Genomic DNA, 269,047 nt, shown 5'->3' on the forward strand with positions numbered 1-269,047 from the left:
AAATTGTCTATCAAACTACTTCTGCAAACATAGAAACTGAAGGTTATGAACATTTGTTCATAACAGTGAAACATCACTCTTCATGGTTCCGGTATGCTGGGTGGGATATGAAACCGATTTCTCACATAACTGGTTCAAATGACCACCTCAGACCTGATAACAGTCCACTACAAGGACCATATTCCCATTCATTCATACATTACTTTCACTTGTTTTGGCAAATTCAGAGTTGCAGTGGCAGGAGCTTACCGTTTATATTCGCGTATAAGTCAGGTTTGAAACCTGAAAAATCAATCATAAAATCAGACCCCGACTTATACTCCATTCAAAAATGTGACACTTAAATTTTTTTTTAATATCTTCTTGCTTCCTCCAATCTCGCACCAGTTTCTCAGACATGTTGAATTTTCTTGCAACAGCACAGTTACCAATTTCTGTCGCCACTTCAATGACTTTTAATTTAAAACCAGCTTCATATTCTCTTCTCATTGAATGCTCCATCGTAGATAAGGGATGCTCTTACGATAAAGGTATACTGTATGAGGGTGTGAGATACAAAAAACACAAAACAGTGCACACATCGCTTCGGAATAATTTGGGTATTACCGTGTGGTCACGTAGGCACAACACATAGAAAAAAAAGGCAGTGTGCTCCATGGTTACTCTGTCAGGTGGGCAATAGCATATCATAATTTCTTTCACCAATAGCGTGAGTTTTACGCATTTGACTTATACGGCCGACATTATAAAATACCAGAAATTATACGGTAAAATCAAGCACCAACTTATCTGCGCGAGAACTTAACCATGAATATATACGGTATGTCAGCAGCACTAGGGAGTAAGGCAAGAATTGACCCTGAATGGAGAGACACTTAGTCATAGTGCACACTCCCATGTATACCTTATTTAGAATGGCCAATGAACCTTTAGGATAAGGAAGGAAAATAAGTACCTCCACATACATAGTGACTAGAGACGGTACCAAAACACAGCACCACTGTCTGTTTTAACATAATTTTATTTTAAATATTACTAATATTTCAATTATTGAAAATATCTTTAAATATCTACTTGCTATTTTTCATTTTTCAGCTTCTTTCTGGCATTTATCCTTTGCAATCAGCACATCTTTCACAGACTATGAGATGGTACAGTTACAAATTCTAATAATGGAGTAACTGGCTGACAGATTGGTGAACAAACCACTCATTCTAAAAAGGTGCAGTGCTACTGGATATTAAAAAAATATTTTACTGACTCCTTTAACAGCAGACGTTGCTTTGCTCAAGTGCAAGATGCATGTTGATATACTGCATAATAGTTTCATAAAAACATTGAGCTTAAAGGTCCTTGTGATCTACCACATAGCCACAATTCTACAGTTTCTTCTCTGTGGTTATGTGGTTAAATGCGGGGTTGATGGATTCTAAGAGGCCACTAACTCTTACTATTAGAGACATTTTCTTAAATTAGTTATCTTTTTCCTGTACTCATTTTCTGTGCTCCTGTACAGCATCAGAAGTTCCTACTAATGAACCTAGTATTTACAAAAAAGCAAAATTCACAAGATAACAGGAACAGCTTCTTCCAGCCTTGGAAGCACAAAGGAGGAGGACTCGCTCTCTATGTTAATACACGGTGGTGTAACTCTGGACATGTTAACGTCAAAATCTCCACTTGCTGCAGGGATATCGAACTGTTGGCCGTAAGTTTACGTCCCTACTACTTGCCCAGAGAGTTTGGACATGTCATTGTTGTCATCGTGTACATACCTCCTCGGGCGGACGAGGAGTCAGCGAGTGACATCATCCATTCTGCTGTTGCTAAGTTACAAACGCAGCACCCTGAGGCGCTTGTGCTAATCGCTGGAGACTTTAACCATGTGACGCTGGACAAAACATTACCTGCATTCTCCCAGTATGTGGACTGTAACACCCGGGGAAATAAGACTATTGATTTACTGTATGCAAACGTTAAAGACGCATACAGTGCCACCCCGCTGCCTGCGCTTGGGAAAGCAGATCATAACCTGGTTCTGCTTCAGCCTCACTATAAACCAAAAGTGAGAGTCCTACCTGTAACCACACGATCATTCAGGAAGTGGACCCCGGAGGCTGAGAATACTCTGAGAGAATGTTTTGGAACTACAGACTGGGATATCCTGCAGGGATCTCATAGTGAGAACATTGAGGAAGTTGTTGACTGCACTACTGACTACATCAACTTCTGTATGGACATTGTAGTTCCATTAAGAACAGTACACTGCTATGCTAACAACAAGCCATGGATTACAAGTGACATCAAGGGCCTTTTGAACCAGAAGAAAAGGGCTTTTAAAGACGATGATCAGCATGAGCTCAAGCGCGTGCAGAAGGAACTCCGAGTCCAGCTCAGGGCGGCGAAGGAGCAGTACAGGAGAAAGCTGGAGCAGAAGTTGCAGAATAACAGCATGAAGGAAGTGTGGGATGGGATGAAGATCATCACTGGCTGCAGCTCGAAGCAGGGTGCCACCATCGTGAGAGATGTGAAGAGAGCAAACCAAATGAACATCTTCTTTAACAGGTTTGACCACCCTAACCCACTCTCACACTCACCTCGGAGCATTGCACCCTCCACATATCCTTCTGCTGATACCAGCATAGGAAAGACATCCCCACCCATAATTACAACAGCGCAAGTGAGCAGAGAGCTGAGGAGACTTCGTGCCAGCAAAGCAGCGGGTCCAGATGGAGTATCGCCACGACTGCTGAAGGTCTGTGCATCGGAGCTGGGAGGTCCTCTACAGCGCATCTTCAACCTGAGCCTGGAACAGGGGAGAGTCCTGAGGCTTTGGAAAACATCTTGTATCACCCCAGTCCCAAAGGTATCACGTCCTAGTGAGCTGAATGACTTTCGGCCTGTTGCTCTGACATCACATGTGATGAAGACCATGGAGAGGCTGCTGCTTCACCACCTTAGGCCACAGGTTCAACATGCCCTTGACCCTCTGCAGTTTGCATATCAGGAGAAGGTGGGAGCAGAGGATGCCATCATCTATATGCTACATCGATCCCTCTCTCACTTGGACAGAGGAAGTGGTGCTGTAAGAATTATGTTTCTAGACTTCTCTAGCGCCTTCAACACAATCCAACCTCTGCTCCTTAGGGACAAGCTGACAGAGATGGGATTAGATTCATACCTAGTGGCATGGATCGTGGACTATCTTAAAGACAGACCTCAGTATGTGCGTCTTGGGAACTGCACGTCTGACATTGTGGTCAGCAACACAGGAGCGCCACAGGGGACTGTACTTTCTCCGGTCCTGTTTAGCCTATATACATCGGACTTCCAATACAACTCGGAGTCCTGCCATGTGCAAAAGTTCGCTGATGACACTGCTATCATGGGCTGCATCAGGAATGGGCTGGAGGAGGAGTATAGGGACCTAATCAATGACTTTGTTAAATGGTGCGACTCAAACCACCTACACCTGAACACCAGCAAAACCAAAGAGCTGGTGGTGGATTTTAGGAGGCCCAGACCCCTCATAGACCCAGTGATCATCAAAGGTGACTGTGTGCAGATGGTGCAGACCTATAAATATCTGGGAGTGCAGCTGGATGATAAATTAGACTGGACTGCCAATACTGATGCGCTGTGCAAGAAAGGACAGAGCCGGTTATACTACCTTAGAAGGCTGGCGTCCTTCAACATCTGCAATAAGATGCTGCAGATGTTCTATCAAACAGTTGTGGCGAGCGCCCTCTTCTATGCAGTGGTGTGCTGGGGAGGCAGCATTAAGAGGAAAGACGCCTCACGTCTGGACAAACTGGTGAGGAAGGCAAGCTCTATTGTTGGCATGGAGCTGGACAGTTTAACATCTGTGGCAGAGCGAAGGGCGCTCAGCAGGCTCCTATCAATTATGGAGAATCCACTGCATCCACTTAATAGTATCATCTCCAGACAGAAGAGCAGCTTCAGCGACAGACTGCTGTCACTGTCCTGCTCCACTGACAGATTGAGGAGATCGTTCCTCCCCCAAACTATGCGACTCTTTAATTCCATCCGGGGGGGTAAATGTTAACATTTAACATTATACATAGTTATTGTCTGTTTTTTCACCTGCATTATTATCATTCTTTAATTTAATATTATTTATTGTATCAGTATGCTGCTGCTGAAGAATGTGAATTTCCCATTGGGATTAATAAAGTATCTATCTATCTATCTATCTATCTATCTATCTATCTATCTATCTATCTATCTATCTATCTATCTATCTATCTATCTATCTATCTATCTATCTATCTATCTATCTATCTATCTAAGTATCTGGAAGTGATTCTTCCATGACAAATTGCAAAATTTAGTGCTTTGATAGTGATGGAAAGTGTGGCCAGCTGGAATATCCCCCAAGTGTTCAACTAGTTTGACATTGGCTGCCTAGAATGGCTGTGGTATATGTGTTGACGTACTCTTCAAAGCAATCAATGACCACTTATGCCTATGGATAGAGGCCTTGTCATCCTAGTGGGTTCTACGACCATCAAGACTGATGTGCTTCACCATTGGATGAAGACCATCATGTAGAATGGCTTTGTATTTAATGGTATTTTTCTTGCTCTGTTTCTTGTGGAACAAAACGATGCCAGGAAAATAAATTTGATCCAACAGATCTTAGGGGTGCTCCATACCTGTACTTATCCACTTGTTGTAATGAAGATGGCTAACGTGGCTATGACTTCTCCACTGCTTACTCAGTTGCACTACTTAACCTATAAAAGAGCATGTTTATTTTCAATAAAAGGTTTATGTGCCACAACCTAGCCACAATATTCTTCTCAGTGAAATTCAACACACTGTTTATGAGGAAACTTCAGACTTGTCAATTTATTCATTGATCTCGAATATCTGGAAAAGCTGATATTGTCCTTTTTCTCTGACTTTCATGCCAGCCTCACTTTAGCTATTGCTGCCTGAGGTGTTTGTATCACTGATGCTCCTGACAACTGTACTCTAACCAGCAGCCCTCTGTCAAACTCTAGGTAGATATAATGAGGGAGTGGGTCTGTCTAGCATTATTTTACAGTACAGAACATAAAATATGATATTCTAAACTTGTAATTAATTTAGACCACTTTGCAGAGGTCTGTTTTCACTCTGACATTAAATCAATAATCAATGCCAAAAAAGTCAAATCAAATCCACTGTGATTCAATGTTGTATAACAATAAAATCTGAAAACTTCCAAGGGGTGAATACTTTTCATAGGTACTGTATTTCATACAATATAAGGAGTCAGACAAGAAGCAGGACAAAGCACCTGTTAAGGTTAACTTCATTTAATAATATGGTTTCACCTAAATTAAGTATCTAGTGCGAATAAATGTCCCTTTAAAGATGTGGTTCCCCACTTGCCATATTTTATTTTGTAAAGCAAAATTTTTGTTCTGGGGAGGTCTCACAAATGCACTAAAAATAAAATCTCGGACTGTCTGTAATTAAATACATCTTATTTAGAGTTACATTCAGTAGATACTCTCTACTCTCTCAACAGATCAAATACCATACAAGTCTCTGTCATTGCTGAAACATATTAAAAGAGAAAAAGAATCAAGCAAGCCGTAGATGAAAAGTGTTAAAAGGTAAATAAACCTTGCAGTCATTTTGGGGAAAGGCTATACTGTTATTGTTTAAAGGAAGTAATCTTCCCAACCGCCGTACTTTTTTATTGTTGCACAGTTCAGTAATTGGCTCCATGTTCCTCCACTCGGTTACTATGGAGATGTCAAGAAAGTGTAACCACAAGTTAAAAGTAAATTCCAAAGCTCCTTGAAATGAGTGTGAGCTTAGAGGCTTGATGGATGCAGAACTCAAGCAGTCAGATGCATATTGCTATCACAACTCCTGTACAGAACTATTTGTACTTATAATATTGCATGTTTGCATACATTTTATTACAACTTCATTTAAAATTTTTTTTACATATATTTCAATTATATTGGACACCTGGTGAAAACTTGCAAGAAACAGGGAGGATTCATTCTCTTTTTGGCTGCCTTAGGGGAAAACCTTTAAATATATAATTTTTGATAGTGTCTCTACTTACTTGCATCATGATTTAGAATTCATTTCAAATTTGTCTGTAAGCCGGAATATGAAAAAAATGCTATTTTGGCATTTTTTCTGTTTTACTGAAATTTAAAATAAAAATCTTCATGTGGTCTGACATCTCTGTTCTAAATAGTGAAAGAAAGAAAGAAAGAAAGAAAGAAAGAAAGAAAGAAAATCTTGTGGTTAACAAATGTCAGTTTTGGCACATTCACAACCTGAAAGGGGTATTTTTTAGTTTTGATTTTGTAATTGGCCAAAGACTAGTATTCTGTGCTAAAACATATGAATTACAAATCTCTAGCATTTGTTGTTGACGATGTATTATTCTTGCTTCAGCATGGTTCAAGTATTGAGTTAAAACTAAAATTCTAGCAGAAACAGAGCTCTGCATTCCATGAACCCTGTAACATTTCCTGTTACACTTTTCCATCCCCGGGAGGTTCAGTTCAAGAAAGCAGGCTGAGAATCCCTGTGCATTGGATAAATACAGCTTTGCAGAAGATAAGGAGGGATCATGGAGAGAGGCACAGCACAGCACAGTGGAAGACAATTGGGAATACTGGAATTGTGAATGTAACTTCAGAAACAGTGCAACAATAGCTATGGTTAGATGTGGGCATAACAGCAGGAAGGGGATTCTTCTGAAGGTACACTTGTAGAGCATTCATTGTTAAATAAACGTGCCCAATATCAGGCTTTACTTTCATTCTGTATGTGCCTTGGTCTTTCCATTGTGGTGTTTGTTATAACATTATTCTTGATGTTGTTACAAAATGGCAACAATTGAGTGCAGCTTAGTCCAATATACTACCTTATTATGTTTTCCTTATTGTTTCTTCTTCTCCTCCTTTACTTTAAACTAGGGGGCTCCCCCAGGTTTGGTTAACCGGATATACAATTTAAAGAGATTGTTTTCTTCATGGGAATTGTTACATATCCATTATTTTCACTTTTGCTTTAAAACTTAAGTAAAAACAATATTTGGAATTAACTTTTCTTCAAGATTACACTGAATTTTGATTTCATGTTTAGACTTACATCGTGACAACGCAACTTATAACTGCCCATGAGTGAATATTGTTTCTTTCTCTCTAATAAATAAACAGACTTTAGTTGTTGACGTGTCATCTAGAATGTATAAAATTATTTTCCTGATAAAATTTGTAAGAGCTGAGAGCGCAGGAAGTGTGTCTGCCAAAAGCATTCGCACAACTAAGAGCTAAGAGCACAGGAACTGTATCTGACAAATGCATTCACACGAATGAGATTAGATGACCGTGGTCTTGTTTGAAAATGGTTGTAAGTAGGGCGTGACTTGAAAGGATCTCATGGCAAAAGTCACCGTCTCACGGGACTTCATTCCAAAAAGTCTCTCTGAAAGTCACGTCTTGTTTCCCAAGATTTTTTTATTATAATAGAGAGATTTTATTGACATTATTTTTGTGTTGGAGCTGTAGCTTTAGTATCAGAAAATTATGAAACATCATCATGATTTCCAGTAAAACAACAAAACATCTGCCATTTTGTGATGTCATTCGTTGTCAAATGTGAACTCTTACTCCTTGTTGGGCGCATTTGTAGGACCCTTGCTGGGAGTAGGTATAGGATGCTTCATGTACATTTCTCATGTCCTTCTTTGAGGTAGGACAAATTCTTCTAATCAGACTTTTGGTGCATATCTAATTACTTTTCAAATATTTTAAAATGCATTATATCTCAATATCTCAAAGCATTAGTTTGGCTTGCCAATTAGTTTGCAGATTTTTTATTAACATTTCAAATTGTAATGAAGTAATATTTTCTCATTGCTCTTTGAAAAATCACTCTAGCTATGTCAAATTAGTAATGTAACTGTGGTGGAAAGGTCAATAAGATTAATACTAGGACTTGGACTATGTCACTCAAGGAGATGTACTTTATTCAATATACAGCACTGAAGCATAGATCTGGTTTTGTGCTTTGGATCTTTGTTCTGTTGAAACATAAAGTTCTTCCCTAACTTGAGTTTTTTCACAGAGGAGTGAAAGTTTAGATAAAGTATTTCTCTATCTCTATCTACAGCAATACCTACATTTAAGTCTCTAATGAACATTTTCTTTTTAAAAAAATAGCATGAATAACTATTTCAAAAAGTTTTAAATAATAAAAGTTTTTAGATCCTGCACCTTATCCACCTCTTAGAAAAATAACTGAAAAAAAGGTTGCAATTTTGGACAAATTTGACTCTAAACTTTGGAGATATGTTAAGTTTTGCTGATAATTAGCCCATAAGAATGTATAGACCCAGTCAGAAGCATATTGCATATGGGGAATATTTCTAGTATGTGAGAAATTAAATGACAGGGAGCTTCCATTGTGAAAACAGTACCAGCTGAAACTTAATTACTGTTATTAACATTTATACACAAAAATCTCAATGATGTGTCAAAAGTGTATGTCAGAGTTGGAGTACCTTGGGTGTCTCTGAATTATGTGATAAAGCAAAATTCATGGTAATAAATCGTAAATTGTGGCTTCTGTCCCAATGAGCATTCTTGTTAACTAATGAGTAAACACGGTAAAAAAGGAAACTTAAGTGTCAACACTTGAAATAGTTGTGCGATTGCATTATACTGAATAAATTCAAGTAGATGCTGCCAGAGAAGGTTGACAGTTAGTACAGAATCTCTTTCACTTGTTAATGATTGTGAGTATACTTGAAACAAAAAAGAGAAAAAAGAGTTTAATATTAAGAATAGAATTTATATTGTCTTTAATTTATAGATACCTTGCCCAGTTATAGATAGATAGATAGATAGATAGATAGATAGATAGATAGATAGATAGATAGATAGATAGATAGATAGATAGATAGATAGATAGATAGATAGATTTCCCCGGGTGAAATTTGTACAGTCACATGTACAGAGTATCGTGAAATTCTTACTTGCATGCCTGACCAATATGCAACAAGATGAAACCCTCTGGTGGCACAATAAGCAAGAATTTGTGTAAGTCATTTCAACGAGTAACTGAAATAAGTATATGTTGTCTTTAAACACCACATATTTAAAAATACACAAATTTCGCATTTCACATTCTTTGGGTTACACACTTGCTGTGTTGAGTTTGAATTGGATAGATGGAGTTGTTCAATTGGACAAATAATTTATTTCTGGAATGTGTCAGAAATTAGCAAAGGTTTACTAAAAGAGAAAGAAAGCCATATCCTGACTTTGTTGACTGATGATAATTCACTTTACTTCATAGGGAAAAACGGCATACTGAAGAAAGTGATAGAGTGTAACATTTTGTGGCTTACACTAAATGTAAATGGAGCCAACATTTCAACAACAAACTTGTGCTCAGAAAGAAGTGAATGCAAACTGTGCCTTGATTTCCTAAAGTGTTCATGAATCATCTAGCACAATTACATAGTTAGTTTTACAATTTAAAAAAATATATAATCTGATAGCAATAAAACAAACATTTCCGATGACAGTTTTGAGGGCACACAGCACACTTCTTTATATATCCTTTGCAGTTTTCTTTCTTCTCCACTGACACTGAACTATAGGTAAAATGGCTTTTAAAGACTCAAAGAAATGGGAATATTCTTTGTATTTTGTGACAAGTAAATATTCTGTTCTGCTTTTCTTGTAGCATAGATGAGGTCCACAGCCACATGAAAGCTGTACTTGCATGAATTCCATGGGGATGGGCCAACCTGGGCAGCTACAAATGTCACCCTTGTTATGTGCCAGGCAGTTGCAGTTGTGCCACCTACACGGCTCACATCCTGTAACATCCAACACTGTTACGATATCACTGCAGTGCTTGTGCAGGCCTTAATAAATTCTAACATGAAAAGAGCAGACAGTGTTTGTAGGTATGTAGCCATCTACCATATAGTCAAATTTTTTAAGTTGCTTTCTAGAAAATGTCTTCTTTAAATTGTTGCAGATTTCTTTGTCTTGGTTTTACTCTCTGTAGCAGTAGAGGCTTTTACCGACCTCTTGAAATCTCAGGTACCACGCCAAACACCAGGTAAAAGTCCAAGACTCTTTATTTTTATAATAATACAGTGCACAAAGCACCCTCCACTCCACACTACTAATATAATCAATAAACCAAATACTATAATCACTCCTCCTCTCCCAGACACTTCACCACCCTACCTCCCAGCTCAGCTCAGTGTCTGGGCTTTCCCAGAGTCCTTTTATACCCCCTGACCCGGAGGTGTTCCTGTCCAACAATCCACAAGTCCTTATTACTTCCGGGTCAGGGTAAAAGTCCTTTTCTTCAACCTGGAAGCACATCGTTTCTCCTGTTCATGTGACCAGGACATACTTCCAGGTTATAGGGCACATAACAGTCTGTCAGCCTCCCTACAGCGACTCCTGGTGTCCCTCATGGTATCCAGCAGGGCTGTGCATACAAACTACAAGGTCCATGAGGCCCTGCTGGAATTCAGGGAGCCTCCATCCTGTCGGGAGAGCTCCACCTGGCGGCCTGAGGGTGAGGGTACAAATACTACAAATAGATTATTGATACAGCCATGGCTGTGTGGCATAGTACTAATCTGTAAATTTAAACGTAATCTAAAATTAGCTCCTTAAGGCACAATCGCCACAAAATCTGAACAAATATGAAAGTGATTTCTAGTCGCTACCTGACATCCATATAGTGCTTTAACACTAGAATTATTAGAGCCAATGAAAAAAACTCATAAAATCCGGCCCACCTTAAATCCCTTTGCACCTCTCTGTCAGCGTCTTTTGTCTTCTAAATGTGTCGATATGCCCAAGCAGCAAGCAGCCTGCTATGCCATTCCCCCCACCGTCTCAGAATGGGCAAGAAGTTCTCCCAGTTCCTGCCTTGATTGATTATCTGGGAGTGAGCTACCCAGAATTGTAAGGGGAAATAATGTGATGTGTGTTTTGTGTCTACAACAATCTATGTAAACACATTGTTAAAAAAGAAACGTTTTTCACATTTTAGTAATAAATGACAAAATGTAGACATGAACTGTATAATATGTGAAGGCTGATGGCCAAATATCAAATAAACACTTTCACAAAAGGTGCAAATATAATACAACAGCTTCCGTGGTGCAGCGGTTAGAACTGCTGACTTATAAACCTGAGGTTGTGAGTTCGAAACCAGCTCCCCAGCAAATTTACCATTTTCAGTAGTGAGCTGCTCTTATTGTTAATATCATACAATAAAAACATACATTTGATTTGTGTCTGTAACAGCCGGTGTAAATTTATAGGACTTAAAAGTTAGCTTTTTTTTTCATTTTTATTCTCTCAGTCACGATCACGATATAACACCCACCACCCGCCCCAGATCTGACACGATTACTTTTTATCTGAAACTGGGAATAACTGTAGATGTGAGAGGTGTTTTGAGAAAATGGAACTGAAAATTCTCTGATGTGGAGGGATAAAAGCTGACACACAAACGCTGGTGCATCTGCCTGCTTCGTATCTCACCGTTACTTGAATTTTTTTTATTCAGTTTTATTGAGTGTTCCTGCTCACGCTGAATTAGTATGCACCTTATGGTCCATGATGTCAAAGCTGCACTAACAAAAAACACAGACATAGGTATATATGATAATTTGGAATTATTCATTTTATGACCTGTATAGTACATTTCAGAAAACTTTGCAGCACGGATACAACATTATTCATATTATTCATATTAATTCGTACGCCTTCTTGCGCTTGTAATCAGTGACCGCATTTTTTATCGATCTTGCCCATGCAGTCTTCACTTTTGGGTGCATGGTCCTGTTTCTTTTGTACTCCAGGACATGCAGAGGAAAGAATAGCACAGAGAGGTCAGTTCCGCGCTATGTGCAATCATCAGATTCAAATGTTAACAGTTCACACACACACCCAAGGACCATCTTTTCTATATTTAGGACATGTGTACCTGTTGCAATGTACACACTTCTCTCTGTGCTGTGTTACTATTACACTGAAGGGGCTGGGGAAGCAGCGGTCTTGGAACAGAAGCTTGTCGATGTTGCATCCTCTTTTGTTTTATCCATCGCCTTGTCTTTTAAGAAGCAACAACAAAGTTCCTCTGCAAGGTGAGCCATGAACACTATTCTTTTTTCAGTGGCCCCCGTACATGCCTTCTACAATACATGCGCGTTGATCGCTGCCAGGTCAAGCTTGTTGTAGCACAAGCAACCGGCCACCTGCATGCTCCTGCTCGCACTGAATAAGCTCACGCCTTCTGGTGCATGATATCACCGGGCAAAAAAGAAAGAGACAAATATATGTGACATTTTGAAGAAATCATTTTATGACCTGAATAGTACCAATCAGAAAACATCATCTCACTAATGCAATATTATTTGAAAACGAACCTTGTCAGATTGGGTGTGAATTTATACTGGCGCTGTTAGTTAGAGTCAGATCAGATGGGCGGGCGGGGGGGGGGTTTGGGGGGCGAGGGAGAGCGTCAATGTGACTGAGAGAATAAAACTGAAAAAAAAGCTAACTTTTACAAATACCACACATTTACAATACAGCTGATCTGAAGCTGTTTGTTTTCAATTAATATTGCATTAGTGCGATGATGTTTTCTGATTGGTACTACTTAGGTCATAAAATGATTTCTTCAAAATGTCACATACAGTATATTGTCTCTTTCTTTCAGGTGTGTAATAGAAACCACAGCATAGAGAGAAGTGTGCGCATTGCAACAGGTACACAAGTCGTAAATGTAGGAAGAACGGTCCTTGTGTGTGTGTGAACTGTTAACATTTGAATCTGATGATTGCATATAGCGCTGAACTGACCTCTTGTACTATTCTTTCCTCTGCATGTCCAGGAGTACAAAAGAAACAGCACAATAGAGCAACATGGAGACTGGCAAGATCGGGGAAAAAAAACACACGGTCACTGATTACAACCGCAAGATGTTATACGAATGAATATGAATAATGTTGCATCCATGCCACAATATTTTCCGAAATGTACTATTCAGGTCATAAATGAATAATTCCAAATACCTATGTCTGTGTTTTTTTTTGTCAGTGCGGCTTTGACATCATGGACCATAAAGTGCATACTAATTCAGGGTGAGCAGGAACACTCAATAAAACTGAATAAAAAAAATCAATTGGCAGTGTGATATGAAGAAGGTAGATTCACCAGCGTTTGTATGTCAGATTAATCCTCCTGATCAGAGAATTTCCAGTTCCATTGTCTCAAAACACCACTCACATCTACAGTTATTCCTAGTTTCAAATAAAAATTAACAGCGTCAGATCCCTTGGAGGGGCAGTAGTATGTATTGTGATCGTGACTGAGAGAATAAAAGTGAAAAAAAAGCACGCTAACTTTTACAAGTCCTATAAATGTACACTGGCTGTTACAGACACAAATCAAATATTAACAATAAGAGGAGCTCACTACTGAAAACGGTAAATACCAGAGGCAGTCAGGATCAAACCGGGGGACTCTTGATTACAAGTCAGCAATTCTTTCCGCTACGCCATGGAAGAGCCTATTACAAAATAAATACTTCAGATTGTCCTAGAACATATTCAGCTACAGTTAGCCCAACTTAAGAATAATAATTCAGTTTTCAATATACTATAGGGCGATTCTTATTTCTTTGCATGTTGAAACAATGCAAACTTCTCTTTAGATAAAGCAGAGCAGCCGCTTTAGGCAAGAAGTATGCTGTTTCAAAGACAGAGCTCACAGTATTATCAAATTAATATTGGAAAGGCAAGCCCATTTATAAAACATAAAACCCAAATGCCAAGGGTTATTTTGTAATATTCATGCACTTCATAGAAGACATTTCACTTTAAAACCTCACTTGAAAATGTTTATCTAGTAACAAGGGTGTAGACTATGTTTAAAATGCATTCTCCACATAAATAGATAAATAATGGTGGCACAATATTTGTACTGATGATAAGTTTCATAATAAGCTATCAATAAAAAAGCAGCCATCATTTTTTAACTATGAAATATTTCCAGAACAATAGCAACTGCATATATTTTTAAAATAAGAAATACTAAAGAACATTTTTAAATTAATACATAAAGAGGTTAAAGGTTGCTGCTTCAAATATACTATCCATTATAAAAATAATTTATTATTGTTTTTCTTTAGTAACATAACCAAAGACTATTATGGCACACCTCCATCCCCACCACACCACATGCCCAAAACAAGTTCAAAATTCTCACAGTAATATACAAAATTTGAAAATTACAATTTTAAAAATAAGTAAAAACTGTCCATAATGCATGTTTTCTTTTAAAAATCAAGTTGACAAATTAATAAAGTGACAAAGAAAAAATAAATATATAATTTTTAGGAAAGGGGGAGTTTTAGAAAAGTGTTTTGACTTTTTGGTTTAAGGAAGTGTTTTTTTTGCCACAAAAATAAATCAGTAAGAAACAAAGAAAATAAAGCAAGATAGAAATCTATATTATAAAAGTGTTCATTGTTAACATTGCACACACTTTGACTTGAAAGGCTAGACATCTATTTAAAGATAACCGTTAACACAATATTTAATAAAATGCACATTGTAGCACTTGTGTTTTAGCAAAAAAAAAATATTTCCCAGATGTTGATTTCTCCATTCCAGTTTTTTTCTTTATTAGCAATGTACAACCCCAATTCCAAAAAAAGTTGGAACTATGACTGTATCGCAAGTTTACAGTGAGGTAATTGTACTTATAAGTACAAACAGTTCTACTAGGAGCACTTGATGGACTGATTGATTGCATTTATAGTTCTTGGGATGAAACTGTTTCTGAACCGTGAGGTCCATACAGGAAAGGCTCTGAAGCATTTGTCGCATGAGAGCAGTTCAAATAGAATGTTAGTCGATCAAGGGAAAAAAAATTATAACATTCTCACATAAAACACAGATTCAAAAATTATTGGTTTACTGCTTTCTTTAATGTACCTTATTAATGAGATTTTGGAGGCTCCCTGTCACCTAAAATGTGGTGCCTGTTCACATGAATTCTCTCCGTGTATGGGGGGAAAATACATGCACTTTCATTTTTTTAGTACGAAAGACGAAAGACTTTAAACACTTTCAGTCAATCTTGGTTGCATATTAGCCTTTGTTTTTTGCATTTTGCTAGGGATAGACATTAAATACATTACATATTTGGGAAATGTTCTACTCATTGGTGTTTTAGGCATTGAAATTCTCATGTGTGCAGACTCCACAAACATCACAATAATAATATTTGTTGTCCTTTCTGTGATGAGCGAAAAATACATGTTCTCGCACTTTTCACATCATAAAGACAAATATCATCATCATCTGACAAAATATAGCCATATTGACTCAAAATGCTATGAAAAAGTAAAGGTCCTCATAATCGGCTTTATTGGCAGTGAAGAGCCTAAACTAAAATGGCAACACCTCAACTTTAGAATTAAATTGCTTTCAGGTGAAAAGAGCAAGCCACAATAACATGAGAAGAATACACGGACTACAAACATTGCACAACTTGAATTAACCACCATGCAGCCATGCATTTACTGGTCAGCATGAGGCCAACAACCAACTAAAAAATCATTTTTACATACATACCAATTCTTAACTGCACACAGATTTCTGAGATTCTTTAAAGGAATACACCACTCAAGTCCTTATACTGTGTAAATTGTAGTGATGGCTGAGAAAAATCTTTAATCTCATGTTTTCATGCAGAATGGAAATAAAGTTTATGATGTTAAACAAGCTAATGGTGACCGATATTACATATAAACATCTACGTGTGGAAGTGTGCGTGTCTGTCTGTCCGGCCCGGAAGTGCAAGATCGCCTGGACGTGCGAGGCTACAGCATGAAGCTCAAAGAAAGTGACACTGTTGCCAAAGTGAAACCGCCAAGAAAAGAGAGAAACTCGCTTAGCCGCTATACACAAGCGAGGTGAGCACATCGGCAAAATGAAACCTCCGAGGACAGAGAAACTCGCTTAGCCACTGATAAACAACAGAGGCGAGCATGTCGGCAAAATGAAACCACCAAGAAAAACACTTAACCACTAATGCACAACCGAAGTGACTGATTAATTGAAGTGCCAAAATCCATGGTTTCTAGGAGCCCAGGCTTTTTACAGAACAGGCATACACAGCTAGTGTTATATAATGGCCAATTAGGTAAAGAAAAATCTAGGATTTAAAAAAAAAATTACTTGTGTGGCATTATTTACATCAGTTATCCAGCTGCATGCTCAAAATGTGTGAAACACATGCATTTTCTGCTAAAATATTGTTAATACTTCAGGAAAAATTGGCTCACTTCATAAATACAAAATTAAAGCCTCAAGGGCATAATATCATTCAAGCCCCATCACTAAACTGTACAGCAAGTTTGACATGTGCACACATACTCAAAGGTATAGAAAATTTAAAAACAATTTCACATACTACAAGAAGCAATATTTTTCAAGATAAGTAATTACATTGGGCAAATGACAGAAAATTGAAAAAAAATTAATTATTAAAAAATGTATTAACTTCATCCATTATCCAACCCGCTATATCCTAACTACAGGGTCACGGGGGTCTGCTGGAGCCAATCATTAAAATTTTTAATCACTGAGGTAAAGTTTCTACTTACAACATCTGGTGGGGCTGTGCCTCATTGGCCCATAATGCATAAGTGCCATTGGTCCTGTTTAAATAATCAATCAGGAGTGGCTGCCAGTGCAGTAGCTGTTGACCAAAAGTAACGATAGTGGATGTGGCTGCTGGAGTGTGTCTCGTGCACAAATACAATTAAAGCACTAATTCCTCTTTAACATACACACTAATCTTTTATAAGGTATGTACCGTAGGTTTGAAAAATATTACATTTTAAAGCATTAGTTGGCCACTTGGCGATTCTAAATTGGCCCTAGTGTGTGCTTGGTGTGTGGGTGTGTTTGTGTGTGTCCTGCGGTGGGTTGGCACCCTGCCCGGGATTGGTTCCTGCCTTGTGCCCTGTGTTGGCTGGGATTGGCTCCAGCAGACCCCCGTGACCCTGTGTTCGGATTCAGCGGGTTGGATAATGGATGGATGGATGGATAGTTGGCCACATTCTGATTGAAGCTATTTTTGTTTTTCTAAATCTTGCAAGGATTGTGCTTGAGAAATGGCAGCTTTGGACAAACTCATTCTTTGCAAGTTTCAGTAAGGCCAATTTTTGCCAACTTGTATTTACTTTAGCAATTTAAGTTTTCTACAGCAGTATAAGGCTTACACAGATATTTGATCTCCTCAGTCAACAAAGATTTTTGGACAGATTGTTTAGGTACACACTTATTGATAAAAATAACTGTAGAGACCCACTAAATAAAATGTCTTTCAAGTTTGGGTGAAATTCAATTCAGTTGATGATTATCATTTGTGATACCTTCTTAGTGGACAGGCTCAGTGAGATGAAATGCTTCTTTTTTACCAATTAATGAAATACTTTTCACACACTGAAAGCTGCAGAATCGGTTATGTGTATTTTCTCAGGAATTATCTACCTTATCCTTAAATGTTTTTGTGTTGTGGTTCTGCTTTTTCTCCTTTTAATACAATTTATACATACCTGTATAAGGCACACTTGAACTACTGTGATTTTTAAATACAATTTATTTAAAATATAACAAAGCCAAAAATCATTACAGATCCCTACTTCTTAGTGCTCCAAATATATCCATGAAACTTCCTAAGAAGATGAATACTAGGGGTGTCTTGAGAAGGGATCCAAGAAAATCCTTTCAGTGTAAATAATAGATTTGTACATCTTCTTAGAGTTCAAAATAGTTTCAACTTCTAAATCTCTGTCCACCTCCACTAGGAAATGGGGGGAAAGTTCCCCCATTCGACAAACTACAGCGTAAATGTTTCAGTCTAGGATGTATCTTAAAAGTGTTTAGGTAATACCAGTTTATAAGATACCAGGCCAATCTTATTCAAAATATTGTATGGGTCAGAAAAGCATGATCCCAGTTTATGGGGCAGAACCCGTTGGCGGATGTCTATCACCAAGAGCTACTCATTCTACCCAACTTTATAATTGATTACTAATCTGCCAATACTGTACAATTGGCAGTTGTTTTGGCAGAGGCTTCAGCTGTCTATAGGTTTTTTCATACCAGCAACCATTGGTTAAGTATTGACAGACATTGGGCACAGAAGAAACTACTGAATATAAAAAAAATTAGGCTTGCAGCCATATAGTTGTACATAAGGGGACACCCCCATTACTGTAGTTGGAAGCACATTTCTGCATATATCTTCAAGGTAAAAGGTAAGGCCAGTCTGTAAGTGGTAGCAATCAACTCTGCATCTCAAGTATGTTTCAAGATTTTGATTAATCAGTTCTCCCTGGCCATTACTTTATGGATGATATCCTGAGGTTAATCTGAGATACGGTAATCTTGATATAAAAATATTTGTAAAATTTTGACACAAGTTCTAAACCTCAATCAAACACTGTTGTTTCTGGAATCCATAAAGTTTGAAAAGTTCTTCTGCAAAAATGTAGGAAAATTCATTTGCTGGAAGGGTGTTTTCTAAATGAAGCAAAATAAGCAATTAAAAAAACCCACAATAAACAAAATTATAGTAAAATAATGTGTACCATAGTAAACCTATAATTAAATTAAATTTAATTTAATCTCTTCCCATGCCCTTATAGGAGGCAGCAATATTGCAACAGTCCCACAGGGTGATCTGTGAAGGATTTACAGTACTCTGAGAACAAATCTTTGTGCTTCTTTACCATTTTTGATGAATCCATCATCATCATTACCAGTTTAATAACTGTTTCCTGGGGACACCCAAGTAAATCAGTTTTCCTCCACTCCCTATGGTTTTGAGCACACTTTGGGATGAACTCCATTCTTTTAATATCATCTGATACCACCAACTAGTCATAGTGCCTGTAGTTGCATTAAACGCAGTTTTTCTCTCATCCACTTCTTTATTGCAGATTAGATTTTAAGCATTTCTTAGGTATAATTTTGAGATGTTGGAACTCGTGATTTGACTAACGAATGATGTGATCAGAAGAGTGGGAACATTGTTTTTTATGGTTATCTTGTTGAGTTCAACACCCACCAAATGCAAAATTAGGAGTGTGCTTATAATTAATGAATTATAAACTGACTATATAAGCAAGGAAACAAGATAATATAAATACCATAAGTATAAAACTAATCAACAAAACAAACAAGTGATATAATGAAAATGTATAAGTACATGACAAAAAATTATTGTAAGTGTAATAAATAACATGAAAAACACATAAGAAATTCAAAGGACCACTGGATTAGTGATAAAACAGAAAAGAAAAATGGAAAGTAAAAAAAATCAGTATTGAAATAAAAAAGACAGATTTTTTTTTATTTTATGTGAAGAAAATAACACTGCATACAATCAAGTGTAACTTATACAACAAATGACTTTATAGTCAAAGTAGAAAAAAAAGAAGAAAAGCCCAAGATTTTGACACAATGTCCAAATAATTTACATATAAATATAATAAGTTGATGAAAGTGGGAAATTAAAATACATTTTTTACTTCCATAATGCTCCTAACATATAACACAGTATGTGTTGCTTTTTGCAATATTCTTTTATTTATTAGGCATGAGTATATAGTATTAGCATATACCCTACAATTAACACTCTATTATCATGGTGTTCTGATTTTTTGATAATATATGTCACACTTATATTCATACTTTTTTTTTCTTTCTCAATTTTTTTGTTTCAAACTGTACTACAGTATATTGAAGTCCTTTTCTTATGCATTAACTCATTATTGTATGGTGAGCCATCTTCTTTGGTGACTATCGGTGGTTATTATTAATTTGTTTTCTTTAAACTTCCTCAACATTTCTATATTATAACATAAATATTTAATTTTTAAAATTTTCCCTTAGATATTATAGAACAGTGATCATTTCCTTTTGACAGCTGTAGTGACAAAAATTATTTACTGTTTATTTGGATATTAGTGTTAGTACATCTATATGTTCAATCTTTATTGTCTATATGTTCTTCCCCTTGTTTTCATATACAACTCTATTCTTTATGAAACAACAAAATAATGACCATGAAGAGTTGAAACGTCTTTGCTGGAATCATCATTGACAAAGCTATAAAAAGTATAACAGGCCTTCCAGTTATAACTCTGGGCCCACACCCTTTTCAGTTTCTGACTGGGTTTTGTGTAAACACTCATGTACAGTAAGTTCCTATGGCTATTTCAATAATTCTATTGTTGTTGATTTCTTTGTAATAGCTATTTTTCTTTATAATGCTGTTTTTTGATAATATTGAAGCCATATATATATATATATAAATATATATATATATATATATATATACTGTATATATATATATATATATATATATATATATATATATATATATATATATATATATATGTATTTCTTTTGATTATGTAAACCAACTAAGCTATTATATTCCTTTCTGTATTACTAAATGTCTACATTTGTAAGTTATGTAGGGGTAGGCAAAAGTAAGTTTACAGTTGTCAGCAGGCAAGGCCGGCAATTTGAGTAATTACGGGATCGTACCTAAGTGCACTGTGCCATTGTGACATTCTTTTGAGTTGTTAAAGCTATTGTAATAATCATAACCTGCATGTCTTTTTCCATATGAATAACTGTAAATTTACTTTTGCTCATCCCTGCATAATGTTTTTAAGAAAAGTTTGGTTCAGTCAATTTAATTTCTCACTTTTGTCAATTTGTTATATTTATATGTAAATTTGGACATCTTGGTTCTGCCTCATTTTTTTATTTTATTGTTTCTTTAATGTTGATTTTTTTATTTTTTACTTTTCCATTTTTCTTTTCTTTTTTATCATTTCTCCAGTGGTCCTTTGACTTTCTTGAATGTCGTTCATACTACTTACTACATTTACAATATTCTTTGTTAATTATATATCGGCCAGTAACGGTGGACTGCACGATAACGTGCAGTGAATACACTTAACTTGAGCATTCATATTTTTCATCCTCTTTCTCTGTATGTTTAGCATTCATTTGCTCAGAGGTTGATGCACTTGCTGTTTCCTGAGCAGCTCTTCTTTTCTCCACCCTAGCGGCCCGCTTCTTCTCTTCTTTCGTCGGCATCTTTTCGCATTAAAACTGATTAAGTCAGTGTTTGTGTTGCAATTACTTAGTATGTTTTCTTTAATTTTTCACTTACACTGGCACTTAAGTCTTCAATATGCCTCAAGAATGATTTAAGATATGAAGAAGTAGGGGAAGTGATGGCAAAGGTGGTAGTGATGGGCCCTGCCAAGAGTTGATTCTACAAAAATAAAATAAAAATAAAAAGAGGAATAACCTTGGATGTCAATCATCGCGTATAGTAGACATCACATAGTATATGTGTACCAAATTTCAGGTCAATAGGTCAAACGGTTTGCGAGCTACAGGTGATTTAAAATCCTGGACAGACAAACGGACAGCCACAGTAGCATATTATATAAGAAGATTTTCATTATACTGCATAAAATCTCATCTGTGTTAAAGAAGTGGATGAGTGTGAAACTGTGTTTAATACAACTGCAGTACACTATGACTACTAGGTTTTTCTGCAGTTTTTCACTGATTTGTGAATAACTAATTTAGAAAAATCTTGGGGGTATCTGTTGGTGTATATACAGCATATATTATATAATTATCCTATGTTATGGTTAAAGGAATAAAGAGAAACAGATTTCCAGGGAACAGGGAAGGACAGAACCTGCAATAAAAGCAAATTGTTAAAAGCAGAAAAATAAACTTAAAACCACAAAGAGAATATTGTTTTAGTGTCCAGTATTTTTACATGGCTGCACTTCACTGCTTTACCGGTACACTGCTTATTAGAAAATAGGAATGTCTTAAGAACTGATACATTGATAAGAAGTCAATACCAAAATTCAAAAAAGGTAACACCACTAGTTTTTAATAGAATCAATACTCCTGAAAAATGTTAGTATCATATTCACATCTGACTGCGTGTAGAAGAATTACTTGGGAACTAACACCAATCTGTGAGAAAAAAAACCTTATGAAAATGGAGGACAGGTGTGGTGTAATTAAGGAGATTACTGTATTATAACACAAAGCATATATATCGCAAAATTTGTTGATGTTATAAATGTTATTAGAATTCATTCAAAGTTGGTTTTCAAGATTATTATAAGACAAAACCACATGAAAGAATTTCATAGAAAGCTAAACTTGAATTGAACATTACTTCTTTTGATAAAGAACATATACCAGGTGTATGGATGAGCTGACTTCAGTGATACACTTCAAAGCTAAAGAAAATGAATAATTCAGAGATTGAAAGAGTGCACCTTGCTTTTACTACTCAGAGAATCCCCAAACTCAGCTGAATGGTTTAAAAAATTACGGCTTCAAATTCTCATTCAGTGGAGCAGATCGCTGAAAACAATTTGCAAGACAAACTTCTGCCTTCAAAGCAAACAACAAATTCCAGCGCTTGTAAAAATGACACCCAGCATTGCTGAACACAAAAGAAAAATGACATTAAATCTACTGGGAGAAATTCAGAAAATAGTGTGTGGCAGCCCATCATCAATTGTGTCATTGGCAAGCACTTTCATAAAGAAAGTTATTAGTGACCATTGTTAGTATGTTCAACACTTCTGGCCATTTTTGTATTTCTGAATACTTTTACTATACTTTCTTTTTTGGTAGTGTCACACATGTGCGCATGGGTGCCAGCTAGAGGGCTTAAATAATAGTAATACCATGCCAGACCAGGGGTTGGCGAACTGCACTAACTCTCTCTCTCTCCACCCTCTGCAGACTATCCTCGGGAAATCCCACTAGGTGGCGGTGCTTTTGATGACATCACTTCCGATACCAGCGCCTTTGATGATGTCACTTCCGGTTCTGGCGCTCTGGATGACGTCACTTCCAATCCCAGCAACATCACTTCCAATTCCGGTCCAGAGGGCGTCACTTCCTGTCATGGCCTTTAAAGCCACCATTTTATCCAACCTGAGTCAGTTCTGTTTTGGACTTTAACCTGAACACAACTCATAATATTAACCTTTTGCAGCCAGGGCATAATATATGGTTGGCTGCCCCATACCTTTTTGATGTACCTGTGTCATTCATATCAAAGTAGTTAAGAGGGTTTATTTTGAGTGTAGGACTAATGTCTTGTATAATCAGTAAGCAGCTGTAAGAAGTTTCACACAAGGAGTCTAGTCCCAACATTAATGGATTGTTCCTTGCCTTACAGCTGTTTTGTTCCACTGTGGTACATTGTGGGGGATCCCACCATGGTAATGCTGATTCATTTTCTCATGTTCACAATGATATGATTGGCAGGAGTGGAGGAAAGAATGTAATATAAAATCAGAGGTCTGACTTGTTTTTCTGCTTCCTCAGTAACAAAACCACCATTCCCCTCAAGTTTTACCTGTAAACCCCACTCACCAGTGCATCTTTAGATGCTCTCCCTGTAACCATGGTGTCGTGACTTGGGAGTCCCAAAAGCACTGAAGACCCAAAAATACTTTCAAACTTTACCATCTAGGTGGAGAATTACAATCAAAACCCTGACTAGATACAAAAAGGGCCCAGACGAATCTTTATAAAGTACAAGGTTTATTTTAGCAAAGGCACTGAAATTATAGAAGAATACAGTAATCCCTCGCTATATCGTGCTTCGACTTTCGCGGCTTCACTCTATCGCGGATTTTATATGTAAGCATATTTAAATATATATCGCGGATTTTTTGCTGGTTCGCGGATTTCTGCAGACAATGGGTCTTTTAATTTCTGGTACATGCTTCCTCAGTTGGTTTGCCCAGTTGATTTCATACAAGGGACGCTATTGGCAGACGGCTCAGAAGCTACCCAACCAGAGCGCGTATTAACTATTAAATAAAACTCCTCAAATATATTGTGAGCACGGGGGTTGTTCGCACCCCTAGAAGATACGGCCGCTCCTCAAAAAACACTGAAAGATTACCTTCACATTGCTCCCTTCCTTGCTGGGCTTAAATGTGGCTGTTTTGTCAAGCGATATGCTTCCTGCATGGTGCTTCGCATACTTAAAAGATCAAACAGCACGTATTGATTTTTAATTGTTTGTTTTTCTCTGTCTCTCCCTCTCTCTCACTCTCTCTGACATTCTGTGCTCCTGACGGAGGGGGTGTGAGCAGGGGGGGCTGTTCGCACCACTAGACAATACGGATGCTCCTCTAAAAAAATGCTGAAAGGCTACCTTTACATTGCTCCCTTCCTAGCAGCTGCGTTGTCCGGCGGTGCTTCGCATACTTAAAAGCCCAAACAGCCCTATTGATTTGTTTGCTTTTCTTTCTCTCTCTGACATTATCTGCTCCTGATGCGCACTCCTTTGAAGAGGAAGATATGTTTGCATTCTTTTAATTGTGAGACGGAACTGTCATCTCTGTCTTGTCATGGAGCACAGTTTAAACTTTTGAAAAAGAGACAAATGTTTGTTTGCAGTGTTTGAATAACGTTCCTGTCTCTCTACAACCTCCTGTGTTTCTGTGCAAATCTGTGACCCAAGCATGACAATATAAAAATAACCATATAAACATATGGTTTCTACTTCGCGGATTTTCACCTTTCGCGGGGGGGTCTGGAACGCAACCCCCGCGATAGAGGAGGGATTACTGTATATTTTTAAAGTTGATGATTTACATATATTCAAAGAGAATCATAAGCATGTATATCACAATCCACATTAGTATAGTAGGGGTTAAGTCACAAAAAGGCTTGTGGCTGCATATTTTTATTTTTCTTTGCAAGCTGGAAACCACCAATATCTCATGGCTAAAGGTCAAGTGTGTAAAAAGAGGCTAACAGGCAGGCTCCACTCTTCTCCAGGTGGCGAGCGAGTACTGAGGACTAGAGATAATGGTGGAATGAACTGGACAGGACAAGGAAGGGAGAAGGTCTGCCAGGCGGCCTTGACGGATAAGATAGAGTGTCATGTTCATTAGACTGGGAAATAATGGTAGAACCAAGGCTGCAGGAAATTAGAGTTAGATAGGAGTGTTGAATGAATTAAGTGAGGTAAAACATTTGAAAAGAATTGTAATCAATGCGAGATCGCTGTATTTGCTCATTGCACATTTCATTTGAATTGAGACCGTGTGTACATCATGCAGTAAATCTTGATTCTGCCTGCACATCCTGAGGTCTCTGAGTGCCTTCTTTGAGCAGTGTGTTTCTGCCACAACAAAATTCAAGAAACTTCTAACAGCACAAAAGGAATTGCCTGAGAAAGTAAGTGAATCCACAGCAGACAAAATCCCAAAAAAATCCAGGGAATCACAAAGCAAAAAGGCATAGCAAAACACAAGTAATACTCCACTCCCTAGCACATTGGAAATGAAGTGCCAGGAGCTATGGAATGTCCTCCAATATAAAGGGTAGAGGGCAGTTTCTGGTGGTGATTACCAGGTGGGCCCGCCACTTGGGGGTCCACCCACAAAAAACATGGCACATAGCACAAAGAATAATGTACATAATAAATAAAGGAAACATCAATATAAATAAATGGCACAAAATGGGAGAAAACAAGCAAGAAACGTAACTTTGTACCCCAGCCAGGGGAGAAATGCTGATAAACTTTGAGGAGAAGACTGCCAGAGAGTGAGAGAGAGTGTAATAGTGTTTTGAAAGACTCTTTAATAAATCTATTACATTCCGACAGTGACAACAGCTTTAAACGACGCTCTTCCTGGAGCCCTGTCACTTAGTGTTGCATGACTTATGATTGCTGTTTTAAGCCACCAAAGCTAAGAAGAAGTCTAAGCAGCAAAATCTTGTTTGTTATAGCACCAGCTGCTCTGAGGTGAAAGCTATGCATCGAGCCAGCAAGTGTGGTGCAACAATATTGATACAGCTAAGGTCCACAACATGCTAGCATGTCTGAGGCACTGCATAAACCAATTTTAACATAAAATGACAGCACAGGGCACAAGATAGGTACATGTAAATGCAGGGTTTTCTGCAACATATTGAATTTGGCAAGAACCAGTAAATGCAGCACACTCAGGTATGACAAAATCAAAGTGAACCTCATTTGGACAGGAGATTAGAGTTTACTGGTACTTTTAGACTGCTCAGTATTTCTTCACTTCACTGTCACTGGCTGGAAACACCATGAGAGAAGTGAGTGAGATTCTTGAATTAGTTTGTTTCTGTTATATTTAGGTCAGCTGCAGTTCCGTCCAGAACTGTTGAAGAAATTTCAACAGAAATCTTCACATCATAAAAAAAAAATTAAATTCAGTAAAAACACAAGATCAGTTTTTCTATACCTTGAAAATATAAATATTCTTAGCAGTTATCTAATGCTAAACTGATATTAATTATTTTACAAACGCTGAACACTCAACTTGGCCATAGCATACATTAGTTATAACTGTTTCCTGAAGGCCAGTCATCACCCTCAGCAATTTACAGTAAATCAAAAGAAGCTATATTAAAAATGTAATGTTTTGGACCATAAAAGGTCAGAGATTAATGAAAGTAAAGAATAAATGCTACAATTATGGGATTGAATCATTTTTTATAAAAAGGAGTTAATGCAGGGATATGTTTTAGTTTTAACTGTAACAGTTTTTCCTGCCGTTCTTTTTCATGTGAAGGAGGTTAATGATTTTAAAATGTTACACACCATTTAAGTTACATTATTCTATCGAACCTCAAAAACAATGCAATTTAGTGAATTATGTGTTCTTTATAAAGAACATTGGTGAATTTTGCCAACTATAAAGATACACACATTTAATTTTTATCAAATATGTATGTTCATATAAAAACACAAACACAGACTGTGAAGATATAAGAAAGCTTTAAAATTTGAATTAAAGTATATTTATATACTAAGCAATAAATGAATGAGTGTTTTATTTTTTTAAGGTATTGAACTAAAGAATTATTAAGAAATCTTTTCAGTCATTCATATACCTTTCTGCACAGAGCTGTCTGTTACTGACTGGAGAAAAGTTGCAAGGAAAAGATAACTAAGTCAAAGAAAACAGGCAACTGCCATCATTGAGCCATTTGCCTGTGTTTACTATCAACCAAAAAAATCACTTACATAAAAGGTAAATAACGTGAATTATATGAGGCCTGTCATTAAATTAACTGAGACTGGTACTTTTAAATAACATGTTGTTGCAATGCTGCAGTAAAAAATAACTTAAAACAATTTAGGGTAACAGTTTGCACAGACCTAATTGTTTTTGTAAGTAACTGCTTGTGGAAGAACTAGAGTTCTTTGTTTTGTCCAAATGCTTCACATACCTTGCAATATTAGAGTCTTGTTGTAGGTTGAAGCGTGCCGTTCAGGTCTCCACATGAACCATGGCTGTGTACTTATGCTCCAGACGTTAAAGCATGTTTTTCTGGTCAAGAAATGTATTGAAGAGGGTATAAATGACCTCCATCATGGAAGATGTCCAGCATTTGTGAGAAAAACCTTTAGATATACAGCACTTCTTAATCATGTATTGCACATGTGGACATAAAAAAATAAACAGTAAAATGCTACATGAAAACCAAATGCTATACAAGTAACAGTCTGTCAATTTATTAATTTATATTATGAGATTAAAAACAGCTAAATTTCTATCACTGAGCATCTCTAGACAGAGTTCATCCTTATCTCAAATAGTAAAACTACAGCAATTTATAATTTCAGTATTAAATGGGGATTTCCTGGATGGAGCCCTGACGCTTTGCCATTTCTCCTCGTTGATTTATTATTCATGGTATATTTTACATTATTATCTTGGATTATTAATTTGTGATTTCATAATTTTGTTTCTGCTTCCTTTGGGGTTCTTTATCAGGAATATATGTCTTGACCTACTCTTTTGTATACTTTTAGCATATTGCAGGATTTCTTTTTTTATATCTACCTGGCTAAAGAATTATTCACAAATTTACTAGCGATACGTAAAAGAAAGATTTCAGTGGTCTACTTACGTTTGCAGATGCTGACAGCACGATAGAAATTGCAGAGCTGCAACCCCAAATAGAAAGTGATAAAAATATAATATGTCCATAATGGATTACTATTACCATAGATAATAAATAAGAAATAGTTTAGGGATCTTCAGGTAAAAATAAAAAAATCTGCATCACCCGTGCAGGGACCAATCTTAAATAGCTGCCACAGACTGCCAGGCAATCAGAATTCAGTGTTTTTGTTTCAGTCCAGAAGACAAAAAATGGCTTTGCCAAAATGAAATTGAAATGGCCATATAGTTTTATATCAGGTAAAACTCAGTTTTACGTCTCATCTGAAAGACGACACCATATTTACAGCACAGTGTCACCGTCACTGCACTGGGGCATTGGGATCCATGCACAGACCACAAGGTAAGCACCCCCTGCTGGCCTCACCAACACCTCTTTCAGCACTAACCCAAGCTTTTTCCTACATGGTCTCCCATCCAAGTACTGGACAGGCCTGAACCTGTTTAGCTTCAGTTGGATGGACTATTCTGAAGTGCAGGTGGTATGACTGCTGACATAGTAAATACAGATTCATATTAAGTACAGTATGTAGCATGTTTTTAATTACTTAAAATTGGTACAAGAGAACATGACAACCCAAAGCTATAGAAGCAATGCATACTTGTAATTGTTTATTGGCCATTCATAGTTTGCTTATAGACTGCCTTCTTCTGTTTTGCAGTCAGAGTTGAAGTCCAGAGACTGAAATGACGTTTTAAAATGTTAAGTTTAGTTTCAATGAGAAGTTCTTTAATAACTATGACAAAGATCCTAAAGTGAACCCATAACTCTTAAAAAGAGCCAACAATTTGAGGTATCTCAAGACATCCTAGAAAGAGGTGTTTAATCTAATAGGTTTTCTCCAAATTACAAACAATACAGAGTGGAAGAAACCAAATTTTGGGGGGAATGTGAAATGCATACATGTGCTGTACCTGGGCACCATTTTCTCTTTCTCCCAAATGAATTGTTCTAAAAGGTAGATAAAGACTTTGTTGATTTTTAAGGCAGTGGAAAAAAAAACAGGTTAGCATTAAAAAAGTGTGTCACGACAAAAGCCTAATCAAATAAATCATTCAATTTCAGTTTGCACACAGAACCAAAAGAGGACAATATGTACTTTGTTAGTTACTGCCTAAACATCAACTGAAAAGCTTTTAATTATCGGAGCTTTCAAGTATGTAACAATTAGCTTTATTCACAAAAGACATCTCTTATAATAAGACTTTCATGACTATTCTGGCAGAGACGTAGGAGGTAACAAAAAAAAACTTTAAGCATACATAGGAAGAAATGAGATTGCACCATTAATGCATTTTAATGTTAGACATCTGTAGATTTTAACATTTTATTGTTTTAAGATAAATGAATGAACAAATAAAAAAATCATGTCACAATAATGAAAGACCCTATAAACCCTATAAAGGTGTGCTGAATTATAATTTGTACATTCATCAAAAAATGTAATTGAAGAAATAAATAATTATTTACTATTTTAAATAACCTTATTGATTTCAAAAAATTGCCCAAGATACTGTATAAGCTTGTAATTCTGTACATTTAAATCATATATCCAGTTTAATTGCTTTACACATTTAGCTCTGTTGTCTTGTATCTTCCTGACCACACAAAACACCTCAATTAAAATGGATTATTCTCATTCACTCACACTCACAATAAATAATGGAAGATTTGCTGTTTTAAGCCAAGGCATGTCATAGTGATTTGTATTTTGTGCACTGCAGCAAAGTTTAAATTAATTTTTGGTATTTGCTCAGTATAATGAAAGTAAACTACAGTATTTGTTGCAGCATGAAAAAGGCAAGCAGTGAAGCAAAATTGTTGCCCAAAACTATTAAAGCACTCTCAGTTACAGAAAAAGATGTGCAGATACTATTTGCGAAAAATACTGTATGAATCATTTCATTTGCATTTTATTAAGACGGTAAGTATATTATTTTGACTTTAATTGTTTTGCACGCCAAAACTCAACAAATATAATTTATGTTTCACTGCCAGAAAACTGTAAAGTGTAAAAAAAATGTGTTATGGTAATTCCTGCATGTTCATGGTGCTGACTTCTTCTAGTTTGGCTTAGATTTACTGTGACCTGATATCTATTTGACGCTTTGAGACTTATTATTTAATAGGCGAGACTGTTTTGGAATATAGTTTACTGTTTTAGACTACTATGCTACTTTTATTTGGACAAATGGCAAAAGTTAAATATTCAAGATCATTCCACCATGGTGTGCTAAGAAGCGCCTTAGGGATTATTTTCTGCCTGCTGCTATTAGCCAATTAAATTTCTTTTTTCGAGTTAAAATTCAATTTCTTCCCGACATCCAAAACTAAATGGTGATACTCTAGGTCAAGGGTCTCCAACTCCAGCCCTGGAGAGCTACTGTGGCTGCAAGTTTTCATTCTAACTCTTTTCTTAATTAGTGACCAGTTTTTGCTGCTAATTAAATATTTCCCTTTATTTTAATTGACTTTTCTTGATACTCTGTCCGCTGAATTGATTTGTTTTTCCTTAAATGTCACCTAAACATAAATTTGATGTGAAGTGAACCAACAGATGACCAACTAAGTTGGGGCCTCAAACTCTAACCTTCATTCAGTTTCAATTTGAAGCCAATACTTGTTGCTAATTAAACCCGTTATTTAATTCCATGGCATTCATTCTGCCATGGCAGACATTTCCAAAACTGTTGATTTTCTTTTTTAAGAGCGCTGCCAAAATGTTTTGTGGACCTGAGCAGATCAACATTACTGAGGCCTTCACCTTTCTTTATTTTCAGTTATTGTGTGATGGACGCAGGTTGTTGTTTATGTTTTGGTTCATTTTGTGTCTTAATATTGTTTGGTTACTAATTAAGGAAAAAATAATAATTAAGGGGCCTGAGTCTGAAGTTGTGCATCAATTAAAATTAAGCAAAAGAGTTAATTAACAGCAAAATCTGGTCACTAATTAAGAAAAGAGTTAGAATGAAAACCTACAGCCACAGTAGCTCTCCAGGGGCCTCATGCATAACGGCATGCGTAGAATTCACACTAAAACATGGCATAAGGACAAAAGCATAAATGTGCATAAGCACAAAAAAATCCAGATGCATAAATCTGTGCGAACGCCAATCTCCACGTTCTTCTGCTCCATAAATCCCGGTCAGCGTGAAAAGTAACGCACGTGCATGCGCCTGCTGTCACTCCCCAACTCCTCCCAGAATTACGCCTCTTTGAATATGCAAATCAATATAAATAGCCCTTAAGCTCAGTGTTCTGTGAAAAGGCAATGGCAAAAGCACGGGGGAAAATAGAAGAATTTCAGCGAATACCAAGTGGAGGCAAGGAAAAACGTACTATTTGTTGGTTTAAACAGTGGTATAAACAACAAAAGGAAGTTGATCGAGTGACATAGAGTGTCGGGGAAACATGATAGCTCAAGTTCACAAAGTCGCACAGTGCCCGAAACAAAAAAGGAATTAAAGCATGTTATTAAACATGGGAACATGGTAGCGCAGTGATAGTAACGAACTGGCGCCCCATCCAGAGATTGTTCCTGCCTCATGCAAGATGCTTGCTGTACTGTGCGTGACCTTCGATGAAATAATTTATTGCAGCAGTACTGTCTCTTTCAAACGTACTAACCTCCAATTCCTGTCCTTCCTTTTCTTTCTCCAAGTACCCAATCTCCACACCATCAGCTCTATAATAGACGTTAAGCCATTTGTAAGCTGAGAATGGCAATTCTTCTAAGCTTTTAAGGAACATTGAAATATTTTTGTAGTACGTGTTTAATTATTCCATCCATCTATCCTTCTAGTGTTGCGCCAGCCCCAGCAAGAATACAGCGCAAGGCAGGAGCAATCCCTGAACAAGGTGCCAGCTCCTTGCTAGCGCTGCAACTCTGTGTCCTCACATGTTTAATTATTAAAAATACAGATTATTTAAATAATGTTAACATTTTATCTGTATACTGTAATAAACATATTTTGCTGCATTTCATCTTAAAAATGATATCATCATCATATGTAAATATGCGCTTTATAAAGTGGCGCAGGTTGTACAATATTATAACTGTATCGCAAGTTTACAGCTAGGTAATTGTACTTATAAGTACAAACAGTTCTACTAGGAGCACTTGATGGACTGATTGATTGCGTTTATAGTTTTTGGGATGAAACTGTTTCTGAACTGCGAGGTCCGTACAGGAAAGCCTCTGAAGTGTTTGCCGTATGAGAGCAGTTCAAATAGGCAGCATGGCTGAGGAAGCATGTGCTAAATGCTGTATACCGATAATTCTGTGCTGTAGAGCTGTGATTCCATACTCAGATAGAGTAATATAAATACTCCGAGTGGTGCAGTGGGAGTAATATGGAAAAAGATGATCCACTGTGGCAACCCCTAACGACAACAGCTGAAAGAAGAAGAAGGTGCAGTGAGAGTAACAACGCTAAACAGCTATGGTATTTGGAATAGTTTGGCCATTCCGTAGACCATTATATTGTTACAGGTTAATTACAGTCAGATGCCTTAAACTAATAAACAATATGTGCTTAATTTCAGTGTATATGATAAAGCCGCGTCAGGGATGTGGATCTAAAAAAGAAAGGGAAACCACACTGGAACAAAAGCACTGCTTTGATGCTGGGTGCCGCCAGTTTGCAAAACCGAGTGGAGAACTTGTGTACGCCAGGGTTTGAGCTAGTGTGAAAATGTGCGTGGCTTTACGCCAAGTTTAGGTTTTATACATTGTGATGTGAGCGTGGAAACGGGAGTACGCAACATTTTTGTGCATACGCACTGTTTATAAATGAGGCCCCAGGACTGGAGTTGGAGACCCCTGCTCTAGGTCCATTTTGCAATTTTTGTGCAATATACATTTATTATTTATTAATTGATTGTTTTATTTCTCTTGTGAATCTCTATCTTTGTTTTTGTATTGCTGCTGATGCATGTGTCTAAATTTCTTCTTGGGATTAATAAAGTTTATCTAATTGAAGTAAAGAATCTATAACAAAATTATTCTGTTGATAATCATCTCATTTACAGTGTTGCCAATGTATTAAGAATGCAGAGATCCAATGAAGATGGCATAGAGCAAGTTTGACAATTTCCCATAAAAAGGCCAACTCAGATACTGTTTGAAAGTTTGAAAGCAATCCTTTTCAATGACCATTCTGCTGCAAGTATGAACAAATATCCTAAAAAAAGATTTATGGACATTGATGCTGGCCTTTAAACACAGGATATTTAAAGTGCAAACCAAATTAGAAAGATTAAAAAAGGTCTACGTTATACCTTTGGAAATCCATCCATCCATCCATTTTCCAACCGCTGAATCCAAACACAGGGTCACGGGGGTCTGCTGGAGCCAATCCCAGCCAACACAGTGTACAAGGCAGGGAACCAATCCCGGGCAGGGTGCCAACCCACCGCAGGACACACACAAACACACCCACACACCAAGCACACACTAGGTACAATTTAGAATCGCCAATCCACCTACCCTGCATGTCTTTGGACTGTGGGAGGAAACCCACGCAGACACGGGGAGAACATGCAAACTCCACGCAGGGAGGACCTGGGAAGCGAACCCAGGTCTACTTACTGCGAGGCAACAGCGATACCACTGTGCCACCACCACTTTGGAAATCTTCACCTCCAATTGTAAGTCTGTACAGGAAAATTGGATCTGTCGTTGTTAACCGGTGAAAGGTCCCGTTAAAGCAAATAAGGGACATTCAGTTTAAAGTGATGACAAATCACTGTAAGAATTAAAAAATGTGGAGCCCTTTAACTTTGTGAAACATTTATTTTGAATAGCATTTACTTTTAAAATTCAGGTGGCAAGCTGCAGACATAGGCACTTTTTAAAAGTAAACATCACCTTACTTTTAATAATACATAACAGCATATGTAAGGATTTTAATGTTTTAGTTTCTGCCTTGTACCCAATGTTGGTGGGATAGACTGTAACCCCCATGAGTCTCTACTGGACACAGTAAGTATATAACATGCTTTGTATGCATCATACTCAGCTTTGTCACCCTAACTTAAAAGCTTGATGGACTGAATCATCTCTACTCATTTAGAAAATTATGTCCAAAAAGAGCACTTAAAAGAGAATAAATACAACAGCACATCCTGTAGTGAGGGACCTAAAAATAAAAAAAATCATTGGATCTATACAATTAAACATCCATTTAAGTGCTACAAACAATTACTCAGGAGGCCAATTAACATTTGGGGCTTTTTTATCTCCATGAATATCAAAGTGGTTTTAAAGTATTAGTTAAAAAAAATAGAAATACAACTTTTACTTCTTAGGGAGCTGCTACTTCCTGTACAACACTGCTATTGGCACTCTCTTCATTAACTACAGACGTGACCCCAAATTTGGATTAAGTTCGGGGAAGAAAACAAAAATGACGCCTATCCAGTCATCCGAGTTTTACAACATGAATTACTGAGGCGTTTAATAGATGCATTTTTGTGTGGAATATACAATACGATACAAGTACGTCTGGGCTATTTCTGCTGTACAGAGACAGAATTATGAATGTGTACCCTGAAAGACATTTGAACCATCAGTGAGGTGAGGCTGCTATTCAAACTAAATTGTGGTAGGATGTTTGGAGCAAAAATATCTCCGGTCTATTTAAGTATAAGGTTAATTTAGTATTCCACACACTTTTGCATGGATTTGTGTTTGTAAAGAACTCGCATTGAAAGGTGCAATATACAGACTTTAACACTCTTATTTCCAGTTTTCTCATATGGGATCACTGATCATTCTACTGCCACCGTACAGAGTCTGCAAATTATGGAAAAACAATTCAGCTGTACTGAAAACTGAACTCAATTATATTAGGGTCAGATTGTTTCTATGACCTACTTACAATGCTAACAGTCTAAACTAAACTGAAAACTGAATTCCACATAATAAACAACGGACATTTTTCAAAGTAAGTGAGTGATTTAGAAATGTTGAAATTTGAGTGAGCTGTCCTGACCACAGTAAATTCAAAGCACTCCATAAAAGTTATTTTGATTTTATTTTTTGCACCCAAAATAAAAACAATGAGCTTTAGGATCAACCTTTTTTCATTCTGTCAGAGTGATTTATTTTAAACATATTTAAAACAACACTCAATGAAATTTCAGTGTATAATCTCATTCTGAACAGGAACAGAAGGAAATGTGTTCAGCTGAAATTGACGTTTACAGTACGGGCACCAGTTCATTACAGCACATTACATGTGCTAAGTCTGCATTTCAATGAGAGTTTATATATTAAAAATTACATGTAATCATGCTTATGAAATTATAATATGAAATAACATTTATTTCTGTAGCACATTTTCATACAAAAAATATAACTCAAAGTACTTTATAACGTGTTAGAGAAGTAGTTACAAGCAAAGGAATAACAAAATACATTTAGATAAGAATAAAATAGTATGCAAAAGGTAAATAAATAATGCGTACTTACATAAGAAAGATATGTAATTAAGAGAAATAGAGCCCTTCTTTTTTTATTTCTTACTATATTTACCCCTGCTGTTGACTCTTCTCTGTTTCTCTCAGGTGGGGATTGAATTTGGTTTTGTTGCTTTCCTTTTTCAACTTTGTGATATTTTTTTTTTCTTTTCATCTTTGTTTTTCTATTTTCACTATGATGTCATTTGCTATATAAGTTTGACTTGATTGTATCTTCTTCTTCTTTTTAGGGCATCGCCACAGCGGATCATCTTTTTCTATATCTTTCTGTCCTCTGCATCTTGTTCTGTCACACCCATCACCTGCATGTCCTCTCTCAGCACATCCATAAACCTTCGCTTAGGCCTTCCTCTTTTCCTCTTCCCTGGCAGAAAACAAACTCCAGTTAAGCTGGTGAAGAAAACAAAATCTGCCGGGGTCCCATGGCCAAAAGAGTGCCTATAAAGTGCCTAAATGTTCTTAAGTCATTCCTCCTTGTCTCGTGGACATCTGGAGCACCCACCTTCATCCCAGCATCACAAGTGGCTGCACAGTGCCTCGGTCAGGTGGGCCTATATCAGTGGTTCCCAACCTTTTTTTGGCCATGCCCCACCTAGGCCTCTCTAAAATCATGATGTCTCCCACTGTAACATATTCTTTATTCTTATTATTATCTATTCAAAAAGTGAACTCCTACTCACGTGGAGGAAGCCCATAAAGTCAGTAATTTGGTCTAAACAAGCTTCCAAAGAACATGGAAACAAAAGAGGGAAAGGATAGTGGAAGTACTGACAAAGAAATCACTAAGAAATTGTTAAAAAAATATATATTATATGCAATAATATGAAAATACAGCAAATACAGTTTTGAAAACATATAATAAGAGACGTGATATTCATAAATATAAAATAACTTTAATGACAGCTTTTTCTGTAATATTTTGATAATTTTATATTTTTGTTATACAGGTAGTCCCCAGGTTACGGACATCTGACCTACGACATACGAATGGGGCTGCAGCTGCGAAGCATGTGCCTCAGTAACTGCCGCTCCGTCATCTTCGGCCCGGGGACGCTGCAAGCGGTGGCTGGACGGAGGCTGGAGAGGGTCGATTTCGCTGCTCGCGCAGTGTAGTGTCCGTCGGGCGGCCCCTGGCGGCAAGCGGTTTCACTGCCTGCCCACCACACATGGCTGCCCCGTTCATTCTAGGTGGGCGGCTGGTAATGCTGCAAGTGGTGACCCTGTTGTGGCTGAACGGAGGCCATTGAGGGTGAACTGGGAGGCGGGGGGTAGCATTGTAGTGTGCCTCGGATGGCTGCGTGTTGAATGGGGGTGGTGGTGCGACGGACACTGCAGGCAGCATACTGTAGTGGAGGTGACTGTGATGTGGGCTGGTGATGAACTGCCCCTCGCTGCCCCCATTCATTCTCAATAACAAGCCTACTTGTACTGTTACACACATAGCAGGAAGTTGTCTCTTGTCAGTACAGGGTTGTCCAGATCTAATTCTGCAGATCCAGATCATCTGGATGACTTTGATTTATGCGGGGGCGATTCCAGTTCAGCGTGAAGACGATTCTTTGTGTCGTCAGTTTGCACACTTCTCGATGGTCCGGAATTTTTCGGATGATTTTCTATGTAATAAACTGAATAAGTTATAGTGTAATGAAAATTGCATAATTAGATCTGGACCACCCTATACATCAGACGTGTTGACAACTGGTGCCTAATCTGCTGTGATAGCGTGTACAGTGCTGTACAGAAGAGTTCATCTTAACCTTTTGTCTTCACCCTTCAAGAATGTCTCTGAAACACAAATCTGATGCAGGTGCTGGTGCTACAGTAAAGAAGAGAAAAACCATCACCATTGAAAATAATGTAGAAATAATAAAAAGGTCAGAAAGACGTGAAACTCCATCATTCATTGGCAGAGCACTTGGTTACAGTCGGTCAACAGTAACATTTATTAAAGTAATGTACCTGTTCCGACTTACATACAAATTCAACTTAAGTACAAACCTACAGTCCCTATCTCGTGCGTAACCCGGGGACTGCTTGTATTGCAAAATTTTATAATCATTGTTACAATTCATATTATTTTAATGGTGTGACACTAGGGGTCGCTGTTGCCCCATGAAACCCACAGACAACACGTCCAAACACCAGGTAAAAGTCCCAGTAATATTTTTAATTATTACAATAATGTGCACAAAGCACCTCCACCTCCACAATACACAATAATCAATACAATAATAGCAATAATAATCCTCCTCTCCACCCAGCAGCTCTGTCATTCTTCCTCCCAACTCTGGATCCCTTCGCTGGGTCTCAACCAGTCCTTTAAATAGTCTGTGACCCAGAAGTGCTTCTGTCCTTCAGTCCATGTGATTCCATAGCACCTCCGGGTCAGATGGAAACTCTTTATTTTTCTTCAGCCCGGAAGCTATTGGAAAAATAAAAATCCCCCTGTCTCCCTGCAGCGTCAAACGGCGGCACCCATGGCACCCAGCAGGGCTGTGAAGCGAACTCCATCTCCCATGGTACCCTGTGGTAATCTGGGGCACCTCTAAGCTGCAGGGAAGTCTCCATCTAGCAGCCTGGATGTGTCGGCCAGGATGAACTGCCGGCTGTCCATCACAATATATATAAATGTATTTATATATATATTTATAAAAATGTAATAAAAACTAAAATCTGTAATTTGGTAATTCACTTGAACCTTTATTTAACAGGCAAAAGAACAAAGAAAAGATTTTCAGTGATTTCACCGACAAACTTCTGTTTGTTAAACATAAACAAATTTAGAAATTGATCCCTGCAACACAGTCCAAAAATGTTGGGAAAGAGGCAAAGTAAGACATAAAGAGATCAAGTAACATTTTGTAAGGTTCTTCAATTAACAGGCTAACTGGTAACAAGTGTGGGTATCAAGATTGGGTATAAAAGGAGCACTCACCAATGGCTCAGTCTTTGCAAGCAAAGATGGGTTGTACTAGGTATAGTACCTGTCAGGGAATAGAATAAATTTTAAAAATATTTGGTATTTCATACTTCTTGCTTTAGCGTTCCCTCACCTAATCTTTCACAAGTATCCTTGTGTTTCTTATCCTCCCTTGCCCTTCCTTCCTTTCTCATGTACTAATCTAACGTGCCCTCGCAATACCTGCTTTTCAGACTCTGTCATTTCGAGCCACTTGCTTGTCACCTGAGTGATTTTTGTAGACAGGCACCCATTACCCACCGTGAAAATATCATTTGTTTTCTCGTGAATACTTCCCATCCTTAACAGCCACTCAGCTTGCACCTTTTTAGTATTTAGAGACCCAATTTCACTCATTACTTTATTGTCAGAAATGCACCATTTTAATTAATTTTTTGTAAAAATAAAAAAAAATAGTCACAATCAGGAACTAAACTTCTCACCCCTATCATATGGTGTCATCATCACTATCATTGAGCCACCAAAGCCATACTTCAGTTCTTCCGTTTCGTTCCTCCATGCAGCGTCCCCTGGCGGCACCCACAGTATCCAGCAGGACTGTGAAGCCGAACTGTATTTTCCATGATGCCCTGCGGGGATCTGAGGCACCTTCATGTTGCAGGGAGGACTCCATCTAGCGGTCTGGGGGTGCTGGCCGGGATAAACTGCCAGCCATCTCTCACAATGGTAAAAACGATTTCTAAGTAGATAAACCCAAGCTGGTTGTAAAATCATAAATTAAAGGGTTCTTCACCATCCCTTCTATGTTTATTTAAATATATGTCTCTGTAAAAAATAAAAATGATTTGTTTATTTTTTTCTATCATTTTTAACAGTGAATTTCTGTTTTTTCATTTTATAAATTGTTTAACATACCTAAATTCTCCCTAAAAAATCGAATTGCGCCCCACATTGGAAATCACTGGCCTATATATTCTTATTGGTATACTATTAGTACATTATTTTTAATATACATAGTTGTCTGATTTATTTTTTATTATAAATGTCATTGTTTTATATGGCACAGAAATTATTACGCTACACTTTTACCTCCCTTCTTATAGACCAGAGTCACATGTGCAACTTTCCAGTCATCAGGTATTTGTGCCATCTGGAGTTGACTGTTGAAATGTCCTTAATAAACATTTATAAATAACTTTTTTCAGAACAATTTAAAATCCAATCAGGTCCTGGGTTTTATTAGTCTTTAACTTATCAACAGCTTGAAGCATACCTGGCTTTTTAATTTTAAAATCTATTTCTGCAAAAAAGCTGTAAATTCTAAGCTTTTTTAGGAAGCTAAAAGGCACTTCCAAGAAGATTTAGCATTGAAAATGTTTTGCCCATTTCATTGATTATACGTATGTTTAATCTGCATTGTTCGTTTTGCTTACTTGGCTCTTCTTTGTCTACCTGTGCTCTGACATTTTCCTGTTCCTTGACTTCACCTCTGTGTGCACGTTTTGAGAAGTCCATCTCCTGTTCTTGTTACATTTCCATCTAAACATTTTGGCTCCTGCTGTCTACAGGGCCATTACAGTGTTTTTTATTATAATTTTTGCATTACATATTATTATTACTACTTCTTTATTAGCATAAAGTATTTGACATCTACTTGCTATTCATTGAGTAAAGTGATAACACTTGTGATACAAAAGCAATTTTTTCTTTATTGTTTTGTTTTGTTTCATGAAGAAAAGCACGACTCGCATTTGTATTCAGATGTGAACATTGTGCTTAGTAGCACTCCAATGGTTCTTATAAATTTGAGTTTGCTGTGGGAAACTACAGTTTTCTAGAATTCATTACATGTTGGGCTAGACTATCATAGATAGATTAGCTTTGTAGGGTGGGTGAGAAAAATCAATTGATATTCATCAGTCAGTCAATTATCAGTTTATCCTTCGGCAATTGCAATAAAAGACATTTCATGAAGGCTCCTATACCTTACGGTTAGATCCATAAGTATTTGGACAGTGATACAATTTTCATAATTTTGGCTGTGTACACCACTACAAAGGATTTGAAACAAAGCAATCATTATGCGATTGAAATGTAGACTTTCAGCTTTAATTTAAGGGGTTTACCAAAAATATCGCATGAGCAGTTTAAGAAAGTCAGTCATTTTTCAGCATTGCCAGATTTATAGGGGCTCAAAAGTAAACAAACTAACATAATCGCAAATATAGTGATCATTTTCAATATTTGGTTGAGAAGCCTGTAAAGCCAATGACTGCTTGAAGTCTGAAAGCCATGGCCTTCTTCAAGTGCTGGGTGTCCACCCTACTGATGGTTCGCCAGGCCATTACTGCAGCTGTCTTCAGTTGTTGCATAGTTTTTTGGACTTTCTACCATTACTTTCGTCTTCAGCAAGTGAAATGCATGTACAATTGGGTTGAGGTCAGTTGATTGACTCGGCAAAGGAATAACATTCCACTTCTTTGCTTTGAAAAGCACTTGGTTTGCTGTCACAGTATGTTTTGGCTCATTGTCCATCTATACTGTGAAGTGTCATCCTATCTGTTTTGCAGCATTTGGCTGAATCTGAGCAGACAGTATAGCCGTGTACACTTCAGAATTCGTCCTGCTACTTCTGCCAGCAGTCATATCAGCAATAAACACCAGTGACTGACTTCCATTCATAGCCATACATGATCAAGCCATAAAACTGCCTCCACCATGTTTCACAGATGATGTGGTATTCATTGGATCATGAACGGTTTCTTCTCTTCTCCATACTCTTCTCTTTCCAACATTCTTGTATATATTGATCTTTGTTTCCTTTACCAAAGAAAATTCTTCCAGAACTGGACAGGCTTTTAAAAAATCTTTTCTGTCAAAGTCTAATCTGTCCCTCCTATGCTTGAGGTGTACCGGTGGTTTGAATCTTGTGGTAAACTCTCTGTCTTTACTTTCATGAAGTCTTCTCTTAGACTTTGCAATGATTGGTCTACCTCCCAGAGAGTGTTCTTGGTTTGTCTAAATGTTGTGAAGTGGTTCTTCTTCACCAAGGACAAAATTCTGCAATCATCCAGCAGAGTTGTTTCCTGCGGGTTTCCAGACCTTCTGGTGTTACTGAGCTCACCAGAATGTACTAAATGGTTGATTTGACCACTCCTGGCGTTTCTGCTGTTTCTCTGATTAGTTTGTTTTGATTTCTCAGAATAATGATGGCCTGTTTTGTACTTTCATGGACAACTCTTTGGACCTCATATTGAGACTTCACAGTGACAACTTCAAAATGCAAATAACACACTTGGAATCATGTCCAGACCTTCGACCTGCTTAATAGTTCATGAAATAATGAGGGACTTGCTCACACCTGGCTATGGAACAGCTAGTCCGTAAAATGTCCAAATACTTTTGAGCCACTGGAAATCAGGGTCTATGCAGAAAAATGACTGGCATTCCTAAATGGCTCATACAATATTTTTGCTAAATCCCTTAAATCCATATATATAAAAGTCAGTGTTGGTGTGTGTATATGTATGTATGTTCCAGCATCACTTGCGAACGGCTGGAGCAATTTTCATGAAACTTGGTACACATGTTTCTCATTGGTCGACTAAAAATACTGTAGGGTGAAATCAGCTCTAACCCACCCCCTTCTGGGTAGGGTAGGGGGTGATCTTGCGGTCTTGTATGCATGTTATCATCCAGTTGACACTCGGAATGACCACCAGAGGGCGAACTGGAGGTGACTGCCAGCATTCTTTATGTTTGACCAACACCTTGCCCCTGTTGTGTTTGAAATTAAATAGAGTTGGCCGGTTCCAAGCATCAACTGGATGATAACATACATACAAGACTGCAAGACAAGCACATTAGTGAGTCTTCATTGTTTGTTAATTTATTTTTATAGTTGTGTTTTTTTTTAATTACATTTTTCTCAAACAATTAAAAAAAACACTTTATTTTCCTCCAAGGCAACACTGGGTATTTCAACTAGTTAAAGCTAAAAGTCTACTCTTCAATCACACAATGATTGCTTCATCTCAAATCCATTGTGCTGGCTTACAGAGCCAAAATTATGAAAATTGTGTCACTGTCCAAATACTTTCTCTGTAGGTGGGGATTCTGATAGTTGGATTTATATTAAGGCCATTGACGTTTACTCATCATAAGAAACAAAATACTGTATTAACTTTTATGGATAAACAAAATGAATATATAAAAATTCCAAGGAATTGACATTAAAGGCAGGATATAACAGAGAAAAGGCCGTAGGTTCTTTGTTTCTTCATCTTATAGCTTTTTCGTTTAAGTGTTTCACTTCTGGAATGTTGCCCGTATATCACACTCGGCTTACCCTTGTTCTAATGCACAGCAGTGAGTAGGAGATGGCTAAAACCTTAGGCTGTGACACAGGACTTTTTCTACTAGAAGCTTGTAACAGCTAGACGTTTATCTTACAGTGTCATGAGTTCATGTGTTCAGTAGGGTATAGCGGGTCTGCGCCTTCCGAAAAAAAGGTCGGTTTTTAAATCGGTATAGCCGTGCCGTTCTCCGTGGGCGCATGATTGAACGACCGCGGGGAGTTAATGAGATGATCGGAGCGACTCGCACCTGCACATGTGGGCGCGGTCGTTCTTGTTTGCCTTATTGGCTTCCTGCGGCGTATAATTAAGGCGCTGCGCCCAGGGAGGCACCTGTCGGTGTATGTACAGTAATCCCTCGCTATATCGCGCTTCGCCTTTCGTGGCTTCACTCCATCGCGGATTTTATATGTAAGCATATTTAAATATATATCGAGAATTTTTCGCTGCTTCGCGGGTTTCTGCGGACAATGGGTCTTTTAATTTCTGGTACATGCTTCCTCAGTTGGTTTGCCCAGTTGATTTCATACAAGGGACTCTATTGGCAGATGGCTGTGAAGCTACCCAGCTTACTTTTCTCTTTCTCTTGCGCTGAGTTTCTCTGATCCTGACGTAGGGGGATTGAGCAGGGAGGCTGTTCGCACACCTAGACGATACGGACGCTCGTCTAAAAATGCTGAAAGATTATCTTCACGTTGCTATCTTTTGTGCAGCTGCATGTCAGCTCGAAGGGCACGTATTGATTTTTGCTTGAAAAACAAACTCTCTCTCTCTCTCTCTTTGTCTGCTCCTGACGGAGGGGGTGTGAGCTGCCGCCTTCAACAGCTTTGTGCCGCGGTGCTTCGCATACTTAAAAGGCAAACAGCCCTATTGATTTGTTTGCTTTTGTCTCTCTCTATCTCTGTGACATGATCTGCTCCTGACACGCACTCCTTTGAAGAGGAAGATATGTTTGCATTCTTTTAATTATGAGCTGTCATCTCTGTCTTGTCATGGAGCACAGTTTAAACTTTTGAAAAAGAGACAAATGTTTGTTTGCAGTGTTTGAATAACGTTCCTGTCTCTCTACAACCTCCTGTGTTTCTGCGCAAATCTGTGACCCAAGCATGACAATATAAAAATAATCATATAAACATATGGTTTCTACTTCGCGGATTTTCTTATTTCGCGGGTGGCTCTGGAACGCAACCCCCGCGATGGAGGAGGGATTACTGTATATATAGACGGATGTATACAAGAGTGGGGAGAATAAAGGTTGATGGAGAGAGAAAAAGCGGATGCGGTAAAAGGTCGGAAAATAGCAGTCAGGTGGTGACGATCCGGCTACCTGGAAGGTCGAGACACCATGAGCTGGGGTCCCGCAAAGGAGCGTTATGCTGATGCGCTCTGGGGGCTAGTTCACCCCATTGAATGTATGAGTGAATGGAGTGAGCAGGAGAGGTGCCCTCCCAAGGATCTGAGGAGCGAGTGCGGGTGCGCGAAGGATCGAGGGAGGAGAGATGGCCTTGGCGGTCTGGCAGTGACATCCTGATGTAGGCCAAGACGGAGGTTAACTGGAGGAGCTCGTGGTTGTTGGTTCTCCGCCGGCAGAAAGTGCAATGGGAGGAGGGCTGGAGAGTAAGGAGAGACTGCGTTTTAACTACTGCATATATTAACCTTGTGTTTTATGGATTTATTTATTGTTGGTTTTTATCCTCACTGGACCTTTGTTTTATGGATTTATTTATGGAACTTTGGACACTGCACTTTTGCACTTTGTTTTGATTGTTTTAATAAAAGAACTTTTTCACCTTTTAATATATTCCCTGGCTTCATGTGAGATTTGTCCCCATTTGTCAGCTCATCTCTGTGACATTACTGAAGGTGTTGGGTTCAGGGCTCCCCTAAGGACATTGGGAGCCTGAAGAGAACACACATCGTCACAGAGAGCATATTCTCCATGTATAGACCGCATTCAATATTGAGAAATGCTCTATGGAAAGATAGTTCAGCTTAAGATGCTGCTAATGAACCACAATAGCACCAAAGTAACCATAACAAAAACAATCTTGACACAATCATTTGATGCTTAGCTTGTATTAAAGAATCATTTATCATACAGTGCACATCAGGTTCTGTTAAGAGATTCTCACGGAAAATCAGCAGGGTGGTGAATGTTGTTAGAATGGTGTGGACACACAATCCGCCTCTCAGTCCCTCCTTACTCTCCCCTCTAGGCGCTCTGTTATTCCCTTCAGGTGCTTTTAAAGCATGCAGAAATGTAGAGAATTGAAGTGGGCCACAATTCAAAAACCCATTGTTGAGAACTTCAGCAGCTGTGGTGTTCCAACATGTCCAAGGTCCAGGTGTCACTGTTACCTCAAATGTCAGGGAGTGAGAACATTTTTTGTAACTTTAAGATGACATTGTTTTGGCACAACAAACAAATCAGTGATTAACTAGAAGCTTTGCCAAAATATTCAAAGTCTAATATTTCATAGGTTGGCTATTTATACAAGTTCAAAGCTTTTTAAATACACAAGCTGTAGTGACACATTGAAAACTGATTGATCTTCAATGCTGCCAACAGATTGTAACATAGTAAAGATCAATATGAGAAAGAATGCATTGAGCAGCTGTTTACTAGTTGCTTTTGTGTCCAGACAAACTACAACTCTATAAACATTTCTCAATAAGAAGTCCTTAAGGATAATATCTGAGACTCTGTGATGTTGCGTCTGATTTCTCCAGGTTTGAGTGAAGAACGTTTTTTGTGATGCAGTGCACTCTTTGTCTTTGCCATGTGGTCTTTGCTCACGAGATGGGAAAACCAAACTCAATCTGGTATAAAAATTTAGGCTGCAATGTTCCCTCCTTGAAGTATCACTGCTGCTCCATCTTTCAAGTTATTGATACCAAGTTTACATTTTGAGGAGTGACTTCCACAGCTAGTATGGGCATCTAGCTTTGTGGCTCTAGAGAGAATAGCATCTAGGCCTAAAGGACGTGGTTACTTGCTCCCAAGAGAAAGGGTCATTTTCCTGCCTAAAGTGAATGAGAGAGATGCAAGCATCTATTTTTAAGGGCCAGTGTAGCTCTTGGTGGTTGGATCATTGTACTTCCAGTGACATATGCAGTGTCCGGCACAATCTAATGGACAGAATACTGTGGCCATAAGCAAAGTTCAGCTTCCAGTTTACAAGCATTGAGTGAATGGTTCTTTTGTCTTTATAAGTCTCTGCAGGCTCATCCTTGATCAATGCCTCATATTACGATGATCAAACTCTGAAAGAAAGCTAACTAAATGTTAGTAAACCTACAAATTAGCAACTGATTGTGATTAGTGTTGAATCTAGTAAAGAGCAGCAGGCCTTCTGCATCCTCTTAACAGGACTTATGTGTTCTCAACTGTTCTCAACTCCGACTATTCGGAATATACCGAGGTAAAGGTACTACTTGTGAGCAATGTCATCATGCCTCATTGTCTCACAGGTTTTTTGAATATTCCAGCTCAGATCTTATTAGAATACAATCTTTGCTTATTTAATCAGACATCTGTGAAATCACAATAACTCAAAATCCCCTTAAGGTAGTGCTTCTGCATACATTCATAGCATGCTGTCTTATCTTACTCAGATGCAGAATCTTAACCCAGCCACCCTTACAAAACGGGATAAGGGTGTATACTTTACTTACAACTCGAAAAAAAATCTAATTCACATTACAAGGAACTCTTCAGATGTTCTTTAGAATCTGGCAGGCATTTAATAATGTGGTCCTCAATTAACTCAGAATGTTGAACTGTTGCTAACTTTTTGGACACTTTAATATCTCTGAGTGATAACATCTCTGCTCTTTGGATGTGTAGGAGTGGGTGATGAAATGTCTTTTCACAATGAAGCAGTCCTGTAATACCCTACTGACATGTAATTTACACATTGCAATGTAATTCTTAAAATCAGAAAAAAAACACATAAAAAAGAATGCTGTAAAATAGAATTGTGAAATATTGACACAGCACATTAATGAAAACTTATTTAGCAATGTAACTTTGTGTCAAGCCCCATATGCCAGTATTGGAAATGAAGGTACAGTTAATTTTTTTGTTAAATTTTCCTTCATTTAATAAAGAAATGTAAACTCTCTACTTCTAACCAAACAGAAGCTCGAAGTATTTGAACACAGCCATTAGAAATCCCACAATGACTGCCACAGCCATTGTAACGTTCTTAACTGAAGTCAGTGCTAGGGGTTAATGAAGTCATTGCTTTATGTATTCATGCTGCCATGTCAGAAATTCCACTTTTAATACATACAAATACACAATAATACATGTCTTACAGCAGGTTCACCTTTGTTCTACTTGATAATAATATAATTTCCCTTTTCTTGCATTCTGTTTTAATGTATATTGCAGCAACGTTCGATTTTATTTTGATAAGTGACACCAGACTACTTACATGAGGTATTGTTTTTTCATTTTTGACCTTTACTAATTAGATTTAGGGACAAGTCAAATAAAAATATTGCATCCATTTTTTAAGGACAACACCAAGTAAACACAAGCAAAACAAGCCGTGCTGCTTCTCTCTGTTCAGATCCTATGCTAAGCCAAGCCACCCACATTCACAACCAGCTACAATATATTTTCTTTGCAATGCCAGCAGAACTTAACAACCTCTGCGGTGGGTTGGCACCCTGCCCAGGATTGGTTCCCTGCCTTGTGCCCTGTGTTGGCTGGGATTGGCTCCGGCAGACCCCCGTGACCCTGTGTTCGGATTCAGCGGGTTGGAAAATGGATGGATGGATGGACTTAACAACCTAATATTCATCTATTGTCTTTAAAATCCATTGTACATTATCTCCTCATAACTACATCTTGTTTCCTTTTAGGGATTTTCCACTTTTAACATGTTATTGAAGGCTGGTAAAGGAGTCACTGCATTATGTGATCCTGCACATTCTTTGGAGTTCAAAATTACTTAATCCATTAAACCTGCATTTCTTAAACTAAGGGTCATGACTCAGATTGGCTCATGGACATGTTTGTGAGAAGTCGCCACATGATTGTGTGGTACAGTTAGCAGAGTTAGTCCAATTCTGCTGCATGTGACACAATGCCTTTAACTCATCACAGGGAGCTTCTGCTGTCACACGTGTGTGCTTGGGAAACAGCTTAAAGGCCCTGGTGATGGTACTTACCTGCTGAACCAGGGGTTGGCGCTGTGTTTTGATGCCTTTTCTCTTACTCCCTCTGTAGAATGGAAAACTAACATCCATTCCACCTCTGATATCACTTCAATTGTCCAGCCTCTTGCCCCTTCCTGTCTTGAAGCCATATGATCACAGTTCTGCCATCTTTGAGTTAGTTTTGAAATTAGCTCTGAAAAGGCAAACTTGCAAACCTTTAATTATATGGGGTAACAATGTTGTTGTGTCTCCTTTCACACTGCATTAAGTATAATGTGCCTTGATGAGAAAGAATTCCATGTTGTCACACTATTCTAAAATGTTTACTGATAATATGAAGGAAATGGTTGGACCATTGAGAGCTGCGCGAATACCAGAAAATATTAAAATACCAGTAACAGCGCACTGCATGATAACGCGCAGTGGATACACTTGCCTTGAGCATTTCATACTCTAGAGTTTTCATCCTCTTTCTCTGTACGTTTAACATTCATTTGCTCAGAGGTTGATGCGCTTACTGCTTCCTGAGCAGCTCTTCTTTTCTCCACCTTAGGAGACCGCTTCTTCTCTTCTTTCATCGACATCTTTTCGCATTAAAACTGATTGACTCAGTGTTTGTGTTGCAATTACTTAGTACGTTTTTCACTTAAGCTGCCACTTAAATCTTCAATCTGCCTCAAGAATGATTTAAGATATGAAGACGTAGGGGAAGTGATGGCGAAGGTGGTAGGGATGAGAATGTCGCCCATACGCATGCGCCGCACGGTCGCCCTGCTGGCCGCTGCCGAGAGTTGATTCTACAATAAAATAAAAATAAAAAGAGGAATAACCTTGGAGGTCAATCATCACTTGAAAACGGATAGTAGACGTCACGTAGTACAGTATATGTGTACCAAATTTCAGGTCAATAGTTCAAAAGGTTTGTGAGCTACAGGTGATTTAAAATCCTGGACAGACAAACAGACAGCCACGGTAACGTATTATATATAAAGATTGAAACATTCAGGACAATGTCAGTAAGCATCATTAAACATTTGAAAGGATATAGTTCACCAAATAATTCATCATTCTGCATAAGATAAAGAAACTATGTATACATATATACATATATATATACTGTATATATATGTGAGGCTACAGCTTGAAGCTCCGGCAAGGCGGCCCGAGTTAACGAGTCATAAGAAGACAGACATACGAGGCTATAGTATGAGGCTGAAAGGGAAAGTGACTCTGTTGCCAAAGTGAAACCGCCGAGGAAAGACAAACAAGAGAGAAACTCTCTTAGCTGCTGATAGACAAGGGGGTGAGCACGTCCACAAAATGAAACTGCCGACTCTGCACTTCAATTTTTTTTCTGACAATTTCAATAGTATTCCATATTCATGCAGTTTTTTTCTCTTCCTGTTTTAAATAGTAGAACACCTAGGAAAGAAATGTAAGGAAATGAAAGAGAAATAACAGGTTTTCAGAAAGCATTAGGCTACCAGCACCAGTGATGATAAAATGTCAGTCAAAAATGGCATACATTAAAACCATCAAAGGACAGTATTACAAAATGTCTCAAGATCAAATGCTCAAATGCAAATAGATTCCAAAAAAATTTCTAATTTTTGGTCAGCCTGCAAAGTAATAAATCATATCATAGGTAAGTAATTCACATGATTTACGATGCTCATGATGACTACACCAAAACAGCAAAATGTACAAGTTCCTGCTGTGCTTAGATTACATCACAAAAAATGGTTTGCTTTAAAGGGCCCTATCTATGAAGCCCATGACAGAATTGAAATGTTTAGGCCGCACAGGTGAATAAAGTTATAATGAGAATGCTGCAGGACTGAAGGCTCTGTTCGAGCAATCAGGAAACAGAATAACAGCACTGGCCACAAAGAAAAAAAAATCTCACAAACCAATTTTTTTTTTCTGAAAAAGAAATTTCATTGAGCATATTATGGAAAACTGAAAACATGATGAAAAAGTTAAGTTAAGTTTTCCATAAATTTCATAGCAATACATTCAGCTATTGAGTTGAGTGTCTTATTTATTTAATTTTCTGCACAATAGTGACATCTACTGGGATGTAGAGAGCAATGCCTCACACACCCTAAATGGACGCCACTGACAGTATGAAACAACATACACATGGAACAAGAATCAGTTCCTAAAAGAGTTGAAGTAACACTTTGGGATGTCCTGTGACTTTCCTACTTTTCCTTGTGAAGCTGGCGTGTGTGTGTGTGTTTGTGTGTGTGAGTGAGAGTGTATGTGTGAATTGTATAGTTCAGGCAAATCCACATGTGAACAACACTGACAAGGCTCAAGATATTCAACAATACTGTAAATGCAACAACAGCCACAATGTAGACTGATTGATCATCAAGTGCAAACAACTCAATTGTTTTCCAAGTAATGGATTTTGCTACCGAGATTATTCAATTAAATTTCTTACCTTTCCTCAAAAGATAAAGAGGCAACAGGCTGAGCTATAGGTAATGTAGATTTTTCACTTTCAGCTTCAAGGCAGCCTTTGTACTTAATCTGTGTGGTGTCATTTTAGTTAAGTAATTTAATCTGTTGTATTAAAAAGAAAAAGTTTACCTTGCTTCACTTACTCAAGAGGTTTGCCAAACATGATGCATATTTCTGTTTTTCTTTATGGCATTGTAAAGTAAGCTAATCAAGTTTTCCTTCTTTTGCATATACCAGTAAATGTATCATGGTGTGTGTGACACATTAGAAATAATCTTAGCTTCTATCTTATGCGGTAAGTTATTTTTATTTAATTAATGGCCAATACTGTGATGCCAGATTTGTTGTGGTTCTAACTGTATATCTTGCTTTGTATGGAAAAAATCTAAAATATAAAGACTAAAAAGGATAGGCAAATGTCCAAAAAAAAAAAAACAGTACAGAATTGCCTTGTTTTCTGTTGCCTACCATTTTATTTGCAACTCATTCTTAAACTTAACAAATGTGGGTGATGTCGACATTTCTGTGCACTATAAAATGTAGAAAAAAATCAGTCTTTTCATGAACTTCATAAAGACATTGAGATATGTCTGAGATTCCAGACTGGGAACTAAAGGAAATTATCTAACATAGACAAATTCAATTGACAGATGAGACTGAAGAAAGAGTAAAACTAGCCGGAAAGATGGCAAAGAAAGTACTTGAGTCACCTACACCTATACCTGCTTTTGTATTTTGTGCTTAAAGGAGAAATATGGTGTTTTACGAGTTGAACTTATTTGCTCGCAGTAATGGTGTTCTGTATTAACATCTCTTTATTTATTTTATTGTTTTTTAACATCTCTTTATTTATTTTATTGTTTTTGAGGTATTAGGCATTTTATTTTGACTTATTTTCTGTTTGATGTCCTTTGTGGAGGCAGTCTCAAGAGAAAGCCCACCCTGATATCATCACTTCTGAGACCTCTTTCTGGCTATACAATAAGCTGAGGAAGCCTATGAGTGGGGAAAGTATTTTGTCACTTATTGGAGTTTTGTTTGTATCACTTTTCTGTCAAGATTTATTTGTTTTTGTGTACTTCTTGCCTGTGTTCTAGGATTCTGATCATTGGAATGTGTACTGGGACTTTGCTTTGGATTGCCTTTTAAATACAGTACCTCCTTTTGTGCCTTTTGCCTTGAATTTTTATACCGTTATTAATTAAATCATTTATTTACTATATAAAGATTCTTTGTTAGCCTTTTTTACAAGCCAGAGGTTTACGGTCTTCCTTCTTCTTGTTGGCCTTATGGTATATATTACGAGATTTCTATAGTTTTTTTCCAGCTTCCCATTTTTGGTTGGTTCTTTGTGCTTTGAAAAATTTTCTAATCTGTAGAACAAACCCTGAATTCTTTAATGTATGGTAGGCTACCTAGCAGAACATTAACAGATTAAGAAAATCTGGAGTTAGCCTGAATTATTGAATGCAGCAAGTCCATCCATCCATCCATTTTCCAACCCGCTGAATCCGAACACAGGGTCACGGGGGTCTGCTGGAGCCAATCCCAGCCAACATAGGGCACAAGGCAGGAACCAATCCAGGGCAGGGTGCCAACCCACCGCAGGACACACACAAACACACTCACACACCAAGCACACACTAGGGCCAATGTAGAATCGCCAATCCACCTAACCTGCATGCCTTTGGACTGTGGGAGGAAACCGGAGCGCCCGGAGGAAACCCACGCAGACACGGGGAGAACATGCAAACTCCATGCAGGGAGGACCCGGGAAGCGAACTCAGGTCTCCTAACTGCGAGGTAGCAGCGCTACCACTGTGCCACCGTGCCGCCCATGCAGCAAGTCTTTTTTGGTATTTCACTAATTTGTTAGCATCTGTTCAAAGTTATTTACTGGATGGTGCAGGTTACAGATCTAAACAAATTAATGGTTCTTTCTGGAACCTTCATGTGGATGCATCTTTTGGTAGCCAAAAATGGTTCTTCTATGGCCTCTTTCTCAAGAACTACTCTGGCACCTTTATTTTCAAGAGTGCAGATGAAGCCAGTATGTGCCGTAGGAGCCTGGTTGAAGTCTGGTCAGCCTCTGCTGCTCAGGTATGATTCTGAACAGCTTCCTAATTAGTTTTGGAGGCCTCAACCCATTTTGCCTTAGAGGACATTTCGGATCATGGCACATGGTACCCAATAATTTGCCATGAAAAATTAAGTGAAGTATATTTTACAAATTATTAAACACTATCTTGTGTGTCCTTTCAGTTTAAAGTGGGATCTACAGATAATTCGTGCAAATAAAAAAGTAAAAGCCTTGAAACTTATGAACATATTCTCTTTAAGACAGCAAAGGTTTTGATTTCAAAAAATATGCCATTTATGTCCCTGAAGTATTTTTAAGACAACAAAAGAAAACAGATTATTTCCTATTATTTCCAAATTCATCACAGATTCTTTGCATTATTTTTTCCTGGGTGAAGAATAACTTCCTGTTCACTTGTTTGTTCACAGTAAATGGCATGGGTGGAGCTATCTTGTAAATGGGGAAGTAAAATAGCACACATCTAAGGACGTGTCTGAAGTTGTGTAACATGATCAAAGATACAGCTATTAGTAAGTGTTATGATTTCTACCACAACAAAGTGAAAAAAGGAGAAGAAAGCTACAAGCCAAACCTGCTTTGCTGGTTTGATGCAACCGAATAGGCCTCGCCTGAGGCAGCCTAACCCTAAACTCCAATGGAAGTTTTCCAGATGGCACATCCCCAAAAATGGATAAGGATTTTAATATATTAAAGTTTCAAAATGTCTAGAAAACAGGAGAATCATGAACATCTGGTCCATGACACACACAGACAAAGTTCTTTTAAAATTAAAGATTATTTATTGAGGATTCAAATAGATTGTAAGCAACAAGGCAGGGGCGATAAGAAAAGACCCCCCCCCCCCAAAAAAAAAACTGCAAGCAAATTAACCAAAAATCACAAAATCAATAAACAATACCTTTGACGGAGAGCCAGGGGTCAAAACCAAAGATCCAAGAATTGAAAGACACAAAGCAAAAGACAGAAATTAAAAGACCAAAAATGCAATGCTGAAGCTACTCATTCCATCACCACCTTTGTCTTTTATACAGTCCCTCTAAGATGCCATTTTAAACCATATGAACTGGTGCTATAATTTTTAAAATGCATAAAAAACTATGCACTTAATAACCTGGGCCAAATTAATCTCTATCATGAAAGAAAGAACATTTAAAAAGACACACACAACATCCACTTGTAAATACTAAACTTATCCTTTAACAATTGTGTTATATATTGTCCGAGGGAAAGACAGGTCGAAAAACAAGATACAGGCAAGGTAAAGAGTGGGGTGCTAACCCAGCCCTCCCAGTTTACTTCCAAACTTAAACTAAAATAGTATGTGATGGTGTTAATATGACCTCTTGCATTCTACATAACAGAATCCCTACCTATTAAGGCTTCTTCTATCCCTTCACTTGGAATTTGAAGGAGCTCTATCTCTTTAAGTTTCCAGGCAGTAAGTAATGCCTTCTTCTGGGCAGCTGTGCTTTTATGGTCCTGGGAGAAGAAGGGGCAGAGTCAATTGCCCTCACTGAGCAGTTTCTCTGCACTGTTGGAGGCAATGGTAGAAGACTCAGTTAGTGGCAGTGCTCCCTCTCAGCCTGTGATGGAATTACATACCTTGAAGGAACCCGGAGGGTGACCCTCTGATGCACATGCGTGACACAGTATTATATTACTCAGAACGTAGTGTTATTCTAAATGACATACTTGTCCATCCTATGTAGGAGTAAGTTGCATTTTCAAGGCAGGAACTACAGCTGCAACTTATACTAGAACAAGGGGGCTCTGCCCCCTGCTCGCTTCGCTCGCCTACCCCCGGCGTTTTGAACCCATGCCTGCTGGGCAGCCACGTGTGAGGATGACGCACATTTAATACGGAGCGTTCGCCTGTGTCACTCTGGGGCCCCCCACTGTTAATACAGAGCTCTGTCCATACTATTATGCGGTGCATTGTGGACTACTGCGGACCCCGTAGTGTTTCCCATTTCAGTTTGTATCTCGGTCAGTCGAGCTTTTGTTTTTGAAGCTTTTGAATTCCGGTCTTCATTATCTGTAACCTGCTCTCCATGTGTTTGGCCCCCTCGTTTAACCTGTTTATGACGTTTTACTTTGCTTTCTACTCTGTCTTTCATTTCTGATCTCGCTTTATTCTGCTTTTGTTTCAATGACACCTGATCCGTGGTGAATATATTTTCCCTTTTTCGAGTAATAATTTTCATTTGTTTGCGATACTGTGATGTTTATCGTACTGTTAATAATGCATCACTGTAATGTGATTCAGCTACGCTGTATAGTTTTGACGTGTGAGGATGACGTATGTTTAATACAGAGCGTTGACCCGTGTCACTCTGGGTCTCCCCACTGTTACTACGAAGCTGTTTCCGAACTATTATGCGGTGCATTGTGGAGCACTGCGGACTCTGTAGTGTTTCCCGTTTCACTTCGTATCTCGTTTAGTCGAGCTCTTTCTTTTTGGAGCAGTGCCTGCCTGGTCTGCGGCATTTCAGATGCATGTTGTAGGCGCCTGTGTTCATTAATTATATTCAGGCAGGCGCGTGTTTGTATCTCGGTCACTCGAGCTGTGTCGTGTTGAATCCGTGCCTGCTTTGCCTACGCAGTTTGAGACGCGCGTTGTAGGTGTCCACGTTCATTAGATCTGTCCACGCGGGCTCGGTGTCGAAGCTGTGTTAGTTGTTGAGCTGTTTGATTTTGGAGCCAAGACAGTTTTGCTTCCGCGGTTTCAGACGCGTGTCCGTACCATCTCGGGTTTGATGTATGAACCTTTGTGGACTCCGTAGTGTGTCCCGTTTCACTCTGGGGCGGGGCGTTGACTCCTCTTGTTTTACTATGTCTCCTCCTGCGCCTTCACCACGCATTAGTGCCACTCACAATATGGCGGCGACGCTTGCGCCTTCCGTATTATGTCGGTTTTTACAATGCTGTGTAGGCGCCTTTGCCTTTTGTACTTTACCGCGCCTTACGACGCACGATGTAGGCACCTGTACCTTCCGGGTCCGCCTCCGCTGTGTGGTGTGGACGTTTAACTGTTGTTGTTTCTGCCTTTATATTCTGTATCTCGGTGTGCATGTGTTTCGTGCCTAGGTTTTTTTGAAGCTGTTGCATTCCAGTTTTCATCATCTGTAACCCGCTCTCCATGTGTTCGTCTCCGTTCTTTAATCCCTTTATAAAGTTTTACTTTGTTTCCTACTCTGTGTTTTATTTCTGACTTCGCTTTATCCTGCTTGCGGCATGTCAGACGGTTCGTAGTCTCTCTCGTTTTACTCTGGGGAGGGGGGCTTTGTTCTGTAACCTGCTCTCCATGTGTTTGTCCCTGTTCTTTAACCTCTTTATGACGTTTTACTTTGTTTCCTACTTTGACGGTTCGTAGTCTCTCCCGTTTTGCTCTGGTGCGGGGGGGGGGTTCTTTGTGTGGCGCCTGCGCACGTGCGTAGTCTCTCCCGTTTCACTTTGGGGGGGGGGGCTTTGTGTGGCACTTGCGCACTATGTCTTTTGCGTCCACGGGCAGGTCCCTGCGTCCATATCCGATTTACCATTCTCGTTTAGTAATATGGATTAAAATGTACAGGTGTATAGATAGATGTGAAGCTCTTGCTGTTCAGACATTCCATAACAAGCCAGTTCTTTAAACATGCTACTGAATGACCTGACTTTCAGCATATGGAGCAATGTTTACAGCATTCTACTTACAGCATAGGTCAGATACAAACATCTCTTATAAAAACTGCATCAAAACTAGCATACATAGTACTAATAAACCTTAAAATGGTTCAGTTCATAAAAACTATGAAGTACAATATGAATTTTTTTTAAAGATATAAATTGTGAAATATAAAGAGAATTCAGGTTAAACAAGTAACATGTGTAGCTTCAACAGCCAATTTAAATTAACTTGCATAATAAAAATCAAGATCTTGTTTATTTTTTCATTAATTTCTTTAATAAAGATTTGATCTCAGAAAAGGTTTACATCATGCAATTTTATGTTTTACTAAAAGAGAACGAAAAAGGTACCAGGTCTCAAGTCTGATGGATGCACACATTTAGATCACTGCAGTATGGAAATCATTTCACAACAAAGGTTAATTGGATTACAAGACGTCTGCATATGAGTATGCAATGGCATATCAATTCTACAACTCACCAGGTGTAAAATCGATATTGCCCTTCATTAGAATCACTACGGCCAAGAAAATATCTTGGCAATTACCCTTAAGTTAAAACTCCTGCTCTTTATAGGGTTGTCCTCAGATACTGCCCATAGGCCAAAGTCCTTTTCCATTACTGCATCAATACTGCACAATCACACATCCCCAAATACACTTGAATATTGAGCTTAGTTGACTTAATATACATAATCATTTTAATTCACTGAAGTTCTTTGAAGACTTCAGATTGCCATCTATCAAATATTACTGTAATGCATCAACAAGTGAAGCTTGACAGAACACATCTATCTATATTCAAAAGACTTTAAATTCATGGTAAACATTACATGATAAACGGCTTTACCTGTTTTATGAAAGACTTAAAAAAATCTGATTTTCAAGGTTCAATATTTCTTCTTTCATCAAATCTCAAGAAAAATATTTTGCAGTGCATATCAGTTACTTAGGTGTTTGGTTCCTGTGATTGTGCTTAAGATAGAAGAAGCTAAGAAAAAGGGCATTTGGGAATGAATAGAAAGATAAAGGCATGTTACTCACAACAAGCAGTCTAGGTATGGCTTAAATAGCAAGGTATCCCACAACTACAATTCACATTCAGGCTGCTTCCTATTAGGTTGTGCATAAATTTGAGAGTAAGAAAAGTCATTGAGTTTGTCCATTTACTGCCTTTGAAGAGTATCAATAAAGCATAAATAAAACAATATTCATACTATAATCGCAGGTAAAAAAACAGAATATCCTGCATTAGGAAAATAGCAGGACATTGAATAAAAGTGGGTTTAATGTGGTTTAATGATCAAAAGAAAAAGGCTTCTTAATGTCAAAGTGAAAACAGATCTTTGCAAAGTGGTCTAAATTAATTACAAACATAAGACACAAAATAATTGATTGCATAACCTAAATTATCACTGGTTCAGTCAAAGGTTTTTAGGAGTGACAGAAGAAGTTTAATGAAGACCACTTGTCTCTATTTAAGGGGTTTTAATTTAATCTATACTAATAAAAGGCAAAGCCCTCACTGACTGACTCACTGACTGACTGACTGATTGACTGACTGACTGACCGACTCACTCATCACTAATTGTCCAACTTCCCGTGTAGGTGGAAAGCTGAAATTTGGCAGGCTCATTCCTTACAGCTTACTTACAAAAGTTAGGCAGGTTTCATTTCGAAATTCAACGCGTAATGGTCATAACTGGAACCTCTTTTTTGACAATATACTGTAATGGACGGTAGCTTGATGGCCGTGGGAGGCGGAGTTGAGTGTCACGTCACCACGCCTCCCACGTAATCACGTGAAAAGACTGTGAACGCAGTAGGGAGAAATGAAGGAAGAGCCGCAAACAGCGAAGAACAAAAAATTCATTAAACAATTGAGAAGGGAGCGAAACAATAAGAAGCGAGCGACTGAAGCATACAAGCATCTTCATGAGGGAAACAAAGCACGGTGTAAAACGTAAGTTTAAATTAAGTTTATAGAAACGCTCCCGCTGCGGATTGCAATAACATATTCGCGAGATAAAAGTTTAATGAGAAGACACGAGGTATAAACGAACCACACGCCGTTGCGCAACGTTAGGGGCTTCACCTCTGGCGCTGATGTTCAAGATTCGATTCCCAAGAGGGGATGCAATGAGTGTGTACGCATGAAGAGCACAGAATTAGATTGAAACACGTGTCGCGTACTCATTGCATAATTTGAAAGTAAACAATTTCAACCATTCTATGATCTGCTTCTCGCAACTGAAAGACGGCACATGGCGGATGTTAGCCGACTTGCTGACCGCAACGTTAGTGGCTTCAACTCTGGCGCTGATGATAGAGATTCGATTCCCGAGAGGGGATGCAGTGAGTGTGTACGCGTGATGAGCCCAGAATTAGGGAGAAACACGTGTCACATACTCTTTGCATTATTTGAAAGTAAACTATTAAAACCATTCTATGATCTGCTTCTTAGAACAGAAAGAGGGCACGTGGCGGACGTAAGGCGACTTGCTCACCAACCACAAGCGTAACCTGGCAGGTAACCACCCATACAATCAGATTGTGATTTAGAAAACGAATGCCATGAATGTAATTACCACGAACTACATACTGTCAAATAAACGAAACACACGCCGTAGTGCGACAGCTGTGAAAAGGGAGGCTCACAAAAAAACAGATCCTTAACAAATTGTTATTGGTATATTTTCGATCCGTTTAAAAAGGTTTTCTTTTCTTCTTAATAAAAAATTAAAAGCAGTACTTCGCCGCAACGAAGCGCGAGAATTTGGCTATATATATCTGCTTCTCGCAATTAAAAGAGGGCACGTGCCGGATGTTAGACAACTTGATGACCAAGCATAAGCGTTACCTGCCAGGTAACCACCCATACAATCAGATTGTGATTCAGACTAGGAATGCAATGAATGTAATTACCCCGATCTACATACAAGGCGAAACTCTTGCAACATTCAAAGATGATGGTTTGGGATAAGTACACCATGGAACATAAAAGAGCTTATGAAGCCTTGAACCGAAGAAAGCAAGATCTCGGAGATCGTAAAAAAAAAATAGGAGGTAATGTCGTTTTACTTTCTGTAGATTTTAGTCAAACATTACCAGTTATTCCACGAGGGAGACCAGCATGATGAACTCAACGCGTGTTTAAAATCCATGCTTCTCCCACGGTCGGTTATATGTCGCGTGTTCTCGGGTAGGTACACCAAAAAATGTATACATTTAAGCATGTAATGGGCAAACAAAAAATGAGGTATACCCGAAGGCACTGCAGTAGTACTCAATGTAACTTTACTTCTTAAATGTTAATGTTTTACTGTTTAATAATTTATACGCTTCTTATATGTTGTTCAAATTCTTTTATCAAAATACCAGTGACAGTGCAATCCACGATAACATGGAGTGAATACACCATACGCATCCGCCCACGGCCGCACTGGTGTGCACAGATAGGAGTTGATTCTACAATAAAATAAAATAAAGATAAAAAGAGTAATACAATCATCACCCATAAAGCGGATAGTAGACGTGACGTTCTATATGTGTACCAGATTTCAAGTCAATAGGTGAAACGGTTTGCGAGCTACAGGTGATTTAAAATCCTGGACAGACAAACGAATAGCCACGGTAGCAAATTATAGAAGAAGATCTTACTGTTTAATAATTTATATTTATATGAAATGTGCTTCTTATATATTACTTCATATTCTCATATGATAATGATGTTAATGTTGTTTATATTGATTTCTATGTTATTGTAAGTGCATGTATGTGTGTATATGTATGTGTATATATAATATATATATATATAATATATGTATATAAATGTATATATGTATATATATGTATATATATAATATATGTGTATATGTATATATATATAATATACTGTATGTGTATGTATATATATAATATATGTGTTTATGTATATATATATATATAATATATGTGTATATATATGTATATATATATATGTGTATATGTATATGTATATATATGACAGCAACACTCATAACAATGACAACACAATTACATTGACAATCATGTTACGTTATTTTAAAATGTTTCCTTTACTTTTTCATAACCTCTTTAACACACTACATATATATATATATATATATATATATATATATATATATATATATAGAGAGAGAGAGAGAGAGAGAGAGAGAGAGAGAGAGAGAGAGAGATAGATATATATATAGATAGATAGAGATATATATATAGAGATATATAGATAGATATATATATATATATATATATATATAGAGAGAGAGAGAGAGAGAGAGAGAGAGAGAGAGAGAGAGAGATAGATATATATATATATATATATATATATATATATACATATATATATAGATAGATATATAGATATATATAGATAGATATAGATATATATATATAATATACATATATAGATATATATATATATAATATAGATATATAGATATATATATATATATATATATATATATATATATATATATATATATATATAATATAGATAGATATAGATAGATATATGTGAATGTATGTAGATATGTATATATGTATATATATATGTAGATATGTAGATATCTATATGTATATATATGTGTCTGTATGTGTATATATATATATATATATGTGTGTGTATATATATATATAATGTATGTATATATATGTGTGTGTATGTATGTGGATGTGTATATGTAGATATGTATATATAAGTATATATGTTTATGTATATATATGTTTACATAACCTCTTTAACATACTACTTCTCCGCTGCGAAGCGCGGGTATTTTGCTAGTATTAAATAAATGCACCTGTATGTGGAAGGTCAAACTGGTGGTAAGTTGGTATCATGGTCTAACCTACACCAAGAAGACAAAAAGACCACCCCAAGCAACGCCATGAAAAGGGGATTGAAAAACACAAGTCAGGGGATGGAGGCAAGAAAATATCCAAGTCACTGAATAGCCCTTGGACTCCAGTTAAATCAGTCATGAAGAAATGGAAAGAGCATGGCGCAGCCATAAATCTGTCTAGAGCACAGATGTCAAACTCCAGGCCTGGAGGGCCACAGTGGCTGCGGGTTTATATTCTAACCCTTTTCCTATCAGTGACCAGTTTTCACTGCTAATTAACTTCTTTTCCTTTCAGTTTAATAGCCCTATTTTTAAGGATTCAGTCCTCTGAATTGATTCTTTTCACCATTAAATGGTAGCCAAACAGAAATGAGACATGAAATGGGCTGACAAATGACCAGCTAAATTGGGGTTTCAAACTACAACCAGGTTCTTAATGACAACACAATTCTTGCTGTTAATTCAACTCGTTATTTAATTCCACAGCTTGTTGCTGCTCTCATTCTGCCACAGCAGACATTTCCAAAACTGTGGATTTTTTTGTTTTTTCTAAAAACTTCGTCAAAATGTTTTGGTGACCTGAGAGATCAGCCTTACTGAGACCTTCACCTTTCTTTATTGCCACATATTGTGTGATGGGCACAGGTCAGCTGGTCATGTAGTGGCTCGTTTTGTGTCTCATTATTGTTTGGCTGCTAATTAAGGAAAAAGAAACAACTAAGGGGCCTGAGTCAAGTTAATTAGCAGCAAAAAACTGGTCACTAATTGAGAAGATGGTTAGAAGAAAAACCTGCGGCCACTGCGGCCCTCCGGAACTGGAGTTCAACACCACTGGTCTAGAGCAAGTGATTGTACAAGAAGACAATCAGTGAGGGAGGCAACCAAGAGATCTATGAGAACTCCTAAGGAGTCACAATCTACATTGTGTAAGATTAGAGAAGACTGTGCATACAACAAGTGTTGCCTGGATGCTTCATCAATTGCAGCTTTATGGGAGAGTTGCAAAGAGAACTGTTAACAAAAATGCACCGAGTTTCACAGAAGGCAAATAGAAGACTCTGAAGTCAGATGGAACAAGGTTCTATGATCAGATAAGACCAAAATTTATCTTTCTAGTGACTGAACAAAATGCCATGTTTTGAATTAGCCAACACTGCACATTATCAAAAACAAACCATACCAACCATGAAGCATGGCAGTGATAACAGAATCAGGCCTAGATGGCTGGTGAGGGCAGAGAGTTAAATGAATGCATCAAAGTACTGGGAAATCTTGGTGGAAAACTCAATGCAGTCTGCAAGAAGCCTGCACTTTGGGAAAAGATTTGTTTTTCAGCAAAATAACCCCAAATATAAAGCCAAAGGTAAACAAGAATGTCTTGAAAACAACAAAGGTAATGTCCTGGAGTGGCCGAGTCAGAGTCCAAATTTCAATCCAATTCAGAAGTTGTAACTGAATTTTACAAAAAGCTGTTCACTCACGATTTCCATGCAACCTGGCAGAGCCTGAGCTGTTTGTAAAGAAGAATACCAAAAAACAGCAGAATACAGATGTGCAAAGCTGACAGAGACCTGAGCATACTGACACAAAGCTGTCATGGCTGCCAAAGGAGCATCTGCTAAACACTGACTTGAAATGGGTGAATATTTATGTGATCAATTATTTTGTGTTTTATGCTTGTAATTAATTAAGATCGCTTTGCACAGATCTGGTTTTACTTTGACATTAGACTCATGTTTTCTGCCAATCAATGTCAAAAAAGCCAAATTAAATTCATTGTGTTTCAATATTATATAACAATTAAATGTGAAAACTTCCTCATAGGGTGAATACTTCACACTTTTTATAGGCACTCTACAGTATGTATGTCATGTGACTAGCATCTCATTCAAGATGATTTTCTGCCTTGTGTCTTATGCTGCCATTGAAGGGTTTGACCTCTTTTGACACTGAATTGGAGTAATTAGGCTCTGATAATGGATTGATGGGTGGATTTTAGACTAAACTTGGATTAAGTTGGTTATAAAATGAATAGAGGAAATATTATGCATATTTGCTTCTCACCAGAATCATAAAAAAACTGAGTTATTTGCCTAATTTAAGCAACACTATTGTTACCTTCTCTATTTTCTATTTTAAACGTGGTCTCTGACCAAGTTTTTTTATTCCTTGCAAAGAACATATGCCTTGATCCTAATCAGTCAGGCTTCGAAAGGTGCCATTCCACTAACAGCTGGCTAATTCTACCAGCTTATCATCCATTCTCTCTCCACCACCAGTGACAAAGTCAATCATTGCATCCTTCTTGCCACTCTCACTGACTGTGATGTCACTTGGACTGATCTCAGATGGTTTGAATGATATGATACATCTTGGGCAGATCCTATCATATGTCCTTATGATGAGAGATGTCAAGGGTGCTTCAAGCAAGCACAGGGGTGCCCAAGGATCGGTACTGGGCTTTCTCATTTTCCCACTGTACACCACTTCACTAGGCCCTATTATCAAGTCCCACAGTGTCTTATGCAGTATCAGTGCTATACTGATTATACAGTATGTACCTAGAACGTACCTATTGTTCCCTCGAGAGGACAACATAAGTATCAGCTACAATTTCTGCATGTCTAATTGGATTGGACCTCCTTTTAATTACATCCATCCCATCTATCCACACCACACTTGTGTTTAACTCAACTCATTGTAGCTAACAACCACTAAGTCAGTATGCAATACAGCCTTGGGAATTGTGATCAATGACCAGCTATCCTTCACTGACCACACTACAGCAGTCTCTCATTCATGCAGATTCACTCTGAATAACAGGCCATATCTGACAGAGTATGCAGCACAACATCTAGTCTAGGCATTGGTCTTGTCATGTCTGGACTGCTGCAAGTCTATACTGGCAGGAGTGCCAGCATGTGCTACATCGCCATTGCAGATTATTCAAAAAGCTGAGAAAGATGCATGTCACTCCTCTTTTGAGTTAGCCACACTGGCTCCCTGTAGTGGTAGACATTAATTTCAAATCCTAGATCCATGTCTACAGAGTAGTCAATGGGTCAATACCTATGTACATGGAGACATACATGAGGTGATATACTCCTTCTAACCCACTAAGATAGAGCTTGTGACATCACATCTTAATCCATACTTTTTATGTGTAGCTCCTAGCTGGTGTAACAAGTTGCCCACCTCCATACAAACTTCCTCAGTGTTTTTAAGAAGTGCTTGAAGACTCATGTTCTAATTGATAATAGCTTTGTTAGGTTGTTTTAACTAAGGAAAGATGAACTAGTTTTCTGAGGATCAATTTTGTAACCTTGTCCTATGTAGGTAAAGGTTTGAAGTGTGCCACTGTGATCTTTCTGGTTTATTATTTTACTCAAAACAGTAGCTAATACCATGAATTGACACAGCTAAAAACATCTAAACTATTCAAACCAGCTAACAGAGAGAAAACATTAATGTCATGTAAGCAACCTGACAGGGAGGTGGGAAGAAACAAGCAAAGTTGCGGCATCCTGCGGTCTGACAGTCAGTTTTTGGCCAACAGTCACAACAGTGTGATATTTTCATTTAACTTAAGCCAGCAAAAGATTGTAGCCCATTTTTGGTAAGTACATGTTCTTATTTTGGAACCAAAGACCGCAAAGTATAAAGCTCTGGCCGCCACTGCACTAAACATCGAAATCTCACCTATAGATGGATGGAAAACATTGCTCATGCCCATACCTAGGAAATATGCCTCCGGCAGTCTCGAAGTGGCCAGAGCTGGCTGCAGGAACCCCACCACTGCATGCTTTAACAAGAGTTTTCCTTGAAAATTGTATTATTGTGTGTGTCCAGACGATTTTAAAAGAAGCTAAGTGTATCTTATGTTTTGTGTATTTTTTTCCTTTCATCATATTAGAACTACCGCCATTCCACTAGGGAATGATATAATATTTTATTTTATAATATAATATGAGGGATGTTCAAAAAGTTTCCATACTTTTATATTTTTTTCAAAACGGTGAAGGCGGGAGGAGTAGTAATTGGGCATTAAAAAGTTGGACACTAGGAAAATTGCATCGCAAACGATGGTGACTATGTAGGAAAGTGAGGTCATTTGTTTTTGAAATTCTTAATTAATAGAGATAAAAAAAGTGTGGAAGCTTTTTTGAACATACAGATATAGTCATTTGTTATAGTGAAAGCTGCTATCTCTAATAGATAGATAGATAGATACTTTATTAATCCCAAGGGGAAATTCACATACTCCAGCAGCACCTTACTGATACAAAAGACAATATTAAATTAAAGATTGATAACAATGCAGGTAAAACAGACAATAACTTTGTATAATGTTAATGTTTACCCCCATGGGTGGAATGGAAGAGTCGCATAGTGTGGGGGAGGAACGATCTTCTCAGTCTGTCACTGAAGCTGCTCCTCTGTCTGGAGATGACAGTGTTTAGTGGATGCAGTGGATTTTCCATAATTGATAGGAGCCTGCTGAGCGCCCGTCGCTCTGCCACAGATGTCAAACTGTCTAACTCCATGCCAACAATAGAGCCTGTCTTCCGCACCAGTTTGTCCAGGCGTGAGGCATCTTTCTTCTTAATGCTGCCTCCCCAGCACACCACCGCGTAGAAGAGGGCACTCGCCACAACCGTCTGATAGAACATCTGCAGCATCTTATTGCAGATGTTGAAGGACGCCAGCCTTTTAAGAAAGAATAATAAGAATAATGAACATATTCCTAGGGAACATACACCTCCTGTTGGATGCATCCTGTAACAATGGTTCCAAAACAGTCCCCCAAAATTATGTTAACTCAATAATGTGGACTGCTTTTGTAAGTTGCTTTGGATAAAAACATCTGCTAAGCAAAAAAATGAAAAGTAATTTCTGCTCTTCCATATTCAAATTTGCAACCCCTGCTGCATTCTGCCACTATCAAAAACCCTAAATAGCAAGAAAACAAATATGATCTTTTAGAGGGCAAAATGTTTTGGATAATAATAATAATAATAATAATTAATAATTAATTACATTTATATAGCGCTTTTCTCAGTACTCAAATAAATAAAGAGTGTAACAAATATTGAAAAGCAGAGCCTAGAATGGTGGGTGCCATTATTAAGTATCTAACATTCAATTACAGTACAAATGTTCAGACACCTCTTCCCCAAAAAAGCTCAACTGGAGCCACATCAAGAATTTTAGAAATGTGTCAGAAAAAAATATCAAGTATAGACAGTCTGGGGAAAGGCGAGACAGCTGCTTCTTCCAGTCATGTGGCCACAGAGTGATGTAAAGAGAAATAATTAAATAAGAAAGGTAGACTGCTTATGGCAAGTGAAAGGTTTACAACTCCATCTGGGTACTCCATGCAAAATATCTGTGCTGAAGAGCACCCTACTTTGCTAACCAGGGATGGAAATTGTAACTTCATCTTCTGAAGAAAGACATTCACTTTACTCAAGAGCCCCAACTTTAAAGTGGAAAAATACCTAAGTAATCCAAACACTCTGACATAAAATGAGCACAGTCTGCGCTTTTAAGAAAGCATGTGTTTCCGCATTTCCACCTCAGAGTTAAATTATAGAATAACTCCTCTACAATTCAATTGTTTTGCCACTGGAAAACAGAATAAATTGTGTGAATCATATTAAGTTAACACAGAAGTGCAACTGGCAAGCACAGTACTGGGCTTTATTTTGCTGGAAGAGGATAACATTAAAATAAAATGTAAAAAAAAACTTTCCATGACAATTACCTTGTTTCAATTTGAACCATAAACACATTTGATAATATATTTGCAAAAAATGCTTTCTCAGCTATGGCTATTGAAATTGAAGAATCACATCAAATATTTTTTATTATTTGAAAACTGTCATCACCAAAGTAGAAAAATCCTCAAATGTCACTGTCAGCATAACTTGCCATTTCTGTACACTACTGAGGGAAAGAAAAAAAAAGTTAAAGTTTCTGAAACATAGGGCAGCTTTCAAAACCCAAATCTCCACCTTTCTTGTAGTGAAAGTTATTAGACAAGTGCCACAGCCAGTTTTACATATTAAATTGTTTTAAATTAAAAATAAAGCATATAATATCAAGTTGAAGGTATGACATACAGTAAAAAAGGAGCATAAAAAGGACTGATGGGAACTGTGGGATATGGCCAGCCATTCATCCTGGCCAATACCCCCAGGCCGCCAGATGGAGCCTGCCCTGCAACATGGAGGTGCCCCGAATTCCAGCAGGGACTCATGGACATTGGAATTTTAATGCACAGCCCTGTTGGATACCATGGGGGCCATCAGGAGTCGCTGCAGGGAGGCCCAGGGATTTATATTTTCCGTATAGCCCAGAAGTATTTCCAAGTCACGGGAATGGAATAAATGATATACTTCCGGGCTGAAGAAAAAAGAGAAGTTTTTACCTGACACAGAAGTGCTGGATAATCACACGGACTGAGGGCTCAGAAGCACTTCCGGGTCGAGGACTATAAAGGACTGTGGGAAATCTCAGACGTCGAGCTGAGTTGGGAGGCAGGGTGGCTAAGCGTCTGGGAGAGTGGAGGATTGTATTGATTATTGATTAGTGTTATTGTGGATTTATTGAGTATTGTGGAGAGGAGGGTGCTTTGTGCACTTATTTATAATAATAAATATTATTATTGGGCTTTTATCTGGTGTCTGACGTCTGGTCTGAGGGTTCAAGGGAGCGAGAGCGTCCTTATCCGTCACAGAACATTTGTCCAAATACAATTTGTCAGTTTCTGTCCATACTTATATTGAGCTTCCATTTCATAATCCATGGGGCGCTTCACTCATTTACACATCAGGATAACATGTTCCATTCATGTACAGTTTTTAGTGTGAAGATATTTAGCACTTTTATAAAGCAAACTAGTAGTGCTCGACACTGCCCAGATTGGAATAAAGTGCAGGAGAGGTCACTAAATAAACTCCCTTCTTCTTCTTCTTTTTTCAGCTGCTCCCATTAGGTGTGGCCACAGCAGATTGTTCCATATCTTCCTGTCCTTTATATCTTGCTCTGTTACGCACATCACCTGCATGTCCTCTCTCACCCCTTCCATAAACCTTCTCTTAGGCCTTCCTCTTTTCCTGTTGCCTAGCAGCTCCATCCTTAGTATCCTTTCCCAATATACTCAGCATCTCTCCTCTGCACATGTCCAAACCAACCCAATATCACCTCTCTGACTTTGTCTCCAAACTGAGCTGACCCTCTAATGTCCTCATTTCTAATCTTGTCCATCCTCGTCACACCCAATACAAATCTTAGTATCTTTAACTCTGGCACCTCTAGCTCCATCCCCTGTTTTTTGGTCACTGCCACCATCTCCAGCCCATATAACATAGCTGGTCTCACTACCGTCCTGTAGATCTTCGCTTTCGCTCTTGCTGATACCCATCTGTCACAAATTACTCCTGACACTCTTCTCAACCCATTCCACCCTACCTGCACTCTCTTTTTCACCTCACTTCCACAATTCCCATTACTTTGTACCGTTGATCCAAAATATTTAAACTCATCCACTTTCACCAACTCCCTGCATCCTCACCATTCCACTGACCTCCCTCTCATTTACACACATGTATTCTGTCTTGGTCCTACTGACCTTCATTCCTCTCCTCTCTAGAGCATATCTCTACCTCTCCAGGGTCTCCTCAACCTGCTCCCTGCTCTCGCAACAGATCACAATGTCATCAGCAAACATTATAGCCCACAGGGACTCCTGTCTAATCTTGTCTGTCAACCTGTCCATCACCATTGCAAATAAGAAACAGATCAGAGCCGATCCATGATGTAATCCCACCTCCACATTGAATGCATCTGTCACTCCTACCACAGATCTCATCACTGCTACACTTCCCTCGTACATATCCTGTACTGTTCTTACATACTTCTCTGCCACTCCCGGCTTCCTCATACAATAACACAACTCCTCTTGAGGCACCTTGTCATATGCTTCTCGTGGTCCACAAAGATGCAATGCAGCTCCTTCTGGCCTTCTCTATACTTCTCCATCAACACCCTCTGAGCAAACATTGCATCTGTGGTGCTCTTTCCTGGCATGAAACCATACTGCTGTTCACTAATCATCACCTCCCTTCTTAACCTAGCTTCCACTACTCTTTCCAATAATTTTATGCTGTGGCTCATCAATTTTACCCTCCTGTAGTTTCTACAGCTCTGCACATCCCCCTTATTCTTAAAAATCTGTACCAGTACACTTCTTCTCCACTCCTCAGGCAGCCTCTCACTTTCCAAAATTTCATTAAACAATCTGGTTAAAAACTCCACTGCCATGTCTGCTAAACATCTCCATGCTTCCACAGGTATGTCATCTGGAACAACAGCCTTTCCATTCTTCATCTTCTTCATAGCTGTCCTTACTCCATCCTTGCTAATCCATTGCACTTCCTAATTCACTATCGCTACATCATCCAACCTTCTCTCTCTCTCTCATTCTCTTCATTCATCAGCCTTTCAAAGTACTCTTTCCATCTGCTCAACACACTCTCCTCACTTGTGAGTAGGTTTCCAAGTTTATCCTTTATCACCCTAACCTACTGCACATCTTTCCCGGCCCAGTCCCTCTGTCTTGTCAATCGATACAGGTCCTTTTCTCCCTCCTTAGTGTTCAACCTCTCATACAACTCATCATACACCTTTTCTTTAGCCTTCGCCACCTCTCTCTTCACCATACGCTTTATCTCTGTGTAGTCCTGTCTACTTTCTGCATCTCTCTGACTATCCTACTTCTTCTTTGCCAAGCTTTTCCTCTGTATACTATCATGCATTTCCCCATTGCATTACCACATTTCCTTTTCTTCGTTCCTCTGTCTAGATGTCACACCAAGCACCCTTCTAGCTATCAGCTTTGCTACTTCTGCTGTAGTTGCCCAGCTGTCTGGTAACTCTTCACTGCCACCCATTGCCTGTCTTACCTCCTCTCTGAACTCAACCTTCCTGTCTTCCTTTTTCAACTACCACCATTTGATCCTTGGCTCTGCCCTCACTCTCCTCCTCTTTTTGATCTCCAATGTCATCCTACAGACCACAATCTTATGCTGCCTAACTACACTTTCCCCTGCCACCACTTTGCAGTCTTCAATCTCCTTCAGATTGACCCTCCTGCATAGAATATAATCCACCTGTGTGCATCTTCCTCCACTCTTGTACGTTACCCTATGTTCCTCCCTCTTCTTAAAATACCTATTCATCACAGCCATGTCCATCCTTTTCGCAAAAAACCCACTATCATCTGACCTACATTTCTCTCCTTGACACCATTCCCATCACCTCCTCATCTCCTTTGTTCCCTTCACCAACATGTCCATTGAAATCCACTCCAATCACCACTCGCTGTTCCTTGGGTGCACTGTCCATCACTTCATCCAACTCGCTCCAGAAATATTTTTTCTCATGAATTGTTCGCCCAACTTGCTGGGCATATGCAATAACAACATTCATTATCACATCTTCAGTTTCCAGTTTCATAATCATTACTCTGTCTGACTCTCTTTTCACTTTCAAAACACTCTTGACATACTTTTCCTTCAGTATAACCTCTACCCCATTTCACCTCCCATCCACACCATGATAGAACAATTTGAATCCACCTCCAATCCACCTGGCCTTACTCCCCTGCTATTTAGTCTCTTGCAGGCACAATATATCAGTCTTCCTTCTCTCAATCATATCAGCTAACTCTCTCCACTTACCAGTCATTCTGCCAACATTCAAAGTTCCTACCCTTAGTTCCGCTCTCTTTACCTTCCTCCTCTCCTCCTGCCTCCGGACATGTCTCCCCTCTTCTTCTCCTTCTTCGGCCAACAGTAACCCAATTTCTGCCAGCACCCTGTTGGCTAACAGTACTGGTTAATCTGGGCCTCAACCAATCTGGTATGGAAATCTGTATTGTTGTCTGCATATTGATCTGGCAAAATTTTACATCGGATGCCCGTCCTGACGTAACTCTCTCCATTTATCCTGGCTTGGGACCAGCACAAAGAAAGACACTGGTTTGTGCATTCCCTGTGGCTGGGTGAAATAAACTAAATAAACTGCCCATGCAGAAAAACTTTGGTGTAAAACCAAAATTTCACTAACTAAACCCACAATGGGGAGAAACTTTGCCATCAAGTGACAAGTCTCAAAAATGTCTCCTAGAGGCTCTTCCCAACAAAAGGATATGATCAAAGTGGAGTATATGGCATTATTTATCTGGACTTTCAGAACGTATTTGATAAGGTGCCATAAGAAAGGTTGGGCATCAAACTAAACAGAAGTGAGAGTTCAGGGTGATGTTTGTAGATAGTTGCAAAATTACCTCAGACACAGGAAGCAGAGGGTTATGGTGCAAGGAACCTTACCAAATTGGCTGATGTTAAGAGGGGTGTTCCATAGCGGCCAGTGCTAGGGCTGCTGCTATTTTAATATATATAAATGATTTGGAAAAGATTATAAGTAACAAGCTGGTTAAGTTTGCAGATGATACCAAGATTGGTGGATTGGCAGATAATCTGAAATATGTTCAATCATTACAGAGGGACTTGGACAGCATACAGGCTTCAGCAGATTTGTAGAAGATGAAGCTTAATGTCAGTAAATGTAAAGCATTACATGTAGGAAGTAAAAATGTTAGGTTTGAATACACAATGGGTGGTCTGAAAAACAAGAGTACACCTTATGAGAAAGATTTGGGAGTCGTAGTGGACTCTATGCTGTCAACTTCCAAACAGTGTTCAGAAGCCATTAAGAAGGCTACAGAATATTAGGTTATATAGCTCCCTTATGTGTAGAGAACAAATCTAAGAAGGTTATGCTCAGGCTTTATAATGGTGAGGCCTCATCTAGAGCACTGCGTACAGTTTTGGTCTTGAGGCTACAAGAAGCAGCACTATAAAAAGTCTAGAGAAGAGCGACTAGGCTGATTCCAAGGCTACAGGGCATGAATTATGTAGGAAAGATTAAAAGAGTTGAGCCTTTTCATTTTAAGCAAAAGAAGATTAAGAGAAGACATGACTGAAGTGTTTAAATTTATGAAGGGAATTAGTACAGTGGATTGAGACTGTTATTTTAAAACGTGTTCATCAAGAATACAGGGACACAGTTAGAAATTTGTAAAGGGTAATTTTCACACAAACATAGGAAGTTTTTCTTTCCACAGAGAACTACAGACACATGGAATAAGCTACCAAGTAGTGTGGTTGACAGTAAGACTTTAGGGACTTTCTAAACTTGACTTGATGTTTTTGGAAGAAATAAGTGGATAGGACTGGTGAGCTTTGTTGGGCTGAATAGCCTGTTCTTGTCTACATTGTTCTAATGTTCTAATGTAATTGTAGTTGAAAATGGGGAAACGTTTCAGATTTGAAACATAGCATATGATAAAAATGGAATCAATGTAATAGGTTCACAAAAACACACCTTGAGCTTTTTATATTAGATCGTACTAACCAGATTCTATCTCTGTTTTTGTAATTGTTGCAGAGCTTGCATCCTAATAAAAGTTGTGATCTATTTCATGTTTTTAAATATTTTAAACACTTACCATGCCTACTGTGTCACCATTTGCTTAAATTAAAACAATCAGTTCCTTCTGTTTTCCTCAGCTGACATCACTTTTCCAGATGTTAATCAGTGCTGTGGGTGCATTACACCATTTAAGTTTTACATTTCTAGATCTGTACAGAGTCAGTCATATTAGTCAGCATCATAGAGGCAATTCTGTTCATTGTCTCCTGATGGATGGTGAGGATCTCCCTTGAGAAATTATTCTATCTGTTTCTATTATATAAAGAACATCCATCCATCCATTTTCCAACCCGCTGAATCCAAACAGGGTCACGGGGGTCTGCTGGAGCCAATCCCAGCCAACACAGGGCACAAGGCAGGGAACCAATCCTGGGCAGGGTGCCAACCCACCGCAGGACACACACAAACACACCCACACACCAGGGCCAATTTAGAATCGCCAATCCACCTAACCTGCATGTCCTTGGATTGTGGGAGGAAACCGGAGCGCCCGGAGGAAACCCACACAGACACGGGGAGAACATGCAAACTCCACGCAGGGAGGACCCGGGAATCGAACCCAGGTCCCCAGGTCTCCCAACTGCGAGGCAGCAGCGCCACCCACTGTGCCACCGTGCCGCCCTATATAAAGAACAGTATCCAAATATTTATTTAAATAAATCATTTAGTTATATTAAGAAATTCCAAGATATGTAGCAGAAAATTCAGTGCCCGGCTGACTGATATCATTTGCAAATACTTGAAAAATACCCCATGTACCCTTATTGGCCATTCCATCTCTTGTTGTTTGAGATGTTGATTACCTTGATAAGCACTACACTGGTGACTTTATGTATGAAGCAAATTATAAAAACACAGGGAAAAAGTGTTTGGTTTATGGTTGTAAGATGTGAGGTCTTTTGCTGACACCATGGCTGTACAGTAATGCAATGATTTGCATCTCAAACAAATTATGCAGTCGTTTGTGCCATTTTCCCCACAATTTTTTTAATCAGGGCAGTTTTGCCTTTAATATTTATTTAAATATTATATCTTATTATATGGGCGGCACGGTGGCGCAGTGGGTAGCGCTGCTGCCTCGCAGTTGGGAGATCTGGGGACCTGGGTTCGATTCCCGGGTCCTCCCTGCGTGGAGTTTGCATGTTCTCCCCGTGTCTGCGTGGGTTTCCTCCGGGCGCTCCGGTTTCCTCCCACAGTCCAAAGACATGCAGGTTAGGTGGATTGGCGATTCTACATTGGCCCTGGTGTGTGCTTGGTGTGTGGGTGTGTTTGTGTGTGTCCTGCAGTGGGTTGGCACCCTGCCCAGGATTGTTCCCTGCCTTGTGCCCTGTGTTGGCTGGGATTGGCTCCAGCAGATCCCCGTGACCCTGTGTTCGGATTCAGTGGGTTGGAAAATGGATGGATGGATGGATCTTATTATATTATATATATATATATTATATCTATTAAATATCTTGTCACTGCTCATCATTTACCTGAAAGAAGACTTTATCTGACTTTTGTTCATTTCTCTAGTGACCTAATATTTCTAGGCTACTTAAATTACAAATGGTTTTGTATGAGCAGATTAGATTTAGCATTTCATATTCTAACTCAAGACTGTTTAACATGACCATTTACTGGTCATTCACCATTTCCATTTCACAAGCAGTGAGATAACTTTACAAGGAGTTACAGTACAACCAGAGATGTGAAAAAACAAGTTGATAAAGCCATAGCTGACTATCAGACACAATACTGACAAGCTACGAGAACAACATAACCAAATTCTACAGAGGAGTCGTCAACACTTCAAAAATGTAGGAGACTTCAGTACAGATATGATCAGCAAGACATACAAAGTCTTTGGACATTTCACAAATACAGAGGCGTTATCTGGAGCCCACCACAGCAAAGGTGCATTTCTGGGAAGCTAAGAGCATTTTATTCTGCAAGGCAACCTTCCTTGGGCCATCTGCTCCATTTTCATGTCATAAATACCCTAAATTGTCATGTTAGAAACAACCTACTAGACAGCAGGCATTTTCTTTTATTATGTATTCAGATGCTCTTCTCCATGAACAGGGAAGATAATAGACAAGAAGCATTCATTTTTAATCAAGGAATGCTTATGCAGAGGTACAAAGGAGAGAAGTGTTACAAGAAACAAGACAGACAAGATAGCAAAAATTAGACCTGTGTTTAAGAAACCAGGGATAATCATTATAACCACAGATAAAATAGGAGCCACTGTTGACAGGAACCAACATTTACGGAAGGGGAACATTTGGTGAGTTTAGAAGAGGGAAAGGGAAGACTGAAAACAAAAGGATTCTTCGTGGCATAAAAACAGTACTTACAATTATTACCCATATAGGCATAGCTGGACATTATACATACATTCTCATTTGAAAATTTAACTGAAAACTTTAAAACATTAAGACTCAATGAAGACATTTGGAGTGCACTGTTTTTGTGAGTATTGTTTTTCTTGGTTCTTGGATTTTTTTGATTACTGGATTGTAGATTTAGACTTGTTGCTGTGGGTTACCTTCATGTAATTTTTATCATTTTAGAAAGATAAGGAATGGACTTATCTTTCAATCCAGGGTTGTTCACTGTTTCTCTCCATTGTATATTTTGGGATTTAAAATTTAAAAACGTCTGAAACCGGATCCTCTTCTTTGGCCTGTGTAGGTCAAAGCCTATCTATGGAGTTTGGGGTCAGGCTGCTTTGGTCGGGATAAAGAGTCTCAATCTGTTTTTGGGTCTTTTAGAGGTCTCACACTATTTCACCATATTGTGTGCATCTCATAAGAAGAATATGATGCTGTTATAAGATATTATATGTAATATACTGTATACTTGCCTTGTCCATGGTGCAGTAGCTATGGCATCCTCAACTGCCAGGATATGGTAACACTTTTTATAACGATGTTTTAGTAAATGAAACCAATCATTGTTTAATATCTAGAAACAGAGGACTTTGTCAGCATTTCTCCCAGCAGACCCCAAGAAATACTTTTTGATAGATACAGAATGATAATAAAACACAGGAATGTATAATAAAAAGGAAGAGCAAACACTGTAGCATAATACATATAAATGAAAAAATACTGTATATTGTATATAAAATTATATCTCATAAACAGGTTATGTGCGTGCAAAGCTTATTCAATACACAAACTACAGTGACACATTGAATATTGATTGGAGTGCACTGCTGCCTACAGTAACAAAGGAAGCTTCAGCATCATAATGGTTTCTTAGCAGGTAATGATGAACCAACACTCTATTAAGAATGTCTATATCTGGAAGTTTGCTGGTTCAAATCCCATTACTGCCAGAAGGAAACCTACTCCATTGGGCCCTTGACCTGAAAATTGCTCCAGGGGTGCTGTACAATGAATAACCCTGCACTCTGACCCCCAAAGGTTATGTGAAAAGATAATTTCCCCTCAGACATTAACAAATTATGTCAAATTAGATCTTACCTTTGTCAGTTACCTCTAATTTAATGAACAATGTGTATCCATGAATCTTATTGTAATTAGATAGCATGAATAGCAAAATTATAAAAAGAGCAAACTATTCAAATTTTTGAGAAACTATGGATCACTGTAATTAGATTAAAATATATGCAGAACTTCATCCATCTGTCAATTTTCTATCTCACTGGACCATCTCAATCATAGGGAAAATAAGTGTTCACCTGGGCAAGAGTATTGCAAAGCAGAAACCAACCCTAAAATGTGAGTCAGACCATTGTAAGGCATGTCGATGTGCATTCCCCACATTTTCTGAACCCACTTATTCTATCTAATAAAGGATCAGAGATAACCAAAGTAAACCTCATCTGACTCCTGCACTGTTCCAGTACGATATTCTGTTCAGCAAGTTTTTAAAGTAATAAGATGATGGGGGCAACAGCTCATCTTGAAAACAGTGGTGGGCACATGGCTGGAAGTAGTCCTAGATATGACGCCAGTCAAGTGCAGGGTCAGGGAAATAAATTGACAAGATAAAAACAAATGTAACAAATGGAATTCATATATAAAACTGTTTGTCAGACTCCAACAATATCTAAGTACTAGCTGAAATACCCAGCATTGCCCGGGAGGAAAATAAAGAATTTTTTTAAATTGTTTGAGAAAAACATAATTAAAAAAACACAAGTTTAAAAATAAAACTAAATTAACAAATAGTAAAGACTCACTAATGTGCTTGTTTTGCTGTTTTGTATGTATGTTATCATCCAGTTGACACTCTGAACCGGCCAACTCTATTTAATTTGAAAAGCAAAAGGGGCGCTGTGGTGCTCAAACATAAAAAATGCTGGCAGTCGCCTGCTATGTAATAACTGTGTAATCCCGTGCTGTTAAAAGCATGGGATACTAGAAAGTATTGAAATCGTCAGAACTACTCTGGGTATCTCTCTCCTAGGAGGACTGGTTTTGCCGACGTGTTTGCATCATTTGTGCATTAGCAGCTAAGCGACTGTCTTTCTTAAGAGGTTTCCTTTTGCCGGTGTGCTGGCCTTGCTTGCGTATCCTCAGAGCTGGAGCCCTCACCCCGACTCTGCATCTCACTTCTGGACTGGACAGACATACACACTTGCACACGTAGAACTCTATTTAATTTCAAAAGCAACAGGGGCGTGGTGGTGCTCAAACATTAAGAATGCTGGCAGTCACCTCCATTATGCCCTCTGGTGGTCGTCAACTGGATAATAACATGCATACATGAGCTCAAGATCACCTCCCACCCTACCCAGAAGGGGTTGGGTTAGGGTTGATTTCACCCTACAGTATTTTTAGTCGACCATTGAGAAACGTGTACCAAGTTTCATGAAAATCGCTCCAGCCATTTGGAAGTGATGTTGGAACATACATACATACAGAATCAAAATATAAATAAAATATAATTAAAAAAAGGATAAGAAGAAATAAGGTAGAACACAAACATTCAACATAAGACCTTAATTGCACATGAATACTATTGCACAAGATGTCATCTAGTCCTGTGGTGGGTTGGCACCCTGCCCGGGATTGGTTCCTGCCTTGTGCCCTGTGTTGGCTGGGATTGGCTCCAGCAGACCCCCGTGACCCTGTGTTCGGATTCAGCGGGTTGGAAAATGTATGGATGGAAGATGTCATCTATTGCACTGCTGCATTGGAGGTGATTAGGTGGCATTCAGTGCCCTAATAGCAACAGGATATAGAAACTGCTATTCAGTCTATTAGTCTTTGTTTTGATTCTCTTATATCTTTTGCCTGATGGCAACAGTTGGAACATGACATGAGCGGGGTGTGAGGAGTCTTTTAAGATGTTTTCTGCTTTCTTGAGGCAGCGAAAGCTGTGCAGTTCATCCAGGGAGGGTAAAGAACAGCCAATGATCTGCTGGGCAGTCTTTACGATCCACTGAAGTGTTTTACTCTGTGCTGTTGTGCAGCTGGAAAACCACACGCAGAGGCAGTAGCACAGGATACTCTCGATAGAGCAGCGATAGAAGAACACCAGCAGTTTTTGGGGGGATGTTATTTTTCCTGAGGACTCTCAGGAAATAAAGTCTCTGCTGAGCCTTCTTCGCCGGCTCAACTGTGTTCACACCCCAGGACAGGTCTTCCATGATGTGGACTGCCAGGAAGCGGAAGTCTGACACCCTCTCCACACAGTCCCCTCCGATGTAGAGTGGTTAGATGTCCATTTTCTTTTTCCTAAAGTCCACAATGAGCTCCTTGGTCTTACTTGTGTTCAGGAGCAGGTTGTTGTCAGCGCACCATGCTGTCAGCTGCTCCACTTCGTCCCTGTAGGCGGATTCATCCTCCCCAGAGATGAGCCCCACCACAGTGGTGTCGTCTACAAATTTGACGATGGTGTTACTGTGGTGGGCGATGGCTCAATCATGTATGTACAGCGTGAAGAGCAGGGGGATCAGCACACACCCCTGAGGAGAGCCAGTGCTGATGCTGATGGCCATGGACAGGGTCGCATGGAGAGCAGCAGCAACAGCATTCTCAGTAGACCTGTTAGCCGTGTAAGCAAATTGGTGTGCATCAAAGGTGGGAGGGATGAAGGACATGATATGACTCCGGACCAGTCTCTCAAAACACTTCATCAACACCGGGGTGAGCGCTACTGGCCGATAGTCATTCAGGCAGGTTATGGGTGATTTTTTTGGTAAAGAGAGTAAGATGGAGGATTTCAGGCAGGGAGGAACTGAGGCCTGGGACAGTGACAGGTTAAACATCTTTGTGAAGACCCCAGCCAGCTGCTCTGTACAGCTCCCCAACACACGTCCAGGGACACCGTCGGGATCTGCTGCCTTCCTAGGATTGATAGCCTGGAATGAGCGTCTCACCTCGTGTTCCTCCACCCTAAGGGAGGGGGTGATGTTGTTGTGAGTTGATGCTGCATGTGTAGCAGCTGCCTCTGGTAGTTCCATCTCAAAGCGAGCAAAGAAGTGGTTCAGCTCCTCTGCCATTGAGGCGTCACCTGCAGCAGCTCCTTGGCTGGTCCTGTAGTTGGTGAAGTGCTGGACTCCGTGCCAAACCTGCCTGCTGTTATTATTGTCCAGGTGCTCCTCAATCCTTCTCCTGTAGTCCCTCTTAGCCTTTCTGATGCATCTCTTCAGGTTGGAACGTGTCATGCTGTAGAGAGCCTTGTCACCACACCTAAAGGCAGTGATCCTTTCCTTTAGCAGCCGCTGAACTTCTCGTCATCCATTGACTTTTATATATATATATAGATAAGAAATTCATTTAACAAAGACATGGAGCACCTCTACAAGATGTGTCATTCTTGTATTTAGTCATAGGTATGCTAACAATCCTTTGTTATAGTGCATGAATATATTGTACAAGAGAATATTTAGCTGATAAAATGTTAATCTAATATAAATAGGTCCATATAGGGGAAATTCAGTGATCCAGTATTAGGGTACATAGAGAGAAATCTGATACTTCATGTGAAGGTCAGGGGCTGCTTGACGGAACTGCATCCTTAAATGAACTCACCCTATTTAGAGCAATTAGGCAAAAGGCAATATAACTGAAAAACTTCAAAGACGAAAAATGTTACGTAAAGGTTTTCCGCCACAATAACATTCAGCATTTTAACAACTTTTCAGGGATACCAAATACTTCTATATTCTTTATATATGCTTGAATACACTGGAAAAATTATTGAGAAATGAACTGAAAAATAACGAGTACAGAATTTCAACCTCACTGATCAATCAGTTGAAGCAATTATTAAAACAGAGATATGAATAAAATAGGAAAGAAGTAAAAATAACTTCATTTAAGAGTGAAGAAATGAAGAGAAACAATTTAAGTCCCCTGTCTACTCAAATAAACAAACTCCCTTTTAATCATAAAAACATACACAGTTACAATGGCAGTACAGAATTCCCCCTGGGATCCTTATTAAATCTAACAGCAAGCTGTAAAAAGTTAGTTTAACTGGATCTTACTGAGGAGTTTAAACAAGGTCCCAAAAGGATTCATTTCAGATAGCCCTCCCAAGATTATAATTTATCAAAATGAATAAAATACCAGTCAGACGCAGAGGTGCTTTAATGTAGAAGCTTACTTTAATTAATAATCATTGGCAATGACCTTACTTTCCTATAGGTTGTTGTATAGGGCCATGAACAAATCATTAAATTAAAAAGACTTACTGCTAGTCATTCAGAACTCATACAAGTTTCATTTAACAAGCTAATTAACTGACACATTCTACTGCCGTGGCCTTTGCCACATGAGACACCTGCTCCAAGAGGAAAGAAGCAGAATTTTATATTTCAACATTACCCCTCAAACCTGCTAAACTTCTGTAAAAAAGGGAAAAAAATATTTTAGTAGACACTCTCCATTTCTTTCTACACCAATCATTTATTCAAAAAAATGTTAAGATACAAATTTAGCAGACTGACTACTAAAACCACATCCTATTTCTCTGAAAATAATTTGTGCAGAAGTGTCATCTAACTGAAATTCATTTACAATAATAAAGTGTAACTGTACTTTAAAACAGATGTAGGCCTCGCACCACAAAGGGCTACATTCAAGGGAAACCATACCCCAAAAAAAAAAATAAGAAGCAGGCTTAGGCCTGCACAGGCCTGCCAAACAGGGGTAAAAGTTTTATACTCAAAAATGCAGATAAACATGAGGGGAATCTTAAACTCTGCATAAACAAGGAACGATTTGCAACCATGGGCAGTGGGGCAGAGAGGCCCAGCAGTATAAAGGAGATTGTGGTCAGTGAGCAGGTGAATGGGCGACTTCATTGCACCTGTCACACTGCACTCAATTACATCTCACCATAATTATTATTTCTTTAGTAATAAAATATGTGTGGTGGTTGTCATTTTGATGATTTGACAGGTGCATTGCCTTTTAATATAGTATTTAATATAGTATTTAAATTATTTTATCTCAAACATGATGCGCAATGTGTTGGAACAATAAAACTCTTGTGTTCTTAATTAAAAATATGGAATACAATATGGATGGATGAAATAAAATAAAAAAGCAAACTTGTGGGTCATTTGTAAACTTACCCTTATTCTTTAAAGTACCAGTCAGGTCAGGTCAGTTCAGGTTGGGGAGCATGCACTGGTACAGTGCATTATTGTACCCACCACACAACGAAACAGTTCAGGATCCTGGTTGGCAACCCCCCAGGCAGACATGCGGTCCAGTTCTATCCTCTATGTGCCACAGCCAGGTGTTACGTTGGTGTCCCCTTGGCCTAGTCCAGCCAATCAGGTCCTCAACAATGAGGATCCTGCGAACCGGATCACCCTCGGGGAATCACCCCACATAGCCGTAGTGCCATAACTGACGCTCCCTCACAATGCACTGTAATTATGTTGTTAGATGTAAGCGCAGCATTTGACACCATTGACCATTTTATTTTATTGCACAGGCTAGAAAATGATGTTGGGCTTAGGGGCACTGTGCTCGCTTGGTTTAGTTCTTATTTATCAAATCGATTCCAATATGTACAGAAATGTGCTGACAGGACTCCATCATTATTTACAGGAGTGAGATATGGTGTCCTGCAGGGCTCAGTACTGGGACCTTTACTGTTTTCAATTTACATGCTTCCACTGGGATCTATCATTAGGAAACATCATGTTAATTTTCACTCGTATGCAGATGACACCCAGTCATACCTTTCATTTAGATCAAATGAAGTTTCTCTGATGTTGTCTTAAATTAGATGTGTTAGTGAATTAAAGGATTGGATGGATGAAAACTACTTGTCTTTAAGCACTGATAAAACAGATGTTAATTGTTGGAGGGAATGACGCTGATCACAACAATATTTTGTCATCATTTAACTCAGTTGGAATCACCATACTGACTCAGCCTGCAATCTAGGAGTTATCTTTGACTAAAGTACATATTACAAAGTTGTCCAAATCATATTTCTTCCATCTTAAAAATGTTGGGAAATTAAGGCGCTTTCTAAATAAACAGGATTCTGAGAAATTAATTCATGCATTTATTTCTAGTGGGATTGACTACTGCAATGCGGTGTTCACTGGATGTTCAAACTGTTCTTTATACCGCCTCCAGTTAATCCAAAATGCTGCTGCAAGAATTATTACAAGAAAAAGAGAGTACGAACACATAACTCTAGCTCTTAAATCCTTACACTGGCTCCCAGTTAAGTTTAGGGCAGATTTCAAAATCCTTCTTTTAACATATAAAGCATTAAATGGCAAGGTCCGGCTTACTTGTCCGAACTTATCGTGCTTACAAACCAGAGCGCACATTAAGATCTCAAGATGCCGGTCTGCTTACGATTCCAAGGATTAATAAAATAACAATGGGAGGTCGAGTCTTTTAGTTACAGGGCCTCTAACCTGTGTAATGGTCTGCCTGTAGCTATAAGAGATGCCCCTTCGGTCTCAGCTTTTAAATCCCGGCTGAAGACTCACTACTTCAGTTTAGCATATCCTGACTAGAGCTGCTGATTAACTGTACAGACTGCATCTCTGTTGTTAGTCATTAGCACTAAAACATAAGTAACACGAATATTATAATTTGTTGCTAACCCTCACCTATTCTGTTTCTCTTCTCGGTACTCAAATGTGCCACGGCCCGCCTGCCAAGTTGTTTTGCCTGCCTAAGGTAAAGTCATCCCTGATGGAGGATTGCAGGAATCGTGGGGTAGAGGGGTACTTTCATTGGATTGGCTGGCCCAGCACTGTTTCAGCTGTGGAATGGCCAAATGGGGGAGGCAGCTTGATGGCTGATTTCTCCAGGACTCTAAACAAATCCAAATCATATTATGTGATATCATCTACTGTTAAATTCTGCTCCGTACTTGTAAAATTTTTATTTTTATACTGTATTGAGGATTTATTCTGTTCTCTGTATTGTATTGTATTGACCCCCTTCTTTTTGACACCTACTGCACGCCCAACCTACCTGGAAAGGGGTCTCTTTTTGAACTGCCTTTCCCAAGGTTTCTTCCATTTTTTCCCTACAAGGGTTATTTTGGGAGTTTTTCCTTGTCTTCTTAGAGAGTCAAGGCTGGGGGGTGTCAAGAGGCAGGGCCTGTTAAAGCCCATAGTGGTACTTCTTGTGTGATTTTGGGCTATACAAGAATAAATTGTATTGTATTGTATTATAATGCAGGTAATGTGCCTATTTCGGGACTCTGTGAGCAACCACTCATTCGACACAAAGTCAGATCAGCAGTAGCCAAGGATTCTCCGAAGAGACACAGTACCAAAGAAGTCCAGTCTTCATCTCTGGTCACTGGTTAGCATCCATGTCTCTCAACCATATAGCAAGTGATGTGAAGACCAATAAAACTAAAAATCTATAGTTCCCGTTAAAAGCAGGAAATTGTTTTAAATTCCATCTATTACAATGCAAAAAAATGGGACAGACTGGTCACCCTACTCAATCGGTATTCCAAAACCTTCACTTTTTTCAATTTTCAATGTTTTCTGCTGAAGCCAGTGAAGAATCACTGTAATACTGGAAAGTCCAAGTGAACCCCATTAGCAGCCTCCAGGCTAATGAATGCAGATCTTTTTTAAATTAGTGACATGAACCTCACTCCCAGTAACCAATCAGCAAGGTTGAAGTGCATGCCCGTGCTGTCACACAGCTCACCTTCCATGTGTAGAACATATACAATGGATCTCCATTAGTGATGGTTCAGTGAAAGGATTTCTATCAACAGTGACATCATAATCACAAATTGCTTTCTCCATATTGAAGTTCTGCTTGGGAAAACCTTTGGCAATGAGTTGAAAATGTACTTGAAACCACTTAACATTAGATAGATAGATAGATAGATAGATAGATAGATAGATAGATAGATAGATAGATAGATAGATAGATAGATAGATAGATAGATAGATAGATAGATAGATAGATAGATAGATAGATAGATAGATAGATAGATAGATAGATAGATAGATAGATAGATAGATAGATAGATACTTTATTAATCCCAAGGGGAAATTCACAGACTCCAGCTACAGCATATTGATAAAAAACAATATTAAATTAAAGAGTGATAAAAATGCAGGTATAACAGACAATAACTTTGTATAATGTTAACGTTTACCCCTCTCCCCCCCCCCCCAGTGGAATTGAAGAGTCGCATAGTGTGGGGGAGGAACGATCTCTTCAGTCTTTCAGTGGAGCAGGAAAGTGACAGCAGTCTGTCGCTGAAGCTGCTCCTCTGTCTGGAGATGATACTATTTAGTGGATGTAGTGGATTCTCCATGATTGACAGGAGCCTCCTCAGCGCCCATCACTCTGCCACAGATGTCAAACTGTCCAGCTCCATGCCTACAATAGTCCCTGCCTTCCTCACCAGTTTGTCCAGGCATGAGGCGTCCCTCTTCTTTATGCTGCCTCCCCAGCACACCACCGCGTAGAAGAGGATGCTCGCCACAAACGTCTGATAGAACATCTGAAGCATCTTATTGCAGATGTTGAAAGACGCCAGCCTTCTAAGGAAGTATAGTCGGCTCTGTCCTTTCTTGCACAGAGAATCAGTATTGGCAGTCCAGTGTAATTTATCATCCAGCTGCACTCCCAGGTATTTATAGGTCTGCACCCTCTGCACACAGTCACCTATGATGATCATGGGGTCCATGAGGGACCTGGTCCTCCTAAAATTCACCACCAGCTCCTTTGTTTTGCTGGTGTTCAGTTGTAGGTGGTTTGAGTTGCACCATTTAACAAAGTCCTTGATTAGGTTCCTACACTCCTCCTCCTGTCCACTCCTGAAGCAGCCCATGATAGCAGTGTTGTCAGTGAACTTTTGCACATGGCAGGACTCCAAGTTGTATTGGAAGTCCGATGTATATAGGCTGAACAGGACCGGAGAAAGTACAGTCCCCTGCGGTGCTCTTGTGTTGCTGACCACAATGTCAGACCTGCAGTTCCCGAGACGCACATACTGAGGTCTGTCTGTAAGATAATCCATGATCCATGCCACCAGGTATGCATCTACTCCCATCTCTGTCAGCCTGTCCCTAAGGAGCAGAGGTTGGATGGTGCTGAAGCTTTCCGCTTCCAGCAGGTATTTGCGTCTCTGTCCGCTAATATTGGTTAAGTATATAAAGTAAATCTCTTATATAACATTCATTTGCCCTGAAGGAGGTAAAGCATGTTAATTTTCTTGTTTGTTTTCAATAGGAAGCAAGATGGGTATCTAAAAAGGTAGAGTGTTATCACAAGTGTTTGAATTGAAGTATGAGATATACTTCATTACCATAAATGATCAGTTGCATGAATTTTGAAATGGTGAAGCTCATACAAATAACACATCAAAACACACATAAGCACAACAGTAACAGAAATCAACATTTACCCAACAAACGAAAACTATCTCTATATCCTGACCATAGATAGTAAAAGACGAGTCTTCTGCCTTGCTTAAAGTCCACCGCCATTTCTTTCGTTTTCTTTTTATGTAATTTCTGATTCTTACGGGAACAAATTTCACCAGATCAGTCATCGCATGCATTGTGCTGACTCACAAATTATGGTGGAACCTACAGGAGAGGTGTCCTCAGCAAGTTTTCGTATTCTTTCAGTATCCATGTGTGAAATGCAGTTGTTTAATTCAAGTGAATAAAAGAGTGGTGAAGAAGCTGTGTTGATCACCCATAACCAAGATGAGTGCCTTATAGATGTTGTTCTTTACCTTCACCACTTGCTTTGAGTCATAAAGAAAATAGCCAAAACCAAAGGCACTGATTGATACTCATTTCGATCCATTTAACAAAATGTTGGATGAGGCAGCGCTGCACTCATTAAAAAAGGATCCAGACATATGTGCAGGGTAATTCTAGATGATGAAGGATGAGGGACCTGAGGTTCCTAAATCTTGCAATGATCTTTATGTCATGTAGGCAGACTGGTAAAATATCAAAAAATGCACATGATACAGAAAGTTGGCTATTAGTTATTCAATTACTGTACTTATCACAAATGTTAAGGCTACAGGCCTGTAGTCACAGAGACATCACATCAATTATTTATTGTAATTGCCATCTTAAGAAAGCTTTGATTTTTAGTGTGCGTAATTGGAAAAATAAACATCTGTGAAAACAGCAATAAACTGACTGGTACAGGAATAAAGTATCTTTGTGGAAAAAAAGGAACCTGGTACCTTTATATTGTCGATTCTGTTCAGCATGCAGCTGTTTCATCTTGTTTTCCACATCAATTTCATACATACATACAGTACATACATACATTCTCAAAACCCGTGAATCCAATTCAAACATGGTTTTTGTATCTAGAGCACTGAGAATATGGTGATTGGAAAAACCCTGGTCATGGTGCTAATCCATTGCAGGGCAATTTAGAGTTACCAATATCCAGCATGTCTTTATGGAATAGGAAAAGCTGAAAACCTGAGGAAAAAACACACAAACACGAGCAGAACGAGTTAACTCCACAAAGATAGCCAATAAGCATAAGACACTAGATTTGTGAGGTAGCATCATTAACTGTGCCTTCTAGCTGCACCATCAAAGTTACAGGAAAATTATTTTGGACTGTCTGAGGGTGAGGGATAATCACCAGATACAGCATGTTTCACTTTTTACCCCCAAACACTGTTATTTTATTTTATTTTATAGCTTGTTCTTGTACACAGCCTTGATCCTCTCTACTGGTTTTACTGAAAACTGAAGTCATTTGTCCACCCCTCCTTCTTTAAAAGTTCTGTTTCCTTCCCACAATGATTTTATTTCTCTGTTGCACAGGGGCTTATTGTTAATATACACAGGTACTGATGTCTGCGCATACTGATGTGATCCCAGTGTTCTCTGTTTGAAGCTACAAGTCTTATGTGTTGTTTACACCTTGAGTAAACCTTCCTCAGGTTAGCACAGTTAAAGTTCCATAACACAAGCATGCGAGAGTCTGGATGTGCATATTCTGTCTTTGTAATTTTCTCCACTAGTTGTTGTCTCATTTATATGCAGTGGACTGTAAACTGCCTCAAGGACAATGAAGGCAAATTCTTTAACTGATAAAATAATAAGGAGTGCAGAGATGTTCTGAGTTGTGTAAAAATAAAAGGGAAGTAGAAGTTAGTTAGTGATTGTAATTGGTGAAGCATAAAGAAACAGCAAGAAAGACTGAGACAAAGATTTATGGAGTTTTGTAGTAACTCTAGAATAATTTGGTATGGAAATATAGAACTTAAACCATCCTTATTTAAAAAAAAACAGATGGCACAGAAGAGAGTTCTTAAAAAGCTGAAAAAATAATAATGCATATTTGACAGTCTCAGGGAAAATGTTTTTATTTTGTTTATTGTCTTTGCACCATCTTATATCTTTATGACAGAATAAAGATATAGGGATGGATAATATTACAAGGTAGCAATTTGCACGTAGTGATGTAACAAATAAAAGACCATTCGAACAGTATGCCCACAAATATAGTTGTAACTTCTATTTACATGAAGTATCTTTTTTCTGTTTCTTTTTTTTTTTTAATTATCCAAGTAAAATGTAGAGCTGCGGCAAATTGCTTTCAGAATCAGCAGATGGCATAAATACACTAATCTGCATAATTAAAAAGACATTAACTTAAGCCAAACACAAAATTTACATAAATGTTAACATAAATAATTGGTACCATTATTATGATGTAGACGTTTGAAAAAGAAGACTTTTGCAAAGCAGCAGAATACATTAAATAATATTATCTAATATTCAATAGTATTTTTATTTTCCCCTTTTGGATATTTACAACCATCCTTTTCCTCCACTAGATGCAGTGATTATATGAAATATTCACCCCATTGTAAGTTTTCACATTTTATTGTTATGGAAAACTGAATCAACCAAATGTGGCTTTTTAGACTTTGATCAACAGGAAAAGATTGTTTAATGTCAACAGATCTCTGCAAAGTGTTGTAAAATGTAAAACACGAAACAATTGATCACATGAGTATTCAACCCCTTTAATTCAACATTCCTAAACCTTCACTGGTGCAGCCAATTGGTTCTGAAAGTCACATCATTAGTTCAGTGGAGACCTCCTGTCTGGGGGTTCAGTTGATTGTAGTCTAACTGTACCTTAGCTGGATGGTCCAACTTCAGTATGGTGGCCTAACTAACACAATAAAAGCCACTCAGTGAAAAGAGGATTGAAAAGCCCAAGTCAGGTGACAAGAAAATATCCAACTCACCGAATATCCTTTGGAGTCCAGCTAAATCAGTTATTAAGAAACGCAAGAGTATCACACAACTGTAAATCTGCTTGAGCAGACTACCTACAAAACAAAGTGATTGTGAAAGAAGAAAACTAGTGAGGGATACATGGGAGTTTCTGAAGTCACATGGAAGAAGGCTCTGTGTGCTGATGAAACCAAAACCAAGCTTTTTGACCATCATACTAAATGATATGTCTGATGTAAGCGAAATGCTACACATTATCATAATCGCACTATCCCCACTTTGAATTAAGATGGCGGCAGCAGTATGCTGTGGGGATGCTTCTGTAGCAGCAAGTCCTAAAAGGATTGTGAGGGCAGGGGATAAATTGAATGGGGAAAACCTGATTTCAGACTGCAAGAAATCTATCCCTTGGTGGAAGATATGTTTTCCTGCAAGACAACAACCCTACAAGAATTGCTTAAAATCATGAATGGTAATCCTGAAGTGGCTGAGTCAGAGTCCACATATCAATCGATCTGGACACAAGGCTCTTCACTCACAATCCCCATTGAATCTGATAGAGCCTGAGCAGTTCTGCAAAGAAGACTGGGGGAAAACTGCATTGTCGAGAAACGTACAAAACTGATAGAGACCTGTGCACACAGACTCAAGGCTGTCATGGCTACCTAGGGTACATCTACTAAATACTAACTTGAAGGGGTGGTTACCTATGCAATCAAATATTTAGTGTTTTATATTTCATTTAAATTCATTTAGACCACTATTGAGAGATCTGTTTTCATTTTGACATCAGAGAGTCTTATTTCTGTTCAAGGTAAAAAAAAAACAAACAAATTAAATAAATTGATAAAGGGCAGCTCTATTCAAAACAGGCTTCCGCAGGGCTTCAGGGGGTGCACCAGCTCCCCAAACCCAACACAGACAGATATTTATGTGGCTCAGCTCATAAATGGAGCAAACCTCTACTTATACTTGTAATGCCTTACCAGAAGCGCATCCTTCATCCTTTTTACAGGTACTCCCATCTCAGCAGAGGATGTCTGAATCTCTGTTCAAGTGACAACTGCTTGGCCACCTCTCTGACCAAGGCACATGTTTTTTAATGTTACACAGTTTGGCTGAACAGCCAACTCTAGGATGAGGCCCGGTGGTTCCAAACTTTTTTACATTTTATAATTATTGAGGCCACTGCACCCCTAGGGACATGTAAAGCTTTCAAGCTAGTTTTATTCCCTTTTCCTGATGTACGCCTCACCACAATTTGATTATGGAGGTCTACAGACAGTTCCTTGGACGTCTTGACTTGGTTTTTGTCCTATCATGAAGTGTGAATTGTGAGACCTCATATACACAGGTGTGTGCCTTTCTAAATGATGTCCAATCAATTCAGTTGGCCATAGGTGGACTCCAATCACATTTTAGACACATCTCAAGGATAACCAAAGCAAACAGGATACACCTGACCACAATCTGCAGTGACACAACAGAGGGTCTAAATATTTCTGTGAATGGGAGATTTCAGTTTCTAATTTTTAATAAATTTACAAAAATTTCTGAAAACATGTATTCACTTTGTCATTCCGGGTTATTGAATATAGATTGATGGGCAAAAATGGTGTATTTATCCAATTAAAATTAAATCTACAACACAATAAAATGTATAGAAAGTCTGAATACAGTAATCCCTCGCTATATCGCGCTTCGCCTTTCGTGGCTTCACTCCATCGCGGATTTTATATGTAAGCATATTTAAATATATATCGCGGATTTTTCGCTGCTTCGCGGGTTTCTGAGGACAATGGGTCTTTTAATTTCTGGTACATGCTTCCTCAGTTGGTTTGCCCAGTTGATTTCATACAAGGGACGCTATTGGCAGATGGCTGAGAAGCTACCCACTTTACTTTTCTCTGTCTCTTGCGCTGACTTTCTCTGATCCTAACGTAGGGGGATTGAGCAGGGGGGCTGTTCGCACACCTAGACGATACGGACGCTCGTCTAAAAATGCTGAAAGATTATCTTCACGTTGCTATCTTTTGTGCAGCTCCTGAAACGACATGCTGAACGGTGCTTCGCATACTTAAAAGCACGAAGGGCACGTATTGATTTTTTTTTCTGTCTCTCTCTCTCTCTCTCTGCTCCTGACGGAGGGGGTGTGAGCTGCCGCCTTCAACAGCTTTGTGCCGCGGTGCTTCGCATACAAGCCAAACAGCCCTATTGATTTGTTTGCTCCTTTGAAGAGGAAGATATGTTTGCATTCTTTTAATTGTGAGACTGAACTGTCATCTCTGTCTTGTCATGGAGCACAGTTTAAACTTTTCAAAAAGAGACAAATGTTTGTTTGCAGTGTTTGAATAACGTTCCTGTCTCTCTACAACCTCCTGTGTTTCTGCGCAAATCTGTGACCCAAGCATGACAATATAAAAATAACCATATAAACATATGGTTTCTACTTCGCGGATTTTCTTATTTCGCGGGTGGCTCTGGAACGCAACCCCCACGATGGAGGAGGGATTACTGTACTTTCACAGTGCACTGTAGGAAATGTATACTAGCAAGTCCTTTTTTACCAGCTTACAGTACAGCATATTACTTAATAGCGATGCCATTTTACAGGATTTGGTGCATAGCACTGAGACTTTTTGCATGCAAGATGTAGTACAGTTAAAATGCACTGCCTGTAACATGATATAATATATTCATAAGACAAACATGGAGGTGTAGCAAAAGAACACACAAGTACAGGTTAAATCCCATTATAGTGAATAACAAAGTAAAGACATTTTCAGAATAATGAATACTTTTTGTGGGCCCAGTCAAACGTTCATAGAACATCATGTTAAACGAATCTCGTTTAAACAAAATGTAAATCTCAGCATAATCAATGTTTTTTCGACCAAAAATGGTCACCGAAGATAATAATGCACTGCAAAAAATACTTAATGCTGCTCCTACAGTCTCTGCGCTGACTCTTGGGAACACTGTAACAGGCTGTCTCAAAGAGAGTGACAGTCTGTTGTGAAATTTCCAGTCTCCGGCAGGCTCGGCAAGAGTGTTGGCGCAACAACATATACATAGCCGAATTCTGAGTCAGTGCTCTACCTAGCATGCGTGTGGGTAGTTGTGTCATGTGCGGATATTGCACTGTTCGAGTTTCATAGCATTTCTCAAAGTTTTCTTTGAGGTGAATGTACAAAAAAAAGTGAGAAATGGTATTAGTTTACACTAAAAGAAAAAAGATCAATCCTGGAAAAAGTTGATTTTGGAATGAAGAAAAATGAAGAAAAATTACATGTCAAAAGCAGAATCTGCCTTCATCTTCATTTAACATCTCATTTTCATTCTGTATTTTCATACCTGTATTTCTATTTAAAAAAGTTGCATCTAACATCTCTTTTTAAAACAAAATATTTTTGCCGTTTAAGAAGCGCTGTTTTTTATACAGGTATTGTCAATCTTGGGTCACAGAGTAGCAAGAGAGACAGGAAGATGATTCCAGGCTTTCAATGAAAATACAGTTACTTTATTACTGTATAGAGAAGGCAGGTAAGGCAGTCTCAAGACTTCATTCAGAATAGAGGCCATTAGGATCTGTGGCATGGTTGATTATCCTGCTTTAGCACCCATCTTCAGATTAGAAGAACACCAGCAGCTTGGTATCACTGCTGTGGTAGATGCGGTCTAGAGAAGACAGATCAGGATAGTGTGAGGAGCAGCAGATCAAAGCCTGGTGTTAAATGTTAAAACATTGTGCAACAAGCGACCAATATCTTTACCCTTGGTTTACTGTTTACCAAACACAGCAGAACAGCTACAGAACTGACCGTGCGTCACTGTCGCTAGACGTGGTGAATTGCCAGCAGCCCAGGTCACAATACTATACATATTTTCTCCATATTCATTATAATGAAATTTCATTATAGCAAAATATTTTCATGGTGCCGTGAGTTTCGTTATACCGGAATTCCACCTGTATTTCTGTGTGTGTTTTAATACTTCTGTCAGAATTTAGGAGTTCTTATGGGTGTGCCTCTCCTGTGTAACTAAGATGTCATGTACTTAAACAGTAACCAAAGGAATGATATGATAATTACAATTAAATATATTTTATTTCTTCTGAGATAAATGTGCGTGTGAAGGACTTTCAATATGTTTAACAAATTTGGACCTTTAGATAATTTTGAAGACTATACCATTTATCTGTGTGCTGATTAGTGTGAATTACAATATATTTAAATACATTATGTAAATTAACCTAACTGATAAAGGAGGCTGGTCTGTTAGATTCCTTTAGTCTTACCATAGAGAACTCAGTTTCTCAATGTTGTGGCTCCACCAGTCTGGTGTTAATAAAGACATCCATCTTTAATTTTATTTGTAATCGTGACTCATGTCATAACTATACTTTAATTACTGAGAATTTTCTCTGACTGGGGTCATCATGTGAAGAGGTCAAAATTAGTGTAGAAGGCTCATGTTTGTGCTAGTATCTATCTATCTATCTATCTATCTATCTATCTATCTATCTATCTATCTATCTATCTATCTATCTATCTATCTATCTATCTATCTATCTATCTATCTATCTATCTATCTATCTATCTATCTATCTATCTATCTATCTATCTATCTATCTATCTATCTATCTATCTATCTATTCTGTTTGCCAGTATTCTCCCTTTAGAAGTGTGAAATATCTGTGCTTCCTTGTTTTAGATTATCATTAATTTGGATATAAACAGTAAATCTTTTCTGATGAGATGTTGGTTTAACAATGAAGACCAGTCTTTTATGCGTTAAAATGTAGATTACAATATTTATTAGAATTATGCTATAGATGCCTGTGATGCAAGCTTTCTTTTATAAATGTTCATTATCCTTTTCAAAATGTTTACTCCCTTCATAAGGAGTGGCAATTTTCAGCTTTTGCTTAGCTTAAGTTTGTTTGCTGTACTCATCAGGCAACACGAAAATCTGTTCCCAAATATCAAACGACTATATATATTTTTAAAATCTAAGAAAAAAACAATCAGATTTAGACAATAACAATAAAACAATAATGCTTTGGTTTAAACTGGAAAGTAACTTGAATGAAAACATCTTTAAATGATGGTAAAAAAATAAAGCATTTACATTTTTGCATAGCAGCATGCAGAATTTCATTTGTACAATCCATAAATGAATGTTTAATTACTTTATACCATTTGAAATACATTTCAAAAAACACCAAACTGAGCAGTTTTCTATTAATACAATGAATGTGTCACACAGAATAAAAAATGACTGCTGTAAAACTTAATACAAAAGAAATAATTCACCTTATGGAAACTTCAAAAATATCTATGTAAAACTTTCCATGCAAGATGGAGACAAAAACAAATCAATTCATACATTTTTAATACCCGCCACATCCGTATCTGCATCATCAAGAAAATTTTGTATTTTTCACATGTCTGTAAAAAGGGTTCTTTTTGTTAACTTCCTATGATTGAACATTTAAGGATTCAAAGAGCACAAGACAGAAACCAAACCTTGATGGAATGCTATCCATTACATGGTTCACTTACCCACACTCCATTGCACTGTCCAATTTAAAGTCCTTTTCGACTTGACCTACAAGATTTTGACATGTGAGTCCAAATCATTGTGCTTAAAGAAAACCCACACAGGCACCAGCTCATCCAGACTGTACTCAGGCCACAGTGTGCCAACCATTACATCATCAATATTTAGACTTGATACGTCTTAATTGCTCACAACACATGTTGAGATTATTTTGCTTTGTGGATGTTAAAGTTAGTATGAAAAAATAGATGCTTTTGGGAAATATGCTTAATGTAAATGAGAAAAGCTATTCAGCTGGTTCATATGTCTTGAAAAGGACATTGTGACGAAGGTCTGTTGCTGTGTTATTTCTGAAATGTTTTGCTGGGTTCATGATTGACTGCTAGCTAATGTTTAAAGTAGCAGCATATATCGGAGATGAGAGACATAAAAGGTTATGCTGCTGTGCTTTTGTTTCATAAAAAGATCGCATTACTAAAAAGTCGCCTGAAATCTTGGATGGAATTGCTTCACGTGGCCTCTACTTACAAGCCCCTGACCATCCTCAGTAACTTAAAAGCCATCTGCCAAACTCCTCTACTGTCACATTTCTCATTATTTATGTCTTCAAAAGTTGTTTGCATCTTCTGAAATAACTATTTAATATATTGTTTCTGTCTTGCACCCGGTGCTTGCTGGGATAGGCTCCAGCTTACCTGTGCCCCAGCTCTTGACTAGCAGGTTAAGAAAATAGATGGATTGAAGAATTGATGCATTTTATATAAATATATTTTATGCTCTTTATAAGCAAAAGTAAATGTGATTTATCACAAAACATTTACAAAAATATTTGCATTTATTTTCAAAATTGTATCCTTTCTTTTTCAAATACTTCTCCCAAACAGATTGTTTGTCAATACTGTCTCCTGAATTTGTAAATATACTGTATTGATTTTACAGATTGCATTACAATCAGTAAATTATAAATCAGAACATACATTTTTAAATACTGACTACTGTTGCTAAAGTTACCAGACGGCCTGTACAGCTTTCATCAGACACAACTCCTAACCCTTCCACACTTGTCTTTACTCCTTTCTTTGTCTAATAAGCATATTGTGCTAATGTTTCTCTGTAAATCTGAGAGGGATTGCTCCCTCCATACCGTAAAATTCAAATTACGACTTGCTGGTCACTAACAGTGCAAACAGGACGACTGTGGGCCACCAGCAATGGACACTTAGACTTGCATGTGTCCTTGAGTTAGAATAAGTTGACACATTTCACATCAAAAGTGTTTTTAAAAAAAGCTATTTGTCTGTGAGTGTGTGTTTATGCATTGATATACAGTATACAGGGGCAGTTCAGAACTGAAAGTTCACCTAATGCATATAGCTTGGGGATGTTGGAATACCCTGGAAATACCCCCATATAGACACAGGGAGAATGTGCAGACTTTTCACAGACAAAGACCAAGCATGGGATTCAAATGCAGAACTTTAACTCTGTGAAACTGCAATGCTATTCACTATGCCAGTGTGCCACAGAGAAAATATATTTAAAAAAAATATATCAAAATTATTTTTACTTATTTAACTCCCATACATTTTTAAATTCTGGAGACAAAAGTACAGCATAAGCCCATCACAAGACTTCAGTACTTGTATAAAATTAGTAGCAAAATTACTTTGCCTTTCCAGAATCTTTAATCCAGTATAATTATGCGTATTTCTCTTGAATAGTTCCATGTCAGTGTGTCATAACTGACAGCTCAGTGATACCTTCATAGTGTAGCAGGGGGCTGACTCTGAAAAGAATTCAAAAAACAGGACCGTTAATATCTTCTTTAAAACATGTCTTCTATTTTATTTCTCATGTCTTAATTCTGTATTTGTAAACCTATCAAATAAAGGCACTCTATAATTAAGTGATTTGTTGCCTCGGATCACATAAGGCTTATCCACTGAGTAGATTAATTTCCAGTTGAATACAGTTTATTATGATTTTGGAACTCTGTTGGGTTATATATAGAGCCATCACAATATAAGTTTGTCCATCACAGAAGCAATAGAATTGCATAAAATGCAAGTGTCTTTATTAGATTAATAATGCTTTTAATCAAAAGACTTCCTGTTCAGATTAATTAATCATAATCCTAATCATTCCTGTTCAAAAAAATTAATTCATAAAGTCCCTAACAAATTCCACTATAAATAACTTATAGACAGCCAGAAAATGAAAGAAAGTTTTGTTAAAGTTTAAATGGCTTCCAGAGTTTGCACCACCTATAGCATGACAGCCCACTTCTACAATAAAGCTGTGTTCTTTGATTTTCATTTACAATTTTACAGTATTTCTTTGGTTTATGTTATTTTTATTACAGCACAAGACATGCATACACATATTTGTCACCACCTTTTTAATTCATTCCTTTAAAGTTAAAGAAATGCTTTTCAAATCAGAAATATAATAAATCAATGCATAAAAAGGTCTGAATTAACGCAGGCCACCTAATTTAAGGTGTTCATAAGAAATGTAGGTAGAAGTACATAATAAAAATTAATAGTTGTGTCAGATATTTGAAATATTAAAATGTATGCTTTAGCCTAAATGTTTAATATATAAATATTCTTGATTGTAATAGAAATTTTCACATTCTGATAGAGGTGCATAGTGGGCTAGATGAAAAATAACATCATATTCATAATCACTGACCTTTAAATAGGCCAAAATGATACCCCACATGCTTATGTTTGAAATTTGTGTTTGTTAACCTTCTGGGAGTTGCTCTTAGAGGGCTAGGACCACCAGTAAAGAATTAAATATCAAAAATATCATATTTGTGATCAACAGCCTTGAAATAGCATAAAATGACACTCCACATGCCTATATTGCCAATCCCCATTTTTTATGTTTTGGGAAAAGGAGTGACTTTGACCTCTCATATTCCATTAGGGGGTCATCCTCTGGGGTCAGTTAATGTGGCTTGTGCAACTTCAGTTCCTTCTGACCATTTTTACTGAAGACACTCACTTACTGGCCTACTATTTATCAGAAAATGATAATTCCCCGCAGAAAATATGGTTAAAAAATTGCCTAAATAAGTAGTTTTTTTTTTTCCAAGATAGTAAAAAGTAGGGGGGAACCCCTAAAAACTCAACATCTTGCATAACTAGACACGAAGACAAGATGAATGGTATATATAAGTTGGGTTTTTTTTTTATTCTAAAGAGTCAGGAGGTGTCAGAGAAGAAAAAAACTATAGCAATTTCAAAGCGTCTAAAAGTAATTCTTATAAATTCTTATGGCAAATGAAAAAAAGTCTATATTGAGATTTGATGCCATGCAGAGGAGGTGTCATCAGAAATGACACGTCACCCACTAAATCCAGTGGCTATCATAAGCCCACATGACTTTATTGAAATTTCAGATTTTGTTGATATAAAGGCAGGAATCAAGATAAACCAGACATTTTGCCACATTAGATAATATTTTCTAACTGGAGAAAAAATCAAAGAGGAAAACTGTGCATGCATGAAAGGAGGAACTGGAGATGGCACTGTAGGAATTTAGAGTTGCTAGGGGAAAGTACACTTTGTATGTGTGTTGGGTTGTCTGGAATGTCGACATCCGGGTGCTAGTATAAGACAGCAAGATGAACCTACAGGATGCAAGATGTCAGGTATACTAGAAGTTCCCAGAGTTACCTTACCATGTTTTAAGAGAGAGGGAGGGCAGAGAAGAGGAGGCTGGGCCTCCTACCTGACAAGTGGCAGTACATAGCCACCTTTGGGAAAAACTAGGGCTGGGCAGCTAATTTAGAGATACAACTTGGGCAGGACCAACGGGAGTCTAGTACTCTACCCTTTTTTCTAGAGATTGTGTAGGAGAACCAACCTAAAAAGGGGAATTTAAGCTTCAAAAATAAAGGGACATTAGAGGCAGAAGCCAGAAGGCTGCATAATGGCCAGAGCCATTCTGAGTCTAGATTCCATAGAAGAGTTTGGAGTGAAGGTTCAGCTGGCATTACCAAGAGGCCAGGATCATAAAGAGTGAATGTGTGTGTATGTGTGTGAGTGACAGTGAGAGGCAGGCAGAAACATCACTTGCAAAGACAGAGACAAAGTAACAGCACACTATTTCTCTGGGAAAACTCTTAAAATATATTCATAATTCCACTTTTCATAAACAACATTGGTTGTTTGGTTGCATGTTTCTTTAGGACAGCATTTTTTCACTTAAAAAACATAGCAAAAGCTAGACCTCTTATATCATTGAAAGATGCTGAGAAATTAGTTCACGCGTTTGTTTTCAGTCGACTAGATTACTGTAATGCAATCCTCTCAGGAATACCCAAAAAAGACATAAATCGTTTGCAACTAGTGCAGAATGCAGCTGCTAGAATCCTAACCAGGAAAAGAAAATCCGAGCACATTTCTCCAGTTTTGATGTCACTACATTGGTTACCTGTGTCATTCAGGATTGACTTTAAAATTCTGCTTATGGTTTATAATGCCTTAAGTAATCTCACCCCATCTTATATATCGGAATATCTGACACCTTATATTCCAATCCGTAACCTCAGATCCTCAAATGAGTGTCTCCTTAGAATTCCAAGAGCAAAACTTAAAAGAAGTGGTGAGGCGGCCTTCTGCTGTTATGCACCTAAAATCTGGAATAGCCTGCCAATAGGAATTCACCAGGCTAATACAGTGGAGCACTTCAAAAAACTGCTGAAAACACATTACTTTAACATGGCCTTCTCATAGCTTCACTGTAATTTAATCCTGATACTCTATATATCCAATTCATTATAATAACTATTCATGGTGGCTATAAAAACTGTACTAACCCCTACTCTCTCTTCTGTTACTTTTTCCGGTGTCCTTTTGGTGGTGGCGCAAGCACCGTGATGGTCCAACATTGATGGATTAAAAGCCAGAAGTCTGCATGACCATCATCACCAAGTCCTTCCGTGAGAACCCTAAATACAAAGAGGACTATTTCATTTATCTTAGGTAGAATGCCCAGAGGGGACTGGGTGGGAGTTTTTTTTTTTGTTTTTTCTGTCCTCCCTGGCCATCGGACCTTACTCTTTTTCTTTGTTAACTAATGTTGTCTTATTTTAATTTCTTATTTTGTCTTTTTATTTTTCTTTTCTTCATTATGTAAAGCACTTTGAGCTACTTTTTTGTATGAAAATCTGCTATATAAATAAATTGTTGTTGTTCTTGTTGTTTAGGATTTTTGGAATGAGAGTACTCCGGTGGGCTGGTGCCCTGTCCGGGGTTTGTTTCCTGCCTTGCGTCCTGTGTTGGCTGGGATTGGATCCAGCCGACTCCCATGACCTTGTAGTTAGGATATAGAGGGTTGGATAATGGATGGATGGATGGAATGAGAGTAGCATGCCTTTAACATGCCTACTGCTGTGGTGAGTTGGTGTCTTTTTCACTCTCTTCACTGAAAAGAGCTGGTTTGCTAAGCTACTTCTTAAGAACTACTGTACTCTAAATCAGGCAAACAGAAAAATAATTACACCTAATCAGCACTTTTACGTCAATTCATTAAAAAGCATTCAAACACTGATGCGACTATGTAGGAGTATCCTATAACAAGTAAGAATGTTAGTCAGTTTTAAAAGATTTTAACATCAAAAAGTGAAATTATGTATACTGAAAAGTTTAAGATGCAAGACATCAGAATTAGAAAGTAGTTCTTTTTTATACACAGGCATCCATGCAACTGATAGAACTGGTGGGTGAACCAGCCTTCATAGGTAATCTATTTCTGGCACCCTGCAAACTTAAACATCTCCCTTGCAACACTCCCTTTATGTGTCTTTTTCTAAGCTGAATTTGATTTCCCATTTCGTTATTACATTTTCCTTGTCATGGTTTAGTTGATGCTCCTTATTCTTATACAAGAGACTGAGCAAGTGCAATTTTGTCAAAATTTATATTAGTATTGGCCATGCATGACCACTGTTCCATGTTGACCACACACATTCATTTGACAAAAAGGAAACAGAACTTTCAGAAATAATATTGAAATGGATGGCATGGTGGCACAGTGGTAGCGATGCTGCCTCATAGTAAGGAGACCTGGGGTCGCTTCCCGGGTCCTCCCAGGGTGGAGTTTGCATGTTCCTCCCACAGCCCAAAGACATGCAGGTTAGGATCATTGGTGATTCTAAATTGTCCCTAGTGTGTGCTTGGTGTGTGTGTGTGCCCTGCGGTGGGCTGATGTCCTGCCTGGAGTTTGTTCCTGCCTTGCGCCCTGTGATGGCTGGGATTGGCTCCAGCAGACCCTCTGTGACCCTGTGTTAGGATATAGCGGGTTGGAGAATGACTGACTGACTGAATATCGAAAGGGTGCCAACAGCTAATAAATATTTCATATCTGTAAATTTATTTTTGAATGTATTTTATACTTGATGCTCAATGTTCAAATTTAAAATATTTAATTATCAATAAAGTAATATTTAATTGAACATTCATTATTATTTTGCTAAAAAGAGAACCATTTCATAGTATATGGTTACAGGCAATAGGCAAAAGTTCACATACTTTTGGGAATAGCTCTGTAAAACAGTTCTCTTTAGCAAAGAGTATTTTATTTAATACAAAGCTAATAATCAGCTAAGAAATAAAATAATAAATCAAGACCACATTTTCTTTGCAGTAGTATCCATACCTCGCTCCTTCAGGCTTTCAAGGTAGGCTTTCATGAACTCCTTCTCCAGCTCTTTTTCTTCAGCATCTTCATCCTCCAAGTCAGGCTGGGCTTTCTCCTCCTCGGATCCTAGTGGGTTATCCAATAAGCTGATGTATCTGTTACAAAGGCAAAGCACTCCATAAGAACCCTATGCGAACTAAGAGTCAAGACATACAGTGTTATGCAAACAGAATGAACAACACCATGTCAGTGGCTATATGTGATCAATATTGTAGGATGTGTGAGAGGGATCTCTGCTTCACCTTCCAGCTGGGACACCAGAACTATGAAGAGATCAATACAATTTATGAAGAACATAAATTGGTGAAAGTCTACATTAATTATCTTTCACTTTTTCTGTTTGTGGTTCAGATGTGGAGATAGACTATTTGTCAACAAATACCCTAAACATGCTTGCTGCAGTAAACCAGCAAAATAACAGAAGATGGATATATGCAACTATATACTTATATAGATATATAAAATATGGCGGGCCGCTGGGTCCTCCCCTTCTGCTTATGTTCCGGGGGAGCAGCCATGGACTCCTCAGTACCTCCCCCGGGGCACTTGCTGGCAGCCTCCCTGGTTGACGATGATGCCTCAGCTTCCCGCAGGGTTTCATGGGAGATGGAGTTCTCCCCAATCCTGTGGGGACCTGGGATTGCCGCCAGGGGGTGTGGCAGAGATCGTTAAGCCCAGCTGGTCTAATCATCGGCCCCACCCGGGAGTGCGATTGGGAACAGATAAGCAAGCACCAGGAGCACTTCCAGGAGGGCCATAAAAGGAGCCACCAACCACAACTCAGGGCCGGAATCAGGAGGAAGAGGACGAGGTTGCCTGGAAGGAGTGTTGGTGGTGCCAGAGGAATAGTGTGGTCTGTGATTAAAAGTGTTTTGGGGACTGTGTTGGGACTGTGTTGTAGCTGGAGGGATTATGGGGAAGACGTGCCCTCCAGCTGAAGAAAAATAAAAGATTTCTGTTCCTTTGACACGTGCCTCTGTGTAAGTCTTTGCCGGGTCGGGCGCTATACAGCCTAATATCACAAAATGAATGATAATAACAAACAACACAAAACATAAATGTATGCTAGCTTATTTTAACTTTTTCTCTCCAATTGAAAAAGGCACCTGACCTAATGAATTCTATTTCTCTGCTTAGTCTGATCATTTTCTCTCTTATTAAAAAAAGCGCATAATATGACCAAGAAGAAATATGTTCTTTAGCTAGTTATTACGTTTCTAGCATCTGCACCGTGGAGGTGATGATGATTTGCTCACAACTACTCTGCAGTGGTCCCCCTTCAAGATACAGCTCCTGTGTGTGTGTGTGTGCATGCATGAAGCTGTTCTGAACTTTTCTACTGAATTTAGGAAGAGAAACTGATAACAGCCAAAAAAAGTATCTTCACAAAAGTTTCTTTGCAGTTACAGTAATACCAATAACCAGAATAAATTAGCTGGCTTTATCCTAACTGCTGAGTTCTAGTCAATAGTTCTTCAAATCCAATTAGACATACTTCTAATTTGATTCTTGTTGACTTTGGATATAGGTGATGCTTTGTTCCCATCCTTCTGAGCCTGTTTTCTTCTGCTCATATGAAAGGATTTTTCTTATTTTATTCAGTAGCTTTTTTCCTTCTTCACCTTATTCACACTTTCTGGTTTAAGATGGTACCACAGTTTTCTCCGAGCTTTCACACCCAGGGTTCCTCTTTTTCTAGCATACAGTTTACATCTGTAGGATAGTTGGTGATCTATCTCCACATGTGTGTGTGTCGACTCCCATCCTTAACAAGACCAATGCTTGGGTTTTGTATGGTCTCTTCATTGCTCATGCACCTTACTTTACTTTAGCCCTTACTTGTTTATGTTAAGTTAAGTGCAGCCAGTTGATATGTTTGAACATCTAAAAACAAACCTCCTTTGAGTAGCTTCCACTGGAGGTGCACCAGCCATCAAAACATGGGAGGAGAACCAGCGCACATACTGTAGAAGCAGCACCATTCAATTTGTCTTGCAATGCCTTTGAATTTCCTGGATGACTCCTAGATTTCTAGAAGTCTGATATTATCAACTGTTTGTTGTCACTATGATCCTTATCGAGAAAAATTGGTTTAAATGAGAGAAAATATTTATACATAAGATATTTATACATCTTAGGTTATTATTGTTCTTAATTAAGATTATGTGTGAATTCTTATACAGGACATGGTGCATGAACACCACTTTAGCATCGAGCAAAATGCTAATTGACCTTACATTGTTTTAGAATTATACATTCTTCCACATATTGAAAATGGTAAGGAAACAGGGATAAGAGAATAAGAAGTATTGGGGTCAATGGAAGAAGTACTTCATTAAGCAGCTATTCAACTAGACAAGGTGTGAGTGTGACAAAACATTGAAGACGTTGGTAGGACCAGTCAAAGCACTAATGTGCTGTTCTTCTCTTTCTTCTGCTGCTTTTTATTTTTTTTAAACTTTTTTTTAAATGGTCAGATATTTTTCAAATTTGTAAGGGCAGGAGGAGTTTAAAATGTGATATGTTTCTGTGACAGATGCATAACTGTGTGATATTTTATAACAGTGAAGGGCATATGATGATGCAGCACCATTCTGGTGATTTATCTATACAATCAAAATGCCCCTTTCATAGTCCTTTCTAGTTCTTTTAGATTTATTTCTATTGTCATTTTTGATTTACTGAAATGCTGGTCCACTATTTTACGGTATTTGCCTTGAGTTTGACAAATCCTACTTTGCGTTTTTAGTTTGTTTTCACACAAACACTGCGGAGAAAACATAAAGCCAATGCAGAATACTGTGTCACCAGAACATCTTAATGAAGAAGGTCATAAACAGAGCACAAGTGTAATGTCAAGCCTGAAGAAGGGGTCAAGAAATACTGTCTAAAGTTAAAACCCATCATTCCATTTCCTAAACTGTTTAGACCATGTAAAGAAGAAAAGCCTTACACAGGACAGGATATAAGACCAACATAAATGTGCTTAAAGGAAAAACAATTTTAAATATTACATTCATACATTTTCAGTCTAAACACTTTTTATCCTACTAAAACACTTTATTAGTTAGATAAAGTTAGAATCAGCATTCTTTTGATATTGTGATTTTCATAATGAGCCTTATTAAGAACTTCAGTAAATTAAAATAAGTTAAAAAATATACACATGGTGCAACATTCAGGTGTATTCCTGGGACTATTTAACTCACATGAAAGTTGGAGCATTTGAATTAGTTTGATTACTTCATCAAAGTCAGTTATTATCTTTTTATTTATTAAATAGTTTTTGCAACAATAAGTTGTATTCAAAAATAACAGTGATAATAAAATGTAATTACACATGTCAGTAGACTACGTTAGCACTTTGCAATGTTATGTACTTCAAACAGAGCACAAGTAGGCTTATGGTGGCTCAATAGCTTTCAAACACATACAGTCTCCTCCATAATGTTTGGGACAAAAACACATTTCTCTTTGATTGATTCCTTTGCTCCACAGTTTAAAATTACAAATAAAGCAATCAGATGTGATTAAAATGCACATATTCCAGACTTGTTCACTTCACACCTTGAAGAAATGACACTTTTTATATAAAATATACAGGTTTATGTAACTGCTCTCAAGGTAAAATTGAAACAGGAAACTAATTTATAGTTGAAGTCTACAATATGTTTCTTTGTTTTAAGATAGATAAGTTTTCAGATTTGTCAGTGCTTTTCAGTGTAAAAATTTGAAATTTCATAACTTTGTATAGTGCAATTTGTTTCAGATATCTCAATGAAAACTGAACTATTCCGACAGTTTTTCTTGATGAATAAATGCACCACATCTGAATAAAACTGTTCCACTTGGTGGCGAGTTGTTTCATGCAGACAGGTAAACAGACACACAGCATAGACTGACATGACTATTGCAATAGGTGCTTCTCGCATTATATATGAATGCACCTAAAATGTCAGTAAGGGTGGAATTTATGGTAATACATATTACTGTTTTACATTACTTGCTTGCCGGTAGCATTCCTCCCTGTTCTCAAGACATAACAGAATACAGTAATCCCTCCTCGATCGCGGGGGTTGCGTTCCAGAACCCCCCATGAAAGGTGAAAATCTGCGAAGTAGAAACCATATGTTTATATGGTTATTTTTATATTGTCATGCTTAGGTCACAGATTTGCACAGAAACACAGGAGGTTGTAGAGAGACAGGAACTTTATTCAAACAATGCAAAAACAAACATTTGTCTCTTTTTCAAAAGTTTAAACTGTGTTCCATGACAAGACTGAGATGACAGTTCCGTATCACAATTAAAAGAATGCAAACATATCTTCCTTTTCAAAGGAGTGCGTGTCAGGAGCAGAGAATGTCAGAGAGAGAGAGAGAAAAGCAAACAATCAAAAATCAATAGGGCTGTTTGGCTTTTAAGTATGTGAAGCACCGCCGGACAAAGCAGCTGCAAGGATGTACAATGTGAAGGTAGTCTTTCAGCATTTTTTAGAGGAGCGTCCGTATCCTCTAGGCCAGTGTGCGAACAGCCCCTCTGCTCACACCCCCTCCGTCAGGAGCAGAGAATGTCAGAGAGAGAGAGAGAAAAAAAGCAAACAATCAAAAATCAATACGTGCCATTCGAGCTTTTAAGTATGCGAAGCACCGTGCAGGAAGCATGTTGCTTGACAAAGCAGCTGCACAGAAGGGAGCAACGTGAAGGTAATCTTTCAGCATTTTTAGATGAGCGTCCGTATCGTCTAGGGGTGCGAACAGCCCCCCTGCTCACATCCCCTCCGTCAGGAGCAGAGAATGTCAGAGCAAGAAAGAGAGAGAGAGAAAAGCAAACAATCAAAAATCAATACGTGCTGTTTGATCTTTTAAGTATGCGAAGCATAGTGCGGGAAGCATATTGCTTGACAAAGCATCCATATGTAAGCCCAGCAAGGAAGAGAGCAATGTGAAGGTAATCTTTCAGCATTTTTTGAGGAGCGGACGTATCCTCTAGGGGCGCGAACAGCCCCCGTGCTCACAATATATTTGAGGAGTTTTATTTAATACATAATACGCGCTCTGGTTGGGTAGCTTCTCAGCCATCTGTCAATAGCGTCCCTTGTATGAAATCAACTGGGCAAACCAACTGAGGAAGCATGTACCAGAAATTAAAAGACCCATTGTCCGCAGAAATCCGCAAACCAGCAAAAAATCCGTGATATATATTTAAATATGCTTACATATAAAATCCGCGATAGAGTGAAGCTACGAAAGTCGAAGCGCGATATAGCGAGGGATTACTGTATTTAGTTACATTAAAACAGGGTGAGTGATTAAGGGTGCACATGACTTTGCTTGGTGTCCATCCCTGAACAGCTTCCTGCCTTGAACCTGATACAACCAGGCCTGCTTGACTCTGATCAGAGATAAAGAATAGATTTACAAACTAGATAAATGGTTAATGAATATAGGAAACCTCGGAAGGCTTTCATTTTTAGAACTTAAATATTTGTTATTTTTTAAAAATTATATTTCTTTTATAAGGAACTCAGTTTAAAGTTGAAATGAGAAAATGAATGCATTACTCCTACAAGCTGATTTCTCCTTCTTCAGTGCATGGCCAGAATGTAAATTAATAACCAAATACATGAATTACAATATTTATTCTCCCCCCGGAACCTAACCCCATTTCTTACATAGGATCAATGCTTTAGTATCTGCGGTTTCCACCTCTGTGTAGTTGTTCTGGAATGTGGATAGCGACAATTGACTGAAAATGTTTTAGCAGAAGACTGCAACATCACAAAATGTGAAAAAAGTGAAGGGGTCTAAATATTTTCTGAATTCACTATACATAAATTGTTGCTCAGAAATAAGTATTTTAGTATTTTTATAAGTCTTTAAAATGCTGAACTGTTGCATGCTGAAAGCTCATTATAATTATGCAAAGAATTTTCAAAGTGTTTGGAATAATGCATATGTATAAAAAGAAGTACACTATTAATGTGAAAATGGATACAAGTGTAAGCTAAAGAACCTCTTTTCTTCTTTACTGTGAACTTTATGTGTAAAAAATAAGTAATTAAAAATGTTTTGCAAAATTATTCTGTTATAGAGTTAGAAACCAAATGTTGCTTGCAGTATGCTTTGCAATTTTATCAGCAGTCCAATGCATTAACACAAAATTAGGAAAAAACTAAATTCACATACTCCAGCAGCAGCATATTATAAAAAAACAATATTAAATTAAAGAGTGATAAAAATGCAGGTATAACAGACAATAACTATATAATATAATATAATAACAGATAATAACTATGTATAATGTTAACGTTTAATCCCCCCCCCCCACCCCGAGTGGAATGAGTGGAATTGAAGAGTCGCATAGTGTGGGGGAGGAACAATCTCCTCAGTCTGTCAGTGGAGCAGGATAGTGACAGCAGTCTGTCGCTGAAGCTGCTCCTCTGTCTGGAGATGATACTGTTTAGTGGATGCAGTGGATTCTCCATGATTGACAGGAGCCTGCACAGTGCCCTTCGCTCTGCCACAGATGTCAAACTGTCCAGTTCTGTGCCTACAATAGAGCCTGCCTTCCTCACCAGTTTGTCCAGGCGTGAGGCATCCCTCTTTTTAATGCTGCCTCCCCAGCACACCACCACGTAGAAGAGGGCGCTCGCCACAACCGTCTGATAGAACATCTGCAGCATCTTATTGCAAATGTTGAAAGACTCCAGCCTTCTAGTGAAGTATAGTTGGCTCTGTCCTCTCTTGCACAGAGCATCAGTATTGGCAGTTCAGTCCAATATTATCATCCAGCTGCACTCCCAGGTATTTATAGGTTTGCACCCTCTGCACACAGTCACCTCTGATGATCATGGGGTCCATGAGGGGCCTGGTCCTCCTAAAATCCACCACCAGCTCCTTGGTTTTGCTGGTGTTCAGTTGTAGGTGGTTTGAGTTGCACAGAGTCCTTGATTAGGTTCCTATACTCCTCCTCCTGCCCACTCCTGATGCAGCCCACGATAGCAGTGTCGTCAGTGAACTTTTGCACGTGGCAGGATTCCGAGTTGTACTGGAAGTCTGATGCATATAGGCTGAACAGGACCGGAGAAAGTACAGTCACGTGCGGCGCCCCGTGTTGCTGACCACAATGTCAGACCTGCAGTTCCCAAGACGCACATACTGAGGTCTGTTTGTAAGATAGTCCACGATCCATACCACCAGGTATGAATCTACTCCCATCTCTGTCACCTTGTCCCTAAGGAGCAGAGGTTGGATGGTGTTGAAGGCGCTAGAGAAGTCCAGAAACACAATTCTTACAGCACCACTGCCTCTGTCCAAGTGGGAGAGGGATCGGTGTAGCATATAGATGATGGCATCCTCCGCTCCCACCTTCTCCTGGTATGCGAACTGCAGAGGGTCGAGGGCGTGGCAGACCTGTGGCCTCAGGTGGTGAAGCAGCAGCCGCTCTTTGGTCTTCATTACATGTGACATCAGAGCGATAGGCTGGAAGTCATTTAGCTCACTAGGACGTGATACCTTTGGGACAGGGGTCCAAAGCCTCAGGACTCTCCCCTGTTCCAGGCTCAGGTTGAAGATGCGCTGTAGAGGACTCCCCAGCTCCAACGCACTGGGGATTATCCAACACTGTAATTGTGGGTGGGGGGAAACTCTCTCCTATGCTGGTATCAGCAGAAGGATGGGTGGAGGGTGCAGCACTCCAAGGTGAGAGTAGGTTAGGGTGGTCAAACCTGTTAAAGAAGTTGTTCACCTAGCTTGCTCTCTCCATGTCTCTCTCGATGGTGGCACCCTGCTTCGAACTGCAGCCAATGATGATCTTTATCCCATCCCACACTTCCTTCATGCTGTTATTCTGCAACTTCTGCTCCAGCTTTCTACTGTAATGCTCCTTTGCCACCCTGAGCTGGACTCGGAGTTCCTTCTGCACGCGCTTGAGCTCATGCTGATCACCGCCTTTAAAAGCCATTTTCTTCTGGTTCAAAAGACCCTTGATGTCACTTGTAATCCATGGCTTGTTGTTAGCATAGCAGCGTACAGTTCTTACTGGAACTACAATGTCCATACAGAAGTTGATGTAGTCAGTAGTGCAGTCAACAACCTCCTCAATGTTCTCACTATATTATCCCTGCAGGATATCCCAGTCCGCAGTTCCACAGCAGTCTCTCAGAGCCTGCTCTGCCTCAGGGGTCCACTTCCTGAATGAGCGTGTGGTTGTAGGTAGCTCCCTCACTCTTGGTTTGTAGTGAGGCTGAAGCAGAACCAGGTTATGATCTGCTTTCCCAAGAGCAGGCAGTGGGGTGGCGCTGTATGCGTCTTCAACATTTGCATACAGTAGGTCAATAGTCCTATTTCCCCGGGTGTTACAATGCACATACTGGGAGAAGGCAGGTAATGTTTTGTCCAGCGTCACGTGGTTAAAGTCTCCAGCAATTAGCACAAGCGCCTCGGGGTGCTTTGTTTGCAGTTTAGCAACAGCAGAATGGATGATGTCACCTGCTATTTCCACGTCCGCCCGAGGAGGGATGTAAACAATAACAGCAATGATGTGTCCAAACTCTCTGTGCAAGTAATAGGGATGCAGACTTACGGCCAACAGTTCGATGTCCTTGCAGCAAGTGGAGATTTGGACGTTTACATGTCCAGAGTTGCACCACCTTGTATTCACATAGAGAGCGAGTCCTCCTCCTTTCCGCTTCCCGCAGGTATTTGCATCTCTGTCCGCTCTAACTGTGCTAAACACAGGTAGCTCCACATTAGCATCTGGGATGTTACTTGTTAGCCATGTTTCACAAAAACACAACAAACTGCATTCTCTGTATGTCCTGATATTTTTCACCACCACAACCAGTTCGTCGATCTTATTTGGTAGTGAGTTCACATTAACCAGGATCACAGAAGGCACCGAAGGCTTGTATTGCCACTTTCTCGCTAGCCGCTTGGCTTTTAGCTTAGTGCTAAAGTAGTAAAAAGTAGTAAAAAGTGTCCAGAGAATGAGTCCACATAAAAGAAAGTGGTAGGAGTGATCAGTGAAATAGAGAAAAATAGAGGAAAAGGTAGAAAGATAAAGTCATACACGGAGCTGCTGGGATGGCTGCCACTCACGGTGTCGCCTGAGTCAATAATCAGTCTTTATTTTAGACCCCCAACCCTAACTGAATATAATCAGGCAAACTCACTTAGCAAGGCTGTCTATCAAAACACTGAAAAGAAAACATTTTAATGGAAATTATGAGTCACGTCCACAAAGCCAAGCAAATAATCATGAGCTAGAAATGCACCCCACTGCCTCTTCTTCCAATCTTAGCATACCATTGTCACTTCTCCCTGTCATTAAATGCAAGTTCACAGACCAGTTCTTTCAAAATACCCACCTCTCATTTTCTCAGTCCAGACTTGCCATTCACACTAGGCACTGTTTTGTACAGGAAACACTGCTGCATCATGCCTATGTACTGGATATTCTCAATAAAATGAAGTATCCACTCTGTGGCCACTCAAAGAAGAAAAAGGGCTACATACGTGTCCAGTAACCTTAAGGACTGTTCTTCTTGTTGGCAGCATCCTGTTCTTTACAAACCTAAGACAGATTTTTGCTCACATCTCAAAGATGTGTATGTTGGGTTAGATGGGTTTTTGATTAACCTCATATGAGTGAGTTTGCGTGTTTGTGTCCGTAATGATTGGCCATCTACCTAGGATTGAACACTGCTTCTGATGCAGCCAAAATAGATTCTGCTTCCAAGTCTGAACTGGATTATACTTATTTGAAAAATGCCCAAATAAGTCTTAACATCAGAATTGTATTCAACTTTTTTGTATTGCTGAGATGAATTAAAACCTCTTTCATTCCCATTTAGAGTGGAATGCTACAACTGCTTTCCTAGAGTTCCACTGAACTTTGTACGGTGAGATCTGCAGTTCACTTCCCTTTCAGCTGTAACAAACAAAATTTGTATTGGAAAAGACAACTGCAGTATTCAATTACCCAACTCATCAATTTATGTATGTTTGGCCTAAAAAATATATGTAATCAATATTTAAATTGAATTTGTGTCTTTGCCTCAAGCCTAGGTAAAATTAAACTGGATTTTGTGACTTAAAGTGCTCCACATCACTTTCATCCATTAGGCAAACATTCCTTTTAAATGTTTTACTTATATTAGTGCATTTTTATTTAGGGCTGATAAATTTAACTCACATACAGTTGTTAAATAAGTGGCTAGTAAATGTATTCATTCTTAAACTTAAAATAATTTGTTTTTGAAGACATTATTGACAATAATATTATTGTTGACTTGGTTTAGGTTTAGGTTTAGGAAATTTGTTTGCAGCAGCAAAGTACAAAAACAGAAGACATTATAACAGAGATAAACAAAGATACAACATTTGACAATCAATGTTACTCCATAAACACTCAAGATCAATACAAAGAAGAATAATTACTTTCAACAGTTCTCAAAATAATAATGCAGAATTTAACATTTACCAGCATCTCTATAAGTAACAGAATTTAAAATGCTTATAGCACAAGGAATAAAATAGTTCTTAAATCTGTTGCTTTTTATCTTTGGAAACCTAAATCTGCAGCCTGATGGCAACAGCTGGAATTTAGAGAACAGGGGATAGCTACTGTCTGACAGAATTGAGTCGGCTTTCTTTCTAACCTGTTTGCAATACATTTCAATGATAGAGGTCTGCTGTGAACCAAAAACTTCACTGCAAATGTTTATAATGTTGTTAAGATGATGTGTATTCTTATTGGTGAGGTTGCCAAACCAACAGATAAAAGCAAATGTAGCAGTGGATTCAATAATTCAATTGAGTTTCCTAAGACAGAAAAATCGTGACTGCCCTATTTTACAGATTTGCGCTGTGTTAAGATCAAAGTTCAGTTTATTGTCAATTATTGTTTTGTATTGCTCTACTCTTTTCCCACCCCTGGATGAGTGCAGTGGACTGTGTAGTGTAGAAATTGGTCTCTGTCTGGAAGGATTAACAGGGGCACCACGAGAAGGTTAAATGGCACTCTGTTATTCAACTGCAGAGTATTGCGCACCAGTGTGGGCTAGGTCAACCCATGCCAACAAGGTTGACCCCTGAGCTAAATAGTGCATGCCGAATCATCACCGGCACATTGCGAAAAACGTGCTTTCCTGCTTTATACAGGCTGGCTGGGATCGCACATCCCCATATACGACAAGAAACCAGTTCAAGAGCAGAAAGGTTCAAGCAACTGATGGGCTCCAGACACCCACTTCACCATCACCAGGAGGTAAATCACCGGCTGCCTTCTCGTCGGAGCTTCGACACAGTGAAACCCCTTAATCCAAGCAGTCCACAACACATAGGCTCAAGAGGTGGCAAGAGACTGACCGTAGCCCTCCCAAAGAAGCTCTTCCTACACCTCAAAAGCATGTACCTAATGGAACATCCCTATCTAGGAAAGACTGGGTTACGCTTAACCGAGCTATGTCAAAGGTGGGCAAAACAAGGGACAACCTATTTAGATGGGGCCTCACAACAAGCGCTGAATGTCCCTATGGTGAGCCCACCCAAACAATGGACCACATTCTCTAAAAATGTTCCAGAGGCCCTATAAGCACCAATGAAGATCTTAAGGATGCTAATGACACCACTCTTAAAATGGATATGGCAGTGGCATGATAAGAAACGATGATGATGATTACTCTGCCATCTCCACTGTCTCCCCTTTAATTAAAGTTGTGACAGTGGGTGGTGGGCACCTGAAATCTACAACTATATATTTTGTCTTAGAAATATTCAGTCATAAATTAGAGTGATCCCACCATTGTACAAACTCATTGACAATAGGTTCAGTCCGGTCTTCCTTATCTTGTAGAAGACTCACGATGACAGAGTCGTCTCCATATTTCAAGATGTGTCTATCTTTGCGTAAACTCCTGCAGTCATTTGTATACAGGATAAACAAAAGAGGAGATAAATAACAAGCATGCAGAGTACTCACAGATGTACTTAGGCTATCAGAGGACCGGCCATTGACACTCACGTTTTGTGTTTTGTTTGTTAAAAAGTCCAGAATCAGACCCACCATGTTAGAGTCCAAACAGAATTAATCAATCAGTTTCTCAACTAAAATGTGGAGATGGAACTTGTTAAAAGCTGACAAAAAGTCTATAAACACAAATCTTGCATATTGTTTTGACTTTAGACTAGTGGCCTTTACATCCCACACCATGTAGACCTTTGAGAGGCTGGTCCTGGCCTACAGTGCATCCGGAAAGTATTCACAGCGCATCACTTTTTCCACATTTTGTTATGTTACAGCCTTATTCCAAAATGGATTAAATTCATTTTTTTCCTCAGAATTCTACACACAACACCCCATAATGACAATGTGAAAAACGTTTACTTGAGCTTTTTGCAAATTTATTAAAAATAAAAAACTGAGAAAGCACATGTACATAAGTATTCACAGCCTTTGCTCAATACTTTGTCGATGCACCTTTGGCAGCAATTACAGCCTCAAGTCTTGTTGAATATGATGCCACAAGCTTGGCACACCTATCCTTGGCCAGTTTCGCCCTTTCCTCTTTGCAGCACCTCTCAAGCTCCATCAGGTTGGATGGGAAGCGTCGGTGCACAGCCATTTTAAGATCTCTCCAGAGATGTTCAATCGGATTCAAGTCTGGGCTCTGGCTGTGCCACTCAAGGACATTCACAGAGTTGTCCTGAAGCCACTCCTTTGTTATCTTGGCTGTGTGCTTAGGGTTGTTGTCCTGCTGAAAGATGAACCATCGCCCCAGTATGAGGTCAAGAGCGCTCTGGAGCAGGTTTTCATCCTGGATGTCTCTGTACATTGCTGCAGTCATCTTTCCCTTTATCCTGACTAGTCTCCCAGTTCCTGCCGCTGACAAACATCCCCACAGCATGATGCTGCCACCACCATGCTTCACTGTAGGGATGGTATTGTCCTGGTGATGAGGGGTGCCTGGTTTCTTCCAAACATAATGCCTGGCATTCACACCAAAGAGTTCAATCTTTGTCTCATCAGACCAGAGAATTTTCTTTCTCATGGTCTGAGAGTCCTTCAGGTGCCTTTTGACAAACTCCAGGCAGGCTGCCATGTGCCTTTTACTAAGGAGTGGCTTCCGTCTGGCCACTCTACCATACAGGCCTGATTGGTGGATTGCTGCAGAGATGGTTGTCCTTCTGGAAGGTTCTCCTCTCTCCACAGAGGGCCTCTGGAGCTCTGACAGAGTGACCATCGGGTTCTTGGTCACCTCCCTGAGTAAGGCCCTTCTCCCCCGATTGCTCAGTTTAGATGGCCAGCCAGCTCTAGGAAGAGTCCTGGTGGTTTCGAACTTCTACCACTTACGGATGATGGAGGCTACTGTGCTCATTGGGACCTTCAAAGCAGCAGAAATTTTTCTGTAACCTTCCCCAGATATGTGCCTCGAGACAATCCTGTCTCGGAGTTCTACAGACAATTCCTTTGACTTCATGCTTGGTTTGTGCTCTGACATGAACTGTCAACTGTTGGACCTTATATAGACAAGTGTGTGCCTTTCCAAATCATGTCCAATCAACTGAATTTACCACAGGTGGACTCGAATGACGCTGCAGAAACATCTCAAGGATGATCAGAGGAAACAGGATGCACCTGAGCTCAATTTTGAGCTTCATGGCAAAGGCTGTGAATACTTATGTACATGTGCTTTCTCAATTTTTTTATTTTTAATAAATTTGCAAAAACCTCAAGTAAACGTTTTTCACATTGTCATTATGGGGTGTTGTGTGCAGAATTCTGAGGAAAAAATGAATTTAATCCATTTTGGAATAAGGCTGTAACATAACAAAATGTGGAAAAAGTGATGCGCTGTGAATACTTTCCGGATGCACTGTATATGAGCCCTTTTGTGAAAGACTACCTGGTCCACTGTAATTTACCTATCAAACAAAGACTGGAGTTAAAGATCTATGTTAATTACCTATCTGCTCCACAAGGCTTTTTCCCACTTGGAAAATGCTGGCAGCATTGTTAGGAATATGTTTGTTTTATTTCACCAGTGCCTTCAGTGCCATCCAGCCATCCCTGTTAAGAAGTAAGCAAAGAGATATGCAGGTGGATGAGCCTATGGTGTCTGCCTCATGGACTGTGTCTCTAATATGAATAATAGCAACACTGGAGCACCACAAGGGACAATCCTGTCTCATTTTCTCTTCACCCTGTATTTTCAGACTATAAATATAACACCAAGACATGTCAGTGGAAGAAAACTTTCTGCATTCTGCATTTGGTGTACTGACAAGGGGGATGAGACACAGTATAGGAGTCAGATGGAGAACTTTGTTTTTTGGTACAACTTAACATTAGCAAAACCAAGGAACTGTTTATCCACTTTCACTGCACCAAACAGCTTCTGGTTAATTTTCAAAGAGTGGATGTGAAGGTGATGCATTGCAAGTACTTGGACATCCACATTAATGACATACTGGCCTAGTCTTGTAAAATAGAGGAACTATAGAATGAAACTAGGGCAGAGCAGACTCTTTTTTCTTAGGAGACCATGTTCTCTTAATGTGGGAAGTGACATCCGTCACATCTTCTATAACTCTGTGATGGCCAGTGCAATTTTCTTCACTGTGGTGTGTTGGGCTGGTGACATCACTTCAAGACAAGCCCACTGAATCAACAAGCTGATTAAGAAGGCATGCTCAGTTATGGATTGTACACTTGAGCCACTGGAGGTAGTAGCTGAGGAAAGAATGAAAATTAAACTGATGGCTGTTATGAAAAATGCTGCTCATCCTCTCTCTGAACCACTAGCATTGGGTACTTTTGGCCAATGGATTATCCAACAGAAGTGAGTCAAGAAACGTTACTGAAGCTTCTTCATACTAACAGCAGTATGCCTTTGTGTCTCACTGTGTCTGCTTTTTTTCATCTTTAGCCAACTGGATTTCTGTAAAAGTCCATTTTGGGCAAATAAAGTAGTATCTATCTACCAACATTTTATTTCAAATTAATTTAATAAATACTGTAGCTTATGTCTTTTTGTGTAATGCAAAACAATTGCAATCAAACTTTACGTAACTTATCAATGCTTGCATAGTGGCAAGTAATTTTTCTTGCACCAAATTTGTTAAATGATCTGTGCTGAGCTAGAATGAAAACTTCTGTGTTAACATAGAAATGATGTTCACTAAATGATAGTATGTGGAACAAATCTGTGTATGATGTTTTTATATTATATTGTAAATTTTACTTATAATTTTTAGCTTATGTAATTAGACATACATAAAAAAAGACCTGTGTGTGTGTGTATGTGTATGGAGCAGTACACTCTGCTCAAGCTTGACTACAGCCACTAGATGGCGCATGCATGTACTTTTAAATTTTTCAGTGCTTGCATGCACCTCAGTTCTCAATACGGAAGATGTGTGTGTGTGTGTGCGTGTGCGTGTGTGTGTATGTGTGTGTATGGAGCAGTCCGCTCTGCTCATGCTCAACCACAGCCACGGTAGTTGATGTGATTTCTTCAGAAGATGCAGAAGCTTAAATAAATGTGACTTTTGCCACTTGCATGAACTTCAGGTCTCATTCAACCCAAGCAGAAAACTCAGGTTTGTGGTACATGCATATTGTATGGTCATACACCAAGCTACCATACATTTACCTGAGACAGGTTCCAGCCTGTCCCGCTCAATTTGTGCCACAGTTGCACTCAACTACACATCTGTCTTAGAAAAAATATGACCTGTCCCGGCCCACTTAGATGATACCTCTGCAAGTTCACCAATATAGTAAAACTACTAGGGAGTCTTCAGGTTGTTTTTTGTCCTGAAGACCACTTGCAACCAATATATTAATATTTTTTAAACACATTTAATCCAGTTTTAGCTTGAGGTGGGCCGAAGCCTATGTCAGGGAAATAGTCTCAGTTTTGTAACCAGCCTTGGATACAGTGCCAGTCAGTCACAGGGCACAGTTACAATACCATCCATCCATTTTCAAACCCGTCTAACCTGAGCAGATCATGATGAAGTTGTAGCTTATCCCAGCAAGCATTGGGCACAAGGCAGGAACAGTTTCTAGACAGGACAGCAGTCCATCGCAGGGTGAAGACACATCATAGACCACACTAGGACTAATTTAGCAAAGACAGTTCACTAAACCTGCATGTCTGCAGACTGTGGGAGGAAACCAGAGCACCCTGAGGAAGCAAAGATGGACACATGGAGAACATGCAAATTCCACCCAGGAAGCACCTGGGATGTCAAAACTAGCCTACTTGTTGTGAGCCAGCAGCACTACCACTGTTCCATCATTCTGCCCCAGTTACTTTACCACAGGGCCAATTTAGAATGGTCAGGTAATCTAATTTGCATTTTGTCTGGGAAGTTGGACTAAAACCAGAGTACTTTGAGAGAAATTTCACACAGACAGCAGGATTCATGAGGTGGCTGCACCATCTACTGTGTCTGTGTGAAGGTTGAATGTTCTGCATACACATGTGGTATAATCCTGTTTGCTCCCTTATCCCAAAAATGTAAATTTAAGATTGACTGGTAAATCTAAATTGGTCTTGCATGGATGAGTGCATTAATGCGCTCTCTGAAGTGGAATGGTGTTCCATCCAGAGTTAGTTCTGACCTTTCATTGACACTACGAGATAGTTTCACTTTCTCATGAGGCTGAAATGGAATAAGCAGATTCAAAAAATAGAATGATAAACATATGTATAATATAATATTGAAACTAAATTTGAACAAGGATAGTTCTGATGATATACATATACACTTTTTGTTACAATTTCCTTTGTCAAGCCATGAGAAGTCCAGATGTAACTGTTCCTTGATTTCTATACAGAATGTCCAACACTTTAACACACCATTCCCTTTAAGTGGCCTTTGTTACCACATAAGGAGTGGATAAAAAGAAGAAATTTAAACATAGACTAGCACACATAAAGAGAATGTAGAGTCATTACTTGATCTAACAGCAGGATAATATTAGTACTTAAAGAGAAATGTCCTCCCATCATGAACAGAACATACACATTCTACACAAAATGCTCTCCAACCCAAAATCAAACAAATGGACACTAACTGCTTTGAAATTGAATTAAAACTAGACAAATCCCTCAGCTCCTACACAGCATCCCTGACAGGAACTTTTTAACATTAATTTAAACATAAAGCCTTTCATATATTTTTTGTATTTGCAATGAATTACCAGCCTCGAACTACAGCATTTTAATTTTATTCTGCACTTTGTCATGCCTTCTATTTTCCAAAAAGAAAAGAAATAGCTTTACAAGTACAGACAGACCTTAATGAAAGTGGAAAGAGAATAGTGGTAAGAAGTAAAAGCGTCAAGGCTGAATAAAAAAGTGAAAATTAGCAAGCTTCCCACTGTGTTGAAAACCTGGTGATGATTTAAAAGTGGCAAAAAAGTAAGAGGTGGAAATTTAATATCGCTAGTCAAAGCTAACCGAGAGACGGAGGTTTTAAATTCAGGCTCTTTGATGTGCCGCTTTTGCATTTTCTTTTTTTCCTCAATCTCCCCATACGTGTCCAGTCTCACAACAGGATGTTGAATTAGTTAACACCAATTATAGCAGATGTGGTTTTGTGGTAATGTGGACAAGGGGATTAAAATTAATATTATGAAGGCTACAAATAGAAAATATAAGATAATGACCTTCAGGCCTTCTGAGTGATGGAGGCTGGACTCACCGCCTTAACAGATAGCTTTCTATTTTTAATCTGAGAAAGGCCAGGCCCTATTACACAGTTTTCAATTGAGTCTGACCTTTATTAGGCTAATATCACTGACTCAGACTGACAGTAGCCTTTTGATCTCAGTAAAGTAATGACCTTTCTTATAGAATAGGCTGGTCAGTGTCTGAAATCTTTCAAGAGGCTAATGGACACTTTTTTGAATGCATTGTCAAAATAGGAAAAAAAAACTCCCAATTAATAATTCTCAGTTTGGTATTGTGATATAAAAAAGGGTGGAGGCTGAAGTTTTTTTAAACAATTACAAAAAATAAGACCTTAGTGAATTCATGTTTATGTAATTCCTAGTTTTTCTTTTCACAAAATAATTTCTACAAGTCAGTGACACTTTCTGTTTTATCTTTCCATTTTCAAATACACGTCATCATCCTGAAGGTTACCAGAACCTGAGCTGGAAAGGCCACCCACCAAGGTGGCCTGACATAAGCATGTGGGACAAAAGTGCACCAACAAATGCCTGCAGTGACAAAAGCGTGGAGGAAAAAAGGAGTGCACTGACAAATATGCACTACTAGTTCTACACTAGAGTTTCAAGTTCTTTATGCAAGATTAGAACTCCAGTTTGACACGTTTCAGCTTTATAGTAGATAACATATTGATAAAACACACACACTGTCTGCAAATGTCATTTGGTTTAAGCATTGCAGGGCATATCACATGATTTAAGCTTTCACATAAACTAGACATGAACATTAAGCTATGAAGATGGAGAGTTCTAGCACAGCTCCAGAGTGTACATATGTTACAGGTATATCAGAGCTGTCTGTCGGACTGTTTTCTAATCCCATTCCCACACATACTCTGACTGCTCCCATCAGCTGCATGGTAATTTTGATTAACTGGTCTACAAAATAATATTTTTTGTTTGCTACTGGGAACTTCAGACCAGCTCTGTATTAAGTTTTTCACACTGATTTCATATATGAAATCGGAATTAAGATAGCACATCAGATTTTTGAGATACGCATCAATATTATTGATATATCAATATCAATATATCAACACAATATCTAGAATTTGAACTCTGTCCCACCAAAATTGTTTGAATGTGTTTATTCTGAAAACAAACCAGAAGACGATACCAGAGACACTTTAAAACATGTTTATGTCAATTTACCTCAATATAAAAGCGAGGTCAGTGCGCTCAAAATTGTCTGAGGCAATTGCTTTTGCACTTGTACTGCACATCCGTCTCTCTTTGCATGAACCAACAGCAGTCACCCATCATGCTCGGAGTAAATTTTCCCTGATATCGGTTTTCCATCACCTTTGTATCTTGATGCAATCTTTCCCCATGCTCATCTCTGACATCGCCCAGATTTGGTGGAAAAAAGTCGAGATGAGAATGTAAAAAATGCGTCTTCAGTGAAACTCTGTCTCCCGTAAGCTAATATACTTTCAGCATATTCTCCACAAGCTCAGTATAATTCTCTGCTCTGTGACTGTCTAGAAAATTCTGAACAACCTACACAAATGAGGGTGTTGATTCATTTGGCTTCAGTTTCCTTTTGAACTCATCGTCAAGCATCAGTTCACGGATTTCAGGGCCAACAAAAACACCTTTCTTAATTTAGGCTTCATTTTTCTCAAGACCAAACTTATTTCTTAAATGCTGAAACACATCACCTTTACTGTCCAGTCACCCTAATTGTCCAAGACCTGGAACATCATAACTAAAAAATGGGACGTGCTGGATGAAAACGGTTTTCAGATTTGGAGTCAGCAAGTGAAATTTGTTAAAGTACAGATGAAAGAATCCCAGTAGCCAAATGTTTGTTGACCAGTGTTATTAATGTAGGCATGTGCTTTTGACATGAACACACAACTTTGTTTACTTAAAGATGTATTCCCCAGATTTTATCAGCATGTACATTGTAAAACCAGAGGGGAAAACACCTTAGACCACGTCTATACAAACATAAAAGACGCCTATAAGGTCATTCCATGCCCCCACCTTGGCAAATCAGATCATTTCTCTTTGTTTCTTGTTCCAGCGCACAAAGCCCTTATCAACAGTACTAATCCAGTTAGCAAGACTGTTAAAGTTTGGCCTGAAGCTGCCATTTGCCAACTCCAGGACTGCTTTGAACAAACAGACTGGAATATATTTTTTCATCAGACAGACTTAGAGACATATACTTCATCTGTGCTGTCATATATTAATTACTGTGTGGACAATGTCACTGTCAACAAAAGAATTAAGGTCTACCCAAATGAGAAACCATGAATGAATAGTGAAGTCAAACAGCTGCTCAGTGAAAGGGACAAAGCATTAAAATTGGAAGACACCTCAGCCTATAGAGCTGCCAGAGCTAACCTCAAGAAGGGCATCAAGTCTGCTAAACTAATGTACAAACAATGGATTGAGGAGGACTTTGACAGTAACTCAAACTGACAGCGGATGTGGCAAGGCATTTGATTAATCACGGATTACAAAAAGAAAAATGACGTACAATACACACTGGCCAATAACAATGCCAACCTAGCAGAGGAACTTAACAGTTTCTTTGCATGGTTTGACAAGGACAATAACCAGCGTCCAGTCAGCTTCGAGGTGACCGGAGACTCACAGCCTTTGGTCGTACACATACATGATGTGTGGCGGGCACTCGAAAACATCAATACAAGGAAGGCAGCAGGTTCTGATAATGTGCAAGGACATGTGCTCCAAGCCTGCGCTGACCAATTAGCGGAGGTATTTACACAAATATTCAACCTCTCTCTCTCCACAGGTGTAGTCCCCTTGTGCCTGAAATCCACAACCATTGCACCTGTTCCCAAAAAACCGAGGATAACCTGTCTTAATGACTATCGACCAGTCGCTCCCACCCCTGTCATTGCAAAGTGCTTTGAACGACTGGTAATCACCCACATCAAAGCCTCCATCCTAGCTGATCTAGACCAACACCAGTTTGCTTATCAGTGAAACATATCAACTGAGGACACCATCTGTGTGGCTCTACATGCTGCCTTCTCGCACCTGGAAAAGCCCAACACCTATGTTAGGATGCTCTTCATTGACTACAGCTCTGCATTTAATACCATTATACCTAACCAGCGGATCCAAAACTCTATGCAGTAGGACTTACTCCGTCCATATGCAACTGGTTACTGGATTTTTTCACCAACTGCCCCCAGTCTGTCAGGATGGGCAGACACACATCCTCCACCCTTACCCTGAGCACTGGTGTGCCACAAGGATGTGTACTAAGTCCCCTTCTCTATGCACTCTTCACCCATGACTGTCAACCCATCCACCAATCAAACATTATTGTTAAATTTGCGGATGATACAACTGTCATTGGGCTTGTAACAGACAACAATGAAGCTGCATACAGGGAAGAGGTTCACAATCTGACAGCATGGTGCAACACCAACAACCTGGTCTTAAATACCAAAAAGACCAAAGAAGATATTCTGGACTTTAGGACCACTAAAAAGACCAATCTCAGTCCGATAACAATCAATGCAGATGCTGTGGAGAGAGTTTCCAGCTTTAAGTTTCTAGGAGTCACCATCTCAGAGGACCTGTCCTGGGCTGACAACAACTTGGCTATAATAGGCAAAGCACAACAACGCCTCTATTTTCTCAGGAAGCTAAGGAGAGCTGAACTCCCCCAGAAGCTGCTGGTTAATTTCTATAGATGCACTATAGAGAGCATCTTACCTAACTGTATGATGGCCTGGTACAACAGCTGCACCAAGGCTGCTAAAGAAGCCCTGCAGCGGGTATTAAAAACAGCAGAGGCCATTACTGGGACTGAACTGCCATCACTCGAACTCTTGTATAAGACTCGCTGTGTGAGAAGGGCCAAAAACATTCTCAAGGACAAAACTCATCCTGGAAATTCTTTGTTTGAGCTCCTCCCGTCAGGAAGACTTTTTAGGTCAATCCGTGTACACACAAACAGACTAAAAAATAGCTTTTTCCCATCTGCCATAAACTTTCTGAACTCTGAATCTCCTCACTCTGAGATCATTTTTAATTGAACATGTGCAATAAGCTATATTGGTAATGTGCAATATGCTAATGTAATACAATATAGAATATGTAATGTACTATTCATTAACAGGTGCAATAACAATTTATGCTGCCATACTTTGAGCAATAATAATTTGCTCTGGTTACTTGATCACTTAACACTGTAAACGACATATTTGGAATTATTTGACTTTTCTTAAATGCACCTTGGGGCTGTCACAAAAAGTAATTTCATTGTGTTACACAATGACAATAAAGTGCTTGAACTTGAACTTAAAGTGATCATTCGGCTTCAGATCTTTTATTTTCACTTTGGTTTATTGAAGGGTTCATACGGAAACTGCATCACATGCAGTAAGATCTTGTTCATGATGAACACACATACATCAAAGATATATGATCACAGTATCCATTAAATGGTAACATCTGTATTTCAGAGCTCCTAAAATTAAATAAATATAAACAAAATGTGTTTTTTTTATACTTTAGCGTATTGTATTTAGAAGCATAACTCATATGCAGATATCAAATCTGCCGTATTTAACTATCCTATCAATATAGGGTTGAACAAGCTGCACAAAGCCTTTTGCAGCTACAAAATCATATGGCAAATATTTTCATGCACTGATTCAACGCAGATCATTGTTTTCATTGTTTAATACTAGCAGAGAGCATATCTTGCTCCTCCCTGAAACACAATTTGGTTTGGATGGTGAACAATGCAGATAGTTCAGCTCCTTCCCTTCTGAGAACCTGCTTCATTTATCTGACATTCCCTGGATTATACTGGTCATACTGGTCAGTTTAGAATGCCCTTTGCATATCTGCTTGTTCTGTTTTATAAATATGCTTTGAATATCTTGTGCTCAGAATTAAAATTCTAAATATAAAAGCATAAATATTGGATTTTAATACGTAAACATGACATTTCATGATGTAATATTTTTGTTCATATTCAAAGCAGTAACATTTTACTAGCGTTGTACTGCGCATTATAGGTAATTTGTCATCCCCCATTTCTCAAAGCTGTCCACCAATTCTAATCCACTTGAGAGTGAAATGTTTTTTTACCCACAATGTCCAGGTTGATTCCTGTAGGATCCCAGTCCAAACCTCTAAATGTGCATTTTTATTCACTGTATATAATATGGCATAAGGGTGTGTGTTGTGCTTTAAATTACTAAGAATTAATCATTACCACACAATTGTAACAATTATGCTTCCTATCAAAGGTGCAGCTTGAAAGATGTGATATATTACAGCTGGTGTTTCAGCGAAAGTTTTTAAGATTTATGGATTCAGTTGCCAAAGGCTTTTTGCATATGCAGTACACATATAAATACAGTATTAATTATGATATACAAGCTTCTCGTCAATTGTGATTTTATTGCTGAAGAGATTGTATTGTTTACTGAAAAGAACTTCTTTTTTTATAAAAATAATATAAATTAAATTAACGAAATAGCAAAAGAAACAATAAATGAAGAGAAACTAAAAATTATAGTGTACTTATACTGTACAATTTTTCCACATTACGTGAAATCATAAGGAAAAATGCAGCCCCCATCCATATGCTGGTATCATTTGCCGCAGACAGCGATTAAGCAGGACATATCTTAATTTAAATATCTCTTATTGGGGTAGGAATGTACTCACAATCTTCTAAAAAGCAGCAGGCTAATCAATACAAAACAGAAAATGTAACACTAACAACAACATGCAGGTGAAACGTTTATTCAGTTTTGTAAGCAACCACTTCATAAAATTCTACTAACTGTGCACTTTGTCGCTCTTGTATTTTTACTGTGTGTTTGTGAACACATCCTTTGGCCAGGTGTGTTTGTTGGCACTCATTTGACGCAAATGTCTTTGTCAGTGGGACAACACCAACTCCTCACAGGTCACGTTCACACACACTGACCCAGATGAGCTTGAGTCACAGGTCAACCTACAGCATGGCTTCAGTGGGTGGAAAGAAGTGTATGTAGACATGAAGAGAACGTTCAAACTAGACTCAGAAAGCACCCTGCCTTCTAGTGACGAAATTATGTGTTTCAATTAACATTTCTTCAAAGTATTACCATTCACTATAGGAAAAGAAACTAAAAATGGAAAACAACTCTGGGTAGCTCCCTTCCATAGCTTAATTAATATTCCTCCCTTAACACATCACATTCATCCATTGCTTCAGAATGTCACATTTTCCTTTCATTATCTTGACATACAAGCAGTGTCTACTTTTTCACCCTTAACATTGTAGTTGCCAATATTTATATCCCTCTGTCTCATCTTTTGTACACATCACCAACTTGGATCTTCTTCTGAATCTCCATCCCCCCCGTCACCACTTTCTGCACTTCTTGGAGCATCTTCTCTCCTTCCTGTCAATGGCACATCTCACATTATACAATTAGCATGTCTCTGCCACCCACTTGTACTACTGCCCTTCATGTGTGCAATAATCTGACATGCCAATTAAAACCTACATGAAAAAACTGACACTACAAAAAGTAGCTTGAGACATCTGGTAACCTTACATTTGCAGTTTTATCAGTTGGGACAGTGATCTGTATTGTCACCAAAGTATCTATATGATCACTCTCACATTCTATCAATGGTAAAAGATTTTTTATCTCAAAGTGCAATTAAAACATTCAAATATTAAACTTTATAATTGTTACTTTAAAATAGCACTTCTCTGTTAGCAATGCTCAATTCATCTAAAAAGGTTATTAAATTTAAACTAAAATGGCATAACAACTGTAATGAACTGATGCCTCATCCAGAGTTTATTTCTGTGCTGCCAGTTTGGTTCCAGTCTCCTGTTTAACTGAATTAGATTAAGTAACCCAAAAAATGGAAACATGCTTGTAAGTTTTTAAAAATCACTAAAAGTACTGTAGGTTTGGGTTAAAATAATATTAATAGAAAATCAATATCTTTATAATATATTCTAACAGTGTGTCCCACCTTCTAAACATATGAAAACTTGTTAAACACCTTTTCACCATTCTGCTATTTATATCATTTTGCTGGGTTTCACAAATAAACCATTATGGTGTAAAGCTTTTTTGTATTTCTTTTTAATTTACTTTTAAAATCTATGCAACACAAAAATGAAATATTGGAAAATATGCATGTCATTTAAATGTAAAATTCTTGCAACATGTAATAATTATCATTTGAGTTCAGCCATCTGCATTACTGCCTCTCATTAGAAGTAAATAATGCAAAACATGTCTGCAGTTTCACTTTGGTTCTGCAGTCAATAACAGTAAAAAGTGCATATAGATATTACCAGGCACAATATCTGGATTAGATACAGCACATGGTAAATTTTAAACAATATTCTGCAATTCACCAAGTTGCATTCACACTATTCTGCAACACGGAATGTGTTTTATTAGCATGACAAGAGGATAATGTCTTAGTGTCATTGCAGATTACCTCAAGGGTAACCATGACCGATGGTTAACTATTCTATGATAAAGTAAGCAGTAGAATATACTGCAAAAATGTAGTGATTAGAAGTTTGGAATATACTTTTAAATCTTTAGGATACATTTTATAATAGCTTTTATTAATACATACAGGGCTCATATTAGATTCGTTATTAGCAGAAAACTGTTGTACTTGGAATAACTAGAATCTGTTTTATGAGTGTTACTTTATTGGAGAGTGTACAGAGGAAGAGGATGGCAAAGAAGAAGTGGGATAGTCAGAGAGATGCAGAAAGTAGACAAGAGTACAAGGAGATAAGGCGCAAGGTGAAGAGAGAGGTGGCAAAGGCTAAAGAAAAGGCATATGATGAGTTGTATGAGAGGTTGAACACTAAGGAGGGAGAAAAGGACCTGTACCGATTGGCTAGATAGAGGCACCAAGCTGGGAAAGATGTGCAGCAGGTTAGGGTGATAAAGGAAAAAGATGGAAACGTACTCACAAGCAAGGAGAGTGTGTTGAGCAGATGGAAAGAGTACTTTGAGAGGCTGATGAATGAAGAGAACGAGACAGAGAGAAGAGGTTGGATGATGTGGAGATAGTGAATCAGGAAGTGCAACGGATTAGCAAGGAGGAAGTAAGGACAGCTATGAAGAGGATGAAGAATGGAAAAGCCGTTGGTCCAGATAACATACATGTGGAAGCATGGAGGTGTTTAGGAGAGATGGCAGTGGAGTTTTTAACCAGAGTGTTTAATGGAATCTTGGAAAGTGAGTGGATGCCTGAGGAGTGGAGAAGAAGTGTACTGCTGCCGACATTTAAGAATAAGGGGGATGTGCAGGACTGTAGTAACTACAGGGGGATAAAATTGATGAGCCACAGAATGAAGTTGTGGGAAAGAGTAGTGGAAGCTAGATTAAGAAGGGAGGAGATGATTAGTGAGCAGCAGTATGGTTTAATGCCAAGAAAGAGCACCACAGACCTATAAATATTTGGGAGTGCAGCTGGATGATAAATTAGACTGGACTGCCAATACTGATGCGCTGTGCAAGAAAGGACAGAGCCGGTTATACTACCTTAGAAGGCTGGCGTCCTTCAACATCTGCAATAAGATGCTGCAGATGTTCTATCAGACAGTTGTGGTGAGCGCCCTCTTCTACGCGGTGGTGTGCTGTGGAGGCAGCATTAAGAGGAAAGACGCCTCACGCCTGGACAAACTGGTGAGGAAGGCAAGCTCTATTGTTGGCATGGAGCTTGACAGTTTAACATCTGTGGCAGAGAGAAGGGCGCTCAGCAGGCTCCTATCAATTATGGAGAATCCACTGCATCCACTTAATAGTATCATCTCCAGACAGAAGAGCAGCTTCAGCGACAGACTGCTGTCACTGTCCTGCTCCACTGACAGATTGAGGAGATCGTTCCTCCCCCAAACTATGCGACTCTTTAATTCCACCCGGGGGGGGGGGGGGGGGGGGGGGGGGGTAAACATTATCATTTAACATTATACATAGTTATTGTCTGTTTTTTCACCTGCATTATTATCATTCTTTAATTTAATATAATTTATTGTATCAGTATGCTGCTGCTGAAGAATGTGAATTTCCCATTGGGATTAATAAAGTATCTATCTATCTATCTATCTATCTATCTATCTATCTATCTATCTATCTATCTATCTATCTATCTATCTATCTATCTATCTATCTATCTATCTATCTATCTATCTATCTATCACAGATGCGATGTTTGCTCTGAGGATGTTGATGAAGAAGTATAGAAAAGGCCAGAAGGAGCTGCATTGTGTCTTTGTGGACCTGGAGAAAGCATATGACAGGGTGTCTCAAAAGGAGTTGTGCTATTGTATGAGGAAGTCGGGAGTGGCAAAGAAGTATGTAAGAGTTGTACAGTATATGTACAAGGGAAGTGTGACCATGGTGAGGTCTGCAGTAGGAGTGACAGATGCATTCAAGGTGGATGTGGGATTACATTATGGATGAGCTCTGAGCCCTTTCTTATTTGCAATGGTGATGGACAGGTTGACAGATGAAATTAGACAGGAGTCCCTGTGGACTATGATGTTTGCTGATGACATTGTGATCTGTAGTGAGAGTAGGTGGCAGGTTGAGGAGATCCTGGAGAGGTGGAGATTTGCTCTAGAGAGGAGAGGAATGAAGGTCAGTAGGAACAAGACAGAATACATGTGTGTAAATGAGAGAGAGGTCAGTGGAATGGTGAGGATGCAAGGAATAGAGTTGGCAAAGGTGGATGAGTTTAAATACTTGGGATTAACAGTACATAGTAATGGGGATTGTGGAAGAGAGGTTAAAAAGAGAGTGCAGGGAGGATGGAATGGGTGGAGAAGAGTGTCAGGAGTGATTTGTGACAGACGGATATCAGCAAGAGTGAAAGGGAAGGTCTACAGGACGGTAGTGAGACCAGCTATGTTATATGGACTGGAGATGGTGGCACTGACCAGAAAGCAGGAGACAGAGCTGGAAGTAGCAGAGTTAAAGATGTTAAGATTTGCATTGGGTGTGACAAGGATGGGTAGGATTAGAAATGAGTACATTAGAGGATCTGCTCAAGTTGGACGGTTGGGAAACAAAGTCAGAGAGGCGAGATTGTGTTGGTTTGAGTATATTGGGAGAAGGATGCTAAGGATAGAGCTGCCAGGCAAGAGAAAAAGAGGAAGGCCTAAGAGAAGGTTTATGGATGTGGTGAGAGAGGACATGCAGGTGATGGGTGTAACATAACAAGATGCAGAGGACAGAAAGATATGGAAGAAGATGATCCGCTGTGGCGACCCCTAATGGGAGCAGCCGAAAGAAGAAGAAGAAGATTTTAGTGGCTTGGGTCAATCATAATACATTTATTTTTCTACTGATTCATTTTATTTAGTATCTCCTTAGGCCATTTAAGAAGTCAGAAGCTTTGGGTACAAAAAAAGATGAAGACCTTGGTTGGATGTCTGTCTATTGCATATTTTTAGTCAGTTATTCATTTTCTGACTCGTTTAGTCCTGAACAAGGATGTGGGGCACAAGGCAGGAACAAACCCTGGAAAAGGGCGCCAGTCTGTTGTAAGGCATGCATATTTTAATTTTTTATAAAAAAAATTATACTACAAATTGCATATTGCTATTGCTATGTATAGACTGTAAGTCCTCATTTAACACAATAAACCCCTCTCAGCTCACCATGAAGCTCAGGGAGCTGTGTCTGAGTACTTCAATGTGCAGATGGGTTTTTAAATTCTTGACAGGTGGTCTAAGTGGGTGGCCACGCTTTATCATCCATCTCCCTCAACACAGGGTCTCCACAGGGCTGTGTTCTGAGTCCTCTTCTGTACTCCCTCTATACACCAGACTGTATAGCTGCACATGTCTCTAATATCATTGTCAAGTTTGCTGATGACACAGTTGTGGTGGGCTTGATATCTAACAACAGTGAGAACACTTACCTGGATAAAGTGGAGAGACTGCCACACTGATGTCAGGACAACAGTCTCTTCTTGAATGTGAGCAAGACAAAGGACTTGATTGTGGACTTTGGGAGAAAACACCAGATGCACTGGCCTCCCCTCAGTATTAACAGCTATCTGGTGGAAAGGGTAGACAGTTTCAGGCATCTCGATGTCACATCACAGAAGACTTGATCTGGTCCAAGCACACCAACACCTTGATGAAGAAGGCATTACAATGTCTTACCAGCTTAGACGTTTCAGGAATTTTAGATGCTATCCCAGAGACTAAAGATGTTCAATAAATCCACTATTTACTTGTGTGCCTCAGGCAGAACGAGTGCAGGTACATGCTTTGAAAAGTCGTGAGGCCCTGTAGTGTTTGAGGAAATCAGTTATTCACATTTGCATTTGGATGCATGACTAGTTCAGCTGGTTTCCTCATTGATGCTTTGTGGGTCGTAATTAAGGCACCTGCACCCACAAGTATAAAAGAAGCCTGAGCAGGATAGATGAGAGATTAAAAAAGGAAAGAGAATTGAAAAGCACAGGGAGAACTGAAAGGAAATGAGAAAAGATAGAAAGGATGACTTTTTGAATTGAAGAGAGAGACAGCAAGAGAGGGCAATCAGGCCAGCAAGCTGGTGCAATGGACAGGAAGAATGGTGGTTGGGAGCTGGCCCCATGGTAAGTGAGAGGTACACTGAGCATTCTGGGAGCAGGAGTGACCAAAGGATTGAGGAGATTGTCCAATGAATGGTTGACAGTTGTAAGCACAATTGAGCTGGGCTTGGACACTCCAGAAGTGACTGGCTGAGGTGATTGGAGCCAGTTTTAAAGGTTGAATGTGCTTGCCTGGTGTCTTGGCTCCCACTAAGCATAACTGATGGGTTAGAAAAGTGGAAGAAAGGCACTGGAGCTTAGAGTGGGCTGAGAAAAGAACCCAAATTTGTTTGTTGGATTTTATCCCTGTTGTTATATTCATGTGGATTATTGATTAAATATTTATTAAGCGATTTTACTCCTAAAATGAGAACTTGCTTTTATTGAGGATTGTATTTAATGAAAGACTGCTCTGCACTATTTATTATGATTGTGGAATAAAAGGCAAATTGCAATTTTGCAGCTACTCTTGCTGCTTATGCGTTTTCATTGCCCTAGCCATCCCGGTCATGACTATTGATATCCAGATTCATGAAGGTTATGCCAACTGCAATTGCTGCAAGCAACCTAGACATTACACCGCCAAGTTTGGAAACATGCAAGGTTCTGCAGATTGTGGTGTAGTCAACTGAATGCATCACAAGGTGTGCACTCTCTAACTTCCAGGACAGCTATACCAATCAATGTCAGATCAGGGCAAAAATAATTTTCAGAGATACCAGCCATCCCAACAATGGCCTCTGTTTTGTGCTGCAGTCAGTGAACTGCTACCACTGCCTGAAGACCAGCTCAGAGTCGCATAGTGTGGGGGAGGAAAGATCTCCTCAGTCTGTCAGTGGAGCAGGAAAGTGACAGCAGTCTGTCGCTGAAGCTGCTCTTCTGTCTGGAGATGATACTGTTCAGTGGATGCAGTGGATTCTCCATGATTGACAGGAGCCTGCTCAGCTCCCGTCACTCTGCCACGGATGTCAAACTGTACAGCTCCGTGCCTACAATAGAGCCTGCCTTCCTCACCAGTTTGTTCAGACGTGAGGCGTCCTTCTTCTTTATGCTGCCTCCCCAGCACACCACCACATAGAAGAGGGCGCTTGCCACAACTGTCTGATAGAACATTCGCATCATCTTATTACAGATGTTGAAGGACACCAGCCTTCTAAGGAAGTATAGTCGGTTCTGTCCTTTCTTACACAGAGCATCAGTATTGGCAGTCCAGTCCAATTTATCATCCAGCTGCACTCCAAGGTAGTTATAGGTCTGCACCCTCTGTACACAGTCACCTCTGATGATCACGGGGTCTATGAGTGGTCTGGGTCTCCTAAAATCCACCACCAGCTCTTTGGTTTTGCTGGTGTTCAGGTGTAGGTGGTTTGAGTCGCACCATTTAACAAAGTCCTTGATTAGGTCTCTATACTCCTCCTCCTGCCCACTCTTGATGCAGCCCATGATAGCAGCGTCGTCAGCAAACTTTATATCTAATAACTAATAATATAACTAATATCTCTGTGACAAATCGAATTTGGTTTGATTTGAAATGCCAGTCGTCTTGTATTGCTGTGGTCCGATGACTCTGTCTCTCTTTTTACTTTCTTCAGCTTCTGCTGGGCTGTTTGCATGGCTGCTCACTCTGAGTTTGATCCTGGCACCTTTTGCCTTCTCTACTATATTTACACTATTAGAAGAGCTGGATAGTGTTTGGTTGTAGATGGGCATCATGAGGTTGTTTTTCTTCTTGTATATTCTATTTTTTATATATTTTAATAAAAACTTAATCATAAAAATGTATTTTGATTTTTTTCCTTTATTTTGGAGTCCTTTCAAGCTTCTTTTATCTACTCCTTTTATTGTATGACAAATAAACCGATGTTTGTAAAAAACAAATGTAACTGAAAGGTTATGAACAACTTTGACAAGGCTACACTGCTTAAAAAAACATGAATAATTGATTGTTACATTGCAGCAAAACAATAAAGGTAAAAGATCACAAAGAGAACAGCAAGACAAAATTTTTGCTTTGTCTGTAATTAAAAAAAAGACTGAAAAATTAAATAGAGGTGCTGTCAGTTTGTAGCTTGAACATTCTCACCCTGTCTGCATGAATTTTTCTCACAATTTTACAGATTTACCCAAAGATATACATGCTAGGTTAATTGCCAACTCTGCTGGTGAATGCTTTAATATGCCCTGTGATGGAAGAGGAGGGTAGTGTTGAATGTTAGGTAGAATGCCCAAAGGGGACTGGGCGGTCTCGTGGCCTGGAACCCCTACAGATTTTATTTTTTTCTCCAGCCTTCTGGAGTTTTTTTTTGTTTTTTCTGTCCACCCTGGCCATCGGACCTTACTCCTTTCTATGTTAATTAATGTTGTCTTATTTTAATTTCTTATTTTGTCTTTTATTTTTCTTCTCTTCATTATGTAAAGCACTTTGAGCTACTTTTTGTATGAAAATGTGCTATATAAATAAATGTTGTTGTTGTTGTTGTTGTTGTTGAATATGTGAGTAAAATAAGCCTTTTTGAGGACTGATTTAACGGGCACACAGGGGAGGGATTTGTATGTGACACAGTCTCATGCCTGTTTCTTCATTTGTCCTAAGACAGGGAGATCACAACACAGCAGAAGACCCATGAACTCACTCCTGATTTCACTTCTGGGCCCACCTTTTCTGGTCTCAGGGATTAAAAGTTTCCCTCAGGATCATCAGCATTAGAGGAAGGTGCATTTTTTGACCACAATGTAACTTTTTTTCATATTACTATTTAGTATACCATGTTGTTTGTTTTTCATTTAAAGAATCTAAAAACCCAGTGTCAAAAAATTGAAAATACGGCTGTAGATTGGCACACTGACCATATAGCAGTGATGTTGTTCTCACCTTAATGTATCCTGCTGTACTGCCTTCATGTTACTGTTGACAAAGAGGTGTCATATAAGTATTGACCAGCACTTTCATCAGGCACCTACATTGCTCTGCTACTCCTTAATACCTGGTGTGGTGCTTCTTGTTTATAAAACTTTCAAATATTTTACAGGTACATCAGAAAAGCTGGAGACAGATCTTCTCTGGCATGACAGGCAGGACAGAACAATATGACATAAAGACAATTAGCACATTAGAAAAATTGTGACTAGAACAAGCCATTCAGCCCAACAAGCTTGTCCATCACTTGGATTTTTGAAAATAATATCACGTCAAAATTTGAAGGTCTCTAAAGTCCTACTTTCCACCACACTACTTGGTTATTTTCAATAATATTACCACTATTTTCAATAATGAGCAATGTGCACAATATATATTTGTTCTTGTGTTTCATAAACTTGTTTAACAATTATTATTATTATGGTTAAATGTGATCTGGCATCTGGCTAGTTGCTATAAGTTTTATATGGAATTATAAATTGAAGTTGGGCTGTCATCGCAAACCAAGTTTCTGCTCATCTCGACTGTCTTTCGGACAAGCTACAAACTTGACAGATACAGTTTGAGCATAGATAATCTGAAGACTAATGTACGTCTGTAACATCTGAGAATGTAAGAGGCTCTGAGTAACATAAAGTGGGGTATATTAAATATTTCTGCTGGTAACACTGTGATGACTACTGTCTAAGGAGGTCTGCTATACCTTATCACAGGAGCAGCTCATCTGAGGATGGAAAGGGTGAAGATTAATTTTAATGCTGCATGGGCTTCACCGAATATGATCAGATAGAGTGGAAAAGGCAGGAGGGGAACTGGACATCGGTGTGAATGAGAAATGGTTAAAACACAAGCACATTACATTTACAACTAAAATTTGTAATCCAATCATTGAAATACTACTGAATTAATCCATTTTACTGTCTAGGGAGATAAGGAACATCATCCTTGTTAATGTCTATTAACTCAACAACAGAAATTATTTAATCAGTTACAACACTCTAATGATGATTCATTCTGTCAGCGAGGAGAACTTCAGCGAGGAGAACTTTGGAAGGTACAGACTTCCATCAGCATATTCCATTTGGGAATACAAAAATATGGACCTGCTCAATCCAAATGTCAATGCCTTTAAATGTAAATCTGGGCACAACTGGGCAGATCTGACTACATCTTACTGTATCTAAAGTATCTAAAGCCCCTGTTTTTGGCAGCAGCAGCAGTTCTCTTATTATCCAAGCCAGAAGGCCTTGTGTGGGTTTGGGGAGTTGTGGTTTGTTATAATATTTATATTTTTTATTAAGCTTTTGTAAAGTTTCAATTTTCCCTTGGGGATAAATAAATATCTATCTATCTATCTATCTATCTATCTATCTATCTATCTATCTATCTATCTATCTATCTATCTATCTATCATCACACACGTGCACATAGGAGGCAGCTTAAGGGCTCAAATGGTGACAATTCCATGTCTGACCAGGGGGTGGTGAGATGCACGGACTTTTTCTATCAGTCCCCTGCAGACCATGGTTATGTCACTTCCGGCCCAGATTATGTCACTTGATGACATTATGATGACATCACTTCCAGTTCCGCCTTCCAGGATGATGTCACTTCCTATCCAGACCTTTAAAATCACCATCTTTGCCACATGTCATCAGTTCTGTTTTGGACTTTGAACCAGACACAACTCCACAAAATCCAACCCTTTTGCAGCCAGGGCATAATATATGGGTGGCTGCCCCAAACCTTTTTATGTCTCCTGTCCATTCTTGTGACACTATCTATCTATCTATCTATCTATCTATCTATCTATCTATCTATCTATCTATCTATCTATCTATCTATCTATCTATCTATCTATCTGTCATTATAATCTCAGGTTGGTGGGGATCTGCAATACTTTAAAGATGCACATTTATAAAGTTTATTATTTTTAATACAGTATGTAACATTTTTGTGATTACTTATTATTAGTACAAATGAATCAATAAAAATATCATAAAAAATGTATGTAGTATACCATTGATAGAACCACATTCTACTTACAGGAAAACAGCAATTTTCTATTCATTTCAATGATCTTCTATTTTAGCATGCTTTGTAATATTACTGGTACATTTTTAAATCACGAGCCTTAGAAATACATTGTCATAATGTCATTTCTGTATAAGTGTATGCTATTATGAGTCCTAGAATGTCACAATAGTTTAAAAATAAATAATAAAATACAAATCCTTTTTCTAACAATTCAAAGGGAAGGAAAACAAAGTCAAATAATGATGTAGCAAATGTCGGCTAATTCTGATGTGTCCTGATTCATTAGCTGGCATTACATGCCAGTAAAATAAAAATTACTTCATCAGGCTAGATAAAAAGGTAAAGTGTATAAAAGGTAAATACTGTAGTATAATACAAAATAATTTATTTTATCATAATCACTACAAAATGGATGGATAAAAATCCTGTCTTAGAACTGTACTTAAAAAGTGACAGTATTGTAGGCATACCAAAAATGAAAATGAAGAGGTAGTGACATTGTGTTAGTCAGTAGTTCTCTGCATGCTGAACAGAAAATAACTTACTTAATATGAGGGCTGCTGCAAATGTATGTCGGAATTTGGACAAGGCTTTCCCCACTGACTACAAGCATGCTGATCTTTGGTAGGTTAGACAAGGAATTCGGAAGGTATGTCATTACATTCTTCTGGAGGAATAGGGATTCCAGATTTTCAAGCCTGAAAGAAATGAATAAAGAATGTGAGGGAGGGGAATGCAAAAGAATAAAATAAAAATGAATGAGAAGCCTTCTTGAAACCTATCAGTATCCTATAGGGTTGAACGATTATTTGAAGTATGCCAGCTATGTTGGTTACACTACATGAATCATTCCCTTATCCCTATTTAACTTTTATTCTTCTCACTAGAAATGTAGCTGTATTCTTCATACTTGTGGATGAAGTTCAATATGTACAATACGTGTTGTATGTGTTCAGATGTATGTCTAAATAGACTGCCTGTCTTACTACGAATTTAGTCTATTGTAGTGATTCTGCTATGGCAGAACACATAGTTCATTTTATTACTATAGTAAGAGTTGATTTTTTAGGACTTAAAAAGCAGGGTTTGGAGCAATTTGTAATGATCACACCCCTTCAGGCATGGCGTACTCTCATAATCTTGCTTTAGGGTTTGTCAGTTGCTGTCAGCACTGCAACATTAACAAGAGAATCCCAGCTGAGCTATACCTGATATATATTTTTATTTCTTAAGTACATTATGTATTTTCCTGACTGTTAAGTACTTTCAATGTATTTGTATGTACACTTATAAAAATGTATTGTTTTTGTGTGTTTGTTTCTTGTTTTACCTTTCTATGTGTTTTTCAAAGAATGTTGCCATTCAGTAGCCACAGATGAGGTGTGTTACTGGACAGGGGTGCACACTTTTGTGGCTTGTGGCATTGGCACAACTGCACTTTAATTGAAAGTGGCATACATAGCAACCAACCTTGTGTTTGAAGTTGTTATTATTAATCTTGTTAAGGACATTCTGGCCTTGAATCTCGTTTGGAAATTCTGACTTTGTTTTTTGCCATTCATTTTGACATAGATGAAAGATCAGGTGCACATCATGCATAACATGTCACTGACTTAATGTCTGAGCATTCTTTTGCCTATTCCTGTAAGTAAACCTTTACTAATATCTGGTGTAAAAATAAATTATGTGCTCAATTCAACAATTTAACAATTATACAGTACTAGCCAACCCGCAGCGTAGCATACACCGCATAATTATGTACTGATGGGTGAACATGTCCTGAAAGACACAGTTGTCCAAATGGGGTGGGTTTGAGGATACGACTGTAAGTGAATGAAAAGATTGAACTCTGGAGAGAGCAACATACAATTGTCCGTGACTGAAAACTGGAGGACCGCCACCACACCCCCACCTCCCAGAGCGAGGGATGGGGCTGGATGGCAGTCGCGCGCAAAGGGCGGAAAGGGGTGTGAGGGGAAGGACGCCCAGTGAGGACGATGTATTGATGGGTGAACACTTCCTGAAAGACACAGTTGTCGAAATGGGGTGGGTTTGAGGATACGACTGTAAGGGAACTCTGGAGAGAGCAACATACAAAACAACAAGCACTTATGGCCACTGCTCCAAGACTTCTTTCTGGGTTATTCCGAAGACTGCTTCCGGGTTCAGGAATGCCCTCTGGAATTCCTGGAGCCAACTTCCTTTGTTACAGCCCATCAGTTTTGTATTGACTTTTAAACTGAGGCACATGCACAGTGACAAAACGCTTGTTCATAGAGTTGCCAGATCACCTAACATGCATACAGTAGGCTTGTGACGTGGGAAAAATTGTGCATGGGCCTGGGGCTGGAACTAAGGATTCTGGAACAGTGAGGAAGCAGCACTAACTATTGTGCCACCATGCCTCCCACATTATCTCTTAAAGAGCCCATATTTTTTTTCTCCCAGCACAGTGTCAAACCCCTTAGGAGTTCAGGTGCATGGCTATCAGATTATTATGAAGATGCTCATATTAGAGAAATCCAGAGTGGCACATCAGTTAGGAGTTTCTACTTTGTGGTTTATATCCTGGCATAATCACTATGTCTGTGTGGAGTTTACTATTTGCTGGGTTTTTTTTCCTCCAGTATTTTAGTCAACTCTCTCATTCCAGAAATGTGCAATTTTGGTGAATTGACCTTGAGTGAGTATGTATGGGGCGGCACGGTGGCACAGTGGGTAGCGCTGCTGCCTCGCAGTTAGGAGAGCTGGGTTTGCTTCCCGGGTCCTCCCTGCGTGGAGTTTGCATTTTCTCCCCGTGTCTGCGTGGGTTTCCTCCGGGTACTCTGGTTTCCTCTCACAGTCCAAAGACATGCAGATTGGGTGTATTGGCGATTCTAAATTGTCCCGTGTGTGTGTGTGTGTGTGCACGTGCGTGCCTTGCCCGAGGTTTGTTTCCTGCCTTACGCCCTGTGTTGGCTGGGATTGGCTCCAGCAGACCCCCGTGACCCTGTAGTTAGGATATAGCGGGTTGGATAATGGATGGATGGATGAGTATATACTGTATGTAAATGTGCTCTGCAAGGGAGTAATGCCATCCAGGGTTAACATCTTATTACTTAGGTTCTCTGTAATGAATGGGGTGGGAGTTCAGAAAATAAATGTATCGATAGACGTTTCATTCTGTACTGGCTGATTGCAATGCCTGATGGACAAAATGTCTGAAAATATCAAAAACAAGAGTATTTACTTTCTTGAAATGGGCAAATTGATATGTTTACACAAATAAAGAGTATTTTGTGTATGTAGTTCCTTCGTAGCATGTCCCATGAACTGTGAGATAGCTGTTTACAATCAACCTTCCTAAAAATTATTATTATAAAAACGATGTAAGGAGTTTTTTATTTTTTCTGCTGCTTATATGCACTCTTCCTTTCAATTATTTGTGCATTTTCTTCTCATTTTAACAGAAAATGAGTAGTAGCAGCGTTATCATAAGGCGCGGTCACACTGGTATTGTCTACAATTTACCCAACTGGGAGGGAAAAAAAGAAAATCCACAGAAACACAAGTAGAACATGCAAACTCCTGACAATAAGTGACCAACATGAGTATTAAACCCATGTCTGTTAGTTGTGAGGCAGCATCCCTAAACCTTGAGCCCAATTTTTGTATCATAAATTGTATTTAGGTACTCTATTGAAGTGGGAATCTTAAGGAACATAAAAATATGTTTACTGTATATACTCGCGTTTAAGTTCTCCATGCAGATAAGCCAGGGCTTGATTTTACCATATAATTTCCAGTATTTTATAATGTTGGTCATATAAGTTGAATGCGGAAAACTCACGCTATTCATCCAAGAGATTATGATATGCTAATGCCCACCTGAGAGAGTAACCATGGAGCACACTGCCTTTTTTTCTATGTATTGTGCCTACGTGACCACACGGTAATACCCGAACTATTCTGAAGTGACGTTTGCACTGTTTTGTGTTTTTTGTATCTCACACCCTCATACACCTTTATCATAAGAGCATCCCTTATCTATAATGGAGCGTTTGATCAGAAGAAAATATGAAGCTGGTTTTAAAGTAAAAGTCGTTGAAGTGGCGAAAGAAACTGTTAACTGCGCTGTTGCAACAAATTTCAATGCGTCTGAGAAACTGGTGCGAGATTGGAGGAAGCAAGAAGATGTGAAAAAAAAAAATTAAGTGTTGTATTTTTGAACGACATAAAAACAGGCGTCGGGGTCTGATTTTATGATCAATTTTTTGGGTTTCAAGACCCGACTTATACATGAGTATATACGGTACATCTATCTTCAGTATATCAGTTTGAATACTAAGATAGCAAATAAAAAATGAAAAACTATTCAAATGATGATATTGAAAATAATAATAACTTGAAAACACTCAGATCTCTTTTCCTCAAAGAAAGGTGGTTCATGCACTTCTGCTCAGTCTGGCGAGGGTACCACCACTTCTTTTGTGCTCTAATCATATGACTTGCATTGCTGATGAAAATGATCAGTCACTTGTGCAATGCTTTGCACTGTCAGCAGATGTTGCAGCAGTTCTTTTTCCTGTCAGCCATTTCACATTGCCACATTAGCACTTGTGCGTGAAGGACCTAAAGTCCAATTACGTGGTAGAGGTTGCCTGCACCTATGATTCTTTGTTTTTTCACGACTTGCATTTGGGAGGAAAACAATCAGGCAGCCTGTGCAATGTACTTTACTTACAGCAGATGTTACCATGGTTCTCCACCTGTCAGCAATGCCACATGTTTACGCTGCTGTTGTTTTCCTGTCAGGCGTGGTGCATGGCTGTGCCACCACTTGCCATGTGAAGAACCCAAAGTCCAGTTACATGGTGGAGGTAGCCCACACCTGCAATTTGTCATAACCTCTCAATTAAGGACGAAGATCAAAGTTCAAGGCCCAGTGATTTGCAAGTTTAAAGTATGTGTGACAGATGGATAACCATTAGCATTTTATATATATAGTGTGGCAGATGCCCCGACAATGGAAGGACTAGGGGAGACAATATTTTCAGGACATTTCCTCCCCTGGACCGGCAGAGGGCAGCTCCCTTGGTTTCCAACGGGGCCACGGGTTATGAACATGGAAGCTCAACCCTGCAGGGCCCTATTTGACAGCACTTCCGCCACACCCGGAAGTTCTACCAGAAGAAGCTCATTGGGCACCCAATAAAAGCAGCCAGTCACCACCACTGAACAGCCTGAGTCGGGAGGAGGAAGACTAAGCTCTGGAGGAGGAGGAGTGTAGGCAGAAGGACTAGTGGCAAAAAGTCTGTGGCATGGGCTGGTGCTGGACTATGTTTATAAAAATAAATAGTGTGCTGTGTAGCAAAGTCGTGTCCTGCCTGTCTGTGTCGGGGATAGGGCAGCTGTACATGCCCTGGGTTTTACAATAGATAATAATAATCTTTATATTAATAAATTTACCAAGTAATGCCAATGTCTGTACTTTCAAAAGCTAAATAAACTGCCAGTCTACAAGTTTCTATCCCTCTCTATCATTTTAGTTGTCATATTCTGGACACCCTCAGGTTGGCCGGTAGCTCCCTACATTTTGGAGGTATTAAATCAGGTTTTAAAGCTGGATGCCCTTCCATATACTAACTTCTTTAGTTGCCTTTTATTCAAAAATAAAAAACTACGTATTAAATATTAGGTTTAACTTTAGTAATAACTCAAACATAGAAAACCTAATTCATACATATAACTTTATGCTCTCTCCATACTTAACATTATCCATATAAAGATAATAATTATCACTTTCATAACCAGGAGTTTTACTGATTGATGCCAATGACTCACATATTATCACAAAAGCATTAGAGGGAGATGTGTTTCAGTCAGGAGATGTGCTGACAGGGAAATGGTGTGCACATTGCCCCCTGCCTAGACACACCAGCATTTTCCTCCAGCAGTCACTCAAATGATAAAAGGGAGAGTAGGCGGATGAGCAGGTGGAATGTTTCTCTCTAATTTGTGGTCACCTGTCAATATCCTGTGGAAGCTCTTTTAGTTTATTGCTGCTGATATCCAGCCACTGCAGACTTGACATGCGAAGAACACAGATGGGTATGCTGCTGAATCTGTTCCCAGCTAGGTCAAGGTACAGAAGTTTTTTCAGATTGCTGAGCTGAAAAATCATTAGAAGACATTGTTACAGAAAGCATTGGGACACATGTCCAAAGAAATGAAAATAAGGTTTAACAAGCACAGACAATGCCCATGAAACACAGGAAGGAATTTAAAAAATAACACTACTTTGAAAATGTTCTTGGCCATAACCTTTCTTTTCAACATAATTCAACCATCTTAAGTAGTGGACCAAATTTTACCATTTGGCTGCATTAAACAGAAACAATAATCATGACATGACTGTTCATTTCAAAGGCACCAGGATAGATTGGTGCTCCATAAACAGGAAAGAGATTCATTACAGGTTCATGGTGCAGACATCAAATTCTAAATATAAATATTGTTTCTTCATAGTATCTGCATTTTGACCTATCTTGTTCTTTTGCTTTTTACTATTTGCCTTTTGGCATATTATCTTTATACTATTTCACAACGTCTAAGCAAGCTTCAGTTGTTTTTTTCTTAACCCACATATCTTTAAACACTTCTATGTTTAGCTTTTTCATACTTACTGAATTCCTTTGTGATCGTTTGAACCTTGCTTCGTATCCTGAGGGTATGGCTTCAAGAAAAACTGAAGATCCAAAATAAAGTGCAGTGAACTCTTAACCTGACGAAGCACATTACCTGCGTTGTGAGGGAGCGTCAGTTACAGCACTACAGTGATCTGGCGTGATTCCCTGTGGGTGATCCGGCTCACAGAATCCTCACTGTTGAGGACACGAGTGGCTGGACCAGGCCAAGGGAACAGCCCGCGTAACACCTGGCTGCGGCAGATAAGTGGTCATTTCCGGAGGGTGGGACTGGACTGCGTGTCTGTGTGAGGGGTTGCCAACCAGGATCCTGAGCTGTTTCATCATGTGGTAGGTGCGGCAACACGATGTATCAGTGCATGCTCCCCGACCTGACCTGTCCTGAAAAAGTAGTCAGTATTAGTGATTCACTAAGTCTATCACCTGTATAGTCACATGCTGCTTGCCTCAAACCATGAGTTCCAGACACACGTAACTAATCAGTTATCACACATTCACATGATTGGAGGAGTCTGTCAATTTAGATTTTCAGACAACTATGCCTTCATCTAGCACTGTGTCTTAAAACCAAGGTTATTATAGTTTTGCCTTTTCATATTAGTTTTTATTTCTATATTTTTTCTGACCTTACTTGGAAATTCAGTTTAGTTTTAGTTTTCCTTGCATTGTGTATTTTTAGTTTTAGTTTAGTTTTTATTTCACAAAGACATTTCTATTTTATTTTTATATATATTAGTTTCAGTTATAGTTTTAGTAATTATGGCATGGAGCGCCTACGGAGTTAGTTTTGTGTCACAATCAGACAGAACTGTACACTTAACAGATTTGGATATGAGTTTAATGTTAGTGGAAGCTTACTACACTGCCTGGTTTACTATCTCATTTTGTTTTTGTCTGATAAAAACAAGCATAATCAAAACTAGACACTGAATATGAACAATTTTACACAATTTTATCATTTTAAAAATATTTTCTCATGAAAATCACAGGGGCTTAGGAAGAACAGGGATCTTAGACTTGAATGAGTTTGCAGACCCCACCTAGCTGTATTGAGGGAAACAAAGAACAACAAGCATGTAGTGTCAAGGTTAGGGGCAGTGAGACTTCAATAGACCACCATAAAGGACAGTAAACCAATAAGGAGCAGAGCAGGAGCAGGTAATAGGAGTACGAACAGACATAAAACAACAGAGATCTCAGAGAGTCTGAGATTAAGAACAACATATACATTATCTAAACCTGTTTATCCAGAGTAGGATTGCAGGAAATCTGGAGTCTACCTCAGCAGGTTTGGATGCAAGGCAGGAAAAATCCCTGGTATGCAATATGTATGATAAGGCTGATGTTAAGAACAAAAAGAATATGATATTTCAACTATCAAAAACCGGGAGTGCTCTCCCCTCGATTTTCTTGTATACTCAGATATGGGGATGGACATTTGAGGAGTAAACCACAAGACAATGATTATATTTTTATATTATGTACATTAAGGAACCATCAACAACAAATCAAATTAATAATATATTGAACAATTATTATACATGTAAAGTTGAACAAATCGGACTCTGCAGCTGTATAAATAAAAAAAAATCGAGTATATGTTAAGGTAAAGTACCACTTCCGGGTGATGAATTTGGCCCAAAAGTTAATACAGATCTATAATTGTGGCGTAACAACCACATGCCGAATTTCATCCATCTATCTAGTTGCGTTTTTGAGTTATTGTGTTTATACACACACACACATGATTCCAAAGAAAAATATTGTTGGACACTGGTTAGTCTATAACGTCAAGATTCATCAAAATATCTTGATTGAATTTTTTCATGATTACTATACTTTCTCTATACTTCGTATATGAGAAAGTAAAAACGATTTCTCCAGTGTGAAGTGGCAAGTGAATTGCTGTCAACAAAAAGCAGACACCTGAGCAATAAACTGAAACGTTACTCACTCGTGATTTTTCTGTCCATATGGTAAATGTTTTGTTGACAAGCACATTCTGATTTCAGCCGTTTGAATTACATCTTGATATACAACAAGCGCAAAGAAAGGAAGCACGCAAATCGCTTTGTATTTCTCACGCTTTACGCACCGGCACTCAGCTTGCTCTGTCACCGCAAATGCTGTGTGAACAGCCGCCCTCCGTCACCAGCCGCCGTTCACTGGATGAATATATGCAGGCGGCTCGTGGTGGATGACTTTCTGTTTAAGAGTTAAAACTTACAAGGGTTAAAGACTAACGGCAAGAATATTCATTCAAAAACGAAAACTAAAAATATTTTAGTTAATTATTATTTTATTTCAGTTAGTCTTTCCAGCTTCTTTAATAGTTTCGTTTAGTTTTAGTTTTTCATATCGGTTTTGTTAATTATTTTATTTCAGTTTACGAAAATGTTTTTTTAAGAATAGTTTCAGTTTTGATTTTAGTTTTCGTTAACTATAATAACCTTGCTTAAAACCTTTGGTTTATGGCCCCTTGAGCTTTAGATTTTTGGATATTTCTCCTTTATATTTTTTTGTTTTTGTTTTGTATTAATGTCTAGGGTCTTAGAAGACCTGCATATTCCTGGACAATGCCTTAACCTCTTGTATGATACTTTCATCTGCTTTTTCTTTGATCTTCTCGCTCCTGAACGCTGCTCTCAGTTCTGGCACTGTTCTGATTATAAATCTGAACTCACTCATAACATGAGTAAAACACAGCCAATGCTTCTTTAAAAAATATCCCTGAGATTGCAGCTACAAAGATAACAAAGCATTGAATGAAAGCTTATGCTTCAGTTTACACTAGCTAACACAAATGATGCAGATATGTTGATTACTTGGAGTGTATTGTCACAGTGTAGAGCAGGGGTGTCGAACTCCAGTCCTGGAGGGCCGCAGTGGGTGCAGGTTTTCATTCTAACCATCGCCTTAATTAGTGATCAGTTTCTGCTGCTAATTAACTTCTTTTGCCTTTGTTTTAATTGACGTGACTTGGACCCCTTGTTTCTTTGTCCTTAATTAGCAGCCAAACAATGAGATAAAAAAAACAAGCAGCCACATGACCAGCCAACCTGTGCCCATCACACAATAGCTGAAAATAAAGAAGGGTGAAGGTCTTAGTAAAACAGACGATCAACAGTTTTGGAAATGTCTGCTGTGGCAGAATGAGAGCAACAACAAGTCATGGAATAAAATGACGGGTTCAATTAACAACAAGAATCAGCATCTCATTAAGAAACTGGTTGGAGTGAAATTGGTTGGAGTTTGAATCCCCAGTTTAATTGATAATCTGTTGGCTCGTTTCACGTCAAAATTCTGTTTGGCTGTCATTTAACGAAGAAAAGAATTAATTCAGGGGACTGAATCCTTAAAACAGGGCTAAAGAAAAGAAGTTAATTAGCAGTGAAAATTGGTCACTTATTATGAAAAAGGTTAGAATGAAAACCTGCAGCCACTGCGGCCCTCCAGGCCTGGAGTTTGACACCTGTGGTGTAGAGAGTCTCTCATACTGTAGGTGAGTGTTATGGAAACAAACAGGGGAAGTGTCATGAATTAGGTTATTTACATATGTTTAAGTGTGTGTGTGTGTCTAAGGATACATTCTTACACTCATTTAGGGGTTTTTGTAAAACACTCAATCAATCAATCGAATCAATCAATTGAATCTTTGCTTACTTTTTGTGTTGGGAGTTATTTTGTGGTTGTTGTTATAACGGATGCCACTATTTGTTTCTCCCTATTCTCACTATTTGTTAGGTCAGTACCCATGTTGTTAGGAGTGTTTTCTCGAAGTTTTTGACCTCCAAGTTTGAGGATACAAAACCCTTTTAGTTGAAAGTATTTATTCTCTAAATCTAATTACTATTTTGGTGCTGACCCTATTGCTTGCTATTTTTTTTCCATCGATTTTTATCCCATGAGCATAACAGGAAAATTATTAAGGTGACACCAGCATTAACTTGTGTTCTATTTCCAGTCCCAGAATGGAGGAAGGAAAAAAGGGAAAACTATGATGTCACTCCTGGGAAATTGAATATAGCATCGCCACTTCCGCCTGCATCACTATTTAAAGTAGTTCCTGACTGGAAGTCAGCATTCATTTGAGGACCAGCTACCAACAAGGTCAGACCTCTAGACCATAGCTAACTTTGTTGATGAAGAGCCATATCTAGCATTTGTGCTGTATTCTTTTCTTATTTTTTTTTTAAACTCGACATTAAACGGGACCCTCAGGAGCCCAATCATTTATGATCTGTTCCTCTCTTTATTTTTACAGTATACATGTTCTCAGACACATCCCTGTATATATAAAATCCAACATATACTTTCTCTGTCTATATATCTGTCCGCTTTTCACGAGAGAACTACTTAATGGATTTATATTGACTTTTCTGTAATTTGCTTGAACATTCTGGTTGATTTTGCGACTTCTCTCATCATGCTAAGTATCATAGTTTGCTTGCGGTACTGATTTATTTGAGTGAATTTAAGAGGCATGCAGTGGGCCAAGGGGAGGGGCCCTCTTTATTCATGCGCCAGCTGTGGGGCATTCCTTACCTCCGCATAGCTGGTGAACGAGAGAACTACTTAACGGATTTAGGATGGGTTTTTTTCTATAACTTGCTTGAACAATCTGGTTGATTTTGTGGCTTCTCTTATCGCGCTATGTATCACAGTTCGCTTGTGTTACCGATTTATTTGTGTGAATCCAAGAGACATGTAGCGGGCTGGGTGGGGGGGAGCTGGGCCCTCCTCCTCAATCACGTGCCAGCCTCGGGGCGTGTACTTTACCTCCGCTTAGCTGGTGAACAAGAGAACTACTTAATGTATTTAGATCGAGTTTTTTTTCTATAATTTGCTTGAACATTCTGGTTGATTTTGTGACTTCTCTCATCGAGCTAAGTATCACAGTTCACTTGCAGGAGTGATATATTCGCGCTAATCTGAGACAGAGACTGAGGGTCGAGGGGAGGGGGAGGTGTGACGTCAGGAGTGGGGAGTCGGGCAGGACCCTCTTCACTGTCCTTTTTCACTACTACATGGGCAGAGCTGTGGGGGACAGCTAGTACATTATATACAGAGAGTAGTTTTCCAATGCTGGATACGGCTTTATATAAGAGAATGGGAACATATACTGATGAATGAGAGGACATTTTAAACATTTTAGGACATTATCTCTTTATGTTATTATTACATTTTGTTTAAATAAGTTTGTGGTGCTGACTGAAAACCACTTTGTTAAACGATTCTCAGCACAATATGGAATAGTATTATAGAAAGATTTGTCAATAAACCTACCGTATAACTAAACATTTTGTTATTCTGGTGCATCATTATTGGACATAAATGCCCAATTTACCAGGATGCATCGGCTATAGGAATTATTGTTGCTATTCTGTAAACTTGCTTCCCTTAAAGTTTAGTTTGTCTGTGATTTTATATAGCTTACTGAAAGACCTATAAGGCAATAAACCACTGCTGTGTATATTTTTGTATGCACTGTTTACATAACATCTCACAGCATCTTAAATTTCAAATGTTTTTCTCTTTTTCAGGATCCTGGTAACTGTTTACAGTATTTTGCTGACAGGGAAATCCAGCTAATGAGTGCACAACTCTTAACTGCGGCATCTGCCAGTTGCTGATGTTTTCTCAGGCTTTTATAGTTGCTGGTATGAAGCCCAACTGTTCTGCATAGACTATGCCTTTATTATGAATGCCCTGCATCAGTCTATGCATTTTAGCAGGTTTCAGCTTTTTTATTTAGATAGTTGAGACCTTTATAAAAAGTACATACTGTAATTATCTGCATAGATAAGACTGTCCTCCTTATTAAGTAGAAATAAAATCCATTATTAGTCACAAAAAAAACCTTGGGAGAGAAGGGATTTTATTTGTATGAAGATTAACATCAATTTTCATGACAAGAACTGTGCTTTATTTCTTTGTGAAACATTCTGGCATAGTGTTCACTACGAAGGTCACTGTATAATATTGTATCTGTGAACACGTTTGCCCTTATCAACCACCTGACATTGGAACTTACATCTTGTATCACAGTCCTTCTACAGACCAGAAACACAAGTAACCTAACCAGATGAGGTGAACAAAGAACCTGTCTCTCTGGTGGTAAAGCGATATCATCACTGCATCTTAAAAGGGTTGCACAGTGAGAACTGAAACATACTTTTTCCCTCTATATTTCCCTGCCTAAATTTAAAGTCTTGACATTAACCCCACTGAATCTTGTTCACTTTTATCACCAGCTGCAGCCTGATATGTACTGATAAAACATAAAATGTAAATAACTTAGCTAAAGAAAAAGTAAATGTCCTGACTTTCCATGGTGGTTGGAATTGCTTTAATCAGTGAGGATGATGTTGGCATGACATTGTCACACTTACCACAGCTTAAATTTGCCATCTGTAATAAACCACATCATACTGCTTTGCTTGCATACGTGTTGTCACGCACGCGCGCATGGGGAGCAGTTTAAGGACCTGACACGCACCGCGACAAGTCGTGCCAGGGGACATCGGCAGCTTACTAACCTCTCTCTCTTTATTTCCTCAGAAAGAACAAGGCTCAGTCGCCGTAATACCACCCAGACAATCCAAAGAGCCGCAACACTTCCGGATTCCTTTCTTCCCTCTGGTCCCCATGTGATGACGTCAGCTACCCATCCTACACCACGATTTTTCCAGCATCCCACTGTTTAATTTCCGGTCCGTCCCCATAAATTGTCCGTCTTCCCCTCCTTCTATGTCTTTCAGTTATTTTGGAACTATTGACCTAGCGCTTTTGTTACAGTATACAGGGCTAAAAACCCCAAACCTTTATACGTCTGTGTTTATTTCTTACAGTGTCCATGTGTCAAACTCATTACCGGAACCACACGACAAAGCAGAAGCTGTGGAAATTTTGGAAACCAGACAAACACAGCTACATTTTTTGTCTGTTGCCAGTGCGTGTTCACCCTTAACACCCACTGCTGATTGTCAGTCACCTGGGACTCAATCCTAAATCAAATCAGAAGACACAAGAGAGCTAACAAACTGAGTTAAAGAACGGTATTCTTTAGCCTAGTCAGGTAACTTTGATGTTAGAAGTGGTGACACTTAAACTTGTACAAAGAAAAGTTTGTATTTAATGTTTTGTTACAGTATTACAAAAGTAGATTAGCAGATAATTTAACAGGGGTGCAGTCGAATTATATATAGATTTAGGCCAATCCAAATATGACAAATTTCAGCCAACATACTGTAAAGAATCCTACAGAGAAAAGGTGGCCACAGGTGTCAATCGAAGCTTAAAAGAAAGCATTTAAGAGTTGTCCATTCATTGTGACATATACTTGCATAGTTACAAAAACTGTAATCTTGCAAGGGTGGAATTTATAAAGAAACATGAAAATATGTCTTTACATTATCACAATTTAAAAGATTTGTATTAATATTTTAAAGTATTTATAAATTATATCAAATTATCAAAGTGCTGCAATGTAATAACATTCCTGTGCCAATGATCCTGAACTGGCTCAACCATGGCTGTGAATAGAATGAGTAAAGTGATCACTGTTTTATTTTTCCATGTCCTATTTTAAGTATTTGATTAGGGATTTCAAAAATCAATTGGGACACAATCTTTACTGAACACCATGTTGCTGTTTTAAATGGAGTTGTATGTACTGTGCACTGGGACAGTAGGCTTGCTGCTCTACTGACTTTTACATGTTTAGTAAGTTACATATTTTAATTACAAATAAAATAGGATTTTTTTTATTGAAATGAGACAGCAAGCAGCCATATCACATGTACTTCAAAAGATGTCATCTACCTAAAGCTAAGTATGTTTGGGCCTGGCCGGAATTGGATAGGAGACCAGCTAGGAAAACTGTGGGGTGCTGCTGGAAGGGGTGTTGATGAGACCAGCAGGGGGCCCAGACCCTGTGGTCTGAATGTTGATACGAATACCCCAGTGCAGTGACTGGGACACAGCACTACAAAAATGGTGCCATGCTTCAGATTAAACGTAAAACAGAGGTCCTGACTCTCTGTGGTCATAAAAGATCCCTTAAGTGCATAGGTGCGGAATCGCCCGTGGCCGTAATTGAGGTCGGGAGCTGCTAATCATCACAGCTGTGCCATGTCCCCATTTTAAAAGGGAGAAGCGCAAGTACGAAGGAGAAAAATAAAGGAGAGAAAAAGAAAGACTGAGATGGAGGTTAGAAGAATGACAGAAGGCAGGAGGAGAAAAGAGCCGGTGTGGAAGTGAGCGAGCGACCAAAAGGGAGCAGGCTCCTGAGGGAGAATGCAGACAGCTGGGAGAGAAGCCCCTGAGAAGGAGTGTGAGGACAACACTCAGTGGGGGAGCCGTTGAAAATGGTCACTCCAGTTGAGCTGTTCCGAGGAGTTGGAGTGACCGGGAGTTTGGATGGCTCGACGCGTAAGGCCAGGATGGCAGTGTGGGTCGAAGAAGCTTAGGGGGAGAGCCCCAGCATAACCGCCCTGGCCATTGGGGACCCAAGATGGATGGAAAGTAACCGGATGTGTGGAAGGTCAGCTGTGTCTGCAGACTGGGTGACTCCTCTGCTTCATGACAGCCCATGAGGGATTAGTAGGGGAGCTGCCAGTTAAAGGAAGGAAAAAGGCACTGGGTTTTTAGGAAAGAACAGCGTGGGTTTCCTCCAGGTACTCTGGTTTCCTCTCACAGTCCAAAGACATTCAGGTTAGGTCCACTGGCGATCCTAAAATTGTCCCTAGTGTGTGCTTGGTGTGTGTGTGTATGTGTGTGCCCTGCGGTGGGCTGACGCCCTGCCCGGGGTTTGTTTCCTGCCTTGCGCCCTGTGTCAGCTGGGATTGGTTCCAGCAGACCCCCGTGATCCTGTGTTAGGATATAGTGGGTTAGGCAATGACTGACTGACTGACTGACTGACAGTCCATGCCAATGGATTTTAACCTCATTTTAATGAGTATTTATTGAATTTAACCTCCACCTTATGCACATGTTTTAATGGGTTATTTATTTATTAACTTTGAGCACTGCAATGTGGACACTGTTTTTGATTTGTGTTTAATAAAAGCACTTTTGCACTTTGCACCTTCCCCTTGCTTCATGTGGTGTCCTCATTTGTCCAGCTCATCCTGGTCATGACTATCAATGGTGTTGGTTTCGAGAGGCTCCCAAATCTGGAAGAGGGAGCATGGAGCAGGACAAGCACTGCCATACCCACTCACTATGAAAAAAGCTGTTTGAGTAGGAGAAAAGCACTACATTAATGTAAAGAATTCTCCTTACTATTATAATGAGGACAAATGAATAGGACAATTTTTTCACAAAATACAAAGTGAAATCTGCTGCAAACAGCCTAAAGGGTAAAATGAAGTTTACATATACTGTCTGCACTTTTAAGACTTATTTTAATGCCATAAGAGTTCACTATAACTTTTGCAATTATGTTGTGTGTATGTCTTTCTCTTGTTTTTGTATTCAAGATAAATTGTATGGAGCAAACTCATACATACACCCAAACTGTCATTTGCACCTGAAGCACTGTAAAAATACAGTGAATTCAGGAAGAATTTTGACTCCTTCACTTTTTGCATATTTTATTGTGTTGTAGATTTAATTTTAAATGGATAAATGTTAAATTTTTGCCCATCAATCCACACTCAGTAACCCAAAATGACAAAGTAAATGTATGTTTTCAGAAAGGTTTACAAATTTATTAAAAATTAAAAACAGAAATCTCTCATTCATATAAGTATTCAGACCCTTAATTCGGTACTTTGTAGAAGCCCCTTTGGCAGTAATTACAGCATTGAGTCTCCTTAGGTAATTCTGTAGAAGCTTTGCACACTTGGATTTGAACAGCTTATAACATTCCTTCTTGCAGATCCTTACAAGCTCCATTAGATTGGATGGGAAGTGTCTTTAAACTGCCATCTTCAGGTCTCCCCACAGATGTTCTATGAAGTTTGGGGTTTGGCTGAGCAACTCAAGGAAAGTCAGAGACTTGCCCTGAAGCCACTTCAGTATTGTTTTGTCTTTATGCTTCGGGTCTTTATCATGCTGAAAAGTGAACCGCAGCCCCAGTCTGAGGTCCTGTGCATTCTGGACCATGTGTTCCTAAAGGACCTCTCTGTATTTGGCTGCAGTCAATCTTTTCCTCAATTCTGACCAGTCTTCATATCCCTGCATCTGAGAAGTACCCCCACAGCATGATGATGCCACCACACTTCACTATAGAGATGGTATTAGGTAAGTGATGAGCCTCGCCTGGTCTTCGCCAGACATAGTGCTTGAAGTTCTGCCCAAAGAGTTCAATTTTTGTCTCATCAGATTAGAGAATTCTTTAAATGCCATTTCACAAACTCCAAGTGGGCTGTGAAATGCCTTTTACTCAGTAGCGGCTTCTGACTAGCCACTCTCCCAGAAATGCTGGATTGATGGAATGTGGCTGAGGTGATTGTCCTTCTGATTAATTCTCATATCCCAGAAGAGGACTTCTGAAGCTCTTTTAGAATGACCATTGAGTTCTTAGTCACCTACCTGATCAAGGCCCTTCTTGCCTGGTTACTCAGCTTGGCCGGATGTCCTGGTGGTTCCAAATTTCTTCCATCTGACTAGCCACTCTCCCAGAAATGCTGGATTGATGGAATGTGGCTGAGGTGATTGTCCTTCTGATTAATTCTCATATCCCAGAAAAGGACTTCTGAAGCTCTTTTAGAATGACCATTGAGTTCTTAGTCACCTACCTGATCAAGGCCCTTCTTGCCTGGTTACTCAGCTTGGCCGGATGTCCTGGTGGTTCCAAATTTCTTCCATCTGACTAGCCACTCTCCCAGAAATGCTGGATTGATGGAATGTGGCTGAGGTGATTGTCCTTCTGATTAATTCTCATATCCCAGAAGAGGACTTCTGAAGCTCTTTTAGAATGACCATTGAGTTCTTAGTCACCTACCTGATCAAGGCCCTTCTTGCCTGGTTACTCAGTTTGGCCGGATGTCCTGGTGCTTCCAAATTTCTTCCATTTCACAATTATTTAGGTTACTGTGCTCCAGAGAAAACTAAAAGCTTTAGAATGGTTTTATACTCATGGTCTGATATGTGCTTCACCACAATTTTATAATGGAGGTCTATACAAAGTTACTTGGACTTCGTGGTTTGTTTTTTGTCCTGACACGCAGTGTGAACTGTGGAATCTCATACACACAAGTGTGTGCCTTTCCTTGTGATGTCCCATCAATTCAGTTTGTCACAGGTTAAGTTCTAAACACATCTCAAAGGTAAAGCAAACAGAAGGCACCTGACCATAATATGGACTGCCACAGGGAAAGGGTCTGAATACTTGAATGAAGAAGAATGAGAGATGTCAGTCATTAATTTAAAAAAATGCAAACTTTTCTGTAAAAATATTTTTACTTTCTCATTATGGGTTATTGAGCATAGATTGATGGGAAAAAATAGAATGAAATTAATGTACACCTTGAAGGGGTCTGAATATTATCTGATACCACTGCATATTTGGTCTCTAAATTCCCTTTCAAACATTGCCAGTCCTGGCATGACAAAGAATCAGGAGAAAAAAAGTTACAGTTTAACTGACTGATAATAACAGTAAAGGCTAAACTTGAGAGCTTAGTTTTCCAACACGTTTCCCTTGGATTTTGTGACAAGTTTGATTTATGTGTGTAGCGCGAATAACTCATGTGGTTTATTCCTCTCATGGTGTTTAGTGATGAGGCTTATGAGCTCTGATTTTACACAGGAGGTCGAACAAACGTCGAGTGATTAATTGCAGGATGTTAAATGTGGTAACATGGTGGATTTTAAAGAAAAAAAATGTTATAAAGAACATTAAAAGAATATACAGCAAAGTGTTAAACTGAAAATGCCTAGTTTAGGTAAGGTACTCCATTTTTTTAAACAGTTCTATTTTTTAATTTTCGAAAACAATACCTTTCAGAGAAAGGGCACATGACAAGTATGAGAAGTCTCATTTTTTATATTAAATTTTTTTTTAATTTGGAAGGCATTCTGCATACATTTGTGCATTCTAAGCAAAATTAAAACAAAACCATTCAGTCAGCATGGTGACTCTAAAACTAGTCACGTTGGGAGCAATATGCAATAAAATGTATTATTATTACTGTTATTAGTATTATTATTACATTATGCAGTGTATTTGTGCTCTTTTCTGCTAATGGAAATGCAACTTATTTCTATACTTTAGTAGATTTAGTTTTATTACCTTAACAACACAATTTAAAGAAGATCTATTAATGTTCAAATATTCAAATTCAGGGTGATAGACACACCAGTCCAAGACGGGCTAATCTTGTGCACACCCACCCACACAGTCTCGTGTCCGTCCATGGTATCGAGTCAAACTTGCCCATCCTTTCTGTTAGGAAGGTGGAGGAAAACAGAAGTGCTCACAGGAAAATCCTACACAGACATCGAAACAACATGCAGACTCTATACAAACAGTGAGTAGGCGTAGATTTGAATACATTCCTGGGAACTATGAAACAGTACCAGTGTTAACCACAGTGTAGTTTGAGAAAAATTGGTCAGTAGAGGTTACTTAAAGTTATAGAACAAGGAGATAAACAGACCCAGTCTCTGGTCAAAATATTTCAATGGAAGGCTTTCTGGTTTGGAAAGGGAGCAGGCGAAATATATGACAAGAGTGGAATTCATTTGAGAAATACAAAAGTAGCATGTAAAGCCAGAAACAAAGAAGGAAACTGTAATAAAGTAGCTAAATATATGTCAAATTGATGGAGTCTGGGAAGCTGCATGCTGTTTGTGAAGGTACAATGCCAAACAACAAGTGCTGGATTACTAAGGAGTTAAAAGTCTCCTGAATGATAAGAAGAGAACTTTCAAATCTGGTGACAAGGAGGCTCAGAAGGATGTACACAAAGTGTTGAAGAAAACGATGAGTGAAGGGAAAGAAGTTTACAGAGCTTAAATAAAAAACAAACTCACTCAGAATAGCATGAAGGATGTTTGGAATGAACTTGGCAAAATTACTAGACTCAAGCAATCCAATTGGCTCAGAAACTGAAAGGAAACAAAGACAAAGCTATTGCCCTGAAGCAATGTTTTAATAGTTTTTGCCTCTCACCACCACCTTTTTTCAATTACCAGGTCCACCACACCATCCATACTGCATCAACAACCCCCTGTACATATTTTACTCCTACCATTTCAAATCGTGTGGCCAGTGATTAGTCCACATCTGGTCATCATTACGGACTGTCCCTAACTGATGACCAAATGATGACCTAACTGATGACCAAATTGGGAGGCTAAACAATGGAAAAGCCATAGGACTGGATGGAATCAGTTCTCAAGTTCTTAAGGCCTGTGCTGACCAACTTTGTGGTGTCCTCTGTCACTGCTGTGGAAAACATCTTGTATTGTTCCAGTTCAAAGGAAGGTAGGTACCTCATCACCTAATGACTATAGACCAGTTGCCCTTGTGTCCCACATCATTCTCATCAAGACTTTCAAGAGGTTGGATGCGTACTCTATGAGTCCTTCTGTTAAAAAAACACTTGTATTCACTTTAGCTTCCCTATAAAACAGAGACTGGAATCTTCTTATTTTAATTTTGGCTGCTCCCGTTAGGGGTTACCACAGCTGATCATCTATGTCCATATCTTCCTGTCCTCTGCATCTTGTTCTGTTACCCCAATCACCTGCACGTCTTCTCTCACCACATCCATAAACCTTCTTGTAGGCCTTCCTCTTTTCCTCTTCCCTGGCAGTTCTATCCTTGGCATCTTTCTCCCAATTACCCAGCATCTCTCCTCTGCACATCTCCAAACCAATGCAATCTCGCCTCTCTGACTTTGTCTCCCAGCCATCCAACCTGAGCTGACCCTCTAATGTACTCGAAGGTGCAATTATCTATGTGCTCAACATGGATTATTTCCATCTGGAGAGAGCTGGCAGCACTGTAAAGATTATGTTTTTATCATTTTTCCAGTGCCTTTAATACCATCCAGCTATCCCTGTGAATACATGAGGTTAATATGTCCTGTATTTGTCCAGAAGACCACAGTTTTTGAGGCTAAAGGACTATGTCTTTGATATAGATTTGAGCAACACTAGAGCGTAACAAGGAACAGTCCTGTTATCTTTTCTTTTCACTCTGTACATCTTGAACCATAAATATAACACCAGGCTATGTTTACTTGTGGTAATTCTCAGATGATTCTGCACTAATGTGGTGTTTTGACAAAGGGGATGAGACAGAGGAGAGGAGTCAGGTGGAGAACTTTGTGTCTTGCTGCAAAGAGAATTGTCTGAAGCTCAACATCAGCAAAACCAACAAACTGGTTATTGACTTTTGCTACACCAAAGAGCCTCTATGTCCGGTCACTATCCGGGGAGTGGATGTTGAGGTGGTGCACTTCTACAAGTACTTGGGGTCCACATCAATGACAGGCAGGGCAGTTCTCATATCTACATAAGATATGGCATATATATACATGTTTCACAGTAAGTCACTTTTCAGAATTTTCAGTAAGATAAAATTAAATATTAAAAAGGGTTAATGCTAACCATAATACAATATATTTAACTGAAATGCAGAAACTTTCCTGTTAATTATCTGTTTATCACAGGATGTCTGTCCATCACAGGGCACACTCACACAAATGCACTTCCACAGACACTCGGCCAATATGGAGCCACCAATTGGAGTTAATATAGTCATGATCACTTACTTAATAGCACTATGCAATGGGGATAATAGCTGCTTTAAAATAAATGAAATTCCTCTGTTTGTTGCCTTACCTCAAACGGCAGCTCCCAAAGGTCTAGATTTGCAGCTAGATCAAGTTTCTCCAGGTTCTCACAGTCACCAAGTTGTGGTGGGACACCAGATAATCTGTTGTAGCTGACATCCAGTTCTCTAAGGTTAATGAGTGTACCTGATGAGAAACATGAATGAAAAATTAGTTTCTGTTGAAGCATTAAATTATCCATACACTGTCTGTGTCTGAATGGGCCATGGTATTTTCAGGCTTACCATTTATATAATACAAATATTCCCATAACAACTAATTTGTGAATTTTCCTATTTAGAAAAAAACCCGACTTTTTCAGGTATATCTTAACATCTCTCTAGATTTCCACCTTAAGAATGGTCCCTCTCATTCAAGTCTTCTTCATTCCAAATATCTCCACCTATGCCAACATTTTCCTTCTGTAAACGTATTCACACTCGACCATTTCTCTCAATTTCAGTTGTCTCTTGGTTTCTCTATCTATTTTTCAATTTAAGAAAAGTCCTTCCCGCCTAAGACTTCTTAATCCCAGTCTTATGGTAAAGTCTTTATTTGTTCTTCCTTCATGATATGTAACATTTCAGCCAGGGTGTCTTCCCTGGCATGGATTGAAATGCTTGTTTTCTGTCCTTTTGTTAATATTTGAACCAGTTATTTGTGTTAATATTTCTTTTGTTTATTTTCTGCATTGCATACTATGCCTTAGTTATGTTCCATGTGTTTTGTGTGTGGCACCCCAAGGGACGGGGCCACCTGCCAATCATCACCAGTAACTGCCCTCTACCCCACAAAATTCAGAGGGTCTCCTATAGTTCCTGGCAGTTCATTGTGGATGTGCTCTGGAGTGCTTGTGGTGTTTTTTTTAGATGTTCTGGATTTTTGAATCTTTGCTCTGTTTTTGATGTACACCATTGGATTGCATATTGTGACTCTCTTTGCTTTTGGCATCCCATTTATAGACATTGTATGTCTTTTGTGTTCTTTGGAGTTTCACAGTTTTATTCAGAGCATCTTTTTTAAATAAATATTTTATTTTATAAAGATTCATTTGGGCCCTTTTTGTGTCTAGCCATTTATGCTTCAAGCGGGCATTCTTAGAAGTGCTTTTGGAACTTTTGAGACTTACGTGCTTTGGAACTCCTAGTTCACAAAACACGGAGCCTCCTGTTCATTTGAAATTTTATTTCAGCTTTTTCTACATTTTCCAATGTATTAACATTCTTACTGAGAGAAGTCTATTTCACTCCACTTCACTTGTGTGGATTTCTGTTTAGTGACATTTCCCCCGAGACAATACTTCTTCAGTCAGGTATGCCTTGTTCCAAGGATTCAAATTTATGGCACTGAGTAAAAAAAGTGTTTCTTTCCAGACGGCTCTTGGTTTCCTATAATTTCTTACTTAATGAAAATGTTCTACTTTTTCAGTGATTAACCACCTGATAATTTATTGTCATTATTAATTATTATTTCCATACTGTTATTTTTTTGCCTTGTTTTTCATCATGGTTGACTCCATTTTGTGTGTTTTCAAACAATCCCAGCCAGTTTTTTTCTTAGTGACAGCTTTCCGATGTTACTATTTGACTGCACTGCCACAATGATAAACTACCAAATCAAAAGGAAATAAATCGCTAGGACCAGGGGATGAAGCCAAAAAAGACTAAGAGTCTTTAGCCAGGGGAGCAGAGAAACCAACAATCAAACTGAATACGCAAAATAAGAATCAAAGTCAAAGGAAAACAGGCAACGTTCCAAGTTAGAACATAGAATTGAAAGCTAATTACACCAAAGTTTTAGTAACAAATCTAAAACAATAGATGCTGCCAACAGCAATTTACCATTCTGAATACCAGCATCTTGGAGACATGACATGCCATAACATCTGGTGGCCACAAGGCAGCAACAGGGCACTGTCACTTAAAACAATACAGCCACAGCAGGCTGAAAACCACACACAAAATGGTGGAACTTTCCTCAAAAATAATAAACACTATGGCTTTGTGATAACATAAAAATGACGATTAAAATAATAATGTCCTTACAATGAAAATATGAGGGCAAAATATATGCAGGACTGGGTCCAAAAACCTCTACATAATAAAGTTAAAATGACAACTCATTATCTGTGGTGAACTTTTGGATTTGTGAATGAAAACCTTCTGTGTTTAGCTAACTTTCTATGCAAATAGAATATTTTAATTTTAATTTTTGGCATTTGTTTTGGCTTTTGGTATTTGGGTATCTCTTAATTTTCTAGCTTTTTTACCTCAGCCCTGTTTTTCTGACTAACAATTTAACTTCAATTCCTGGATCTGCTTTTATATATAAGGAGGAGGATGCTAAAAACAGCCCTAGGCTTAAAGGATAAGTCTGGTTATTTTGAAGTTGAAGTTATTTCTTTACAAATATGGTATGTATGCATTTGTTATGTGAAATTGTGTTCTTAAGTTATGTGTTTACTAAAAATTTAAATAAATATCTTGACCTTACAGGCACTTTACAATGGGGGCAAATGAGGCATGGAGTACTACCGGAAAATAAACGCCTAAAACTTTATAAATGAAGCGACATAAGTTGAGATCCAGCCATCCATCCATTTTCCAACCCGCTGAATCCGAACACAGGGTCACGGGGGTCTGCAGGAGCCAATCCCAGCCAACACAGGGCACAAGGCAGGAACCAATCCTGGGCAGGGTGCCAACCCACCGCAGGACACACACAAACACACCAAGCACACACTAGGGCCAATTTAGAATCGCCAATCCACCTAACCTGCATGTCTTTGGACTGTGGGAGGAAACCGGAGCGCCCGGAGGAAACCCACGCAGACACGGGGAGAACATGCAAACTCCACGCAGGGAGGACCCGGGAAGTGAACCCAGGTCCCCAGATCTCCCAACTGCAAGGCAGCAGCGCTACCCACTGCGCCACCGTGCCGCCCATAAGTTGAGATGTGAGTTTCTAACCCATGTTTGTGACAACACACATTCCTGGTACTATTTTTCTTGTGGTAAGAATACATTTTCTATTCCTTTCTGTGAGTTCAAATATAAATAAAGAAGTACCTGAAAACTAAACTAACCACATAGTATGAAAAGTATACTGTGATTTGGTCTTTTGAGAGGAAACCCTCGCCCCCCCGGGGTGAAAGATAATTGCGGAAGAAGACAAACACTGAGACGGCGTGCACAGCTGGTCTTCTTTTAAAATCACAGAATCTCATAATATTGGTGTTTTTTGTTAAGTAATGACATGTATAAACTAGTTTAAAATGAGTATGTAATCTTAAGATGGGGCTCAATACTCAACAATAGTCTTGGATATATTTGGTAAATTTTTAAGCTTTTATTTTCCAGTGATGCTCCATGCCCCCTTTAACCTCCATTGTAAAGTGCCAGTGAGGGCAAGATAATTTTTATAATTTAAAGAAAATGCCCAACTTTAGAACAGAATTTCATGAGGCAAAAGCACCAGGTACCAGATACCTGCGAACCCGAAGGTCATAAAGGAGCTCAAAGAAGAACATGTCCTGTTCTATTCACAAAGCACAGTGTGAACTGTGTGTTATAAATAAAACTTTAAAAACAACTTAATTTGACAGGTCACCACGGGTACCCTTGTTTGCAACAGATGCGCAAGAATCACAAACCAAACACTTTGTTTCGTTTTCAGTCCATCCTTCTCCAAAGCATGGACACTTCATTTTCATATGGTCTGAGAATTTGCATTTCTTCCTGTTAGTGTTACTGCTGGATGACATTTTTAGATCTTTGCTGTGTTTCTTTGCCATTAAAGGGCTGGCCTCCTGTCCAGGTAAGTAACACTGCCCCATCCCAACCAGGACATCCACCCATATGCACAGTCCAAAGTCCATTACTATATACATACACATATATATATATATATATATATATATATATATATATATATAGTAATCTCTTGCTATATCGCGCTTCGACTTTCGCGGCTTCACTCTATCGCGGATGTTATATGTAAGCATATCTATACTAATAATAGGCAAAGCCCTCACTGACTGACTGACTGACTCATCATTAATTCTCCAACTTCCCGTGTAGGTGGAAGGCTGAAATTTGGCAGGCTCATTCCTTACAGCTTACTTACAAAAGTTAGGCAGGTTTCATTTTGAAATTCTACGCGTAATGGTCATAACTGGAACCTCTTTTTTGTCCATATACTGTAATGGAGGAGGCGGAGTCGCATATCGCGTCATCACGTCTCCTACGTAATCACGTGAACTGAAAACAAGGAAGCGCCCCAAAGAGCGCTGAAGAAAACATTCATTACACAATTGAGAAGGCACAAGAGAGCGGCTCACGTGAACTGACTGAATGCAGCACGAGTGATCACTTCGATACTGCGGAAATAAAGCACGGTGTAAACCGTAAGTTTAAATTAACTTTATAGAAACGCTCCCACTGCCGTTTGCAATACCATATTCACGACATACAAGTTTAATGAGAAGACACGAGGAATAAACGAGACTTTTGATCACTTTGTAACGGACTTAAAATTGCTGTAGCGAGAAACTTTTAACTGCCGGGTCTTAGCTAACATAAAATAAAGCTGTGGACATCGCAATATCTCACGTGAACTGACTGAATGCAGCTTCACAAAAAAAAAAGATCCTTAACAAATTGTTTTTGGTATATTTTACCTTAATTTAAAAAGGTTTTCTTTTCTTCTTAATAAAAATTTAAAAGCAGTACTTCGCCACTGCGAAGCGCGGGGATTTGGCTATTTATATATATATATATATACATATATACATACATATATTCACATATATATATATATATACATACATACTGTATCTACATATATATATATATATGTAGATATGTATGTCTATATATATATATATATATATATGTAGATATGTATATATATGTGTCTGTATGTGTATATGTATATATGTATATGTTTGTGTATGTATGTGTGTATATGTATGTGTATATATATGTTGATATGTGTATATATATATATGTATATATATGTGGATGTGTATATGTATATATATATGTATATGTAGATATGTATATATATGTATATATGTATATGTATATATATGTTTACATAACCTCTTTAACACACTACTCCGCTGTGAAGCGTGGGTATTTTGCTATATATGTATATGTACTGTAGATATGTGTATATGTAGATATGTATATATGTATATGTATATATATGTTTACATAACCTCTGTAACACACTACTTTTCCACTGCGAAGCGTGGGTGTTTTGCTATTTTATATATATATCACAGATTTTTCGCTGGTTCGTGGGTTTCAGTGGACAATGGGTCTTTTAATTTCTGGTAAATGCTTCCTCAGTTGGTTTGCCCAGTTGATTTCATACAAGGGGCGCTATTGGCGGATGGCTGAGAAGCTACCCAATCAGAGCACGTGTTACGTATTAAATAAAACTCCTCAAATATATTGTGAGCAGGGGGGGCTGTTCGCACCCCTAGAGGATACGGATGCTCCTCAAAAAACGCTGAAAGACTACCTTTATATTGCTCCCTTCCTTCTTGGGCTTACTTGCGGCTGCTTTGTCGCGCGATATGCTTCCCACACAGTGCTTCGCATACTTAAAAGCCCGAACAGCACTTATCAGTTTTTGATTGTTTGCTTTTCTCTCTCTTTCTCTGTGACATTGTCTGCTCCTGACGCGCACTCCTTTGAAGAGGAAGATATGTTTGCATTCTTTTAATTGTGAGACAGAACTGTCATCTCTGTCTTGTCATGGAGCATGTTTAAACTTTTGAAAAAGAGACAAATGTTTGTTTGCAGTGTTTGAATAAAGTTCCTGTCTCTACAACCTCCTGTGTTTCTGTGCAAATCTGTGACCCAAGCATGACAATATAAAAATAATCATATAAACATATGGTTTTTACTTCGCGGATTTTCACCTTTCGAGGAGGGATCACTGTACTGCATATTTGTATAACAAGTACGGACAACACAAAGTGGGTGTATTTTGTTTTCGATAAAACATAGCTGATTTATGTAAAACATAGAGATGATAGCATGTGATTTGAATGATGAAAGATGGACATTTACTGTACATGTGCTCCTTTTCACGCACGTCTGCTAACCCTATATATACACCATGTTTGGGAAGAAATAACTTGGACTTGAAAAATAACAAACTTATCCTTTAACTGGAAGACAGAGAAAGGACATAAGGACAGGAGATGTGAAGTGGTATTTTATAGTCTTTGTGATTATTCTGGCAGCAGAATTTTGCATTAGCTAAAAGCTACATAAAGAACAATTTGAGCAGCCTGTGATTAACAAATTGCAGTAGTCAATGCTACTAGAAATAAAAAAATGAGTTCATTTCTCAGTATCCAACATATTTAGAAACCATCTGAATTTTTCAATATTTTTCAGATGAAAAATGTTTTAAGTAAGTGTTAATGAGTATTATAAAAGAGATAAGGTGAAAACAGTAAAAGTCAGAATACTAAACTTTGCAAATCAGATGTAACTTCTGAATATAATATTGGAATACTGTCAGCAAATTATTACACATACTGAAATCAAAGAAAATAAAAAAGAAAATAAAAAACAAAAAATAAGTTCCTTGCTGTGTATGATTTAAAAACTGTAAAGATTTATATTTGAAAACTAATATATATTTACATTGCACTATGGAGAACAGAATTACTGTTATTATGGAATTTCATATAGAGATAAAGATATTTACATCTTTTCAGTCATTTTTTTTTTTTTTGCATTTTTTGTTTCTCAAAGCATATTTACATATCACAAGCCTTAGCAAGCATGATGCTCATTCGTGTTTCTTAAATACTTATACTAAATCTTTGTTGATTGTAATTTAGGATAACAGTGTTGGCTGAGTTACATATATTGGTTTACATATTTATAATGATTATCAGTTCTGAAAAGATTTACAAAGGATTATCTGAACATTAAATAAAGACCTTTGCAAAGTTCAAAGTTGAAAAAGTTAAGTATTTTTTGGCTGATAAAAACATCAGCTGTGCCACACTCTTATTTCTGCATGTGGCACAAAGTTGTGGCTTTCATTGCTGTTATCGTCAACAGCTGCCATCCAAACTGCTTTTCTTTATTACTTTCTACTCCATATTTTTTTTTTTTTGTTTTTCAAAATAACAATGTGTGTTTATTAGGAACAATATTGTCATGTGCAGGGTCTAAAGTAGGATTCTTTCTACGTGTGCTAATCAACCTGTAACATGTCGGCACTCACCTGCACCTTGATTACTGAGTATGACAACCTTATCCTGAAATATCTCCGAAGACCGATTACAATGATTTTGCGACTTGCAGACAGATTACTATGATTTACTTATAGATTTACTTAGTTGTAACATCCCAGAAGACAGATTACAACACTGTCTACCATGAGGAGACATTTTACGTATCACTAAGTTTTTGTATGACTGTAGTACATAGATAGATAGATAGATAGATAGATAGATAGATAGATAGATAGATAGATAGATAGATAGATAGATAGATAGATAGATAGATAGATAGATAGATAGATAGATAGATAGATACTTTATTAATCCCAAGGGGAAATTCACATACTCCTGCAGCAGCATACTGATACAAAAAACAATATTAAATTAAAGAGTAATAAAAATGCAGGTAAAAATAGACAATAACTTTGAATAATGTTAACGTTTACCCCCCCGGGTGGAATTGAAGAGTCGCATAGTTTGGGGGAGGAACGATCTCCTCAGTCTGTCAGTGGAGCAGGACAGCGACAGCAGTCTGTCGCTGAAGCTGCTCCTCTATCTGGAGATGACACTCTTTAGTGGATGCAGTGGATTCTCCATAATTGATAGGAGCCTGCTGAGCGCCCGTCGCTCTGCCACGGATGTCAAACTGCAAGCTCCATGCCTACAATAGAGCCTGCTTTCCTCACTCTTGCACAGACCATCAGTATTGGCAGTCCAGTCCAATTTATCATCCAGCTGCACTCCCAGGTATTTATAGGTCTGCACCCTCTGCACACAGTCACCTCTGATGATCACGGGGTCCAGGAGGGGCCTGGGCCTCCTAAAATCCACCACCAGCTCCTTGGTTTTGCTGGTGTTCAGGTGTAGGTGGTTTGAGTTGCACCATTTAACAAAGTCCTTGATGAGGTTCCTATGCTCCCCCTCCTGCCCATTCTTGATGCAGCCCACGATAGCAGTGTCGTCAGTGAACTTTTACACATGGCAGGACTCCGAGTTGTATTGGAAGTTCGATGTATATAGGCTGAACAGGACAGGAGAAAGTACAGTCCCCTGCGGTGCTCCTGTGTTGCTGACCATAATGTCAGACCTGCAGTTCCCGAGACGCACATATTGAGGTCTGTTTGTAAGATAGTCCACGATCCATGCCACTAGGTATGAATCTACTCCCATCTGTGTCAGCTTATCCCTCAGGAGCAGAGGTTGGATGGTGTTGAAGGCGCTAGAGAAGTCTAGAAACATAATTCTTACAATACCACTGCCTCTGTCCAAGTGGGAGAGTGATCGGTGTAGCATATAGATGATGGCATCCTCCGCTCCCACCTTCTCCTGGTATGCGAACTGCAGAGGGTCGAGGGCGTGGCATACCTGTGGCCTCAGGTGGTGAAGCAGCAGCCGCTCCATGGTCTTCATCATCCTAGTGAAGCCAGTTTTAGTATTCTAATCCAAATTCACATTGACAATCCCATTATATTGATCTTTGCCTATTTCTAGGGCAGCCTACACACCATAAGTGGTATATCCATGTCAAAAAGATACCTTTTTGTCTGCTTAAGTTATAAAAGTCATAGCTTCTGAACCTTAAGGTAATATGCATACTAGAGAAGCATGCCGCTAATTTAATAGAAGGCAGTACTCAGGTAAATATTAACAGGGGTGACAAATTAAAATTAAAACTAGTTTAATGGTTTGGGATGAGTAGGCAATAACTGGACGCAGCTGTTGTTTTTGAAGTTAATCTTCTTTGTATGATTAATGCTTATCGATTGGATGTGCAATAGTGCATATTTGGACTGTGCCATTCATAAACTGAAAAAGAAGTGTCTTAGAGTGTCTTATATATTTTTGCACTTGATTTTCTAATCAAAGTTTGAGTAATATTTGTATAATCACAATATTATGGAAACTAATTATTAACTGATTTTTTTTCTTCTTAGTTGCTAGATGAATATTTTCCTCCTAAGTGCTTGTCAGCACTTGGAAAAGGTGAAAATTGGTAAACAACAAGTTGAGACACTGAGCTGCATTTTATTTTTTTCCTACTTCTTTTCTGTTCAGGCTTCTGTGTTAGCTAGAGCACAGCAGTTTCTCCCTTTATCAGATATGATTTAGAAGATGTATACTATATAGTGTTTATCACCAATATTCAGTCATCCCCAAACAACTCACATAATCATACACAGTCATTCTTTTAAAACATCAAAAGACTAATGTAGGTACCATAGCATTGGGCTCTATATATTTGATCAAAAATTGATGTGTCCAGTTTTGTACTGCAGTCCAATTAAACTGAATTTTTATCTGACCAAGGCACTGATGACCTGTGTCTTTCTTATAAAGAAAGGCAAATGAAAAGTCAAATATGAGCAGTGGTTTGCAATACAGAATGTCATGTGACCTTTTTGCCAAAACCAAAAATTTGAATTCAAAGTCACAACAAAACTAGATTTTTAAAGCCAAAAGTATTCATTTGAGGCATTTGATTTTGAATTCTGTGAGTAGTTACTGTAAGAAGGTCTTAGAATTCAGATGCTAAAAAATGTTTGGAATGATTAAAAAAAAAATCAAACAACCAGAAATAAAAATTAGTAACATATCAAAACAAACCTAAAATATCAACAATGATCCACTAATGTATTCCAAATAAAAAATATAGTAATAAATCCTAAATAGGAAATCTTTAAAATACAGAAATAAGTAAAACAAAGCATGATGTCAAAGATTTGAAAGGCAGAGTAGAAAACGGGAATTCAAAAAATGATTTTGTTTAGTTTCTCCTAGTAGTAATATATGATTAAGGTTGAACACATTTGTTTGTGAACTTGCATTTCCACAGCCCCCAACAGATTCTGTTGCTTATGCACATACGTAAGGTGCCAGTTGGCGTGACAGAAAAGAAACCAAATCTCTGATGTATCCTCACTTATGTCATTCATCACCACATCAGATCCAGATAATCCATTGGTCTTGTACACATTTTACTTATGTACAGTACATCCCCAAAATTCGCGGGGGTTACGTTCCTAGAGCACCCGCGAATTGTGAAAAACTGCAAACTTATGGATGTGGTTAAAAAAATGCCTATTTTTATAGTTTAAACCCTAAATAAGCCCCCAAAACACTTTAATTTCATTTCAACCTCAGCTTAATACATTATCTGAAAAAAAGAATGTAAAGTTAAACCGTATACTGTACAGTACTGTACTGATATGTCTCCTGTAGTGCTAGAATGTAAAATCCTGATGTTACCGCTATATGTACTGTAATTCATGCAAGCGCATTTTCATTGCCAGAAGCCTTAGAAGGTGCAGGGCGTTTTGGCGGTATCTTGGGGCTTTAACCCTTAAACTGCCACATACTTGTGGGTTAATGCATCCGTGGACGCCAAATACTTTTTTGCTGCACTTTTTAAGTAAATGTCACAATTCACAAAGAAAATGTGAAATTTTAGTAGAACACATTTTTTTTCATGCAAAGAGCATCACAATTATTGCAACACTGTTCATTTTATACACTGCTAATGAACTGTAAAAACTATTTAAGAAACTACTGGAACAATATGTATAAGGTGCAACTGACGCAATGGATGAAATTCAGCCAACTGTGCTTGAACTGGCTGCACGCAAGCACACAGAGGTAAACGCTGATGCTGGCTGGCTAGTCTAGTGCAGTGGCTCAATCCCAGAGACAGTGAGGCTGCAGTGCTACAGGGGCCGGTAGTGGTCATGAGCAGGATGCTCAACAAATGTACGGCACTGACTGATCAGCTCCGGCGTGCTGGTAAATTGTACTGGGAACTGACAATAGCCTTTTACGGTATTCAATGAATGTACGTCACTAAATATACTCGGCTCCTACATGCTGGCAAATGGCACTGGGAAACGACTATAGCCAGTTGCGGAGGTTTAAGGATTAAGAAGAACAAAATAGAAAACACAAGAACACTTAGTTGGAGATGCGTCACAGGGCAGCAGTCAATCAGTAGCAAAGAGAAATTAATAATGCTGTAGCGGTCTAGTGCTGCTAAGATTCACACTGTCGAGAAGACAATGATTTATTTATTTTTATGGTGGAGATTCCATGGAACGCACCCAGCCTTGAATCCTGAACCGTGTCTTTGCGAGAGTCTACTGTAATAGTATTTATTCCCGATTTAATCAGCACAAGATAGATAGTTACATTTATATAGTGCTTTTATAGGCACTGAAAGCGCTTTTACATAGATGGACAATCATAGGCAGAGGATAATTAGGGGGCCAGAATGGACAAGGTTGTGGTAGAAAATTTAGGAAGGACATTGAATCATGGGTAAATCCTACTCTTTTCAAAACATGGCCAGGGATCATTTATGACCTCAATTTTACATCTCATTCAAAGAACAGCAACACAGTGTCCACGTCACTGTACTGAAGTTATATATGAACATCCGGCGCCGCCGAGAGTGGCAGCCTTTTCAGCAGCTCCGTGTAGGACTATATGTGTATGTGTATTTTTCTACTTTTATTTTTCTATTTTTATTTATTGATCACTCCTACCACTTTATTTTATGTGGATTCGTTCCCTGGACACACTTACTTTTACAACATGGGCATGGATTTTTATACGCCGAGACTCGCCTATTCAAGTACTCAACTTCGAGCGCTGAGAACAAATGCCAGTGCCGGTGTGGTTCCCTATTTACCTGACGAGGTAAGAAGGCGGTATCGTGGCAGCAGAGCCGGCACTAAGCTAAAAATGAAGCAGCTTGCGAGAAAGTGGCGTTTTAAGCCTTCGGTGCCTTCTGTTATTCTGGGGAACGTGAACTCAATCTCAAATAAGATCGACAGCGCTGGTGAAAAATGTCAGAACCTACAGAGAATGCAGTTTGTTGTGTTTCTGCGAAACGTGGCTAACTAACACCATCCCAGATGCTAATGTGGAGCTACCCGGGTTTAGCACAGTTAGAGCGGACAGAGACGCAAGTACCTGTGGGAAGCACAAAGGAGGAGGACTCGCTCTCTATGTTAATACACGGTGGTGTAACTCTGGACATGTTAAAGTCAAAATCTCCACTTGCTGCAGGGACATCGAACTGTTGGCCATAAGTCTGCATCCTTATTACTTGCCCAGAGAGTTTGGACAAGTCATTGTTGTCATCGTGTATATTCCTCCTCGGGCGGACGTGGAGTCAGCGAGTGACATCATCCATTCTGCTGTTGCTAAGTTACAAACGCAGCACCCCGAGGCACTTGTGCTAATCGCTGGAGACTTTAACCATGTGACGCTGGACAAAACATTACCTGCATTCTCCCAGTATGTGGACTGCAACACCCGAGGAAATAAGACTATTGATTTACTGTATGCAAACGTTAAAGACGCATACAGTGCCACCCCGCTGCCTGCGCTTGGGAAAGGAGATCATAACCTGGTTCTGCTTCAGCCTCACTACAAACCAAAAGTGAGAGTCCTACCTGTAACCATACGATCATTCAGGAAGTGGACCCCGGAGGCTGAGAATGCTCTGAGACAATGTTTTGGAACTACAGACTGGGATATCCTGCAGGGATCACATAGTGAGAACATTGAGGAGGTTGTTGACTCCACTACTGACTACATCAACTTCTGTATGGACACTTTAGTTCCAGTAAGAACTGTACGCTGCTATGCTAACAACAAGCCATGGATTACAAGTGACATCAAGGGCCTTTTGAACCAGAAGAAAAGGGCCTTTAAAGACGGTGATCAGCATGAGCTCAAGCGCGTGCAGAAGGAACTCCGAGTCCAGCTCAGGGCGGCGAAGGAGCAGTACAGGAGAAAGCTGGAGCAGAAGTTGCAGAACAACAGCATGAAGGAAGTGTGGGATGGGATGAAGATCATCACTGGCTGCAGCTCGAAGCGGGGTGCCACCATCGAGAGAGACGTGAAGAGAGCAAACCAAATGAACATCTTCTTTAACAGGTTTGACCACCCTAACCCACTCTCACCTCGGAGTACTGCACTCTCTACACATCCTTCTGCTGATACCAACACAGGAGAGACATCCCCACCCACAATTACAGCAGCGCAAGTGAGCAGAGAGCTGAGGAAACTTCGTGCCAGCAAAGCAGCAGGTCCAGATGGAGTATCGCCACGACTGCTGAAGGTCTGTGCATCAGAGCTGGGGGGTCCTCTACAGCGCATCTTCAACCTGAGCCTGAAACAGGGGAAAGTCCCGAGGCTTTGGAAAACATCTTGCATCACCCCAGTCCCAAAGGTATCACGTCCTGGTGAGCTGAATGACTTCTGGCCTGTCGCTCTAACATCACATGTGATGAAGACCATGGAGCGGCTGCTGCTTCACCACCTGAGGCCACAGGTCCAACACTCCCTCGACCCTCTGCAGTTCGCATACCAGGAGAAAGTGGGAGCGGAAGATGCCATCATCTATATGCTACATCGATCCCTCTCCCACTTGGACAGAGGCAGTGGCGCTGTAAGAATTATGTTTCTAGACCTCTCTAGCGCCTTCAACACCATCCAACCTCTGCTCCTTAGGGACAAGCTGACAGAGATGGGAGTAGATTCATACCTGGTGGCATGGATCGTGGACTATCTTACAAACAGACCTCAGTATGTGCGTCTCGGGAATTGCAGATCTGACATTGTGGTCAGCAACACAGGAGCGCCGCAGGGGACTGTACTTTCTCCGGTCCTATTCAGCCTATATACATCGGACTTCCAATATAACTCGGAGTCCTGCCACGTGCAAAAGTTTGCTGACGACACTGCTATCGTGAGCTGCATCAGGAGTGGGCAGGAGGAGGAGTATAGGAACCTAATCAAGGACTTTGTTAAATGGTGCGACTTAAACCACCTACAACTGAACACCAGCAAAACCAAGGAACTGGTGGTGGATTTTAGGAGACCCAGGCCCCTCATGGACCCCGTGATCATCAGAGGTGACTGTGTGCAGAGGGTGCAGACCTATAAATACCTAGGAGTGCAGCTGGACGATAAATTAGACTGGACTGCCAATACTGATTCTCTGTGCAAGAAAGGACAGAGCCGCCTGAACTTCCTTAGAAGACTGGCATCCTTCAACATCTGCAGTAAGATGCTGCAGATGTTCTATCAGATGGTTGTGGCGAGTGCCCTCTTCTACGCAGTGGTGTGCTGGGAGGCAGCATTAAGAAGAAGGATGCCTCACGCCTGGACAAACTGGTGAGGAAGGCAGGCTCTATTGTTGGCATGGAGCTGGACAGTTTGACATCCGCAGCAGAGCAACGGGCACTCAGCAGGCTCCTATCAATTATGGAGAATCCACTACATCCATTAAACAGTGTCATCTCCAGACAGAGGAGCAGTTTCAGCGACAGACTGCTGTCACTGTCCTGCTCCACTGACAGACTGAGAAGATCATTCCTCCCCCAAACTATGCGACTCTTCAATTCCACCAGAGGGGGTAAACGTTGAACATTATTCAAGTTATTGTCTGTTTTTTTTTTTGTTTTTTTTTACCTGCATTTTTTATTACTCTTTAATTTAATATTTTTTGCTGCTGGAATATGTGAATTTCCCCCTGGGATTAATAAAGTATCTATCTATCTATCTATCTATCTGAAGCATTGGGATCCACACACAGACCACAGGGTAAGCGCCACCTGCTGGCTTCACCAACACCTCTTCCAGCAGCAACCCAAGATTTCTTGATGGTCTCTAATGCAAGTACTGGCCATGCCAAAATAGCTTCAGGTGGATTAGCTGTGCAGGTGGTATGGCTACTGACTCAAAACTAAACCATGTCAAAATCAAAGCAAAAAAATCTACAGATCATTTTAAATTAATTATAAATAAACTAGCTGCAAACCGCGACTCCACCCACATAGTAGAGAAACAGGACAAACTTTAAAAATCAATAAAAAAATAAAAAATGATTTGTATTGAGAAGAATTTATATTGATAGCTTTTGTATCCAAGGGCCTCTTAAAATATATAATATTTTTGGTTTTGCTATCAGAGTTGAGGACATATAGGTTTCTTGGGGAACTAACTTGGGGAACTAACCCGGGAGAAAGGGACAAACCTGACAACCTGAGTGTCTGTCCCTAAGGACCTTGTTAATTGACAGAGCAAAGCAAAGCTTCACTGGGAACTGTGATCTCTTGAATTGAAAGGGCATGTCCATCGCGATTAGATGAATGCGAGGATTTATAACCCTCTTGCCAATGCCACATCAGACTGGCTCAAACAGAGACTGGTGTGTGAGTGAGGAGGGCCCTTCCCACTTCCCTCTCCCTGTAGCCCCCAGCCTGTCTCTCAGATTTGCATGAATAAATCGCTGCCACAAGCGAACTATGATACTTAGTGCGATGAGAGAAGTCGCAAAATCAACCGGAATGTTCAAGCAAATTATAGAAAAACACCAGATCTAAATCCGTTAAGAAGTTCTCTCATGAAATGCGGACAGACATACATACAGACAGGCAGACGTTGGATTTTATATATATATATATATATATATATATATATATATATATATATATATATATATATATATATATATATATATATACAGTATATATATATATATATATATATATATAGAGAGAGAGAGAGAGAGAGAGAGAGAGAGAGAGAGAGAAGAGGAAATTACTGATTCTACAAATGTTGTCTCTGTTTAATAAAATATCTATTTAATAAGATATACCTAAATGGTCTCTATGGCAACCAATTTTATTTAAAAGACAATAATTAGCAGAATGCTAAGTGATAACATTTTCCATAAGTTCAGGATACTAATCTCTGAAGATTCCTATAGATCAATAATAAATTATGAAAACAATGGGGTATATCTCGTAACTTTCTAGTTTAGTCAAAACTTGTGAGCCATGAAAAAGAAAAGATTGTGGATATCCATATGGTGACATATAAATAATAGATCAGATGTGATTGACACAAATTGTGCATCTTCAAGGTTAAGTCAATTCCAATTATTGACTTATACGGTCAGTTTTGACTGTTTGCAGTCAGATACCATTATTAACACATTAACATACAAGTTCTCTGGATGATACTCTGGGTTACAAAAGTATGTTACCAAGGTATTCATTTATATAGTTCATGACCTATATATACTTCATGATTCATATATTGATCTTGTGTCATAATGTATCAGATGTAATGTACAGAGGAAAAGAATGATATAGTATACACAAGACAATACTTTATAGTTGTGAAAATTCTACCTATAAAAGTTTATTTTAGGGCTGTTTTTAAAAGTCCTTAGCAATAGTCTTTATCTTGTTTAATATAATTAAAGCTGAAGTAATTTCTGTGTCATTTTCAACATTTACATTTTGTACAATAAAGTCTCAGTGGTGACTAAACATTAACAAAATATGTCATGTAGCCTTATTTAGTAAATTTCATAAGATAATATATTTTCTTACTGAAGTCATAATTTTTAATGAAGATGCATTTAATTTTTTATTTCACCATCAGTGCTTTTTTTGGTTTGGTTGCAATAATGTATATTTGTCTACAGCTCCATTTTTTGGATATCAAATTATTTATACTTAATACTTTAAAAAGTATAAATAGTTACAAAAAATAAAATGTTAAAATGACAAATAATAAGGTTGAATTAAACGTTAACAGGTACAATTGTTGCTGAAACTCTAACATCAGCAATGTACCTGATCCAATAATCAAAATAGGCCCTAATCATTTATAAACAGAACATTTGTGTAGCTGTTTCAAATCTGCCATCTTGTAAATATCCTTAAATCAGATCAGAACATAAATTTGAGCATTCAAGAAATTCTCATATATAAGGATTTACTTATAACTGGATGTGCAACAAAAAGTCCCATTGTTTTGTATGATAGAAAACACACATTTTTTTGTTTAATTCTTTTATTTACTAACCAAAGATGGCTAAATGCCTGCATCACCAAAAGCTACATTATAATTGGATCAGTTGTGATCTACGAGGAGGGGGAACTGCTTACAGAAGAAAAAGGACCAGGACATGAAAAACATTTTGAAGCTCTAGACAAAGAATAGTTGTAAATGTGCAAAGGTCGAATAAAAGAAATTGGATAAAAAAGAATGATAGCCAAACCACAAAATGTAATCCAAAGGTCAAATACTTAAGTCCCTTAGTCTAAAATGCTTTTCCTAACTTCTGAAGCAAAAAAATAGATTTCACAAATGATTTAACATTAGATCGAATGCACAGATCTTAAGACAGAGCAGCACCAACCTTAAATAAGATGATGTACAGAGTAAAACATTAGCTTTGTGAGACAGAAGGGTATTGGGGCCTCCAAACATAACCCCAAAATCATGCCAGGGCCTTCTCTGATCTGCCCAGGATAGACTCACTCTGGATACAGCCAGTCCCAAACTTCTACCTGCTGGCTGCACCTAGCAGTCCCCAAAAATGGGGACCTGGCTTTAAAAGTTCAAAAATATAAACAACTCCCATAATATGTATCAAAATGTCTCACCAGGGACAAAGAAATGTCAAACTCTGGTTTATAGAGACAGGTTGGCACAAGCAACCTTTATAATCTTTTTAAATTAAGCTTTATATGGAAAAATTGGAAAGTAAGGCGAAATGACGAAAACGAGTTAACTGGATTTGACTAAAATGCAATATTAGGTTAAAAAAGTTCCAAAATACTATTCACAAGCAAAATCCACTAAGAGATGCAAGAAAGGGCCCAGAAAATAGAAATCAAACAATACTTAAATGAAGACTCCCAACAAACGTTAGAGGAAGATTTCAGGAGTATTGACGTCAAGGTGGCCTGCCTCTTGGGGTATCACACATACGACACAACGAATGGGCTCACATTTAAAGGGTGTGGACGCTCGAGGCACTGTTGCCCCGTGAAACCCACCAGACAGACGTCCAAGACACACTTGTAAAAACCACCATGAAGAATCTTTAATCATTTTTCTTCAATAAGTGCACAAAGCACCACACACTCAACAATTCTCCAATAATCAATACCATAAATCAATCTTCCACTCCCAGCAACTTAGTCACCCAACCTCCGAACTCCGGCTGTCCTTGCTGGGTCTTCACCAGTCCTTTAAATAGTCCATAACCCAGACGTGTTTCTCCCGGGTTCAACGCCACATCATCCTTCCTCAAGTAGCCCGGAAGTACTGCAGGCTTCCGTCCTCGTGACTCCGAAGTACTTCCGGGTTGTCGTAACAGTTATATTCCCCAGGTTCTTTGTGAACTCCCCCTGGTGGCACCCACGGCACCCAACAGGGCTGAGGAAATGGACTCCATGTCCCAGGGTGCTTTGAGTGAATCCAGGGATCCGTTGCCGTCCAGGGGAGCTGCAACCTAGCGTCCTGGGGGATGCAGTGCCCTGAAAAGGCTGCCTTCCTCCATTCTTTTCTTTCAGGGACGTCCCGGCCGGACTGAACCGCCGGCTGTCCATCACAAGGGACAGAGCACACATAAGAAATAGTAAACAAATCTAATAAAAATAAATCAAAACTAACAAATAGTAACTCAACAATGACAAAAACTATACTCACATTGTAGCAGTTATCAACAACAATATGGCCACGGCGATGTCAAAATGCAAAACAGCAATGCCTGTAAAACAACTGAATAACAAGGTGCTTCAAAGAAGTTATTGTCATAATAACAAAAATATTTAACATATTTAAAATTAAAAACTAAAACTCTGATCGCACTAGGATCATATCTATGCTAATAGCCATGTGTTTCAATAGAAATGACAGGGCTTCCACCTTTAGATGCAGGTAACGTTACTTTCCTATGATGTCACAATCCTAAGTTTTAGTTTTGTAAAGAAGGAGGGGGGGTATGTGTCCATATCATTGCCAGAGGATGACATCAACCAAAACGACAAATACTTTACAAGAGAATATTTGAAAATTGTCAGTTTTCAAACGATGTTACTTGTTCTTGCCAACCCAGAGGAAGCTTACTTCAGACCTGCTAAGTGTCAACTACTACCTGCTGGCTTCAGCTGGCCCTAAAATAATGGAAAGCTGGCTTTAAAAATTCAAAATGTGAACAAAATCCCAAAATATAACTCAAAAAGTCTCACAAGGGAGAGAGCCATCAGTCACTAGTCATATAAATGAAGACTATTTATAAATTGAAAATTTAGCAAAAACTATTCAAAATGACAATAAGGGGATGCCTAAAAAGCCATTCAAGACGAATGAATCCTAATACACAAACCACAAGCAAACTCTAATACCCAGAAATGAAAAAAATCCAAGAAATCAAAAATTTCAAAACATAAAAATACTCACTTTTAACACTAAATACAAACTAACTGTTCTGCTGCTATATATGCTGAATACCTTATATTCTTCCTGAATATAAAGCAAGAAGGAGTAACCACCAGGAATGATGTTAGGGTGACCCTGCCTCCTGTCTCTCCACCCAAAGTCTGCAGAAAATAGCAACACATCTAAAGTCCAAAAACACAATTACAAACATATTGGAAAATACATAAAAATCTGAAAAATAATAATTCAAACTTGACAGTAAAACATAAATAAATTCACACCCACACATATCAGATTAGAGCTGGTGTCATGGTTCAAGGGACAGACAAGCCCAAAGAAAAGTTGGGGTGGAAACCTGGCCACCCCAATTTAATAGTACCTCAACAAAAAAAGAACTTTCCTAGCAAAATAAAGAGGTGGTTGATGGTGCAGGCACACAAAAAAATACAGATGGCCACTGATGGTTGTTTGGTATGATCTGTCTACGGAGATCAAACCAGCAGTATGTTCGGGTCTGGACTGAGACACCACATTCTTATATCGTTCAGACCAGAAGGGGCGGAGCATCCTGGAGGAAAGAAGTCACAGTCATTCTTTCTCAAAGGGTGTCGTCCGGGAGTGCCATCGCATACCTGAGTTGAGCCAATAAGGTCACAGACATGTGTAAGTGACACAGGTTTAGACTTACCTGACTGATGGCATCATTTTTGAGTTACTTTGGGGATATGATCATGGAGTAATAAGATTAATGGAATTAAAAGAGATTCACTACACTCATCTTCATTTATAAATAGAAATAAACATGCAATATTAGTATATGGCAGTGCCTTGAGTTGTGCAGCCTTATTGTGCTGGTATTATACTCTATAACGCTAAACAAACAAATCTGTTTCTTAAATTAAATTTTAATTGTTCTACTAAATTTTACTCTTCTTTCTTTTCACTAATATGGAAAAGATTTTTTTACTCATGATAAGTCTTGATTCTAATAATTAAAATAATTGAAAGAAAAGATAATTGTTACAAAAAACTTCATAGTGTGGGCTACATCTTCCAAAAATATCTATTAAGAGATGTGATGGAAAGAAAAAGCATTCCAGCAACTTTAAATTTAACTATGTGCACAGCTAGAGACCTTAGTATTTGAAAACCACATGCAGTTTCCTTTTGCTTTTTCTACTGCCTAACTATAGCAGAAGAGAAGAGTCTTTGATGAAAATGCATTCTTTTTTCTTGTAAGTGTTAGCCTGTTTCATTTTTATGCAAGTGCTTTTTGTCTTGATGCAAGTCAAAATGAATTTACCATGAACAACCAATTTTCCAGATTGCACATGCAGTATGCTATTTGCCCAAATGACAAATGGGCACTGTCACATAGCACACTATTGCAAAATGCTCTCTTCTTCACTTAAGCAAGTTGAACACACACATTTTTAAAGTACAGTAATTATGGCAATTTTAGCAGGGGGGAAAAATCTGGAATTGCTTATTGCTGTTTACATATTCGGTTATTTAATGCAAACTAACAATATATTAACTGATCTTTATTTTAAAATATTCAAAATACCAGATCAGTCTCAACTACTCGGTTTAGAAATTGGCAAATGTTACAAGAAACAAGTCTGGTTTAAAATGTCAGGCTGAGAAAAAAAGCAGCTACGCTACTGTGCCATCCTGACCTCATTTCTAGATTAAAATTCACACAAAAGAGTCTAATAAAATAATATACCTTCCTCCCATTGCATTACAAATAAAAAAGAATGCTCTGTAAACTATTACAGATATGTGTAGCATATTAGTTCTCAAAGCTCATTTATATTAAAATGAAACAAGAATGTTAACACAAGTGCACAAAACATGTAGCAAAGATAAATTCAAATCTAATAATCACCAGTCCCACATAATCCAGTTATGGACATTGGGAAGCCATAGCTTGTCTTTGCAAAACAGCACTCAAGACAGGAACACTGAATCAGGTGCAACTCTACAGCATTACAGTCAGTCAGTCAGTCATTTTCCAACCCGGGTGGCTCTGAGGCTAGGGATCTGCATTGGCAATCGGAAGGTTGTCGGTTCGAATCCCGTAAATGCCAGTAGGGACTCTGCTCTGTTGGGCCCTTGAGCAAGGCCCTTAACCTGCAATTGCTGAGCGCTTTGAGTAGTGAGAAAAGCGCTATATATAAATGCAAAGAATTATTAATTATTAACTCAGGGTCACGGGGATCTGCTGGAGCCAATTCCAGCCAGCACATGGTGCAAGTCAGGAACAAACCCTGGGCAGGGTGCCAGCCCACCACAGAGCACACACACACACACACACACACACGTACACCCACACACCAAGCACACACTAGGAACAATTTAAGATCGGCAATGCGCCTAACCTGCATGTCTTTGGACTGTTGGAGGAAACCGGAGCGCCCGGAGGAAACCCACACAGATACGGGTAGAACATGCAAACTCCATGCAGGGAGAACCTGGGAAGCAAACCCAGGTCTCCTTACTGCGAGGCAGCAGCACCACTGTGCCACCGTGCCGCCCAATAGCTTTACACGTTCTTGGAAATATCCATAATCATTCACTCAGGATAGTAGTTTACAGCCACTAATTATCCTAATCTGCACATCTTTGGGAAAGGGAAGGAAAACTGGCATAGCTTATAAAAATCCCTTGTGGACATGATGAGACTGCAAATTCTGCACAGGAATGGCCAGGATTTGACTCAAACTCAGGATTTGACTTTTATGATCAATAATAATGTACTAACTAAATTACCTCTTCATTTGTTTACCTGACAAAATTGAACAAATGGTGAAAACTAGTATATATAATCACTGGTGAAACATGCAGCCCTGAAGTCCTAAAATTAAATGCAAATAAAAACCAAGTGAAACATTTTATTTAAAAAAATAAAAATACATTAAAATACCAACATCAAATGATAAATAAAATATACATTGCATAAAATAATTACAAATTATAATTGAAATAAAACTAAGCGAGCCAAAGAAAATACAAAACAGAAGTATTTACAAAACTTCTTTATATAAAACTTCTGTAAAAATAGTTGTTGACCTCCTTGAAGAGAAAATTCTTTTATCATTACTTTAATGTCATCTTAACTACAGTTCTACAAAAATGACTCGTAGAGCTGTCCATGAGAAAAAACAGGCAAATCCAAAATAAAGGCGAATTTGTTGAATGTTTGTCCTTGAGTTTTTTCAGTGGTCATTGCAAACGTTGGGAAATTCAGAAATTGCCTTCTCTTAATTTTAAAAGGCATTGTTTGGTCTTCAGTAGACATATCCATGTGAGGTAAAAAAAAATCTTGGCAATGGAAGATCCGGTGATGACCTCAGCTTCAGGTACGTTTTGAAGGAGATTCGTTACCACAATCTGGAGCTGTTGGCTATTCAGGAATGACACTTCACAAGCGTACTCTGAAATAAGGAATACTCGTCATGGTTCTCATGGTAATAAAGGAATAGATAGATAGATAAAGTATCTATCTATCTATCTATCTATCTATCTATCTATCTATCTATCTATCTATCTATCTATCTATCTATCTATCTATCTATCTATCTATCTATCTATCTATCTATCTATCTATCTATTCCTTTATTACCATGAGAACCATGACGAGTGTTCCTTATTTCAGAGTACGCTTGTGAAGTGTCATTCCTGAAGGTGTCAAAAAGTTAATGAACTCAACAGGGATGTTAAGTTGCTCATTTTCCTGTTTAGAATCAATGCTAACTGTACTCAAGCACACCATCAGCTTGCATATTATGGATGTGTGAATGTCAATGAAATCATTGTGCTTAAGGCAAAGGATGATGTTGCTTTTTATTTCATTTAGTAATACAGGCTGAATACTGTAGATGACCCAAAAGTTTCCTGAATTAAACTCAAAATAAACGCACATATGTACCGTGTCCTGGGGGATTATCAATAGTTGGGCTTGTGGGGACCATACTTTAATTACAATAAACTTTTTTTGCCTTCAAGTACAGTGCCCACCAATTTGCTACAAACTAGCATTTTGTAAATTTCCTGAACATATCAATTGAAAAGCTTTGAGTAAGACCAAGATCAAGGTTCTAGTCCTATTAGTTTGCAAGTAATTGAGTGACAGACAGACAGACGTTAGTATTTTATATTTATAGATTATCTGTAGATATACCATTCATAAGTTGTACTTAGATTATTATATGCATAACAGTTCTGAAAAAATGAAGTTGTTCACCTTAATAGAGGCTAATGGCCTGGCTTGGTGAGCTTTGTAATAGCCAACAATAAACAATTAGAATTGTACTGCCAAGAGGTGGAAAAGAGTCAGGCCACAAGGGCAGCGAATGAGTATCAAGAGATAAATCATAAGTCAGTAATATAAGTCAAAACTAATAAATCAAGCCTGTCCTACAAAACTAGAATGTAAACCAAAGTCGTAGTCAGTAACACAATCGCTAGCTTTTTTGTTTCCCAGAAAACCTGCATTATTATTTGTACATGTCTTCCAGAGTGTATCAACAAATTTAATATTAACTTAAAAGCATTAATACTTTGGTAAACGTTGAATGTAAACTTTAAATACCGTTAAAATTAACTTGAACTAATACTTAAGACTTCCAGACAGTAGCCACAAACTTATATAATGAGTCACTTACAAATAATATTGCTATGTGTACTTTTGCTTCTAATGATATCAAATATTCGATGAAAATGCTGTTCATATAAATAATAACCTTTATATCAGATCATTATATCATAATTATATAATAATCAATATCAAAATTCAATATTAGTGTTGTGTTTCAAGATTCTGTTTCCTGTTTCAAAATATCTATTACTATAGGTAATAATCGAGTAATACTGATTTGAGACATGCAATGTTCATGTTGAAATAAAGGGAGCTGTAAAGTTGAGGTGCAAATAAATATATGTGTATATCTGGTGAGAAGAAATTAAATAAAATGAGATCTGTTTACTGTAAGTGATCTTAACTATATTACATTGACTTACTGATTGTTTCAGAATTGCTTTCAACACCCTGCTACACATTTACAAACTCAGAAACTGAGTTTCCTACACCAGATACTGTATCTAATTGCTTAACTCATGTTAACCTTACATACCAATGAGACATTTCAAAGACTCTTAAATGTTTTGCAAGAACCCGATATCCTGATATCATCTGTCTAAGAAGCTCTTTCTGTAATTGCATCCATTTAACGGTTTCTGGAAGGCTCCTCTACCACATTCTGAAACTCACATTACTGTATGCTTGTCTGGTAGAGAGCTTTCCAGACTTTTTCCATAGCAGCCCCCCAACGTCTTCCAAAGTTCTGTTCAATACCCAAATACACTCGGCCTGCATATTTACATAAGAAGCTACATCAGCAGCAGAAGGAAAAAGCCATGTTTACATTTGCAAAAATTTTTCATTAAAGATTTACTATCGATGGCAACTCACAAACTGTATGACTAATGAGTTTTACAAATTTATTTTAATATTATGTCAAATGTGAGACAAGATAACTTGTATTTGGTCATCAAGCATGTGTAAACATTCTACTTTTAACATATCATATTTGTTAATATCAAAGATTTAAAATCACAATTTTAAAGAGCTTTTTCCATGTCAGGAATGCTCATTTCGTTACCTCAGCCAACACGCAGTTAACATGGCATCTTAGGTGGCTGCTGGCTTAACATAGGCAGTAAGGAGATCATGGGTTTGCGTCCTGGGTTCCCCCATGGTGTAGTGCTTTGAGTAGTGAGAAAAGCGCTATATAAATGTAATGAATTCTTATTAATATACAATGCCTAAAGCATACTGTAAATGTAAAGAGAAATAAATATTAAGGTCACCTGAATTGCATTTATGCTGTACCTGTAAAGGAGTGAAAAGAATAATGGAGTTTAATTTAGTCCTGCATGTTGTTCAATTAGGGCGGTATGGTGGTGCAGTAGTAGCGCTGCTGCCTTGCAGTTAGGAGACCTGGGTTCACTTCCCGGGTCCTCCCTGCGTGGAGTTTGCATGTTCACCCCGTGTCTGCGTGGGTTTCCTCCGGGTACTCCAGTTTCCACCTACAGTCCAAAGACGTGCAGGTTAAGTGCATTGGCGATTCTAAATTGTCCCTAATGTGTGCTTGGTGTGTGTGTGTGTGTGTGTGTGTGTGTGTGTGTGTGCGCACCCTGCGGTGGGCTGGGATTGGCTCCAGCAGTAGTTAGGATGTAGTGGGTTGGATAATGGATGGATGGATGGATGTTGTTCAATTACTTCTGACTCCTGTCCTCAGCAAAAAAGTATTAATTCAGGTCAGGTCCTGTGTGTGTGCGACAACTTAACACCATTCGGTTCCACTTTGATAAAGTCATTTGTGCACTCTCAAAATCTCATTTTTGTGAAGGGCCTTGTTTCAGGTGTCACAACCATTTGAACTCTGCAATGTTTCACCTGATTATGAGTCATACACATTTGTTTATATTAAACATGTTATTCTTTGCTGATGCATATCAAGTAAAAAACTAAAAATAATAATGAGAAGTATAAAAAAGCACATATGAAACAAGGGTATATGCAGCACCCAGAATATTGAAGCTATTTTTGTGTTGTGAACTAGAGTGTTCCTAAGCATAAAGTCCCAGACAATGACTTAAAACGCCCACTAGAGGGGGAAAAACTGTCAAACCTTGGGTAGTCAGAAAAAAGGGCAACATAGATCTCTCCAAAAGGTATTCAATGTTAGCCTCATAAATTCACACCTTATCCTCCAGATCAAAAAACTCATCGTCATCCTCCAGATCACATATTCTGTCCAGGAAAGAAGAGGCCTTAACTAGGTTGTCCTGTATGTCCAGTAAGTGATTATACATACACAAGCATACAATCGGAGACAGGCCAGGGCATTATAATAATCATGGAAGTAGCCATTCATCAAGCTGAGAGATTTTCAAAAATTGCAACTCTGTTTGCATGGAGCTTCTGCGTAATTGACTTTTTTTTACTTTTAAGGCAGTTCGGTTTTTTGCATTAGTGGTGGTGATGAGTTTCTATGTCATTATTCTGTATTCGTCTTGTGAATATTTTGAACTTTGAACTCTTGTTCTGTTTTTTTAATTTCCCCTTTGGATTGTTTATTGGTATATTGTTTGCTTTGGATTGCCGTTGTTGTCACATGTAATTCCTTGGCCTTTTGTGCTTCTCATAGCTTTATTTGGTTACAGAGCATTTTTTGTTAAAATAAATTATTTTATTTATAAGGATTCTTCATTGCCCTCTTTGTTACTAGCTGGGGTTTGATGGTGTGCATTTTCCAAAAATTTTCTTTGGGACTTTGTGCTTGGGAACACTCTAGCTTGAGTGTATTTATTGTAGGAAATGTCCAGCCTTCTACATTGGTGAAATAGGCAGATGATTAGCATTCACAGTGTTAAGATCCAAGGCCTTACACAGCGTATTGTAGAACACTTCACATCCCTTGATCATGGACACACTGATCTCTGTGTTTGTGTTTTTTTACAGAGCTTCAATGACACTTTTCACAGAAAATCAGAAGATGCTAAGGTCAGTCTCAGCTTAGGTTCACATACTGTATTTCTCCAGGTTGTACTGACCAACTAACTTTTTAATCTCTCTCTTCATCTTCTCTAATGGCAGCTTTTCATGCCTACTGTACTATTACCTTTTTGCTTTTCTTCTGCCTTGGTTTGTTCCCTTCTTCCCCTTTAACCTGTTTTTTCAGTTGCACCCTGATGAAGGCTAAAAAGCCAAAACTTTGTGTCATTTACCCTCTTTTCTTTTCAGAATGGGGATAACCTTTAACCCTTTTTTCCCTTTGCAGATGCTGAGATGCACGCTAATGCAGCCCTTTACTAACTATACAGTATTTGAATAAATCTTATTTTTCATATGAGTACTGGAAACTTAATTTTTGTCTAATTTGACATGTCTGCCGCATATATCCTTTCTCTGCATTGAAAATTTAAAACAATTTACTGCATTACCTTTGCAATACCCTTCAAGCCACATTGATACACTATGTAGCATATTTTTTTAAATGTTTTTTTGCATAACTTGCATACATTTCCCTTTTTTCACGTGTGTCATCTCCAGCCACATCAGTTTCCTTCCACATCTCGAAAATGAATTAGCAGCTGTACATTGGCCAATGTGGGTGTGTGCATGGGCATAACTGTGACCTGCAATGCATGGACATCATGCCCACTATTTGTGCCTGTCTTGCACTTCATTATGCACTTCATTATGCAATCCTGTAATGAAATGAGCTGAATTGGATAATGCATTGATGGATGGGTAGTCCACACACACACAATAAAATCAGGAGTGGTATCCCCTAGACTTTTTCATATACTCAGATATGGGTATAGATATTTGAGGAGTAAACCGCAAGAGAATGATTATACTTTTATATTATGTTCATTAAAGAACCATCAACAACAAATCAAATCAAATTAATAATATATTAAGCAATTATTATAAAAGTAAAGTTGAATAAATTGGACTCTGCAGCTGCATGAATAAAAGGTAAAGTACCCCTTCTGGTTAGCGGAAATAGCCCAAACGTTGATAGAAATCTAACTTTTGTACCTAAGGTTGACCTAAGTGACAGTGTGCTCAAGTTATCGTGTTTACATACACTGTAATGGACAGCCGGGTCCCATGCCCGGCAGGGACGCCCCTGCTGCATCTGTTCCGGGGGAGCAGCCATGGACAGTTCAATACCTCCCCCGGGACGTTTGATGGCAGCCTCCCTGGTGGACAATGATTCCCCAACCTAGCGCATGGCTCCATGGGAGATGGAGTCCTCCACAGCCTGGTTGGGGGCTCGGATGGCCGCTAGGGGGAGCTGCAGGGAGTCAGCAGCCCGGCTGGTCAAATCTTCAGCCCCACCTGGAAGTGCAATTAGAACCAGGTGGTCAAGCACCTGGAATGCTTCCGGGTGGGTTATAAAAAGGGCCAGCCACAACCACTCAGAGAGACAGAGTTGGGAGGAAGGAGACGACGCTTGTGGAGGAGTGGTGGTGAAAAGGAAGGAAGGATTGTTGTGTGGTCTGGAAAAGAGTGTTTTGGGACTGTGTATTGCCTGTGGGTCACGGGGAAGACGTGCGCCCACGGGTGAAGAAAAATAAAAGTCCTTGTGCTTTATACGTGCCTCTGTGTCCTTCTGTGCCGGATCGGGCGCCTATATAGCGCCTTTTCTAGAACACACACACACAGACACACAGACATAATTCCAAAGATGGTATTTTTGGATTCAGGGAGGTCTAAAACATTGAGACTCATCAAAATCTTGAAATTGAATTTTTGGACGATTACTTTCGTATATTTCGTATACGGGAAAGTAAAAAAGACCACCAGCTAAACTCATTCAATTCAAAACAACTCAATTCAAAACAACATTTTAGGCTGTTCCTTAATATACTGTATATTTTGGATATTAAAAGTTTTTTCTCTTGTATATTACTTTACAATAATGTATACAGCAATTGTATTAATATTTCAGTTTACCATAATTTTTAAAGATTTTAGTGAATGCCTGTTTTTTAAATACTCTAAAAAAACAGAACCTTGTCAAATAATACCATATGAAAATTGAACGTTTTAGAGTATAAGTCAAGTTTCACTTACCTATCTCAGGTGGTAGCTCTCGAATGCCATTGTGCGACAGCTGTAAAACTTTCAAATCTTGAAACATCTCAATATATCCTGGAATTTCCTGTATGCTTGTCCTATTTATGTGCCATTGTCGGACATTAACCATTTCTTTCAAATAATCTGGGATCTCCTACAAATATAACAAGAGTAAATAAAATAAAAGCAAATAATAAGCTTCTCCATATGTAATCAGGTCATTTTCTTACCTGTTTAATCCAGACCAGGGTCATGTTTGGGGGCTGGAGTCTATTCCAGCAAAGCTTGGACAGGGCGACAATCAGTTGCAGGGTGAACACACACTCACACACACTAGAGCCAACTTATTGTTGCAAATTCAACTGTAGGAGGAAACCCAGTCAAGCACAGGGAGAACATGCAAACTACACACAGGGAGTGACCCGGAACATGAACCCTAATCTCCTTACAGAGAGGCAGCAGCACCACCATGCCACTCTAATTATGGACTGCCATTTTCTAATCTTAAGCATTATCTCATTGCATTACAAGGATTAATTCAATCAATGATTGACCCTTTTTTGTCTTTCACATTCAATCTGTAACTGTTTTTTAAAGTAAGACATACTATAGCATATCTAAATATATCAGTAATAAATATTCATTGACTGCTCACTAATTGAGGGAAAACTGTCACCTAAAACTGTAACTTTGCTCTGCCATCTGAGTGTCAGCTTTCTCCAAGATCATTATTAGCTGACATTTTGTTAAATCTGTGAAAGAGCTGGCTTATCAAATTCTCCCAACTGTTTATTCAAATAATATGCATCACAAAACCATTCAGTGTTCAGGAGAAAATAAGCATTTAATCAGATGCCCCATATGCTCTAAGCATGAAAGACTGGCTGAGTTGCTAATTAAAACTGACAAGCATTCAGATTTTAGTGGGGCGTGAATTTGTACCAGGATGTTTCATGTTTCTGCCACCTTCATCTTCCTTTTGCCCTGCTTTGTTCATCTCAGCTATGAGTTGACGGAAGTGAGTTTAATTACAAATAGCACCATCCATCTATACATCTCCTTGTTTTAAATTATTCCAGGACAGGAGGCAGGGAGTTTGAGCATTTTTGACAGCATCAGACATAAGAAAAGAAACAATGCTGGACAGAACAAACTCACTTACACTGAGCCATGTAGGAAACTCCATTTTATGTAATCTGCATGTCTTTGTGGATGTTAGAGAAAAATGAAGCATGCAGAGACACTAGAAGAATATGTAAATTCTATGCAGACAGTGACCAGGTCAGAAATCTAACACAGATCCCTGGAGCTTTGAGGCAACAACTCTAACTAATGTGCCGGCCAAGGATAACACCCTCTCTGCTTTTTTCTTCATGCCAAGTCGGATGCCTCCAGTATATTTATGACTACATAACAGCAAAACAACACAGGAGTTCACTCTCATGTGATCATAGAAACACCAAGTGATCCAAACCAGGAAAAGATCAATGTGATACACTGCACCTTATTATAGCACGTAATTACCATGGCACCGTTAGCAAAAGAAACTTTTGTAGCAAATTAGTCAGCCTCTCTTAATTTTAAAACACACTGTGATTCAAAAAGATTTATCCGATTTCAAAATTATTTATTTCACCTGTAAATCATTACAGAACAATGCAGTAAATTGCAAATGGTTTAGGTGAGCATAAAGTTTATTATGTAATTTTTCAAGTGCTCAATATGACCTCCTCCAGGTGTATGGACAACATCAACACGATAGTCAAATTCATCCCATTCTCAATTGAGCATGTCGGGTGTCACTGTACTCGCGGCTCTTTCAATGCAAATTCGGGAATCATCCAGTGTTGTTCGGAGTAGTGGCACATAAGCAGAATTCTTAACATAGCCACACAAAAAAAAGTCATACGGCGAGAGATCTGTTGGACTCATGCATAACGGCATGCGTAGAATTCACACTAAAACATGGCGTTAGGACAAAATCAGAAATATGCACACACACAAAAAAATCCAGATGCATAAATCTGTGCGTTCCCCAACTTCCACGTTGTTCCGCTACATAAATCCCGATCAGCGTGAAAAGTAACGCACGTGCATGCGCCTGCTGCCACTCCCCAACTCCTCCCAGAATTGCGCCTCTTTGAATATACAAATCAATATAAATAGCCCTTAAGCTCAGCCTTCTGTGAAAAGGCAATGGCAAAAGCATGGGGAAAATAGAAGAATTTCAGTGAATACCAAGTGGAGGACAGGAAAAACTTACTATTTGTTGGTTTTAACAGTGGTATAAACAACAAAAGGAAGTCGATCGAGTGACATAGACTGTCGGAGAAACACAAAAGCTCAAGTTCACAAAGTCGCACAGTGCCCGAAATACAAAAGAAGTTGTTATATATCAAAATCGCTGTGAAAAGGCGAGTCGTAGCCCACCGTCTGAGTGTCATATGAAAGCTTATTAGGGTACAGAGAAAAGAAAAAAAATAGGCACACGGTGGGAAAAAAGCTCGAAATGTCAACTTTAATCTCGAAATTTCCACTTTAATTGGGTAGCTTATTTTGTCATTAAAGTAGAACATCATAAACTTCATCTTTAAATCGTTTAATTTACTAGTTTCTCAAATACCATCTTAACTAGGGAATCCATTCCCGGACGGGTTTATCCATTCCCGGGTATTCGGGAATCCAGCATGTCATTCCCGGGAATCCCGGGCTCCCGGGGATGACACAGTGCACGGGCATCTCACATGTGAACGGTTTTAGAACGAGCGACACTTATTTTTAATAAAACTACTGCAATATGTTGACACCAATAAAAGACTAACCTTAACTACTAGCAGTTCATGCTATCATATAAGTACATGTATCTAGTTAGTTGTGTTAATAAGAGCGTAGAAAGCAAAACGTGTCGAGGGTGCGGTCGTCCAGGCAAGTGCGCACCTTCATGCAGAGTACGCTAGCTGCTGAGAAAGCATGCTCTGCCTCCACTGAAGTAGACGGCACAGTCATCAGATGCTGATATGCTTGTTCTAAACAACCTCCTATGCTTGCCGTTGCTCTGAAACACTGCCATTTTAGCTTTTACTGATGCATCCAGTTTCTTCTCATCATTCTGTTTTTAGCACAGATAATGCGGATGCAACAGACTGACGCATTGCAATTTCAAGTTGCAGTTCAAAGCTGTCAACAGCACAGACGTCAATGAACTCTGCCCCATCCTGGCATTCGTGAGCTGCAGAGTGCAGACACCTCCCAGTCCACTGTGCTCAGTCAGCCGGGAGACTGACTGCTGCTGGTCTGTTGTTGACTGAATTAATCAGCAACACACTACACCATGGGCCAAAAAAACGTGCCACTTAATCATTTTCAACTATAACTCTGTTATTTCTTGAACGATTTTTACACTTTTACACGCTATATATGCAAGCTTGGTCGTTCCCGTTTCCCCGGGAATTACAGTAGTTTAATTCCCAGAAATGAAAAATGTCGGGAGCCCAGGAATGGATTCCCTAATCGTAACATAAAGAGGCACATTAAATGCTTTGTTTTGTATATGTTCTTCTATGTGCTCTATGTGTGTGAATCACTTTGAAATCGGATGAATCTTTTTGAATCACCCTGTATAATCCCTTTCAAGTTAAACAGTGTCATCTGTACAAATTAGTGTTGAGTTGGCCTAAATTCATCAACACTGGACTGTCCAACTTAAACATACAAATTTTCAGTTTTTCTAGTTCTTAGCTAAGTTAGGCTAGCAGAATCATATCATTTTTGAAATTATTATATTATAAATATATTATATTTCTATGCTGACTTGTTAATAATAATTTAAAATGCCACAGCAGTTCATCAGTCTAACTTTGACTGTAAATCTGATATTGTGGATTTGTCCTCTTTAAATGAAACTGAAGCCAAATGAGATGTAAAGATGAAATTAGATCAGATTCATACTGACTTAGGCAATAGACATGATAAAGCAAACAGTCTAGCAAACAAATGTATGAGGGTGAATTTCAGCAGGTTTCATTCCCTCTATCCACAGAAATCTCACTATGGCACATTGTTCAACAATGGTGCAGTCCCACAGCGGAGTGTTCATGTTCATTTAACCTCTAACACTCTAACTACCTATTAAAATCTTGGAAGACACATTAACATACTGGAAAACCTCATGTAGTTCACTGCATTCATTTTCTTTTTTTTAATGCATTTCTTTATAGTACAAAATTCATCTGTTGCGATTGGTAATGGTTGTCTATCTGTCCTTTGGTCTACCATTCTGTATGAAACAACTGGGTTCCCATCTAACTAATTTTATTTAAATTAGACACATTTATTCTTCAAGAATATTTGTTAGTCATCCGTCAGTCATTGTCCAACCCGCTATATCCTAACACAGGGTAGAAAGTTTTGAAATTTCAAAATCTCATACTGAAAAGCATTTGCAATTTTACAAAACCATTTATCTTAAAACGGGGAAATGTTCAGTGCAGCTTTAATTACAGATTAGTTTACTGTATCAAGTTTTCCTGGAGAGAGGTCGCTTCACCTTGTACGGTATGTATATTTTCCTCTTTTATATCCAACTGCTACTCCTGACAGCTAAATGGATCCCCAATTAAAGTTAGTGATGCTGTTTATGTTGTATCATTATTATTAAAATATACAAAGAATATTATGAGATAATGATTCATTACATGATGACATGAGTAAACATAAATTAAAAAGTGCTGCCTCACAACTCAAGGAACCTGTGTTCTTCTTGCCCTGAGCTTGTTACTATCTGCCTGGAGTCCCTATATTCTCCCTATGACCTTAACAGTCTCTTCTAAGTAATTTGGTCTTCTCTTTCCTTTCATTTCATGCAAGTAAGCTTAACTGTCCTCTGTAAGTTGGACCTGAATGAGTGAGCGTAGACGTATGTGTGAATTCGCCTCTGTGGGACTGAGCCAGGACTTGAACACATGTCCCTGAAGGCAAAAATACTGAAGGTAAAAATACTGTACTAGTATGACACGTGATAAATCCATCAATTATCACTTGATACTGTTGTTAAGTCAAACATTATTAACATTTGTAAATCCCAGTTTCACATTTAATTCATTAACACAGAGCTGCAATTCCAAATATTCACAAGTTTTAAATTTATGTGAATACCCATTGACACAGATGAGCCATGCATTAGCAGCAAAACAAAAATACAACAGAAATTGAAATATTATTCAAAAACGATACTGCTCTGCTGAAATATACGACCAAAGTCAATGAGCTATGGTCTACGTTTCCAAGATAGAAATGTGAATAAATCTTTCAGCAGCAGTGTGAGAGAAAAAAAAGACTCAAGATGAACAGTATGCCAAATAGATGGGACTGAGCTAAAAATAACCTTGATGCTGACCTTCTCTATGAAAGCTGGTGGGCAATATTCCCAATATTGCTTTGTAGATACTAAATGCTGAAAAACATATCTAGTACTATTACATGTAAAGTTTTGCAATATATCAAAACTACAGCCTTTCACACTGTGTAACTTTGTCACATTTCTTTAAAAGATTTTTAAAGAACGTCTGCTTTCTTTTGATTTAAAGACGGACATAGTCAACACTTGTCAGTGTCAATTGATTCATTTTATATAGTGTCATTTATAATGATAACCACTCACTTTAAAGTGATGTACATGAATAGTTTAGCAAAACATTTACATTGTCAGAAATTACAGGATTGTAAAAGTTATGTGACTTACTCATAAGGAAAGATTTAAAATATTGGTCTTTGGGTTTCAAACCCTTATTATTACTCGGTTGGCTACGACAGAACAATTAATCATTGATCAAGTTGCAAGGTGTCAAAGTTTGCTCCTTCTCTCCATGACACCAGTACGAGGGTAAAAAAGGGAAACCTGATAGGACTGGATGTTCTCAAGTTCATTTCACCCCTAGACTGATAAAGAGATAATACTTCACCCTACTCACTGTGTGTCTATTGTGCTAAAAGAAACCTGAGCACCTGCTTTAAGCAAACGCTACATTACGCAACTTCAAGTTGTAGGATATGTTACAGATCTCAACACCAGACTAGGTAAGTTTACATGACCGAAAACTCATTGCCCCTTTTGCTGACAGCCAATAGTGTGCTGCCTGACAGAGCTAGTGTTGTACAAAGATTTAACAGGTATTTGCCCCTACGGCCTGTTGGATTTTGTCGGGGCAAGTCACAGACTAGTTGAAGTGAGTCTCTAGATATGTCACATTTATGCGACTGGCCTTCACGGGAACACGCTGCTGTCTGCCTCTAACTTGCTAAGAATATGTAATTGAAAGCTACGATTAAAAATCTCTGCAAAAATCTATAATGTGACATGGCCTTTAAAAGAAACCAGGAGTCCAGGAAGGACTAAGGAGACTACTATCTTAAAATTAGGAAAAGTCAATGCAGAATGTCTTGTAAAGACCATCTTTTGAAAGATCCATTCGCCAGTGGACTAATATAAGGTACTGTAAATACCATTTTCTGTAGTAAAGGTGGAATGGCTGGAGTGGAAGTTTCTTTTCAGGTCAGCAGGGCCTCCCACTGCTGTTACAAGGGGACAAACGTTATTTTTTTATGTCACACATGTATTTTTTTCTCCATGTTTGAGACATTTGTATAGAGATTTTTAGCCTTAGAAAACTGAAATGTTTTATTCATTCCATGCTATAGTCTTATTATAATAATGCCTTGTACCTCACTGCATTTCCATTTTGTTTCTTGTGCTTGCTGCTTATTTTTGTAGCTCTGTTTCCATGAAGGCACATTTCTGAGGGTGCACTCTTATAGGTTATGCCACGTAATGTCACTAATGCAACATTTTATGAGGCCACTCCAAGTGCTTTGTCCAAAATTGTGTTTAAAAACATTCTTATTATGCTTTATCTGAATAGTTCTCTGTTTTTTTACTGGTAGCTTGTTTCTTTTAGACCTTAAATGCTGTCTCATATTTGGGTTATGGTGATCATTCTATTGCCTTCCACTTTGTTTAAGCTTGTTTTTTGACTTACATTCCTCTCCTGCTCCTTACTCTGTTACCCATATGGCATGCAATTGTTTCATTGCAGCCATATAAGATAAAACTGAAATGCAATAAAATTAAATTTCCTATAATGGAATATCAAGAATAGTTAAGAAGTTTCAACCACTTTGAAGCTTGAATCTTCTCAGTTATAATGAAGGTCTTCAGCCACAGCCACTGTATCACTATTCGATCTGTACTGAATTCAATGTTACACAACAAAACTGAAGCTACAATTAGAGATGTTTTCAGTGTTCATCCTTATCTGATATTAAGGTTTAAGAAGTGATTTTAACATCCATCCATCCATTCATTTTCCAACCCGGTGAATCTGAACACAGGGTCACGGGGGTCTGCTGGAGCCAATCCCAGCCAACACAGGGCAAAAGTCAGGAACCAATCCCGGGCAGGACACCAATCCACCGCATGTCATACACACACACACACCCACACCAAGCACACACTAGGGCCAATTTAGGATCGCCAATGCACCTAACCTGCATGTCTTTGGACTGTGGGAGGAAACTGGATCACTCGGAGGAAACCCACGCAGACACGGGGAGAACATGCAGACTCCACGTAGGGAGGACCCGGGAAGTGAACCCAGGTCTCCTTACTGCGAGGTAGCAGGGCTACTACTGCGCCACCATGCTGCCCCTGATTTTAACATTTCAGTATTATTTTTATTTGTTTATTTCCTCATTACATGGAATATGTCACATATTTTGTGACCTTGTTGTTGTGATGCTAGATGCTGAGAGACATGTAAACCATGCATTACATGATGTGTAGTGTCACAGCAGCCAGCTATTTACTGTCAAACCATTTGTTAAAGGGTATCCAAACTTTGTTAAAAAAGGAAAGACCTTGCAAAATAAATCACAAATTTAGAATCTATAATTTAAAATCACTAAATAGAAATCTAAATTTAGAATCACAAAATAAATCATTTTTAACCAAACACTTTATTAAAAAGTTAATTTCTATCTTTAACCATTGGCCAGATTAACAGCATCAAGTGTAATGTGTTTGTATAAACTTCTTGTCCGTCTCTATTTCCAATGATTTGGCTATCACTTCGTCAGGCTGCTTTCATTTGGGTCACCCATAAAAATCCATGCTGCTAAGATTTCCTTTTCCGTCTTCATCAATTGTATGATGTGCGTTGTGTTGGTCACGATACCTTTCAAGACTCAGGCACATTTGTTTCTATATTTTCCTTCTTCTTCTTCTTGGTTTACTGCATTACCTCTGCATTACTGCATTACTTCATTTGCCTTTGAAGAATAAGTACATGCATGCTCCTTCTAACACTGAATGCCGCAACTCAATTTCTGACACATTTCAAACACAATGAGGTCCAACCCATTCACTAGCTGCAGTACAATACACGAGCAGCACTATTACTGAATTCTGCACGTGACACTTCTACTCATCTTCTAAATGATGAAGTCAAGCCCGCTGTTATATCCTTCTTTCACCAATGAAACAAATCTGCAACAGTGATCCAGTGAAGCTGAGTGCACCTGTGAGACTCATTCATCTCTTTAGTGCTCCATTTACGTCTTCTCTGTCTTGCTCTATTTCATTTTAGTCCAAGTCAAAGACCACCTTCAATGTCAGTCGCTTGTTATAAAGAGATGAAAATTGTTATTGTATTATTATTAGGCCTGGGAAAGTTAACACGTTAATTTTTGCGATTGATGTGGCCTGTTTAATGCATTAAAAAATATTGTCGCATCCAGGGCCGACAACGAGGCAAACGCCTCAGGAAGTGCTCTGGTCAGGGTGGCATTTTCATGTGTTTTTCTTTTTTTTTAACATAATGAAACAATAATACAAAGGAGTTAAGTGTATACCTAAACAATCATATACACATCCAGTACCATATTTATATACTACCTTTAAACATATTATGTATTAAATATTAAGTAAAATTTTCATTTAAAGGTTTAAAATTTCATATTAAGCCGTTCACAACAATACGCCACATGTCAATATGTAGCCCTGATGTTCATTTTCTTGATTTATACCTACTGGCAGGTACAGGGGCATGGTAGGAAAGGGGTGTGGGTTATGGCAGCCCTGCTGCGATGCTAGAGAAAAATTGCAAAGGTAAAAGTTATACTCTTTTTTTTTTTCACTTCATGTTTCTCGATTCATCGATTCAATGTCATATCCCATAAGTGCTAAATAAGTTATCTTTGAGTGGCACTTAAACCAAAATAAGTGTCTAGTACCATCCATCCATCCATTATCCAACCTGCTATATCCTAACTACAGGGTCACGGGGGTCTGCTGGAGCCAATCCCAGCCAACACAGTGCAAGGCAGGAAACAAACCCCAGGCAGGGTGCCAGCCCACCGCAGGTGTCTAGTACCTTTATATTTAACTCGACAGTCTGTCAGGAAGCTGGCAATGCAGAGTGCCTAATATAATGACAAAATTCTACGAAACAGAAGTATAATAATTATTCTTACCGATTACACTGGTCTACAAAAAAATATTTTTTGTTTGCTTCTGGTAACTTTAGAGCTTCTCTTTATTAATAATATATGAAATCGGAATTAAGCTAGCATATCAGGTTATTGAAATACACATCATTGACGTTTTGACACTTTTGAATATCAATATAATATATCAACAAGATATCTCCAGTTTGGACTATGTCCCATCAAAATTGTTTTGATGTGTTTATTCTGAAAACAAACCAGAAGACGATACCAGAGACATGTTAAAGTATATTTATGTCAATTTACCTCAATATGAAAGTGAGGTCAGCGTGCCCAAAAATGTTGGAGGCACTTGCTTTTGTGCTTGTACTGCCCATCTGTCTCTTTGCAAGAACCAACAGTAGTCACCCATCATGCTTGGAATGATTTTTCCCCGATATCAGTTTTCCATCACCTTTATATCTTGATGAAATCTTTCCCAATGCTCATCTCTGACATCGCTTAGATTTGGAGGAAAAAAGTCGAGATGAGAATGTAAAAAATGCATCTTCAGTGACATTCTGTCTCCCGTAAGCTAATATACTTTCAGAATGTTCTTCACAAGCTCAGTATAATTCTTTGCTCTGTGACTGTCAAGAAAATTCTGGACAACCTGCTCGAATGAGGGTGCTGATTCAGTGGGCTTCAGTTTCCTTTTGAACTTATCGTCAAGCATCAGTTCACGTATTTCAGGGCCAACAAAAACACCTTCCTTAATTTTGGCTTCTCTTTTCTTGAGACCAAACTTATTTCTTAAATGCTGAAACGCATCACCTTTACTGACCAGTCACCCTAGTTGTCCAAGACCTGGAACATCATAACTAAAAAATGGGACGTGTTGGACGAAAATGGTTTTCAGATTTGGAGTCAGCAAGTAAAATTTGTTAAAGTACAGGTGAAAGAATCCCAGTAGCAAAATGCTTGTTGACCAGTGTTATTCCAGTTTGCAGTATCTTCACTAATTTATGCAAAGAATGCCACATAACATTCCAAGTAATGTACGGTGTTCCAACAGAGATCTTTTTAAGCATGCCAGGAGCAGAGTTGTAGGTAGAGCAGAGTTTTCCAACCATCCTTTTGTAGTGGCACATTTTTGTAAACCACAAAATCCCAAGGCACATCCTGATTCTACAAACCAAAAAAGCAATAAATCTCTTAGACGTGCTAAACTGTCCGAAGGAGCAGGACAGGGGGCAGCAAGAAAAACAGCTTGGAGATTGCCATTCGCAGACACAGCATTTGTGTAAAGTATAATTTTCAATTGTTGATGGTGATGAACAATTGAGGATAGTTTTTGTGGAGTTTAAATGTATGCCCATTTAAGACATGCTTATTCTTTCAGTTAAATCAGTCTATAGCAGTGCATCCAAAGTCAACAGTCGTCTTGATCATTTTTACTTTGACATGTCTGTGTTTCATATGCCAATTTGAGAATTAATATATTGGCCTCATTTTCTTATTGCCTTCTTTTCAACTTGACTTTTAGGAAGGCATTCAAATTCAACTTCTTGCTCAAGTAGTATTTTGTTCAAATTTCAGGTTTATGGTCATTGTTTATAGTTTTGTTTAAAGCGTTCCATTATTTTTTTTTATTGCTTTGTGTTGATTCTGCACTAATTTTGTGATTCAGTGTTATTTAATTTTATGTATAATTTATGTACTATATTAATTTTATAATTACATGTTTTAATGTAATGTTAAATACATTTATGTGATTAATTAATGTTCTAATCGATTTCCAGCCCTAATTATTATTAATACAGTCACGAAAGTATTAATCTGTTGCTTATTGGTTAGCAGAAAATTAACTTTATTGTGATGTAAGCCACTTTTTGTCAGCCTGAGCATATTTTGAAATGAAGTTTTACAAGAATAAGATCCAGTTCTTGAATATATAGTTCAACTTACAGCGAATGTTAGTTACCACATTAGAAGCACTGCCCTTCCTTTAACAAAGCTGTCAGTTAGAAAATGGAAATGTAACTTTGATAAAATGTATACAGTCTGTGACTTGCAAACAAGTTAGAACTCAAGCAATCCAAGGGGATGCTTTCACTTACTGTACATTTGTCTCTCTTTTCATCTGCATTTTTCTTTATATAAATTATGTTCCACTTACTTTTTAGACTTACTTTTTAAGCTATTGGTAAAGTGTATATGATTGTCAGTCGAGAAAATTCACCAAAGCAATTTATACAGGAAGAATGTAATTTTTGCTATACTGAAACATTTATCGATATACATTCATTTTATGGTGAAGCTTTCAAAATGTATTGTTTATTGCATGCGTAACAAAGGCGCTGTATTGCGCCCGACCTGGCACAGACTCATACTGAGGCACGTGTAAAAACACAAAAGTTTTTGTCTTCACCTTTGGGGCACGACTTCCCCGTAATCCTCACAGGCACAACACATTCCCAAACAAAAACTCTCCAACACAAAACTCCCTTCTGGCACCACCACCACCACTCTTCCCATCAAGCTTTGTCCTCCTCATCCCGACTCTGGCCCTTGAGTGGTGGTTGCTAGCTCCTTTTATGACCCACCCTGAAGTGCTCCAGGTGCTTGATCACCCGTTTCCGGTTGCAGTCCCGGGTGGGGCTGAAGACTCATCCAGCTGGGCTCAGGGACCCATGCAACGCCCACTGGTGGCCACCCCAAATCCCAACAGGGCTGTGAACTCCATCTCCCATGAAGCCCTGCGGGAAGCTGAGGCACCACTGTCAGCCAGGGAGGCTGCCACCAAGCGTCCCGGGGGAGGTATTGAGCAGCCCATGGTTGCTCCCCCGGAATATACATCGAAGGGGCGTCCGTCCGCCGCACATGTATCTTCTGAGACATGTCATATATTGTGGAGTAATGCACAACATTGTATTATTTTATGTTATATACAGTAGTATATGTTTAGTTTAGAAGTAACTGCATGTAACTGCAAATAGAAAGGCTTAACAGCTATGCCAAAAAGAAGATGTATTATGGCATAGTTTTCATTTTTAGAATTATTAATAGTTTAGACTTTTTGTCCACCTGCGTGGTCAGTTTGCACTTATTGTCATGTTTTTTTACTTTTATTATATTTACTTGTATTGAAGGTTAGAATAGACTTCTTAACAAGTATTGAGCCTTGCAACCTTGGCAGTGTTTTTGCTTTTATTATTTAGCGCTTTGTGAGAACTGGTTTTATTAGAATACACATCTGGCTTTGGGTGCTCTCCACATGTGTTTTGTTTTTCCTAATAAACATTGCATAAATCTGACAATTATCTTATTTTTATTCCACAATAGTATAAATCAAATCCATTTACTGAGGTAAGTAAATTTCAGTAATTTTGAAATATTTCATTAACACCCCACTGCGATGTATTGTCTCAACAGGGTCAAATTAAGGTGAGAATATTTACTTCTAAATACATACAGTAAGTAGTATGAACAGAAATCAAGCATACCGTGTGATGTTCTCCATTGAGCTCAAATATAAAATTTCTGTCTTCAGCCTCAACATCAATTCCTGAATCGGGTGAGGTACGTTCTGCAGACTTAAAATGTTTGTCATGGATATGATACAGTTCATCTGCAACTTCCAGTTGACTCTTTCTTAAAAATGCTCTTTTCTTTATTTCCAGTCTAAAGGTCCATTCTTCAGTCAACCTAAAAAATAAAAGAAATCAGAAACGGATGTGCTTAATTAAAAGTGGTCCCCATCCTTTTATATTACCTACACAGGAAGTTTAGAATCACAAGGAATCAAAGTCTAATAAGTTAAAATAGGAGAAAGACAGAGATAAGATGAAAGTCCATTTAAGGGCCCACTCAGAAACATTTGTGACGATTTAGAGAGATCAATCAACTTGATACAGTGTATTTGACTTATAAAAAATTCCAGAACATCTGGAAGAAACCATCCAACATGAAGGGTGGGTGAGCAAACAGCTCCCAGAAGGTACTTGCACTTGAGGGAAGAGGGCTGCACAGGACAGCAGACTGTCCCACTGCATCTCCATGCTGGTGGTGCCAAAAGGTTTTGATGAGGATGCCGTTTGAGAAGCAAAAATATATAAAAAAAAAAAAAAACAGGATGTATTCTATTCAAATGTTTCATTTTAAAAATACTGTTTAAAAATACAACAAAGGGAAAGAAGTGAGAAAACATGTAATTGTGCTTGTGCCAGAATAAATATACTGTATGTAGTGGCTTTGTTTTTTTGGAAATGATGGGGGGGGTGGGTTGTTGAGGAGCTTAAGTCCCCACATAACAGCCATGGCATCCTCCTCCTCCATGCAAACCCAAAAGTTGCCACACCAGACAATATTTCTTTACTTAATTTGATCGTCTTCAAGCAATTGTAGCTCCTACAAAGTAAGAATTACCACTGGGTGTGGACTTAGTTCAATGCTGTATGATGCCAGTAAAATGGTTTTGCTTTTAACTGTCTCACATATATGTGTTGCAAATTAGGACTTGAGTTTAAAATTCTGCTACACTGCTCACTTGTCTAGGATTACTCAGAATACAAACTAACTTTACTATCATAGCCAGTCCATGCATTCAATATACATTAATTTTTCAAGTTCAGCTGCCAGTACGTACTTAGTACAATGAAATTCATACTTACATGTCTCCTCAGAATAGTAAAGATGATAAAATACTGAAAAGCATTAAAAAAAATCTGTTCATGCAGTACTTCCATGTAAATTACACTTCAGAGATTGTGTAAAATTTTGTTGGAAAAGCTCAATTTTCGTGTTCGTTCATTCGTTGAGATATTCCAAAATAAGCAGACTGTACATCAGATTACATTTCAAACACACATTGAAAACCACTGACAAATTTTCAAACTTGTCTGTCTTAAAACAGAGGAATATTCTGTGTGATTTCGATTACGGGTAGGTTTACTTTTCCCATTGTGAAAGAGTACGAAATTTATGTGAAACCCCGGACCAGGGAGCACCGCAAAGTTTTCATTTGTTTTTCCATTTTTTGTTTAGTTTATTTTGTCTGGAAACAAATAAAAGGGACAACCCACTTGGCATCCCAAAAATCATTCAGTTTCAAGACTGCCATTCCACCCACGAACAACTATATATGTATATATGGATGACGCCGCTTCCGGTCCCGCATTGATGATGTCACGTCCGGCACTCATGGATGACGTCATTTCCGGTCCCGCATTGTTGATGTCACTTCCGGTTCTCACGGCTGATGTCACTTCCTGCTTTCATCACTTCCTGTAGCCATTTTGATTGCCATTTTGTATATAAAAGCCGACAGAAGCAAGATACAGTTGTCGAATGTCTGATAAAAACATATTTTATCATCTTGACCGCCAGAAATGAATATAAGGGGCCAATCCCCAAACCTTTATAATTGTTTTGTGGAATAATTTCATCACAATATATATATATATATATATATATATATATATATTTTGTGGTGGACGGCCAGGACCCATACCCGGCTGGGACGCCCCTTCAACACTGGATCTGGGGGAGCGGCCATGGGATCCACAATACATCCCCTGGAACACTTGGTGGCAGACCCCCTGGGTTGCATCAGGGCCACAGGCATGGGATTTCGGAGCTCATCTCTGTTGGGTTCTGTGGCCACCGCCAGTGGAAGCTGAAAGGACTTAACAAGCCCGTCTGGGCTGTGATGCAGCCACACCCGGAAGTGCAGCCTAATTAGGCTAATTACCACCTGATGCACTTCTGGATGGGCTATAAGAAGAGCCTGCAGCCACTACTCAGGGAGCCAGAATCGGAAGGAGGAGGACGACGACGACGACGACGCTGCCCTGGGAGGAGTGGAGGAAAAGAAGAGTGCTTTTTGGGTGGTTTTCTTTGGTGGTGTTTTTGGGGGCTATGTAGGGCCAGTGGGGCACGGGGAAGACGTGTCCCATGTCTGAAGAAAACAAATTCTTTTGTGTATTTTACCCATGCCTCTGGTATCAGTCTGTGTCAGGTCAGCACCAATAAAGCACCTTATATCACTATATATATATCTATATATATATATATATATATATATATATATATATATATATAGTCACACACATGCGCTTATGAGGCAGTCAACAAGCCCTAAGGTAAGCCTGGGATAAACGAGTAGGTCAGATGATTCTGTGCTCCATGTGCTTCATGCCCTGAATCCCAGCTTCGTCAGATTTTCTTATTCCTTTACCCCTGATTGATATTCCCTTTGAATGGGTCGGCATTGACCTCGTAGGTCCATTAGAACCCTCATTACATGGCCATAAATATATATTTGTCATTTTAACATGGCTTTTTCATAGCTTCACTTTAGTTAATTCTTGATATTCTGCATATGCATTTAATTATAATTATCATTCATGGTGGCCCCAAAATCCATACTAAGCCCTACTTTCTCTGCTGTTCTTTTTCTGGTTTTCTGTGGTGGCGATCTGCGCCACCACCACCCGATCAAAGCACTATGATTAAAGACCAGAAGTCCACATGACCATCATCATCAAGTTCTTCCATGTGAAACCTGAATACTATGAGGACTGATTGAGGTTATTTATGTTAAGTAGGACGCCTAGAGGGGACTGGGCAGTCTCATGGCCTCAGAACCCCTGCAGATTTTATTTTTTTTCTCCAGCCGTCTGGAATTTTTTTATTTTGTTTGTTTTTTCTTTCCTCCCTGGCCATCAGACCCTACATTACCGTAATTTCTATGTTAATTAGTGTTGCCTACTTTTATTTTTTATATTTTGTCTTTTTTCTCTTTCGTCATCCTGTAAAGCACTTTGAGCTACATCATTTGTATGAAAAAGTGCTACATTTCTGGGTTCTCACAATGGCTGTCCAAACTAATTTCCACTTCCGACTACAGAAGATGATGTCATTTCCGGTCCCACACTGATGACATCAATTCTGGCTCATTGTGATGACATCAATTCCAATTCAGCTATGATGATGTCCCCCGGGAAGGGGGAGGGGGGTTTGAGCGAACGTGCGTTCAGCCCTCACCCCCCCCCCACCCCCCACCCCCCACCCCCCACTCCCCACTCCTCCTCCTCCTTCAGAACACGCAGAGCGACAAGCACGCATTTTGGCAGAAGCAGCACAAAGTCCACTTCTGCATAGCGTGCGTTCAGCTGCCCCCCTTCACAAAGCAAGTAGCAGACACATCGACGTCTGATCGCTGCGCGTAGTGTTGGTCTGCGGTGTTTGAGAGTGTAGAAAGTGTTTAAGAGCATAGGAAGTGTTTATAAGAGTGTGGGAAAGGTTAATAAGAGAGTGAGAGAGGTTTATAAGAGTGTGGGAAGGGTTTATAAAACCTTAAAATATATATAAATAACAAAATAAATATAGGTCGCTACTTCGCGGATTTTCACCTATCGCGGGGGGCTCTGGAACGTAACCCCTGCAATAGGTGAGGGATGACTGTATTGCATTATGGTTTACTATGCTTATCCAGTGGCACTTTTTAACACCATTTCCTGGGTTTACTGCCTTAATTTTTCAAGACTGTTGAAGATTATATTTTATGCTTATAGTATTTAGACTTTATCGGCAATAGATATCTCTACTTTTTAATCCTCAAATGTCACTGCTGGGGGGCTTGTTTTGTTTTGGACGTGCTGCGTCTCTAGGTATGTCAGAGGACTGGGACTTTGTAAAATGTGGTCCAGCCTCACGTGGGGAGGCAAAATGGGGGGGGGGGGGGAGAGAAAGAGAGCAAGCTATATCTAATCTATCCTTTTAATCCTTATAATTATAACTTCCACCGTAACAATAGGCTGCATGACGATAACTCATGGGAAAATTGGAAATTAAGGTTAAAGCTGTCTCACTTCCAGTTAAGACTACAAAGACATCAAAAATTCAGAATCAATGTCTCCATGATGGGACAGTTAGCTTTGTGAGCTGGAATGTTAAAGGACTCAATCACGAATTAAAGAGAAAGAAAGTATTCTCTCACCTAACAGGTCTAAATGCTAAAATAGTATTTTTACAGGAGATCCACTTGTTAAGCAAAGATCAGTTCCGGCTGCAAAAAGACTGGACTGGCCAAATGTTCCATTCCAACTTTACAAAGAAATCTAGAGGTGTGGTAATTCTCATACATAGAACAGTCTCATTTGTAGAATCAGATGTAGTATCTGATCCTGATCTTGAATGGAGATATGCGATTGTCATGGGCAACTTATTTAACTGTAAAGTGATTCTGATAAATGTTTATGCACCCAATATCAATGAAAGGGAATTCATGCAAAATGTATTTGCATCTATTCTCAATGTGAACACTCATAAAATTATAATGGCTGTGGACTTTAATTGTGTTTTAAATCCACTCTTATATAGATATCATCCCTCCTGTGACAGGAGACCTAACACTGCAAAAACAATTACACAGTTTTTAACTGACCAGACCCCTGGAGGTTTCTAAACTCAAACTCAAGAATATTCCTTCTACTCACAAATGCATCATTGCTACTCAAGAATTGATTATTTCTGACCATGCCCCTCTGATCTTGGAGCTGAAATCATCATGCCCCACATACTCATCTCGCAGATGACGTCTTAACCCACTTCTATTAGCAGATGAGAACTGTATAGAATTTATATCAAAACAAATCAGTTTCTTCCTAGAGACAAATACATCCTCAGAGGTCTCTGCAGGAATACTCTGGGAAACTCTAAAGGCCTTCTTAAGATGACAGATTATTTCATATCTTTCCCACAGAAATAAATTAGAAACCAAGAAGGTATCAGAGTTAACCAGCGAAATTACTAGAATAGATCAAGAACATGCCAGGTTTCCAAGCGAGGCTCTTCATAGGAAAAGACAGGCTTTGCATTCAGAGCTCAACCTCTTAACAACCAAAGAAACTGAACAACTCCTTTTTAAATCAAGACATCATTACTATGAACACGGAGAGAAAGCTAATAAGCTCTTAGCTCAACAAATCCACAATCAAGAAGTTTACAATACAATCCCAGCAATCACCAACACGAACAGAGATAAAATCATTGACCATAAAAATATAATATAAATCCTTATGTTCTACTTAGTTCAAAGAAGACAACACACAATCTAATGCATTTCTGAATACATTACAGATACCACAAATAGATACTTTTATTGCAGAGGAATTGGATAAACCTCTGGCGCTATCAGATGCTAGCTAGACTAGACTAGATGTGACTAGATGCTATAAAGTCACTTCAGAGCGGGAAAGCAGCAGGCCCTGATAGCTACCCTGTTGAACTGTATAAGAAATTCTCCACTCAGCTGGCTCCTCTCATATTAGCAACATTTACAGAAGCTAGAGACAATCAAATTCTACCTCAAACTCTTCGCCAAGCATTAATCACCGTCTTTCCTAAACAAAACAAGGACTTATTACAATGTGCATCATACAGACCAATTTCACTTCTGAATAATGATGTTAAGATACTCTCCAAAGTCCTAGCTAGAAGGATGGAGAAAGTGCTGCCTTCGGTAATATCACAAGTTCAAACTGGATTTATTAAAGGCTGACACTTAGCTTCCAATCTCCGACGCCTGTTTAATATAATATATTCACCTGCAAAGTCAAACAACCTGGAGATATTATTATTGTTAGATGCAGAAAAAGCATTTGATATGATTGAATGGAACTACCTTTTCACTACATTAGGGAAATTTGGGTTTGGCCCGAATATTAGTGCATGGATCAAACTACTGTATACCAATCCAGAAGCTTCAGTTTGTATTAACATTTGCTCAGACTACTTTAAATTAGAACGTGGTATTAGACAAGGATGCCCCTTGTCACCACTGCTATTTGCAATTGCCATTGAACCACTGGCAGTTTACTGTCAAAATGCTTATCAGATAAAGGGGATTATCAGAGAAGGACTTGAACAGAAAATTTCTCTATATGCAGATGATATGGTACTGTATATATCAGACCCACAAAATACTGTGCCTGCAGTCTTAACAGCACTTACAGAATTTCAAAAGATCTCTTGTCTCAGAATTAATTTGAAAAGTGTGCTCTTTCCAGTGAATTCTCAAGCACACAATATTAGATTCGACACCTTCCCTTTTATTATTGCAGATCAGTTTAAATAAAGTAAACATAAAGCTCTTTATCAATAAAATTTCGCCGTCTGTATGGAAAAAATTAAGCAAACTTGCATAGATGGTCAACCCTCCATCTCACTCTAGCTGGAAGAATTAACATTGTTAAGATGAATATCCTTCGTAAGCTTCTCTTTTTATTTCAAAACATTCCAATATACATCAATAAATCATTTTTTAAGCAATTAGATTCAACCATAACCTCATTTATTTGGAACCTAAAACATCTACGTATTCAAAGAGCGACCCTACAAAGACCTAAGACAGAAGGTGCCATGGCTCTACCTAACTTGCAGTTTTATTACTGGGCAGCAAACATACAAGCTATAAAAACCTGGACACAAATAGAAGAACATACACAGGCTTGGTCCGCAATAGAAATAACATCTTGCAATACTTCTTTATATTCCCTGCTTTGTGCCCCAATAAATGCAAGGTATCGGCAATATACTAATAACCCAATTGTGCTTCACTCACTCAGAATATGTAACCAATGTAGAAAGCATTTTAAGATGGAAAATCTTTTATCTGTGGCACCTCTGCATGAGAACCACCTTTTTCAACCCCTTGCAAACATATGCAGTTTTTAATATCTGGAAAACTTTTGGGATTAAATTGCTTAGAGATCTTTATATAGACAACATTTTTGCATCCTATGAACAATTACATTCCAAATTTTATTTTCCAGCAACACATTTCTTTCATTATCTTTAAATTAGAAACTGTCAAACAGAACCTGCCCGATTTTCCCCATCTCCCACCTTCCTCTATGCTGGAAAAAATATTGCTCAGTCTCGAGGACTCAGACAACATTTCTGCAATATATAAAAATATTTTACAGTCCCTCCCTTTCAAAGATCCAAGAGGACAGTGGGAAAAGGATCTCTCACGCAACATATCAGAAAAGGACTGGAAGGTAGCAATGCAGAGAATTCATTCGCGCTCCATATGTGCAAAGCATACAATTATTCAACTCAAAATTATATATCGAGCACATCTGTCTCGCTTGAAATTGTTCAAAATGTTTCCAGGGCGAGATCCAACCTGTGAATGCTGCAATTAAGCTCCAGTCTCACTGGGTCACATGTTTTGGGCCTGCACCAAATTAACATCATTCTGGACAAAAATTTTGAAGTGCCTTTCAGTCAGCCTTGGTGTCACAATCCCTCCTAACCCATTAACAGCTGTGTTTGGTGTTCTTCCAGATGGGCTTAAAGTGGAGAAGAACAAACAAACTGTGATTGCCTTCACTACACTATTGGCACGCAGACTTATTTTGCTAAACTGGAAGAATCCTAACTCTCCTCTTTTAAGTCAGTGGGTAACTGATGTTTTATATTATTTGAAATTGGAAAAAAATCAAATTTTCACTTAGAGGATCTATGCAGAACTTTTTCAAAACCTGGCAGGATCTAATCAATAATATTTTAGAATAAGCTCTTAAAGCACTGAGGAAGTAATTCTCTTCCCATTTCTTTTTCTTCTCCATTTATCTGTATCCGCCTATTAAACTCATCAATTAATTTTTTTTTACTAATTTTAAGTTTTATTCTGTTGGCCATGCTCTCTTTCTCAGGGGTGGGGGTTGATTTGTTTTCAATCCTATTTTTTTGTAAAAATTGATCTATTTGTATGGAATGATTACAATAAAATCAGTATAAATATAATAAATGGTTAATTAAGTTCTTTAAAAATCCACCTACTATGTTCGTTTAAGAAAAAAATCACTGATTAAATAACGTGAGCAATATCTATACAGGTTTATTCCCACCACTTAAAAAAATGATTACATTATTTCATAAAAGTTTTGCATTATTCCACAATAATTATCTTTATTTTGCAATAAATGTTGTGTTGTTTTGAAAATGAACTGTGTTATTTTGCAAACATACTGCATGCTGCTGCCAGTAACATCATGCATGCAGCCGTCCAGTGACATTTATTGAGGGAGAGATTCAGTAGGTACATAGATTGCAACTAAGTGACAAGAACTGAACAAAAGTTTTAGGTATATATTTAATTTTAATCAGGTTTGAGTTTAGTACAAGTGTTTTAATTTAGGCAAAGTGGTAGCAAAGAGCTGTCATTCCTGCCTCACAGTACCATGGTCTAAATGGAGTTTGCCAAATCCTCCCTGATAAATGCATTGTGGATTTTGGTATCTGTGAATGTGCTTAACTGTGTATGATTATCTGTTTTAACACAGAGTGTTGGAAATGTGTTAGAAATACTTGCCAATTAACAAAATACATTTAATTCTTCATATACTGTGAAGGAAATAAAATCCATCCCCTTTTTCAAAGTTGAGCCTCCAGAGATCCAAAGTACCGATGTGCCACCAGGTCACAGTATTTCAAAATATCTATAGCATAGTAAATGACTTGCAGGTAAATGCAGACAGAGGCCATTTATCTGTTCTCATCCTCCTAGATTTGAGTGCCGCATTTGACACCATTGATCATAATATTCTTAGAAATCGCCTTAGTCAATGGGTGGGCCTCTCTGGCAGTGTCTTAAATTGGTTTGAATCCTACCTGGCAGGGAGAAAATTCTTTGTTAGTTGTGGTAATTACAACTCAAAGACACATGATATCCTATATGGTGTTCCACAAGGCTCTATCCTGAGTTGCTGTATATAACTGGATTAACACTAAACTGATACTTCATTGATAGACTTTTGTTGCTGGATTGCCTACAGTGCAGTATTTCTGATTGGCTGTGTGTCTGAGCCCTACAAAGGACCAACATACTGTCCACAATGTTTGCTGTTTGCCTTACATCCAGGATTGCTGCAATAACCACTGACTGGCTCTCTGAGATCCTAAAGCGGGTGGATTAAATATACCCCTCAGCACATGCAGAATTAAATGTTTGTATATAATGTCTGTTCAATTCTTGTCACTTTATTGCATGCTATGCACGTGCTTAACCTTCTTCATCAGCTGTCACGCATGTGCAGGGTGATACAGACCACAGCTGGCAATGTCTTTGTAAAACAATGCAGTAGTTTTGCATAATATCACAACAATTATTATGAAACAATTGGAATATATATTGCAAAATAACACAATTCTTTGCACAATAAAATCACATTCTCTAAGAGTTTGCCTCCTCTGGCCTATTCAGTAGTCAAGTCCTGTATGATACAGGTGATCCAAAGTGATATTTTAGTATTACTCTATATCCACATATATAGTGAAACAAGATATTTTCATTTGTCTTTGGGAGTAGATGTCCTAATTACCCATGGAGTTATGTCAATATAGTGAGAGGAAGCATAACTGAAGGCGTCGAGAATCTTTAAGTTGGACTTTAATACATAAAGATAAAGAAGAAATTAAAACATATCCTGTGACCTTCTTCAAATATCTGTTGCATGCACATTACAATCTTCCTCCACTCTATGCTTGTGTTTCATGTATGAGAATAAATCGTAGAGACTATGCGATGTAAACAAATAATCACACAGCTGGAGGCACGCAACTATCTTTTCTTCTTTTTAGCCTTTTCTTCTTACAGACCCATTTGAGCTTTAACCTTTATTTTATGTAACTACTTCCATAGTGTGCTCTGTCAAAACAATTTCCCAAAGCAATTTCAAAAAGCAAGAAAAAAAGCACAAAAAGTAAGAATGTAATGCACACAGAGAAAGTAAAATCAAATAAACAGAACTGCTGTCTCACAGCTGTAAAGTGCTGGATTCCAATTCCAGGCCTGGCATCTGCCTGTAAGGTAATTGAATCTTCTTGCCGTGTCCGTGTGGGTTTTTCTCTGGTTCTCTTGCAGATCCCTAAAAATGCATTTAGGTTAACTGGTGACTGTAAATTGGGGTTGTATGGGGGATTGTTGGTGTATGCTTGTGTTTGCCTTGTGAGGAAATGCGACACTAAAATAGATAATGGAATAATGAACAATGGAAGGATGCTTATATGGAGCTAAAAATAGAGCAGTGAAATGGAAGAAAACATATCCTTGCTTCAGCATCATTTTTTTTCTGAGTGAAACACTGAAGTTCTGTGGCTTGAACCTGGAAACTGAGTATTTCACAGTCGGAGAGCGTTCTAAACAATAGGGCCATCAAAACTAAAGGAGGTTTCATTGAGAAGATGCAGAATAGTGCAGTACAGGCCTCTGTCAGTTTGTCTTAGATTTTATACAAAAAGAAGTGAGGTAGATGGGAACTAAGTTTTATTCAGGTGAATAGAAGGATTGTAAAACTTTCAGAACGCTTTTGAATTTCAGACCACTAAAGGCATTGCAGTAGGATTCTGCCAGCACTTATCTGATCCTTAAGAGTTTCTCAATACTTTTTACCAAAACTGTTAAATCTTATTCCAGTCTAAATTTATAAGTAAGCAGAGCCTAGCCCAACAGCATGGAGTACATTAGCCACAAAGCAAGAATTATTGCTGTACATGGTGCCAGTACAGAGGGCACAGCCACATACATACACATTCACTTTCACTCCTACACCAAATTAGGTACACCAATTTAATTCAACAAATTCATTTATCTTCTCAACCTGCTTATTCAAGGCAGTGTTGTAATACACCTGGATCCTATCCCAGCATTCATAGGGTGCAAGGCAGAAACATCAGTTCATCACAAAGTAAACACACACACACAAATAAACTAGGGCCAATTTGGCAATGCCAGTTCACCTAACCTGTATGTCTGTGGATTATGAGAGAACACCGGAGTATGTGAGGATGTGAGGAGAACATTCCAGCTTCATGCAGGTAGCACCCGTAATGTGAACCCGAGCCTCCTTGTTGCAAGGAGGTTCCTCTCCACCTCTTCAGGGTTTCCTCAACCTCCTCTTTACTCTTGTTACAGATCACATTGTCAGATTGTTCAAATGATTTAATTCACACATTTAAAAAAAAATTGCTTAACATAAGAGGATACTAATAATATATTTAGTGTCCATTAATGTTATCATTGTTTTATTGCCAGCTGACAACAGAGAAGAGAAAAACAAAAACTCCAGTGAATAGAATTCATGGAGAAAATAACCCTCTGGGATTCCACGGTTAGATACAATATATTGTCAAAGCCAAAGTTAAACACAGACCTAAGCCAACTGTGTGTACAGTCATTCTGGACATTTTACATTGTTATATAATTATGTGCTGAGCAGTCTAACAAGAAGATAAAATGAATAATTGAAATGAATAATTTCCATGGATCCCTGCTTCTTTAGTGTTTTTTTCCATGAGAAGTAAAACAGCTTGGAAGCAGAGCAATAGCATGACGTGAAACAAAAGTATTCTATGATTAACCTACAGTATATTGCACATTATTGGATTATGGAAAGAAATAGTCAGACAACATGCAAACATGAGAAGAGCAATCAAATGTAAAACATACACTGCCCAGCCTGCAGGAACAATGAAGCAGCAATGCTGATCAAAACACCATTGTGCTGCCTGCCGAAGGACTGCTGAGAAGGTAACTGCATTAATCTATTACAGAGGCACTGAAGACATGGCAGAAATGTCTACATTTGAGACAAGAACACATTCAGGAGCTGAATGACATTTAAGGTTCCGCAGATAGTGATAAGTTATAGTAAAAGTTGTAGTACCTGCAAGGAACAACCATACAGCATTACACAGATGGATACTAATAAATAAATAAATGATAATTGCTTCAGCTAAATAATCTTCTACTAAAAACAAAAAGACATCAGCCACTGTCTTTTGAGATGTAATAATATTTCTGTAACTTAGTAGGCTAATGCACTGGAGTGATTGTTGAGCCATTAGAGGAAAACTGAACCTGAGGTAGAAGTGGTACTGCTAGTAGAGTTTAGCAGGGTCCCCAGGGTTTGTACAGAAATTTGCACTACTGGTAAAATCCAGCAGTGACTTAAATTTATGGTGGCTAGTTCTGCTAAGACAAAGCACTTAAACTGGGTTCAAATCACACTCTGGTCACCATGTATATTTTAAATATTTTTCCCCTGTTGCATGGGTTTATCCTTGGGTTCAATAATTTACCAACAAAACCACAAAGATGTTCAAATTAAGGCGATTAGCAACTTTAAAGTGAGCAGGTATTGGTATGTGATTGTGTCCTTCAATTACTTGGCATCCTGTCTCAGATCTGTTACTATCCTGTACCCAGTTCTGCTGTGGTGGGTTTAGAAAATTCGGACATGAGCATCAGTAGGCTTTGCACCCTAGGAACCAAGTTACCCAAACTATTCTATAAAGTTTTGATAATTATTTACCACTCTGATACTGATCTTTCTGATCATAAAGTAGGTCGTTACGACAGCAAATTACAAGAACAACTCATAATTAATTGCAGAATTACGGTACTTGAGGATTCCTCTAGAGTGCCTAAACAGGCTTAAGTTTCGAATTTGGTATTTTTCCGTCCCGCCATTTTAGCTGTAGGCCGTCTTCAAGAAACTCAAACACACACACACAAACACAGACAGAACCACATCCATAATCGAGATATCAATGTTTTTGGTATCATGGGACCCTAAAACGTCGTGATCCACGACTAGATTGAAATTTTTGACGAATGTAAAGCTTTCGGTCATCCCCCATCGATGACAGGTTATGGTGGGGGAGGGTAGAAAGCAAAAATGAATGAATATATTTTTATTCCTGCTGGTTCAAAATTTAATGTCTGTAACTTTTTCTCTTGTATCTAATCCTTTTTATTTAACATGAATGTAGCTCACCTTTTCTATGATTAGCTGCTATAAATGCAATTTAACAAGATATTCCTGATAAATGATTATACCATCTAAACAAGCATACAGCCGTGATCCACTGATACTTTGTGCAGCTGTACTGATAGCCAAATTCTATTCCAGCAGCATATGCAGGGTGAATATCAGCCCTAGATAGTAGAACAGCCCACACTCACACATGCAGCCATTCTGGAACACTTTACATTCACCAATAATTTACATTCACCAATGTACAGGCAGTGTGTACAGGCATCAATTTTTGTGATTGGCAATAATGGATACAATGAGGCTATTAGAAACAAACTGGATGCATTAGGATTAAAAGTCAAGATGGAGCTAAAAAGCTTAGGGGTAACTGTTGACTGTAATCTGAATTTTAAATTGCATATTCATCAGACCACTAGGGCAGCATTTTTTCACTTAAGAAACACAGCAAAAGTTAGACCTCTTATATCATTAAAAGATGCTGAGAAATTAGTTCACGCGTTTGTTTTCAGTCGACTAGATTACTGTAACGCACTCCTCTCAGGACTACCCAAAAAAGACATAAATCTTTTGCAACTCGTGCAGAATGCAGACGCTAGAATCCTAACTAGGAAAAGAAAATCCGAGCACATTTCTCCAGTTTTGATGTCACTACACTGGTTACCTGTGTCATTCAGGATTGACTTTAAAATTCTGCTTATGGTTTATAAAGCCTTAAATAATCTCACTCCATCTTATATATCGGAATGTCTGATATCCTATATTCCAAATCGTAACCTTAGATCTTCAACTGAGTGTCTCCTTAGAATTCCAAAAGCAAAACTTAAAAGAAGTGGTGAGGCGGCCTTCTGCTGTTATGCACCTAAAATCTGGAATAGCCTGCCAATAGGAATTCACCAAGCTAATACAGTGGAGCATTTTAAAAAACTACTGAAAACACATTATTTTAACATGGCCTTCTCATAACTTCACTTTAATTTAATCCTGATACTCTGTATATCCAATTCATTATAATAACTATTCATGGTGGTTCTAAAATCCGTACTAACCCCTACTCTCTCTTCTGTTTCTTTTTCCGGTTTCTTTGTGGTGGCTTGCGCCACCACCGTCTACTCAAAGCACCGTGATGTTCCAACATTGATGGATTAAAAGCCAGAATTCTGCATGACCATCATCATCAAGTCCTTCAGTGGGAACCCTAAATACAAAGAGGACTATTTCATTTTGTTAGGTAGAATGCCCAGAGTGGACTGGGTGGTCTCGTGGCCTGGAACCTCTGCAGATTTTTTTGTTTTCTCCAGCCGTCTGGAGTTTTTTCTGTCCTCCCTGGCCATCAGACCTTACTCTTATTCTATGTTAACTAATGTTGTCTTATTATAATTTCTTACTTTGTCTTTTATTTTTCTTTTCTTCATTATGTAAAGCACTTTGAGCTACTTTTTTGTATGAAACTGTGCTATATAAATAAATGTTGTTGTTGTTGTTGTGTGGCATAGTGGTTAAAGCTTTGGACTTCAAACCCTGAGGTAGTGGGTTTGTAATCCCACTACTGACATTGTGTAACTATTAGCAAATCACTTAACTTGCCTGTGCTCCAACTGGGAAAAAATCATAGAAATGTAACCAATTGTATCATAAATGTTGTAAGTTACCTTATAAAAAAGTGTCAGCCAAATAAGTAAATGTAGATCAGTAAACCTACCAGCATGCCTTAGGGATGTTGTAGAAAATCAGATTTCCCAGTGGAAACTGAAATAAACACAGGAAAAACTATGCAAAAACCTCACAAATGTCACCTCAGCTAGAAGGCAAATTAGGTTTTAAATGTTCTGGGAAGGCAACACTACCCTCTGCACCACTGTGCTGACCAATTACTAATTTTTATTGTATCTGTTTATATTAGACAGGCTCTGGGTGATTACCTAAATAAAACTATTCACTATGACATAAACTGCCAGACAGAGGTACAGTTTATATACTGTATATATATATATATATATATATATATATATATATATAAGTTTGTGCTGCAGGTTTGACAGGGTGGGGTGGCAGTAAGAAAGCCATTCATTTAAGAAAAAAATAGGGCCTTGAAATACCGAATGTGGACTACTGCAGCCTGGATGAAGTCTCCCCTTCACAGTAGAAAGTGAGACTTGCTTTTTCCCTAACCCTAACCCTAAATTGTTTTGCTGTGAGGTGCCTGTCATGTAAGCTGGTGACCCACAGAAACTTGTCTTCTGATTGAGTTGTGACTTTGGGTTTGACAGATCTCTACCTATCAGAATTTCCTCCAGTTTCCAGTTGCCTTTGGATTGTTTAGGTCACCACTGTACTCACTGAAACTTTGATTTTTTTATTCTATTTCTTTAAATGAAAGGTGTGCACTTGTAATTGTAATAATGCTCTGTCTCATTTCATTTGTTAATTGCCATTTTTGTGTCGTCATCACTGGAATTTATAACTTTCTACAGTGTAATACTGTCCATGTAGTGCTTCAGAGGGTTTATTAACACATTGTGTTCCAACTCTGCTTTAAGACAAACAGAAGGGTTTTAAGTAATCAACAGAAGTTGGAACACCTGTGCAAATTGTTTGCTTCAACTTACAAGGCTTACTTTACTTTAATTGCAGCAGAACATCTGTAGGTTGTAACCTATTAGTTGTTCCCTGAATAAGGCCTATTTGTAATATTCTAATATTTCCTTCTGTTTCATTTTTTGCTAACCTAAACTTTAAATTTAAACCTCGGGCAGTTTACTGCTTATGATGTCTACAGATGTTAACAGCTTATTCCAGCATCATCGGACACAAGGCAAAAAGGAAAACTGAATTGGTTACTCAGTATTCAGAGAATATTTGGTATTCTCAATATTCAGTATATTCATCATTAAGTAGCTCTTACTTTTTTAAGGCACTTTTCTCTTGCCTTTGTTCTTCTTTCTTCTGCTTCTCTCTGTATTTTCTCACTCTGCACTCCCATAAACTCTGAATCAGTGCTAAATTATAGACAACTACCGGAGACTTCATGCTTACGAGACTTGTCCCAGTGCCTGTAAAAGAGAAGGAATGGTAATTCAGAAACAAGGAGATGGCTGAACACAATTTCAATTTAATATATCATGACTTGAAAGTGGTATTTGTTGTTTATCCATTTGAATAATGGTTTGTCTCTTACTTTTATTTGCTATCCTCATCTTTAGGAAAGCCACAATATCGAAAAATATGAATATGCTAAATACATTCTCTGTGAAAAGCTGTAAATTATTTCCCCACAACAGACCTTGTATATCAGATGGTTAGACCTAAATCAAAACTGATTTAATCAGGACATGTCTTTTTTAAGCTGAAAAGAAAAAAAAATCCTTTCAGTTATGTTCAAGGAATGATACAGAGAGAATCAAATCAATGGGAATAACACAGCAGCAGACTTCACAGGAAGACTGATCGATATGTTTGTTAATACTTAACAAAAAATGTTCTGGATTTTAAGGGGCTAACATATATCCCTAATGGATTATTTCATTTTGAATTTCATTAATGTGTTAATTATTATTTTTATACTATAAATGTATTTTAAGAAATATATAAGATTATAACATAACACATTCTGAAACATACTTAATCCATTTCAGGGCTACAGGGAGCCAATCTCACCTGCACAAGGTGCAAGTTAAGAATGAGTCCTGGACAAAGCATGTCATTTCATTGCAGAGCCCCTAACACACACACAGTTTTTCATACATTATGTATTTGATTTCGAATCATCAAATAACCTAACATGCATGTCATTGAGATGTGGGAGAAACACGAGAGTACCAAGAGAAAGCAAACTCTGCAAAAACGAAGAAACGTGTAAACACAAACACTAACCAGATGTCAGATTTCAACCCAAAAAACAGAATGTGTGAAGTAGCACTATCAAATATTGTGCCTCCTTATAAGGTTGTACTAGTATGGTATACTTCATTAACATGTTGTCAGTCTGTAAACTTTATTCTGAGCTGTTTTACAATAAAAAGAACGCACTGTATCAGTACATGCTCCCATCCTCCTCCTCCTACTCCTTACGATAATATATACTTAATATATATTCGCAACATCCAAATTCCCAACAGCCTTAAAGGGTGTGCTAATGTGAAGAGTGTGGGCTGAAGGTTCAGCTTCCAACAAGGCAATAATCCCAATTACAAAGCAATGATTTTAGCTCAAGGCTGCAACTTAACAAAATGTGTAAAAAGTGAAGGGATCTGAATACTTTCTGAATCCACTGTATATAATGAAATAACCTGTACAATCTTAAAAATAAAGGTGCTACTTCAGAGCAATGCCATAGGGGAACCATTTTTGGTTACCAGGAGATCCATCCACGAGAAGGTTCCAGAAAGAACCTTTTTTATTTAAGTCCATAATAGGCTTCGTAAATAATCATAAATAGGTGAAAACAGATTTGTAAAATACCAGTAGCGCTTTATATAATCACACTGGCTAAGTCCAAGTTTTCTGAATCTGTTAATGTTCTGCTAGGTAGCCTACATTAAATGAACAAGTTCTGTTTTTTTCTGCATATTAAAAAGTTTTCAAAGCACAAAGAACTAACTTCATATGCAAAGAACTCTTCCCAGAATGAAATAGTTCTTTCTCGAGCAATGGTTCTATGAAGAACCACACAACCCAGTAAAGAATCATACCATTACCAGTACCATTAAAGAATCTTTATTTTTTACAATGTACTAAGTATGCAGTTAATATAACAAGTCCTAAAATTATTTCACATTAAATTCCAGTCTTTTAATGTTGATAGCAGTCAAAGGTGCAAGACAGTGTTTCACATTTGTGTTGAACATGAATTAGTTATCAAAACAGTCACATGCAAACTGCCTCACATTTACAGTACAAAAATTGTTTGATTTGGAATTGTGGGGGGAACTGAGATTGAATGTTGGAAAAGAAGACATGCTTGGGGAGCATGCAGACCACAGACAGAAAGCAGCACATATGATGGTACACAATTCATTGGTTGGTTATAACCTTGCACCCAATATAGTCAAGAGTATATAATATAATATAATATAATATAATATAATATAATATAATATAATATAATATAATATATTATATTATATTATATTATATTATATTATATTATATTATATTATATTATAACTAGGGAGCTTTGCCCCCGCTCACTTCGCTTGCCAAAAGCGCCAGCACTACGTGCCGTTGTGAAGAGGGGGGCTGAACGCACCCCAAGGAGACGTGGTCGCTCCTCCAAAACCCCTCTTAAACGGTGATACAATGGGAAACAAATAACAGTTGTTTTATTTTACCTCCTCTTTGCTCGATCAGCTGCTGGCTTGCTGCCGTGCCACGTGATCTGTATCTCGTGCAGCGCTTCGAATGTTTAAAAGCCTGTACAGCAGCTGTCCTTTTGTCTCAGTGCCTTGTCTCTCTTCTCCCCCAGACATCCTCAAACACTATTCGATCTCTTTTCACTGTTCCATTATTACGACGAGCAATATTTTCTGTTTGTTTGTGCTAATGCGATCTTTACTCTCATTTTTTTGAGACTTTCAAATTTTCCTACTTCCGTTATCTCTAACTGGCTCTGCATGTGTATTACGGGACTTGCTTTCAAAGGTTGTAAGTATGACATGACTTGTTCATCTCACGGGACATGAAAGTGTCTTTCTGTCTCTCTTCAAAAGGTCACATCTCGTTGCAAGATTTTTTTTTATAATAAAGAGATATAATATAATATCCACTAGTTTATTTAATCTATTTACCTCTTCATTTTCTGAACAGTCTTATACCAAAGCAATGTCTCTGGTGACTGTGTACTGTATTTTGGCAAATATAATGAATACTCAAGCACAGTTAAAGACGCATTTTAAACTAATTAACATTTATCTGGAAAGTGGCATTAAAGAAAAATATCCATACTAGTTCCACACAGATATTGAACATTCCAGATTTGAAAACAGGCCTCTAGAGCTGTGTGGAAGCACTAACCATTACAGCACTAGTCCACTTTAATATAATATTATATGTCATCCACCTTGACATTTAATGCAAATGAGGGACCTACCCATGCAGCACTAGACACAATGTAGGAACTAACCCAGGTCAGAGTGATAGTCCATCATAGGACCCATGCTCTCACCCACACTCCCAGGGGCTCAATTTAGAATCACCAGGTGGATCTGACAGGCACATCTTTCCTGATATTGGAGGAAAACCTGAGTACTCAGAGAAAAACCCATGTAGACATGGGCAGAACTTGCAGACTCAGCAAAACAAAATTACTGGTTTGTGAGATTTAGAACCCTGGATCCATGAAGCAAATAGACTAACCATTTGTCTGCAATATATTATATTATATTATATTATATTATATTATATTATATTATATTATATTATATTATATTATATTATAATATAAATGTTAATTCTGTTTTACAGGACTGTTCCAAATAACTATATAAGCAGCACATTTGGAAATACTGTATACAAACTTGTCATTGCATTGTGAACATGTTAAAACCCATTTCTTCAAACAGAACGTTAAAAAACAGATCACCATTTTGCTAATTATAATGATAATAATGAAAATGTTCCGTACCTTCTTTTTGAAGTGCCCAACAAACACTGACGAGGTAAGTTGTTTACAACAGCACTGAAGTTGATTTAGTCTAGTGATTCAAGCTTCTTCCCAATGTGACTGACATTGCAGATGCCATGGTATTCTATTTTTATAAAATGATGATATGATTTCAAGCTGAACATTACCACTTGCCAAGGCACCACTTCTGGAATTTACAACATGTAGGTCAACAAGGGCCAGCTTTCAATGGGACATTATGCTTGCATGTAAGAAGAATCAGTCACCAGTACTATTTACAACACCATTTAATGTCATAGGAGCACTCAATGGCACATCATGTTTACGTAAAACAAATGGCATTCCAAACTGCAGACAATTCTTCTTTAAAAGCAGACAGAGACTGGTTATTTTAATTTAAAGAACTAATCACAATAAGAAAACATAATCTAATCAACCCTAGAAATTTGATTCTGTTCATCTGGACAAAGTTTTTAAGTGGGAGAAATATTTCGAGACTTATCCAAGTCTCTTCCTCAGTCTCAATTGACTGCAGGTTTCCCCAACCTTATAAACAGTACCTTTGCTTAATCACAGAGACTAGCACCATTGACAAAGGGCTAGTTGATTAGTGATATGCAAATTGTCCACTGATTAGTAGACGTGTGAACCATTCATAGAGGGTGGCATCCATCCGTAAACCCACACATACAGACCAGTATCTAAGGTTTGACTCTCACCATCCACTAGAGCACAAACTAGGTGTCATTAGGACTCTACAACACAGAGCTAACACCATTCCCACAGACTCGGAGGCCAGGGAAGCAGAAGAACACCACGTCAAAAAGGCCCTGAGTAAATGTGGATATCCCAGCTGGTCCTTTGTCAAAGCAGGGAGGACACCTAAAGAACGCTCCAAGCGATTCATGAGAGAGGAAGGACATCCACTGCCTAAGCGAAAACCCTTAGTGATCCCGTATGTGTCAGGAGTATCGGAACAGCTGAGGCGCATTTTCTCAAAACACCAGGTCTCAGTGGCTTTCAAACCCCAAAACACGCTACGCCAAAGATTGGTCCATCCCAAGGATCGGGTCCCACGGCACAAACAGAGTAACATAGTTTACGCAGTTAAGTGCCAGGAGGAGTGCCGTGAATTGTACATCGGGGAAACCAAGCAGCCACTGGCTAAGCGCATGTCACAACACAGAAGAGCTTCCTCGTCAGGCCAGGACTCCACAGTCTATTTACATCTACAGGATAGTGGTCACTCCTTTAAAGATGAAGAGGTGCACATCCTGGACAGGGAGGAGCGCTGGTTTGAGAGAGGAATCAAGGAGGCCATTTACGTGAAAAAGGAACGACCATCTCTGAACAGAGGAGGGGGCCTAAGGGTACATCTGTCGCCATCTTACAATGCTGTGATTGCAGCCATTCCTCAACCCTCTATGAATGGTTCACATGTCTACTAATCAGTGGACAATTTGCATATCACTGATCAACTGGCCCTTTGTCAATGGTGCTAGTCTCTGTGATTAAGCAAAGGTACTGTTTATAAGGTTGGGGAAACCTGCAGTCAACTGAGACTGAGGAAGAGACTTGGATAAGTCTCGAAATATTTCTCCCACTTAAAAACTTTGTCCAGATGAACAGAATCAAATTTCTAGGATTTCCTTACCTGGATTATTGAGCATGCATCGAGACATAATCTAATCAAAAAACTTAGCAAATACAAACTCAACACTCAGCCCCCTCCCTACTCAGAATGCTATACAATAACAGAGCGCCATCTAAATTAGTTCTTAACATAAAACAAAGCAGCAAATAAAATAAAAAGGATAAGCACAGGCCTATGCTTATTTTAGAATTACATTTTAATACATTCTTGCTATATTTTTACAAAGTTCTGAACAGATCCTTACAAAGATAGTTTTTCTTCAAACTCAGACAATATAAAACATTAATGTTTCACTAAGTTATGGAAGGTGGATTAGAATTCTCCCAGTTGAGCAACAGTAGTATTTGTGCAAGGAATGTAATGGGTTCATATCACATGTCACCACCAGAGGGCACTCCTGCCCCAAACCCCTTAGACATCATTTCCCAGGTTGATAGTTCAGTTTATTTTCCCACAAACACCTACAGGCTTTCCTTTGCACTCAGGGCTGCACAACATAAATACATACTTTCCCTTTTATCTTCTTTTCTTTTTGTTTTCCTCTGGTTTCACTTCTGGTCCACTCCACGCCAATCCACTCTACTCTTTCCACTCCACTCCTTTGCAGACTTCTCTACTGTCTGCAGCCAAACCCTCAACTGAAAATGGGTAGCTCCCTTTATGCTGAACCAGGGCAGCACTTCTGGAGACACAACTTCCCACTGAAGAAGTGTTTTCGGGCTAGGAAGATCCTGTTACAAATAAGGATGCTTAGTCTAAGCAGCACCACCTGGCAGCACCCATGGCATCCAGCAGGGTTGTACTTCAAGACTAAAATACCCAGGTTGTCCTATTGATATGCACATGAGTGCTCCAGCCCTAGGATGCTGCCACCTGGCAGCTTGGGGGAGAATGAAGTTCCAATAACAATTCTTCTTCGCCCATTCATGGGGGTTTTGCTTAACCTGGTTAGGAGGCCAGTTCCACTGCACACAATAGATTTTCCATAGTGCAATGGTATTAACCCAAACACTTCTGTTAAAGCATTCAGAGTGATTTTTATTAAACTGTAGTAGAAGGAAAGGAAAAGCCAAGCAGTGTCCAAGGAAACTGTGTCATCAAGAGAAGTTCAGGATCAATAATAAAGTAGGAGGGAAATCCAGCAGCCTCATTCAGAGTGATTAGTGCATATCTCAGAGTGATAGAAAAAAAATAGACAAGGTTGGTGTTGTGGCAGCTTTGTTGCAAAATTATTCAAGTGTGAGAGGCAGGGGTAATGTGACAATGAGGGGTCCAGGTTAGGTGTTCCAGTAGAAGAGACTGGTTCGAGACAGTTTATTGTTTCCTTTTAAGGATCTAAAACAGTACCTCATGGACTCTGTCCATCAATCCATCCATTATCCAACCCGCTATATCCTAACTACAGGGTCACGGGGGTCTGCTGGAGCCAATCCCAGCCAACACAGGGCACAAAGCAGGAAACAAACCCTGGGCAGGGTGCCAACCCACCGCAGATGGACTCTGTCAAGCTGCCAAAAATAAAATGAGGGATGAAGGTGAGTATCATATCCATGACCTATAATGAAGTTATACATCCAGCTCCTCATTTTCTCAATACATTTTGCATAGATGGATCTATCTCCTTTCACTTTTCTTAGGTTGACAAAGACTAAACTGTTATAAAACTAAAATTGAAGTGAGCAGTTCTGTTAGCAGTGCTTCAGTGACTTTGATTCCCATCTGTGATGGATTTTCTGGTTCCCCTGTGTCTACACCCGAAACAACAACAACATTTATTTATATAGTACATTTTCATACAAATAAGTAGCTCAAAGTGCTTTACATAATGAAGAAAAGAAAAATGTAAGACAAAGTAAGAAATTAAAATAAGACAACATTAGTTAACATAGAATAAGAGTAAGGTCCGATGGCCAGGGTGGACAGAAAAAACAAAAAAAACCTCCAAACAGCTGGAGAAAAAAATAAAATCTGCAGGGGTTCCAGGCCACGAGACCGCCCATTCCCCTCTGGGCATTCTACCTAACAAAAATGAAATAGTCCTCTTTGTATTTAAGGTTCTCATGGAAGGACTTGATGATGATGGTCATGCAGACTTCTGGCTTTTAATCCATCAATGTTGGAACATCGTGGTGCTTTGAGTAAGTGGTGGTGGCGCAAGCGGAAAAAGAAACAGGGAGAGTAGGGGTTAGTACAGTTTTTAGAGCCACCATGAATAGTTATTATAATAAATTGGATATATAGAGTATCAGGATTTAAATTACAGTGAAGTTATGAGAAAGCCATGTTAAAATAATGTGTTTTTAGCAGTTTTTTAAAAATGCTCCACTGTATTAGCCTGGTGAATTCCTATTGGCAGGCTATTCTAGATTTTAGGTGCATAACAGCAGAAGGCCGCCTCACCACTTCTTTTAAGTTTTCCTCTTGGAATTCTAAGGAGACACTCATTTGAGGATCTAAGGTTACGATTTGGAATATAAGGTGTCAGACATTCCGATATATAAGATGGAGCGAGATTATTTAAGGCTTTATAAACCAGAAGCAGAATTTTAAAGTCAATCCTGAATGACACAGGTAACCAGTGTAGTGACATCAAAACTGGAGAAATGTGTTCGGATTTTCTTTTCCTAGTTAGGATTCTAGCAGCTGCATTCTGCACTAGTTGCAAATGATTTATGTCTTTTTTGGGTAGTCCTGAGAGGAGTGCGTTACAGTAATCTAGTCAACTGAAAACAAACGCGTGAACTAATTTCTCAGCATCTTTTAATGATATAAGAGGTCTAACTTTTGCTATGTTTCTTAAGTGAAAAAATGCTGTCCTAGTGGTCTGATGAATATGCGATTTAAAATTCAGATTACAGTCAACAGTTACCCCTAAGCTTTTTACCTCCGTCTTGACTTTTAATCCTAATGCATCCAGTTTGTTTCTAATAGCCTCATTGTATCCATTATTGCCAATCACTAAAATTTCAGTTTTCTCTTTATTTAGCTTTAGAAAATTACTATTCATCCATTCAGAAATACAAGTAAGACATTGTGTTAGTGAATCAAGAGAATCGGGGTCATCAGGTGCTATTGATAAATACAGCTGTGTGTCATCAGCATAGCTGTGGTAGCTCACATTGTGCCTTGAGATAATCTGACCTAACGGAAACATGTAGATTGAGAAAAGCAGCGAACCCAGAATAGAGCCTTGTAGAACACCATATAGGATATCATGTGTCTTTCAGTTGTAATTACCACAACTAGCAAAGAATTTTCTCCCTACCAGGTAGGATTCAAACTAATTTAAGACACTGCCAGAGAGGCCCACCCATTGACTAAGGCAATAAGGATATTGTGATCAATGGTGTCAAATGCGGCTCTCAGATCTAGAAGGATGAGAACAGATAAATGGCCTCTGTCTGCATTTACCCGCAAATCATTTACTACTTTAACGAGTGCAGTTTCTGTGCTGTGATTTGTTCTAAAACCTGACTGAAATTTATCAAGAATAGCATGTTTATTGAGGTGTTCATTTAACTGCATAATGACTGCCTTCTCTAAACTATGGCTTCTCTCCCATATTGTGTGCCCTACCATTTTAAGATTGGGCCCTCCCTTGTGCCCAATGCTGCCTGTATAGCTGGGATGTCAAACTCCGTTCCTGTGTGTTTTTATTTTTGCCACTTTTTCCATTATTAACCAGTTACTAATTGTAAAGGAACACACCATGTTGCCTTAGTTTTAATTGATTTGCATTTTGGCTGATGTTTTTTAATAACAAGCAACCGAACAATGAGATGCAAAGCAAGTCAAATGATGACCAGGCCAACTGAGATCCCACTTGCACCCGTGTCTTTCATACAATATCTGTTCAATAAAATATTTGAAAAGAAAAAAATGAAGCTCTGCTGTGGTCTTCAAAACATTTGGATGGTAATCTCAGAAAAAAAATCAGTTTTGGAAATGACTGGTGCGACTGAATAATAACACTAACAAGCCATAGAATTAAATAACTGGTTTCATTACCCACTTAAACAGAAAATTGGCTAAAGTGAGAATGGTGGCCTTCAAGGACTCTTTGAGGCCGCTGAGTTAGTTGGTCATCTCTTGGCTTGCTTATTATCTCTTTATTAATTGGCTGCCGGTTAAGGCAAAAAACATTTAAGCAAGTCAACCATAATTAAGGCAAAATAATAATAAATTAGCCACAGTAACAGGTTGCTAATTAAAGATGTGGCAGGATCTGAGTTTGACAACCTTCTGTACAGGCTCTGGCCCTTGTAACAGCATAACTGGTTTAAGTGGATTCTGAAAATAGATGATTGGATGGAGGTTCTGTTATTTCTGCCAAAACAAGTCTACAGTGGTGTTCAAATTGATTTTCTGTAGATTTTGTGCTCTCAGAAAATAATAACCTTGTGCAAATTATTCCTTATTTTGCTGTGCTGTAAAGTCTGATTCAAAGCTAGTTTAAATATGATTTTTTCTACTCATGTAGAAGTACTTTACTGTAATGTTAAAATGAAATAAAGTGTTTAGATATTCTTCAGAAATTATTTTAAAAATAAAACTGTGAAAATTACTTAATTGAAAGATACTCAATCCCTTTGACAACCTTAATTGGATGATATATTCAATTTTCCTGAGAAAACATGCTAACAATGTACATCCCTGTTTATTTCAAATCCACCTGAGTTCACTTGAATGACTGCACTATAAATATAACTGGCTTTGGGAGACAATTATCAGACCAGACCAGACCAGACCAGACCAGACCGAAAGTACCACCCATCTGAATTGATACTCTTTCTGATCTTTCCTGCCACCATTAAGACCAAAAACCTGCTTATAAAACTTTAAAATGAAGTTGTTTGGAGAAAGAAAGCTGACGAAGATTATAAAAAATCCTTAGCACCATGAAGTTGACTATACCATAACTGAAAAAACATGATTTGAGCCCAAACACTACCAAGATTAGGCAACCCTACCAAATTGAGCAACCAGACCAGAATCATATTTGTCAAAGAATTGCCCAAGAGCTCTTTGACTGAAATGAGTGAAAACTTCCAGATTTCAGCAATCTGTTCAGCAGTTCGCAGATTCAGCCTCCTTGAGAGAGTAGCAAGAAAGAAGACACTTCTGAGAAAGGCCAACAGTAAGTCACTGCTAGAGTTTTTTAGAAGCCATGTGATACAATTTAAAGCCTTTAGGAGAAAAAATGATGTGGTCTGCTGAGATTAAAGTTGAAAAACTGCAACATGCATGTTTTTGCTAAAATAATGTTAAATAGTTGCTAATCAGCATATATCATAATAGGGGTACTAAGGCCTTATAGGAGTGACTTTATGAATCTGAGACCGGATTCTTAACCACAGAATGAGAGGGAGAGAGTCTTACTATTTCTTTCTTTATAACACTGAGTGGATCTGACCCTTCCTTACTAATTATGCCTTGTGACTTCTCATTTAAGCACTCTTTCTCTCTCAGCTGGACTATTGTAACTCTCTCATAGCAGGACCTCCTTCAGCTGATATCAGACCTCTCCAGTTACTACAGAATGCAGCTGCTTGACTGTTGTTGTCTGTTCTTCATTGTGATAAAACTACTCCTCTGCATCAGTCTCTTCATTTGCTGTTTGTTGCTGAAAAGATCTGCTTCAAAACTTTTGTTTAGACATGGAGTTCGCTGTATAGTCCTCAATATCTCCAATCCTTGGTCCCTCCTTATGTCCTTTAAAGAAGTCTCCATTTTGCCTCTGTCTGTCTGCTGATCATCCCTTCTCTTGCAGGACATGCCAAAACTGGACAACATTTCTCAGTGGAATGATCTCCCTTTGACTATTCAAACTGTACCTGATTTGCTCATGTTTAGGGTTAGGTCTTCTGAAAACACATCTTTTCATTAAATATTTTGGAATTGACTTAATGTTGAACTTATTGCTAAAAATAAATTGGTTTGAAGTGAATGTTACCAGTGTATGCTCTCTGGCAAAGCTGAAGCACAAATATCAATACTAATAATACAACTACTATTATATTGTATGTGTCTCTCTACTTATGGAATTACACACATGCACACACGTACTATTGTAATAAGAAAACACAAATAAATATAAAGGATTGGGGTAACGAATGGTGATCCAGTATATTATGAAGTTTGAAAAAAGCTTTCAAATAAAAAATCTCTGCAGATGGGAGGCTCCAACCAGACTGGAAAAAAATGATGCTGACACCGGTTATGAGGATGGTTATGAGCCCAAATGGGTGGGATCAGGAGTCCAAAAACCAGAAGTGACATTGTGGGTCATCGGCTGACAATTCTCTGTATCTACAGAAGGAAGGAGTGGAGAGGCATTAAGAGGCAGCGTCAACACCCAACTCAGGTTGTAATGGCAAGTCGACAAGCTCTGAAGTTACCTCCCAAGCACACGTGTGACACTATGTGTCTATAATGATGGATAGTGGCCTGTCGTGATGCTTTTACAACTGCAGGAATTTGATTTCAGTTCCCATGGTGTGAAGTTTGTCCTTTTGAGTTCTTCTCTTATCTTCCATGTTCCACTCACATCTCAAAGATGTCTATGTTAGCTTAATTGGTGACTCTAGACTGGTGCAGTATGAATTAGTATGGATGTGTGGGGAATGGTGCCTAACAATAACTGGCATCTTGAGCATGGTTACTGGAAACAAGTTCTGCAGGAACAAACACCAGCAATCTTCCACTCACCGTGGAAAAAACATATTCAGGAAATGGATGTGCATAAACTGTATATAGTACTAATTTTTTTTTAGCTATCTGGTGTCTGTTTTAGGGTGATGAAGAATTCTTAATGGATAACTTTGATATTTTCCAGTTTGAAGTTATTTGTTCATAATCATAGTATACTGAACATTAATTTGCCACATGCAATGAGCTAAAGTGAAGTCTTTTTTGCAGATTTTAAAGAATGCCTACCCTGTTCCAGAATTTTAAGATGGAGATGAAGGGGGCATGAGTTGAAGCGTGAAAACTCTTATGGAATACATCCACATTAAGCTAGCAAAGATTATTAATAAAAAGTGCCTTTCATTTGAGGTAAGAATTTATTTCCCGTTGGCTTGTCTGCTCACAGTGGACTTCCTGGATGATGTTTAATATTTTCATTATTCGTGTAACAGATTAACACAGCATGCTTGTGAAGAAATTACGTTGGCTTGCTTGAGAAATATCAAATTTATCTTGTAACTATAAAAGTAATTCGAGCAACAAGGGAACAGTAACTCTTTATTCTTTCTGAAATGTTGTTTCCAAATGTCCTACAACTCAGTGTGATCACACGTGGCCCCATTTAACTCTTGGGTAATAGTTTTCTCTCGGAAATGTCACCGAGCACCAGAACTGATGAGCAGAGAATAGAAGACGACTCCAAATCCTATGTGTATGGCCTCCACTGTGACACTGTGAATGAGGTTACTGCAGTGCTGCATTTCCAAACTAATAATCCTGTCAAATGACTCCAGAAAAAAGAAAAAAAAATCCATGTTCTATTTAAGGAAAAATTCTGTTAGGGCTGATGTTTTGGCTTTTTTTCCACTGGGTTAAATAACTATGAATGCAAAATATTGACACTGTGAATAACATGCCTTCATCACACAGATGTCCACTGGCAGCAGGTTAAGAAATCAATAGAAGTGTTAGAAAGTTTAAAGATAGCCATTTGATGCCTCTTTGCTCTGGAGTGCTTCTTGCAGCACACACCTTGGGGGTCTGTCTGCAGGCCTGATGTGCAGGTGCCATATTTTCAGGCAATTTCATTCCTTGCCTGCTGGGTTAGGGTTCCATTCATGACACTTTGAAGTCTAAAGTGGCAACAGTAATGGATTCACAGCACTTGACTCCTGCCTACTGTGCCCCGAGGTCTGCTACTAATCGTTCGTGATTGAATTTTCTCAGTACTAACAGTGAAGGAGATCAAATAAGTAAAGGTTAAACTGTATATACCTTAGTCTGCCAACTGAAAGCAGTAATACTAAGGTAAATGTTCTCTTGATTGCTTTGTGTCTCCTAGTTAAATAGCTGAACTATAAAGTGGTAGGTGAAGAAAATATTCCTTTAATGATGTATTGAAGCGTAGCCAATCTTAATGTTTGTAAGCCAGCATGTCTGAATGTTCGGCTCAACATTGCAATTAAAATGTTTAATTGATTGTGATTATACTGTGGAGCTATCCAAATAGCATATGACACCAACACCAACACAGTAACATTTTTTAGGAAACAGAAGATGCTTTTTGTATTCCAGTAGAATTTGGAATTAAATAATGCATCCTAAAGTATTGAGCCACGTAATAGTATTACAAACTGCATGAAGAAGGGGCCTGAGTTGCCTCAAAAGCTTGCATATTGTAATTGGTTCATTTAGCCAATAAAAGGTATCCTTTTGCTTTACTTCTTGTTGCAGCCATGTAATACGTTTTTTGCTTGAACAGGTTTGTTTTCTGTTAGAAATGTTGGAGAGAAGATGGCAGTAAGTCAGTAAAACTAAAAAGGATGTATGTTATCCAAACCCTACAGACTGCTGCTTACATGCAACTGGATTGTTACAGTCACTCCATATCTGTAGATTATCTAGATAAATATTGTATTATGAAACTTGGTGCATGCCAGCTAATTATGATTTCAGTGTGAGGCTGTGACTGAAGGAAAATGAAAAAACTGAGTAAAACTAACTTAGTGTAAGTGAGTATGGAGTAAGTTCATGAGTGATCCTGTGATATACTGGCGCACCAGACAGGCTTGTATCTAGTGCTCCTTGGAGTGACATTGGCTCCCTGCTCAAAGCAACAGAACTGAGTTCAGGTGCTTCACAACAAATGAACAAACGCTCCTTCATGCAAACCGGACTCCTCACAGAGTCACAATCTGAATCCTCCCATGACTTGGCCCACATGTGACACAACTGAGCGCTAAAAACAGAGAGAAAATGCTACTACGACAGTCTTCTTATTGAGTGAGAAAGTGAGGTAATTTTATGTGCATGGGAGCATCTTTTGAAGGTGTTATTGACATGTGAAACTGGAGATTCAGCAACTACACATTTTTGGCACTTTTCAGTTGTTTCTTTTTATTTTAAATGTTTCTGTAAACAGTGTTTCTAGCAGTTTTTGTAGATGAGAACTGTGGAAGTATTCTAGGAGAAACTGTGAGCTGAACTGCTAGGGGTGACGACAGAGGTGTTTGTGCCGTGAGGTTTTGTCTCTTCAGGTGAACCAAACAAGATGATTACATTTTTGTGTAAATATACTACGGAATTTCTTCTCCTCTACCGGTCATGGGAAACAAAATGCACAACATAAGAAGTAGGCCATGGCAATTAGCCTAGTGATGGGTGATTCATCAACAATTTATTTCTTTTTGTACAACTCTTTACAGTGAATCATGGGATCAGATTCATAAGCACAAGTGAACTGATTCAGTAGAGCTCAACGGGAGTGCTAAAGAGCATGTGTGATGCCATTAGCCTAGACTTTACACTTAAAAAGCGCATGTGAAAGTTCTACCCATCTGATTCAAGATTCTTTCTGTTTAGATCTTTAATCATCATTGGAGAATGAGAACTCTGCCATTGATTATTCTCTTGTTCATCATACGAGTACAATACATTAACAACACATTTGTATTAAAATAAATTAATTGTTTGTTTTGTACAGTTCACTATTGGAATTGCTTTAAACAGAATATATAAACATATATGTTTATGTACCTTTGTACATTAACATATTAGTTACACAAACCTGAACCCCATAAAAATATTATTCTAATTTGTAACAGTTATTTTCCTTCAACTATATTTTATCGCACAGGTTTCACAGCTCAGAGCATATACCATTTACTGATTTTTTTCAAGTTCCAACTAAATTATTACACGAGAATTATTCACATGATTCTTGTTCATTTGACTCACCCATGAGTCTCACGATTCTCATTCATTTGATTCATGAATGAATGATTACCTAAGAAGAAGTCAGATGATTCTCATTCATTTGATTCTTGAACAAATTATTACCCAAGAATGAGTTACACTATTCTCGTTCATTTGATTTTTGAACGAATCATTACTCAAGAATGAGTTACATGATTCTTGTTTATATGACTCGCCACAAAATTCCCATTCGTTTGATTCGTGAAATGAATCATTACCAGAGAATGAGTTGTACAATCCTCTTTCACTTCTGATTCTGTAATGTAACATTTTAATTATGTGCTATTATGCTTCATGTACTGAAACAGGACAATGTCATATAAACTGTTATCATATTAAATATTTAAATAAATATATACACACACAAATATACAAACAAAATAATGTATAATTTATAATATATTTATTATAATGAATGAATTATAATAATACAGTATATTTGTGATGCGATCAGAGGGCTCCTCCTGCCTCATCCTCGAACTTCACACATGCACCAGTCTCTAATCATATAAATAAATACAAAAAAAAAATCCAAAGAATTTAGTCACTGGTAGTTTAAAAGAATCAGATCAGTAAAGTAAATCAAAATGCCCATCACTAATGTAACGTAACACTGGCACCCACATTCACACAGGGAGATCAAGCTAATATCAAAAAGAATGCATCACAACTGAAAATCAAAAGGCATCCAGTTTCTGTGTTCCCTGCTAAACCTCCTCAATTGTCTCCTAAGCAGTAAAACGTTCCATTAACTTGCCAGAGTGAAAAAAGAGCCTTCAACTTAAAGGGGACCAGAATTTACGATCAGGTTGATACTGTGGCACAAAGTGAGCTCTCTGAGGCTGCACCCATAATGTGACTTTATACTACTGCCATTATTTTCCCTTGCACTGTATTTTTTTGTTTATTTATCTGCTTAGCTCACTGTTATATTTCACAGCTTTCTGGTGATTTTCAGTCTCAGGCTTCATTTGCATAAATTTAGTGAGTTTGAGGCATTTGTGATATGCTCCTGTGACCCCAAGTCCTATATTCTGCCATATCCAGTTACTCAATCCAACCAGACTGTGTTTGATTTTGTCCTGCGTCATGGGGCAGTCTCTGTGTGTGTGCGAGATGAGAACTAATGAGTACCATGCCTTTAAACCTTTGCAAGGGCGATGGTTCTGTCAGGCAGCATGTTATTGACTACTCTGTATCATATAGTGTGATTCATGAATGGTGACAATGCAGGATGTACTGTTGGCAAAGGTGGTGGAGTTTAAATACTTGGGATCAACAATACAGAGTAATGGGGATTATGGAGGAGAGGTGGAAAAAGAGAGTGCAGGCAGGGTGGAAATGAGTATCAGGAGTAATTTGGGACAGACAAGTATCAGCAAGAGTGAAAGGGAAGGTCTACAGGACGGTAGTGAGACCAGCTTTATTATATGGGTTGTAGATAGTGGCACTGACCAAAAAATAGGAGACAGAGCTGGAGATGGCAGAGTTAAAGATGGTGTAATGAAGATGGATAGGATTAGGAACGAGTACATTAGCTCAGGTTGGACGGTTTGGAGACAAAGTCAGAGAGGCGAGCTTGTGTTGGTTTGGACATGTGCAGAGGAGAGATGCTGGGTATATTGGGAAAAGAATGTTAAAAACAGAGCTGCCAGGGAAAGAAAAAGGCCTAAGTGAAGGTTTATGGATGTGATGATAGAGGACATGCAGGTGATGGGTGTAACAGAGAAAGATGCAGAGGAAAGGAAGATATGGAAAAAATGATCCGTTGTGGCATCCCCTAACGGGAGCAGCCGAAAGAAGAGGAAGAAGAATTATATAGTGACTATGGCCTTATGAATAAGACTTTAAATTGTAAGCCATGTGGTTACCAATCCATTTCTCATCAGAGGTTCTTTGTGTAGTCGCAGGCAAGTCACTTATCTTGGATGGGCTCTACTGTGGAAATGTAAAAGAAAATTGTATGGAGAAGCTTATTAGAATCAATTACAAGAAAAAAAAAATCATCCAAACAAACAAAAGAGTATTAATAAATAAACACCCACATTCTCCATGACATTGCTTGTGTTAATGTGCTGTGTAATGTATAAACAAATTTAATTGAATGTAAACATTTTCTTCTCCTTCACACCTACTCATTTTGATATTTATGCTTTAACTCTAAATGTAACTGATTGGCACTTCTTTTCCAGATCTTCTGCCTTTAACTAACAAATGTGATTAAGACACTACATTAGCAAAGCTGATGCTAGAACAAATTTAGCAGGGTGCATTGGGTTTTCATGGGGTGGCAAGTGTATAATTATAATACAAATAATATCCTAGAGTGCATAAACAACACAAAAGAGTAAATAGAACAACTTTATCCTACTAAATGCAATGCCACCGGTTTGCACTGTTTCTCAACAAATTCAAAGTCAATCAATCAACTAAGCATAGGATGGCTCCCGTAAACTCTACACAGAGCAATAAATACACCACTCAGTGCAACAGAAGATAATACAATAAAACCAAATTAAACAATAAATAAACATAGGCATAAACAAATACTCAAGAATGACTCCTTTGTAGCTTAACCTACCACAGCATGCAGTTACACAGGCTTCAAAAACAATAACATTAATGCACTGTCTGTTATGTGCGCAGTACACACAATGAACAAAGTGGTATGTGCCTCCAAAAATAAGCTAAAAGTATGCCAGAATCATAATATCCTGCACAGAATCCTAATAGCCTACATATTTAGGCCTGCCAAATTCCTACTTTATTGGTTAGCTTCAGCCTGGTTTCAGGAAATTAAAAAGATGTCTCAAAATGTTCACAATGTCTCAAAATGGAGAGGACTACCATCAACCCCTGGTTTGTGAATAAAAAGTGCAAACAATGGAATCTAAAAAAAAAAGACAGCTTTATTAAGAAACAGAAAAGGAAAATAGCAAAATGCTCAAAACAAAAAAAAAAACACAAAAGGAGTTGCCAACAGGGTAATCCAAAAAAATCCTTAAATGAAATTTCTAAACAAAGACAAAAATATTTGACAAAACCATTAAATTCAAAGAAATAAAGAAGTGCGCACAAGTAAGATCCAACACTCCAGCAAAATGCACTCAATGAGGTGCAAGGAACTCACTATGCTTGTCTTGGTGGCATTAACTTTTGTGGTTCCATCCATAAAATACAAGAAACAAGGGAAAGCAAAATTACAAACAAACTAAATAGTAAATTAAATAAAATTGACATAGAATATATAATTAGACAAAGAATAAACAACAATATTAACATATGCAATAGTAATCATTGTATCAAAAATGAGCAGAAAAGAAACTGTCACGCATGCACACCGGTGGATCAACATGTCGGCTCCGATCACTGTCACTAAAGGTCTTGTCTTTGGACTTTGTCTGTTACTTGTACTTCACAGAACTTAAACATAAGCTGGGGAGAAACCTTAGCGTAAATATAACACTATTGGGTTAATACTATATTTAGCTAGCGAACAATTCATTATGGATAAATTAAAACTTCATCAAGGCTGATGTATGATATCTCTAGATTAAAATACAGAAGCACAAAGACAGTTATTTAAATGCTGAACTCACTATTAGGAGAGCTGAATTCGATATTCTAAAAAACTGAATCTCTGCAAAAAGTACTTAATCCAAATGATGGTGAACCTAGAAAAACACACACTGTGTGACCTAACAAATCCGATCAGTAATGTGTAAACAATTAAGATTTGGTTAACCTCTCTGTAATCATATCACAATTACACTACTCAAAAAAATTAAGGGAACACTTAAATCACACATCGGATGTCAATGTATGAAATATTCAAGTGAAAAATCTTTACTGAGTAATACTGTGTAATTCGTTGAAAACAAAATGATGTAACAATGGTCAATGGTAACCAAAATAACCATCCCATTGAGGGCTGGATTCAACATCACACCGAAAATGAAAGTCAATAATTTGTAATCACAGTCTGATTCAACCCATAATGTGACTGAGTTGGTTGTATGGCCCCCACATGCCTGTTTGCACTTCCGACAACTTCTGGGCATGCTACTGATGAGACGGCGGATGGTGTCGTAGGGGCATCTCTTCCCAGGCCGGGATCAAGGCGTCAGTAAGCTCCTTGGCAGTCTGTGGCACTACTTGGCAGCGTCAGATGAAATGGTACTTAAAGTCCTAGAGATTCTCTGTTGGATTCAGGTCTGCCAGTCAATAGCATCAATGCCTTCATGATCCAGGAACTGCCTACACACTTTGGCCATGTGAGGCCAGGCATTGTCCAACACTAAGAGGAACCCAGGGCCCACTGCACCAGCATAAGATCTGACAATGGCTCTGAGGATATCATCCCGGTACCTAACAGCACTCAGGGCACAATTGTCTAGCACATGGACATCTGTGTGACCGTCCAAGGGTATGCTTCCCCAGACCATCACTGACCCACCACTAAGCCAGTCATGCTGGATGATGTTGCAGGCTGCATAATGTTCACTACTGCATCTCCAGACTGATGTCAGTTACACATGCTCAGTGTGAACCTGATCTCATTCTTGAAAAGAATGGGGCGCCAATTGTGCAAATGCCAATTGGGGTATTCTCTGTCGAATGCCAATTGAGCTGCATGATGATGGGCTGTGAGCACAGGTCCAACTAGAGGATGTCAGGTCCTCATGCCACCCTCATGGAGTCTGTTTCTGACAGTTTGGTGAAAAACATTCACACCAGTAGCCAGCTGGATGTCATTTTTTAGGGTTCTGGCAGTGCTCCTCCTGTTCCTCCTCACACAAAGGAGCAGATACCAGTCCTGCTGCTGGGTTCATGCCCTTCTAAGTCTCTGTCCAGCTCTCCTCTTGTAATGGCCCTTCTTCTGGTATCTCTTCCATGCTTCTGAGAATGTGCTCAGAGACACAGGAAACTGTGTTGCGACAGCACATATAGATGTACCACCATGGAATAGCTAGAATACTTGTGCTTCCTGAATTGGCTGCAGGTTCAGCCTCATGCTACCAGTAGTCACTAGCAAATTGAAAAACTAAAGAAGACTTAGTCAGGAATGATAAGGAGAGACCAATTATCAGTGGCCACCACCTGCAGAACTATTCACTTTTTGAGGGGTGTCCTGCTATTGGCTTTCCAGTGCACCTGCTGACACTTTCATTTGCACCAAAGCCGACGATGTTGCTTTACAATCGCTTTTTCTTCCTAATTAAATACACTGATATCCCTGAAGCTTAATTAACATGGCGTTACACTGTGATGATTAATTGTTCCCTTCATTATTTTGAGCAGTGTAGGTTTATAGGATCATAATTGTAACATGTACAGAGGAGAGTGAAATTATTACTTGCAGGTGCTAATCAATGTGCAACAGGTTGCCATATAGTGTGCATATAAATATCATTTTAATTATGATATGTAAACCTTTCATACATTGTGATTTTACCACTGAATTATTTACTGCAAAGATTTTTTATATAAATAATAAAGATATAAAATGAAAATGTAGCAAAACCTATAATATGTGAGAAGAAGTGCTATGCACAAATGGAGGGAAAAACACACGCCATGTAAATAAAAGGGTAAGTATATTGTGCAATGTATTGGGAAATGTCCTTTGCAAAAAGTCTAAAAGCAGCAACCATCCATATATTAGTAATAATTGGTGCACGTTGCCATTAAGTTGGACTTATCTTGATTTGGACACTTCTAGCTCTTCAAAAGCGTTTTCATGTCTAGCAGACATGATATCATAAGCCACAAGACTTAAAGCTAATAAAACATAAAGTGCCAGAAAATCTTTTATTTGTTTTTGTAAGTATTAGTTTATGAAATCCCTGCTTTTTTCTCTACAGCGACTGTATCTGATGGAACAAGAACCTAATTAGTTGTGCTACTGGGAAGACAGTTTTGCAGGCACCTTGCAGAAGAAGAAAGGTGATGCCTTGGATTTGAGCACATCAGCAGGTGTGCACATTTGTCCACGAAACCTGTCACATTTTATATTTTTTTGCCAAACAGGAATTCTATTCACTTCATTTTTATTATGTAAAACTCATTCATTAAAAAGCATATAAAAATTTAAAAATATGTTTTTTATGAATTGTCCTGGTGTCAAAGGTGCCTGAATAGGCCTCTCTCATGTGCATCTGGTGTTCTGTTAGACTGCATATCTTACAGAACATGGCATCACTGAGTTAAACATTCTAGTATAGTATATTGTATTGTGCAGAGTCCACAACAATGCTCTGGAATCAAAGTGTTAAGTCACATTCAAGTCAGAATTTATTCAACTTGAAAAGGATAAACTCTCTGGTAGACCAAGTGCAAAGTTTGCACACTATGTAAGAAATCTTTATTTTTCAATCAGGAAGCTTTTACATTATATTCTAGTTTTCACTGAGAACATCAGTTAATGGTACTACATATATGCAAGAGAAACTACACTACAAATAAATAGTAACTAACAAATTAATCTTACAGAATGTTCATTCTCTGTGATGCTATTTTTAAGAAGTGCCCGTACTAACACTATAAATAAAGACCAGGCATGTGCCAGCTGTCGCTGAACACCTGTGTTCTTGGTCATGCCTTTAAACCAAACTATGATTTCCAGGAACAATTAGCAGGCATGTGTAACAATCTGATCTTTAATGAAATTTCCTAGAAGAAATGTAAATTAAATATTTTGACGATCTTTGCCTGCTTATTTCAATAGTTCTAAGAGCAGTGGGCACTGCTATAGGGATCTGAGGCACACTGTGATAAACGGCTCAGGTCGGAAAAATTTATCACTGTTATGTGACTTGGGGTTTTAACACCTCTACCTTAATTAAAGAACAGACTGAGAGATAAAGAATGAAATGTCTCAGAACATTATATCACTGCATTTTAAAGTGTCTGTGTATGGAAAAAAAGGGAGCAGAATTTAATATATGAAAGCAGCATAAATGTAAAATTAAGATCCTATTAAATCTTACATTTTTACAAATATGAAAGTACAAAAAATTGGATTGAGAAAGCCCTATCTTAGAAATGAAATAGCACCTGATAAAGCAGATTAGTCATCCACCAATATTTATTGGCATACAGTATATAAATAATTGTAATAAAAGTTCCCACTGTGTTCACGTAGATTTACCCCAGGTACTCACATTTTCTGTTACATCCCAAAATATACACATTGGATTGGAAACTCTAAATTGTTCTGATATGAGAAAGTGTGCTTTGATGTGAGCGCGTGACTGCATTCTTCTGTTCATACTGACATTTTGGGCAGGGCTGTCCACAGACTTTGACTAGGAGAAAGAAGATATAGAAAATAAATTTGATTAATCCCACTTCATACATAACTGTAAATGTTATAAATAGGATAGGACAAAGAAGGTTAATTTTAAAAACTTGCCTACATGTTATAATGGAAAAAGCTATTTCAGAAAATGAAGGGACAAGTGAATACTAGAATAAAGTAGGACATGTCTCTATAATTTTTTACTGGTCTTCCAGTAATTATGTGTAAAGTACAAGTAAGATTGTAAGTACACTTAACAGAGTAGTACAGAACGTAATAAATGACAAATTCAGACAAAGATGCAGTATTTCATCTGATTAAGTTCCTGATTGTTTTGTACAAAAATAAACAGTACAATAAACAATGATGTTTGTTAATGTAGCTTTAATATTTACTACTATAATATACTGTAATATTTTTGCACTTTATTATCCATCCATTAATCTAACTTGTTTATGCATATAACTTAATATTGCATTTCATACTTGCTTTGTGAAATTTCTTGTGATACCAAGCACTGTGAAAAATGCAGAGATACTGATTTATTCTGGTGTGGTTAATGCACCTGTCTCACAACCTCCATCCAGCAGGTTGAGATCTTGCAGTCTTTTTGGAGTTTACACACTCATCTTGTGTCCATGAGGATCTTTTTCTGGCTATTTAAACTGGCTCTATATGTGTGAGTTTGGATGTATTACTATGTATGCTGTGTTCTGTTTGCCAAAAGAAGAAGAGCAAATTAGAAATAATGGAGGTGACCAGAACAGAAACTTTAGAAAACCAGACAAAAGACACAATACCAAGAATCTGTTCTGTCTACACCAAATCACAAAACCAATAATTAAAGCCAAAGCCAGAAAAAAAAGTTCTGCAATAAAGAATGCTAACAAGAACATGCAAAGATTTCTTTTGATTTATCCAAAAATTTGGAGGAAAACCAAGTTCACCACACCAAACTTTTATCTCATTGAAGCACTTATGTTACCAACATGCACATTTGGGGGTTGTTTAATAGCAACACCATGACAATGGATGCTCAAAATGGTTGCATCTGTGAAAACAAAGGCAGTGTCAGAAAAAGATGCAAAACACATACAACCAATATAAAATAATTTTTAACGGAGAGATAAATGCCAAAATTGGGTTTTATTACCTCAAAAACCCACTTCCATAGATAGATAGATAGATAGATAGTGTGGACATCAAGGGGTTCTCCAGCACCCCAAACACTCAACACAAGCAGGCTCAGACAGAAGTTTAAAGAGTCTTTTATTCATGGGAAACTCTTCTTTATCAAGCGTTTCCCACCACGGCCACAAGTATATGCAATAAGCACAATTATAAGCACAATTACAAGCACATTAAGGCACACTTTTCTTCTTTCCTTCTCTGTCTTTCACTGCCTCCTCCACTCATCTTCATAAGCTCCATCCACCTTCTACCCATCTTTGGCTCCTCAATGTGAGGCAGGCAGCTCCTTTTATCTATCATCTGGGACTGCTTCCAGTCTGCTGTACTTGTGGTCTGAAAGCAATCCCTGATGAGGTTGGAGCCCCATGAAGTAGGGTGCCCCAGTCCCTGCAACACACCATGGTGGCACCCATGAAAACCAACAGGGCTGAGCTGAAGAACTCCATGTCCCATGATGCCGTGGGAATCAGCGGCAACACTGCAACCCAGGAGGGCTGCCACCTAGCGATCCAGGTGAGATCTTGACCAGGTAAGGCTGCCCAACCCAACGTCCCTCTAGATAGATAGATAGATAGATAGATAGATAGATAGATAGATAGATAGATAGATAGATAGATAGATAGATAGATAGATAGATGTTTTATTTGCTCCCAATGGGAAATTAATATTTTACAGAAGCTCAAAAATATATGTTAAAGTCAAGTTAAGTCAAATTAAATCATTTTCATTCTGAAAGTGCTATTTACTGCAAATGTATAATGCAAAGTACAGGTTGGTCTTTGCCCTTTTTGCTTCAATATTTTAAAAAAGTAAATGATTCATTATGCCCAGGAGATTGTTTCAGAAGCATTATTTTCTCAGTTATCATTGGCCAATTATTATAGGAATGTTCACAAAAAGGAATGGGAAAATGTGGGAGTATAACACAAGCTAGAGATCAGAAGAGACATTTTAATTTCAGTAATTCACCGATTACTGCAAATCTTGTCATTTATTAATACATAAATGGAGTCTCCATATAAAATATGTTGATTCCAAAGTGAATTCCTCCCACAGTCCAAAGACATGCAGGTTAGGTGGATTGGTGTTTCTAAATTGGCCCTAGGGTGTGCTTGGTGTGTGGATGTGTTTGTGTGTGTCCTGCGGTGGGTTGGCACCCTGCCCGGGATTGGTTCCCTGCCTTGTGCCCTGTGTTGGCTGGGATTGGCTCCGGCAGACCCCCGTGACCCTGTGTTCGGATTCAGCAGGTTGGAAAATGGATGGATGGATCAGACACTTATTGGTTTGTTGATTAGAAAATTTAGCTGTTCTTTTTTCTTGTGCCTTTGACTTCCAGTGAATGGATTGGCATGGGTGGAAGAAAGGTGGACTGTTCCTGTTTGAGAAAAAAATACACAGAGTGTGTGCTGTTTGTTTTGCAAAGAGCAAACATTTTTTTTCTGATTAACGTTATGTTTAATTGCAGAATAAGATAAACATGTGGCATCTGTTACTGTTGAAAGCATTTATAAAGCACTTTTAGCAGGAGAGAATCATTTTTAGCCTAATAAACAGGTTCAAAATGATGTGCTCTGAGATGTGATCATTTAATAGAACCACATCTTTTATACAAAAAGAATGACAAATCATGAATAGGCTTAATAAAGTGTAGTAAAAAAATTGCAAAGCAACTTACAATGCAGAAATATAAAATGATTAGAGAGATCAATGTGAACTTCCCTAATTAGATATTATATAAGCAACTGCACACATCCCAAAGTACTTAGAAATGAAAAACATCTCCTACACTGGAGTTGAGGGAATTTCACAAACCACAAAAGGCACTGCAGCTGTTCAAATAAACCTATTTTAATTTGGGATGCATTTTGGGACACACAAAAAAACAATGACAAATTAAAAACATTTTAGTAGGTATCATCTTGTGCGCAAACATTGAGATCCCTCTATTGTTTGTATTGAAAGTATTTGCAGAACATTTTCCATTGCTAACAATACTGTAATTAACAACTGTGCCATTTTCAACAGACACATTCTAATTACCATTAAACCCGCATGATCATTCTTTATCGGCTCATCATTTTCCTTTTTGTGAAGTGTTTCTTGGAAGTACATATCTGCATGTATTTCCTTAACACAAGCCATCTACTCAATAACAGATTCATGAAGGAAGTTTCAACAATATAGAAAGCTGGGAAAATACAGTATGTTTTATAATATACTACGGGGAGCATGTTCTCTGCATGGTAGTTGAAAATTTTACTCTTTTAAGATGCATATCACTTCTTCATATTCAGTTTTAGAAATAGAAAATGATTTACAGACATCTCATTCACAAAATTCCTTTACAGAATATATAATGTACATAATGTAAGGGTTAACTCAAGATGTACAGCACAAGTGGCATGGCTAGCCTGCCTCACAGCTTCAAGGTCCTGTTATGTTTGAGATGCAAATGCCAAGCTCAAACTATAACAGGATCAGGAGATTAAAGAAAAACTCAAGAAATGAGAAGGTGTTATCAAGCAAACTATCCATCCATCCATCCATTTTCCAACCCGCTGAATCCGAACACAGGGTCACGGAGGTCTGCTGGAGCCAATCCCAGCCAACACAGGGCACAAGGCAGGAAACAATCCTGGGCAGGGTGCCAACCCACCGCAGTCAAGCAAACTAAACCAACCAAAAAAATCAGCCAAAAATCATAAGTCATATATCAAAACCCAGAATATTGAATAACTAAAAAGTGTTAATCTTATCATTAAAACATTGGAACATGACAAATATTTTGATGAGAACCAGCCATTCAGCCCAAGAAAGTTTGCCATTCATGTCTACTTAATTCCTCCAAGATAACATCAGTTCTAGTTTTCAAGGTCCCCAAAGTCCTACTGTTCATCTCACTACTTACTAATCTATTCCGGTGTGAAGAAAAACTTTCAAATGTTTGTGCAAAATTTACCCTTAACAAGTTTCCAGATGTGTCCCCATGTTCTTGTTGAATTCATTTTAAAATAACAGTCTTGATCCACTGTACTAGTTCTCCATTGACTGTGCTAATTAATCTCCTTTTGCTTAAACTGAAACAGTTCAGCTCTTCTAATCTTTCCTCATAACTCATTCCCTGTAGCCCTGGAATCAGCCTAGTCACTCTTCTCTGGACTTTTCCTGGTGATGCTATGCCTTTTTTGTAGCCTGGAGACTAAAACGGTACACATTCCTCAAGATGAGGCCTCACCAGTGTGTTATAATGTTTAAGTGTAACCTTTTTTGACTTTTACTCTGCATATCAGGGAGCTATGTAACCTAACATTCTGTTAGCCTTCTTAATGGTTTCTGAACACTGTCTGGAAATTGATACTGACAAGTCCACTATGATGCTTAAGTCCTTCACGTAAGATGTACTTTCAATTTTTAGACCCCCACCCCCCCTACTGTGTCTTCAAATGTACAGGTTTTACTTCCTATATGTACTACCTTACTTTTACCCACAGTACATTAAATTTCATTTCTACAACTCTGCCCAAGCCTGCATGCTGTTGAAATCCCTCTGATGATTTAAATCAATCTAGATTATCTACCAGTCCACCTAGCTTGATATCATCTGCAAACTTAATCAGCTTGTTGTTTATATTCCTATCCCAATCGTGTATATATATTAAAATAACAGCTGCTTAGTACTGACCCAAGACTCCTGCAAGAAAAGTTTTGCATATTAAAAAACCTTAAAATTCAGACAGGACCTAAAATTGACTCTCAGCAATTACATCCTATATGGTGTTTGCACTTTTCTACAGGGATTCCCCACATTGCAAAACAATTCTTAATTTTCCCAGTCTTAGATGCAACCTTTTGAATGTTGCTGTTGGTCTCTGTGAAACAGATGTGATGAAAAACGTACATTAAGAAGACAGAAAATGTATGAAAATATTCTGTGTCTTCTCAAAGTTGCAATGAGTACAACTTCTGTCTTAAAATATTAATGAAGGCCATTTTAGTCAAATGAAAAACTTCTAAAAGCATACTTACTGCATCATATTTAGAACCATACAGAATTAGAATAAGATTATGGAAGCTTTGTCTTTAGTACAGTTATTGGCATGGAGCATCCCAGGGAACTCCATTTTTCTTCTTACATTGCAAGGATGTGCACTTGTGATTGACAATTCTAAGTGTGAGTGTCAGTGTGCGTATAAGTGTACCTAATAATGAACTGGCACCCCATCAAAGGCTGGCTCCTGCTTTACTCCCTATCGTGTAAGATACGTTCTGCCCACATTTGACCACAAATTCAGTTAAGCTGGTGTGACATTATGTTATGTTATTTACAAATTGTCAGTACATGATCCATGATCAATGGATTACCAAGGGTGTAGAGTGCAAGATTAAAATATCACAAAGAAGATATATGTATGTATCCTAAAGAAGAGTAAAACATATTTAAAACTTCTTAACATAAATAAATACAGAAAAAGCTGCAGGACCAGATGGAGTCAGTCCTCGAGTTCTTAAGGCCTGTGCTGACCAACTTTGTAGTGTCAACTGTCACCTATTCAGTCTGACTCTAAGGCTTCAGAAAGTGCTGCTGCTTTGGAAAACATCCTGCACTGTTCATGCTCCAAAGAAGGCAGGCACTTCTTCATCTAATGACTACAGACCACTGGCACTTACATCTCACCTCATAAAGAATTTGAGGGGCTGGTCCTGGACTATATGAGTCCTCTTGTGGTAGACCACCTAGACCCATTGCGGTTTGTCTATCGAACAAAGATTGGAATGGAGGATACAATTAAATATCAGCTCCAAAAGTTGTATTCTCACTTGGACAAAACTGGCAGCACAGCGAGGATTATGCTTTTTGATTTTTCCAGTGCCTTCAATACCATCCAGGTATCCCTGTTAAAGTGGATGTGCCTGTGGTGTCCTGCATAAGGGACTATGTGTTGGGCAGACAAAACTTATGAGACTCAAGGACTGTGTTTCTGATATGGATGTAAGCAATACTGGAGCACCACAAGGAACAGCTCTGTCTCCTTTTCTCTTCACTTTGTATGTACACCAGGTCATGTCACTTGCAGAAATTCTAAGATGTATGGTGTATATTGATAAGGGGGATGAGACAGTTTATAGAAGTCAGGTGTAGAACTTTGAGCAGAAAAAATTGTTTCCAACTAAGCATCAGAAAAACAAGGAACTGGCTATCGACTTTCACCACACCAAAGAGCCTCAATGTCTGGTCACTATTAATGGGATGGATGTAGCGGTAGTGCACTCCTACATGTACTTGGGGTTCCACATCAGTGACAGGTTGTACTGGTCTTGTAACACAAAGGAACTGCATAAGAAGGGGCAGAGCAGACTTCTTTTTCTTAAGAGACTGTGTTTCTTTAATGTGGGTAGTGACATCCTTCACATCTTCTATAAATTTGTCATGGCAATATTCAATGCGATTTTCTACACTGTTCTGGGCTGGTAACATTGCTTCTGGACAACCTGGTAGTGGCAGCAAAAGGGAGAATAATACAAAACTCAGTGCCATTATGAACAATGCAGCACATCCTCTCTGTGACACACTAACACTGAGTACTTTCAACCAACAAATCGTTCAACAGAAGTGTGTCAATTAATTTTCTTCATTTTTAGTCATTCTGGTGTATGTTAAGTGTGTGTCTATCTATCTATCTATCTATCTATCTATCTATCTATCTATCTATCTATCTATCTATCTATCTATCTACACCAGGAAGTGTCCACACATTAAAATTATTGGTGTTGTTACATAAAAGGGTTCCATATTGGCATATTGTACAGCCGTCAGACAGTATTTCATATGTCACCTTAGTGTACTAATGTAGTGAACCATTGTCAAAGGTAATGCCACTTATTTAAATGCCCTGAAATCCAATTGGACCCATCCTAACTCCAGCCGTCAGAGTCTCTCACATTTTCTTCTAACAGTGTCAGATGACAGGGTCAAATAAACATAAACAGAAGCCTGTCACAAACCAAGCGTGGGATTAGTCATCTGTGGAGGATTTCTATGCTTATTACATTAGGCTTGTTTATGTCAGTGCTAATTCCATTAACAGTCATTACAACACAAACAGAGACTTCTTCCTGACATTAATGAGTTCCATGTCCAGTAATCAAAGTATAGTGACAAAGCAAGCTAATGCTGTACAAATCTGGAAAACATTCCCATTAAGCAAAGAGGACTTAAGCTTACAAATTCATAATTAAAAGAAATGTAAATAGTTCTCTTCCTCTATAGCGTATCCAAGCTACCAGTAGATTGAATTAGTTGAAATCCAGTAAATCTGTTTGCCCACTAACCTGACCTTATCCATCAGGACTCAGCACTTTATAATTCCAAGCTTTACATAACATTTAACTCACTTATGTAAGACAGAGTTGTGCTTCTTTGAAAATAAGTTTGATACTAGTATGTTATTGGAGTCAAGGTGCAAGCAACAGAAAAAAATAAAAGATGTGGTGCGTAGACACACACAAGTATTAAATAAAGGCATGCAATGGCTTTGGCTGTTTTCACTCTAATCTTAGAATGACACCAGAAGGTTTTGGTGGTGAGGCTTTGAGGCTGTTCACTTCATGGTGGAGTCCAAAAAAAGAAAACATCGATTCTGGGTGGTGTGTCAATTACCTGCTGCGACATACACATGGAACAGTTGCAAAGATGTTAGTGGCCACTAGAGGGCACTTTTACCCCAGTATTCCCAGAACTTCCTATGACAGCTAATGCCTACAGAAGTGACTCTAGTGTAGCCTTAAATCTTAATTCAAACTAGAAATGGACTTCTGCTGGCAAGTCTCAGAGGTGAAGACTCACAACAACAACAACAACATTTATTTATATAGCACATTTTCATACAAAAAGTAGCTCAAAGTGTTTTACATAATGAAGAAAAGAAAAATAAAAGACAAAATAAGAAATTAAAATAAGGCAACATTAGTTAACATAGAAAAGGAGTAAGGTCCGATGGCCAGGGTGGACAGAAAAAATAAAAAAACTCCAGAAAGCTGGAGAAAAAAATAAAATCTGTAGGGGTACCAGGCCACGAGACCACCCAGTCCCCTCTGGGCATTCTACCTAACATAAATGAAATAGTCCTCTTTGTAGTTAGGGTTCTCACGGAGTCACTTGATGCTGATGGTCATACAGACTTCTGGCTTTTAATCCATCCATCATTTTTGGAACATCATGGTACTTAGAGTAGATGCGCCACCACCAAAAGGACACCGGAAAAGGAAACAGAAGAGAGAGTAGGGGTTAGTACAGATTTTAGAGCCACCATGAATAGTTATTACAGGCTCGCAGGTTGGGTGCTAGTGTCCCCAGAAGTTACTGACAGAGTAGCTTAACAGCAGGTGAGAAGAATGGCCTTTGCTTGACGTGCTTTGTCAATGTCAAGTAGACAAACCACCACAGTCAGCAGACAGGGACAATATCTGTATATAGTAATTCCCTGTGGAGTCTGTCTGTGCAGCATCAGGACTGTGTTTTTACTTTTGCTTATTTGTATCTTGTTAATCAAACCCTTGTCTTTTTACACACATTGAAGACTTTTTTCAGACATTTTATTCTTAACTGGATCAGCCTCTTCAGTATGCAACTGAATTTCCCATAAGGTTGCACTGACTATGTTTTAATATTCCTGATACTGTGACAGATGGCCGGGACCCTTGCCCAGCTGGGACGCCTCCATGCTGAAAGGAGCAGTGGAGCCAATCTATCTAGAGTGTTACCTCCCCCAGAGCGCTAGATGGCAGTCCCCGTTGGGTTGCAGTGGTGCCTCGGACTCCTGCAGGGCTTAATGGGAGTTGAGTTAGATACAGCCCTATTAGGATCTAGGGGTGCCACCAGGGGGTGCTGCAATGGCTGCTGAGCCCTGGAGAATAGCTCTTCTGCCACACCCGGTGCCTTATAAAAAGAGCCATTCTGGGAGCCAGAGTTTGGAGGAGGGAAACAAAGCTTGACGGGAGGAGTGGAGGAGAAAAGGAAAAGAGTATTGTGTCGTGTTTGGGACTGTGTTGAACTTGTGGGAACAGGGAAGGCATTGCCCACAAAGTAAAAAGAAAATAAAAACTCACGTGTGCTTGAATTTGTGTCCTTCACCTGTCTGTTTCAGGGTTGGACTTTACAATACATAGTATTTTATTGATTCTTAAGTGTGTAACTATGTAGATTTGTAGTAAATACATATTTTATGCAATGGTTAGGTTAGGGTTACTGCTTTAATAGAGTGGAATATCTCTCTGAAGCAGGCTTAAAAGAGAGTCATTCTGCATCATAAAGGGCAGCTTAAGGTGGATGACATCAGAAAGGTGATCCAGCTTTAAAAATTGTGATTCCATATTTCCAAACCAGGAGGCACAGATAATGTGTAAAGTACCAGAAAACGTATCTGGCACAATCTTTCATCGCCTAAACAGGACATTGAACTCTATCTATCTATTGTGGAGACGAAGCTCCATCCCAATCAGGAGGCCATGATAAATGTCAATGAAGTAGCAATGATATTTCCTTTGTGTCCCAAGATATGGATAAGGAAGGATGCTGCAGTAGCATGGAGGGACACACTGGTTGGAACTGGGGGGCTGGAAGGGCAGGATAGTGGGTGATTGCCTGCTATGGGGAGAGCATCCCCCTCTACACTGAGTGGTAGCATCCTGTCTGGGGATCCAAAGTTTGGATGCCCTCAGAGATGCATGATAGTTCTATGGTGCTGCCGTGTCATGTTCTGTGAGGGCAGCCAGGGGAACTGTTGGATATTGACTGCACAAGTCCCAAGGTGGTACTGCCTGACCCAGAAGCTCTTTTCTAGAGGCAATAGATTGAGCACCAGAAGTACTCCTCGGGTGGGTGTTAATAAAGAGCCCCCCCACTTAACCCAGGAAGATGCAGTTAGAAAAGTTAATGGACAACATTTGCCTGGGAGAAGTGGAGGAAAATGAAGGAGTAAATGGAGCAACCAGTGCTATTGGGCTGTATTGTGTTGTGTGGGAGCCACTATGACACTACAGGAAGCCTGTAAAAGGTACATGTCATTGAAGATAAAAGCACTAGATTTGAACCTGGGACTGTATGTGTGTAGTTGTGTCTGGGGTTTGGGGTGGAGTTATGCCCCCTACAGGCCACACTAGTCTATCTATCTATCTATCTATCTATCTATCTATCTATCTATCTATCTATCTATCTATCTATCTATCTATCTATCTATCTATCTATCTATCTATCTATCTATGTCAAGACATATTAGAACTTTAAATGCCACAATACTGTAGTGAGTTAACAGTAAACTGCTTTCTCATGTTTAATTGCTATGGTGTAACAGGGTCAGTAATAACTGTATCAGGTTAACTTCTAGCTTTTAGAAACTTTTGCCTAAATAAAATCAAGAGGGTCTTGTGTCACATCCCAGCAAATGCTTAATCTCTCTCTAGCCTCAGCAGTAGACCACTATAGCAAGAGAGATATATCACAAAAGTTTCTAAAAGATCCACAGCATGGTCAATGGTAGACAATTACATTGAAATGAAACCTCTAGCTTTCTGAACATCAAAACTAGAAAACCTCTGGAGAATTCAGTTGAGTCTGTTTTGTGTTTTATGTTTGATTGCATTGTCAGTTTCTTTTATGCTCACATAGACACATACGAAATTATCCAATTTCTGAAATCCTTCTCTTTATCAATAATATTTGTTATTCTGTTTCTTAAACTAACAATGGTTCAGTTACCTCCACTGTGTTTAATGGTGGAAATCTTGATCCACCGAGAAAGGTTAGGGAAAATAAGGTGTAAGGCAGAAGTCTTACAACAATTTTCACTTAAAGCAAAACTGAAAATGTAATAATTAAACACTCACATAAATAACCTTAACAAACCCCACTGGGATATTTTAGAGATGTGAATGAACTTAACACATATATGCTTGAAATATAAGAGGAAACTGGAACACCCAGGGAAATCCATTTCAAACTAGAGATAATGTGCAAATTCCAGATGAGCAGTGACCCAGACAAGAATCAAACACAGGCTCTTGGAGCTATGAAGCAGGAGTTTGAAAATAGTATGTAGTGGGTGTGAATTGCCTGAAAAATGTCAATATTACCATCATGATTGGCAGTACTAGGATGAATGAACACCTGACAAAATACACAAGAGAACTGCTGAATAAAGAGAATTAATGGGGTAATGATATTGCTTATGAGACTGCAGAATGACCTAGCTGTGGTCCTTGAAGGAGGTTATGAAAACGCTGAAGAAGCTGAACAGAGGTAAACAAAGGCAGCTGAAGGTTTTAGATCTAAATGTCCAGCTGATCTGTGCAACTGGATTGTGGTGAAATAGAGGCTTTTAGTTATCTGGAAAAAAATGCTTAATCTGGTGTGTAAAGGAGGCTGAAGCACTGTAGTGTGAGTGTTAACAACTGATCAGACTTTTAGAGCCAGCAGTAAACGTGGTTGAGAAATTCAAAACAGGCATCAGGTCATAGAGATAATATTTTGTTTAATTATTCATTAATTCTAGTGTGTTTTATTTTTATTAATGTTTCCTTTATAATATTAATATATTGTGATTTCTTTTCCCAATTTGTTTATGGCAATGTCATTTTCTGATCTTATAATATGGGTACTTCCATATTGTTTCAGCAGTTGTGCATGTTGTTAGTTACAGTGTTCAGCCAATGTTGCAAAGTTTGACTTCATCACAGCATGGCTCTTTAAAATGACAGTGTGTATTGCCATTCATCTAATTTTTTATTTACTGCATGAAAACACTGAAACATCTAATAGTTAAGGAAAGGATAATAAATGAGGCTCAGCAATCTTGCTTTGTTAATTTTTTCCTTGATTTTTGCCTCTCGTTTTTAACCTTGAGTTCTTTATATGCCTGAAAAAGCCCTTGCTGATCAAAATACTCACCCAAGCCTTTGTGTCTTGCCAAGTGTCATCAGGTATTATGGAATGAAAGAATCTGAGATCAGGTGTTAGTGTTATTCAGCTTCATGTCTGGGGAAAAAATGCAAAGGGTTATTGCTGTAAATAAAGCTAGTATTGGGCAAATAGAAATATGGAGAAGGCATCGAGGTGACCATTGAGGAAGTTAAGGGTGAAGAAACGGTTAACATCTGCAGCAGCGCTGACATAAGAAAATGTATGAACGATGGTCAGAATAATGAATGTTTTAATGTGGAGATTTGTCAGTAATAATGATGGAGGCACATGGGGAAGCACATGAGGGAATGCTATGTGAACTCTTCCATGCTGAAGATCAGTACAAATGATGATTGCACTTGAGGGCAGGAATGGGAGTGGTATTATCAAGTATAGCACTGGAAAAAACTAAATCTCTCAAAATACAGTTAGCAGTGTGACTCAAGACATTATATTTACACTTTGAGCTTTCTTTTTGTGACAGATTAAGATATCAGAAGGAAATAGTCACAACATAAGATTGACACCTTCTTTCTCAGAACAAATAGAGTTCTTACCACTTAAACTGGTAAATAAATTTACTTTGGTGAATCTTTGCTACTTGCATTTATGCAATGTCCAACTAAGTACGAAAGCCGAGTGGAATGAAATGATACGAAAATGTAAGGTTGGCATGGAAGAGAAAAGAAAAGATCAAATTAATGGTTGGTGGCGAAGTGACAGGATATAAGGAAGCCATACAGCATGTATGGTAGTGTCACGGATATGCCAGCTGGCTGCACCTTGTCATGTCTGTCATTCTCCCTGTTAATGTTAATTTTTGCCTCATACATTTGTTCTCCTGATCCTCTCTACTCTTATTCTTACTTTTATCCAGCAGGAGTTATTTTATCTGGGCACAACTGCCACATAACTCACCTCAATCTCTCACTGGAAATCTGTTGACTCTGGTTTTTTTTTTTTTTCAATTTCTGGAAATCCTTAGTCTTTAATCTACTCCTACTTGAACTTTTGATGAAGTGGATCAAAGAATTGTCTGGCTCCAATATAGAGAAGCGGCAAGCTGCTCTGTGTTTGATTGGGGGGTATTTGGCCAGTGTTCAATATCATAAACCCCAATTCCTTTGTCTCTCTGCATTTGGGCTCATTGTATCTGTTGTGCCTTTATCCCCTTCATAACTTAATTCTTAAAGTCGGTTTGACCAGGGTGGGTGTTGTGAGGGTTTTTTTGTTGCTTGCTTTCACTGCTCTTGTCAAACGTGAATCATTATTGGGGAGTTTTGTGTTTTCTTTTTGAAATCCAATCAAAATTGTTCCAATAAAAAATCTGAGAAGTATGACCAAAACATTTTAGGAATAGAATAGTAATCTATTTAGTTAGCCAATAAAAGGTGTCATTTCACCCTACTTTCTCCTGTATCAAAACATTTTAAAATCTAGGGCTTAAATATAAATTTGTACACCGGCCATAACTTCTCTTTTAATGTGGCAGCATATAATCCCAAGTTGAACAGAAAGAAGAAAAATCTTATGGTATGCCATTGGATCCTTTCAGAAATATCCCAATACCATAATACAGTCATATTTTATAGGCAGAAGGTGCTAATGCAATATGGCACATGATAGCCAGCCGTCACAATGACGAAAATAGTTGTACCCATGTAAAAAGCTCTCAAAATGGCATGGGAATAGAAGTAATTAAATAATGATGAGAAAGAAATCAAAAATAACAAATAACCCTATAATAAGAGCAAAATCACGACAACACAGTTCTAACCCAGAGTACCCGTAGACAAACAAGGGGTACCCCTAGCCAGCCGATGGCAGACAGCTTGTTAAAGCTGTTGATGGGAGATAGATAGATAGATAGATAGATAGATAGATAGATAGATAGATAGATAGATAGATAGATAGATAGATAGATAGATAGATAGATAGATAGATAGATAGTGGGGCCTGTAGGGGGCATAACTCCACCCCAAACCCCAGACACAACTACACACAAACAGTCCCAGGTTCAAATCTAGTGCTTTTATCTACAATGACATGTACCTTTTACAGGCTTCCTGTAGTGTCATAGTGGCTCCCACACAACACAATACAGCCCAATAGCACCAGTTGCTCCCTTTACTCCTTCATTTTCCTCCACTTCTCCCAGGCGAATGTTGTCCATTAACTTTTCCAAGACACACATACACTGTAGTCTGAACACATACCAGAATGAAAACAAACAAACTTATAAAGAACGAAAACTTCTCACTTGGCAGTCGCAGTCCCAGTTATGTAGGCATATTGCTGTTGGTATAAAGGAGACCCCACAGTGTTCCCTGAGACACTTATGCTGAATAATTTATTCCCTGAAAGTCCGTAGTGTTGGTGTGTCAGAAAAAGGATGAGTAGCATTGTTTATAATGGCACACAGTTTTGTTTTAATTCTCTCCTTTGATACCACCTCCACGGGGTCCAGAGTGTCTCAAAAACCAAGCCTGCCCTTTCAATTAGCTTTGTTAATTCAGTGGGTCTGTCCTGAAGTGATGTTACCAGCCCAGCACACCACAGCCTAGAAAATTTCACTGGCTGCCACAGAGTTATAGAAGATGTGAAGTGTGTCATTACTCACATTAAAAAAACATAGTCTCCTGGAACCCAGCCACAGGGGATGCACAAACCAATGTGTTTCTTCATACCGGTCCCAAGCCTGGATAACTGGGAAGGGTTACATCAGGAAGGGCATCCGGTGTAAAACTTTGCCAAATCAATATGCGGACAAGATGATCGGCTGTGGCGACCCCTAACGGGAGCAGCCGAAAGAAGAAGAGGAAGTCTCCTGAGAAAAAAGGAGCCTGCTCTGCTTTGTCTGTTTTAAGAGACCAGTCCAGTCTGTCATTTATCTGTCACTATTTGTAGGAACACACCACCTCCGCAGCCACTCCCTGAACAGTGACTGGGTGTAGAGGCTCTTTGGTGTGGCAAAAGTTTTGCTCACCTTAAGATGCAGACAACTTTCTTTGCACCAAGAAACAGAGTTCTTCACCTGACTCCTATACTCTATCTCATTTCCCTTATCAATGCAACCCATCAGTGCAGAATCATCAATTCTGCTGGTGACATTACCTGGTGTTATATTTATAATCTGAGGTATAGGTGGAAAATGAGAAAGTAGAGTGTTTTGATGGTCCTAAAGAAATGGACAAGTGAGCAGAACTGTGTCAACCAGATAAACAGAGAGATTTGAGTCTGTTTAGCTGGAGTCTTGTTTTGTTTAATTTTTGATTTAATACTTGAAGTACTCTTTTATATCCGCCAACTTTGTGAACTTTACTTTGAATGCCTCAATTTTAAGAACTGTCATTTTCTTGATACTATCCCAGACATGGAGAGACAACACAGGAGCAGACAAATAAGGTGAAAGCTTGGGAAGAGCAAAAGGTCAAAGCAAACATCTTAGTAAGGACACAAAAACATTTTTATAAACATTAGATAACCGCTTGATAAAACAAGTAAATAACTCAATGTTGAAATGCAAACTCAGTGTCTGGAGGCTGTTTAAATAAGAAAGACTGCAATTAAAAGAGAGTCCTAGGTGATATTCAAATGATTACTGTTGCTAGGCAACATGAATATGAGGTTGAACAGTGGGCGTGGCAATAAATACTGTTTGTTGCTTGTTTCTTAACAAGACAACTCATGTTAGGACACAAAAATATTCTCTGCATGTAAATGACCAGGAAAATGCAGCAAAATGTCTAACTTTGTTATCCTTTATATTTATTAACACCTATATTCAATTTGAGTCACAGTATACAGTTCTCAGTAAACAAATGAGTGAAAAAAATACAAAGACATGAAAACAGTGAAAAAATCTAAAATGTTACTTAAAGGTTTGTGTCACAATTGTAAGCAGCAAGCCACTGCTCAGAGTCCAATTTTGTTCACAATATTAGATGATAATAAATGTGCTTGTCTTTTATATATCATAAGAGGAAGGAAGAATGTGCACAATATAAACCAAATGAAGCATAATATAGATTAAATGAAGCTTTTTAAAGGGAGACTTAAATGACACATCTTTTGTCTCCCAGCTTTTTAATATTTAGTTGTGAAGATAATAATTTTATATATTATAAAGATAGAATTATATATATATATATATATATATATATATATATATATATATACAGTATATATATATATATATATATATATATATGCATATATATATATATACATATATACAGTATATATATATATATATGCATATATATATATACATATATATATATATATATATATATATATATATGCATATATATATATATACATATATATATATATATATATATATATATATATATATATATATATATGTATATATATATATATGCATATATATATATATATATATATATGTATATATATATATGCATATATATATATATACACTGTATATATGTATATATATATATATATGCATATATATATATATACATATATATATATATATATATATATATATATATATATATATATATATATATATGGTTGAAATAGTTTACTGTCAAATAAATGCAAAGAGTACACGACACGTGTTTCGCCCTCATTCTGGGCTCATTAGGTGTACACACTCTACTGCACTCCCTCTCGGGAATCGAACCTCGGACGTCAGATTGCTGGCCAACCACAAGCGTTACCTGGTAGGTAACCACCCATACAATCAGATTGTGACACAGACTACGAATGCCGTGAATATATATATATATATATATATATATATATATATATATATATATATATATATATATATATATATATATATATATAATATGCATAGGTCTGATCACAATCTGATATTTGGGTGGCTACCTACCAGATATCCGTCACGCCTATATATAATGTGTGACCACAAGGGGGAACCAGAGACCCCCAAACCACAGACACAGTAAAGCACCACACACTATTAAGATAAAATAAAGGCCTTATACTCTCTTTGAGCACTTCTTCCCAATCCACATTCCAGTAATAAGCCACAAGTATATAAAAGATAGAACAGTTCTCATAATTCTTCCTCCTTCTCCACTTCTGCTGAGTGTTGTCCACTGCCTCCCAACTCTAGCTCACTGCTGTGAGGCTGCGGGCTCCCTTTTAAGCCAGACCCAGGAATGCTTCCGGTGCCACTCCATGTCTTCCAGAAAGCATTTCCGAGCCATGAAGAAAGTAGTGAGGTCCTCCGCCGACAGTAATCTCTATTGGTAACCAGGGACCCTGGCAGGGCTGCACTTCTGGACACCCAACTCCCAAGCATCACTGTGGGTGTACTGTCTTGGTTGCCAAATGAGGACCACTGCCACCTGGTGTTATGGGGGATGGAACAGCTCCTGACCCTTGGATTCTGCTGGTCCATCCATTATATAATGCCAGCTGGTCACAAATTTATTCTTTTGTCCTGCTGGCCACACCATCTGTTGTTCGACTCTGGCCTCCCATCTGGGTAAGAAACCATCCTACCTCCCTGCCAGGACGCCTGTTCCCCTCCTACAACAGGTAGACAGAGAAAATGTAAGGGTTGTTCGTCATGCAAAAACTTGCAAATTATGTGTCTTGAACTTTCCTCATGGTGTTAATCGAGAACTTATGATGTTATATGTGCTCCTGTAGCAAATATTTTGAGGTGTGGGCTACCCATGCAGTGTAATTGGGTCCTTCACATTGGAAAAGGTAGCATGGACAAGCATCATGAATGCTGGCACAGTGGTTAAGGCTTTGAATTTCACACCTTAAGGTTGTCGGTTTAAATCCTGCTACTGACATTGTGTGATCATGAGCAGGTCGTCTCACCTGCTGTGCTCCAACTATAAAAACAAAAAAAAAATGTAATCAATTATATCTCAAATGTTGTAAGTTACCTTGGTTAAAGGCATCAGCCAAATATGTAAATGTAGGAAAAGAACAGCAACGAGGGCATGCCCCATGGGTAACAGGAAAACAACACTGGTGATATCCGCTGAGAGTGAAGCATATTGCACAGGCCACTCAGACACAGAACAGCTGTGGTATACATAGTGTAGGTGTAACAAACACTGACAATGGATATCTGCTCAGGTCTTCATAGCACACTGGTCATTTTTATCACAATTGAGAGCCATACACTCCAATCATCCACACAAGATTCACAAACTCACCTCAGTGCTAACTCAAAAGCAGCAGCTGTTTCACTAATGATAAACAACAAAGGATGAGAATGCAGGTTACTGTTAAATGTACCAAACCAAGAAGTCATTCTGAGCTACTGAGCACCTCACTAACACTGTTGCCCATTGACTTGCCAGACAGCCTCTATGGTATGGAGTGCATAGCATGAAATTAAAGAGCACCTTTCAGAAGAACTCTGTGATAGCAAGCAGAAAAAAGAAGCGTATGAACTACCTTTCTTCAAGGAGTCCGAGTATAACAAAACTTCCTAAAAGGTCAGAGTCTATCCCTGTAGCATCAGGCACAAGACAAGACTGATCCTGGACAGGGCACCAGTCTATCACAGGTCCCACTCACACAGGGAAAATTTAGAAGTGCCAGTTAACCTAACATGCAAATGCCACATGGACAATGAATTAGGAATGAATTTGATCCTATGACTTTGCCTCCATTTATCAAAAGCTCTTACCACTCCAGAATTACTCAAATTCTTTTTTGCAGTTGTTGTTTTTTTTTTTTCACTTGTTTCCTTTACAAATATGTAAGAAGCTTTCCTGCTCTATATTTTTCCATGTTTATAAGGGTTAATCAATATAACAGATTTCTCCAGTTTAATCTGATGACTGCCTGTTTTGTTTTTACTTTAGTAAGGAAAATGTCTTATTAGATTTCCTGTAAACACTGTTAACATGCAGGCCTCTGGAACTACCGGTAGGTTTAGGATGAACAAGCAGCTCATCCTGAACATCTCTGTGTACTTAGAGTTCATGAGTGATGACAAAGTAATGCAAGTTTGAAAATAACACTAGGGGAAAAGTGAACAGCTTTAGTCAGAGACCATTAAATTATAGGTTAGTCTTTACACATTTTAGTAATCAAGTTTTTTTTTTAATAATGGCTTATTTTAATGAGTAAATTGCTTAATTAATCAGATTGCAATGTAATTAGATAATTAATTGTCTAGTTAATTAATCACCTATTGTGTTAATTAGTTAAATAAAATGTTTATTGACTAATATATCCATCCAGTGCTATCTTGGTAACTACAGGCAGGGCAAAAGAACAAACCCACAACAGGCGGGCAATCCGTCACACAAACGCACTCACTTTTATTTATGGAATTTACAATTGCTGTTTATCCTGAATTCTGATTCTTCAGTGCAAATCGATGCACAATTGGAAACAAACAGGAGAATGGAACATTATTTAGAATTTAAATTAACAGGAGACCTGTTAAGTATTTTGAGTTGTTGATGAAGCCCACCACAATGAAATATCACCTAAATGAGGGGTTCCCAGGTTCAGCCCTGGGGTACCACTGTGGCTGTGAGTTTTCATTCTAACCAGTTTCACAAATAAATGGTTTAATCTTACTTCTAAATGATCTAATTGTTTAATTAGCTTTTTCTTCTCTTATATTTCATTCAGAAATAAGTGATAGTATATTTATATCTAAACAAAATGATAGAAATGTGCATTTGTTGCCATAGCTTTAAATGTTAACTTTCTTTTACCATATTCTTTTCAACTCACCTTTTCCTGTAGACTTTACTCGCTTAATTGAATTCAGCTAGTGATGATAAGAGGTGAGCAGTGCAGACACAGGTGCAAATGACACTAAATGTTAAAGCAGAGGTGCTAGTTTAGTGTTTCATTCATTTGTGTGCTAAGTAATAATAAAAAGGCTTAACTAAGTGAGCTTCAGGTTCAGGCCTGTGGACCACCTTAATTGCAGGTGTTCATCCCAACCACCTTATGCTTTTAACTGGACTGCTGCCTTTCTTAAACAAGTTGTTAATTCCCAGTTTCTGCCTTTTTGTGTCAATCCATATCTTACAAAATGGGTTTGCTAAATTGTATTAAAGACTAATGTTAGTTTGTCTGTTGCCTCAGTTATACAGGATTTGGTAATGTTTGCAATGTGAACTCTGCTGGAATTAAAATACAATGCATTTTATTACTGCATGCGCAACAAATTGCAATCCCATAGATGGTGCAGTGAAGAGGTTAATGGTGAATATGGCTAACAGAGTGTAACTGTCAGATGGACAGAAATTGATTTATATTATATAGATGGTCACTGATTAAGCAGTTAATTTTAAGGGTGTCAGGAACACACTGGTGAACATTTCCAATGTGTGTACATGTTTTGTATGCATTATTTATTTTCATTTTTTTATTATTTGCATTTTTGTGGCATTATTTAGTTTGATAATGTTATCTCATCATAAGTTCTTGAGTTTCATTGGACTGCCATTTTGTGTGTTTGCTTTAATGGTTGCAGTGATTTCGAAGCTTTGGATGACATGAGTTACTTAACCATGATGATATTATGAGGGTCATGCTATAAAAGATGGTTGTGCACATTAAACAGTGTCCATACATTAAAAATTAAAATACTTATGAGAGACTTGTGTTCAAGCAAACAAATAATTGAGGTTTGAATTCTGATTTTGTCAGCTGTCATTTCAAATCTGAATTTAGTGCTGTCTTTGGTGAATGATCTAACTTTCATTGCACCAACCTCTTCTAACTACTTTCACAATTCTCCTTCCCTACTCTAAAAGAAACCCTTTAACTGATCTCTGTCACTGTAATTGTACACTCTGTCCGAATGGACTGGCTTCCTGGCTCACTGTGAATATGACAAAAAGAAGGGAGGTGTACCTGTAAAATGGCTACTTAGTGTATACTGATAAAGAACAGCAACATTGAAGTGATGGGGTCAGTAGCTGCAGGGAATATTCAGTTCCTATAATGGAATTTCAGACTTATAAAGAGCAAATGGCTAAAAATCAAAAAAATCAAAACATTGTCAGGACAAAACAGTAGTTATTCTATAGCTTGCCACAAACCTAATGAGTATATGAGGGAAAGTCGTAGAGTACACACAATAGATTTATAAAACTGAATACAGAAAGAATACAGCATTTACGTGAACATCATTCTTTTTTGGATATTAACACACTTAGTTCTATTGTCACATGCCTGTTTCCCAGAACCAAGTCATTGCCACATTAGATATTGTCAGCAGAAATAAATGAGGACAGGTGACATGAAATTCCTTCATCTATGATGCCCATGCACCAATTTTGAATTTTTCAATCCATTCATTGTCATTTCATAGAGTCAAAACATTGCTTTCATATTGTACTGAAAGTCAACATTGGATCTGTGCTCCTGCAACACCTTCACCTCACAAATATCAGATAATAGCATGCAGCACTTATTTGGTGCATATGGAGTGGGGAGCGGCCATGTTAACAACATTTAACCTATGTCCTTGCAACATTACAAACAAAGTGTTATGAATTTGGAATATAAAGCACTAAAACATATCCAAAAATGGCTGCTGAGGGGGATTTACTGTCAAACCCCAGCTAGATATAAGGACAAACACAGGATCTTTATAAAATAAAAGATTTACTTGACACTGAGAAGCTCTGAAGAGCACAAAAAGCTTTATAATGCCTGAAAAAGGCAATTCGAAAAGCAAACAAGTCCCAATACAGAAATCAGGTAGTGAAGTCAAAAACGGTTTGGTAAAATGGTCAAAAATCCAAAAATATCACAATACGCATAAGGCACAGCAAAAAGTCAAGAAAACTCACGGACTCCACAGTAAATTCAAATGAACTACCAGGCACTGTGGAAAAGTCTCGCCTTTATAGAGCTGAGGTGTTGATGGGCAGGAGACCCCACCTGTTGGGGAACCACCCATGAAACACAAGGCACAAAACAAAGGATTAGAAAACAAAGCAGACAATTAAAAGAAGTAACAACATAAATAAATGACACAAAAATGAACAAAATGGACATAAAACAAGGAATTGAACCCCAGCCACGGCAGGAATCCTGGCTGAAATGTAACACAAAGCTTATACATGCATGTTTAGCTACCCAGTATAGCCAAGAGTATAAAATTGTTAAAATAGCTATTTTACTTACATTTGAAGATAGAAATGATTAACATTTCCTTTTCCTCAGGTCCATAAAAACTGGAGAAATTCATAAGCACTGAGAATTAGCTAACACTGTGTATTAAACAAAATGAGATTTGGCAGACACTAGTAGTTACAAGGTTGTTAGCTTACCTTGTATGTCTAAATGTAAGAATGTTATTTTACTAGTAATGCATGCTGAAGCTTTATGAGGGAGAATTAAAAACATCAGACAGCAGTTAAGAACATGTACATGCAACATTGTGGCACAGCCCTTATTGCTGCTGCCTTACAGCTTCAGGAGGCTGGGTTTAAATGCCAGCTAAAAAACTGCTTTTGTGGAGTGTGCGGTGACTCCATCAATTTTTCTCCTGGTCCTTGTTTCATTATCTTATGTTCTAAAGACATGCTCATAAGGCTAATTGGTCACTTTAAAAGTAATGAGTAACTGTGTGCATGCGTCAGTGCCATGTGCTGGATGGGCACTTTGTTCAACTTGTGCTCCATAAATCATAGACGCTTTAAGGGTGTTTATATTAATTACCAAGCTGATTCGGTTTTCAGAGTTAGGTACGCAGTACGATGTATGTCTTGCTGTTCTCTACCTGCCAACATGTCATGAAGTTCCCCGCAGTTTAATAATCTAAAGCATCGAGTGCAGCATCAGAGATCCCTACTGACTGCATAAATACACCTGACTGAACCTTATTTATTATTATTGCTTGTATGTTAAGCATTTGTCTTTACCCAGCGTGACTTAAAAATCTTATACATATTTCAGCAGTTGGCAATGAAGTACACAGTAAGCAGGTAATACGTAATCAAATGTATTTGGAATCCTGTTTCCATAGTTCTTCAGTTAGGTTCAGTTTAAATGCCATCCATCCATCCATCCATTTTCCAACCCGCTGAATCCGAACACAGGGTCACGGGGGTCTGCTGGAGCCAATCCCAGCCAACACAGGGCACAAGGCAGGGAACCAATCCTGGGCAGGGTGCCAACCCACCGCAGGACACACATAAACACACCCACACACCAAGCACACACTAGGGCCAATTTAGAATTGCCAATCCACCTAACATGCATGTCTTTGGACTGTGGGAGGAAACCGGAGCGCCCGGAGGAAACCCACTGCGCCACCGTGCCGCCCACGGTTTAAATGCTGCATGCATAATTACCGGGTCACTACTATTTCGATCAGTCAAGGAATTTTTCCACCACTGCAGGCAAACATTTTTGTCATTTGCGTTTTCAGTCATTTTTATGCAGATGGAGCTTCATTTATAAACAATGTGCAAACAGTAGTGTGGATAGAGATTGCTTTTGCTTACAAATGCTGTTTTTAAATGAAAATATAGCAGTGAGGATGTAGCCATAGTACTATAGGACTAGAAGATAAAGGAGTGATAAGGTCAGAACAAGCTTTCAAAGGGATAGGAGAGGCACAGAAAGCTTTACCAGTTCCAGTAATTGAGTCATAAAGAAGTTTCTCAACATCAAAAAGCATGCAGCAATTCAGACAGTCGTGGGAAGTTCATTTCACATCTTTGGACTAAAAACTAGGAAAAGTGTACATGTTTAACCATTTAATGATAGGAGGAGCAATAAGTAGGCAGGTGTTTAAGAATCCCCCAGAGACAGGTAGGCAGTATGTGATTGTAGGAGAAGCAGCAGTCTGGCAAGCGAAAATAGCAATGAACAAAGATAAAGCAGCACAGACTGAAGTGTCTCAAATTTATTACATTTTGTGGTAATCTTGAAGCAATTTGCAGTCTCGGAAGAAGATTACACAAATGAGGTGTTAGTGGCCATCCTTTAACTCATTGTTTTGTAAATTGTCTGCTGAAATCCAGGGACTTAGAGAAGAGGCCCTGATAATGAAGATTAGATATATGCAGTAAACAGCAAAGATTAAACATTCAGTAGGTTGTGAGCATACCACCACGGTACCACTCAGATCAAAACTTGGTGAGGTCCCAGCATAGCACACTAAAAGAGATTTATTTAGTCTGGGAGCTAAATGAACTCTGACTTGAGAACCAACCGATTAAAGTAGCAGAGGAAAGTTGTCATAAACTAACAGACTAATATACTGCTACTGGATATGAGTGGCTGTCGCAGTTCCTTTGTATCTCAGTCAGTCTTTCATTATTTAATATTGTGCCTCTCCTTGCAAGCACTACTAAATATATTCATTAGCATTTGAATTAAATTTAATCTGTCTCCTTATGGTATATATTGCTTTAAACTGTGCTCTGAGATTTTCCATGTAAGGAAACAGAAATTTTGAGGTAAGGTTGCAATACTCACTTATCATGAAGCCACAGAGTGATGACATGTTGCATGTTGATTGGCACATGCAAGTTAGAATTTCACTGTACTCTGTGCATGGGACAATATCGATCCTATAATATACAAAAAACATAAAATTATAATGCAATAAAATGCATGACAGTACAGAGTTTACTAGAAATTCAGAAGAATGTCAAATTAAAAGCATGAAGTTAAAAGGATTACACATACTGTAAATATCATACAGTAAAAGAAGAAATAGAAACTTTAACTACAATAGTAGAGAAAAGGTGGTTCTTTTGTTTGATTGGTATAACCAAAGGAGTTTAAGTTTTACAGGGAGTTCCAAATAGGGGCCACCACAGAGCTGAATGAACATTCTTGACCACATACCACATAAAGCATTGGGAGAGCCTGGAGAGAGAGGAAGAAACTGAGGATTCTGGTTACTGGTAAGTGATCTCACATGGGTAACATTAATAAAATAATTATTTTCTGGACCCACTCAGAAATGTAAATTTTAAATGTTGAATGACATGTCCACTTTTTGTGTATTTTATTTATGTCATTCTTCTTTTGAATTGTAAAGTAAAACAGTTCACTATGTACTGAAAAAGAATTTTGCAAAAATGTTGTCACTGATTTAATTCATAAACTGAACAGTTGCTGAGTGGAGGGGTTGCATGTTGTCTTGATAACAAGCAGCCATTATAATAAAAGGATTGCCATGCATATCTGTTCATTATAACAGATTTCGGCTGTGTCTAACAAGCACCCCGCATGGAAGCATACATAGGGGGTCTGTAAAAATTGTTCTTGCTCATTTAACCCTCTGCCACTTTGAAAAATGCAGTCGTATTCTGGAAAAAATGCTGACACGTGACCTACCAGATGGCACTATGCCATAGCTGTTTTTCATGTTCTCCAACAAAGAAACATGTATACCCTGAACCAGGCAATTCAGCTGTTTTCTATCTCATTGCTTTTGAATACTGTAGATTTGCATGACTATCAGAATTCAAGTAAAATGTCAGATATTAGGTTTTTAAAGCTGCCTCTTGTCTCATGTGATTTTGCTGCCTTTTCTCTTTCTCATAAAATCCACCTTTGTTAGTTTCATATGATACTATCCAAGATGGACACTCTCACTTCTCTTACTACTCTACTCTATTAGCAATGATTCAATTCTCAGTGCTATGTTATCATCCTCGGCTGCAGTACTTTTCTTGTTTTCTTTCCTGGTATGCTTGTGTTTAGCTCTTCTTAGTTCTTGCAGTAAAATATTGCCAGATAATTCTCATTTTGGAAGGCATTGCCATCTATTTTCCTGCTTATTCCAATACAGAGTAAGCATTAGGCTCAGAACAGAAGCCAAGGAACACAATCACTTTAGAACACACACTCACATTCACTTGCACAAGGCCACATGCCTCTGCGTCTTTAGGTTGTGAAGAAACCACGTGGACACAAGGTAAAATGAGCAGATTCTACACCAAGTGGGTCTGGAACTTCTATCTATCTGAAAGTTCCCTACAAGCACTGGTGATGCTCAGATGCTGGCTTTTCACTCAAAGACACCTTGTGCGACTTTTTCCCGACACTCACTATTGTTGATCCTATGTCCTGGAACTTTCTCTCTCCCTAGGCCCATTAAGGAAAATCTATCAATGATCACATTTAAATCATTTTGAAAAACTCTTCTTTCCACTCATACAGACAATCTGTGCTTGTAACTGTAACACTATATTGCATAATAGAAGCATCTCCTCTGCCAACTGTATTGAACCTAATTCCATAATACTGCCATCTCATATTATTAATCTGCTTAGATTTTACTTGTAACTTATGTTGCACTTAACAACCTTTTGTTTCATCTTTTTATTCATACTCTCATTTCCCTAAGTAACTGTCTTGTAAGGATTTGTTTTTTGAACAGCTACTGTATATATTCTGAAGAAACTCTCTCTCAACCTATGTGCCATTATGAATTACCGCCCTGTCTCCCTTCTGCTATTCCTATCCAAAACTCTAGAGTACATAGTACACAAAAATTCTCCTCTTTTCTCTCCGACAACAATTTGATAGATCCACTTCAGTCTGTGTTCTGCAAGGGTTACTCTAATGAGACTGCACTGCTTTCAGTCACAAATGCTCTTAGATCTGCTTGAGCTGTGTCTCTTCCCTCTGTATTTATCCTTCATGACTTTCCATTAGTTTTCGACTCATTAACCACTCCTTGCTTATCTCTTCCCTCAATAAGCTTGGAATCAGTGGTTCCTCTTTGAAATGGTTCAGGTTCTACCCATCTGACTGATCAATTTGTGTCTCCTAATCTAATTCCTTGTCTTCTCCACATAAATTCTCCACAGGTTCGCCTTAAGGATTAGTGTTGGGTACACTTGTCTGTTTTCTCAACATTCACTCCTTAGGCAATGATATTTTTTTCTCATTGCTTCTCCTACCACCTCTATTCTAATGTTGCACAGATTTCCCCTCATTCTTCCTCTTACAACACCACATTTTCCAGAAAAGATCTACAGCTGTCTATCTGAAAACTCATCGTGGATGAATCACCGTAAACATAACCTTTCAAAGTTATATATCTCGTATTTGCATTCTGATTCTCCCTTATCAGAATTGTCTCTAAGCATTGCCCTTGAAGATGCCACCCTTTCACCATGAGTCACAGTGTGGCATCTTGGTGTGACTCTGGACTCCTCACTTTTATTCATTGTCAACGATCTAATCCTATTGTTTCTCTCTTCATAATATTCAGAGGATTCAAACATTCCTCACTAATTATGCCATGCAACTCCTTGTTAAAGTACGGGTCCTGTCTCTGTTGGACTATTGCAACTCCCTCTTGGTGGGGCTTTCTTCAAATACTAATAGACATTTCCAGCAGCTCCAAAATGCATCTGCTCATTTTCTCATGTTCTCTCTTCCTTGTTTCTCTCTTACTACCAGTAGCGTAACTAAGGGGTCATCTAGCGCACTGGGTAACACTAACAGAGAGGATGACACCCAAATGACTGTTGTGACAGATAGAAGCACTGTCGACCCCTTGAACCCTCAGACCAGACGTCAGACACCAGATAAAAGTCCAAAATGAATATTTATTATAATAATAAAGTGCACAAAGCACCCTCCACTCCACTATACTTATAAATAAACAAATCAATAATCAATAACAATCCTCCACACTCCCAGACGCGTTGCCACCCTTCCACCCAGCTCAGCTTAACGTCTGGGATTTCCCACAATCCTTTTATAGTCCTTGACCCGGAAGTGGTTCTGTCCCTCAGTCCATGTGACTTTCTATCACTTCCTGGGTCAGGTAAAAACTTCTCCTTTTCTTCAGCCCGGAAGTATATCATTTCTTCCGTTCCCGTGACTTGGAAATACTTCCGGGCTATATGGAAAGCATAAATCCCTGGGCCTCCCTGCAGTGAGTCCTGGTGGCCCCCATTGTATCCAGCAGGGCTGTGAAGAAAAACTCCAAGGTCCATGATTCCCTGCTGGCATTTGGGGCACCTCCATGCTGCAAGGAGGGCTCCATCTGGCGGCTTGGAGGTGTTGGCCGGAATATATGGCTGGCAATCCCTCACACTGTCTATAAATTTTTGATGCAGCATTTTGGGGTGAAATCACTGATTGAGAGCTCCTCCACCCAGGGCCGGTGCAACCATTAAGGAGAATTAGGCATTCACCTAGGACACAAATCATAAGGGGGGTGGAACCCAACTGCACATGCTAGCTACCGAACAGTTGGTTAGCTCACTAATAAACTTGGCCTTGGGTGCAAAATAACCTAGCACCGGCACCAGCATTGAGTTTCAGCACACCATTAACAGTGGGAATTATCGTGCTGCATTAAAAATCCAGGAGTTTGCTTTGACGGAGTGGTGTCCTGTGCAGAATTACCTTCCATCTTGCTTCCACCTTGTGGAGTGGTGGCTGTGAGGCTGGTGATCTGTGCCAGCAATCAGAAGGTTGTTGGTTTGAATCCCATAAGTTCCAGAAGTGCCTCTACTCCTTTGGGCCCTTGAGCAAGGCACCTCTCCTGAAATTGCTTCGTCCTGGGTATAATGTTAATCTGCACACAACCCTGCAAGCAGGACCTCCAACTTGTAGGGAAAATTTGGGGTTGGTGGCAGGATTGGCACTTCAGCCACTGTAGAAAACCTCACACTGTTCCAGTGTGGTGCTGAGGTGTCACCCGTTGTACGGCTGCACTCGGGGTCCCAATCTGGGTTGTTCGTCGTGTGATGGGTGCATGCTCTCATCCTCTCTCTCCTCTTGCTTCTGATGCTGCTAAAATAGACTCTGGTTTTCTAAAACCATGTACTGGAAAAAAACTAATTCCAAAACTGAATAATAAGAATGAATTGAAGCCCTCTCTATATAAAATGACATTGAAAATAAAAAAAATATTGATGGATGGTCCATCATTTTCTGACCTGCTTAATTCAGACTAGGGTCACAGGAGCCTATCCTATCAAAAAAAGGACACAAGGCAGGAACAAACCCTGGCCAGGGTTCAGGTCCATCGCAGGGTGAACACGCACACACCCACACCACAAGGCCAATTTAGCCTCACCAATTCACCTAACCCACCTGTCTTTAGGCGGTGGGAGGTAACTGGAGCACCCGAAGGAAATCTAAGAAAACTCCATACTGGGAGGACCTGGGATGTGAACTCTGGTGTCTTTACTGTGATGCAGCAGCGTTACCACTATGCCACCCAAAGGTACCTTTTTATGTGCAAAATTATAATGAACTTCTTGTTTATTTTCAAGGGTACAATACAATGAAGACTGACAGTAGGAAAGCATGATGGACCAATAGGAAGCATTCCTGCCATATCGCACTTGAATCTCAGTTCAGAATCTGGTAGGGTGTAGTACTAGGTTGTTGTACCATGTTAGCCACTATGGATGCAATGAGAGGTCAAGCAAAATGACATGTTTTATTGGCTAACTCAACTGATTACAAAATGCAAGCTTTTGAAGCAACTGAGGCCCCTTCTTCAGGCAGGTTGTAATGTAAAATTTGCATCTAAATTTACATCTCCTCCCAATATGTCATGAGTTTTTCTGGTTTAACATTACAGTCCAAATACATTCTGTTATGTCGATTAGTCAATGTATATTTGGGCTGATATAAGTGTATCCTGCAATGGTCTGGAATGGTATCTAGTGCTATTACCTGTCTGCACTCATATTTGTCATAACAGGCTGTAACACCTTGTATTAGGAAATGCTGGGACACATAATGAAAGGACTTGTTGACTAACAAAGTGTTATTCCAAATGAATAATTATTGATTGCACTCACATGTAAAGGATTGATTGCCAGCCTCCTCAATATATAATATGTTAAAAATAAGAATGGGTGGCTTGATTGACACATCTACTATAGAAATTTACTCTACAAAATAAAATGTATTTAAAGTGCAAAGCAATTTCAGACTGGACACTGTTTTTATGGAATTTCCAGGTTCTTTCTTGGTTTGTGTGGGCTTTCTTCTCACCTCAAAAATGTTAAGTTAATTGGTAATTCTAAATTCGGCAGTTGTGAATGGGCGTTTGTGCTTGTGATGGACTGTTTAAATTGTTGAATGTGTGTCTCTGTCTTACACCCTATGTTTCAGGTATAGGCCCTAGCTCCCTATGACCCTGAAGTGAAAATGAAGGAATCGATGGTTTGATTATTTAAAGTACTAGAACGAACTAACAGTGAACAGCATACAAATGTTGTACCAGATAAATCTACTACAGGTGACTGTTAATTTTTACACTATATTGTATTATCATAATTGCAGAATAATCTTGATTCACTTTAAAAGTGTTTTCAAAAATAATGTATGAATGATTGTTGGTGCTCCTATTGGAGTGCTAGAAGTAAAAAGTACTAGAACAAACTAACAGTGAACAGCATACAAATGTTGTTCCAAATAAATAATGTATGAATGATTGTTGTTGCTCCTATTGGAGGCACTGTCAGTCATTTTCTAACCTACTTAGTCCTGAACAGGGTTGCGGGGGTCTAGTTGGAATGCTGGAGCCCATGACAACTAGGATAGGGTGCAAGGCAGGAACAAACTCTGGACAGGGTGCCAGTCCATCGCAGGGTGAACACACACACACACACACATACAGTGTACCTGGTAGCATGGATTGTGGACTATCTTACAGACAGACCTCAGTATGTGCGTCTTGGGAACTGCAGGTCTGACATTGTGGTCAGCAACACAGGAGCGCCGCAAGGGACTGTACTTCTCCGGTCCTGTTCAGCCTATATACATTGAACTTCCAATATAACTCGGAGTCCTGCCACGTGCAAACGTTCACTGAAGACACTGCTATCGTGGGCTGCATTTAGGAGTGGGCAGGAGGAGGAGTATAGGGACCTAATCAAGGACTTTGTTAAATGGTACGACTCAAACCACCTACACCTAAACACCAGCAAACCCAAGGAGCTGGTGGTGGATTTTAGGAGACCCAGGCCCCTCATGTACCCTGTGATCATCAGAGGTGACTGTGTGCAGAGGGTGCAGACCTATAAATACCTGGGAGTGCAGCTGGATGATAAATTGGACTGGACTGCCAATACTGATGCTCTGTGCAAGAAAGGACAGAGCCGACTATACTTCCTTAGAAGTCATCCGTGGCAGAGCGACGGGCACTGAGCATGCTCCTGTCAATCATGGAGAATCCACTGCATCCACTAAATCTCCAGACAGAGGAGCAGCTTCAGCGATAGACTGCTGTCACCGTCCTGCTCCACTGACAGACTGAGGAGATCGTTCCTCCCCCAGACTATGCGACTCTTCAATTCCACCTTAAACGTTGAGAAAAGCCAAGCAAAATGACACCTTTTATTGGCTAACTAGAAAGATTACAATATGCAAGCTTTCGAGGCAACTCAGGCCCCTTCTTCAGGCAAGATGTAAAAAAAAAAAAAACCTTAAACGTTAACATTATACAAAGTTATTGTCTGTTATACCTGCATTTTTATTACTCTTTA

General features: G+C 38.5%; 1 protein-coding gene across 1 annotated transcript; it reads right to left on the reverse strand.

Annotated features, from left to right (window-relative positions):
• Positions 1-95,305: 95,305 nt before the first annotated feature.
• Positions 95,306-218,671, reverse strand: lrrc2 (leucine rich repeat containing 2). Its single transcript, XM_051929596.1, has 9 exons — positions 218,556-218,671; positions 214,839-214,986; positions 198,593-198,794; positions 185,607-185,763; positions 156,452-156,588; positions 140,969-141,114; positions 135,509-135,661; positions 100,643-100,779; positions 95,306-95,756 (listed from the first exon to the last, which is right to left on the reverse strand). Exons 2-9 carry the CDS (start codon positions 214,961-214,963, stop codon positions 95,707-95,709), a joined length of 1,107 nt encoding a protein of 368 aa, XP_051785556.1. The 5' UTR covers positions 214,964-214,986; positions 218,556-218,671; the 3' UTR covers positions 95,306-95,706.
• Between the last annotated feature and the right edge of the window lie 50,376 nt (positions 218,672-269,047).

This window comes from Erpetoichthys calabaricus, chromosome 7 (genome assembly GCF_900747795.2).
Source record: "Erpetoichthys calabaricus chromosome 7, fErpCal1.3, whole genome shotgun sequence".
NCBI lineage: Eukaryota > Metazoa > Chordata > Cladistia > Polypteriformes > Polypteridae > Erpetoichthys > Erpetoichthys calabaricus.

What these genes read in the sequence shown, in the direction of transcription:
- lrrc2 (XM_051929596.1), bottom strand. Translation starts at nt 214,963, where the DNA reads ATGAAGTCTCCGGTAGTTGTCTATAATTTAGCACTGATTCAGAGTTTA. An exon ending in CTTCCACAGGATATTGACAG is followed by an intron (nt 135,662 to 140,968) that starts GTGACCACAAAT and finishes CATTTCTTTCAG; the next exon opens with GCTTGAAAATCTGGAATCCC. An exon ending in TGCAGCAGCCCTCATATTAA is followed by an intron (nt 100,780 to 135,508) that starts GTAAGTTATTTT and finishes CCTTTGTAACAG; the next exon opens with ATACATCAGCTTATTGGATA.